Source organism: Chroicocephalus ridibundus, chromosome 2 (genome assembly GCF_963924245.1).
Source record: "Chroicocephalus ridibundus chromosome 2, bChrRid1.1, whole genome shotgun sequence".
Taxonomy (NCBI): domain Eukaryota; kingdom Metazoa; phylum Chordata; class Aves; order Charadriiformes; family Laridae; genus Chroicocephalus; species Chroicocephalus ridibundus.
Genome location: NC_086285.1, coordinates 153,943,716 through 154,187,508, shown reverse-complemented (window position 1 = coordinate 154,187,508; position 243,793 = coordinate 153,943,716). Strand labels below are relative to the sequence as shown.

The following is a 243,793-nucleotide window of genomic DNA, read 5'->3' as shown; positions in this document are numbered from 1 at the left end:
CCATGGTAGGCTCTCCCCTCTGTCGCTGAGAAGGCACACTGTCTTCATGCACGTTATCCTTACATTTCTTCTCCTCAACTCTGCAGAAGCGGAGGTAGAAGAGGAAAGGACACGACAGGAGCCACAGCTCACTTTTGTCATGGGCGTGGAAAAGCATGGGGATGGGGATGCTTTTGGCCAAGACGGGGTTTCTGTCTCTCAGCTGGTGCGAGGCACCTCTGGATCTGGCAGCAGGAGGGTGGGAGGTGGGATCGCAGCCCAGAGAAGGCGAATCCGTTACAGTTTTAACACTGGATGCGAGCGGCAGGGAAAGCACGTTGGCACAGGCGTTAGCACAAGACAGTTTCTTGACATCCAGGATTTGTGCAATCAGCCTGAAGCCCGTTCCATTCAATTTCCCTGCAATTTTTTGCTGAGCTAGGAGGTTTGGAACACGTACACCCATCCACGGTGCCATCTCCCCTTCCAGCACCGGGGCTCCGGCTGTGCTCCCGCCACCCCTCCAGCCAGGCCCTGCCCCGGGTTTGCCGCACAGACCAGCCTGCACGAGAGACCAGGGATCCCCCCAGTAACCCAGGCTCTCCCCAGTAGCCCGGGCTCCCGGGCATGGAGCTGACCGCCCAGGAACTGCTGAGATGAAGCACAAAGGGGTAGCTGCAGGGATGGTGAGGTGCCTTGGCAGCTCCCTACAGCCCACTCATTTCATCCACATTTTCCATGCCATCCAGCCCCGAGTACCCAGGGCCTGCGCCCGGGGGATGCCAACCACACGGCACCCCGGCCGGAGCTGGCGACGGTGGGGAGCGCTGGGTGTCCCTGGATTTAACGGCAGCCCCAGCGCAGGCACCAGAGCCATGTCCTCTCCTCTCTTCTGCCTTCCCCACCGGCGAGACGGGAGGGCAGCCGCGGCTCCCGGCCCGGCCCACGCCGTCCCCGGGCGCCTCTTAATTGCTTTTTTTGTGTTTTCCCCCATTTTTGGGTAGTTGTGTCTGTTCCCCCCGGTACGCTCCCAGCCCAGCCGTGCCCCGGGGGTGGCTCCATCGCGGCGGCGCCGCGCTCGGCAGGGGGCAGCGGCGGCGGCACAGAGCCGAGCCGGGCCGGACCGGGCTGCCCCCAGCCGCGGGGTGCGGGCTGCACCGGGCGGGCGGGGGAAGGAGGAGCCCCCCAGGTGCTGTGCTGGGCCAGGCCTCGCCGGATATCAGCCGGGGGAGCGGTGGTACCGGTGCCGCTGGGCAAGACACCCCCCCCCCCCCCCCCCCCCCCCCCCGCCCCCAGCACCGCCGCCGGGTCCGGCAGGGACCGGAGGAGGGGTGGGAGAGGGCAGCAGCAGCGCCCCCCGCCCGCCGGGTTATGAATGGGTGCAGCGGAAGCCCCGCCCCCCCCGGACGTGACGCCCCGCCAATGGGGGCGCGGGGCTGCGTGGCTGGATGATGAGGTCAGCGCGGCGGGGCCGGGGCGGGGGCGGCGGCGCGCGGGGGGCCGGGTGAGGCGCGGGGGGTCGCGGCCCGCGGGCGGGCAGGGCAGGGCAGCGCGCGGGGCGGGCAGCGCGCGGGGCAGGGCGGGCAGCGCGCTGGGGCTCGGCTGCCGCCGCGGCCCGGGGGAGGCGGGGAAGGGAGGAGGGGCGAGGAGGAGGAGGAGGAGAGGGAGGAGGAGGGTCCTCGCCGCCGCCGCTCCGTGCTGGGGGCCATTCAGCGGGAGCGCGGCGGAGAGCGAGCGGCGCCGGGCGCGGGCGGGGGTCGCCGGGCGATGCGGGGCTTCGTCAGGCTGCGGCGCGGCGGCGGGCTGTGAGCCGGGCTGGGCTTGGGCCGTGCCGGGCCGTGCCGTGCCGGGCTGGCGGGGAGGGGAGGGGCGGGAAGGCGGGAGCGTGGCGGAGGAGAGGGCAGGCAGCCGCGGGAAGGCGGGAGCGGGGCTGCCCCGGTGCCCGCCCCGCGGCGGGGGGCCGGCCCCTGAGTGCATGCGGGGCGCCCCGCCGGGCCGCCGCCGGCCCGCCGCCGCCGCCTCCCGCCGCCCCTGAGAGACCGGCGGGGAGAAAAGTTGCGGCGGTCGCCCACATGCGCGGCCCCGGCCGGCGGCTTGGGGAACGGCGCCGAGCGGAGGTGGGCGAAGAGAGTTTGAAGCGCTCGCCGGCGGGAAGATGGCGGAGCGGAGCTGAGAGCGGCGCCCGGCGAGCTCGGGCCGCCCCCGCCTTCCTCCGCAGCCCCCCGGACCCCCCGCCGGACACATGCAGGCCAAAAAACGCTACCTGACGCTGCTCTCCGCCGGCACCTGTCTCGCCCTGCTGCTCTACCTGGGGGGCGTGCGGCTGCGGGCGGCCCGGCACCCGCCGCCCGGCAGCCGGCATGGCCCCCCCCCGCGCCCCGGCGCCGAGCGGCCCTGGCCCCGCTTCCCCGACGCCCTGCGGCCCTTCGCCCCCGCCGAGCGGCCGGGCCCCGAGGGCGGCGGCGGCGGCGGGGGGCGCGTCTCCCCCCGGCAGCGGCGGGACGCCAGCGCCGGCCTCTACCGCGGGCGCCGGTGCCGCATGGAGTCCTGCTTCGACTTCGGCCAGTGCCGGAAAAACGGCTTCAAGGTGTACGTGTACCCGCAGCAGAAGGGGGAGAAGATCGCCGAGAGCTACCAGAACGTCCTGGCCGCCATCGAGGGCTCCCGCTTCTACACCTCCGACCCCGGGCAGGCCTGCCTCTTCGTCCTCAGCCTGGACACGCTGGATCGGGACCAGCTCTCCCCCCAGTACGTGCACAACCTCCGCTCCAAGGTGCAGAGCCTCCACCTGTGGAACAACGGCAGAAACCACCTGATTTTTAATTTATACTCCGGCACCTGGCCCGACTACACCGAGGATGTGGGGTTCGACATCGGCCAGGCAATGCTGGCCAAAGCCAGCATCAGTACTGAAAACTTCAGACCCAACTTTGACGTTTCTATCCCGCTCTTTTCTAAGGATCATCCTAGGACAGGAGGGGAGAAGGGATTTTTGAGGTTTAACACCATCCCTCCTCTCAGGAAGTACATGTTGGTATTCAAGGGGAAAAGGTACCTGACGGGGATAGGGTCAGACACCAGGAATGCCTTATATCACGTCCATAACGGAGAGGATGTTGTCCTCCTGACCACCTGCAAGCATGGCAAAGACTGGCAAAAGCACAAGGATTCGCGTTGCGATCGAGACAACGCCGAATATGAAAAGTAAGTGAGCGGTGTCCTTTCCCTGTCCACGCGTCCCCAGGGGCACACTGGCATGCCCTGGCTGCTGGGCAGATGTGTGCTGAGGTGCTGACGGCTGCTCGATGGCCGGAGAGAAATTGCGATCTCTCCTTTGGGTGGGTCGGTCGCTCCTCCTGTCCCCGGCGAGGCTGCCGGCTGGCTCTGTGCTGCTTTGGCCGGGGGAGATGGCAGGGAGGTGTCCCCGCAGCCTTGGGGACTGATGACCTGTATCTGCAGCCCTTTGGCTCTGCAAACCAGCCAGCGGCAAAGATGCTGCCAGAGGATGCTCTGACATCTGGCACTGCCCTTCGTCCCCCCCGGTGCCTCGTAGGGTCGATGCCCCATGCCTTCACTGCCCCGAGACAAAAGTTTGTGCCAGTCCTCAGCCCCCTTCGGTGCGCGCATGAGCCCAGCTCCTGCGGTGGGTTGGTTGCTGAGGGTGATTGCTAGGATGCTCTCTCCAAAAAGCACTGCCCGGCGTCTGGCCGGTGTCTGTGTATCTCCACAGGCGAGGCAGTAACTTGCCCCGCTGTCTTTTTCCTCTCTCTTCAAACCAGCACAGCATCAGTAAAGAAAGGAGGAAAAAGAAAGGCTGGCTGCGTTCATGTCCTGTCTCTGAGTTTCTGATTTTTACATGTGAGAGGGATACACCGGTGGTGCGGGCAGAGCATGTGTTTTCTGTGAATGCTTGGTTTCTTGGCTTTCCCCGATTTTTATCTGTTGGTAATGTCACTGTGTAGCCCGGTTTTGTGTCGCTGTGGTGCTACCCTTGTCTTACAGTCTGCTTTTCAGGTTTGTATATATAGCTGCCGGGAAAATCGCTTCCTGGGAATTGCCTCCAGGACGGCGATGCTGACTAAGCCGTTTGCAACTGATTAGTTCATTTAAATGCCGACCACCGCTATGTTGGCTGCAGAGTAGGTGTATACGTATGAAGTTTTTCACATGAGAATGTTTTGCATGTAGCAGGAGTTAGACGCTGAATTAAAACAGACCAGCCGTGTAGCGCTGAGTAGCGCACGGTGGAGCTGCACCAAGAGCTGCCAACGGCTGGAGGGGTTTGCGAAGCACGGAGGAATATGGGTGGAAGAATACTCCTGGAGAGCAGTCGGGAGGAAACTACGGTGGCATTAAGGCTGATTGAAATTTCCAGCTGGCTGCCTGTTTCTCCACCGAAACTCTCCACAGGGGGTTGGGAGAGACGGGGAAGGTTGGCACCGCAGCGCCGGGAAGCCTGTGTGTGCCTGGGTGAACTCTGCTCACCCTCCAGTTACTGTAAATCCGCCATAGAGGGGGAGGAAACAGCAGTGAAATACCGGTGGACTTCTAAATCCCATTCACTTTCAGAAAACTGATGGACGAGTGGTGAAGTGATGCGCATGTGGAAGCGATACGGCGGCGGTACTGAGTCATCAGTAGAGATACTACGCTCATGTTATTTGTGACCTGGGGGTCCCTTTGGCTTGTGACCCCCTTTTTAGGGAATATTTTTGGGGGAAGGGAAGAAGGGAGACCTGACAATTGTAGCCTTGCGGGCTGTGCTGGTTTTTGGCATAGATCTCAGCAATTGGAGCAAATTTATAGATAGGTAAAGTCCTGGTTATTTACTGCCTTCTACAGCATGCGTGCTGCTGAATTGTCATGAAAACAAACTCTCCCGTGGTTTGATGTGAGTAGGGCCATATTCACTTTTTTTCCAGCTATCCCATTTGTTCTAATAAAAGATAGACTTCTCCCCATAAGTTCTGCCCCTCCTAATGTGTCTTTGCCACTTATTTTGTAGCGACGGGTGTACATAACAACCCTCAGGGGATATGGAAGCGTGAACCCAACTGGTATACAAAAAACATACTTGCTGCTAAGATGCAGCCGTGTTTGGGGTGGGGTATGGGGACTTAAATATTCGTTGCCACACTACTGTTAAAGACAGGAAGTAAAAAAAGAAAAAGAAAAGATCCTTACAAGAAAATAAGATTACTCCAAGAATCGAGGCTGAGTCTGTGGTTGGGCCACTGAGATGAACAGGCTCGCTCTGGCGAGCAATGGCAAATGCTGAAGCTCTTTAGCCTGGCGTCTTACCAGAGCGAGTGCACCTGCCCGAGCCTGCTGCTGCCCCTCCGCACGCCCGCTTCGGTGCTGATTCGCAGCAAAGTATGCCATCTGCTGATCTCCCAGCACGGCGTCCTGCAGTGGCCTGCCTTCTCTGCCTCTCCCCGGCAAACACGGACCACGCCTGGTGCTCCGCTTCCCTTATAAAATCCGACAAGGTCACATCCCCAGGGAACCGTAACTGCAGTCCGATGGTTGAAATGCTTCTCTGCCGGTGCGTAACCCAGGTGTGAAAGCTGTAGGAGGGTCTCCGCTATTTACCCCACCCAAAGCAGCATCCGATGATGAATGAGTCTGTAGTGCTTGGGAAAGAAATGTCTCTAAATACAACTGCGCCTTGAAAACTGCACGCAGAGCTGCTCTTGTGGGGCTTTTGGGGCTTGGATTTAACAATGTGTCCTCAAGGTTTTAATCAAAAAGGAGAAAAATGCATTCTCCAAGATATGTGTATTTGTGTATCCGTATAGAGTTGGGAAAGTCGCATGTTGTGCTCTTCTGTGCCGGTTTTCCCATCCTCTGCTGTGCCACTTATGCTGTTTCACCTGGTGTGAAGGCAGGGGTGTGGGTGCCCTGGCTGTGGAGAGCTGGCCCCGCGGCACCGGTCCTTGCCAGGGCGAAATATGAGCGATTTGCTCTAGATGAGGCCTTGCCAAGCCGGGTACATTAGGTGACCAGATTTTAAAACATGGTAATCTCATGTCAACAGGAGAGTGGTGTTATGTTGCGTTACGCCTGGTGCCAGTGCACACTGCAAGTTAGTTGTGATGGGGTTTCATCCACAGTGCGACATTCGGTGTTGGGTTTGAACCAGATCCGCCTGTCCGCAGGATGCGTTGTTTCCTCTCTCGGAGACTGAAAAAGCCAAGAAAGGTGACTTCGTGACCTGTGGAAAAGGCATAGAGTGTCTTATTTAACTTGGAGGAAGGAGGGAAGGGCATGTGCGTATTTGACTGTCTCCCTGAATTGTATTGAAAGATCCATCTCTATGTTACAGCTAATTAATTTGCATCCCAGTTATGCATCTCAGCAGATAAAGCTGATGCAGACTAAAATGAATTGCATTATCATGATTGGACTACTAGCAAACAGCATATAAAGGAAAACAAAGAAAAACTCTTTCTTTATGGTGCACTTGGCTGTCAAAGTTGGCCTTTGTCACCCAGTGCTGGGTCAGCTGGGCTTTCTGAATTTCTTCACGGTAAGATTTCGGCATCAAGCTTTCTGTTTCACAAAGGGTTAAGCGAATAAACAGTGCTGCTGCTGAAGTTTGAAGACAGCCTCTTAAATATTTAATGACAGTCTAAATATATACATATGTACAATGTGTTTTAAACAAAGGCAGAATTCATGTACAGGCTTAACTGGTTCCAAATAATTACTTTTTGGAAGGTAATATAAATGACTACGGATACCGAAAGAAATGGAGGAATGCAATGTTCTAGTAGAGCCAGATGAAAAAAAGAGATTTGCACCAAAATGGGGATCTTTCTAGGAAAGTAAATAATGTTATGTGTGGTGTATCCCCTGATCTGCAACAGCCCTGCCCTTGGAAGATGGGGAGAGTGATGGTATCCAAAAATGTAAGGTCTTGTCAAAAACTCATTCAAGGAGGCTTTTTGCTCGTATCTGTGCCGAGTAGCTGAAGTTAATGATAGTAATGAAACAGAGGAGTAAAACAAATGAACAGGGTTGAAAGGAGTAGGATGGAGGAGGAGAAGTGAGCAGAAAATGTGCTTTTTGGAGAAATGTGAGCTTTCGGTGGAGGACAACTAGTGTAGGGAGGTGTTCTTTATAGACTTAAGTTTTTCGGCTAGTCAGTGCTCAGAAAGCCTGCGTGATCGAGACTGAACCGAGAAAGGCAGGCAGAACACGGAGGACCTCACGAGGTGGGACTAGTTCTGGGAGAGGAGGTTAGAGCGTGGGGCTGAGGAGGAGCCTGCGGGAGGAGGCTGTGCATGGGTCTACCTGGGGCTGCTGGGCGCTGGCAGGACAGGGAGAGAGCAGCAGCACGCCGGGTGCTTACGCCTGTGAGACATCTCTGCAGGGCACACGACAGCATTGAGCAGGTGAAAATATCCAGCTGAACATTTTCATTGATCTTTGGTAGGCTTACCTGGTGTGCACCATACCGGTGGAACATGTGCCAATCACGGCTGAACCTGCTGCCCGTGAAAATGCTGTCCTAAGCAAAGGTTACAGTCGTGCAATAAGCACAGAATGGGAACAAAAGCAACTTTTAGTTTCGCCTCCTTCCCGTCATAAAATACACATATATAAAAAAAGAAGCGGTGGAATTAGACACTAGCAATGACTTTGCCGCTCGCGAGACCAGCATGAAAATGTGAAGTAAGGCTTAGGCATGCCCGTCCAACATGTGGTGATAATCTAGACGCTGCATACACATGTGTGTGCATGTTTCAAACAAAGCTGAGATTCCGGTATTTTCAACGTACTGAGCTTCAGTGTATTCTGTTAAAATACAAATATAAATGCCACACTTAATCACTACTGGAATATTTTCTGAAAAATATTTTAAAGCCTTCACAAGTCAGCTCCTTTGCGGCTGTTTGGGCCAGGGCTGAGAAATGCCCCAAGTTCAGGGTGGCTGTTGTCCGGGACATCTGAAGTGAGATGGGAACCAGCCCGTGCATCTTGTATATCACCAGGCTGCTTCGGGAGCTTGGATGAAACTCAAGAACTACTGAGAGAGCTTGGGCATTTTCCCAGAGTATCTTGGCTCTTGCAGAGACCTATCCCCACCAGACTGCTTTTTTATTTTAATATCAATTTTCAAGAAACTGGAAATTTGCCCGGTTTACAATGCGCTTATTCCAAAATGCAGCAAGCAGGTAAATAACAAAGCTTTCACGTACATCTGAGAAATAAGGGATTTGCTCTAGCGTGTTCCTCCTGCTCTCTCTGTGTATTGCAAAGTGTCCTTATGTGCCTTTTAAATGATGATTTATTGCAAGTAGTGCCCTAGAGGGGGGTAGGGGCTCCCACCTGGGACGCTCTGGGCTGATGCCCTGGCAGGAGCTGGGAGCAAAAGGAGCATCCCTGCATTAGCGGCTGGTGGTTGCGATCCTCAGCCTGGCCATTTGCACCAAGCTCTTCCCTTTCGGAAAAGGGGTGGAAGAGGGTGGACACCTGGGCACGAGCGCGTTTCCCTGTGCCAGCGGTGCCGAGCGCCGCGGCGTGTGTGGCCGGGTGTGTGGGGTCAGGCACCGGCAGAGGAGCCCGCCCTGCCCGCCGGCATTAAACCAGGCGCCCTCCTAACCTCAAGTAATTAAGTTTTCTTGTGGGGCGAGTTATTATTATAATTGCTTGCCCCAGGCTTTTCTGCATCTTTCTGTGAAGCATCTCATATGAGGCTCTGTGGTGACAAAGCATTGCAGTAGATGGCTGATCTGGTTCGGAGCAGGCGTTTTCTGTATGCAGAAAAGTAGGTGAACACTGCTTTCACAGCCAGAGGGGCTCCGCTTTTATTTTTCCTGCCTAGGAAAATTGTTCTAGGATAATTTATTGGCAAATAAAGAGGTGCTTGGCAATAGAACAGAACTCAAACCAAAAAATGATCCGAGTCATCATTTTAATTTTAAGCACAATTAATCATGAAATGGGTGGTGTGAAGGGTTTCTTGAAGCCAGATCAGAACTGAGCTAAAAGTAATGTTTCCAGCTGCCCGTTTGGGCAAGATGAAGGCCTGCCGTGTCCTCAGCGAGGTGCCCTCAGCGAGAAGGTGCTGCAGAGTGTCCTGCGGTGCCCCCACCTTCTCACCCTCCCTGGCGGGGAGTTTCACAGGGCAAACCCCGACTTGTGCAGGACTTTTTGTACCAGGCTAAGGTGAGCTTCATTGAAACTGCTCCTAAAGGAGAGGAATGGCCAAATTTGTGGTTTTCCTTGCGTGCTGCTGCCTGCTGCTCCCTGCTGCATTGGGAGTGTTCCCAGCCATGGACCCCTTTGCATCTGGGCAGTGGTGTATCTCCCTGAGAGGATGGGATTGCACGAGAGGAGTTTCAGCTCAAGGCAGACCCGAGCGAAAAAGGCTACTGGTTTGACTCTGCTGGAAATAATCCTTTTGCCCCACATACAGCCCTGGAACAGCGCACTGGAGAGTAAACCGGCATCTGCTTGCGGGAGAAGGAGGTAAATGAAACTGGTCGGCACAAAGCACTTATTTACTCAACAGATGTGAGTCAAGAGAACGTGCTGTAATCTGATGATTTCTGGAGTATTATCTGTGATTGTTTTCCCTTTCTCTCTGCAGGGTTTCTTTCAGAAAATCCACAGAGTTTTGTGGTCTTAGGTAAACAAACCGTTTTGCTAACCAGGGAAAAATAATCAGTAGGTACGTAGATAACTGTTTGGCCTGTGAAGGGAGTTAAATGCCGTGCTCCGTACTGCTAGGGTGACTGACTTCTCAAGGACTTGGCTATATCGAGAGGATGATGCAAGATATATACTCCTCTCCCATGTTGTATGGAGATTAGTTCAGCACGTGGGAATGTGTGAGTATAACTTCAGGTTATATTTAAGGTTCTGCAGCTTTGCCAAGTATTTTGGGACATACAGGTTTCAAAACTTTCTTGTGGTTTACACTGAGCAGTAGATTTCTTCCTCCTCCTTGTGTTCATCCAGCTATGCTGTGCTTTTACGTAAAGCTTTGTGTTGCTCTTTCTTAATCCAAATTTCAGGAGGAAACAGGACGTACATCATCACTGTCTCGCCCTGAATTGAAGAGCCTCCTCAGTCAACTGGAGGGAGCATCGATGCTATGCGGTGCTGATGATAACTCATCCCCATCCACATCTCTGAAGCAGGCAGGGAGGGAGCTGCGGCAGGAGGGGGCCGTGGCACTGGGTGTGTGGGGGGGAGTAAGGATGTAGGCCAGAGCGCGGCGGGAGTCATTATTTCTTTCACTTGCGGAGCAAATTATCCTTTATAACAGTTGACACCCATGCACTGGAAGAAACGGAGAGGCATGCTTAGAGCAGTCTCTGTCCTGGTGTACCAGCACGGGCGCATGGGGCCAGTTCAGAGGCAGAGAGACCAGCACGCTGCTGGAGAAACTGGTTTAAGGAGTGAATTCCAAATGAGAACAAAAGAGAGGAGATTTGTTTCACATGAGAAAAGGGAAGTAATGCTTTGAGAAATAAAGGCCCTGTCTCAGCAAAATGTTGTACCCAATTGCTTTGCAGAGAAGGAACCGGTGTGGGTGCCACCGGTCTGATGGCTTTCCAAATGTGATCTGACTTCCTAAAATGTTACCTTTTCTTGGAGTAAGAAAACATAACTTTAAGCCAGTCAAGGGTGTTAGGCCTCCTCGTAACAAGAGAGAGAAGATGCTTTTTTCTTTAAATGTATTATGTTTTCCCTGGATTTAACCTCAGTTTTTTGGGTGGTGTAGTGCTGTCTCCTTGGCAAGGATGCAGGTGGGGCACTAAGCCAGTGTTCCCTGAAAGGTTCTAGAGTTGGGTGGTTTATGCTGGCTAAGTCAGGCTCCCATTTCATATTCCAGTAAGACAGACTTCTCCGCACTCCTGCAGTCCCTGGGTGAAGTGTGGTGCTGGCAGGGCTGTGGCAGGACCTCCTGCCTTCTCCTTCCTGTGGCACTCGTGGTCTTGGGGCTGCAGTAGGGTGGCGAGGATTGCCACTGGCCACTGTGGTTACATTTCCGTATGCCTTTAAAATGGGGAAGAATGCTTTGCTTTCCCTAAGTGTTTTTGCGGTCTACCTTATTGCTTTATAACGTTTTTTAGAGAAAGTGCTGTGTGAAACTGATACGTTATTCATCAGTGTTTTCTGTATCCCCTTCTCGGGAAGCATCAGTAAGTGAAGGTCTAAATTGTGACTTTCCGATAAAAGGTGGTAGTTGTCAGAAGCAGCATAAAGCAGCTGTTTGTGTGTATGGGGGGAAATCCCTACAAAAACTTTTTGGGTTTTTGACATTCTTCCTAGGTCAGGATACATGGTCATGCTTTTTATCATGAGCGTTTTAACTTCCCTTGCTTCACGCAGGTGCTCCCAAAGGCCACTGCTTTTCCAGGCTCTGAAGCGCTGACGTTTCTGATTGCTGCTCTGAGGCCTCCCATGGTACCGTTAGCAAATTCAGTAAAGCTCTTCTGCCTTAAGTTGACTTTTTTTCCCTGTGATGGTTTCTCGTCCAGAAATACATGAAAACGAAATAATTCCCGGGTTCCTAAGTGAATTTCCCGTTGGTTCACTTTTTTCCCTCTAATATACTCTTTGTGTTTGTGAATGAAACAGAATTAGGGCTAATTTAGTTGATTGGCTGCAAAACAAAAGTATTCAGTGCTAAGAATGGGAAATGAGAAGGCCTTTCTGAAATGTTAGTTCTTTGCATAATTGTAATAGATTATAATTATACAGTCGAGTGTTTAGCAGTGGATTTGCTGTAAACACGGTCATGGGAAATGTCTCGTTGCTCACTTGTGTCAGTTTGAGCCCCAGTGCGGTCCCGTCGATGGCAGTACAGGCATCTCTGATGACATTTTCTCTTTGAGCAGGATGTCGTGTTATAGAAAATGCTATCTCCAGTTCCCCTCCGAGCTCCTCCCACAAAATTACCGCCAGTCGATGTGGCCATGTCAGACCGTTGACACAAATCAATAAGATCAATCATTCTTCAGCTCCTAAACAAAATTGAGAGCGTGATGCTGACGGGCTGCACAAAGCAATACTGGCAGTGATTCCTAAATGGAAAATGCATACATAACATTTGCAAAGTGTATGTGGGGGGCCCTGTCCAATTAATAATTAGTTCTCCAAGGATGTAAAAAGGAGGATAGTATAAATCATTTCCTACAACTGCAGTGTGCGCTATGACCCCTACAGCCCTCAGGCTGATGGAGAACGTTGCCTGCCCAACAGCGGTGCCGGAGAGGGGGGAGCGTGGCAGAGTTTGGTTAGGAATCCTGATTTTCTTCATTCTCTAGGAGATCTCAACTTCTTCTGATGTTGTGTTTTGTGCCCCGTGAATAACTGCAGACGTTTTATCTCAATGCTGGAATTCCTGGTGGAATTCAGGTAGTTCAGGGTGTAACTTCTAGAAAGCCCATCAAAATTGTAGTTGTTGTAGTCTGCAAGAATGAAATCAGAGGCTGCTTCTAAAAATCAGAACCTTTGTCTAAAGGGAAGACAAGTCTTTGTTTATAATGTCTGAATTTATATCTCTGAAGGCTTGTTTGGGTGTGTCTGCTTATAGACTCAGCTGCTTCAGGAAGATAAACACATAAATGTTTCATCTCCTTGATTTGCCACCAACCATTGTGCTGGGTGCTAGCAGATTTTTCTTTTAATTAATTATAATTTATCTAATCCTAATGGGAAACATAATTATAGGATTTATTTTTTAATACTGTGATTTCAGAATTACTTTATAAAAGAAGAGTAACGTTTCCCCCTTAAGGGCTGTTTAAAAATGAACAAACAAAATAAAAGAACAAAGTACACTTTGCTAAAAGTAATAAATCTCAGACAAGAAGCAAAAAAAAAAAAGCATCTGATATGTTGGAGCCGCAATAAAGCTGAAAATTAATGATCAGTAAGTTGGTGCTGCAAGAGAGTGAATGCATTATGGATTTGCGGAGATGCCTATAGCTTATTAAATGTCAGCAAATTTTAGCAGAAGCAGTAGAAAACCCTGATCAGAAAATATAAAAGGGTGCACCCTGCAGTTGGAAGATCCAGTGCCACAAAGGATGTGGGAACCATGTGTACGGTTGAAACGTAAGAAAGTGCTTTGCAAGATCAAGCTCTGAAATGGCATGCTAAACTCCTTTAGTTTCTGATCGGAGGGATTTAAACGTTTCAGTGAGGCATGCCTGTAGTCTCGGTGAGGGATTTATTGTACTGTAAAACCTTTGCACGAGAAGGTATGTGTATGACTGTTTAAAATAATTTAAAACAAATAGCATCCCTTCACCCTCCCACTCCCTCTCACGCTTTTTTCCCCTAAACCCGAAAGGTAAGGCTACTACTTGAATTGTAATGGAATAATATATCAAGTGAGTGATCACATCAGGCATGGACACTTACCAAATCACAGCGAGATAACTGTGAATAACTCTCTAGTTTCAACAATTTGCATGGCCATTAACAATTGATGGGTTTCCCTTAGAACCGCATTATCTATGGCAGCGGGATCTATTCCTGCGCACTGCTCCTGCATACTAAGTGCCAGAGAAATTGTCAAAAGTGAGGGTAATAAAAAAATCTGATAGCAGCAAGGTGAATGAAGCAGGTAGGAATTTCAAGGCGACGTTTTTTGAAGGTGGGGAAATATTTCAGGCGATCGTGCATGTCCATATCTGTTCTTCCCCCTCTTCCCTGCCTATTTTCTTAATTACGGTTCTGCAAGTTTTAAATCAAGCTGGTGTTAGGTTTCCCTTCACTGCTTGGTGTCGTCTCTGGTTTGATGGTTGGTCTGGCATGTGGATAAGATGAAGCAAGATTTTAAAATAAGTTTTGTTTTAGTTTTGCATTGGACACATGTCTCGAGGAGTTTTTATGCATATTCGACAAAAGATAAAACTGGTGCTAAATTTAGCAGTCCTAGATTGCTGGGTGGCTCTTTTACATAAGTGATTTCGAGGAGGTGTCAAAGATGTGCTTTCCTTATGAGAATCATGCCACCATTTTAATACACACGCGACACATCCCTTGTTTCTAGCGCTTTCATCTCACTGACGACACGTCAGATCTTTCCAGATTCCTCCATCAAGTTGACTTTTCAGCCACAAATCTCTTTTCTCTCTCTCTTCTTATTTCTCTTTCTCGCCCTCTTCCCTCTCCCCCTTTCTTTTCATGGTGCTGTTGTGGCGAGATTAAAGCGACGGAGGGAAGCAGTGGCGGGGAAAGCTCGGATAATCAAAGCATGCGAGCGGCTGGAGCTCTGTGAAGGCGGTGGGTGACATATCAAAGCCAGTGGGTACGGGCGCTTGCTGCTCTCGCCTCGCCTCATAAATGACCCCTCTGCTGTAAACAGAGTTCCGGGGGTTAATTTGTGAGCTCACACATACACAAATGTGATTGCTTTTCTACGCCCTTCCCAAAATTTAATTGCGGAGAACAGTACTAAAGTCTTAGCTTTGTTCCTTGGAAGATGGCTTCTGTAGACGTGGCGTGTTAGGAAATAAGTACCTGAGTTATTGATGGCAGGAGGCGGTCATTCACCTTCAGGTAAGAACAACCCATCACCTTATTATCCCGTCTGCCTGTAAATGCTGTTTCTGGGTTGCTGTAGGTTGGGCGAGGAGAAATGGAAGATCTGAGCAGTGCCTGGTTGCCCCCAGCTGGGCCTTGCATGGACAGAGACCCAGTGTGTCCTGCCCTGGCCAGAGCACCCGTGGCTTGGGCAAGCAGCCACCCGTCGCCTGGCCACGTGCAGGTGCTGCTCCTCATCCAGCGCAAGGGCTTCAGATGCCCTCAGCTCATCAAATCGTTCTGGTTGGAAGAGACCTTTAAAATCATCGAGTCCAACCATTAACCTAGCACTACCAAGTCCACCACTAAACCGTGTCCCTTAGCACTACATCACATGTCTTTTAAATACCTTCAGGGATGGTGACTCAAACACTTCTCTGTGCAGCCTATTACAGTGTTTGATAACCCTTTTGGTGAAGAAATTTTTCCTAATTTCCTTATTTTTCCTAATTTTCCTTCTTCTTCAGCACACTGCTGGCTCATATTCAGCCGGCAGTCAGCCAACACCCCCAGGTCCTTTTCTGCCAGGCAGCTCTCCAGCCACTCTTCCCCAAGCTTGTAATGCCACATGGGGTGGTTGTGACCCAAGTGCAGGACCCGGCACTTGGCCTTGTTGAAACTCATATGATCGGCCTCAGACCATCAATCCCGCCTCAGGGAAGCCCCAAATCCTCACTCATCTCTAAACTCTTTGCTCGTGTCTCTTGACGTGGAGCTAACCATGGAGCTGGCTATTTTCTCACCTGCTGCTTCCCCAAGCCCTGCTTTGTCTTTGCTGTGGAGCTTGAAGGTCAAGCACCCCACGGTCTGGGTGCACTCTTGCTCTATGTTTGTGCCGAGTGAGCCTGATCCTTGTCATAAATGTTTGAAGGTATCAAAAAATCACTGCACTTTGCACCTGCTGTCTTTCGTAGGGCTCTTCTTCACTGCCCCCAGCCCACTGGTGTCCGTTTTGGTTACTGCTGCCAAGAACCAAAATAACCGGTAGAGCCATTAGGACATGTGTCTCTTGGCTTTGGGCATCAAAACATCAGTGAACTGCAGTGAAAACAGGTTTTCAGCTTTTGTTCTGTTAGCTATTTCTGGCGACCTGTAATAACAGTCCTTTCTAGCAAAAAGGTTTTTTACTTTTCTCTCATTTTTAATGAAAAATCTTTCCAACGCAGGTTGTAGTAAAATAATTAATGGTGAGATTGTCTGTGGTGGTTGAGCATAAAACTGGAGATCTGAAGATTTAGAGGTATTGGTATGATCCCAGGTTGCCCTGTTGGTTTGGTTGCTGGTTATAGTTCTCATTTACTTTAACTTCAGTCTCAGGGTAACTGTGTTTCACAATAATCAATGCACTGATTACTATAATTGCATTTTGTGGTACCGTGGTCTTGTAATTAACTGACTGGGCTAATAAAGCATGGAATCTAATGAATATTTGTAAACAGACTTCATTAGGAAGTAGATTGAGAATATGCACTGGTGGAGGATAATAGAGGAGACCCGTCCTCAATTTCGATAATTACAACAGATGGAAACCTGGAAATGAGCAGCAACGCGCAGAAACCATCCCACTGCTACTTACCTTGCCTTACTGCTGCACCATGTCTTTAGAATCGCTCTTTTTCAAAAATCTTTCTAGAAAAAGGCTCCCCACTGCAATGAAATCCTGCGTACACAATTTCAGTCTCTTTTGCAGAACATTAAAGCATTATCAGGCATGATGTTGAAAACCGGATTTACAATGTAGGGCTGGTATCGGCCTTAAGTAAGAAGTGTCTATTGTCACCCCATGATTGGATCTTAATGCAATTAAAAATGAAAAAGGAAACCACCATTGAAAATGGGAAATAGATTTCCTAGTGGTGCCTCCTGGGGGGTGGCTGGCTGACATCTGGCTGTTGCTGGGAAGTTGGCTGTGTTTTCCTGTCCTTGAGGAACTGTGTCCCATTTTCGCGGTTGTGCCAGGCGTGCTGTGCGTGCCTCCCTCCGGTTGTGTCCCCGCGTTTCAGATGCGTGTTCCTCAGCTCAGGCGTGGGGTCCGGTCCTCCACGCTCTGTCAGGCCATTCTGGAGCGTGTTGTATGAGTCTGGCAAGTCAACAGTTGAAGGATCCCGCCCGTTTTGGATGCTCGCTTTATTTTAGGGTTGCCAGAAATCCCTTCACACCTCCTTGCCTTCTCTCCCTTCCTCCCCCAATCTTTAAGCTACTTGACTCTTAGCTACAGGTTTTCCTGAGTCCTTGTGTCTCTCTCACAGAAGTAGCATTAAATCCTGCCGTCTACCCCTGTTTTTTTTAAGCTTTTGGTTATCTGCAAAGTTTGGTATTAATTTTTCAGGGAGCCTTGCTCAGAGAGCACCAGCCCCAAGCAATAGGGGAGAAGGTCTTTCAGCAGCTATACTTCATGCATTTGCTTCCTACCTGCTGGTTTCAAACAGTATTAATTTTTATGCATTTATTGCGTTTAATTAAAAGCAGGGCTGCTTACAGCAGTGCTCACAGAGATTCCTTCTCCTCCCCCCCACCCCACAAGCGCAACAAATAGGCATCTGGTATTTGTTTTGTATAACACAATCCTCATAAAATGAAGAGTAATAAAACATAATTATCTGTAAAGGCTTGTTTTATAAGCCTAAGAATGAGCTCCTTTCTGCCTTGTTTTGGTCTATTTGTAAGATAAAGGATGCCTTTGTATGGTTTTAGCCCGTCTCCAAATTAGTAGAGAATCTGTTATTACAGTGTTTCCAACCCCGGTGCGTAAGGTAGTGTGAGTGCATGCACGGGACAGCACCAGTGGATCTCTAATGCTGGGGAAGAGCCTCTTTGTGTTCTTTTTGGAAAATTTCCCCTTCCAAACAATGGGTTTTATTTGAAAGCTTTGGTAAAGTAAGAGGGAGAAAAATCTGCGGGCCACACGAACGAGGTCAGCGTTTCTGGGCTGTGGGCCCTAAACTGCATTTTATCCTGGTCAGCATAAGGATGATGACACGCATCCACCTTTGTGCTTGGATGTATGCGAGGACTGTTTGGTTTGGCCCTTGTTGCTGTTCTGATTGACCTTGACTGCTGCCTTATCTTCATCTCTGAGGCATTGTTGGCTTGGTCCACCTCCGGTCCGGTCATCGTGGCTCCTCGTGATGGATTCAGTAGTTTTGAACAGCTAGTTACACTCATTTCACCTTAGGATTGCTATTTGTTGGGTGGTACGCTTTTTTTCTTCCCTTCATCCTGCTGTAACCCTGCAAAAGCCCTTCCCAGCGCCATGTGCTAGTAGTTTTTTTCTGGGAAAAAGTGGAACTAGATCATTTAAACCAATTAGATATTAAAGAGAGACATGCGAGTGGCTTATGGCTGTTCTAAAGGTAAAGTGTGAAAACCAAATACTCTTAGAAAACTCACAGTCTAAGCATATTGTTTGTTTATTTTTCTTTAAAATAGTAATAAGCAAAAATTCACTTTTTTGTGATGAAAACAAAAAGCTGTGGGGCTGCAAGGCACCTTCAACTCCAGCGTACTTCGGAATATGTTTGCTTTGACCCTATTCTTCTTTCCACAATTAATTAAAGTGACAGAAGAGGAAATACAGCTTCACTCAGCTTTTATGTGAATTGTAGTCTTCTCAAAAGCAGATATGACTTAGGTATTGCTTTCTCTCTGCAAGGCGAGCCTTGTAATTTTGAATCTTGATTAGCAGCTGCTTTTGTTCTTCCCCGAGTCTCGGAAACAATGGGCTTGGGAGCACGTAACAAATTGCTAAACGATACCCTGGCAGAGAGAAAAATCTCCCCGTCTTGAAGCGCCTCACTCCCTGCATCTTTCGTTCTGCAAAGCGGCTGCGATGGTGCAACACTGAGCTGCTGAGGCTAGGAGATGCTCCCTCAGCGAGCCCTGGCCAGCAGCAGCGCCCAGGCATGGCCCCGTGCCGAGCTGCTGCTGCCCTGTGTTGGAGTCATTTCCTCAAAATACGTTTTCCTTGAAATATGCTTTGCTTGTCATCTTACCTGGGGATACTAGTGTAATACGCAGGTTGCTGGCTTTAGTTGTTTCAGAGCACTGTTGTGGCTGCTCTGGGTCTTCAGGCAGGAGATGGCCGGCGGCAGCAGGTAGGGTGTTAGGAGCCACCCGCTGCCTTATGTGAGCTTTCATTATTTTCCATGGCCAGAAGCCTTTGATCTATTCACATAGAAGCCTGCGGAGAAGCAGAGGATGTGTGTCAGATTGCAGGCTGGTGTGTAAATGTGTCCTTTTTCAGCAAAGTCTTGTGTCACACGTGAGCTAAATGTGCCATGTGTGTCAGAGGCTGCAAAGTCCAGCTACAGGTCACATGGTCCGAGATGTTTGACACCCCACACACTATATAATGTTCCTTAGGTTTTTTTATGCAAGGTCTGGAATTCATCTTTATTTGTTGGTTGGTTGTGTGGTTTTTGTTGTGGGGTATCACTTCGCTGATGTGTTGAATTGGGAGATATCTCCCTGGAAGGTCTACTGGTCCTTAATTACGTAACGTCTACAAAACGTTCTGAGACCAGAGCTGCTTTGCATTCGTGACGACAGAATTGTATTTAAAAGTTTGAGTAGCTTCTGATTCAGACTCCTCGTTTCTCCAGAATAAATGGATTTCACTTTGCCAGTGTAAATGTAGGGGGGAAAACAACCCCCCTCACGCCATTAGCTTCAGCCGTGCTATTGGTGTGATGTGGACTTGCTATTTGTTCTTTTCCATTGTCTGCAGAGTGGTAGCACTGGGTGCATTTTCTTTTAAATGTGACATAAAGTGAAATCCTGTTATTTGCACACATTGTGTGGCACTTGTCTTCAAAGTTTCTTGGCAACCTTTATGTAGATGACACTTTAACACAAACTCTTCCATCATTGAGTGTGGTCCTGTGAAGAGAAGTAGGGTGAAAAAGGGAGGGAAGAAAGAACTGGCTTGAACTCACATTGGGCAGCTTGAGTCACTTGTGAGACTCTTTGTAGGTAGTACAATCCACTGAAGATCTCTGCTCCCATTGAAGAACTCTACTTCAAGCTATTCCATGTTTTTCCTTTGAGCTTGGGCAGGTAAGGGATCTCCTGGCTCTGCTCAAGCTGACGGTACAGCTGCCAGGAAAGTGAGGTTTCAGGGCTTCTGCAATCCGGTGCCAAGCGGTGGACTTCTTGTGTGGTTCTTCACTCCAGGCTCAGGAGGATGAGTGCTCCAAAACATCTGCAGCTGCACCCCTGGGAGGTATGTGTGTTCAGAAAGCTTTTGAATTCAGCTGTGATTCCAGAAAAGAAGAGCTGAATGGGAATCTCAAAAGACTTGAAGAGGAAGCCACCACTGCTCTGTCAGTTTGCTTTCAACCCCCCCACAGAGGAAGTAAAGATTAGTCAGAGGAGGTTCTTTGAATAAAAGCGTGTCTGTGGGGTTAGGTGTGACATGACACATCGACAGATCAGATGGAGCAGGCATCACTACCACAGCGGTGTGATCTCTGTTTGGGAAGTGGTCTCTGAAGCCAAAGCCACTCAGATATGCTGTGCAGGGAGCGATGTGGACCCAGATTTGTGGCAAGCTGGGTGTCATCTACTAGACCAGTTCTGGCTTCGTTAGATCAAGCCAGCATCCTCCGCGCGGGAGGCAATGCCATGTAAATGCTGCACCACATGCTGTGGCTGGTTTGGCAGAAATGTGGTTTGTGTCCTTCTGCTTAATACTAATCAAATTTGGGCTGCCAGATGATTGGCAGCGTGCACATTGGTGTTAAGGAGCACGTCGGTGGTGTAGGTCAGTGTAGTGGGCCTGTGGTTTGATGAGAAAACTCATACTTTTGTGCATAACCCTGTTGAGCTGTGATTTGACAGCAGTGGGGCTTGGTTACCATCCCTCGAGGATGGGGTAAGCCTCATGTCCCTGGCCCGTGGTGTGGAGTGGACGGTTACTGCTCCCCTTGCATTGACACTTGATGCTGCTCTGATCCCCCTGCTGGGATCTTGTGCCCGCTCCATGAGCTCAGTGGGCTCCCTGGCCTGGGGTGGTGTGTCTGGATGAACACCAGTGAGTGCAAGGAAGAAGGGGCAGTTGTGGAGGACAGGTGGCATTACTTGGGTATCCCCAACAGAGACCAGTTAAGGCTATTGTGGGTCTATCATCCAGGTGTAGTGGAGCTGGACCCTGGTCTCCAGCAGTAAAGTTTTAGGGTAAATCCTTGGTGTAGATGAGCAGGTGCAGCTAGGACCAATTGCCCACGTACCTTATGATCAATTAATTGCAGTCCTTGAGCTTCACTTTACAGCTTTTTACTTTAAATGTTTGGGCCAAACCCATTGCAAAGGAAAGAGAAACTTTTTGGTTTGTTTTGTTACAGCTTTTCAATGGAGACGCTTCTGCTTTTTACTGAAGTCCTCCTTTAATGTCAGAGCTCAACATGTGACCAGACATTCCTTGCTGTCTCGAAACACCCCATCTTGGTTGTGTGATCTACATGGACTGTGACTGATATTTGTGTAACATATAACATCAAGTCCTTCATTATAGAATCATCGAATGCTTAGAGTTGGAAGGGACCTTAAAGATCATCTAGTTCAAATCCCCTGCCCTGGGCAGGGACACCTCCCACTAGAGCAGGCTGCTCAAAGCCCCATCCAGCCTGGCCTTGAACACTTCCAGGGATGGGGCATCCACAGCTTCTGTGGGCAACCTGTTCCAGTGCCTCACCACCCAATTAATTATCTTTAATTAGCCTATGGCTTTTGTATGAAAATACAACAAAACAAACCCCCACCCCCCCAACACGCAGCACGCACAAATCTCGCTTTGGCCCCCTTGCCCTGGCCTGGTGCTTTTCACTGCGTGATGTGTTTCCCATCCAACTGTAAAAGGATGGGGTGTTCAGAGGGCTGCTGGCAGAAGACTGGGACTGTGGTTTGGGGGGATATAACGTTGGGTCTTGGTGGTTTACATTTGCTGGGAGGTGATGCCCTTGGGCCCTCATTGCTTTTGCAATGTCAGCCCAAATACCCGTGGCCACGACAGCATCTTCCTGCACATAGTTGGGCTGGCCCAAATGAAGAGGCCAAGCTGGTGATGGGAGGGCTGGGGGCACCGTACGCCACTGTCACCCCAAGCGCTGGGTGTTGGGAGACCATGGCTCTAGGCAGCTCACCCAGGCTGCCCAGGAAGCTGGTGCAGAACAGAAAGCGAAGCCCAGGTTTCTCAGGGTCCCATTGCCAGATCTCCTTCCCCATCCTCGTGTCTCCCCTCTGGTCTTTATTGACAGTTGAGCCTGAGTGTCTAGCAATAACAGGACAGTGAGTGTAGCAGTTTCTTAGGGAATGCTGAAAGGGAAAAGTTGGGAATGCCCTAGACAAATATTTAAAGTGCGGAGAGGAAGAAAACAGATTTCTGTGTTTGAACGCTTTGGGCAGTAAACGAAAGCTTCCTGTCGCAAGCCAAGACAACTGTGTTTCTAGCCAGGGGTTGGTTTGGGGTTTTTCTTCTGCTGTGCAGAACAGTGTGATCCCTTGTGGGGCTTGTGGGGGCAGCGGGCAGGAATCGCATGCACTAAACCGAAAATCATACTGTAATTGGATACGGTGCCTGGTGTTGCTAGTAATGTATATGTAAATAGAGACTCCAGCACTCATCTCTTAGGTGGAAGACAGGTCTCCTATATTTATCAGGTTTTGCTATTTTCGTAAGATGCCATGTTACACTGTTGTTAAAAAAAAAATATCCATATTGGTTCCTAAGTAGTATTGTTGCCTCATTCCAGGATCAATTGTACCAGACCTTTCTCATTGACTCTGACCTCACCACATTTAAATAGCTGGAAATTACAAGTATTTCTTGTCTACAGGAGCATAGAAGCAGTGACATCTGAGTTTCTGTTGATGGTCTCCTTTTCTATAGGATTTCTTTCCTCTGCTTGGAGGAGGTTCTCCATTTCCTACTGAAGCCACCAGGAGCAGCTGCCACTTTGGGTTCCCCATAGGACCAGGACGAGAGTCTGCAAGGAGGACTTACTGGCAGAGGCAGTGGGTGGCTCCTCAGCTCGCCGTGCAGCTTGACTGATTGTGGTGAAGCTGGCAGGGTCAATTAGCAGAATAATAAGTCTTTGGAGCCTGAAGAAATAGAATATATGCTTTCAAAGATGCACTCTTTTAAAATAGTACCTACCTCGTAAAAAGGTGAAAATAGTTTTTACTGTCTTAGACATAGCACCAAAGTAAAAAAAGAAAAACCAGTCTGCTACGCCATGCAGGGTAGTAAGCAGAGGCGAGGGTTTTGTTTTCTCCAGCTCTGTTTCAGTTGAGCAATTTTGCTGTACATTAGCTTCTTTGTCTGCAAGATGGGATTACTGAATTTTTAGAAGTGCTTCATGATCCTCAGATTAAAGGTATCACATAAAGCTACTTCTGTTCCTAAATGGGGGGGGGGGGTGCGGTTCGGCTTAGCTTTTGGTAATATTTAGTGTATATAAAGCTCTGCTCGTGCATGCGGCAAAAATAGCATGGGATATTTCCCACTTCTTTTTTCAGATGAAGTTTTTTCTTTCTAAGGCAGTGTCCAGAGCCATTCGCAAGTAGCCTTCGTGGTTACTTAAGAAATGGTGAAAGTCTAGATTTTTTTATGCTTCCAGGCAGACTGCTTATTTCAAGTTAAGGGACTTAGGTAACAGTAAGACAGGGTTGGTGAGGCAGGAAGGGAGTGCTTGGTAAGTCCTATTATTGATAGGCCAGCAGGATATATAATCTTGATTTATTTCTCTACTACAAAAAGCGAAAGCCACCATCTTGGACCTCATGATTAATGAGAGATTTGCCTCTAATGAGGATGCTGCTGGTAAGTATCCCTGTGCAGTGATATTTCTTCATTTGACCTCATGTCCATGGGTTGGTCATGAAAGCCGAGATGGATATTGACTACTCTAATCTTGACTATGTGCTTAATTACAGGGCAGTAAGAGTCAAGCGGATAGCATTTCGGGTAGTTGGTGTGGAGAATAAAGCGACAGGGTAAACTGAGCCCTGGTAGTTCACTTGGGACAGTGCAGTGGGTTGTTATTACATTATGGTGGGAGAAGCTGCCAAGTGAATACTACTGTACAATTAAGTGGGGCTGTTAACGGCATGACTGAGCCAATTCATTAATGACAATGGTGTATTCTTGTATCTGCTTTCCCTTACAACTGCTGGGTGAAGATACTCAGGGGAAACAAGACCAGTGGGAAGAAGGGAGGAGGAAAGGAGACTCCGAAGATCTGGTGCAGATGCAGTGATTTTCTTTAAGCCTTTGTTCCCGGAGTCATCTGAAACGCAACTGTTTCCCAGACGGGTTTTATGGAAACCTGGCAGTTCGCTGTCAGAGCAGTGTACTCCTGACAAAACATCTGCATGTAGATGCTGTTTCTGTGCATCTGCTTGTTTGGTGGGTTGGAAAGAAGTGGAGGAAAGGATGGAGCTACTTATGTCAAGTGGAGGCTTCTGTGCAAAGGGACTGTATAAAGGCAGCAGGTGTCATTTGGCAGAGGATATTCTCGGTTATTGGTGTTTTCACAGGCAAATAGCAGTAAACTGCACTCGTATTTGAGATAGAAAAATGCATAGACAAAGGTGCCATCTTTAGGGTTTCAAAGGAAAACCAAAGTGAAGAGCTGAAGGCTGCAGGCACTGCAATATTTCCTGAAGTACAGACAAAACTATTGTCTGACCCATTTCTGTTTATGATTATCAGCGTCTTTGTTAAGAATCTGTCTGTTGCTGGACCTTGTAGTTTTTGGAGTTTAGGGAAAGATAATAAAGACGACCCTAAAGCAACCTGCCACTAGAAAGTAGTAGAAGGAGTGGCTTAGAAAAAAAACAATGCGCATTTTGTTTTATACAGTAAAATGCACCCCTGGAGTAGGGGGTATATTTCATGACCAAGGCGTGAAGGTCTACACTTTCTACTGTACCAAAAAAAATGGTGTCTGGTTGAGCCATGCCGGGGTGTGTGGGGTGGCCTCTGCCCTGCTGGGGTGGCTCGGCTCTAGGGTAGGACGTCTGCTGGCCATCGAGAGAAGCAGGGTGAGCTTCAAGAAGATATCAGGGAGATAAAGGTTGTGTGTGAAAGCCCGAGGATGGGGAGAACTAAGAATTTGCAAGACATCACTAGTATCTTTCAGGGCAACAGCTCTTTCTTCTCTCCCAGCTCTGTTTCTTCCCGTGTGTATTCGCTTGAAGTAGGGTTACACTGTTTTGGTTTGGGTAGCGAGGAGGTGAGAAGGTTACTCTCAGTTTTTAATATGAGATATAAACCGTAAACCACATGGGCAACCGCGTAGTTGAAACAAACACACCTGCAGCAGAGATGCTCACTGTGGCTTGAAACACATCCACGCTGACCTGGAGAGCTTCTGGTGTTGAGGGCATTTTGTGTCTGGCACCTCGATTCAAAACCAAACCAAATGTGAGAGCTGCCAGTGCCGGCTGGTGCACCACAAGCACGTGATTTCAAAGCAGAAAGCTGGTGTGAACTCACTCCGCTGGTCCAAATTTCCTTCGAAACCAAAACAAAACGCGAAAGTGTGATGATTTTGAGGTAGGTTTTAGATTTTTGAGGTAGGGTTTGTGCTGAGCCAGCTATCCACTGAGTATCCTAACTCACATCAGGTGCCGTTTCACTTTCTAAACCTGGTGTGAAACCAGGATGGGGGCGGAGGGGACACAGCTGTTGGGGAGGTGCCATCCCCACCGCAGGCTCCCTGGGTGTTGCAGCTGGGCCGTGGGGAAAGCCCAGGGCTGACAGGGCCCTGAACTTTAGCAAATGAGCCTGGTTAAAAGAGGGTGGTTTTCTTTTAAAGATGGTAAAAGTGGTGTGCGAGATGTGTTTTTAAATAGAATGTTTGTCTCATGTCCCTTTGGTAGGCAGTTTATGTAACCACTTAAGTTAAACTGTCTTATTTTCTGTCTCCCTCACATTATGCAAATTTTATATTACATGCTTACGTGTTTTAGGAATCTTTTGTACAAAGAATCAGATGCGGTTGCATTGGTGTCATGGTTTAAGCCCAGCCGACAGCTAGAATCACGCAGCTGCTCACTCACTGCCCCCCCAGTTCGGCTTGGGGAAAGAACCAGAAGAGTAAAAGTGAGAAAAAACTTGTGGGTTGACATAAGGACAGTTTAATAGGTAGAGCAAAAGCCAAGCACGAAGCAAAGCCAAAAAAATAAAAAAAAAGAGAGAGAAATTCATTCACCACTTCCCGTCGGCAGGCAGGTGTTCAGCTGTCTCCAGGAAAGCAGGGCTCCATCACACCTAACAGTTACTTGGGAAGACAAATGCCATAACTCTGAACGTCTCCCCTCTTCCCTCTTCTTCCCCCAACGTTATATACTGAGCGTGATTCCACGTGGTATGGAATATCCCTTTGGTTGGGATCGCTGTCCCAGCTGTGTCCCCTCCCACCTTCTTGTGTCCTCCCAGCCTCCACTGTCAGGGCAATGTGAGGAGCAGAAGAGGCCTTGAGAGATTAGGATCATAGAATTTTCTAGATTGGAAGGGACCTTTAAGATCATTGAGTCCAGTCATTAACCTAACACTGCCAAGTCCACCATTAAACGATGTCCCTCAGCACCACGTCTACCTGTCTTTTAAATACCTCCAGGGATGGCGATTCCACCACTTCCCTGGGCAGCCTCTTCTGGGCCTAGCAACAACTGAAACCCCCAGTGTGCGATCAAAAGCGTTTCTCATCCCAGATCCGAAACATACCAGCTGCTAATAAAAGAGTTAACTCCATCCCAACTGAAACCGTGACAGCTGGGAAGCAGTCACGTCGGTATTACTTGGGACACTTTGCTGCTACGTGGGATGGGCGAAGCAGGCGGCGGGCAGGGCAGAGGTGCCCAGGATGGGCAGCGCTGCCTCGGGGGGCTTCTGTAGCCTGTCTGGAGGAGGTCCTCAGTGCACCGCTCAACATGGCTTCACCAAGCGTTTAATGGTGACTGAAGATGTCTTGGAGGGAAGGTGTAAAAGATGCGGCATTGCCTGCTTCTGGTCCCTGTGCAAGGCATCGAGTCAGGCAGCAGCCCCAGCTTCCGGAGGCTGAAGCATCCCCAGGATGTCATCTCCTATGGTATTAAAATGCAGTGCTTGAAAGCGTCTCACAACACCAAGGTTTGTTAAACGCCACAGCTGGAGGACACTGGGGAGTGCTGAGGTGACTCTGCGTGTGTGTTTGGGTGACGGAGCACAAATAGGATGCTTTTTAAATGATTTTTTTTTTCCTCCTTTCCTTTATGGGGCCAGTATGTGTGTGTGTTTCTAAGTACTTGTCACTGAAATAAACTCTGAAGCACGTTTGGACGCTGTGTCTGACAAACAGTGACTTTTTTGTTCCTAATCACAAATACTGTCTGCGTTTTTACTCCATACTTTATTCTTTTTTTTTTTTTTTTTTTTTTGTGTGTAATATCACAAAGGCTGATCCGACATGCAGTGCACGTTTCCACCGTTAAATTATGCCCTGGAAGTTTTGACCTCCAGCATTTCATAGTAGCGTGTAAATTATGTATGGAAATGTTCTGTATTGTTACTGTATGAACTCCACAGAAATGGGGTGTCTTGAGTTGCTCGATTTGGTACCGAGCTTGGGAATGTCTCCCTGTTCCTCCTAAAACTCGCAGCATCACGCTATTTTACACTCACTTATTGTATTGAAGATAACTTTTGTCTGTGCATGCAGAAAACCTGGAATTGCTCTTAGCCATATTAAAATAATGGATCACTTGAAAGAATATTGCCTAGTATTTATTGCTGCTCACCAGAGGATAATTTCAATAAGAATTTATCATATTTATTCAGCAGTAGACTAATAAATTCAGATTTGTTTAAACAAAGACTCGAGGAAGAACCTGCTAAATGCTTACGGTTATATTCATTGCAGGCATAAGCTACTCCATTTCACTCAATGTACTTGTACCTGCTTATGTCACCAATTAATTTGGCTCTTAATATCTTATTTTTGGCACTTTACTTTCTTTTCTCTGGGTAGTGTAAGTCGCGTTCATCCCTGATGTCAGTCTGTTGAGGATAATGGTATCTGTGGTGCTTTCTGGCTTCAGATGGGTTTGATTTGTTGTTGTGGCAAAGTCTAGAGAAAGAAAAACACTGTTGCAGGAAAGAGTGATCTAATACGCTGGACTCAAATCCGGGAAGGTCTTGAATGTGAATTCTCCTGTGCTGTGTTTGTGGCTTTGAATAGTTGACCCAGGCTGTCTTTTTTCCCTGGCTTAGCACCAGGCTCAATGCTTACCATGTGAAAGGTTCTGCTGTTTGCTATCCGTACAATGTTTGTGTAAGGGAAGCGTGTACAAGTCCATTAGTAGTTTGAGATTTTTGTTGTTCTAAAAATGAAGAAACCAGAAGGGAAATCAGTGGCCGAACAATGACCGGAGCACACATGGGATGGGTGAGGGATACGTATTGGCGTAACATGGGCATCAAGCAACATGGTCTTCTGGTATGCCTTGCTCTGCTTGTGTTTGGCATTGCTTGCATGATCTTAAAAATAAACGCTCTTAAAAATAAAAACTTTCCCCCAATCTGCAATTTCTTGCACCAAAGTTGAATTTGCAAAGCTGTGTCCTCTGTGGGAATGGGGATAGTCTGAGTTGGTGGAGCATGGTACGTGGCATCTGAATTTTTCTCTTTTATGGGGATGATTTGTGTGTCTCTGTGCAGACCGTGTTTTTCATTTACGTGAACACGCACACATTTTTAGTGAAATTCAACACACTGTGACTTTCTCTGTTTTGCTGGTTGCCATCCCATCAACTCACTCTCTGTCCTTTGCGTTTGATCACCTTTACAATTAGGCCACTGCGAACTCTCTGAAATAACACATGCCCCATATGTTAGCTGTGAAAACCAACCAGCCACACACGGATGGAAGAGGTGCCACAAACAGCAAGTTCAGCACGTGAAACGTGGTGGGTTTTGTGGGTCTTATTTACAACCATTTCATAATCCCATTTGTCAGACCTAGCCATAGCAGTGAGAGGAGCGGCACAACCCAACCCAACCCAACCAAGAGTCCCTCTTCCCTTTCTGTGCTGCGCAGGGTTTAACTAGTGTTCGTGCTCATGGGAGAGTTCAGGGTGGACAAAAGACCGTGACAACTTGGAAGGCTCTGCCACGATGAGTGCCTGGTGTTTGGACCTGCAGAATATGGAGGGTTAATAATGTTCAGGGGGAAAATGTGATGGCGACATTTTCTATGTAAAATAAAGCTGAGGAATGCCACGGGTGTTAGCCTAAAAAGGCCCACAAACAGTTGTTGGCTTTCTAGGAAATGTTTGCATGTGTTGGTGGTTTCTTTTCCATCACAAATGGATTTTTCTGTGTCCTGGGAGTGAATCGTAATTAATTTTTTTTTCCACTCTGTTTTTAATTAAAAAGTAAAAGAGAGGAAACCTTTTTATACAAGTGGTTGGAAAGCTGAGCAAGCCATAGGAGATAAATAAACTGGTGCAGATTAATTGAACCAAGCAATGGAACTGACAGATTCCTGTGCCTTCAAATCCTTGACAAATATTTATTAATATGGCTAATACGTTGGTTTCTTAATGTGATCTACTCTTGCATTGCAAATGATTTTATGTGGGCACTATTGCTTTCCGAAATCCAGAGTAAAACAAAGCAACTGGTGTCTTGATCTGTGCCATTAGAAGTAGTATTAGAGGTGCAGTGCTCACACAGCAGGAGCTGCATACAGATTAAAAATATTGTCCAACAGGGAGAAAGAGTGATCTGGGCTTTTGTTTATACCTTAAAGTCTTCCTATATACATTTAAAGCAGCTGGGCATGCTTGTCTGTGCGATCTTTGGGCTGCGAGCGGTTATGGGCCTGGTGACCTTCTGCTGGCAGCCTCTAAGTTGCCAGCCTGGTTAGTATTCGTCACGTAGATGTTACAGGTTTTTAATTGCATTTGTGTCTGGATTGGTGGCAGGGCTCTGTGATTTATCATCCTTATTATTTGCATGGCATTAGTGCTGGAAGACTGGCGTCAGACCGGAACGCTGTTGTGCTGGGGCTTGTGGATGTATAGATGGTATGAGATGGGGCTCCTAACAGAAAGCTGCTGTCGGCTGCATCCTCGGGTCTGCTTGGGAAAGAGAGAGGCAAGAGTCAACATGCGGTGTTCAAAACTGGTGCTTTTTATTCTGGCTGATGTGATCCTGCAGGACTGCAGGCAGTGTTCTCTGTTAAAATAGCCGGAGGTGGTTTTAAATGGTGTTCTCCTGCGTTGCCAACAGGGAGCGAAGCACGAGACCAAGATCAGTCATCTGGAAATACCCGCTCCCTCCGTCTGCGCTGCTGGTGGAGAGACTGGAGTGTGATGGGAGAAGCTGGAGCTTGGCTGGGCACTGCTGCAGCTCCTACTCCGCTACAGAAACCCAGATGTTCCTCTGCATGGCCTGGGGTGGGGTGGGATGGGAGTTTGAACTTCTTTGCTGTTCAGAATAAAATAGTGATGGAAACTGCAAAAATCAGAGTTTGAGACTATCGACTTGGCGTAACTGATTTATTTTGAGGATGAGGGCAAGGAACAGAACCGGGCCCTTCGGCAAATTGCAATTGTGCTGATCTGGCCTTGGAGCATGAGATGTTTTGCTGTCTCTCCTAAAAGCACAGGGGTATCAAGGTCTGTATGTGACTTCGTTACAAAATTGAGATAGCGAAGACAAGTGGCCTGCAAGGCATTTCTGTAGACGTGTTTTGTTCCCTAACCACATCTGAGCCTCACTGCAAGGGTGGAGATTACTGGAGTGTCTGGATTTTGGCCCTTACCTCTTAGCGTGGGACAGGGCAAGGTGTCACTGAGTGTGCCACCACTGCCCTTGGGTCTGGCTGCCTCCTTTCTGCCGACAACCAAAGTCTGGTGTCAGGATCATAGGGGGAGGTTTTAATGGCTGCGCAGCTGAGCAGCCAGCTACCAGGAGTGGTGTTAATGAGTGTTCATGACCCTTCCTGGTGCCTTCAGTGGTTTTGGTGCAGTAAATGGGCACCTTTTTAGTGCTGGTTTGAAAATGGACAAACTATTTTTGTTCAGTTGCTCCTGATTTGCTCCAAGTGTGCCATGACCTCTGCCGGTCTCCGTGCATTAACAAACTTCTTAAAGGTTTTACAGACACTTTCCATTAGCCACGCCATAGCTGTTGCCATGAATATTTAATGCCAAGAGCCGTACTTTTTTTTATTATTATTATTCTTTTTTTGGTCACTCTGCTTCGACAAAAGTGGATATTCACCCTCAGACCAGGCAGTGTCCGGTGCGCCTCGTACACCCCGCTTTCACCTTTCCCTTTCAGCCGTAGCTCTGAGAAAGTTTATCCTAATGCCATAGTGGCCTTGATTTTTTTAAAATTTTTTTAATAATTTTGCATTTCCTGCCCCCCCCCGCCTTTTTACCTGCAGTTCAGCAAGAGCCTAAACGTCTCCTCCTCCTCCTGCTTCTCCCCCTGGCCCTCCTCCGCAGCCTCCGGGGAGCGGTGCTGTTTCTGACGGGATTTGTGGTTGAACTTCACTGGAGCACAACAGCTGTCCCACGCCTTGCCTGGGTGCCGGGGGATGAATTCCCCGCGCTTCGTGGGTCCCTGGCCCCTCTTTATCTGCGGCAGAAATGGAGGAGTGCCTGCAAGGCAGATCCGCTTCTGAAGGGCACACGTGGATCTGCCGTGTCTGGGGCATCCCCTGAGTGTTTTAATTCTCTGCTGAAGAAAATGCGTTGTTCTCATTTGTAGCCCAAGTCCTCTTTGTTGGTAATTTATTTGATGAATATTTTTTCCCTTGTCATCTTTTGATGTCTGTGTTGTCTCCTGTCCCCCACTTCTTATGCTCATCCACCGTCTGTGCTCCGCCTTTTGCTTTCAAGGAAGGCTCTTCTTCCAGGAGGAAGAGGAAGGCATGCCCAGGGTACCCAGCTGCACATGGCAAGGGTGTTTTGACATTACAATAAGTTGTGCTGAATGGCATGTGATGTCTTCTTGGGTACCTTTGAACATTTCCTAATCACTGATGCAGAACAGCCCAGCCATTGCTGTAGGGCAGGGATTTACGTTCCCTGCTGGCCAGATGGAGTTGCGGGATGGATGACGGGATTTCTTGGAGCCACGCAGCATCTCCGTGTTGGAGCTGAGGGCAGGATGCGGGGCTCCTTGTCGGCCATCCGAGGTGGGTGCATCCCAGGCGTTGATGATGCTCTGAGTAAGACTCACGGCCACCGGCAGGATGAGCTACGGATCAGGGATTTCTGCTGGTGGGGCCACCAGTCATGCCAAAAAGTCATCAGCGGGTTTTGGGTGAGAGTTTTCCGTGCATCTGTGCAGAGTGCTTCAGAAAGCTGCTGCCGTGTCCTCTTCCAGAAGGCAGGTGCAGTTCAATCTGTATGCCTCCGTGAAGATCTACTTGGTTTTATTTGATGGTGCTCCTACCTGAAAAATCATATCTACCACACCATAATCTACCTAAGTCCAGTTAAAGTCAATGCCCTTTGTAGCCAAGTTACAAATGTTTCCTTTTAAACTGCAGAGGTCATTGACAGTTTGTCCCCTTTTTAGTTTTCTCCAAATCCACTTTCAGGTTTTTAGGTACTCCCAGCACCACCCATGGAGTTTTTCCTGGTTTTAAGTTGCCATCAGCCAACAGGAAGAGTGTGCTCCCAAGTTAAAATTGTTTTATGAGGGTTTTTTTGGTGGAACCTCTAAAAAAAAATAAAGTGGAAGCTTATCAATACATCATCTGTGCTGAACACACCTCTCAGTTGTATCCCATCACGAGCTTGTTTTAATTGGTTTGTAGACCCAGGTACATTCCCCTAAACCAAACGGCCTCATCGTTCAGCAACTGTGCTGTCTCGAGTGCTTCGAGAAGCCTGTAACAGAGAGCCCTGGAAACACATCAAAGCTGTGAATTGCTACATACGAAGGGCAAAACTGCCACCATTGGTTTTGGCTCTTGGTGCGTTTATCTCCTTTAATACAGGTGTGGAGGTGAAGCCCGTGAGTTCACTTTACAGGAATCACGGTCGCTGATTAATTGATTTCTGTGTGCCCGCTGGTGCTAGTTAATGCATTGGCCAAATCTGTCTGAAACCCCCAGCAAGCCCTTCCTGCAGAAGCAGGTTTCCACGGCTGCCGTGCTGCGTTGGTGTGCTTTAGGAGCCTGTGTCACGTGTTTGGGTTTCTGAGGTTTGGGAGAAACTGAACAGGACGCTGTAGATGATGAGTACATAGTTATATCAGCTGTGGTCCACGCTGGCAAGAGTGCAGGTAGGATGCTGCAAGCGTTGTCTATTTAGAGAAGCATCATGCTGGTTGAAGGCATCTTCCTGATGGGGATTGTATTGGTAGTTCTTGTTTTTTAATTGTTAGTCTACCTATAATTTAGTCTCTGGTCAGCCTAACCATGCACCCCGGATTGGTGTGTATGTTGGCTCCTAGGGATAGGGTGGGATTGGGTGATCGAAGGAGATTCTTCTGATGGTGGGAGGAAGGCTTGGAGGCAAGAGGCTTTTCCCTTTACCGTCATCCCTGGAGCAAACGCAGTACTTTGTTCTCCAAAGCCTCCTGCAAATCCTCTTCCTTTGGTCACCGTACTTTTTAAGTTGAACTCCACCTGATCCATGGAGAGTTTGAAAACTCTTGCTTTGCAAATTGGTTCCTGAAGCCTGCGATGGCAGTCATGACACTATGGATGTCGTAACAGCGGGGGCCCCATCTGCCCAATGTCTCTCCCGGGCTGCTTTTCTGGGATGTGAAAATTGAAACGTTCAGTTCTGGACGCAGGTGCCAAGCGGTGGTTGGGGTTAGGGATGGAGGGCTGGGGCTTGAGAGGCCAAAGCTCGTCTCATCGCAGGCTCCTCGTTGTGACGCTGGATCGTGGCAGGGGTGAGACTGGGCTTTGCAAAACCTACTTAAAATTTCACAATTTGCTCCACGGGTAAGTAGTAGCTACAAGGCAGCAAATGCAGTTGTTTTAACTCCCTGGGATCCAAATTAGCTCCTGTCCATGCAGACCTGCCGGCGTGTTCGGGGCTGCTGCTGTGCTGCTCTGCCCGGCCCCTCTGTGCCTTTTGCTGGGGAGGGAGGGAGGAAGGGAGAGACGGTGTCTGCCTTTTCTGGAGGGAAGGGAAAGGCTGCTGGTGTCCTGCAGGCGTGGAGAGGTGCACAGAAGGCTGCAGGAGTGAAAGCTGTATTGTCGGTGAATATTTAACCATGGTGTGGAATTTGGATAATGAGGTGAAGTCTCTGTGCTCAAAGAGCAATTAAGACTGGCTTTGCTATCTCTTGTGCAACCCAGGGGAGTGAAGGCTTGTCTGGCTATCACAGGATACATAAATAACGGGGTAGTCTTGGGGAGCCAGGACAGCCCTGCGTTTCGTCAGCAGAGACAGTAAAATCAAGATAACAGAGACTTTGTGTAGCTCTTTGTTTCCTTGAGAGTCTCCCATGCCTGGTAATTGACCTTTGCCTCATTACCTGTGAAATGCATATTAAAGTTGACACCCCTGTATATGCTAATGAAGATTTTAGAGATCATGCTAAACATATATGACTATAGCACTCGTCTCTCCACCCAAATCATACTACACGTCACCTAGGGGAGGGAAACCTTGTAATTTTGGGAATAAAAGGATGGAGAAAATCACTGTTAAATTGGAAGTGAAGAAACTTGATACCTGAGGGACCAGTCGACGGGCTGCGTTCTCTTCCTCCACCCCAGGCAGGGACGCCTTTCTGGGTAAGCGCTGCGCCTTTCACCCTCTGGTGAATGTTACGCCGGGTTGTTGTACTATCGTTATTTTTGCTAGCAATATTAACCTTAAGTAATTAGCGCTATTGTAGTCAGTGAATTTATCAACGGCAATCCCGAATCTGCGACTGTCGCTCTCAATAAAGTAACTAATTTTGATTATTTGTGAATCTGATTCAGTGAAAGTCCTTTGGTGGGACTCTGATAGTAAATCAGTGAAAGTCCTGGGACTCTGACAGACAAATATCGAAACTACAGTCCTTTTAACGCGACACATGGCTTCAGGTTTTTCTTTGTAAGAATAAAGAAGAAAATGTTTCTTGGGTGGAGAATTGTAAAGCAGTGTAAAGCAGTAGTGGAAAGCAAGTGGTGGTTGTATCGTAGAGCTAAAGCTTGCTTGCTTTCCCATGCAAAAAGCCTTTGTTTCCTTGCAGGTACCCCCCACCACCCATGGTATGCTTCTGTGGCAGATTAAATTGATGTAAGTCATCTTATTTCCTTGGATGTAGGGAGTGAGAGCCTGTGATTGATCTCTGCCTCCCTCTCTGTGCCGAGGAAGGGACTGGAGCTGGGGTGCAGTTTTCCTGGAGGTGAGCCGGGCGCCCTCCCTGCTGGCACAGGGCTTTTAACCTGCGGGCTCTGAATTGGACATGCATAACAAAAACGCACTAACAAGCTTCTCTGTTTTTAATTACCTTGATATGACGTGCATTGGAAACAGCAAGGCTTCCCCACTCTTCCCTGTCCCTAGGGGAAAAACATCTCTGATTGCTTAAACTCGGTTTTCCCTAAATGAGAGTTTACAAGCAATTGGGACACTTCGTCATTGCTGTAGCCTTTTATTCAAGATAATACTAAGAGACATCATAACATCACAGTGTCAGAGCAAACAAAGCGCTATGTAATTTTATCCCATATTAATGCAGAGTGTCGCAGATGGTGCTATCATTAGACAGCAATCTATAAAAATGGCCCATGAGACAAAGCCCTGGCACAATTATTTATTCTTCAATTATTTATTCAGCCCTTTAGGATGTGTAATACTGACAGACAGCACAGAATGTACTGCCTACCAATTTGCGGATCTTGACTGACTGAGTCCTCCATCATCGATGGAATAAAACATGTACAGGGGGAGGGTGATGTAGTGTGGCCTCGGTTTATTTTTTGCCTGTTTTCCTGTTTACCGCATGGCTTTAAGGCTACCTCTTTTAAGCAACCTTCTCCACCCTGATGTTTATCTTTTTATTTCAGTTAATTGCAAGGAAGACTAGTGATCTCGGCCCGAGGTTTTTAATCCCTTGCGTGGTTATAGCCGGGGATTGGTGTCCCCGCCGGGCTAACATCATCTGGCCAGCCTTGCGGGGCAGACTAATTGGGCAGGAGCCTGCTCTCCCGCCGGCCCCGTCAATCTGTGGAGCTGTGCTCTCCTCGCCAATTGACAGTGCTGTGGATTCTGCACGGACCCTGTGGGAAGCAGGGTGGGACCCGCTGGTTTCCAGTCGGATTAATGGGCGAAGATGCAGGCTCGTTCGGTTAAGACTCTCCAGCCCAAGACAGTGCCTGCTCCTGACAGCTATTACTGTTGCAGCGGCATTTGCGGAGAGGAATTTATCGCCTGCCAAATTTTTCCTGTTGCTTTGCCGTCAAAGTGATGCCACTGCCGTCAAAAGGAGCACATCTGCCCCTGACTGTACCTTTGCCTCCCCTGTGATAAGACAGATGTTTCTGTGGTTGCCCAGTGAACCAGAATTGGGAACTGATCTGGTTTAAGGCTGATGACTGGCTTAGGTTTAGGCTTCGAGTGACTATGAAACTGCTTAAGTTTCATTGTACAAAATGGCTCACATTCATCTGGAAAAATCCTCGTAAGTAACTGTATTACATTAACGGTAACTTGAATTCTGTAGGGTTTTAGAATCCCAGTAAAATGCAAATTTATCTGTCACTAGTGTCACCTTTCTCTTCCCGCTGTATGTTGGTTAGGTTCATCCCTTTGGCATCTGTATTTTCAAAGCTCCTGCTTCTGTACCAAAGCACACCTGAAACTACTGCCCCAAACATCTCCTTCTGTATTGTTGGGTTGGGGTTTTTTAATAAAATAAAAATAAAATCTTTGACGTTCCTTTGGAAAGTCTCCCTTGCCTTCCCCATAGCACTTCTTTTCATACCCATGATAAAAATGAACAATGGCCCTTTCACTCAGAAACACAATTTCAGTTATTTATAGATTATATTAACTACATGTCTTTAGAACTGTAAAATCCAACCCTGCCCTTTCATTTGATGTTGAGGCTTTCTGGCAAGTCCTTTGTATAAAGCTGGTAAATTGTGGTCCAGCATAAGTGACCTCCCATTTTTTTAATTTACTGGTAAATCTGTAACAAGTGGCTTGTAACTGATAAGATAAAGTCTCTAATTAGATTAGTTTGTAATTTCTAAAGTGCCTGTTTAGAGAGTTGGGTTACCTAGTTTTCTTCCTGATGAGATAGGATCTCTTGGCTGTTTGCTGTCCTTTAAATCATTTCTTAAATTTGCAAACAGCCTTGGTCTGGATGTTAAAAGTGGATGGAGAAAATGTGGTGTGGGCTGTACCGAACCCCTGCCGCCATCTCAGCCATTGGGGCAGCTGCAGCTGCCATTGCTTGACGGGACATTTAAATTGTGTGGAAAGGAGCAGATTCTGGTTCCACAAGCTCGGTGTTTAATCCAGGCAGCCTCCTCCAGTGTCCTGTGCGTGGGATGTTCTGTGTGTGCTGGACCCCTGGGACCCACTGGGGCTGTTAATCCCCAGCGCCGGGCACGTGGGGTCTGCAGTGGGAGCCTCAGGGAAGCCAGGGATGGGGCTGGGGTGGGGGAGAACATCCCAACTCCCTCCCTCCTGTCACCCCAGCAGCCCGGTCCCGGGTGAGCCATCCCACAGGAGTGGGCTCACCCACTGGGGTGGTTCCACAATTCAACCTGATTTAAGCCGCCCCTCCGTTGTGTGTCCGCTAGTCACACAAGCCAAAATTAAACAGTTTTAAACCGAAAGAGGGTAGATTTAGATTAGATTTTAGGAAGGAATTCTTTACTGTGAGGGTGGTGAGGCACTGGAACAGGTTGCCCAGGGAAGTTGTGGATGCTCCATCCCATGAGGTGTCCAAGGCCAGGCTGGATGGGGCTTTGAGCAGCCTGGTCTAGCGGGAGGTGTCCCTGCCCATGGCAGGGGGGTTGGAACTACATGATCTTTAAGGTCTCTTCCGACTCTAAGCATTCGATGATGGTATGAAATGGGTGAACACCTCACCTCCTTATTGCTCTGGGTACTTTTTCGCCTGCCCGGCAGTATGTTTAGGTTAGAGAAGCCCCTGGAGGGGCTGGGACAGCAGGGGAGAGGGGAGGGCCTGCAGCTAGCCCAGGCCCACTGCTGCCATCAGGATGGAGATTTTCCCCTTTCTGGGAAGTCACTTCCCAATAAACTCCCCCAAAGCTTCCTGTTCTCACCCCCCTATTTAAGGAGCGACTAAATGAGTTCAGTGGGGGTGGGTGAAAGAGCCAAGACTCAGTTACCCCGGCTCCATTTTTGGCATCTCCCCCAGGAGAACTCTGCCACAGCTAATCCCCAGGGTCCTCCTCCCACACACCTTCCCGGGCTCCAGGGGAGCCAAAGCCGGATCCTTGGGATGTGACACTGCTCTGAAATACCCATTGCTACGGTTACCCAGGTCTGTTTGTCAGCTCTATTCAGCACCGCTTAATCCCCCTTTGTGTCCACTTTGGAAGGACTGACTGGGATTTTGCATGTTGGTTCATGCCGTACTCACGGCCCTTGGGGAGAAGGAAGGTGAAACCGCACATGGAAATGCATGGGGTGTACGGGAATGTGCACGTGTGTGCCTCATCTTCATGAGGTGTTAGTATAATATTAAGAGGAATATATCCAAGCGATGCTAGCAGCTTGACTTAAGCAAAGAAATTTGTGGCGAAGCCTGAAAAATCTCTGCTGACACTCAGGCTTTAACCCAGGCAGTTGTGCCAAAAGATCCAGAAAAGGCTTAATGGCAGGAGATAATGCTGCTGTGTCAGCACACATTTTCAGCCCTAGCTGTGAATTTCCTGGCTTTTGTGTACTTGAGTTAAACCCTGATGTTAGTAGCCCATCACCCCCTCCAAATAAGTACCCTCAAACAAAGAGAGAATCAAATCCCAGCAGTTTGCTGCTTAGTGGGGGAGACTGGTTGGTGATAACGTGTTCAGAGGCAGAACCTGATGAACAGGGAGGGCGATGTTACAGTCCTCGAGCGACCTATTAAACCTGCAGTAGTTTGGGTCGGTATGGACGTTCCTGGCCAGACATTCCCAGAAAAATATATTTAGTTCGTGGATCAATAGCTAGAGCTAACAAGTCCTTGGGACCCAGAGGTGCAGTCACTGGTAATTTCTGTGCTGTTGCCGATAGCAAAACATATGTGCGTACTAAAAATAATAAATATCTTTGTTAAACAATTGTTTCGTTGTACTGCTTTTAATGAATGCAGGCTGCAACCAAACACTTTCATATTCATGATGACTGTATATATAATCGAATTACTGCAGCAAGTTACCTATTGCTTTTTTGTATTTTGCGGTTTCGTCCTTGCACCCTGCGAGTTCCCAGGCAGGAGCATGTGCTGCAGTAATCCCTGTGATGCCACATGAGCTCCTGGAGTACGGTAACGGTGGCACCCAAGGCATTCACGTGCTAAGGAAACGCAATCATTCTGACAGCACCAAAACAAGGAGACAGATATTGGAAAGAATAACAACATTTCAGCGACAGCGCGATTTGGTTTTGAGACTCTGATTCTGTGCTGGAATCCATTAGGTCTGATCCCCAGGTGTCCTACTCCCTCAATCTGCTCTAACATGAAACATTCAAGAGAAAGGAAAGGGAAATCTCTCTCTTGAACTTGAAGCTGTAACTGGTGTGTGAGTGAATCCACCCAAGCCCTTCTCAGTGTCTTACAGTGAGAAAACACGCAAAAGCATAATGTTCTTGGTAATCCATCCTGTGCGTGTGCCTTCACATAGCCCTGGGACAGCTGTGCGTTGAGTGTGGTGTATTCACACTGTTTGCAGCCCATCTGAGCTCAGCCATCCTGCCGGCCCCTTCCGTGGATGCTGGGAGGGAGGCACAGGACTGGTGAGTCTGAGGGACTGGTGCCAACCAGGGGATGATGCCAGCTGCATCCCGACCCGGGCAGATACTTACCGTGACCAGTGTTAAGGCTTAGTGTGGTCAGAGCTACAGGCTTGAATATCAGTTCTGCATTCTGAATCAGCTGGACACGTGAAATTAAATGCAGATGTGTTTTGTGCAAGGTGGGTTGTCTGGATTTGTGTGATAGTTGCCGGAGAGAAATTTGCACTCCTGGGTGCAATTCTTCTAATGTGGCATTAAAAAATAGATCAAATGGCTCGGGCCCTAAAGCTTGACCATGAACACTGCAGAGGGACTAGATGACTGGCTCATATTGTAGTTACTTGATGAGGATACGACTTGTACCTGGATTATATGAATATGGGTTTGGGCTTGTCTAAGCAGCGGTGGTGCTTTCATGGAAGAACAAATATTTCTGTTTCCACTACCTGTGGAAAAGCTATGTACTGAGTGTGTGTGGAAAATGAATGGCTTTCCCTGTTGCTTGTTTTGGATCTTGTACTGGGGCAAAGTTCAGAGGTACCATTCTATGTTCTTTTGGCATTAGAAATTTCTCCCAGTGTTTTTGCCTTTGACCTGCCCTCGCAGGCAGGCAAACACACCCATGGGCATGCAGGACCCCCCGTTCGCCCTCTCCCTCGGAATTGTCCTGGTGCCCTTGCTGCTCAATGGTTTTGTGCCAAATGGTCTGTAGGAATAAGAGTGGGGCCATCAATCTGTTACAAGTCACAGGTTCTGTGCGCACGGCGGTTTGTAGAGCTGATCTCTAAAAATTGCTGATCACTGTGGTTGCGTACTGCTTACCGTCATGAGTGATGCTTGCAGTCCGCAATGAGGAAAACAGTACAGGACCCATGAAATTACAGCTTATGAAATAAATCTGCCTTTTTTTAGTAAGGTTGGAATGGCGTGTGGAAGATTTATGCTGTGGATAGCCAGTTCTTCTTTTAAATCACCTTTGCCCCCTGTATCCAGATTGCTGAGTGGAGCCTTTGGTCCCTCTTCTCTCCTCCATCTTCCCAAGGAGAGGGAAGAATTTCACCTTCTGCAATCACACATGGATTCAGGTAACCCCAGAGCATGCACCAGAGCTAGTTAGGATAACTATAAAGTGACTGCCCTGCTTTAATACTGAAAGTGCTTATTAAAAACTCCTTTTCTGTGCAAAGCAGTGACTGTGTGCTTTTGCATACATGGCTGATTTGGTATTCTGCGGGTGTCCGTGTCCTTCAGACACACAGTTTGGAGAGGGACTCGTGGGGCTGACCCAGCTGTTGAGAGGCTGTTGCAGCTGCCTGCAGGGTTTTGGTCTGGAAAACTTCAGCTGCGTTTTACCTGAGGAGATCACCATTCCATAAACTACCAGCATCGTCAGGAGTGAAGAAGGAAATAGAGCATCTTCCTCCCCCCTTTTTTTTTGGTGAAACTGATACAAAATCAGACCTCTTCTTTCACCTTTCAGGCAGAAATGAGTAAAATGGAGACGTTGAGTGCTGTCACTGAGTCGAACAATCACCATCTACTTCTCTTGTCCATTGGGCCTCCAACTTCTGAGTCATGTGGAGAGTATAGATATTGCACATAGCTGCCATATAAACATACAGATTGTGTTTTCAGTAAAACCAGAATGCACTAAATTCGAAAGTGAATTTTATTCCACATTACTCTGTGTATGCCAGTTTACTCTGAAAGCACAATTTGTCCCATTCTTTCTTTGATATTTTTTTAAAGTGGAATATCTATTACCCTTTTACTTCACCTCTTTAGTAGTTCAAATATTACAAATAGATATAACAGCTAAAATAAGGGGGAAGTTTTGTCATTGATTGGTTGGCGTACAAGTTTTATTTTTTTGCAGAAAAAGACAAGAAGACAAACTGGGTGAAACTCTTGTCTTTGAAGATTTTACTACAGAGTAGGGGTTCCACTGTTGGCTTCTATCCTATATGGCTCATTCTTCTTCTCGAGGTGGTGGTGGACATAGGCTTTGCTGATTGCTCCGGGCCATGGCTGGTAGCCTTTCTGGGAGCCCAGCTCCAAGCTACCCAGAGCGGGGAATGTGTCGTCTAAATACATAAGTAAATAAAAATAATTAAAAAAAAATGGGATGGCAAAATAAAATGAAATCTTAAAAAGGGCAGGGGAGGAGGCAGCAATGAGGATGCTCTTTTCTCAGTTTCTCCTTCTCTGTAAGGTTCCTTTGGATTGTGAAACCTGATGAAAAGGATGAATATGGGAACCTTATAGTGGTCCCCAGTGCAGCTTTTCTGCACTGGGCTACAGATTTTAGAAAGGATCTTGCTGACAGACCTGGAGAAAATTGTAGCTTCTCGTGACTGCATAGGCTGCTTGGAAAAAAGTGCTATTTAATGGGGATAATATTACAGAGCCTTAAGGATAAACCGTGGAGTGTTGTTCAATAGCTGAATTTTGTCAGGCAGATGCAAGTCTTCATTTTGGAGAGCAACGCTTCTGGGCCGTGCAGAGAAACATCCAATAATGGTTTTAATCTGTGGGAAGCTGTATTTCCCCCATGTTGTATGAGACCTAGATGTCACTTAAATCCTGTGTATCTGCCAAAATACTTCATAGGTGGATCAAAGTAGCATGTCGGCTTCGTGGTGACCTCCTGCACTGGGGAGGATTTCCTCCCTGGGAACATTGCAAGGAAAACCTGAGGGAGCAGAAATGTTAAGTGTCTTCATTTCACTTAGTCAGTCACTTGCCTCTTCATAGCATCTTTTTTTCCAATGGTAAATCAGGAAAAAAAATATCCATCTTCAGTTAGTGTCCCGGGGGCTGGTCCCACGCAGAGCCTGCGCGCTGTAGGAGTTGAACCTCCCAGGGCAGGATGGTCTCAAGTAGCTGGGGGGCAGCGAGGTGACGCAGGCTTTGAGCAGTTAGGTATTGAACCAGGGTTTGCTCAGCAAATGTGTCTTGGAGCCTGCAGCTTGCTGTACTCACAGACCTCTGCCGGGGACAGGGCGGCTCTCCTGGGTCGTGGCAGCGTAGCTGACGTGCAGGCATGTCACAGCAACCCCAGGTATTTGTCTCCTCTTGTCTCCGTTTTGGGAAAAGGTCTCAAGTTGTCCATCCACTTGAAAAGGGGTCTACAGAATTGATTTGAAACCAGCTGTGAGAGTTTAATTTGGGGGAAAGTTGGGGGGTGGGAGAAGAGGTGTCCCTGTGCAGGGGGTGTGGGGTGCAAGAGGGACGCAGGCCAGCCTGTGCATAGCCCCAGTTTGGGTTTGAGTGGGCTATAAGTGGTGTGATGCTTGTGGGAGGATTAGAGCAATAAGGGCTTCAGTATCTCTGAAACGAGAAAAGAAAGAGTCTGGTGTATTGTGCTCACGTTCCTGAATGAAACTATTTTACAGTGGTTCTGCTAAAAGGTTTTAGCACCAGAGAGAAAATGGGAATGTTTCAATTCTCTTTGCAAGGATAGTCTATTTGCATTAATTCTTTTGTGTTACATTGAAGGGAATTTCCTGGCAAAATGTCATTTGAAAGGATTATTTCAGAGTTTAAATGTGTCTTGCCAATCCCTTCTTTCTTTTCTTCACCTCCAAGAAGAGGAGGGGAATGTGTGCTAAAATAAATGTTGGTTTCCTAGCTATTTAGGGGCATATGAGTAGAAATTAATTCAAAAGAACATAAAACATACAGAATAGAAAACATTTGCTCCCGCAGTTCATTGCAGCTGAAGAAATTAGTTATGTTTACATCTCCACTTTTCAGTTTGGGTTTGAGATGCCAGGACACAGGTTTACAGCCTGAAAAAAGGTAGAATCCCGGCTTGGATGATCATGTTTATTATATAGTCTTGTCCAGGTCTCCTCCTCTCCCTGTCTACAACCCTTGTGAAGTTGTTTTTATTGAGATTTCGATGTATGTGAATTCTGCAAAGCAGTGATGAATTGAAAGTGAGTAATAATTTAGCACTTGATTTTGAGTAGTACTCTTGACACAGTGAAATTAGAGTTTTATTGCATTCTATTTTTAATATATTTTAAAAAGAAAGGAAGATAATTGACTGTTTCTCACTGAATTTTATAAATGGCTTTATAACTGTTAGTGGTTCCAAAAAGAAATAAGCTTGAGTGAGGCGTAACAGGATCTGCTCTGACTTTTGGCAGAAGACAAGCAGTACTGCAAGATGTACTTAGCACAGATGCTGCAGTCTGAACAAAACTTCATCATAGGCCATTCCTAATTTCTCATCTGCTTGTGACCATATTACATTCTTATTGTAATTGTTTATGAAGAGATGGAACAGTCACGAATACTAGTATTTTCTACTGTGACTTAGCAAGTGAGCTTGGTGGGAATTGAATAACACCTAATCTGTTGGCTCTGTCAGCCTAAAGCCATAGTTTGGGAGCTGTACGTTCACAGTCAACTGGGTTTCCATTTTCTCCTTGTACCCCTGCTGATCTTGCAAAGTTGATTGTTGGTTTTTGCCACTACCCCTTTAGCTATATTTAGTAATCAAGGTTTGAGTGCATGCTTCAGTAGCACATTTGGTTCTTTAAAAATATCTTAAGCTTGTTTCTTTATTGATGTTCACCTCTGATTACTTTTGACCTTACGGTGGAGATGCAGCAGGGGCCAATTCTGATAAGAGAAGCGACAGCAGAGAACCCTTGCACTAATAAGGTCACAATGTCCTTTACACAGAGGTGAAGCTCCTGTCCTACCGAAAACATTCCTTGGTGGGTAAGTGTGCTGTTCTCACCTAAACAAAATGTATACTCTACTCTGTGTGTCCGTGTTAATAAAATGTTTTCCTTGTGGGTAACTGCCCGAGAATTTACATCTGGTACTGTCATTCAGGTAAGGTGTCTCTTGTAGCATGGCCAGGTCTCTACATTGCCAAAACAGGTGACTTTGGGACTTTAAGCCAGTTGGCAGAACAGTTATTTTGGATATTTTCTTTTACAAAAAGTGTTGATGCAATATATCATAATTTCTTCCCCAAAATAAGAACACCAGCACAAATACAAAGATGCACTTTTTACTGACACAGACATAGGACTATTGACTAATGTCCAGGAGATAGCACGCGGTCTGTTTTGCTTGCAATGTTTAGGAAATATTTCCTCAGCACGAGGAAAGAGGGTAAAAATGTAGCATGGAAAGCCTGACAACCGCCCTGACACGCTGCTGCTCCAGCAACCACCTTGCTTAAGCACAAGGCCAAGATTTCTCACCTCCTGGGTCAGGTCTGTGCAGAGTGGTGCTGGGAACCATAAATCAAGGTTATTCAGTAACATGGTGGCTGTTAAACTGCATTTGCCTTTCATTCTGCGTTTATCAGAAGGAGCCATATAGAACTGAATAAACAAAAAAATCCTTAATTTTAGGAGCAATTATTCTCAAAAAACAAAAAAAAAGGCAAACCCAAGGAAACTGTGCAAAATACATTTTTGTTTCTAAGGGAAACAGTAATGAGAAAGAGTTAGGTCATTGTGGAAAAAAAACCACATAGAAAACCTTTTTTAGCAAGGACATGGAAACAGAGCTTATCTTTTTGGGCAGCTTTGCCTAATAGATAAGGCCCTGGACTGGAAGTGGGTTCAAATCCCAGCTCTGCTGGAGAATTTCTGTCAGCTTGGACCTGTCAGTTTGTGTCCGTGTAATTTCTGTTTGCAAAGTGAAGATAATACACTTTGGCTTCTGAGAAGTGTTCAGACCAAAGATGAGGTGCTTTTTTGGCCCCCCAGTATGGTACAGTGCTAGTACCCCCCTATGCAGGTACTTAGGATTGAGGGTTGCAGTTGTGCCTGACAGGTTGTCCTGCTCACTCTTACGTCCGGACTGAGGTACCACATCGTTTTTCACCCTCCCTCAAGGACACTGTTGTTACCAATCAGTGGCTGCGCGCTCAGACACCCTGTATGGTGTAAAATGTCTCCCCTCCTCACCCCCAACTTCAGAGAAACCAACTGACTGTGTTGGTCACTTCAGTACCTTTGAGACAAGGCCCAGATGCTAAGTAATTAAGCCTTGTAGCAGACTTTTAGAGTGTCTAAGCATTATCATAGCTTCTCAGGTGGTGAATGAAGCATGGGGAGGTTGACTGGCGTGCTCAGGATTATACAGCCGTGGGCACAGCCGAATACAACCCCAAACCCTCTTCGGTATTCCTTCCTCTGTCTGAGGACGAGGTTGAATGTATTTCACACTACCAAACCCAACCTTTAAGAGCTGGGCCAGCATTAGAATAAGGGTTATCAAAGAGCTGGAGAACTGGAAGAGATACTGAGGCTTTGCTTTCTGAATCAGGGGTCTTCAAGACCACAGAAAATGAAATCCTGTGTGCTTCATGTCACAAAACCTGGACTTGCTAACACAGTGCTGAGCCAAACCCAGAGTGATGACTAGCAATGCTTTCTTGTTTTTCAGTTTTTAGTATAATGCTGCAGTCTTTGTTTCCTCTTTTTCTGGTATGCAGTGTTTTCTATAAGCTGCAGAACATCTGTGGTGTTATGGCACAGCGATGGCAGAAATCCGCATGCTGACAGTGTCACAGGTACAAGTCCTCGAAGTCCATGGCAATGTTGGGAGATACAGTGGAGAACATCTGTTAGAAAAAGGCCAGACAGACTGGTGGACCAGACTTGTTACCACGATTGTAAACCATGGGAGGGTAAAAACAATTGAATGACAGCATCTAAGCTTTTGTAAAGCCCCCATTTAAATTCAGCATCCAATGCATTTTCACAGGGAGCGAGACCAAAGAAATGCAACGCCTCAAAGCCTTCAGTTAAAACATAGGTGTCTTTAAGGCTCATGTTTCAGTATCCCACTGGGGAAAACCAGATCTCTTGTATCTTAGACTGCGAAGGTAAAAATTAACTGAGAAACTCAGTGCTGCTCCCCTAACCCCCAAAGTCTTCCAGGCCTACTTTAAATGACTACTTTAAATCTCCTAAAGGATTAGAGAACTATAGACAATGTATTGGGAAAAAAAAAACCAAACCCAAACAGTTGCTAGAAAAATAAGCTTCCTTTCTGGATGCCTTTAAGGTGGTCATTGGGTCCACCAGTATTTGTAGCAGCAGAAGCACATGCCCCAGGGTTATACCTGACACTACAGCCTTTCACTTCATGCGTATCTGCTTAACAAGCTGGAAACCTTTAAAGGGTACCCAGGTTCCTCCTGGAGTTCTAACTGTGGTAAATCAAAGCCAAGCAGAGGCGTTGTGAGCTTCTTTTTCAGCATCTTTTAATTTTCAAATGGTGGTGCTAGATTGCTGATAGTTATTTTTTGCTGACGGATTTTTTTAAACGTATGATTATTGTTTAATTAGTTTCTAAGTGAGAGAAGTAGTTGAAATCTGAGGGAAACTATTGTGGGTTCATCTGTCGGTGAAGACCGACGGAAATGGATGTAGTTCCATTTAAAAGCCTGTTAACTCCTTGGTTAACCAGCACAGTCCCAAACAAAACGTGACCACAACCTGTGGCCACAGCTTTTGGTATTTTCAGAGTATGGGAAAAAAATGCTTCATATTGACCTTGTGCAAAAGCCAATGGTTAAGTTGCAGGCGACTTTAAAATGCAGTCACTCCCTACATAAAAAATGTACAGTGGAAAATAGCAGCTCAACCATGTGGAGAAAAAAGCCAGAAGAGAGAGTATATTTTCAGTGGCAATTTAGTGCATGATTGATCTTACTGATAGCAGTAGTGTAGTGCTCATAGCTGAGTAAGCCCACCAGCAACAACTTGCTTGTAATGTGTGTATTGGAAAAATGCAAAGAACATAAATTAAGTTTTAAGTAAAATTTACATTTGTATTAGAAAATCAATGCGTTAGAATTTAGCATGCTTAAGATTTTATGAGAGCTAATTCCCTTTCCAAAATTGCTGTGTTTATGTGTTTGTTTTGCTCTTTCCTCTGACTCTTTCCTGTGTCTGTCTGTCTTGATATCTCTAGTATATTGGGATTTTTTAACACCTGAAAGGCAAAAGCAGCGATTTCAGATGCAGTTAACTTTGCCCCTGTGTGTTTGTTTTCTTATTAAATTTCCTGTATTGCTTCCTCCCTTCCCACCAGCCTCTCTGAGAAGACAGCTGATAAAGTCACGCAGCATTTTTACCTGGGGGTGTCCCAAAGCAGTTGGTGGCTGCCTGGCTTATGTGGACGAGAAGCCATTTAGAGGAGCAAAGGCAAAGCATGGTGTGAAACGCTGGTCACACCTACGAAGACATGGTGCCTCTGCGGCGGGGACGGCACTGAAGGGAGGTGTTGGTTTAATGGACTGCAGCCGCAGGACGTCGTCTGGGTACCCGGGGCATGGTTTTGCTCTAGTCATGCTTTGTAGTTGAGTTCTGACTTCAGTGTTAGCAAGCACATGCTCGTTCTCCCTGATGATGCGAAGGGAAGCTTTTAAGCTGAAGTCTTTTACCCTGCGGAAATTTGAATATGAAAGCTGTCAAAGCCACCTGGCAGTGGGTGAGAGAGATTTCCCTTCTCACCCTGACCTCTCTTTTACAATAACTGCACTTTCACATATGCTTCTGAACAGCCACAGTAATCGTAAGGGCGGCATTCAGAAAGGGTCTGGCAGAGGTGGGCAGCCTCGATGGACATCGTCTCTTTTCCAGCCCTCCCTTGAGTGCTTCCCTTTGTCGTGAGGGTGCTCAGAGTAACAGGCATCCTTGAACATTGTACAATCAGCATCTTTATTGTTGCTTAGCCTTTTTCCAGTGCACAGCTTTTTTTGACAACCAAAACAAAGCAGCGGCTCTCACCTTCCTTCCCATCCCCTGCAAAGAGGAAATTTGAAAACAGTTCTGGTAATAGCACTGAGTCCTGCATTCAGGCAGCAATGATCCACTGGCATGGCCAGCAGCGACCCTTTCCCTCAAACTCCTCATGCTGCTCTGGCAGTTCTGTGTTCCTTATCTACAGACCTTCAGAAATCGGGCCACTGAGCTAAATTTCAGGTCCTAGCTGTTGGCACCTGTGTTCACAAACCTTAGTGTGGTCTGGCAGGTTGATGTCTGCAAAATCTGCCTTCTCTTTTGGTTTACCAGGGGTTCTGTTTGGCTGAAGGTGTGCTGGTGGTTATCTCCTCCTCCCTCTTTGGGCTTTTGTGCACCACTGAGACTTGGTACATCTTGCTGCAGGCTTTTAAAATGCTACTGCTGTCAGCTCTTTATAGCTCTACTGGAAGACTGGCTTGTAGTACAGTTGTTGAACCCCTTGTGTGCACCTGTATGTCAGCTGGGCTTCTGTGTTATTGTCCTAAATATTAGTGTAACTTGCAGCTAAAAATAGGTTTACCCCAAATCCAGGCAGTAGGATGGAGAGGCTAAGCTGCAGTGTGCTTCCCTTCTGCTGAGAGTGTGCACATGTTCAGGTGTGGAGTTTGGCTCAGCTCTGAAGCTCTTAAAAAAAGACGTCCTGCTGCCTTGTAGGTCTTCACGGGATCTGGCAGAGGTGTGGCTGAGCAAGCTGCAGCCTTCTTGAGCAGCTCAGATGGACTGAGCTCTCCCTGAGCCATGGAACTGGTACAAACCTGATCTACGGCTGGGGTACGGCAGGCAATGAGGACAGAAAGTGCTCAGGTTACTGGATGGATGATGTGCTTGAGCCTGATCCTTATTTGTAGGTACAACAAAAATTCAAAGACTGAAATAATAATGCCAATATCTTGGAGAACAGAATGGACCCAGTGTTATCTAGATCCAGACAGCCTTAACTTTGAAACAACCTTCTGTATTTTCCCCATTTGGTTATATCCAGATATTTTTTATCTTACTAAACTTTAGTTTTGATCTGTTTTATGCCAGGGTTGGGGTTGGTTTTTTTTTTTGAGTGCCTACAGTAGTTGTGCTGGGATCTCTAGATTAATAACGCTGCGTCGGTGTTTGCATAAGGGCCTTATATATTTCAGTTCTACTTGGGAGGACGTAGATATCTAGCTTTTGAGCGTGTATTAAAATATCATTGTGGGTTATAAATTGTTGTTATAGGCTGTTCACATAGTGCCTTAAGATTTGCATGCCCTAGACTGATAAATGAAATGAGTGATCATGTTCTGAGTAAATTCAGGCTCTCTATCTTATTGCTGTTCCTTTGTGGAAGGGCAGACCTCATGTTGCATGTTGGATTTTGCATGCATAGTGTGTGCAGCTAATCTTGTTTCATAATAACTTACTTTAGAGTCATTTTATTGTGAGGTGTTATCTTGTGGCCTGGAAACAGCAGGTTATTTCAGCCTAGTTAGCCCCGTGGCAGTAGGTCTTCAAGACTGCGCTCTCAGGTTGAAAGTCCATGGTTTGCACACTGGGCTTTGGTCTGTGTTCAGTTCTTTTTGTGTTATTTCCGCTCCCTTTTACTCATTCATGACTGACACATCATTTTTGCTCTGTGAAGAAGAAAGTGAATTATTTCCGTTGGGAGGTAGCTTCTTGTGCATAAAGAAGTGGCTTCGGGTATTTCTGTTTCCTGCTGCTACACTTCCATCACTAGATCAGCTCGTGTTTTGCTTATACAGTCTCTGTTTTCAGACGTGCCAAACGGGGCAGTTGTGAGCTGCACAGAATATTACAGGACATGCTCAAATACGCCTGTTCCAGTGTACAAAGTAGCCTTAAAGCTGCTGCATCTGGCTGAGCGACCTGGGTGAGTGGTGGTTGTGTGCCATTGGTACGTCACAAAAGTAGGGTGCCCTGGTGGGTGCTACTTCCATCAGTAATTTCTTCCAGTATCTGTATACAAGATGTGCCCAGGTCTATACATGGAAGTGTATAACATCTCTGTCTGAGCTGTATGAAGCACCTGCTATTAAAGAGTAGTTTGTAATGCTCTGAATTAGTCTTCTGAAACATGAACACCTCATCCAGGATGGGCAACCAAGCTCCTGTTCTAGGCAGTGAAAAGAGAGAGCATCTCCAGAGGGTGGTCATGCCCTCCTCAGGCTGGTATCCACATGATGCTGTGGCCATGGACAGATGGAATAAACTGGGTTTTGGGGTAACACGTACCTTTCTCTTGACTCAGAGAGCCTGTATAGGTGACTTATAGCACCTGTCTTTCAGATGGGTGAAGTTAGGTGCCAGGAGACCCATCCTGAATGTCTCACTCCAGCAGTGGATCCCTAATGAAGTTCCTGAACTTTAACTAAGAACTTTGTCTCTCATCATATTATTTTCAAATATAAGCTGTGGATTTTGTGGTTGTAGTTGTGTTTTATTTTGAGGCAATCTTAAGTACCGTTCCTCTTGCCCAGCGTAATTGAGTGTTCATGCGTTTGCCCTGTTCAGCGGAGCTTTTCTTAGAGAAGCACATGTAGAACGTGTGGAGCTTCTCAGAAAACGAACAGAAGGAGACTCCTGAAACGTCTGTTGTGAAGGGAAAGAGGAGCATTTTCTGTGAAGAATGTAGCAAAAATTAACAGACCTAAAGCAAATTACCATCTGAAATGTGCTGCTTTTGGGAGGTTTCAAAAGACCAGAGGAGATCATGGAAAACAAATCATTCTGCTAATGTAGGACACAGTTTAGTCCATGAAAGTTATTAGATTTTGGAAAGTTTTTGTAATCATGTCAAACTCTTTACTAAACCATCTGGACCTTTTTTCCTTTCTTGGCTTGGTTACTATGTGTAGCCTCTTTTATTTGGCGTGAATAGCATGGGGGCCGAAAGAAAAGACTTCCTCCAGAGGAGGCAAAGGAGTCCTTTTACAAAGATCAGTTTCATCAGTCATAGAATCAGAATGGTTTGGGTTGGAAGGGACCTTAAAGATCACCTAGTTCCAACCCCCCTGCCATGGGCAGGGACACCTCCCACTAGACCAGGCTGCTCAAAGCCCCATCCAGCCTGGCCTTGAACACTTCCAGGGATGGGGCATCCACAGCTTCTCTGGGCAACCTGTTCCAGTGTCTCACCACCCCCACAGGAAAGAATTTCTTCCTAATATCTAATCTAAATCTACCCTTTTTCAGTTTAAAACCGTTAGCCCTCGTCCTGTCACTACACTCCCTGGTAAAAAGTCTCTCCCCAGAGTTTTGCCCCACTTTGGGAAATTGTATAATCTCAAGGAGCTGATGTGGCAAGTAGCGAAGGAACAAGAAACAGTCATGCTAAAACAGATGCAGGTGCAAGGACATAGCTGAACTTTGCCCAGAGAGCCATTTTGATGAGTCATATGTATGTGTCTGCCTCCTAGCAGCCCAAAAAAGAACTTCTAAAACTCTATTATCTGATTAAGATAACAAGGCATTTGAGGAAGGATCTTTCCTACCTGGATGATTTTATTGGGTCAGCTAAATTGCATGACTTCGTTAGCTGTATTCTGCCTTGATTGAAAGCTTGAGCTGGTGGAAGAAGATGGAAGAGGTGGCCTGGAGTGAGCTCGAAATTGCAAAATTCGAATCCAGATCTCTTGCACCTCTGAAATTATAGGCGTCTGGGCACAAGTCTGATCAAGGTGTTTTGCTTATTTGAAAGTGTGTCTTTCTTTTTCCTCCAGTGTTGTTGACTTGTTCGAGATTCATCTTGCTTTGAAGTGGCTGGGCTCTCTTCTGCAGTTGTCAGATTTCAGGGTAAGAATAATGGAGGGGAAGTTATTGCGTCCTGAGCTTATATGGATCAAAGACGTGTGTATGTATGAGAGTGTGTGTGTTCTTCATTGTCTCCTGAGGAGAAGCCAGATTTCATGTCACATGGCATAGGAGTGGGGAAGAGGTACCGCTCGGGGATGGGAGGCAGCCTGTATCAATATGCCCAAATATATACTGACAAATGCATTCGACGTGCCTGTCAGAATAGAGTCTTCTCCCTGAGATAGAGGGCAGCTGTCTGCTGCTGACTTGAGAGGTGTTTATGAGCAAATAAATCTTTCTCGTCTTTCCATCTGCTAATGTGGATGTGCTAAATCGGTGGCAAGAAGTAGGAGGAAGGTGCAGGAGCCTACCTGCCAATGACAGTGTTTCGTCCAGATCCTCTTCTCTTCAAAAAGCTACCACTAGAACTGTTTTTCTTACCACTTCTAAAATGTTGTTAAAGTACTCAGAAAGGGAAGAGTTGTATTTCTAGATACTGAGTCAAAGTATGATCTATGTAGAATATTTTTAAAGCAATAAACCTACCGTGATCCTAGACACCAATGAAAAGGCAAACACACTTGCCAAGGAAGCTTTTTGCTTGTTTGTCCTGTGGTTTGTGGTCTGCTAATTAGGTCAGTTAGTTTATTTGAACTATACAGAGATTTCTTGAAGTGCATACTTAGAAAAGAAGGCATGGCCATCTCCCTGCAACAAGATGGCAATTCTGAGTCGTGTTGTTCTTCGCTGATTCCTGATTGTATTTTTCCAAGTGACCGTGATGCGTGCTGGTTCCCTTTGTGGAAACCTGTGTTACTTTTGATAAATGCCATAAGTCAGGTGTAGAAGACTTGAAACTAAAATATTCACAAGTTTGCAACTGTTTGCGGATGGAATGCGGTTTCTTGCTTTCGGTCAGAGAGAGACTAGATATTTAATTTATAAGAGACGATTCCAATTAAAATGCTTATTGTTTTGCTTTTCCTTTTATATTGGAAAATGCAGAACCTGTTCTGTAAAAGTTCCCCACGGCTACTTCAGCACAAATATATCTGTAGTATTGCCTTCTTCATGGCTCCTCACCGCTAATTATAAATCCCTGCATCACCAGTGTTTGACTCTACCTGCAGTTAAGAATCTCTCTAAACTGAAGCCAGTTTAGACAATGGCTTCATCAGATTAGATGGGAAAAGATAACTTATAGGCATTAGCTAGGTCTCTCTTAAAGTTGGGGACTAGGGGCCATGGTCTGGCTACATTCTCTCAGTCCTTTTTTCCCCTACGTATAAACCAAAAACTGGTGCATTCCACGAGGTTCCTTTCTCCCACTGCCGGCTGTTAAGAAAGTAGCCTGCTATTAGGGATGTTCACACTGTTAAGGATGTTCATGTTACATGGTCCTTAGCTGTGTTACTAATTCCCCATGATCCCTTAAGGGCCAGTATTGTCTGATTTGGGATGCATTGCTTAAAACATTAAGTAGCCATTGCCTCCAGGGCTGCACAAGAGAGAAAGTGCTGTGCCCAGTGGTTAGGGTTTATAGAATTGATACTTTGCTGTCAGTGCAAAGGTTTGAAAGTTCCTTTTGTGTGTTTATTGCGCTTCATATTTTACTAATTGAATCCCTCTATTATTCTTAAAAACACATCAAGAATTTCTCTTATGCTAATTAAAAACATATGACATGTTTTTATTCCAAGCCAACTGATGCAGGCTTTTTTAAATTGAATATTTTAAAAATTATTTTCAGCTGTTTGTAGGAAAGAAAATGGGTAAAAAGGAACTATTCTTTTTTATTGCTTTTTTCCCCCTCTCATAACTTTGACTACAGATTTTTAAGTTGTTTTTTTAAGAAAAAAAATCCAGTTCCATCTTGTTACAAAAGATCAGTCTATTGTAATTACTAGCCAGAAGTTTGTACAGTGAAGATGTTAACCCATGAGATAATCTGTCTGGAGATGCTGGGAAGGAATTTGTCTTGTTCTACATCTTCTAGAAAGTTAGAAAGTAAAGACAGTAGTGAGGGTTGTTTGGTGCCTTTTAACTTTTCATGGTTATTAATTTAACCATAATTCTTTATCTTCTGTTAGTACCTTTAAGATGGATTTTAATGTACCATTTTGATGCATTTTTTAAAAACCCACCAAATTCTATAGTAATGGTGGTAGATTGCAGATAGGCTGTTAAATAGAAATGCATAATGATTTTTTTGCCTTGCAGCTGGTTTGGTTTTCTGATTACAGTAGTGCCAAATGCCAAAGTTGATGGAAGTCTGAGGTTCTTGTCACCCCTTAGCCCCTGATGAATTTGAATTTATACTCAAACTATGCCGTATATCCTCGTTCCAAATGAATTTCTAGAGCACAAATTTTTCTAGGGTGTCCATTTGAGCCTCTTCTGGCTTTCTGAGGGTTCAGCCCTGAGTGAAGTGACCGTGACAAAATCCATCCTCTGGGGTTGGGGGTGGAAAGGAGCCTGGACTCCTTGTGCAATGGAAGGGAATTCAGTGAGAGGTTCTGATTTCTCTCTGGAGAGTTCATTACGTTTCCTACCAGAGGCCAGATACTTGTTCCTAAAAACTGTTAATTGGATTGAATATGCTTGCAAACAATCATGGGGATAGTAACAAAGAACTGGTGGAGTGGATGCACAATGCCTTATTCTGAGCTTCAGGATAAATGACAGTCCCGTGCTCATTATGAACTGATGGGGTGTTTCACCATAGTTAAGGTTGCAAGTAGTTTCCCATTGTATTTTGTTTCATCAGGTTATTTGTTTTGTTGTATGAGAAAACTCGGATTCTAGGATGTCTTTTGTAAGCTAACTTTATTTTTAACAAAGCTTTGCTTGTGTGTTTTCAGTGCTAATTGAGGTCCATCAGTGGCTATATGATTTAATGGTATTAATAGGAATCTATGAGCACAAACAAAACAGAACGCTATAAATCACAGCATGTGCAGAGAAATGTAATTCTCTTTCTGTGGAGAGGTAAAGAACAAAATTACTGAGCTGTATTATATTGCGTACCCTGCAGGTCATCCAAAGAACTGGGATTTCAGATTTATCCACTTTTGTAGAATAATGTCACATAAACAGAGTAAAGTATAAATATCAGTGACTTTTTTGTTTCCTTTGTGTGGCCATAACCAGTGCTGCTGTTGTCAGGGAGTTATAACTGCTTACCAGGCTTCCGCGTGTTCACACAGAGGTATACTGACAGTAATATAGTTGAGCACATTTGGTGGCAAATATTGTTGTAAAATAATTGAAGATAAGTTGTTTTTCAACTGTCCACTTGCCTGTGATTCTGGTACCCAAGGTAATTTGCCCATGATATTATATGGAGATGCCGTACTTTTATTGGGACAACCTACTTTCTGTTTCATTGTCAAGTAGGTGGCAACTGTGGAGAAATTTTTACATGAAGGTGAGAACTGCTATGCAATTACTGGTCTTGCTGGGGCATATGGAATGTTGTTCTATAATCTGTTCTTCAATATGCTGTATTTTAGTGTATGGACTATTATATCCATCTTTTTCTCCTTTTGCTACCAAGACAAGTTTTAAATTTAAAAAAGAAATACAGCAAACATATTCACAGACATATGCCAGTAATGATTGCAGTTGAATAGGTGTTACTTCCCATCTTTTCTCTTTTGACCTTGTTAGATAGAAAATCTAGGATGTCATCTCAGACTAATTGTACTGCTGGAGTGTATGCATTTTACCTGGCTGTGGGATGTCTTTTGATGTACACAGAGATTTAATTATCGATATATCTCTTGACAGCGGTTCAAGAATGGCAGAGAACAGAACAAGTGTGCTATTTTTAAGCTACCACTGACATCTTCAAAGTCCACGGGATGTTGGTAATCCATAATATTGTATAAAATTCCATGTGGCATATTGAGAGCTACTATCAAGACTCAGAATAGGAAAAATAAATTGCAGAAGGAAGGAAAGAAGCTGTGAATGGCAGATTATTTCTTCTTGGGATAACGTGTCAAAAAATGTGTATTGTATTGCTGCTCTTTGCATCCTTCTGTTACCCTGTATGCAGAACTACCTACTGTATCTTGTGTGTTACGCCTTCCCAAAGGGAAATCCATGCCTTGTGTGTGAATATCAGTTGCTGAAGCTGGTAAGCTGCTAACCCATGTTAGTCCATGTGCTGTTTCCTGCTCTACACTCGGGATTTATGGAAGAGGAAGGCAGTTAGTTGCTCTAATGAGAAGCATGCAGAGAGTACCCAGTGTGGAGTGGATGCAACCAAATGTCTAAAGAGCAGAGCAATTCTGGCTGCTGGCTGGGATCAGCTCCGAAGAGCATACAGGAGGTGAGCAGGGCTTCCTTTAAAAAAAAAAACAAACAAGCAACAAAGAACATTGTATCTTCAGGTAGATTGCAAGTCGTTTCCTTGAGTTTGTGTTTGTAGTAGGAAGAAATGAAATTTCTTACTAATGACATTATAAATTCATATTTGGAATACTTGGGATGGGGGCTGGGGAAGAAACAAGTTAAAAAACCACCAACAAAATAAACTGGGACATTTCTAATTACAGATGCAAACCCAGAACCTAACATTTGAAAACAAAGGAATCACAACTGCACTCACTTAAGTGCTCTTAACTTTTGATATGTTATAATGCCACATGTACAGTCCTTGAAACAAAATGCAATAAACCTTCTGCCTTGTTTCTTTTGTTCCAGTAATGTCATAAACCATTTAGGATTAACATTTGTAATCTGGTGCTACTTCCTGGATTGAAGTGTCACCATGTAAAATGTACATGTGTGTTTATTGTCATTCCTCATTACTTACATGCAAGTGGCAGTCCTGAGATGTTGGCAAGTGGCTCTGCCTTGCTCGTACTGCCTTGGTGTGGACAGGAAGGTCCTCTACTTCAGTTGCAAATATTTCAGTTTTAAACCACAAAAGCATAACCCATTTTTTTCACTGAAATGCTTTGATATGGTAATGATCAAAATATGGTGTGATTCCAAATGAGGTATACAAACTTTCTTGTTCTTGGCATGAAAATATTACTCTCTGGAAACACCTTCTGTGTCGAATGATGGATATGTTCCTGTGATTTATGTAAGTGATTGTCAGGAGGTTTTGTGGCTCATCCAATTTTAGCAGTCAAGTACTCTTTCCTTGTCACTTATGACATACTTGATGAATTTTCATGATTAGCTAACGTGCTTCGTAATTGTCAAAACTTTGCAATGGTATTCCTTAGAAATATTGAGAAGAGGGAAGTCAGCTCTACCTCCCAGTTTTTCTGTACAGCCATCCATTTTTTTCAGTTCTCTTTTATTTACCCGGTCTAGTAGCCTTTGGAAACCTCGCAGTATGCTTTGGTTAGCTCTCTCTCAGATTCATGCTTGCTTTGTCTGTTCTCTAGCGAACAACTCTGCGATTCTTGACCCTGGCACAGTAATACCTTAGTGCAGGAATACTCCAGTTGTATTTAACGGCACAGTTTTGGTAGTAAGACACTGTGCTGCTGAGAATGCGACACTGGTATTTTCTATTCCGTGTTTTCTCACTTGGGTTTTCTAGCGAAATGCTGATAAAAGTGATTTTTTCCCCTGTACACAACCTTTTCAGATGTCCTTGGCCTCCATTTTGAGTCGATGTACACCTCGTTGCCTTGCTGTCCCCACATTAGTGTGGACACTCCAGAGGCCTGTCGAGTATGCCCTTCCTGTCGCCAGAGAGATGTCGTTGTTTATAGTGCCTTTTATAAACCTTTATGTCTGTGAATCAGTAATTTCTGGCTTCATGACTGGAGAGGCCCGTAATGGCCAACCTCCGCCCTGCGCGGTGCGGCACCGGGGAAGGACCCCACCATTACCGGCAGCGAGGCCAGCACCTCCCTGCTGCTCTCTGTCCCCCCTGCCACTTATCTGTCTGCCATGGCTGACAATAATTACAGTGCAGGAAACTGGGAAGGAAGGGAAAATGCAGAGGAGCCTTGCAGCCCCACTTTGGGTCTCCAGCGCTCTGGGGAAAGAGAGCACATGGCGGGGTTCTACTGACCAAGGGGGTGGGCGGCCATGCCGGTGTGTAGTGGGCATCTGTTGTTGTCTATGGCGAGGGGAGGGCCCCAGCTCATGCTGGCGGCGCGAGGGGTGCACCTGCCTCTGAGGTGGAGAAACCTCCATGCCTATTCCTCAAGCAAAGCTCCCTCCGAGAGCACAGGATGGCTCCCTAAAGGCAGTGGGATCTGCTGTGTCACTGCTGGGCGAGTGGCGGCCATCCTGCCTGGCTGTGAGGGCTGCCATCGCTCAGAGCTCCTGCCAGCAGATAGTGAGAGATCCCTCTTTGATACATGACTCGTGTTTGAGGTAAGAATACATAAACTGCACCCTGTAAGGCTCTGAGGGTGTATTTTATCAGTCGTTTTCCCTCCTACCTTCCATTTGGACCTGCTGCAGAGCAGCTCAGCTGAAAGTGACCTGGGAGTCCTGGTGAACAACAGGATGACCATGAGCCAGCAATGTGCCCTTGTAGCCAAAAAGGCCAATGGCATCCTGGGGTGCATCAAGAAGAGTGTGGCCAGCAGGTGGAGGGAGGTCATCCTCCCCCTCTACTCTGCCCTGCTGAGGCCGCACCTGGAGTACTGTGTCCAGGTCTGGGCTCCCCAGTTCAAGAAGGACAGGGAACTGCTGGAGAGGGTGCAGCAAAGGGCTACCAAGATGATTAGGGGACTGGAACATCTCTCTTATGAGGAAAGGCTGAGGGATTTGGGTCTTTCGAGTCTGGAAAAAAGACGGCTGAGGGGGGACCTTATCAACACTTATAAATACTTAAAGGGTGGGTGTCAGGAGGACGGGGCCAGGCTCTTTTCAGTGGTGCCCGGGGACAGGACAAGAGGTAACGGGCACAAACTTGAGCATAGGAAGTTCCACCTAAACATGAGGAAGAACTTCTTTCCTTTGACGGTGGCAGAGCACTGGAACAGGCTGCCCAGAGAGGTGGTGGAGTCTCCAACTCTGGAGACATTCCAAACCCGCCTGGACACGTTCCTGGGCAACCTGCTCTGGGTGACCCTGCTCTGGCAGGAGGGTTGGACTAGATGATCTCCAGAGGTCCCTTCCAACTCTGTGATTCTATGATTCTATGATTTCAAACCTTTCTGTGAACTCGAATCCTCCCATTAATTTGCTTGAAGGAAATGTGGGTCCACTGTTCTTGTGTCTCATTATTGACTCCTTGTTGCAGCATTTTGCCTTCTGGAGGCCCCGGTGCCTGCAGGAGGATGCCCTGCGGCACAGGCATGGCAGTGTCCTTCAGGAGCTGTGGCAGAGACCGAGCAGCAAATGCCACCATCTTTACATGCTGGACCCGGGCCCTTGTCTCTGCCAGGGACACCAAGAAGTTACGGTAGCAATTGGTGCAGCATTGCTTGTCGCTAAAATAGTGTTACAGGGTTTTCATCTCTTTTGTTTCTTTCTTTTCCTGGGTAAAGTTTTGGAATTGAAACCTTTGTCCTTGAAAAATCCCCACAAAAATAAAATCTCTCTAAGATGAGAAACCAGTGGATGTGCTTTCTGAATTGCTTACATAAATAACTAGAAAACTCATTTTCTTGTCTCTTCAAAGTATCGCAGCTCAGTATATCAGATGCGGTGCGGTGTTCCAGGCTTTCCCCTGTGGCTGTGCAAAGGCCAGTGTGTAATTACGCCGGTCCCTTTGCAGGAAAGTTGTGATGGTGAGACCTATTAAAACCTTTTGTGAATGAGAGAAAATATTTCTTCTACTGGGTTCTCCACTACTTCTCCCTCTCTGCAAAGTTTAGCCTGCTTCTCTGCATCTTCTTCCCCAGAAAACACTGGATGTTGACACCTTTGAAAACTAGACCCACCAAAGCCCATCAGTCTTGTGGTGAAGTTGCTCACTTTGGGGAGAAGGGGCACCAAAACATTTCAACTTTGAAAATGAATACTCAGAATGAACTTTGAAAATTAATATTCATAGGGAAAGTTCCTCAGCGCTGCTACTGTCTACATGACTGCTGATCAAGGGCTTTGACATTTTTACTGCGGGTTTAAGCAGGGATGAATTCATGCCAGAGATGGCTCCTTCTGAAAATCCGACCCAGTTGTAAGCACAACATTATAGGAGACAAAACGTAGAAGTGAAGAGGGATGGGGAATATTTTAGAGAATGCAAAGCAAGTAGTAAAGGTTTTCTATAAACACGTGAACTGAACCCTGCTTTTCATATACCTTACTGCAGATGCCATTTTAAAATCTATCTTTTTAGCAAAGGAAGGAGCAAAGCGCCTTCCCTGTAGATGAGTTCAGCGTCAAGACTGGTTTGTGAAGAACTTGAAATTAAAAAAAAAAAAGAAAAAGTAGTGTTAAAGAGAATTTCTCATTTTTCTATTTAAAGGCTTGGCTGCATTAACAAAGTGGCCTGACAGCTCTGTAGCACTGACATACATACCCATGCGCTTCATCAAAGCCTTCCTGTTTTTCCCGGCCCACGAGCCCCTCCAAGGCCAGGAGGAGAGGATGGGCTCCCCGACGCAGGCATCCGTCACCTTGGCATGTAGGCAGGTCACTCACTGCGGCCAGACTTCAGAGGGAGCTTTCTGGTTGCCTCTGCATTCCTGGATAATTCCTAAAAAGCTCACTACCCCAAGCAATTGATCACAGAGCTGCTATCAAGCAAATTCCTGGATGACACCTGGTGTTGGGTTCCCCTTTGCGTTTCCTCTTTCTGCCCAGGCAGGAAGGTGTCTGGGGCTGCTCCTGTGCGGGCACGCTGAGCTCCATCTGCGGCCAGTCCCTCCGGCCCGGGGCAACGGGTGACCCGTGGCTGTCATGTGGCCCGTCGCTAATGCAGAGCTGACAGTCATATTGACGAGCGGCGGTTGCGTCGAGCTGGAAGAGCTGAGCCGGGTAATATTTACGGCAGCGTTAAAGCCCCCAGCCTGGAGCAGCCTGCCCACTCTGCTCTCCCTGCTGCATTTCCACCGCCTTCAGATGCGTTTCCAGCAGTGCATTGCCGATGCGTTACTGCCTGTGTGTACACGTGTGCCTCTGCACATATTAATCTCCAAAGGGGTAATTTCCAGTGGAGTCTTAATCTTCAGTTTCCTTTGTAAGGAGCTGTCTGTCTGGAGAGTAAATTTGAGCCTTTTTTTCCGGCGGGTCACATGCAGGGCAGCCAGCCAGCATGGATTTTCCTAGTCCTGCTATGCAGGTGACCTAAATCTTTTTACCTGACTGGGTTTTCCTTCTCAGCAGTGACACATCTGTGGTCCTTCCCTGCTCAAGCCTAGATTTCTCTCTTGAACAGACATTACCCAATTTGTCTGTATAGTAGCTTTTGCATTTTTATGCCAGACCTGTTCTGTGGCCTGGACCTTACAGCTCCTCAAGGACTGAGCTGAGATCAGCAGTTCTGTGTTTATTTATTGTCCTCCCTCCAGCAAAGCACTGTGGATGGTGTTTAATCTACAGCTGTTATTCCACTCGGCCATCCCTGTTCTCCTCCCGTTCCTTACTGAGTTTGGTCTTGTATTACACAAATTGCAATGTATATTAAAATACCTAAATGTTTTATGCTGGCAAGCATTACATTATTGGCTGTGACCACAGGGGAAGTTGGAAGTTTCCCTGAATGTTCTCTTAATGTAATGTTGAAACTGGCCCTGGAGTGTGGCTTTGCCCGTCATGGCCACCACAGCCGCTGATAAAACTCCTGCGTAAAATTTCCTGAAGATGACAGCATTGTGAAGGGTCGGCCTGTTACAGACTATTCTTTTTCTCAATTACATGATACAAAGTGAGATTAAAACTAAGTGAAATTTCTGGCCAATACAAGAAAAATGTTGATCAGTTACCAGCTTTTCAGAGCAAGGTTCATTGCTGGAAAATCTGGATAAGCAAAGCCAGTTAGTGCTTATGAAAGAAATAAATTAGATTTTTGTAATGTAGATGAAATTAATTTGATTTTTCTAATGCTTACAACGTCAGCTTCCTAAATGATATTAATCGACATTGCACAGGAGAATCGCTGTTTTCCCAATAGCTAGAGCAGCTCTGACCCGGGCCACGGCACCAATATCACCAGCTAAAGGATGTGATAGCAGATAGGATGTGAAGAAAGGTAAGAGCAGTGCTGTGCTCTTCCAGGTGAGATTGTTATGTTCTTTGTTGGGAGCCAAACTTGAAGGGGTGAGGTGCTGCCTTCTGGGTATACTTGTAAATAATATCAGAGTTTTATTGTTAATTATAGTTCCTCTCCTTCCCTCACTTTCTGGTATCTCTGAGTTATTTACCTGTGTGCAGGTGTAGAGGGCTGATGTAAAAGCTGTGATGCCCACAACTCAGTGTCCATATTTTGAACAACTATTGCGTTCAAAAAGTAATATTTTTCTCTCCTGTTTATTGTTCAACTGTCTTGAAAGAATCTTAAGTTTGTTTTTTTTTCCTGGATGTGTTGATAAGGTCAGTTAAAGTGACATTGTCTTATCTTCAGAAGAACTTTTGAATTCTGCCTTCCATGTAGCTTTCAACATCTCTGTCTTTTCAGTTGTCACTTGCAAACTCCTCCTGGCTGACAGGATGGTGTCCCCTGGATTTGGCCTGGGGATCCTTGCATGTGAAAGGATCTTTGCTGGGTCCCTTGCTGGGCAGTGTCAATGTGTTTTAGGACTTCTCCAGGTGGAGCAGCCAGGAAAGTGGAGGCAAATCAGCATCCCTCAGTGAAGTCAAAGCACATACATTAAAATGTGAATGGTTTCATCCAGGTGTGAAATGGCCTTCAGAAGTGCTGGCAGGGAAGGAAGTGTTGGTAATTTGATTTCACATTTAGGAGTGTTGTCAGCTTGTGACTTTTAGAAATCTCTCTTAGACAGTTGAAATCTTAACAGGCAATCCTTAACATCCATAAGCTTAATAAATACCTTTTTTACATCACCAAGCTAAATGTATGGATGAGGCTTTCAGCATCCTGGTCTAGTGGGAGGTGTCCCTGCCCATGGCAGGGGGGTTGGAACTAGGTGATCTTTAAGGTCCTTTCCAACCCAAACCATTCTATGATTCTGAGATTCTGTATGAGCTAAAGAACATGCACTGAAGAAAAACGTGAATAATAGCAAAAGAGATCTTGGGTCTCTGTGCTAATGGTTATTCAGTGGTTCAGCTTGGAGCCGCTTGGTCAGGGGCTGAAACGCTGAATTTCAGGCTGGGAGCTGGGTGGTGATGGGCTGGGTCCCCTGGGTGGTGAAGGTGGTCTGTGCTGCTGAACCGGCTGCAGGGGGCTCCAGCCGGCTGGGGGGTCTCTGCCCATCAGGGGGATGGCCGGGGCGGTACAGCGGAGCCGGATGATTCGGGCAGTCGGAGTGCCCATCCTGCCGCAAGTTAATGACCATCTGCTACAAGAAAGGCTCAAGAGGTGGTATCCAGAGTGACAGTTTACACTCAGGAAGTTCTCACCAATTAAGGGCTTTCTTTTTAATGAAAGTTTGCTTTTGCACAGTGAATGATTTATGGCAGGGTTTAAAATGTATTGCTTTGACTATGCCTACACACTTTGAACACTCTAAATAAAATCAGAAACCTTTGAAACAAACTCATAAATATTGTCTGAGCGTTCAGAATATATTGCCTTCTGGAGGATGTGTAATGTAGTTTATCACCAAGCAGTTACAGGAAGATATTTAAACTATGTAGACGTTGTTGCTTAAACCCCTAGTAATATAATTATTGCATTAGTTACCGAATCCTGAAATAACCTCAAGCCCCTGAGATCTGAAGTAGTTAATGCCAGGGGGCATATGTTGTATTTTAAACAAAGCAAGCTATTTTAAACAAGGATTAGTTACTTGTCTTTTGCCTAATGCTTTGCAGTTTTGTATTTGAAAAAAAGATTCACACTTTCTGTCTGCTCAGATAATGCAGTGAAATTTTCTTATTGGATTTTGGAACCATAATATTTCCCAATGAAACACAGAAAAGGAGAAACTTCCCACCCAAGTCATTTGAAGTCCTCAGCCCTTTTGTCACAGACAGATACGTCACCTTAAACCAAATCTGGCACGCAGTAGAGCAATCAGCCAGCACTCTCTGGAGTAGCAAACCAGCACTGGTCACCTAACTGGTGGACCAGTAGATAGCAAATGATCAGGAGTGTCCACACAAACCAGATTTACGTATGTAAAACGGATTACTGAGTTGGAGGATATGTGCCCTACAAAGCCAGGTTCTCAGGATGTAAAGGTAATTTTATTTTTTTAAACAGCTGGAGAAAGTCAGGTAAGGTTATGGGTAAAGGAGGAGTGGGTGACTACTCTGTAGCTGCTAGTGGGTGTCTGTTCTGAGCTGTCACAAATGTTCCCTGTGTGTTTGGTACGGCGTGGAGCAGGGAGCTGCAGCTGGGGAGCCTGTGCAGGTGTTCCTGTTTCTAGCATCACTATCGCAGCACTACCAGTGCGCGACATCCACGGACATCTCCGTGGGTCCCCTGCGGGGTTTTGATAATTAAGCATGTTGGTGGTTAAATCCTTGTCTGTGTCCCTGGCAGAGTTTGGGCGCTTGGCAGCCATCTGGCCGGAATGGCTCGCACCAGCTGGCGGTCACTGGCCCGCTCTGGCCCCAGGGTGGTTGTGTGACCCCCAAATGGTTTTTAATCCTGTTGGGCTGTGTCTGTACATGCTGCAGAATTGGACCCTCTGGACTTGGCTCCTTCTCTATTGACTATGCAGGGGCAGGCAGTTGGGACAGAAAACAGCCTGGAAATAGTAACTGGGTAATTTCCTTAGTTCCCCTTTGACTTGATCCCTCCGTTTCCATGCTGGTCCTTTCTGGACTATTTTAAGCCATGTAACAACAGTGAGGGTATAAATATGCTAAAAGACTTGATCTAAAGCTTGGGGCTGAACTATTTTCAGGCTTGTATTTAGTAGATGCTCTTTATACTGGGTAATGACAAAATGGTATCCCACATGGGAGTCTTTCCATTGTTTTGTCCTCTAACCCAAATTAGTTATCGATGTGAAAGAAGGGGCAAGAGTAAAAGAGAGCTTATTTCATACAAGTTATCATCTTCTTAAATATTCTCATTGTAGACTGTAATTTTCTTTTACTTTGAGCACTAAGTAACTTCATATCAAGCATTGATCCTATTTTGTTGAAACATTTGCATGGTCCGCTGCTTTTGATTTGTTAAATAGCACATTTGAAGTCCTGTGAAGCACACCCATTCAGGAAAGCCGTGCCAGCCAGCCATAATTTTACTTGATATTAAATTGTGCATGTTGGCTTTGAAAAAAGCAGCTTGTAGGACTGTGTTCTCTGTTTTTCTTTTGAGGCTCTTCCAGAACTACGATTTAAAGGTATTTCTGGTTCTACCTGAAATGTTAGCTCCGTGACATTTGTGTTCAAAAGTCTTTTGGTGAGAGGGTCCATGTGCTACCGAACATCTTGAAACTAAAAAGTTAATAGTAGAACTTTGTTTCCCTCTAAATTTACCTGTCTTTGGGTATTTTGATGTGTGGTTCTTAATCAATTCCGTACAGAGATTGAAAACTTTCCAGTAGCCTAGGAGTTACCTTCAGTAATTAAAATTTCTGTGTGACTAACTGAACTGATTATTTTTATTTTTATTTTTTTTTTAACTTTTAAAGGGAAACAATCTGATAAGCAGAGTATAAACAAGTGCCCAGGTGGAAGACAGCAATTTTCCTGTGTTCTTGCATTCTTCTTGGGTATTGAGAGCAAAATTCACAGGCCTCCAATATCAGGTATTAGAACATGTATGTGCAAGATACTGTTGGAGTAGACAAACCAAATCAGGACTGGGAACTGTTGCATTGCCAATTAATTCGTCCTTTGATTCTTTCTGTCTCTCACTATGTAGACTGAGACATCACTGAATTACGATCTTGGAGATAAGTATTTCTTTGGCAAGTTTAGAGAAATTAATTTTAAGCTTAGAACTGAAATATTCTTATTACACAAATTTCTCTTTATTCTTCTTCCACGCTGTGGTCTGCGCCTGTCTTTTGAACGGTATGATTTTTGTTTTGGGGGTATTTTTATTTCTGCAGTTAGTGCAGCTACTGCAGCTGTGTAATACAGTTTTGCATACAACCAGAGCCTGGCCTTAGTTAGCAGCTGCTTCACAATTGGTGGTGATGATTTCCTTTCTACCGGCCCAAACTCTTTAAATGCACAATTGCCACATTTTGTAGACTAAAGTGCTTGTGGGTGGAGGTTATGTTTTATCCTGGACTTATCTGGAGTTGTTGTTAAACACTTGCATTTCCTTTAGGTGTAGAGGGCTAAACCACGACAGAACCACAGTCCTACAGGAATTAACAGATCTTTTCCCAAAGTGCTTTTTGTTTTAGTCTCAAAATTTAAAGCCTTTTTTTTCGTGAGAGGAATCTTTCCCTCCTCCTCCACCCCACTCTGGGCACTGACTTTTTTTTTTTTTAACCTTAATAAACTGTAATTACAATATACTCTCCTTAATAATGCAATTTTTCTTTCTTTATGTGAAATATTTCTGTGTATTGTAACAAAGCACAGTGTGGCTTGATTTCTTCTTTTTTTTTAAGATGAGATGGCAATTCTCATTTCAAGGCTCAGAGCATCTGCCCGTAGGAGGGAGTGGGCATGGCTCCCCCCACCCCCTGATTTTCCAGGGCTTAACAACGTTCTGTGTGTGAGTAATTAACTGTTTCACCAACTTCTGCTTTTGGGATTGCTGACTACCTGTACAGCTTTGCCTGTTGTGTTACAATACGCAGCATATAGTTATAATCCTTGGTTTGGGAGGTAGTAATTATTGAGCAGATGTAGCACACGATGATAGTGAGGCTTTTAAGCGGCTTACTGATATAGCAGTTTAAAGAATGTTTACCGGCTGTAGTAACATTACTTCTGGTTGCCTGTCTTAATTCATTTCAGATTAATCTGTCTTATAGTCGGAAGGAAAATGAATCAAGTCAGTAACTTCAGGAGTTATGTAAAATCTGTACAGTGCTAAATAATTGTGTGGTTTTATGTATGCTGCCGAAATTGCAATGTCAATTTGACATAAATTCGCCAAAACAGAATACTAGATGATCTGGTCTCTTCCTCAAATAAAAGCCTTGAAACTTCTCTTGATGTACTGCTCAAGAGTTTACCAATCTCCTTGCCTTCTTTCACAGGATGTCTTTGGTATATTTGCTTTTTCCATATGGCAATTAACTAAATCTGCCCTCATTTGTGTGTGGGAGCGTGGGGGAGTCGGTGCATGCGTGTGTTTCACAGAATGATGGTCGGAAATGTATGTGAATGTGCACACAAACAGCAAACCCCACTCCCAAACACTCATGTTGAACAAATATCAAACTGAATCAGATAAGGATATGACAAACCAGAAATGTATAATTGTATCAAAAGCAAACAGACTAAAAGTGACTAAATATTTTGGCAGTGAGCCCTACTGAGGAAACAAGATTAAGTCGTTCTGTTACATTATGTGGGAAGGTCTGGATTCTCCCCTGCTCCAAAACTTTTAAGCCCAAAATATGATTCTCTTTGACTGTCTAGAGCTGTTGAAAAATGGGTAAAAGGCAAGTCAGAACAGGATGTCCGTGCCAGCACCAGCTATTAGAATTTGTTGTCTAGAACCCCTGGCTGAATTCTTTTGCGTGTTGAACTTTCTGTAGTTTGTGACTGTTAGTTAATTTTTCCTATTTATTTTAGAAAAGGGCCAGTGGGAAAAGCCTGGGCTCCCCGCCCTAAACAAAAAAAATTGGGTTTTCATCATGTTTTGGCCTTATCTCTGTTGTTCTGTATTCATCGCAGGCATTCAAATCTGTCCTGACTGTTGGTTCTGCTCTTTCACTGCATCCGACTGGAGCTTTGCAAACATGGCTTAGGGCTGATTTCAATGTATATTATCAGCTGCTCTGTATCAAAGTTCATTCAGTTTCCTTAGTTGCTTAGTTCCCCTTAAACTTCTGGCTTTGTAGGTTACTTAGGCAAGAATCTCCTTTTTTTTTAATTTGATTTTTTCCCCCTTTGTGGTTAGTGTAAGATGCCGGGAACAATAAATGCAGACAATCTGAAATCAGAGGTAATCTTTTGGGTCTACTACAGCCGTAGGGTTTTGTGTCCGTCACCTCACTGCTGAGCACGGCTTCAGCATGGACAAAGGTTTGTGCCTGACTGCTGAATGCAAGACAAGTTACTTGATAAATTCATTTAAGTTTTGATATGCACAGTATGGTGTGGCACATAATTATGACCTCTTTTTTAACATCAGTTTCTCTGATTCTTTTTTGGGAGAGCATGCAGTTGAAGTCTATATATCTATTAGTCTTCACCGCCATTTAGATTAAACTAAAAGGCAAGCCTCGGTGCAGTACATACAACCCAGTGTGTGATGTAGTATCATCAACAAAGAGTAAATGACCACTTTGTCATCCGTCTATTACCAGTGACAGTTCACAAGAAAAAATTCCTTCACCTCAAAGGCCAAGTGTGTGACTTCATTCTGTGTGCCTTGGGACAACATTTTTCTCTGGTAACTGGATACACAGACACTATTTCACTCTAAAAAGCTGAATAATTTTGGTAAATGATGCTTATCATTGTTTTACTCCATTGTCTGGTGTGTAGCTTGCTGCCTTGACCCAAGTTTCTAAAATGAGATGAATGGCATGAAACGTGGTGTTATCTCAGTCTTTAGCTGCGAGCGCTGCACCCTGCCAGCTGGAGCCCAGGCTGCTCCGTGTGCGGCAGCGCAGAGCAACAGGTGGGGAAGACCCAGGTTTAGGGTACTCAGAGAGCAAGGAGGGGTGAAGCAGGGAAAAGAAGGAGCTGTCTGGTTTTAGTATTGATCTTGGGATAGAGGCGGTCAGAGAGCATGAAGAGGAAACCTGCTCCTTTGGGAATCTTGTTTCAGTGCAAATGGCTGTTTCAGCGTGGACCTGCCTCAAGACCCGTCTCTGCCCCCTCCTTGGTTTCTGATGAAACTTGCCGCTTGCACAGCTCCTTCTCCCGTGCCCTTGACCTCTGCAAAGAACTTTGCAGAATGAAAAGAAATAGCCATCATGCTGATTCTTGCCAAAGCTGGATGTTTGCTTGTTTGCAGAAGAAAAAAGTGTTGAATAACATGTGCCACCTGGGAAAGAACAGATAGTTTTTTCTCTGTATTTAGGTACGTGCTTGTGAACACAAATAACATATATTATGATAATAATACATCACCCAGCAAACAACATTTCAGTGCTTCGCTGTATCTGCTAGGACGTGAATTAAAGTGAAGCAACAAAGATGGGGCGAGCATCCTGTGGGAGGAAAATACAGTGCTTTCTGCCTTTTCACAGGAGAATTGAGATTTACATTTGAAAACATTCGGTTCATCAGCTTTTGTGTCTTCATTTTGCCATTGAAAAAGTAGGTGAAATGGGATAGGTTGGCTGTGAAAAAGCAGAACTGCAGAAACGGAGCACAGCCAGCGTTTGTTTCTGGTTTGTTAAAACAGGCCGTGCAGATGTCTGCGCAAGAATGCCAAAAGACTAACTCTCGGCAAAGTTTAAAATTTCCAAACTTTCTGACAAACCCTAGCACTGATTTGATACTTCCTTAAGAGGGAAAATTCACTTTAATGAAGCACCGGTGCCATTTCCTGTAGCATTTTCTAACTTTTGTAAAAGCCTTTTCAATCTGAAGGCTTGACCTATCCTGAACCCGCGGAGCTTGCGAGACCTAATGAGAATGGATGCAATGGGATGTTTGAACGTGGGAGTGACCAGACAGGCATGGGTAGGGAGTACGGGGGTGAGATCTAAGCTTCTGAAGGATGCAATTTTTTTTTGTGTTTCTCGGGGATTAGGTCATGAAACCGCCATTAGCGCTAATGGGAATTTGTGTGGCTTAATCTTCATAAACAGCATTAACATGCACTCCGCAATACTTAATGTGTTAACGTATATGAAAACTGGCTTTCAGCTAGCACATTTGAACGAGGCAAGATGGGGTTTTGGAGGTCATTATTACCACACATTAAAGTAAAATTTATGTTGCACAACTCAAAACTCTCAAACAGATGGAGCTGGAATTGCTCCCAGCATCTGGTCAGAAAGCCAGAGCTTCCTCGGGAAGGGGGAGAAGCGGGGTAAGAATTCAAACCAGCCCTCCACTCCTTTTAAGTAAGCCCTAATCATGCGAAGTGAGGAAGCTGTGGTACAAAAAAGCTTTCTTTGCTACCTGGCACATCCGATTTTGCCTTTCCTGGGGGATTTAAAAAGAACGGGGCTGTCTGCAGGCCTCTTGCTGCTGGGGTGAGGGTTTGCAGCAAAGCCGGCGTGCGGTCCGCTCTTGCGGAGAGGGGGAGAGGAACCCTCCAGCCTTGCTGCCTGCTGGCATCTCCCGCCTGCCAGGGCAGCAGTGCCGAAACGTAGGGAAATGCAAGGCCTGAGGTCTTTATTGAATAACAGAAAAGCAGCATCTTGGGCCAAGTTAGAGGTGGAGAGGCGTGGATGAGTGTAGTTTCAGCTGTAAATCTGAAACGGTGTCATTCCTTGCCTGACCCCAAAGGAAGAGGGCTTTGAGGCAAGGTGCTGGCACAGGCCTTCCCCAGGCTTTTCTCCCTGACGTGAAAGACGCGCTGAGTACTGTATGGGATGCGTAAACTGCTGCTAACCCGGGAAGCTGTGAGTTTCTGCCATGAGTTGATACCGAAGGAGTCAGGCTGACTTTTCTGCCCACAAAGACCAGCAAGTCACCTTTCTATGCAAACTCTGCCTTCTGTACCATCTCCCTCGTCATACCTTTGTATAGTTTTCATGTGGTGAACCCTCCATGTGAAAATGAAACCACTGGGAGAATTATGCCCATGGCATTTTTAAACTCAGAGGTGAGATTACTTTAGCCTTTGCTACACGTGATTTAAAACCTTGCTCTTTATGTCTTAATGTACATTTTAACGCCATTGCATTCCCGTGCTTGTAGACAGGATCCTCATGAGGAAGGGCCACAAACATTACCTACTACACCAGGAATTTTCATAGTCTGTAAACCACACCGTAAATTTTAACCTGACCATTTAAATAGGAAAAGGCCCGCTACCCATAATTAGCACTGTATTCGATGCCTTCGCTGCTTGCATATTGTTTAAAGAATTTAAGAGAAATGAATTTCATCTGTGAGGCTTTCTTTGTAAGTAAAGGGTAAACCAAAAGGAATTTCCTGGGATTGTTGCATGTATTAGATCTGAAGAGCATTTAGGGTGGTGGTATGTTTAAAATACTGTGAAAAGTGAACCTTAGGCACAAAAATTGAGGTCATTTGGATTTCTTTGTACTGAGAAATGATTTCATATGGACCGAAGCAAGGAATTTATCTGGATATCTGCCACTGCCTCCTACCTCACTCTTCATAGAAAGCATTTTCTTCCAAACATAGCAGAATGGGAACTTATAGCTTAAAGAAGCTTGTGATTTATATGCCTTTACAATCACGATGCAGACAGGGGAAAAAATGTTTAAAATTCTTAGGTTTTAACCAAGATCCTGTTACGTAATTCAGGGGCTCCTATGTACAGAAAATGTGAAACAGAGTTTTAAAAATAAAAAAAACATCAGTTGCCAAAGACTGTGTTGTAGTTTAGTCAGGAATGGTACTCTATTCACGAGGGTGAAGGCTAGGGAGGAAACTTTGGGATTAACACAGATTTAATTTGTGGGGAAAAAAAAAAATAATTTTGGTAAAGGAAGTCTCACAGGCAAGTAGAAGGGGAGCCTGAACTAAGGCTGTACTGCTCTTTATATCAAGATGCAGGATTTACTGGAATGACAGCAATGATGGCTCCTTTTGTTGAAGTGGCCCGATTCTCTTCCCACTCCTACAATTTTAATGGCATGGGAGGAACTGTGTGTACTAGTAGCCTTGGGCTCTTGTTAATTCTGATCTTTGGTGTACTATAAAATATACTTCCATGGGTTATAATTAGTGGAAGCCCCCCCTAGTAATTAAATGGCATCTGCTTTTCATCAGAATCGTGGCTTAGTTAACCCCAGAACCATCGTTTTCCATAGGCACTCCATAGACTCCTAGGATGCTTGGACGTGACTGCTTAAATTGGTTGCTGTGGCCCATCATTGCCCAAGAAGATTAACGGAAATAAGAGAGTCCTGAGTTGTCCGGTTTGGCAATCAAGATGTGGAAAGTGCCATCTGCATAGCAGCTGCTGTTTCTCTGGCCTCGATTAATTTATCTCATATTGCGTAATAGCCAACATTTTTTTCCTTTGTGCAGTATTTGACCTTCTGGGGCCATCATTTTCCGCTGGCATGTGTGGGTGGTTTTTTTTCCCTTATCTCTTCTCTAACAAGCTCCATTTCAGGCCATGCTTTTATGTCCCTTTGCAACATTCTGCCACCTCGATGTGGTTTTGCACAGTCTGGGTGAGCGTGGGCTCACGGGGAGAGGGGCTCGTGCAGCACCTGCGTGTGCGGGTCCCCGCTGTCCTGCCCCTCTTTTCTCACCTCCCTCCCCAGGAGCTCGTTAGACCTCAACCCTCTGGCGGATGAAGAGAGGGAGGTCTGCCTGAGGCTTCTTTTGAGACACATACTAGGGAGGGAAGTAGAAAGCAGCTGTTGATGAATTTATCTTGGAAGTGCAAGTGGTCAGTCTTGTTGCTTTCAGGCAATTTTGCAAGTTAGTTCATCGAAACTTCTACAGATTTTGTGTGGCCTCTTATCGGCTTTGTTCCCTAATCAAACAAAAAAAACCCCAAACTCATTTGGACAGAATTACAATGCAACATCTGTCTGAAAAGCAAACAGTGTCTGTGAATATTATGGTTATGAAATGGTTGCTCCGAAACAAAAACCAAACACAGAATGAAACAAAAACCCCAGCTTCTAGTTTTGCTCCATAAGTATCGTGTATTTTGGGGAAGAGAAGGGGCTAAATCCAGAGGGAAAGCAATGCAGCTTGAAAGTAACCCACTTCTTCAGTTGAAGAGTTTTTCTCATTACTGTTGCCTAGCTGGAAATAGCTTCGAGGATTACGTTCACATGATCTACACCAGGTTCATTTAAACTACTTTTTCTAACCAGGTATTTGTTTTCCCTGGAAATGAAGTTTAGCTTGCTGCTTTCATGCAGCATGTAGCCATTTTACACAGGGAATATTTGACTGGAATTTAATGAGGAATGCTTTTGGCTTTCTTCCCTTCAGATGTGAATGTGGATCTGTCCCCTCCCCCCTCCATCTTTGGTTTTTTCTCTTGGTGGGGGAGAATTACTTAAGTGACTTAAAGTTTTATTGTACCGTGGAACAGATTCTCCTTCACAGCTCACTCCCAAGACTGCTTGGAAGGCAGAGCGCCATGCGCGAAGCGCTAGAAGCAGAAGACAAATAAAAGCTTAATTTTTTGGATTCTCCTGTATATGTTGAAGAATTGTCACAATTTTTTCCACAATCAAAAACCTCTTCCAGCTCCAGAGTCCTGATCTGTTGCATGATAAAAATGAGTATATAGATAGGGGGATTTTACTTCTGTTTCCTAGGCGTTTTTTTGCATTCATAGGTCATAGGTACTTGTAACTGGCTTTGAGATGTAAAAAAAAATATTTTTTACTTTGGATAAGCAGATATACATCCTGTCATTTTAAATACAGTAGGGAAATTACATTAAAGTAACGTTTCCACGCAGAAAAGAAATAATCCATCAGCTTATTGATGGATTTGTCAAATGTGCTGAATACTTGTAGATGCTGCTGCTGACTTGAGTAGCACTCGAATGCTTTGCAGGTTTGACAATTAATCCCATTTGTACTTTACCTTTAGCGCTGGTTTTAGAGTTTTTTGGCTTATTTGCATAGTTTTAGCAAATAGCCCTGTTTTCCTGTGAGGCACATGTGGAGCCCAAAGAAAGGTGGCCCTGTGTTTCGGAGAGCTCAGATGCAGCTGAAGCTGGTTTGCACAGCTGCTTTGGGGTGCTCCTGCCCTGTGTGCGGCTCCATCCGGGGAGCCTGGGAGAGGTGCGGGAGCTTCCCAGGGCTAGAGAGTCCTGCTGAGGAGGGGGTGGGAAGTACGCAGTGGAGACTTGCTCTGATTTAATGTGAAATGCCCATGCAATGCATCTCATTAGAGCAGGCTGACAGGGAACCTCCTTTTGTTAAGTCCCGGGATAAAGCACAGCACCGGTTTGATTGCTTTGTCTCTCCCCGGAGGTTTTTGGAGGAGGCCATGCCGTTCCAACCACCCAGTGCAAAAGCCTTATGGCTCCCTCCCCTAAGGGAGGGGGAAGAGGAGGTCGGGGTGCTTTCAGCATTAGACAAGCTGTTCCTTTTGCGATGAAAAAACGTGATTTGGAAAGATTATTTTGTGCTGTGTGCTTCTGGACAAATGCAGGACAAGATTTGGGGCAGAGCCCCGCTTACCAACTCCCTCAGTCCCAGCTGATGGCAATCCCTGTTCAGCTGCCTGGCTCCCAGAGGGACGAGCGGCTGGGACGTGGGGAGCCGCTCTGCCCTCTGGCAGCCCCAGGAAGGGAGACCCCACACTCACTGCTTGCCTCTATTGCCAGCTGCTGCCTCACACCAGGTAAAAATGACCGAAAAAATCAGACAAAGCTCCTAGGGTGCCAGCAGCAGAGTAGCAGGAGAAAGAACGCTACGTCCAGGGTGTTCTGTCTCATCCCCCAGCCTGCAGCAAAGCAACGGGGGTGGTGGGATTAAGCCCCCAGTGAAAACCGAAGGTCCTTCCACCCGCAGCCTTCACTTTAATCTCGGTATTTTAAATCCACCTTTTGCTCAGTGGGTTTGAGCCTAGACCTTTTGATAGCAAGGCAAGGGAACAAAAATATCTTTGTGTGCAGGTTGTGTTTGCAAAATCAAACACTTCTCTCCCACTCTCTCTCAAACCAAACAGATCCCTCCCACGAGAAAACTGGCAAATCTCAGAGCTGATTCCAACCCTGTTAAAAGTGTCAGACCAAAATAAAGACTCCCAAAGCGAGTGATAGCGCGAAGAAGGGAGGAAGCAAGAAAACCCCCGGCTTCCATATGAAGCTCTGCTTGGAGGGAAATAGATGTCAGCTTTCACTGGAGACCCAGTTTCTTGCCCCTGCTCTGACCATGAATTTTCTACGCCTTTGATCAAGTAACTTAATTTTTTGCCTGTATTTTTTCTAATTTGCAAAAATATATTTCTTAATATAAACTCCGATGCTTTGGTATTAAACACTGGTTTTAGCACCATGGAAAACTACAAATAAGAAAGAATTAAGTGGGCGATGTTTATGTTGTTGTTCTGTCTGCTATTCTAGGAGAGACAGGTCGAAGAGAAGGGAGATACTACTTCCTATAAACTAAGTCCAGCCAGCCAACTGGTATCCAAGTCTGAGTATTTCTGAATTGGTGTAATCAGTAAATTATCCTGAAACTGTTACTTTCAGGCGTGTAGATCGTCACCTCCTCTTCCCCTTTGATCAACAAGGAAAATGGAGATGATTTCTCAAAGTGAATATAAAATATAATGTAATTGCTACTGTGTTACTTTTTCCCAAGGTTTTGTATTTGGGGGTCAGGGGGAGATGAAATCAAAGGGGAGAGCGAGAAATGAATGATGCCAACAGGAATGAGTCAGAAATTCAGTGTGATTGCAGCGAGTTTGGGCTTTCCACATTAGCAACCAATTCCTCTGTTCTGCTGGGAGACCCAAGTCAGTTTTGGAGCCATCTCACATGCTGGTTAGTCATGTTTTCCAGCAGCGGAGGAAAATTTTCCCTGTATGCTCCTTGTGACTCTTATGTGCAACTGTGTGGAGCAGTTTTCCATCCTGGAAAACTTGAAATTGGCGTGGAGAATGTGTGTGTGTGTGGAGGGAGGAGGGGGGTAAGGTGGCCAGGAGAATTGGCCCCTCTATCATTTTGTAGGCAGCTTTGGCACCTAGGAGGACGATTGCTTCCTTCTGACCAAAGGGCTGACCAAAGGGCTAGAGGGAAACTGCATGTTTACAAAATATCCAAGTGCAAAATAAAATTGGGGATTTGATCTAATGTGGGTGAGAAGGCTTGAATATGTTTCTGATGGGAACAAATTGTTAAACTTAATTATTTGTATTGGGCAGCTGTCAAAAAAGTACCCTAACCCTCAATGAACTTTCAACAAATAAACCAGCTTTCTGAGTATTTCAGTGGATGGGGGGGCGAAATCTGATTTGCAAGATGAAGAGATCTTCACTGCAGTGCTACTGGAACAGCCTTGAGCTTCGTGTAGGTGCTTCTATTTATTTTTTCCTTTATGTATCTTCTGTCGTGTAGCATACTTCTAGACAGCCTCGTTCTCTCTCTGAGCCCTGCACAAAAACATTTAATTGAAAATGAATGTAGAAACATCTGATGTTCAGTGGTGTTCAAATTTTGGATTCAGCTCGTCTGCTGAGCTCTGCGTTACGCCAGTGGAAAAATGCTGGCTGTGTTTCATCACATCTGACTGTTGACTAAGTTAGATGCATTTTAGCCGTTGCCAGATGTACAAGATACAGTAAAATGAGCATTTCCTGTAGCAAATTAAGACTTGTTGGCTCTGTGACGATATTGGCTAAAACTGCTTGTTTGCACTGGGGATTTGGCCAGATTGTGCCGGTCAATACAGACAATAAACTGAGTTAGCAGAGGAGATCTCCTGATCCAGCCTGAATTCATCTTATTCTTCTAATTAGTTAAGTTTGGGAATTGCAGGCTTCTATTGTCACTGCTGTCTGCGATATCGGTTCTAGATACTCCCACCGATAAGCAAAGCCAAATGCCTTGCAGCGTTTCTTAGCCAGACTGAACTGGTGAAGATAAGCCTGTCTGGAAGTGGGGGAATGACTGAACGAGCCTGTTTCCTGGGCCAAATCCTGAGCTGTCATGAACTGAGACACTGTGGAGTCAGGAAAACATCCTGTGACTTTGGCAAAAGGTCTGGCTCATCACCTGAAGGTTGCTGGTTTGCAGATAAACTGCCCACGGGTACTGGCAGGCAGAAGATCCGTGACTGACTGCCTCCTGCCTCTAAGCTGCTGAAGGCTGGGGTGCCTACTGGGCTGGATTTTAGGGTCATATATAATTCTTTACAGTGCTCTTTGATTCCCAGGAATGGGAACTATCTGGACCATGGCATGTTGTCCTGCAGCCGTTGGGCATTAGCAAATCTGGGGTCGTGCAGGGAGTTGGCATTCGCCCTTCTGCGTCCCTGCAAGTGCTTACCAAGGAGTTGCTGCCTGTCCTAAGCCACAGATGAGTGGCTGTGGTAGATACAAGAAGTAAAATGGGAAAATTGCCGTGTTAACATGAGGTCACTGACGGGAAGAGTAAGCAAGGATCACAGGGAGAGCAGAGGAGATGGGTTAGGGCAATTCTGTCTCTTGTCCTGCAGCTCACTTGGAATTTACTGCTTAAAAAGCTTTCAAGTGCTGTTAGGGCAGGCAAACTTAAAAAAAAAAAAACACATAAAAAAACCCCTGCTTCTTGTGTACGAGCCCTGGTTATGGTTGAGTATCTGTATCAGAGAGGCCTTAGAAACCTGAGAAGAGCATGACACTGTAAATACCTGACATTTGCTGAGCTTTAAAGGGAAGGTTATCTGCCTCTGGAAAAAAAAAAACCAAACTACTCACAGAGCTACCCAGCTATGAGAGCTGGAGCAAAGGGAATTTTTTTTGAGCTGGTGCAACATTTAGGATATTTAAAAATGTTGCCAACATGGAAATGGTTTTAAAAAATCCCACCCATTCTGTTGGATGCAATAAGTCGGTCTGAGAATGTCGGTCAATGGTGTCTGAGAATGAATAAGGCCACAAATACTGTACTCCTGGACTGGCCTGATGGAGAGGATGGGTCACAGCAAGACTGGGCTAATCTCTCCTGAGTTTGAATACGCAAGAGAGAAATATCGATGTTAATATTCAAGAATCTACTACAGTTAGTGCAGAAACACAGTGGTCTTTGAGGGAACAATTTAAGGCATGACATCTGTTCTGTGGTAGAAGAGCCCGAGAGCTGGGCTGGACCAGTGAGAACCTGGGCACTGGGAGACCTGTTCAGGGATAAAAGACTTTGCCACTAAGATGGCAAGTGCACGTATGTTTATGTAAGAGAAAAGCAAGGATCCGACAAGCTGTGGTTCCCCCCGAGCCAACGTGCAGCAGTTGCTGAAAGATGAAGCTGCTGTAGATGTGAAGTTTTGAGCTTCACAGCATGACAGGAGAGACGCTGAATCCCCCTTTCCCTCTCTGCCGGCACCGATGCTGTCATGTAACGAGGGATTTCCAGAAAGTTGAAATTCAGAGATTGGAGTTCTACAGCTGTCTCTCCTCATGTCATCTTTGGTCTTACTGCTGTTGAAGGTAGACTACCCCGCGCTAGAGCCACCTTAGCTGCTTCGTGGAAGGAAGTTATCTGCCTCGCACTGATTATCTTGTCATAAGACAAAGGGGCTACAAAGTAGGTGCATGTGAAGTGTCAACAGCGGCTCTGCAGGGAGCTGAGAGCTTGGAAAGCCTGGGGAGAAAATGCTGCACTAATAATGTATGAGGCATATAAGCTATGCTTTGTTTAAAGACGCTGCATGGATCCCTGAGGAGTGGAGTAAACGGGGCAAAAGGAAGGTTTGGGCCAAGTTGTAGTATTGCTTTATCTGTCTCCTTCAAAAATGCTAACTGGTCTAAAGAAGGTAGTCCCTTTGTGACTACCTTAAAAAAAAATAAATAAAAGATTCTACAGTTATCTACTATTACCAGATCTCTTGGCTATTCAAAGCAAAGCTTAAGATTCACAATAGTAAATCAACTCTGTTATTTGAAAAAAAAGTTAAAAACCAGTTGTATTGTGTAGGGCTGGTGGAGGGAGGATATCTCTCTATCACATTCGGTGACCTGTATTAACACAATGTGAAAGACACTCAGAATTCATCCAACTGGGGACTTCATCGATATCTCACCCAAAAGCCCCAAATCCTTAGGGCCAGTCTAGATCCCGTTTACCCTTGTAAATAATCCCATGCAAATCAATTTACTTTCATGAGTAGACTAAACAGGATTTGTCTGTAATTAGCATGAAGTGGAACAGATTGCAGGCATGCTTATCTTCTAATATGGAGGTGCAGCCAGCAGAGGTTGGACAGTGTGCCACGTCATCTGCAGAGCAGGGCGGCAGGACTGGTGGCTACCAGAAAGCTTTGGCTGAACGGAGGACCTTGGCCCCTTCATTCTCTAGTAAATGCTGTGAAAACAAGCAAACCTCAAAGTAAGTTTGCCAGATCAAAACAGTGCAAGATAAAACCTTATGTGGGATTAAAGTCCTTCCGTTTTATTTTTTCTCGGCACGGCGCTGAATTCAGAGATTAATGCCGTCTTGGTTGTTCTTAGTTGTGTTTCATTTTTTCAGATTAAAGCCAGTGGTACTTCTGACTAAAATTGTAAAGCACATTTCATCTTTAATTTATTAGTTCTAATACATTATTATTTAATATTTGATCTCCCAATTGGCTTTAAGTAGCTTCTTTCTAATACTTGAATCCCCCAAGTGGTAACAGTTTACTTACTGGATTATTCTTCATTTGTGTTTCGTATGCTGTCAAGATGAGGAAAACTTTATTTCATCATTTGTGACAACAGGCCCTCTTTCAAAGTTTTCTTTAGATGGGGCTATTCTCCCACCTGTTGGGTAAGTGTTAAGCAGTGATGGTCCCACATACGTATCATTACACCGAGTGGATCATTTTTAACATGCCGGTGTACGTCAGCTCCGGATGATGCCCCCAGATGCATTTGGATGGGCCTCTGTGCCTGTGGTGAAACTCATTTTATGTCCAGAGGATCTGAGAAGACGTGGGCACCTTGCAGCTGCAGCTCATGTGGAATGCAGTCTTCATCCTCAGGTTGGCTTCCTATGTTGCGTGTTGCATATGAAGTATATTTGCTTACACTCCCTCAAAACGAATGTCTCATTTTCCTTTGTAGGTTAGAATGGTTCTCCTGGTTCACTAAGCATCTCTCAGTTTCATGCTTGCTTTGGCAGAGGTGATAGCTCCCATGTACAGGGAGGAATTTCCCTTGCATCTGATACAGGTTGGAGGTGTGTTGTGGCCCTCTGCACTGAAGGTGTATAAATGCTTTCTTAATCTTTATTTTTTTATATTTATAATGCTTTAATCAAGCCTCTTACGTGATGGATTCCAGCACCTACTCTGATAAGGCCAATGTTTGCAAAAAGTAAATCCTGTGTCTCTGAAGATACCGGCTTCTTGTCCACATCACTCGAACCTGCCTAAGCCAAGTTAGGATAAAAAATAGGAGTGAGGTCAGTAGAACAGCATTAAATTTACTCATGCAAAACTAATAGGCAAAGTTGGCCTTTACAAAGGTTAGTTTTTGCTAGCAAATGCACAGGGAGTAGATGGATAATGATAGCATTTTTATGGCGCTTTTCACTACCAATGTTTGGTGAAAACTATAGTTCTCGTATTTAACTTGGGACGTAGAAAGCCTTGGACTTACTCTAAATGAAATTAGAAGCAAAATAAAATTGAATTTAGCAGGAGTTAAATTTGTTCAGGGATGACTAAACCCATTTTTTCCATTTCTGATTTGAGAGCTGCTAGCTCTAAAGCTGGGGGTTTAAACAAACAAACAAAAATGAAATGGCAATATTATGAGATTTATTTGCACAGTATATGCAGTGAGCTGTTAACTGAGTTGGTTGAAGAAAATAAAATTGGATATGTTTGATATATTGATATAAATAAATAAAACCGAATCGGTTTGATAAGCTGAGCACTGGTATTTACTGCGTTGCGTGTAAATAGGGGTCTGACAGTCTATAACCTGCGCAGGGTTCCCTGTGGGGCAGGAGTCCACCTCGTGCTAACCGATGAAATAAGCTCTTGATAACCTCTGATACAGAGAGAAAAAAAGTCTAATTGATTTGATGTGATAGCAAGCATTTTGGGGAAGATCTGTCACTGAGGCAGGAAATGACCCAGCACTTAATATCCGTGTTTGACCTTGGGATTGGTTGTTGGTTTTTCAGTTCTAGTAATCATGAGCACTTAATATTCACAGCTAAACCTGCAAACAAGAGAAAGGAAATTGCAGGCAGGTTTCAAATTCACGTGCAGAAATGAGCAAAACAGAAATTTTTCGTGCTTTGTACTGGATAACATAAATATTTTATTTAGCTTTAAGGAATAACCTTTGAAGTGAAAAGTGACAGCTAGATGAAAAATTGCCTGGAGGGTGGAACTGAAAAGCTTCTACCTACAGTAGATTTTTAGGGATTTTTAAATTTTTTTTTTAAAGGTGGGTCACTTCATATTTTCCACGCGCAAACCCTCCCAGTTGTATCTGCAGGCTCCCAAATACCCGTGTTTCGGTATGGACACCATGTTGTGAGTATGGCCTGCCAACAGCGTGGCCGTCCAGCAGTTGGGAGCTGCCCCGGCCCGGCTCTGCCCTTCCCTCCCAAAACCCCAAAGTGCCCAGCTGAAGCCTTTCGGGCAACTGCCTCTCCTGCTTGGATTATTCCCTGGGCCTAACAAAGACCATTTGAAGTGTCTGGTGTGATAATGGAGCCATCTGAAATGAATGCAGGAGCATGGCCTCCAGGCGAGGGAAGGCATGGCCTCCAGGCGAGGGAAGGCTGGATGCCCCCCTCCCGTCCCTGGAAATGGGGGAGCCTGACCTGAGGGGTGTCTTTTGCTTGGCTCTTGTTTTTTTACAGCTTCTTGTTGATAGTTGACAGCACCGATCTGTCACAGAGAGCTGTTGGCGGGGCAGGTGCCGGCCCCGCCAAGGGTGAGCTGGCTGCTGCCTGCGGACCCCGGCCAGAGCTGGCAAGGAGCCAGCATGGTGGAGCAGCAGCTACGAGGCCAGTCGGTGTGTGACTGTGCATCTAACGAATCATAGAATCATAGAATTGTCTAGGTTGGAAGGGACCTTTAAGATCATTGAGTCCAACCATCAACCTAACACTGATGAAACCATCACTAAACCATGTCCCTCAGCACCACAACACTACATCATGTCCTTCAGCACTACATCTGCCTCCAGGGATGGCAACTCCAACGCTCCCCTGGGCAGCCTGTTCCAATGTTTGATAACTCCTTCAGTGTAGAAATTTTTCCTAATATCCAATCTAAACCTCCCCTGGTGCAACTTGAGGCCATTTCCTCTTGTCCTATCAGTTATTACTTGGGAGAAGCGACCGACACCCACCTCGCTACACCCTCCTTTCAGGTAGTTGTAGAGAGCCATAAGGTCTCCCCTCAGACTCCTTTTCTCCAGGCTGAACAACCCCGTCTCCCTCAGTCGCTCCTCATAAGACCTGTTCTCCAGACTCCTCAACAGGTCCGTTGCCCTTCTCTGGACTCACTCCAGAAAGAAAGGGGAAGGGAAGGAAGCCAGTGCTTCTCTCCCAGCCATCAGGTGGGTAAGACTGGACAATCCAGAGGATTGCTTTTAAAACATGTGTGGCTTTTGCTGGAGGTCCCCGGCTGGTGTTTGGAGCGTTTTTCAGGCAGATGAACCCTTGTGATGAGCGTTGCCATCTGGGAGGCACTGGGGTGCTGCCTGCACCCACGGGGACAGTCTGCCCATGTCCCTGCTCGCATCCCTGCCCACATCAGCAAAATGTCAACATCAGCAAAATGAGCAGCCGTGCTGGGCACCTCCCTTGTCTTAGGTATTAGCAGTCCATGCTTCATTCCAATTATTAATCTGTCTTCACTGCCATACAGACCTCAGGGCTGTTGCGCTCATGAGCGGCTGACTGACAGGTCTGCTGTAACATTTGATCCATGGATCAAGGAATCCTGCTTGTTTTGGCATATCTGTCAGGTCTAGATTAATTTTATAATTGTTACTGCAGGGTTCAAAATTTCTTCTTCTTTTAATTGTATTGAGACAGTTGTAAACTTCATCAAGACAGCTGTAAAAGTGTAGCTAAGGCTAGCGTTGCTCTGGCTCAGCAAAGGAATGGATTTGTTTACTGATGTATGTTTCTGTTCACAGTGCTTGCAAATTTGTCGTGTTTTGCCCAAATCCAAAACTGAAGAGCAAATGAGAAAATTTACACTTCCACTGCTTCCTCTTGCTGTGTCTATTGTGGCATACAGATATGACCGCCACAGTTTGCTCTTGCAGCTGGTGACCACAAGTCAGTCTGCGTGAGAGCGGAGGCAAGAGGTCGGAGGGGAATGAGGCTCGGGGAGCCATTGCCCTGGGTCCGTAAGCGTCCGTCGGCAGGGGACCACGTATTGCTGCACAAGCAGGGCTCAGCTCAGCGTGTGGTGATTCCATCCGTAACGAATTTTCCCATCCAGGTTTACAAACCCTTGGAACGGGACTTAAAAATGGAATTTCTAAACAGCCCCAGCGCTGTATGAACGGCGGCTCTGTTATAATAAGAAACTAGCAGACAACTGCTCCTTCTGCTGTTGTGTGCCTCTCTGCATGGGGCTGCCCTCGCAGCAGGACCATGTGTCTGTGCAGGCTATAATGAGTCGGAGCTCTGGCTGGTTTTGTTTATGAGTGAAGGGCAGGGCTTGGAAAAAAAAAAAAAGTGTACTTGCTAGCAGTGAGTAAAGCTACGTTGTTTGACCAGAGAGGGAGATTAAGGCATAAATTCACCCTGCTTTTTTTTGTTTTAAGTTTTAATTAAAAAGAGGAAGGTCTGGCCTTTCTGTGCCAAGACAGCCTTTCAAATTAATTTAAAAGGCATTAGTGAGTTCTGCTGAGGTCTACAAGTAGGTGACTCTTCTGTCACCACTGCTACTCATTCCTTTCCCAAGAAGCAAGAAAGCTAAACTGATCAAACTCTGCCGTCTGATATAGCTTTGAAACCTAGAATTGAACGGGAATTAAATTTCTTGGGCAAGCCCAAAAAAAAAAAAAAGGAGTCTTGTTAAAACACCAAGATAAACAGCAATTTGGAATGTTGATAGGAGCTGTGTGAAGGGTCAGAGGGATAGGAGAGTTGCAGCTCAAGCTGGGTTTCCACAGTGGTCACCCAGAAGTTACTCTAACGAAGTGGAAGACCAGCGATGAAATTCTGACCTTGATCTCCGTCTCATGTTTAAGTGAATCTAGCTGAAGTGAATAAAGCGATTTCCATGCCATGGGAGTAGCTCCCAGATCTCTCTTTCTTCCCAGCAGCTGGATAAAGAGTCGTTTTACAAAGACCTTTTCCCTAATAAATAGCAAAGCAATCTCATAAAGAAAGTAATGTGCTTTTTAGGCTCAGTAACCATATTGAATTAAATGTTATGCACACTGTAATTACATTTGCCTGTCAGTTGTATTAATGTGAATTTCCTTGATTAATTTTTCAAGTTAGTTGGTATTAAGTAGGTAGGAAGTTTAAGATCCCCCTAGACCTCCTGTGTCAGCCCGGCTCAGGAGAGGGAGGTTGAAACTCAGCACAATCAGTGTTATTTCATTAACTAGACCACTTTAATAAGCACCTTGGATCTTGGTCTTCCCACTCATTTGCAGTCGCCCCATACTATGCGCTGTGGTCTGAATCCCTGAGCTGCGAGGAGCGGTCCCATCGGGCGTGGGGCGCAGCGCTCAGAAGCGGCGTGAATGCCCAAATCCACGGGTGTTGTAGAGTTGTTACGCCCTGATACTGGCGGGACGGTGAGTCTGCGGGGTGCAGCCTTGGCCACGCTGTCTGTGCCATGTTCACAGCAGCACAGTGAGCGCCCGAGTTCAGTCATCTCCCTGAAATTGTGTGGAGTATGCGGTTCCCAAGGATTCGGAGCAGCAGTTTGAGAGCAGGGGTAACAGAAGAGTTACTGAGGCGAGGTAACACCCTGTTCACTTCCCAGTTTAAAGCTGATCTCTACCAGTTATCATCCTAAACATCAGCTCACTGCCTTTACCATAAGCTTTCAATTCATTGTGCTGTGCAGGCTCAGTTTACCTTTTGAGGAATTGAATTCTGGTCTCTGCCACATGGAGAGTATTCGTTCCTCACACAGCTACCTGGATAGCTGGTTACTGCACCCAGAGATCTCAAAACGTGCAGCACAGACTGTCTTCAAACCAGTGGATGCTGATAAGTCTGACCTTCTCTGAATTAATAAAATACTTGAAGCTATTTTAGAGAGGAAGCTGGAGTCATTTGCGCAGCGGGGGTCTGTGCATTACAGCTGTGCTTCTTTTTGCTTGGTGTCTGCAAACTTTATATTAAGTCTGTGTTCCCGATTCATCTCTCAAACATCTGTGTTAACTCATGGGGCTCGGGGAGTCCTGGTGTAAGTGTGAAGTAGGAATGAACTGGAACAAGCTCACTTAAATAGGGACCCTTCTTCTTGTGTAAATCAGTCTGGATTATGGTGATCCAAATAAACAATCATTTGGATGCATACATCCTGCAGCACTCCATTTTTATTACACAGCTCTTGGGAGATGAAAAAAGTCTGTTTAGTATCTACTCGGAGGGAAAAAATGGGAGCAGGGCTGTGGAAAAAATTTTTGAGACTGGGAGTCTGTTTCATGTTACAGTGGCTTGCCAAATTTGATACAAAATTTCTTAAATGTTGGTGCCCCTACACAACTGATTAGCAGTTAACAACTGTAAAGCCATGGGATGCACTGTGTTTTTATTTCCAATGCACTTTTCCTCTTTAATCCTGTTCTTAAAGAACAGTATTTTAAAGCAGTTTGGAAAAACACATAAAGCCAAATACATAGGATCAAATAAAAACAGATTTGGGAACAATTTGAAGCACTGTATAGGAAGGTCCAACATATACAAGCTTATTGCCTTAGGAAGGCTTTTTTAACTCTCACCTTCTTGTTCCCCTTCTGGTTTTAGTAGGCTATGGAGCGTATACTATAGCAAACCATATGCTACAAGCAAAGTTCAAAGTAGCCTGTCGGGCTGCAAGGCAGTATGGAGAGGAACGGATTCTTTGTGCTTTGCTTTCTTCTTGTACTTCCGAGTAGTTGGCACATTTGCCAATTTTTAGTTTATTCTTAGTCAAATCCCAAAAAAAGAACCCCCCAACAGTAACAGTAGTTGGAAGATAAAAAATCACTACCAGTCAGGCTCTTGTCTTCCCTCAGCTTTTAGAGCAAGTGAGAAGAATACACTGCTTCAGCTGCATTTCAGTTTCAGCCCCCTCCTAGCCGGACCGAGCCCTTGCCGTGCCGTACACTGGCTGTTCGTTTTGTCGTGAGCAAGTGCTTCTTTTTCCCTCTGACCAGTGGCTCATCAAGTAAGAGAAAGTGAGATTCTGGCCTGATTAAATAATACTGTGAAAGTTGCTGATGAGTTCAGTGGAGCCATGTTTGTACCTGGAGTTAAAGGTTACAGAGAATGAACACGGGTAGGGAAACCTGAATCATTGCACTTGGTTGTTGTAAGCTCCAGAGTATGAGAAATAAGTATTAACTGACCCCAAATTTCTTCCCTGGTCTGTTGGTGACCTGTAGCAAATGAGGCAGTACGCTTTGTCTTTCTACAGAAGTCTTTTCTTCTGTAAAACGGCAGTGTTTGTGGATGTTGCATGAGTCCTGTGAGGACAAATTAATTTGTTATTGCCTGAACGTTGACCAAACTTGTATTTTCTTGGTTCAGTCATGTTGGTGCCTAACAACGTGAGCAAAAGTTTGAGCAACCACAGTGTTGAATGTGATGCTAAGGAAGAGCGTGAGCTAAGCCAGCAGATACATAGAAGGCCTGGATAGTCAGGGGAGCAGTTACATATTTAAAATTAGAGCATTCACATTTCTAAATAGCCTGCATTTCTTCTGTTCTGTGGATCGGCTTCTGTCTTCATAGGGCAGGAAAGAAATTGGCACTGCTCCACTTTGAAGGGGAAGAAACCGTTTTGTGGGGAAATCCACTTGCCCTAAGGCTCTAATGCCTTGAACATATTTTGAAATACTTGTGATTTAGATCACAATGAATAATGCTGATGTTTCAAGTTAAAACTTCTTTTAATGCTTTAAGGCGGTAGGGATATTGGTATGTGTTGCAGGTAGTGGTAAGTCATGTTTGGCAGCCTTCACAGATATTTTTGGTGTGCCCAGAGTGCCTAAATGCTCCTTGTGAAGAGTAGAGAACAGGCTGGGATTGCTGCAAGCAGCTGAAACCTCTGGCACTGTCTCAGCAGTCACCCGGGAGCGGGGCAGGGGCTGAAGCAGCGTGCTCTGAAAGACCCCTGCGTTTTCTGTCTGGATGGCACTTGATAACCTTCTCCAGATCCGACCCAGACCATACCTCATCTGTTCTCTTCATGTAAATAAAGGCTGTTAAAACAGGCCCACTGTAGGAAAACCTGAGTTATTCAGGCAGCAATGTGCCTTAGGAAAAGAGCTGCAGCATTTTCTTGGGGAAAGTCTGATTCATCACTTGTCTGCATGCCTGGACAAGAAAAGGGTCATATTTCTCCTAGACACCAAAGCGGGGGGGGAGGGCGTTTCTGACTTGATTTATCAACTAGTAGAGATGAATTAGAACCCTCGGGGGAGGGAAAACTTCACAGAAACCGAAATATTTTTACATTGCAGATGATTGTGGCCTCCAGACTTTTTCTTGTATGGCATTTATGCAAGCACACATTCCAAAACAAAATTAAACAAACAGTCCCTTGAAGACTCCTAATTAGCCGCTTTGCTCAATACTCAATTAGAATAACCATGTAGGTAAAATATGACTGCAGTGCAGAGAATTTCATTTGAAGTTGCAGTCCGTAAGTAATGTTTAGGAACAAGTAATAGAGTTCATCAATGAATGCATTTTGCTCGGAGCAAATTCAGCACTGCAAATGATTGGTAGGAGGGGAGGGCAAGATGCTATAAACCTGATGAAGTCTTGTAATTTAAAGCAGAGGCCTAGAGTTCAGAAGATTTGGAAATATCGTGCCTCTGCCAGAAACCTTGATGTGACCTCAGGCAAGTCACTTCACCTTTCTGTGCCTTATCTGAATAAATATCTCTGTTTCCTATCTGTAAAATGAAGATAATGCCTCATACGTGTTCTGAAACTTGAGCGTTAATAAAGTACACAGAAATCATCAGATAGGAAGTCCTCCAGAAGAACAAATGCTGAGTTGTATATGTTTGTACAGCACTCAATATCTAAGTTTTTTTTTTCTTTGGCCACTTGCAAATACGTACTCTGTTGAGACTTACCTGGCTTATCCTTCTTGTGAGGAGGATAGACCCGAACAAGACATTTGGATTCAAACCCTCTGAATACCTGAGGGACAAAGGGCAGCTGGTTTCTCTAGCCAAACTTAGATCTACAGTGGAATTTTGGAGGTAGCTGTCAGCTGCACAGTGAGTAAAACCTCGCTTTGGAGCGTGACACCAGAACCCTGGTAGGATGTGAGATTTTGTGGTTAGACCGTGTTTCTATCAAAGCATGATAACTATCAAAGCATGATAACGAGCATTAAACAAATTCCACTACTTAGAAATTACCATCGCTGCATGTCTCTCTTAGTTTCATTTCCTCAAAAGGGTACAACTCTCACGACTAGTAAACTATATACTTTCTATCGATACCATCTGTACTGTGCTAATACTAGTGGTTTTAGCTGACTATTCTGGTTTTCGTAGTAAAGAGATAATTACCTAGAAGTGCTAACACCGTACTTTTGTCTTCTCCCCACCCCACAGCTCCAGACCCTCTTATGGTCACATTAAAGTGTCTGCTATATACTTGGTCACACTTTGCTAATTGTTAGGAAAATTTAAGACCTTCCTTGAGGGATGCCTCCTCAGAAAGACATTTCGTCAAGAGATAATCATGCTTCTGAAATGTTATGTCCCAGAAGAGGTAAAATGCAGAACATTCAATAAAAGATTAGAGAGGAAAGCCCGAACTCTTATGGCAAAAAGGTAGGGAAACTTTGATGCGCTTTTAATCATAGGTGTTAAAGTCATGGCTTAGCTTTGGTATTAAAGTATTAATACCGTAGTATTAAAAGAGCTATCATTTAAAGAAGTGCTTTGCCTAAACCAAAAATGTGATGTACTGATTTATTAAAAAAACAGAGGTTTGAAAAAACTTTTTTTAAAAAGCCTGGGGAAATTTTAAATCTAGCTCAGGTGCCCACTTCAGTTAGTTAGGGGCGACATCTTTTAGCTATATTCCTAGGCAGTTGTAATTCAAAGGACGCTTTGAAGACTAAGACCTTCTTGAAAATAACTTGCAGCCCAGCTCGTGACTTGGACCGCGCATTTCTGCGTGTGAACTGACCAGCCGAGACCAAAGGCTGCAGAAGTAGCTGCGGGACTGAAGCTGCAGCGACTGGCAAAGCGGCTTTGCACAGGAGGATGTCCGCAGCAGCGCAGGCTGGGTGAAGGAACGCTTTCAGATTTTTGTGTTGTTCACAGCGTAAAAACATTTGATGGTTCCTAAAACCCTTTTGCTTAAATTCAAAAGCAGTGTTAGGATTCTTGAAGACTACTTGGTGAAGTTTTAACAGATTTCACTTTTTCAAAGTTATATGTGCAGGATTTGGGAAACTGAGTCGCTTTATAGTTTCCTGGGATTGAGACAACCAAAAATTAAAAAAAAAGCAGTCATGAAGTATGTGAAAATGTAGCCCTTTAGCCATTCTTTATGGTAGACAGGAAAGTAGAGGTCACAATTGGTAACAGTTTGAAGTAAAACTATTTAAATATTTTGTACTTTTCTTACCTCTATTTGTAAAATTCAAATCAGGTATTCTACCTGCAGGGACCTTCAAACAGGTCATTAAAAACAACCCAGCAGTTATGAATCAATTTATTCTAAATTTTAATTTAAAATTGCACTTGCATAATTTTCCAAAAGGGTTGGAGCCTTTGTAAAACTTGCTTCAATCATTTTTATTTTTATTTCTCAAAAGAAGTCAGGTGATATATCTTTACTTACCTTCCTGATTAAATCTCTCCATACTGGAGAGAATTATCATTTCTTTCCCAACCTTCCCTTGTCTTTTGAAAATACCAACAGGTAATTTTACCAACTTAGATAAGGAATTCCATTATAACTGGGAAGCCAATTATTTGTCAAGACGTTGTTGCAATATTATTAGAAAACTGGATACTTAAGCAGCAGGTAATTTTTTTTTGTATTTCCTGCGTAACTATCATGCACTCTGTTTTGATTAGATCCTAATGATACCAAGAACGTTTTCAACAAATACTCAGCCCGTGCAAATGAAAAACATTTTGCTTCTTCAGTTGCACTTGTGCGGCAGTGGTAATTAATACATCTTGGGATATTCAGACTATATCTGATTAAATCACAGTGCACCAAGGAGGGCTTTATAAATAATCTTTCCATGAACCCCGCTGAGAGATCTGGGAGAAAAAAGGAGATGTGTTAAACAGCATCATTGTGCCTAAAGGTGTCTACCAACAGTGGAGTTGCACCTATAGATTCCCTTCCCCATAACCCAGCTCCTGCCCTGGACCACCCACGGTGAATGAGACCAACTTGATTTTTCATCATTTTTATGATGATAGCAGGCTTTGCAGGCGGGAGGCCCAGCAGAACGGCTGATTCCTATCAAACAGTAACTGCGTTAGTTGCTTCATCCTGCAGAGATGTACCTTGTCCTAGTAGAGGACCACCTCTCCAAAAGAGCAGTCCCAATGCCAAAGCACGTGAAATCTAAGCCATCTCTCTCCAGTATGACACATCCTCACCAGCTGGTACTAGTCCTGGATTCTGGTACAAGTTTGTTTTGTAACAGTCAACGTAAAGGATATGCCAAGGAGTAGGATCTGCTTGGAATAAGCTACCACGATGAGTTGTCCTGTGCGGACCATCGCCAAGCTTATACGCTAGTAGCCTCCAGGATTCAAGAACCTTAAATGCACTAGTTAATTAATAGTATTGCCAATCCCTTACCTCAGTGATGTAATATTTGCAAGCCAGAAAGAGAATTTTGTTTTGGGTTTTGAATTAAACATGTTTTAACTTCACCAGCGCCCTTTCTGAAGGCTGAGATTAAGGCCCCCATCAAGGAGGGGATACATTTCTCAAGGAGCACTGCCAACCTAAGAACAGCAGAAAAAAAAAAAAAAGAGTCCTTGTGTTATTTTGCGTGAGATCTGTTTTTCTCTGTTCCTTTTACAGGAATTTGTTGTAACTTCATTAATTTAGAGGAAAGAGATCATTGTTTTTCAAATGATTTATTTCACGGTTGTTCACCAACTTCACTCTTTCCCCTGTGTCGTCAGCTTCCCCTTGTTGTTTGCATGGCTCTTTCCTATAGCTACAGGAAGCAGGTTCGTAAAAATAGGAAAATGTGATGTTGAAACAGCAAAAAAATAGGCAGGATAGCCAGTGGGCAGGGGACACTAGTCAGATTTTAAGGTTTCGCCTGTCTCTGTGTAAAAGCCGTCCTCTGTTGCTCTCCGTACTGGTTCTTGACTGGATGGTAAGCAGGCACTAGCCATGAATGCTGTGTCATTTGCAAAACCTCATTTTCTCTGTGTGTGTGTTTGGGCATGTCAGCCGGCCTTTGAAGATTTATTAATAACAGATTATACTCTTTTTAAGAGGTGTTTTCAATTCCTGGCTTAGATGAGGGAGTGGCCCATTACCTCCGCAGCCACCCATATCTAACTGTCTAAACCAAATCACTCCAAACTCCTTTTATAATATAAACACCAAAAACTGGCACAGAATCCCTCCTCAGTGAAAGGTTGTGCAGAAGAGCATCCATCATGCTCCTTGGGACGGTTCGGTGGTCTCCGTGTCAGGTTGCACACCAGCCGATGCTCGCAGCCGGGGAGGACCCTCAAACCTGCCTGTTGGGTGCTTGCTGCAGAGCTGAACCTCAGCCACGAGAAAAAGCTTTCGGGTTGGAGATCATGGGAGGCCATGCCCTCATGTTTTGGTGTTGCTAGACTTTTCTACCTGCCCGTCTGGAGCACCAGAATGAACGCCTTGTGTTTGTGCATTTTTTTTCCCCCTTTGAAAACTGGAAGGCATTTTATTTTGTAAGGGCAAAGCGTTGCAGTGAGTCAACATGAGTTGCACCAGAAGGTCTCCCAGTTGACAGGGAACTGAAGAGACTTGATTCAATTTCGTAGATTTAGTTTAGATGTAGTTTCCTAATTTACTATTCAAGTTGACCGTGGAGGATCCGTGTTCCTGAATGCTCATCCTTCATGAAAAGCAGAGGGAAAAGGAGAAACCGAATAAGAACGAGAGGTGCTGAAACACTACAGAAGTGCTGGGGAACCAGCCTCCATTTTGCTCTTCTCAGGCTGTACCTTCTCAGTGCTGGTGCCTGTGTTAATGTTTGCCACAGAGCATACAAATCTTGGATCTCGCTGAGATTTTCTGTGGGAAAATACTTGGGACCTCAGACATTGACAATTTTTTTAATTATAGCCTGTGGCAATCCCAGCTTTACGGAAGGAATTTCACGGGGAGGTTTGGCTGGAACTGGCGTTTCTGTCCGTCAGTGTACTTCATTTACATTTTTTAAAATATTTTGATTGTGGTTAAATAACTGGTAATCATGTGCAGGTGGTAGATTTTGAGTATGATCTTCATTACTTCTGGCAGGGAACGAGAAAGCTATCTTTATGAATAAATACTTCTTTCCTGAACTTAAATACTGAGATTCCATCTTTGTGGGAAAAAAGCGTCTCTTTTTTCAGCCCGTGGTTCAGATCTATGACTTGCCCTTTTTGGGACACACATACTAAATACACCTTTAATCTCACAATATGCCCAGGTGTTCATTTTCTTCTTTTTCTTTCAGCTCTGGAGCTGTAAGTAATTCTGGACTCATTCCATCCACCTGGTTGAGTGCTTTTTTCTATTCTTGATTTCTATTTTTCTCCTTCTCTTTCCCCGTCTCTCTCGTGTTTCATTTCCTAAGCTTTTCTGCCAGAACAGCTTTTTATTTCAATCACCTCTGGGAATGGAGTGGACATAATGAATTGGGTATTTTATATGGGCTCCATGGGGGAATCAGGTGTGGCAGAAGTGATATTAGGCACGGCTGAAGCAGGGCTCGGAGCCCGTGCCGGTGGGCGCAGGGCAGCGCGGTGCAGCCAAGGGATGCAAACCTGTGACTTCTTTGCAATTGCTTCTGGTCCACAGAGCAAGCAGGGGCCCATCGCACCGCTTCCCTGCAGCCTGGTTGGGGAATATTTTTGGGAACACAAACGTAACTGCAGCGGAGATCTGTACTCTTCCATCCTTGCTAATCAAGATTGCTGATGAAACGTTTATTTGTCAGGGTTGGATGTTTAGCTAAATATAGGAATACAGTTCTGCAGTGTGAAGATGAACATCAAGGATCTTGGCACGGGATAACATCAGTGAAATGCAGATGCGATGAATGTCTCTTGTCAAACTATTATCCTCCCCATGATCTAAGAGGTGCTGGATGGGTGTGATGCATTTCTCTTTGTTTGTTTGTTTGTTTGTTTGTTCTGCCCTAAGTTGTTGCTCCTTGTATTATAGTTCCATCCTCAGGCTTGGGCATGGAGCAGGACTCCATAAGAATCCTGAAGCAACGACACACATTTGCAAGAAATGATCTCGTTTCTGGCACTCAGACAAGAAAAAGTCTTGCCCTGCTCTCATTTGTCTAAGCCGCTGTTGAAAAGTTCCATGAAGTTAATACCACAGCAGGTTTAGGAAGCTCCTGTTCCAGAGTTTCACTACCCTTAATATTGAATTATTTTTCCCTTGGTACCCAACTAAAATGCATTTTGTTGCAATTTGACACTTTTTTGTCCATCCGCCATTGGACATAGTCATCTTCCACTGTATTTTTTCTATTTTAAATTAAATTTTTAATTTTTATTCAGCTTTACTATTTATGCCTTTACTTTGTAATCCTCTTCTATTTTAGACTTCGTACATCTAATTCTATTATCCTTTGGTCATTGGTTAAATTTCTTAAATCTCTTCTGCCTTTTGTTCCTCTGTTCAGGGTCTGGACTGTTCTAAATTTGTTTGCTGCTGTATATCTGTCTTCAAATGCATTGTCTGAGCCTGGACACAGGAATGTGGCTGAGGTCTCACGAGGGCTGAATAAACAGAGCAATTATCTCCCATTTCTTATGTATGCCACTCCTCTTCCTAGAAATCAAAATTTTGGGGTTTTTGTAACAGCATTACTTTGTTGACTCATGTTTATGTTGTGATTCGCCGTGACCCTCAGATTCTTATTCCTCGTTTTGCATTTGTGCGTCAGCGTTTGCTTGCAAAGTGTATTATTTAGTTTGTTAATTAGCTCTTCTGAGTGTACTGAGTTCTTTGGATTCAAGAGTAGCTCATATTTTCCCGTGTGAAGGGTTTTTTTTCCCCTTTATCCTTGCTCTTTCTTCTGTTGCTATGTGAAAGACAACACACAGAAAACAAAGAAACTGCCAGATATTCAGAAGAAACCGAGAAGCTGAGAATATACAAAATAAACAGGGTGAAAAAAGAGGAAGTTATTTTTCATTTTAGCAATGGTAATTTTAACTGCATTCTTAAAAATAACAGGGGAAACAGATATGAAACGTACAATTTTAAAGAAAATTGAGAGAGCACATTCTAAATAACACGTAAAAACCGAGCCAACAAGATGGAAGGAACTATTAGATATATTGCTTAGTATTTCTAGGGATGATGTTATGATTTAGCCAGCTAGAAATGGCCATAGCAGCTTTTGTAAATATGATGGATAGTGGAGTAATTCATGGTTGACTTTCATTTTTCAATTCAAATATGTTTGCACATGAATTAACATTTGTCCTGGGTATATTAAAACATCATCTTACTGGATAAATAGATAGATCAATGCATTCAGTGTTAATCACGTCTTCAAATTTATTTTCACTGGGAATCATGAAGCTGAAGCCTTCTAAACATATGCATTTCTCAGTAATTTTGGTCTTTAATTCAGCCAGGAAATGGGGAGTTTAAGTGGGTTGCTAATACCATTTTATTGGGAAGGGAAAAATTGGGGTGGGATGAGCTGAGCTGATTCCGGTCCAAATATTTTGAAATTCAGCAAATGGACGGTGAGCCCTCCGTTTGAACCGTCTGATACCAGAGTGTCAGTGTTACTGGCCAGTATAAACTCTACAAATGTCTTGTAATGCAAATAAATTCCTTTTACTGGGAAAATTTTAGGAAAGAATAGCTCAGGCTTTTGTGCCAAGGTAAACGTTTCACTTCTATCCTAAATTTGTAATGGAAGTGTTGGTGCTGCTCGTAGATGCTGCTCGCAAAGCTCTGAACTCTCCTCTCAAAATACGAACCTCTTAAGGCCATCAGGTGAGGTGGAGAGTTTGCGTTTTGGGAGTGTTCGTCTTTCTGAGGTCCCACCAGAAAGCATCCTGCTTTACAGAGCAGAATGGCACCCGACACCTCCCGGGCCCCAGCAGGAGGAGAGCAGTAGATCTTCTTGAGTTTGGGCTTCTGTGTATCTAGTCTTTACTCTGTATTCTGTACCCGCCTGAGGCAGTGGGCTAAGCCCAAGGATCAGAAAGATGCAAGGGGATACACAGCCACACACAACCGCTGGCGGGTGGTGGAATCCTCCCTGGGCTTGGCGGAGCCTTTGACGGAGGTAGTGTATGGCGCGAAAGGTTTGCTGACCTGGTGGAGGGGATGGGGCAAGAGCCAGCTGTTGGGTATCTAGTACCTTAGTTCTATATCTTCAGCTCATCTTTCCTTTTTTATACCGGTGGTGAAGGGCTACCAAACAAAGCTTGCGTTTTGACCCTTAGCTGCCACTGCTATTCACCCTTTTGTTACTCTTCATCCATTCTCTTTGCACCAGGGAAAGAATTTATGGGGTGCTCATGGGCTGCAACAGCAAGCATCTGGGAAGAGAGGTCATCCAGAGTTTGGAGGGTTGCTAATTAGCTTTTTTCTTCATGAATTAGTCAAAGCTAATTAGTGTCTGTCTTTGCAGAGGTTCTGATGCAAACACAAGAAGAGAGTAGTTAAGTCAGGAATTTTAAAGCACCCTTGTCTTATTAACAGCCCCAGCAGACGTTCCCTTCCCCCCCCAGCCCCTTTTCAGTTTTTCGGACTTTCCCATGGTGGGTAAGATTTACCTGTTGCCAGACAATGCAGTTGCAATGCTCTGAAGTCAAATAAGGCATCTAAATCACCAGCCAGGCCAGACACGATAGCAATTCCTTCTGTTTACATCTCGGAGGCAACTTTGCATCTGGAGGAAGGAGTCTGAGGCTCACTGGGGGCTCGCTTTGAATGCTGCCCCATCTTCCCCTGCCCTTTTGCCTCCTGGGCTGACCTGGCTGTAAAAGTGTCAGCCTGGCCGGAGAGCCACAACCAGCCAGCCATGATGCATGGCTCCTCGGGTTCTCCGTGGTGTGCCGGTGGCTGTCGGGCTCAGGGAAGCTTTTTGCTGGGTTGCTGATGCAGAAGAGAGGCATTGCACCCCTGCTGCCAGCCCCAATGCTTGTTTTGGGGGGATGTGGACAGAAAACGAATTGATTTCCAGACACTCCTTTTCCACAGAGAGAGGCTCAGTCGTTGTTCATCAGTGTAAAAGGAAGTGAGGATTTATAGCATTACCTGATAAATTTACGGGGAGGGGGGGCGGAAAAGATTGCCGGAATTTAAAATTACCCTGTCGGGAATATTTTTCCGTTTTTAATTATAAATTAGTATGCAAATAGTCCAAAGTCACTTTGGCTGCTGTTGTAAACTGCAACGCTTGGAAAAAGCTCCCCTACAGTAGCTTGAGTGATGAAAGCAGCATGTAGAAAATGCTTGGTAACTGCTAAATGAGGAGGAGGAGAAGGGGAAGAGGGCAGAGGATCGAACTTGTTCACAACTCGGAGGTCTTACGACACAGCAGATGTCCTCTGTATTTGATTGTCTGGGCCCTTAGGGGAGTCTGCTGCTCCGCATGGTCGGTAGCAGTTTGCTGTGCCGCCGCGCCGCCGCTGGTCCCCCCCCGGGGAGGCATCGTGTGCAGCCGGAGTCCAGGCATGGTTCACCGGTGAGGACACCGGCGTCCTTCGTGGGGGGCGGTCAGAAATATTTCCATCCCCATGGTGGTTAACCTCCCGGTCCCCAACAGGTGATGTGCCATCTGAGGCGGAAAACAACTCTGTGCTGCTCCGTGAAGCAGGGGCACAGTGTGATCTCATGTGCTAGGTATTGGTCCCAGAAACTCCCGGTTCAGGATCCCTGTGCATCCTGGCGCAGACCTCCAGCTATGTTATCACATCTCTGCTGTGGACTGGGCCTGGCTTGTCCGAAATCTCCAAAAGCGATCTTGGTTTACCTCAGTGGAGCTGAGATCAGAGTCGGATCTCTATCTGACCTCTTTGTTTAGCACACGGATAAAACAACCCTCCCCTCTCTTCCAGGATTAATTATTGATCACAAAAAGCTTCTTTTTTACACCCAGAGCATTATATAATTACTATTACTTTTATATACTGCTCTCCTCTGTCTTGCTCGTGGCTTCTGGACGGTTGCTGTTACAGAGGTTGTCACATCAGGAAGGTGGCTGTCTACAGCTGTCAGCTGAGAGAGATCATTTTAATTAATTTTTTTCCCTTTCAGACTCAAGTCACAGGTTTAGCCGTGCTGAGATTGGCTTCTCAGCATGTGAACTTGGAGATGGCTTCTGCTGAGCCCAGTGGGGAGCCCCGTCCCCTCTGTGGAGGTCCCTCTTTGTTTCCCTCCCCACTAGCGCTGCATAAGGAGCGGGTTTTATCCTTTTGATATGCTCAATATTAAAAATTAGCTTTGAGTCCTCTAATGTACTCTTTACTGCCTGGTATTTGTGGTGTTTGAATTGTACCTATCTATAAAAGGTCTTTTTGTTGGGAACAGCCAATTTTTAATGAGCAAAAAGTTCGGAAACGTTAACCTAAGCACCAGACAATCAGGAATATCAGCCTTTCAAGCTCCTCTGCTGCTCTGACTGAGTATGCCTGACAGTCTCTTAGAAGCTTCCTTCAGGTTATTTAATTAATTGAATGGTGTAGTTTCATGTTGGACATTTACCGACGGGGAGGAGGATTGGACTGGATCCGAAATGTTCGGTGTGCCATGCTTAGAATCTATCACATAAGGAGCTGATAATTCGGGTACAGCGCAGGGCAGGCGTCAGGAGAAAAGGCAGTGGTGGGGACCCCAAGCTCGGCCATTTCAACATTGTGCTTGGCCCTGTGCGGGCCGTGCTGCTCGGTGTCCTGTCCGCCTGTAGTCACCTTGCTGGGGCTGGAGCTTCCCAGCTTCTTTTTGCGTGTTTCTCTCACGTACTGGGCTGGAGATAAAAGGGCAGGTGCTGATCTCTGAGCCCAATGTAAATCTGGCGTGGTGTTCCCTTTGCAGGCAGCGGTGTTTCCCCTACATTTGCATCTGTGCAACTGAGATCCGGATCCGATACAAGGTGACGGGAGCTTTTTTTGCCCTTTTTTGTGGTTTTTGTTACTGGAGTGCCTCTGCTTACGGAACATGTTCAGTTTCACTGATACCTAAATCAACACAGATGTTTTTCTGAACAGAAATTTCCATTATGGGCTGAAGTTAACACAATTTCATAAGTCAGAGATCTCTGAATCATTCTGAGTTTTTTCTGTTTACGAGGAATTCTTGTAAAATCATAAAAAATCCTCAGCCACCCCTCTAAGAGACTTTAATACAGCCGCTTTCTAATATTCTGCCGAGCTTCCCCAACCCTCCTCCTCACCCACAGCTTCCCAGATCTTAAAACAAGCTGGAGAGCTCTTGATACCTATTGAGAAAGTTACTGGTAAGAATTTTTAGTAAGGGCTTTTCTTTACGTGTGTGCCTCTTTCTGCCCCGATGAACTCTCACCGCTCAGTCTGCCGTGCTGGAAAGGGAGAAGCATCTGCGGGATACAGACATTTTGGGGCTGGTGCTGTGGATGGTGAGGTCGGATGAAGAGGCTGCTCTGCCCTGGGCTGGCCTGGATGCTTTGCTGGCCGCCTGGTTAGAAAAGCTATTGCTAATAGCTGGTTAAATGGATAAGATCACTTTGGTATCTAATCCCAATAGCCCTATCTTACTGAGACTGGTTTGCAATTATAACGAAACACGTTTCAATGGAAACGCGGTTAAGCGTGTTAAACCGCTTGGATGCTTTAGTCCCTGGGTTGGAATCCTCTTGGGGTCAGCGTGGAAATGGCCAGCGCGTCCCTGCCCCTCGCCCCGCTCCCGGAGCATCCTGCCGCTTAACCTGGAGAGAAAGCCGACAGCTCGGAAGATTACATTTGCATTTGCCCTAATCAAGTGAGATAGACAGACCCTGCCACGAGGGATGGCCGGCTTGCCTCTCTTAAGGCTGGTTTTGACTTTTTCTGTACTGAAGCAGCACTCCTGTAGTTTCATCCCGAGGAAGCAGGGAAGCGGTGGGGAAGGCAGGCCTGCTGGGTGTCTTCAGAGCAGACATGGAGCCGCACAGAACCTCTCGCTGTTTTAAACAAGGCTCTTGCCCCTGCGGGGAGCATACAGCTGTGGGCTCTGCATCCCCCTCTACCTCCAGCATCGCTTGGCTGGCCGGGATGGTTCACAGCTTGGGCAAAAGGAGCTGATTAATCCCTTTGGCTGCCCAAGTCTAGACAGGAGCAGAAGCATTTTAGGCATGTTCTGTTTTGTTTTGGTTTGGTTTTTTGTTGGTTTTTTTATTTTTTTTCCTGAGGAGTGTAAGATGAGGCTGCATTCTTTGGTATAAAATTATTGCTGGCTCGCTCTGTCCAAGCAGAGCAGGACGTGAATTCCTTCCTGTAGTTAGCTGTGAGAGCCTGGGAGTCGCTTTATAAGGCTTGCGGTTTCATGCCCCTTCAGCCCCACGTGGCTTTCAGAAGCATGCACCTGACACCATTTTTCAGATTGCTTTGGGGTTTTTTATTAACAGAGCTTTTTGGGTGTTCCAGAGTTTGGTTCTGTTTGTGTTTTTTGTTTTTTTTTTTTACCTTTTTTGTCTTTGTTTAATGCTTGCATGTCAGACTATAATAGAGAAGACTTAAGAGCACTTCACATCCAACCTTCCTGAGAAGTAGATGCTTCTGGGCTGGAACACTATAAACTGATAGGACAGAAGAAGGGAATTTTAGGCTAAAACCAAGGACCGAGAAATAAATGGCAGCGTTCACCATCCCAGTATGGAAGCACTTCATGCCCTTAAACATTTGTTTAACTGAGACTTCTGGAGGACATTGTCAAGCTTCAAAATAGACTAGGGCATAAGCTCTTGGGAACATCATTACCAAAATATCTAGAGAATCCAGTGTTTTTAGCTATAAACTACTGGTTTCTATTTCTCGAGCTAAAGAGGAATCTCTGGGAGGTCCCCAGCAGCAGATCGGGCTCTGCCGCTGGAGGACAATGGCGCACGTAGGCATTAGCCATCGGTTTGAATGCAGGCTGCAATACTCACATCAGACAGCTCTTGAGTGCTGTTTCAGCAGATGCAATGGAGGGGAACAGCAGCCGAGCTGGAGGGAGGCAGCACCAGCAGCAGCAGCTCTAAGGCTCCTGAATTTTCCTGGTTTCTTCCTCTCCCCACTGTTGTCCCCTTACCGCGGGTCTCGGGTGCATAAGTGGCCTTTGTGCTTTTGAAATTATCCCTCTTAATCTTTTCCAGTGCAGATCGCCTTATTTAAAGGGCCTTGCCTTCTTATTTGAAAGGCAAATAAGGACCAAATAATGGAAGGCCTTTTTTTTTTTAAATTAAAAAAAGAAAGAAGCCGCGGCTTGTGTGCATGAAAGAAATCACAATGCAGCCTGCCTTGTGCTGTTTATACAACCTGGGTTTAGATCTAAACACTACCCTAGAAGTGTCAGTGACCATAAATGGGGAGGGCTAAGGCACAGCTGGTTTATACGGGTAGGTTAAAGCAGAGATCACTGAAGCGAGTCTCATAATCCTCGAAGAACTGAATGACTAGCAGCTGCTTAAGGCGTTATTCCTATTCATAGTGCCCGTGCAAGTGCACTTGAAGTTGGTTACTGTTTTTGGAGACACGAGGCAGAAAATGCATAAACAACTGAGACGGGGAGAAAATCAGGGAGCTTGTTCCCGGTCTCTTGGTCTAAGTTCAAGTCTGACTGCAGCAAAACTGAGCAAGTTTAAATCGTAATTCGTGGAGGGCGCCTGCCCCTCGCGTGAAGCTGGCGTTGGGGGCCACGTGGCAGCACCGCTCAGTAGCTGTCTTCTCAGAGATCAGCTCAAATTCGTAGCAGAAATGAGCACCTGGTTTTCCAGGGACTGAATGCACGTTTTCCTAAATACTTAGCAGTCTTCAGTATTTTAATCTTCCCCGGGTAGGAAGAGCTGTGCTGCGGAGGGACAGGAGGCACCGAGTCCCTGCTGTGCAGCTCCGGGCGCAGGTCACGCTGCTGGGTCTTGCAGAGCCTGCCGCTGGCGAGCCCCCGGACCGGTGTGCGCTCGGCAGCCCCTTCCCGGGCAAGTCTGGGATGGGGAATGGCACTGAGGGAAGGGTCTTGCCTGGCTGGGGGGGACGTTGCCGTGGGGGCTGTGCAGAGATGTCGGTGGAGCGAGCAGAGCATTGCTGCCTGCTAGTGCTGTTGTGGCATTCCTGCTGTTCCCCCTTACGCTGCAGAAAGGTCAATGCTTTCTTTTAAATTCTCTTTTTTTTTAGTGGGTTTGCTTGGGTTTTTTAAGAGCATTAAATGCAAGAAGGAGAAAAGCAAATGTATGTGAACCCTGGGTTAAAAATAAAGGGGAATGGGATATTTAAGGTCACATTGTACCATAAAAAGCACAGAAGAGTTTCAAATTGCCCTGGTTCTGTAGGTGTGGAAATGCAGGGTTTTGTGCATGTATGTAGATAATTTCTCACATGGATTTTTGCATGTCTTTCTTGTGCAGTGTTGGTATTGTTCATATTGCAGAGAACATCCTATAAATGTCTTTAATCAACCTTTTTCTTTCCCTATAATAAAAAAAAGAATCTTTGCATTAGCTTTCCTTATGTCTAGGTTTCTATCAGTGAAACTGTGCCGAACACAATTTAGCCAAATTAAAAATTCAGCTTTGCTTAAGAATGAGGAACTGATGGAGGGCTCAACTCTTTTCTTGCTGGGGGTGATGTAAATCATGAGTAAGTTTATTGCAGTTGATTACATTATAGTGGCGTAAGGAAACAGTGTATAATGAGATGTGAGTCAGGCCCAGAAAAGTCCCATGCAGAGATGCCAAATGGCAGCAAGGGATCATCAGAAAATCCCACAGAGCAACTTGAAAGTTAATTATTAGGGACATTTTCTCTTCTGGAGTGAAGTCTGTTGTTTACTGAAGCAGGTTATGAACCTGCACAAATCCTGCTATGCTTATTTGGCCAAGATCACACCACACCATGGCAAAAAAGTGTGTTTTCTTTCTCCCATTTGTTAGTCTTATGTGCTATCCTATTTTATGCCTTGTGTTTCCCTTGTAGTTTTCCCGTCTGGCAGCTTCCACTCTGTGTACCTTTTCAAATAAGGAAGAGGGTGGAAAGGGAAGGTTTTCCCTGGGGTTACGGAGGGGGGGAATGGGAACATCCCCCGAGTCCTTTCTGCTTGCAAGTAGATAAATAGCTTAGTCCATAAGCACCTTCATTGAGTGTCTTCAGAGTTATGTAGCGTATTTGTGCTGTTGCGCATGGGAAAAGGCTCCCTTGGCTCACATCTCTACATCAGTTCCTACCGAGAGGAGCAGAAGAGAGTGATACCATCCTATCTGACTTCAGCAATAGCTTCGGCCATCAGCCAGGGGAGGATTTCCCGTTACGGGATGGGGGGATGTTTCAGTTGAACCTCGTTGGTGCTATTTCTAATCCTAAACTAATTATTAAGCAAAATTATACCCCAGAGAGACATTCTGGTATGTTCTTTATAAATTCACACTTCCTCATGAGTAAGAAATCATTGTGGTTAAAATTGATCGGAGGAAACTCTCACAAGGACTGCAGGATGCTCGCGTGGTAGAGGTTGTAGATGTCCTTCAGCTTGCGTGTGAGTAATGCTAGAAGAGTGGGAAGACAAAGAAAAGATCATTAAGGGCCAATGCTATCCCAAGAAGGAAACAGTAGAATCTAGAGGAAAGTCAGACGTGACTTCTGAGTGGGAGAGCCTATTTGAGGGTTTCCTGCAGAGGGCTGAAGCATTCAGGGGTACCCAGTAGGTGCAGGAAAGGTCACTGTCAGGAGAAGAAATGTTGTGTTGCCCTGAGGCTGGAAGCTGTGGTTGCAAGAGCATTGCCATGGACATGTTTTGGAACAGAAGAAATACAAAGTTTCTGCAGGGGGACGATGAACCAGTCCAGGATACCGCACCAGCTAGCGTGTCTGCAGGGCTAAGAGGGCTTGTGTGGGGATGTGCATCCTGGAGAGAAGGGAGTACTGTGATGCTGAGACTCTGACTCGAAGTACAGAGAAGAACTTTTGGGGAAGGTGACGCCTGATGGACCAGACCCCCTAAAAGGGGTGAAACAGAGGTGCACAGACCATGGGAGACTGCTGGTGTGAGCTGCCCTCTCTGGTATGCAGTGAGAAGATGGCACTCTGCCCTGTTTGCTCTCTTCCTCCGTGTTTGATGGTGAAAGAAGCACATGCTGTTTCCTCCCCAGCGCTTCTCCAGGGAAAGGGAAGTTTGGGAGTTTTCTTCTTGGCATGATGGCTGACATCCTTTGCGGTCCAGAAGGGACGTCCCTGGACCGTGTGAGCGGCTCTGCGCTCCCAGCCAGATGCAATATTGCACATGGGGCTGCAGCCCGAGGGAGAGCACAGCTCATTCCTTCGGCATGAGGGGCGGGAAGCCGAGTCACCGGGCAAGCCTACCCTTCAGCTTTGCTCCTTTTTGATGCTAAAAAGTGGGGAGAAGGCTCTGGCAGGCACAATGGCTGTACTCCCTGTATCTGTACTGTTGAAATCAGGCTGGAGGAGAGCTGTGAATTAATTGTGTGTTAGGGGAGGATAGATAAAATGGGCTGTCGTAGGCAGTGGGTGAGACCAGCCTATTGAGACCTACACGTCGCCTCCCAAGGGGTGAGAGGGAGCTGGAGGGACGTAGGGGCTGGGGCTGGGGTAGGAGCTGGGCTATGGAGTACCTTGTCTTGTGCCAGGTTCACTGCTTGTGCTAGAAGCTAATAATGCAGCTTTGAAGAAGTTATGTAATGGAGGGAAGAGGAACAGGTATTAAAAATATCATAATACCTAAAAAAAAAAAAAGGTATAAGTTTTATCAAATCTTTGGTTCAAAGAAAATGCAAAATGTTTGTATTCTGTGAACGCAGTTACCAAGAAAAGCGCTCGCAGGGCCTGCAGCAACCAGCCTCTGCCTTGCGTTGGGTGCAGTGTCCTTGGAGCTGGCTCTGGGAGAGACGAGCGTTCTTCAGAGGGGGTAGGAAGGTTGCTGTCGGAGTTAAGACTGAATGTTTTTCAAGTAAAAAAAAGTCACACAATTCCCATGAACTTGTAAACTAGCTGCTCATAGTTTTGGCATTACCTCTTTAGGAGCAATCTGAGCCATCTCTGGCTGTGGATACTGTAGTCATCACAGAGTGACTTCAGAAATGTGAGTCAGATCATGACACCGGCTTCCTGCTTGCTGAGTAATCAGTCTGTATCCGACTTGTGGTATGCGCTGCTTTGCCAGCACATCCCCTCGTTCTGCTTTGCCGCCTGTTATACAGGGCTTTTTTTCTTTTTCGTCTTTAAGTTTTTTTGTTGTATTTATTTATGGGTGCGTTTTGTTGAGCGGTTGGCTCTGAGCAAACGCTGCAAAGCACACTGCAGCGTGTTGCATCCCAAGGTGGATTGTTTTATTAATTTATCTTTTTTTTTTTTGGCAACTGTTGTTATTAGCGTTCGCGAGTGCCTCACAGGGGAAGGGTCTGAGAAGCCTCTGCTCCGTGCTCCGGTGCCTGGCGGTGGGCCAGGGTGTCCGCTCGCTCGGGCTTCACACGGGCGGGCAGCGCTGAAAAGCCAGGAGGGGTCCGGGGCCGGCGGGGGGGGAAGGCACGGCAGTCAGACTCAATAAATCAAAGGAGGTTCAGGGAGATGCCATTCGAAGTGACTCCCTGCCAGTTGAACACAATACATCACGCATCTAGGCTGAGACTGACGTTTTAATGGTTTGATTAGTTTAGGAGGAATACTTTTATTGTGTGCCTTTGGTTATATTAAGTGCTGTGTGAAGTTTTTACGTTGGGATGAGCTTATATTGCCTTCCTGTATACAGTACAGTCTGCGCTGTCTATCCAGAATCCTACCAGTAAGCTGGTGGAATCCTCTTAAGTAAGGAGCTGTTAAATTAATAAAGCTGTTAATCACATGGGAAAAAAAAAAGAGAGAGAGAGAGATAGAGAGGAGGAGAAAATCTTATGTAGAAATGCCAAATCGTAGCTTGAAGGTTTCCAGTTGGGATGGTCCCGCAGGGCCGGGCGGAACGGCTCCTCCGTTACAGAGCTGCTTTTCATATGGTGATTTTTATACATCCTCATTTTCTTAGATATTCTCTGTGTCAGAGTTTGAGCCTTGCTCCTAATCAAACATAACACTTAGATCGCGCTGTGCTTCTTAAATGTTAATCCCAACAGAACCCCCTTTATACTTGATAAAACCCCGCTATTATTATCCTCTGCACACAGGCAAAAATCACAGGCAGAGAAGTGAAGTGAATTGCTAAAGCCCTTCCGCAGAGTTGCCATCAGGGCCAGTTCAGGACTGACAGTCGTGTTCAGACCGTGGGACTGTCCATCCACTCTCCGTACAGTTTTAGGACTATATAAAAGGTATGCTAGGTGTATTTAGATGTGAGGGAATTGACTTAGGCCTTACTGAAGTCAGTGGGATTGAGGTGGCTTGCCAGATATTTCTGTGCTTTTGAAATTTTGCTTTGCACCCATTATTCGGCAAAGTTGCATGGAAGAAAAGGCACTGGAATGGAGTGTGATAAATAATTTGCATGCGAAATAATTGAAAATTGACTTTTTCTGTATGATTAGCTATATGCGGCCATTATCCATGCTGATAATGACCTGGTTTTGATTGCTCTCTATTCTCCATGCGTGGCTGTAACATGGTTTGCAGCTGCGGTAGGCACGAACGCACGTGTGTCTGATTGTTGGTGTGTTGGAACAAACAGGGTCCTTGTCAGACAGTTCGGTGTCAGAGTGGTTTTAATCTTCGCTTCTTTTTTTCAGGGAGGAAGTGATTGCTATGCCTCAGCCTTTCAGCACAGGATGCCCTGCCTCAAGTGCATATTTAGTTTTAAATGAGCTTGTTCATGTCAGGAAGCAGGCGTGATGGTTCCTTCTTGGTTTAGAAAGGTTCTTGTATGTCAGATGTCCAGCATATGCTGGTAAATGAAAGCAATTAAATTAAAAAAAAAAAAGAAGGAAAAAAAAATACAGCTTCACGGAGCATTGGAAGAGTGACACGAGGGAGCAGCAGAGCAGAGCTGCGATGTGACTCCTGTGCAGGGGCCAGGTCCATGCAGGGACGTGAGTGGTATGTGTCACCAGGAAACCTACAGGCAGTCTTAAGCCATAATCTGCCAGTGTTTTTGCATTTCTCTTTGAAGTCAGAGGAGTTGTGTTCTCGTAACGTGACCTTTGTATCCTCCTTTGGATCTTATTGTATTGACTGGAGGCCAGCGTGTCATTAACAAAGCGGCAGAAAAGCAGAGCTGTCTGGGGTTTTTTTTGTTGTTTTAAAACCCTTTCTGTTAGAAACAGGCATGGCCCCACTTTGCCTGAACAAGCAGGGAGGGAAAGGGAAGGGGCAGCACTGGTCTACTGCTGCTGTCCCCCGGCAGGACCCGCACGTGATGCCCCAGCTTCAGCCGTGCTGCCCACCTCGGGGTTTGCTGTGGCTGCTACTGCCTGGTTTTGTGCCACCAAACTGCTCCTAAACCGCTGTGATTGCATGTCCAGATCCGCTCATCCAGGCTGATGAGCCTCAGCTCTTGTCCTGTGAACGGCTGGCAACGGTGGCTAATACCAGTAGCTGATGGCTTTTGGCATGAAGGGCAGGGTATTTGGCTTCGTCTCCCCTGAATCCCCGCTCTTGGCACTCAAAGCAGGTCCAGTTGACTGAGAAAATCTCTTTTTTAGATGATGAGCTGTGTCAGAGGGATAATGCTTTTGAGGAACGGGGACTCCCAAGCCTAACTTTAGCACTTTGGCTCAATCCGCTGTGCTGTGTGTGAGATGCAACAGGATTAAACAGGTCAATCAATAGAAGCACTTTCCTGGCAGACGTGGGAGGGGTGAACTGGTGCCAGCTGTTGGCTACTGGATGGCTTCAGGCCATTTTGGGGTGTCTCTCTCTGTCGCCACCTACAGCGGGGATGGCACATGCCTTGGCAGCCTCTCAGCGTTCTGCACGCAGCCATAAGCCAGCACCATGCGTGCTCTTAAGAGATGAGACCTCCGTCTACGTTGAGACCATGAAGCCACATTGTGGAGGTACCGGGTCTGAAGAGCGTGTCCCACAGCCCCTCAAGCACCGCTGACTGGTGCAGTCTTCCCACACGGGCACTGGGACACGCAGCCCTGCCCCAGGTTCCTCGGCATCTTCCTCCAGACCTTGCATTTCCCAGCAGGAGGATGCTTGAGCAGCTTCTACTCTCCATCTGATATTTGGCTTGCATTGAATCCAAGCCAAAAAATATCCAAATGCACCCACCACCAGATCAAGGGACCTGTGTTATCTCCCACGACTGAAGTCAACCAGAAAGCCTTGGAAGATCCTTAGTGTACAGTCGAGAGAGACGCTTTTGTGTCTCAGGAAGAGCGAGCGATGTTGACCTCAGACCCCAGGCAGAAGCAATATCTTTAATCTCATGTTGTACTGGATTCTTAATCTCCCTTACATTGCTGTATCTCATTTGCACATATTTTCCTGTGTACGTAGAGATAGAGGCTTTATTCAAATATTAATCAGCCTGACTGATGGTGGAGATTTGTGCATCTGACAACTTGACATCAGCACTGTGCAAGCCCGGTTGTTTGCAGGGTGTTACAGAGCACCTCCTAGAAACGGGTATTTCAAGGGACAAGTTTGGGGGTTTTAGATGTTAGATTTCCAACTTTTATTTAAGTAAAGAAAAGGGGAAGGGACATGATTCTTTGGCACATTAATACCCTTGTATGTTGGCATCTCAAATTTTCTTAGGTGTTCATTGTGGTTTTAAAATCCAATTTGTATCAGATTGCCACAAGCTGTTAAGATTGCCTTGGGGATAAGTGGCGCTGCTGTTGTCTTGCTTTCTCTCCCTCTCCTTCCCTCCCTTCCTCTCTCGCTCTTACACGGTACGTTATCTACAGAGGTAAATTTATGAGCAGCCAAAACAAGGCTTGATTGATCGTCGTGCAGGACCAGCGATAAATGACACCCGTGCCGTTGTTTGGGAGATGCGGGCCGTGCAGCTGCCTTTCTGTTTCCGCCAGCCTATAGATAATCCGCCTTCGGTTACGGAGTGAGGAAAGTGAAATTGGGTTTTGTTTCTTGTTTGTTGAGAGATACCACTTTTCTTTCTTTCTTTCCTTTTTTTTTTTTTCCATCCGAAGCAGCAGACGGAAGCCGCTCTCTCCGGCTGGCGGGGCTGGGCTGGGCTCCGGCAGGGCCGTCGCAGGGCGGTGGGTCCCTGCCCGCGCCGAGGGCTGGGCGGCGCGGAGGGGACTCGGGAGCTCCCGGCGAGGGGCTGGTGGGACGAGAGGGCCTGCGGCTCCCGCAGTCCTGCGCCTGTGAAGCAACCCCGCTTTAGCCAACAGCTCGCCATCTGGGAGGCGCAAAAACGTTCTTAAAATGACCTTTTTTGTTTCCTTTTTTTTTTTCCCCCCTTCCAGCCCTTTCTCAGTGAAAGCTATCGCGTCCTGGCTGTCAATTTAAGCGTTTGTTAAACCATTCCAGACGTGTTGGTAGGATATCTGCTCCAAGTGTAATCTACACCGTGCTCCCTGGACCCCTCCGCACCGTCACAGAAAAATAAGCTTAATAGAGTTAAAAGCTAAAATACAATATCCACTGAACTATGAGAATTGACTGCATAAGCCTCCTATGTAAACAGAAAGCACCAATTTGTACAGCTCTGCGGTTAAATACTGCAGATTAATTTTTTCCAAATGTCAAATGTCTGTACTTAAATTTAATATACATGTTAAGCCTTTTCCCTCCTTCCTCAGCCTTTCATTTGTAACAGGAATTACTCCCATGGAGCCAGCTAGAATTACTCCTTCCAAAAAAAAAAAAGAAAAAAAGAAAGGGCCTAATTTGTGAGCCCCATGCTAGGCACGGAAAAGGATGCTTCCCTAAACAGGATTTACCCACTCGCCCACCCCGGGTGGGTATATCCCAGGCTGCTGAGAGCCTTTTGCCCCGCAGGGCTGTGCTCAGCTGAGGCAGACGGCTGCCTGTACGCTGCCTGCACGCTGCCTGTACACTGACTGCACGCTGCCTGCCCGCTGCCTGCCCGCTGCCTGCCTGCATGCTGCCTGCCTGTGCCGTGCCAGCTGGGCTTGCCGGCAGCACCGCTTCCTCCCTCCTCGTTCTTGCGGTTCTTCAGCTCTTCACGGTATTTTGGGAGAGATGGGTGGAAGAAGGAAAACCTCTCCCCTGTCTCTCTTCGCAGTGTCTCCTCGCATCCGTGCATGTTTTGAAAACACAATAAGTCTGTTTTCTGGCCCAGATTCTGTTGCTGGACTCTAGGCACTGGGGAGTAATTGTTTGAAATGCTGTCAGTGGGAAGCGGGCTGTGTGCCGACACGGGTCTGCAGTTGTTTCGTGCTGGGGATCAGGCGTTCGGAGGGGAGCAGCGGTGGCCGCCCCACCTCCTCGACCTCTGCAGCATCCGTGCTCTCACCGCGCATACACGCACGCAGCCTCTCCATCACCGGGTCCTGGGTTTGCTTGTGTAGCACATTGCTTCCAGAATGAAATTACTCTTTCTCATGGGGAAAATAAGACTCCTTGGTTTTATAGGCAAATTAGTCTCAAGGTGTTCAAGGAGGACTCGCATGGCCGTAGCTTTGCGGATGACATTGAGGCAAAATATGAACACCAGTACATAGGGTTTTTTAGATTTTTTTGTATGTGCCACTCATTTACTTAATTAACTTATTCCCTTTATTAAGTCAGGTAAGTAACAGTAAGAAATAAAGCATCATGCAGCATCATACTTCATTAATAATCTCAAGCATGTTTCTGACACTGTATCTTTTAACATGTATTTATTTTTTAAAGAATATAAAACAAGATACATCTTTTGTTATTTGCTGTTTTCCTGTTTGCTGTTACCTTTCTGCTCATCTTTATATATTTGAATAATTCCCTTGAATCAACATGATTGGTACACACAAATATTTATGTGCATAACCATCTGCAGATCAGGTAATGGGTGGGAATTAATGCTGTAATTTGTGTTGATGTAGTTCAGGGAAAAGGTGGCAAAATAGGAATAACCCTTTCACAAAAGCCATGAAATGTAAAAATGGTCCACGTTGCAGCATCTGAATAACGGGACTGTACAAAAGAGAAATGACAGTGACATTGAACCCGGCGGTAAACACTTCAGAGCTTTCCTTTGGCATCGCAAACCCTTTGAGCTCCGTTCTTCTGGTTTATGTGATGCCAGCCGGACCCCACGATGCATTTTACAGCCTTGTAATTCTCCTCCCCAGCATATATTCTCTGCGTACATCAGTGTGGTGTGACCCTGCTCCCTGGCCTGCTAAAGACAAATGCCCACCCAAACTCAAACCTGTCGTCCGTGCCCTGTCTGCGTAGCACTTAGTCTTGGGAAGGGTCCCCTCATAATTTTTCTTGTTGGTTGTATTGCTATAATTCAGGAGAGCTGAGCCTATCCGTAGGGCAACGATGCTTTATCCTCGTGAATAAACAGTCTGAATAAAAGGTAGCATCTCACCAGCTTTCATTATTTATTTATGTTTGTCCCTGGCTCTTCTAGAACAAATAAAAGTGCACTGGGCAGTGTGTGTTGTGGACCAGCTGAGGGGGCTGGCTTGGCTTTCTCCTGACGGTATGCTTAGTGTCTTCAAAGTTTTGTTTGCTCTTCATCGAGTGCCAGGCGTAAGCGTCGGGCAGCATGCGGGAGCGATGGAGGCAGCAGCCGCATCGGTGGGTAACGAGGGCAGCCCCCAGCTCAGCTCCCTGGCTGAGGTGGCTGGAGGCGTCCAGGGGTTTTGTTCCTCGCGTAATGGAAGATGACCCGGGGAGATGCTGGTGCTGGTTGTGTCTGAGCACATGCTAGGTTTGGTTAGCGACCGGTTACACCTTGGCTGCTCATCTCCAAACACAAGCGTACAACTGAGCACAGCAACTTTGTGCGCCATCAGCTTTTAAGGCAGTGGGGTCACAAATGGGAGCATGCAATTTTTAGTAGGTCATGAGAGGTGGTTATTGTACTGTTGCTGAGTTATAACATCTTCACGCAAGATATGCGTGTGGCAGCGGAGATTCAATTTAGGGGTGACTGATTTACGAGATCGCACCAGTGATGTATGCAGCAATCTATGCACAGGCTGCTCAAAATGCATGCATGGGGAGTACTTCTCCGGGTATAAATGTGCCATATATTATAAATACATAATGCTTATATAGACCAGTTTATGCCTTCCAGTAGTATGTGGAAAGAGTAGGGAACAGAGAGATACCTGCCTCCACCCAAACATGGAGCATATTACTGGAGGTGGCAATATCTCAAGGATCAGAAGGGGCTTCTTAAGTGCATCCATTATACATAAATCTCGCATGTGTGTGCAAAGATATATATGTAAATGAGCACTGGGAGATTGAGTTTTGTATTCTGTCTGTGTATGTAAATGCCTACTCATGCACTTAAAAGTATAGTGTTAGCTGTAGGTTGCAAGTATAGCAAAACCATATGGCTTAAAAAAATAACTTCAGCTCTGTGCTGTGAAATGGATGAGAAATGCAGTGTAATGTGCAGAGCCGCAGTCACTACTTTTACCTCTGGGATTTTGACACATCCATTAACAAGGAGACCTTGGTAGTGCAGTTGTTTTCAATCACTGCGAGACTCGTGGAAAATTCAGGGGAAAAAAATGCACAAATACCTGGTAATATTGTTTAAGTGATAGTTCTGAAACTCATTGATTTCATTTGAGATATATACGCTCACATAAATAATACGTTTTTATATAAGGGTATACGTATACATATTATTCTCATGTGTATGAGTAAATATTTGTATGGTACCTTCCGTTCTGAAGTGTTAGGTTATGTAGCCTAACACACGAGATGGCTGCGAGATTATCTGGGAACGCAAGTATACATAATGGTGTATGCATAAGGAAAACTCAATAATAGATTTGCAAAAATAATAAAGAGAGTGAAATAAGTAAGGTAGAGATAAGTCTCAGCAGCAAAATCCAGATGTGGATTTCATAGCAGATACTTTTTTAATGAAAAATTTTGGGAAATGTTTTCCCTTTTTCCTTCCATCTGGCTCTTGCATGGGCCCCTCTCTAATATAAGCCACATAAGAGAAATGCCAGTCATAATCTAATATTGCACTTGGTGAATATGAAGTATTAAGAAACAATGGGGAAATGAGAAAAAGAGGCTGTAGGAGAACTAGGCTCCAGACCTGGCCTCTTTTTCACGGGTTTATCCGTTCTAGGAAAGAGGATATATAATATTTTTCAGTAATGTTTTCCACAGTTATTCATTTCCAGCTTTGTTTTTTAGCCTGTTTCTTGAGTCTCTGATATTTTTTTTTCTTTCTTCATATTTGCAATGTGAGTCTGATATCCACCATCATCACCAATAACCTGAAAACAAATTACTTTCATAAACTGAGTGAGTTAAACCTCTGACTGTCCCTAGCCTCCACTGCCATTAATGGCCTTTTTGTTCATGCCCCCAGACGCCGGTCTTAAAAAACCCTTGTGCCTAGACATGACTCAGAGGATAGATGTTCAAGCATGAATGACAAATTGGTTTATCGCAAATAGACGAAAAAGAAATGAGGTGCGACGATCTCAAAGCTGGATAGGCTTCTGAAAAGCCAGCGTGACCTTGTGCAACGTGTGTGCCGAGTCGCTAAATTTAACTGGGTGCAGTCTTGTTAAGAAAGTGCTAATGCTTCTTGTCCGGGAGGAAAATGGGCTTTTTGGTTCCCTGGGCACCTGACCTCTTTCGGTGCAAATATTGAATAGCTTGCGTGTCCTGACCCGCTTCTATTTACAACCCTTCCAGCTGAGCCCAAGGAAATACTGCTGGGAGCAGGGGAGGGAGGAGACTGAAGCATGGACCGAGCTGGAGAAGGGAGGAGAAGAGGGAATCGCATCTTCATGCTTTGTACAGCAGGTCTCCTAGAAGTGGAAGAAGGTCTTTTGACCCGGAGTGTTTGACCTGCAGAGCTTTAAAGAGCGCTCTGTTAACTTGCTGGAAATGGGATCTATACTAATGCCAAGTGGGAGATGTGGAGGGGCAGGAGAGAGCTCATGGCCTTGCCTTTCACCGTTCCTTCTTGGCGTTGCAGCTGCTGCGGTGCCTGGCCGGAGTGTGCCATCCCCAGCACACAGCTTAATTTCCAGAGCCATGGGGGCTGTCTTGGGTGGGCTGACACCTGTAGCTTCGGATGTCTCCCTGGCTGTTCACCGCCAGGGCAGCCAAAAGTCCTCCGTATCAGTTGCGCAGCAGTACTGGGCTGGCTAATCCCAACCACATCCCCTTGGTCACCTCAGTGGCATGACCCACAGCCATCCTGGCAGCGTGGAACAGCAGGGCACTCTGGTTCAAGGAGTTTTCCCATTCCCCTTGTGTACAACGTGGCCTCACTTGGGCTTTCTCTAGAAGCTCAACTGCCCTACATACTTCTGGAGGCGCGTCACCTCTGCTCTGTCAGCTGAGGCCACGCGAGCAGTTGACAGCAGTGGAAAGATGACTTCATGCGTCTTGCAGCCTGTGCTCCTGTCTCTGCTTTCCAGGCTGGGCAGCGTTTGGGGTTTTTCTTTTTTCTTTTTTTCAACAGGAGGATATATCCTGGCTTACGCTCCGTTTATGATTCACTGTAATCACCAGGTCCTTTTCTGAAAGGCTGTAATCTAATTAGTCACTCCCCACCCTGCATGGAGTGTATTAATAATAACAGGAACAGTTCATTTCAGAAAGTCTTTTGTAAACTACGCTTGTGTTACATATGCATGGCATAGTAAAAACCTTACAGAATGCTTTTTAGTCATAAAGCTCAAAGAGTTTTACAAAGGAGATGGGTACCCCTGTTTCCATTTTGTGGATGTGGAAGCTAGCCCATGGAGAAGACAACCGATGGGCTTTTCACCACCCCTAAGGTGAAGGGCAGAGCTGGAAAGGAGCCGAGCACTCTGGAGCAGGGTCTGGCAGGACCCTGTCCTGTGTCTTCCCCGCCTACGTGAAATATGTGCTGTGCTCTGCTTATCTCATCTCTAACCCACTTCTTCACATTATTTTCCCATTAATTCTTGTCTTTCAAGCACTTCAGTGCTGTGGGATGGGAGTTCTCGTCGCTGTGGCCATACGTGCATCAGAAAGATAAGTGTTAAGTCCCAGTATTCACGTTGGCTTCCCATCAGTCAATTACAATTTTTGCTTTGGAGAGCCAGCTCTTTCGAGAAGTCAGCAAATCAGCAAAATAAGAAGATGTGTGGTTTGCAGTTAGTCTACTGGCTGGACGTGTTTGCTTCATGAATCGCTCATCATCACTCTGCTTTGCATACGAAATGTCGTGTATCAAATTACCTCTCTGCATTTTTGTCCTCTTTTTCTATGCCTTCAAGCTACGGCGGTAACAATTACTCTGTTTTCATAAACCTGCCGGACAGCACTGCAGCCGCTTGGTCAGGTCTCCTATTTATTCAACTTGTTTAGGCTTGCGGTGATAATTATTTTTTCTCTGAAGCGTATGATATAACCCATGAGGCCAACGTGAGGTTGCCATGAGCCACGCAACGCAGCAATCGCTGGCAAATGCTGATTACCTTTGTGCTCAGATGATTTGAGAGGATGTTGCATGAAGGTGTAAATAGATAATTCTCTTTTAGCTTCTGTTAGCAATGCAACCAAAGGGATTCCCACTCATTTAGCATTATTCCAGTTCACTTTGCAGCAGCCTTGTTAGCCAAGAAATACCCTGGTGAGCTTCTGGTCAAGAGAGGCTTTCTTAAGTACCACCAGAAAAACAGTCAGCCCCCCCGGGGAAAATGTCTTCTTTTTTCTTGCCCATGTTTGTTGCTAGTAGCTGGCTTTAGCATTTCCACCGCTTGGTCGCAGTTTGAGGAAATAAAAAAGTATAAAGTAATTTGCTGGATTTCTTTTACACACATTCGCAGAAAATCAAAGTTAATTTTTCTCTTCAAATTGAGGTTTTCTTTTTATTTTGCCATTTCCTTCTCCTTTTTCTTTGTGTTAAAGCAAGACTCCTGGGTCCTGCGACGAAGAAGAGGGGTTGCAGCCTTGTAGCTAAAACTTGGGAGTTTTGAGAATGAGGTGGAAGTCTCTCAAGGAGATTTCTGTTTTCTCTCCAAGAATGGTTAGTGTCGTTCCTAAACGGATTATCTTCTTCAGCATGACAGCCCCGCTGAGCGTGAGAGAGCGTTTTCCTTTCTTGCAGGGATTTAAGGGACCTTTTTAATTGGCAATGTAGCAGCAAACTATTTTTTGTATTAAATATGGGTAAAGGTTGGGAACTGAAGAGTTTACATGGATGGTTAGGGAGGCACTGTGGACTTAATTTCCACATATTGGAGAAAATTCTTCTCTTGGTTTAAACCTCCTTGCTTTGCTGCTGGATGGGTGGCCTTTGCCCGGGCAGGGGCTGCTGGCCGAGCAGCATGGTGGCCACGGATGCCACAGCCTCCTCTCCCAAAAGGGCTGCCACCATCAGAGCCATCCCAGGCTGTGGGATGGATCCGGGCTCCCCGCGATCCGTGTGTCTCTGTGCCGGGAGGGGTCTGTAGGGGCAGAGCGTTGGCAAAAGGGTGGCCCTGGCTGGTCTGTAACCGCACACACACAGTTGGGCCACTGCGATCCTTCGGCCAAGTTCTGCTCTGCGTCGGAGTCCAGCTGGAGAAGACTCACTACTTCCACTAATTGTTGTTACTTGGTCCCAGTACTTCCCCGTCAGGTATTTTAATTAAGGAAGTTTCAGTTCCAGCGTAGCAGAAACGCAGACTTTACACCGACTCCTGTCATTTTGGCTGAGTTTGTACCCTCCACCGAGGGCCAGCACACTGCCACGTTGGAAATTCTAGGCTCGCACAGGATGACGGCTGCTTTGAAATTGAGATAAATATCTTTTCACTGCCTCATAAACAGGGAAAAAAAAAGCAGAAGGACCACGGCAGCATTCGTACAGACTCACATCCAAGCGGGAGCTGAGATGGAGAGGAAAAATGGAGTGGTTTTGCAGGGATGAAAGGAAGGGTGCCTGCTGGAAAGGCCCCCTTGGGCCTGGAGCTGTGGTTGCACCTCCCAATCGTAGCTGGGCTGCACCCTGCGCTGAGGACTTCTCCTCGCCGTCCCTGCCTCGCTCAGCTGGGGGCTGCCACCATGGAGCCCGGGGGTGGCCAGGGCAAACCTGGTGGGAGAGAGCCTGTGAGTCACAACCGATCTAGCAGGCAGATAAAGAAGTGCCTTGTTTATTAAAGCAAATGCCCTAATGAGTCTAATTTTTCATGTCCCTATTATGAAAGAATTCACTCCAGCCGAGTCTTAATTTTCCTGTTCAGCTTTCAGCTTTAAACGCGGTCTCCCTTGTTTTAATTACTGGTGTATTGATGCCGTTTCCTCCCAGCCGGTTGCTAGGCGAGGGCAGGCATCCTCCGGCTGGGACCGCTGCGGTGGCCAGCAGGTCGGGGGCCGATGCAGGTGCCTGGGGGGGTCTCCCCATGCTGGGGCGACCGGCGGGACCCCCCTGACCTGCAGACACACCCGGGGTTTGCCTCCGGCGGGGGAAGCGCTTGCGGCGTGGGAATTACCAGTCCCATTACCACTCCGGTGTCAGGGAAATGAAGCTTTTCCATTACAAGATCACAGTAAATCACAGGGGGGGACGACAGCCTCGTTAGCATGGGCGAAGTTACTGTAATTTATGTATAAATAACTCCTTTGTGTCAAGATAATTCAGCTACCTTGAAATGCCTTCTTGCAGTCTGTAGAGATACCTGTGATTTACGCACCATACTTCATGGCATTTTCCTAATTACATATAGACATTTTACAGGATTTTTTGGGTGTCCGGGCTCGCAGGTCAGCCCTTAGTGCTGACCCCCTTCTGCAGGAGGTCCTGGAGGACAAGGAGCAGGTTGGCTCCTTCTGCCCCTGCATCCCAGGCTGGGCTGGGACGGCGGAGCCGGTGTGTCCTCTGCCGCCGGGGCTTTGCTCGGCAAGTTCACGCAGGATCCAAGGGCCACCAGCCACAAACTGCCCGAGGAGGAGAGCACCAGGCAAAGCACGCGATGCCCCCCGCGGTGACAGGCCGTGTCATCGGTTTCCATCGGTTCTCAATACCTTCCTTTAGGAAGGATTTTTGCTTACAATTAAGCTTGGTCTTACAAATGGGGGATGGTTTTACCGCTTCCCTTTGGTCATATTGTTTGCTTGCCGAGGAGTGGTATGGCTGTCAGGTTTAATTTTGTGTCTACGTGAACTTGTTTAGATTTGCCTGCCTCCTGGTGGCTAATGCCAAATATCTGAAGGCACTTTTTCTTTTTTTTACTGTGTGAGAGGAGGTATTTTTTAAGTAAAGGCTTAAAAGTGCTTGGCGTTACTGGACCTACAAACTCTGTCCTCCTTCTCCGTTGGAGCATTTCTCCAGCGTAGTTGTTTCCCAGCACATCAACGCACTATTGGCATGCTCAGTGGCATCACAATTTTTTGTGTTAGCAATGTAGTGCTGTGCAGTCTTTAACCGACCATAGTCTTTATCCAGGTGAAATACCCCATCCAGTCTTTAGGGTAAAACATGAGCTGCTCACATGGACTCCTCTGGCCGGGAAACCCGCGTCCCTGCTGCCCCAGGGAAACCCGCGTCCCTGCTGCCCCAGGTGGGTCTGCACGCTGCTCTCATGTTTCCTCCAGGTACTCCGCAGGAAAATAGGAGTCTCAGCCTTTTTAGGTAGACCAGGCATGAAGCAGGCTGGAAGGCAGTGGCTGCAGGCTGCTCTCTCTCTGCATTTCTAGGTCTCTCTCCCTGCCATGCCGATTTTGTCGTGGCACCCTGCGCAAAGCCCACTGGAATTACAGACTCGAAAGCCAGAGCACGAGTCTGTCCGTTACAGTAGCTCCTGGTGTGGTTGATGATTTTACCTTGGTTATAGAAATTTCCACTTCACGGAAGAGCCAAGTAGAAACACAGCTTTCGAGTCGTTTGGCTTTCGGTTACCGAGCAGTTAATGAAAGCGCTGCGTTCCTCCAGAAATTCGTCGCGTGTTGCAGACAGCAGCGGAATTGCATCATGGCCCAATAAGGTGCGGGCAGGCTCCTCCGCCCATTTTACGGACAGGAAAAAAAGAGGTGGTTCAGGTGCCATGTGTGGATACTGCGGGGGTAAAGAAAGGAGTCCAGACTTACTGTACGCAGGCATGCTAACAAGAATAATACTAAAAGAGCTGAGACAGCAGCCTCGGCTGGTCCGATGCCTTTGTCGTGACAGACGAAAGGTGTGGTTTTCATTTTCGTTAAGCCTAATATGATTGGACTAACGAGATTGAAAACTCTCCCTTCATCTCTGCTGAGGCACGCTCCCGTCTGTGGCTGCCGCTGTAGCATTGGAGCCTGTTGAGGACCATTGGCAGTGTGTCCTTCATGGTGCCATTGGAGACTGAGCTTGAGGGTGTGCTCTGCAGTACCTGACGGAGGAGGTGTGACATTTTGATGATAGAGTTGTACCGTGCAAGCAATATTTGGGCTGTTTTTTCAATTAGCCTCTGTCCTGCTTGGAGCACAGTGGGAGGAAGAAAAAAAGAAAAAGCTAATGATGAGCTGCCAGCAGGCCAGGCTGGAGGTGAAGCACCCTACCAGTCTCCTTGGGGAAAAAAACAAGACTTTAGATATTGAACAATTTTGGAAACTTCACCCTTGGCTTATTTTATAGGGGGAAAACCCAGGCCTTGAAGCTCCAGTGGTAGAGCAGGACCTTTTGGTGGTTGCTCTGTGGTGGTGGCTGCAAGGAGAAAGAAGGGTTGGTGGGGCTGGCAGATGCTCCAGCAGGTTTTTAGTTTATATCTGGGCAGCACGGTGTTTGATCCTAGATTCAGAGTGGTCCGGCACACCTTGAGCACCGTCTTCAGGTGAGAAGCTGTTACAGAGAGGAACTTGAGGGTATATGTCTAAGTAATTTGTGGTTTCTTGGCATGGCAGAGTAGTAGTATTACCCTCCGCGGCTGTATCTGCAAAGCCAGGCTCTACGCAGTCTTCTTTTCTGATAGGGGATTTTTGCCCTAAATACAGAACTTGATAAAAATAATGATTCATCTGCTGTTCTCATGCCTAAAAACAGTTGTTCACCAAACAGCTTAATGTCTGAGCCTTTACAAAAAAACTCAATAGCTTAGGCACTTTATAGGTTTTTTTGCCTTTAGCCTCAGAGACGGTGGGCCGTCTTGAAGAGAACTTGATTTGACTTGAAGAGAAAAACACATGTGCGCTAGGGGAGTTGTGGAGTTTGGGGCTTTTCCAAGCCGTCCTTGGCTTTGGTGGGCTCCAGCCCCGTGCTCCCCCAGCCCGCTCTTCCCAGGTGCATGTGTATTGCAGGGCTCCAGGACGGCGAAGGTTGCCGTGTCCTTCAGAAAATCCAGCTTTCCGAAGGCTTGAAATAAGGATTTTGCAACTGAGCTGCAGAGTTTTTAAGGGGAATTCTTTGGGGATGGAAACAAATAGCTCGTTGTAGCATTTCACAGAATTTAGCAAAAGGCAGTGCTGCAGCAAGGGATGGTTTGGATATTTTTTTTTTAAAATAATGGCATGGGGGATTTCTTTTCCCCTTTGTCTCAAAGTGAGTAGAGCGTGTACGACTGACTTCTGAACCAAACACATTCCTTGTAGAAATTGGAACTGGTGTTAAGCTGTGATTTGACCCACTGATGAATTAATGAAACGCTGAAGCACTACAAGTTTTAAATAACTTGCCCACTCCCACAGGAAATTCAGAGCAGACCCAGGACCAGAGCCCATGTCCCTCACTGTTGGAGGGACTTCCCCAGAGACTGATTAGGGCATGAAGTCCCTGGCAATTCCTCATCACCGTCTATCTGGGAGAAGCTGCGGCTGAAGTGAGCTTTCCTGCAGGAAGGGAGTCTGAATATTTTGGTTAATTGCTTTTTTTTTCCCATGGTCCATTTTTCCCCCCTCATTTCCATTTTTGTAAATTGTTTGGGTTTCCAATGAGCTAAAAAGGCACAGGATGCAGATGCCTAGATCCTTCTGTAGGTCTCGCTGTGCCTTCTCTGGAAATGACAGAGCAAATTCCAAAACGTGGTGCCAAGAGGATCATTTGCAAGGGAATGAATGTTCCGTAGGCTGTAGCATTGCCACAGGTAAACAGGCGTGCTCGTGGGGGTTTAAAATACTCAAAGGGTCTTGCACAGCTCCAGAGATACAGAGGAAAAATGAGTTTAAAATTGCAAGCTCACTGCCACATTGGGGGAAGGCTGCTGCAGCAGCAAGACGTTGTTTAAGGGCTCTGTTTTCAGCGTGCTCCTGAAAATGTGCGCTCGGAAACAGGGATTTGTGTCTAAATGGGAATCCAGACATACAAAACACTCCATTTATTCATGTAAATGTCTGTATAAAAATGCAAATGTGGTACCTATGGCTATTGCCTCGTATTGGGCTACAGTATAGCATATAAAAGGCATACTAATGAGTTTTCAGCAAATTTTCTGAAAATACTTGAACAGTCATGGGCTCTGATGTATAAAGTTACCTTTTAAAGTCATTTAAAGAAATAGATACTTGGTTTTGCATCCCAATGGCTCAGCTTCTTCACAACTTTGGAAATACTTCCAATTTAAAAGAAATCTGAATCTAGCGATCAGCTTTATTTCTAATTCTGCTGCTTGTTAACTTCACTCTGGGGTATATTTCCGAGACACTTCCAACCTCAGCTTGTGCATTTATTTACTTAATTCAGGGTTTTGTAATTTTTTGAATAGCATGTTTTGATCTTCAGGCAGATGCAGTACAGCTGAATCAAAAACACGGTATTTAAAAAGGACGGCTGAGGAACGAAGCCGCCTGTGCCTGGCGGAGACGGCAGTAGGCAACAACGTTGAGCTTACCAAGGAGTCAATTTAAAATTGGTGATTAATTTTAATTTTTAAACTTTCCTTAATTTGATGGGATGTGTAACCCTGTTGCAAGTATCCTTTGATATTCTGCTGTTAGGAATTGCAAATAAGAATGTTTCAGCTGACACTTCAGTGAAACGCCAGGTGATGTGGAAAGATGTGGGTATTGTCGGTGAGTTGTGCGTAACCTGTGCCAGGGCTAATGCTCTGCTGCCATTCTTTAATCCGTTTTTAAGAGGAAGAGTTAAAATACCGCGCTGCCTGCACTGCCATTCGTCCGGCACCGCTTTTGACAAGAACAAGGAGGTTTATCTCCGGGTAAGGCCAGACACTGTCTGAGCTGTCTTCCCAGGAGAACAAGAAATGAAAAATGAGAAGAAGAAATGAAAAAAGAGGAACCTCCGGCACATGAGCACGCGCGTGAGGACGGACACACACCTCCCCGCAGCTTTTCCGGGGCGAAGCAGCCTTCCTTATCTGCAGGGTATCACAGGGAAAGAACATGGAGCTTGTAAGCGATGTTTTTGCAGGCACTGTATGTACTTTCTTTTCTCAGTCGCATCTGGAGGTGTTCAGCTGCCTTCCCAGGATTTGGGGATGATCTAGAGGGGTTAAGTTTTCAATGCTGGGAGTCTGTTTTGCAATAAGGGGGGGGAAAAAATAAAGGTATGGTGACTCCTGGTGCTATATGTTTCAAGACGTGTCTGCCCCACGGGGTTCATTTCCAAAGTCTAAGCTATTTTTAATCTCCAAATTGAGACCCTGTGCTCTGGTATATGAGACATCGTAGGGTTATATTTAAATACATGAATCTGTAATATCCACTCTCACTCTCTTTTCTTCTCCCTTTGCTTGCTTTCCTGATGATTTTCCCTGCCTGCCTTCCCTGGCGCTCTCTCCCTCCCTGACTGTTTAAGAAAAACAGCCTGGCTAAAACGGACGGGTTTTGTTGCTGCAGGCTCAGATTTCAGGAGCCTTGTCAGACAACCAAAGCCAGCAATGCACTGGGATCGCCTTTATCCGGCCTGCGAATTGGCTGGTGATCCAACTTGCTGTGTCCCGGTTGAAGAAGGTGTCCCGGAGCGGGAGCGATCAGCGTCCTCCACAACAGCCTTGTGGCAGGGTGTCTGCCACCTCCCTCGGCTCTCCTCCGCTCAGCCAAGCCAAACTGCCTGGAAATGCCCTAATGAGGGACAAGCCAGGATGCTTTGTGCTCTAATTAATAAAAAATTAACCTCTGGTCGCTGGCTGTTTCCAGCACTCCCAGCAGCACTTGTTTGCAGGGAGGCAGCTATTATTGTCTGTCTCGTTCCTTTGGACTGGCACAAAAAGGAGACAAGGGAAGCACCTTTTGCCAAGAGTTTTTCCAAAGTTTTTTTGGAAAGCATAATACGTCCACGCATATATGCTTTAAATCATCCCAGGATTTAGTGTACCCACCTTAGTATTTAATACTGGGGTTTAGGAGTGGTTTTTTTTCCTCCACTTTTGGTCTTTTGCTGTCATCACAGTGAGCTTGCAGGGAAGAGTTTGTCCTCATCAGAAATTGTCCAAAATATGTATTTTTTTGCTGTTCTCGGGGAGAAAATGGTATGACTAGCTGGCTTTGGAAAACCAACCTTTCCAGCCCTGTGTGTGCTCACCAGAGTAGGTGAACCCATTGTTGACTCGGAGCAGGCGGAGGTTTGGGTTCCACCAGCCAGTTCCTGACCAGCCGCTGACTCTCTGCGACCTTGGAGGGGATACTAAACCTGCCAACTTTATTTTCTCCAGCTATAAATCCAACATTATTTCCATAACAGGGAAGGAATTTTTGTTCTGAATTGATGGCAGAGGTTTAAGGTCTGACTTTTCAGCTCCATGCAGTGTCGCAGACTGTAGAGCAGTTAAATTGGTTGGGCTCAATCTTTACATTTCTCCTGTTTCATAGTTATGAATGTTAATGGAAATAATTCTTCCCAGAATGACTAACTATGTTTTCAGGCTCATACAGGGTGGTGGGAACCTTAATTTTGTGTATTTATGCAGAAGCATAATTGATACAGGACAGACTATACTCCAAGAGGGTCATGTGTGCAAGCAGTTTTGGAGTGATGAGCGGGTCTGTGGTAGTCAGTGTTTGGCACCAAACATCATCTTGGTATGATTTTGAATTGCTTCCACAGTGCATGTTCGTAAGCCTGGAAGAAGTATACAGCACTGTCCCACAAGTGCTATTTTTTTGCTCATTTGTTGTAGTATGTGCTCACCAGATGGGCAACTTTTATGAAAATACCACTGCTGGCCTTCCTGAGTTTCCTTTTGCTTTGGCCGCTGATACAGGTTTTATTTGATGAACAGCAGAATAATCCTGAGCTGGTCAGCCTTGATTTCTATGGCATGCTGTCTCTTTAAGGAAGGAGAAGGAAGGGGAGAGGGGAGGTCAAATTTATCATCTTTAGATACCATCTTGAGCTGTCAGACCCCCATAGAAAGAAGCAGATGTTACCATCCAGATCACAGAATCACAGAATCATAAAATGGCTTGGGTTGGAGGGGAACTTAAAGATCATCTAGTTCCAACCCCCCTGCCATGGGCAGGGACACCTCCCACTAGACCAGGCTGCTCAAAGCCCCATCCAGCCTGGCCTTGAACACTTCCAGGGATGGGGCATCCACAGCTTCTCTGGGCAACCTGTTCCAGTGCCTCACCACCCTCACAGTAAAGAATTCCTTCCTAATATCTAATCTAAATCTTGTTACCATCCAGATGTCACCCCTGCCAGATTTCAGCAAGGCCATGTATGAAATAGCTGATAGCAGCACAACAACGCGCGTGATCTTAAACACCTTCTACCCCGTTAGTGGCTGAGCAGTAGAAGTGCTCAGGAGGTAGTTGCTGCAAGTCGATAGGCGGCTTATCTAAAAGGGGATGCTCAGTGAGACGGTCTCGGGGCTGGGGCAGCAGCCACAGCAGTTGTTCTCCAGCGCATCACGCGTCCAGCCCTGGGCCACCGTCACCAGGCGCAGTAGGTTCCGTCTTCTCCCTTAGTAATGCTCTCCTTTCTTTTTCCGCTGCCTTCAAGGGTTACAATCCACCAGCTATTACTGGAGGGCAGTGTTGGTTTCTTGCTGAAGATGAAGGCAGAGTTTCACGCGGGCTGGGAAGAGCAGCGTGCTCTTGGCAAGTAGTTTGTGGGAGCGATCAGCTTTTACTGCAAGTCAGGGGGAGGCTACTCGTGTTCCTTAATTACTTTGATTCGTTTCTGCCTTGAGAGGAAAGGAAAAAAACAAAACAAAACAAAAACCTTTATGGAATATTCATCAAGGTAAATCAAATTTGGCCAAGAAAGAGTGTTTGGGGAATAATTTTTTTTAGAGCTAAAGGGAGCTTTCTGGTGAGAATGCTGTGCTGTATTCTGGCTTGATATGTATATATATATGCATGCATATGCATAGAAACAACTATGCTAGCTTGGTCTTTTTGTTTATTACTGTTGGTTTTGGCACTGAAGTGATGTAGTTCTTAAAGTGACACAGGAGAATATCTCCAACGCATTCAGAAATCAAAGGAAAAGAATAAAACCGTCTCAGTGAACTGAGGCGCTGGTGATCTAGCACACGGATTTTTACACTTTTTGAAATAACTTCTAGCCAAAAAATGTAACAATTTAAAGCAAAGCAGCTCTTTGCTTGCTGGGCCTCTGCAAATGTGATAGTAATCTCCCCAAATTACCTATTTCAAGTCTAAATGTTTAATGAGTAACTGCCTACAAGTGGCAAAAATTAATCAAAATGAGCATGCTTTTAAGTCACATCTTTTAGCTTCTTCTTTTCAATAATAGATAATTATTGACGTTTCTAGGAAGCAGAGGTACTCTGAGAACAGGGAGCAGTAATACAGCAAACTCCTTCAGTCTTTCTTGTAACTTGTGTGGGGTTCCTCCTCGTGGATGAAGCAAAGTCTCGGGTCTGTCGATGGCAACGGCAATGCTCCCTGTGATTGAAAATAGGCCGCTTCCAGCGTTTAGTCAGTTCTGGTTTGAGGCATATTAAGTCTTTGAGGTCTGTGCTGAGAACTGCCAGCAAGGGGAACAATAACCGAAGTTATAATTTTTGCGGCGCAGAAATACTAGCTCTCTGGCAACTGGACTAAACATACCAGACTCATTTCTCATAAGACACCGGAAAAGGTTCAGCGCAGACTGTAACTCAGACAAATTGTTGATGTTTCAGAGCACAGACCAGGAAGGATTAATTTGTCCAATAACTCTCTTTATGTGGTCAGGAATTTTCAGTTGCAACAACCCATTTGGCAAATGACTTTGCTAATGTCGTCTGCAAAGTCCAGCTTCACTCGCTAAACTTGAGAGTGTATTTTTTTTGCCGATGAGCGCTGCTATAGGTATAAATTTCCCCTCTATCCGAAGTGAGAACGTAACCCTCGCCTCCGACGCCTGTGCTGAAGGAGAGCGGAGCAGAGCTGTTAAGGCAGTGGATGGTTTAGGGCTGTTGGTTTATCAGGCTTTGTGGGGTTTGCTTCTAGTTCAAAGTGCGGATTCTTGAAACAGCGGAGGTGGCTGCTTGAGCCTTACTGGGACTGGTTTATTTTTTGGTCTTTAGTGTTAAAACTGGCGTTCGTATAACTTGGGAACCCTTTTTCTTGCAATCTCAGGAATTTCTTGCATGCGTGTCCCCAGTGTGTAACGTGCACGCATTTCTAGTGTCAAAGTGCAAGCTCACACATATGAAATGTATCTTTACTGGGTTGAGACCTACATATATACAGTAAAGATGTTTTGTGCATGCTGATGTATATATATGTGTATATAAAAGTCCTCAATCAGAGATGTAGCTAAGTGTGTGGTTCAGTCTATGAGCCTCTCTCTCGTTTAAGTTATATTCTGAATTAATTTTGATATTGTTTTTAATCTTGAAGCCATCAACACATTTCTTTAAAAACAGTAAATCAGCCTCTGTGTGGATTTTCTAGCTCTGTCAGGTTCAGGAGTAGTAAAGCCTATTTTGGAAAGTGCTTTTTGCAGGGTTTCTAAATGTGAGCGGCGGCTTCTGCAGTTGTTCTTCATGAAAAGCACTTTTTGACAATCTCAGAAAATGTAAATTTAATCTTGATAAGTGCTTTCCCTGAATGCAACCTTCCCTCTGTAGTGGGAGAGTGCATATTACATCAGCATAAATGCATTCAGTTAGCTCTGTATACAGGCAAGTGACCTTGCATTCAAAAGATGGTTTAGGATCACTTTGAAGACCCTATTATCCATCATAAAGTTTTGTGTAGATTAGGGAAAACGTAATAGAGTTTTCGGGTTTTGGTGGTTTTTTTTCCCTGTGTAACAAAGCGAATCTGGACTCTTTTCGCTAGAAGTCATTTCCCACACTGTCTTCTGAGCTGATCACTGCCATTATCTTAGGTCTGGAAAGTGCTGTTCATTCATTTTTTCTGCCCTGCGATACAGCCAGCGTTAGCAGGTAATGCAGAGCTTTCTATTGTAAATAAATAGCGCAGGTGACGTGGAAAAAACGGTCTTTATTTTTTACTCGCTGTTGCTGCTTTTCAGTTTACAAATGAAATTTAAGGTTTTTCAAAAGCGCTTTCAAGAAGCTTCACTTGCTACCTTATCAGAAGAGTCACAGGGAAAAATACAGCCAGATTGTTTAAAAACAAACAGTAATTTTTTAGAGATCTTGTTGTGTGTAGGTAGTGTAAGCGTGAACGAACTACCTGGCTTGTAAACCCTGAGACAGTGGTGGAGTGTTGTGGCTTGAAAACGATCCCGAATTTGTATTTTCTCCAGGCATTCAGCATCCCAACATCATTCTGGTTTCCACAAATATAATTGAAAGGGAAGCTGTCTCAGAGCCCCGTGGTGTTTTAACGAGGGTATCATGTGTCAATCACGGCTGAGCCGTTACCCTCCGGACAGCCATGGCACAGCACCAGCTGGGTTTGAAGGCTCCCGCGCAGTCCTGCTTCTTCATCAGCACCGTGAGGACCCCAGGAGAGGGATCCACGCAGCTGAGATGCATCCAAGGCATCTGCCCAGGCCTGGCAGATGTGGTTCGGGACACGATGGACATCTGCACCCCTTTGGAGAGGCAGCTGGAGGCTGGGCAGAAGACCCTGGGACACCTGAAATCTAGCAGACATCTGCATTTGGGCATCTGAGTTGCTCTCCTGGGGTCAGCGTCAGTCAAAGTTAGCCTATTAGATGTTTTTTGAGAAAACTTGAAAGTGCGCTGGGTGAGACCTTTGTGGTGCGTGGATGTGGTATGTGTTTTATGGTACTAGGAAACCTTATTCCAGGTTTCATTGTATAGTACAACTTTGCATCTTCCACCTTGATTTTCCCATATATGCCAGTTGAAAGGGCTTTCTCTCAAATGGCTTGTGCTAGCCCGGAGCAGTATTCTTGGACTGGCTTAAAGCCCCTGAATCTCTTTCTTACATATTATTATTCCAGTTGTTTTACATTCCTGTTGAGGCCTTGGAAAATACTTTGCTTCTTTGTTTTCAAGTTTTCTTAATGACTGTTTAGCTTGTCCAGGCAGTGCCTGGGCCTCAGCAGAAGGCACCCTTGGCTTCTGATCTTCTGACTCTCAAATAAGCTCAATTTCAAAGTTTGTGGAAACCAAGCTTTTTAATCTGATGATTGGATGGGAGCATAAAGCTAAGAACTTGGCAGCAGAGAGAAAAACGGGAGGATTCATCTTCTTTGGCTTAACACTTAGGAGGTTTCAGCCTTTGCCGTCGCCTTGAATTCTGCGATGATTCATGCATGTGGATGTGCGGAGGAGTTCCTGGGTAAAGCATGTGTGGGCATATAGATGTGCTGTAGTGAATACCGTGGCTGACGGTGATTTGGTTGAATTGCAGGTCTCTATAGACGATAAGAACAAGAGGGTGAGCTATGGCAGACGCAAGCGTGATTAGCATTTCCAGCGTGAAACCCTTCGGTCAGCAGGAAAGAGGAAAAAGCAAAGCAGTTTGACACATGAGAACAAGAACATTTCTTATTGCCTAGGCTGCTCCCCGAGACTTTGAAATGCCCCTCTTTGTCGAGGAAGCATGCAAATGTTCTCATTATTTTCTGTAATTTGCATTATTAAAGAAAAGTTATTACCCAGGCTCAAACTTTCTTAGAGCACTGAGTCAAAGATACTGTTTTGCTTGCTGACACCGCATGCTCAAATGGACCTAATGGCTTACTGTTCAGGAGTATTTTACTTTTAAGGACCCTTAATTGCTTTAACATGCCGTGCTGTAAACAGGCTGAATCACGGGTAAACAGCAGTCCTTTCCAGCTCTGTTGTTAGGTAGGGTTAAAGGCGCTGGCTCAAATTAAGAGTTAATCCTTATTCTTAAATCAAGGGAACTAAATCCTTAAAAGAAAAAGGAAAAAAGCCCCTTTAGTAATTCCTAATCCCGATTTTTAGCCCTGGGTGCTTCCAGAGTAATCCTGTCTCTGATTCTGGAATCCTGTTTTTTTCTGTCATCCAAGTTTGTCTCTCTCTCCCTGTTGACCGCGGACCCACATTGCTGCTTTGAGGCTTGCCATGCCTTTGTCCTTTTGCTGAATGTCCATCCCCGCGCAGACCCTGCGTCATTCTTACTTTGATGGGATGGGGATGCCCTGATGGAGCACGGCTCTCCTCTCCTCCGACAGTGCTGGAAAACATGCTCTGCCGGAAGGAGCTGGAGCAAGTTGGATGCTCTCCATGCAGAGGTGATGCTCTCGGTCACAGCAGGAGCCCTGTGGCTGCTGAGGGCAAGGGGTGGGGGTCTGTGAGGCTGATTCCCAAAACTGGCAGCAGTGCCCCTGATTTTAAAAACAAATCACTGTGAGAGTTTTCCATTGTGGTTTTCTTACCCGGGCTAAGGATGATCAAAGCAACGTGGGTTGGGGTGAAATGAAGTGGTGGCAGCGGCCACCCCGCAGCGCTGCGTTGGCTGGCGGCCGGGGACCCTGCTGCGGGAAGCGCGGCAGAGCGGCCCTGCTGCTCCTTTTTATTCCCGATAAGGAAGAGGAGGAAGGAGTTGCTGATGTCTGAGAAGGGCAAAGGGCAGGGGAAAAGGCAATAAAGCGCTTGTCTGGGATGTAGGCTGGAGCAGCGGGGAGGGAAGCCGTGGGAGATGGAGGGCTGGCACCGATTCCAGCCTTCCCTCCGGCACCGAGCTGTGTTGAGGAGCACATCTGACTGCAGAACTGCAGATGCTGATCCACCCTGGAGGTCAGTTTGCTTATTCATTTCTCACTGCTGGCTTTCCATTTACACCAGGGAGCAGTTCAGCTCTCTGAAAGACTTTGCTGGTGTGAGGGGTTGCTGTGGTACCCTTGTGGCCATATCACATCGGCTTATCTTACCCCAGGGTTTTGTCTCTTAAGGATTTGAGTGCTGATCAGGATGTTTCCCGTGGTCCAGCTCTCCTGCATGTGTAGACAAACATAGTCAGAGGTCTGCATGTGAGCTTTAACTCCAGCTGTAGGATGGCTACAGGATGGGTTGGAGTGCTGTGATAACAAAAAGGCAATTTCTCTAACCCAGATTGGCCTCTGCTCTGCTTGGAAAATGCCTTGTTCGCTCTTAGCCCCTCAAATATTGTTCTGTAAACAGCACTGAAGAGCGGATCCTCCTAATCAGCCCCAGTCATTGGTACACCATGTCCTAGCTCATCAGGACCATTTTCACACAGTGATGATGCACTTGCTGAAGTCGGTATGAGGCTGCTCCCGGGTAGCCCTTGTATGGGATGGGATAGCTGCTGGTGCTCTGGTCCCCAAGTCAGGTGAAGGTGGCCTCTGGGCATTTCCCCAGGTTGTGGCAGAGCTGGGCTGCACGAGCACGGGGTCTCTCGCTGGGCTCTACAGCCCAAGAGGGTGCTTCTTGCTGCGGCTTCGCAGGCTTGTGCAGCAAAGGGCGGGTGGGATGCTGGGGGCTCTCTGGAACAAGGACACTGCTTGGAGATTCGTCACCCTGCAGGACAAAGAATTTGCATCACGTTTTACATGGAGTAATCCAGGAGTCCAGATGAGCATTTAAATATGTTGAATCAAAAGAGATGATTGTGATCAGGCCACTTTGTCTTCTTGACTTGGAGTATTTTCTCCTCAAGGGCGTTTAAAACAACGGAGTTGAGCCTTCAGATTCGTAGCTGCCACCTTATTATCCTATTAGTCAATTATGGCTGCTGAGGAGCAGGAGTAAGTGACAGTATGGCAGATTACAGCAATTTATTTGCAGTTCTCATAGTCTGGTACCGCATATCATCAGGCTGTTTAAATTTAATGATAGGGTTTTTGCATGTGTTTTAGTGCAGTTAAAGTTGTAATCAAAATGTTTAGGAAAACCCCCACTGACCTGCATAAATACTCCCATCTTCAGCACTGCTTTCATGCCCTGTTGTAATCTTTATTAGCAGAGCTGACTCACTAATTAGGGGAAGCAACCTGCCTTGGAAATAATAGATTATTTTTCTCTTCTTTTTTTACCACTTTACAAAGCTTTGAGGACTAGAAGTTGCTGGTGACTCTGTGCCTTGGCTCTGCTTCTGAGCTGTTCTCTCACCGCCCACCCGATTGAAATGAAAACCTAGGAACAGGTACACGGTAGCTTATTTTCCGTGAGCCTGGCACGGTATATTCCACGTGGGGGAAAACAGTCACCCACTGGGCTTTAAGCACCAGGCAGTGGTGGTGTTCTTGAGGAGGTGTCTGTGGTCAAACAGCGCAGTCTCCACTGCGGTCCCAGCTCCCATCGCATTTGGTTGGAGAAGAATGGAGAAACTACCAAGATTTTGTCTCGTCGTGTTTCATGGGTTTGTAGCTGACGAGATGATAACCGTGAGGTCTGAAAGCAGGCTGGGGGGATCCTCAGCAGCATCCACAGCCTTTCAGTGGAGGTTTTGTAGGGCTTAAGACCTGGCTGCCAGTGATCACCTGCTCCTTCGGGACACTCGGCCTGTGGTGGGATGTAAACCGAGATGCCTTGCTGTTGTTGGCTCGACGTGCAGCCATTCGGTGGAGCATCCGAAAGCTCAGCAGATCTCCTGGCCAGGGTACATAAACACCCTGAAAAACACTTCTGAAAAATTTAAGAGATTTTTCTCAAGGGTTTGGGGTCTAACTTGGATACTCAGTCACTTCATCTTGCACTAAAATAAAGGTATAATCATCAAACCCACAAGTGTGTTCAGCCAGCCAGCGTGCACAGAGCCCAGGTGAGGGAGATGGATGAGGTTGCAGCTGCCTGCCACTGCATGCTTTGATGCAAAGCAGCAACCTAAATGAAATAGGGATGTATATTCAGGATGAAATTTAGGGATAAAGTGTTTCATGACATACGGGGAGTTCTACAAATAGCTGCTAAGCGCTGAGTCCATAAACCATGTTGCTTACACAGAGCAGAATGGGTGGCCGGGAGACACACGGCTCTGGGAAAATTACGTGAAGAACGTGTTTCTGCTATAATGCCCTGAAACGGAGTGGAGGATAATGAGAAGGCCTGGACTGAGATTGTAGCCACAAGTGGACAGACCCTTCTCCTCTTCCACCCTGGAGAGGAGCTGGCAGGGTAGGGTCTTCTTCACTTTTGTTTTTCTCCTCTGCAGCTCAGGTTTTTGGTTGAGTTGGGGCAGGATTTTTACTTGCCTTTCCATTCATCACCTGCATTTATTCAGTAACTAGGCATGAGATGCCCGGATCCCACTGCAGCCCTTCAGCAGCAGCACTTCAGGTTTTCTGCCCTGTTTTACCAAGCGGCCATCAACTGTCCCCAGAGGGTGACCCTCACCAGCCCCCTCCCGCCTGCGTCGGTGTCCCACACTGGAGCTTTCTCAGCAGGACGCTGGCCAAGACGCCACCACTCCTGTTCGCGGGAGCCTGGTGCAGGTTGGTCGGCAATCCCAGGGCTGTCGGCACAGGGACCGCAAAGGGACCACCTTCCCCGGGGATTTCTGTGGGTCTGGGATAATCCTGCCTTTGCTTTGGAGGGAAGAATATTCTCTGAGCCAAGGAGTGGCGTCAGATTGGGATTCAGAAGTTACTAATTAGTGAGTAATGGTATGTAAAGCTGAGCTGGGCTTGAAGAAATACACCAGTTGTGTGTATGAGTTAGGGAACGGTTTACAGATGATGGGTGTTACTTTCTGCAAGGGCAGGGACAATTAAATGGATTTTCTTTGAGCTGTTAACCAAGAGGCATAATACCATTTGTTATATCCATATTGGGAATATGTCACATAAAAATATAATTGATGAAAGTATTATCTTGTTTAATTGGGAAATCGAAAAAGCCACTTTCCCTTTATTTACAGATTATTAGCAGCAGTATCTTCTGTTTGGTCCATGATGGTTTGCACATAAGTCACAGGCTTTGTGCGTTAGATTCAGCATATAGTTCTCTTAAAGAACTCTGGCTCCTCAGTTTCAGAAATTACAACTTCTAGGGACCTGCAGTTGAAGCCTTGTGGCATTTTACAAAGGTGTGGTATAACCAGCACGGAGGGCAGCTGAAGGATTAGGAGGAAAAGTAGCAAAAATGTTTTTTCTATTTTATTAATTAGGTGAATTCCCTAAATCTTGTGTTGGACCTCTTCATGGGAAGGAGTTTCACCTTGACTCCATGTGACAGTGCCGTGCATAGTCAGGATAATTATTTTTCCAGTACTGATTGGCAGTAAGTTGCTCTCTTGTGATTTTGAGGATGTTCTTCCAGTAACAAGAAACTTGTTTTTAATAGGAAAATATGAATATGAAATCATGAAAAATATGGGAAGACTCTGAGGCAGAGATAAAATTCAAATGGAAGAAAACAGGAAATGAAAGAAGGAGAATTGGCCCCATTTGGATTTTAAGCTCTTGCTTTTCTTTTAAACTTCAATTCGTTTTTAAATCAAAAGCCTTCTTAAACAGAAATCCAGACGTTTTCCACCACTTAATATATTAAAACCAAATATAATGGCAATTTGATTTTGCATCAGAACATGTTAAATCAAATGTTTTCAGTGAGTGGGCAGTGCCTGCTGAAAAGAAATTAATCAGCGAACAGTTTGGGGTTTTTTCATAGTCATCTTTAATGAAGATATTCTTCTCAATTTAAAGCACTTTTTCTTTTGACAGCAGAACACGTTTTTAGTGAATGTGAGACAGATTTTCTTCTCATCAGCCCAGGGATGTTCATCTCCGTGACCGCGTCCAGAGCACGGTGGGAGATGGCGGGTGGCCGTGCCAGGAGCAGGCGGCCGGGGTGGGACACGGCGCTCGGGGGGCTCTGGTGTCCCTCTGCCGGGCACCACGCTGCCGCCGCGGTGGAAAAGCGCCCGCAGCCCCCAGGGGCTCACCCAAAGTGAACCCGTGCCCCTGGTCAGGTTTGGGTGCTTATTTGGTGTCGGAGAGGTGTTGCCATGGGGGAAGAAAAAAGTTGAAAAACAGTTGGTTTTATTCTGTCAGTGTGAAAACAGATTTTAAAGAAACTTCCGAGCAGAAGCTCACTGTCTGAAACATATGGACATTTTTCAAGCAGAGTAATTTATTAACCTCTATTCGAGTAAGCAGAAGCCGACTGAGATGCTGTTTTCAAGCTTGGTACAAAACGAGAGGGAAGCATATTTCTGAAAGAAAAATGACTCCTTTGGAGTCTCTGCTCCCCGTCGCACATTTTTGTCCTCCCAAGCTGGGTGGTGGAGGTGCTGCCATCGCAGAAGTGAGGGGCAGGAGAGCGGGTCAGGCAGTGAGCCAAAGCCTGCCCCCGTGAAACCCAGGGCTGCAGCCCACCACCTAAAGCTTGTCAGAAGCTCTTGGTGGACTTGGGGTTATGGTTGACTTGTGTCTCCGGTTGATGCGTAGTCTATAAAGGGACATGTCATTACACCTCCCTTGTGTTCGGTCTCCACTCCCCGCACTGCAGGGACCAGATGCTTTGGATGAGCACTGCTGGTTCAGCTGTTTCACAGGGGCACGTTGCCGTGCAGAGCGGGTCGTTGGCTAACGGGGTGCCAGCCCAGGTAGGTATTCATCCAGCCCCTAACAGGGGGGTTTAGCCAAGGAGCGTGGCTTCCATTCACAAAACCTTCCTTCCGCCTTGCTTTCTGTTTTCCAGCAACCTGCTTGAAATACAGGTTTATTTTCTGGCAGTGTTTGAAAATCTGTAGCATTATACATGGTAATAGGCAACGGCTTAAAGCACAGAAAGTTTGAAAGTGGAGTTCATCGGCACGGTAGAGTAAAGCCCAGGTCTCTGAACACCCAGCAAACCCCTGCCAAATAAACTTTCAAAAATTGGCCTGTTTAAAAACTAGCTTGGTCCAGGATTTCCTTTGGTCCATCATTCGTTACTTCTGCTCTGGAGTTGCATGATGTCCTCATCTTTATAGGAAAAAACGCTGGAATCATCGGGAGCGGCTTCAAATGTTTGGTGGCATGACGGAGACGCTTATTTACTCCTAGAATAACCATCAGCATTGCATGAATGCAGCGACATGCCTCGTGTCTGCTGCTGGTTATTGCCGGGAGCCAGACAGTTGGCTGTGTGCTGGCGAGGCGGCTGCTGGCATCGCGGTGGGACGGGTCTCGCAGAGGGAGCTGCTGGCGTGCGGCAGGGACTGCATCCTCCTATGTTCATCTGGAAGCTCTGGAGCCTGAAATTATTAGCAGCACTCAGTCTGAAATTGGACGAGATGCAATGTCCTAACCAGATGAGGTCAGAAATGTATTATTTCTATCTATTATACGGGATGATGTTAAATTCTTATTTAAAGGGTTTCAGGCTTTGTGTTTCCTTCTGAGAAGGGAGGGCAGTGTGGAAGCTCTGGCCAGGATGGTGCTGTGTCCTTCTCTGGCACTGCCCCGGGCCAAAGGGCTGCAGGAGATGCATGGGCCACCTCTCACCCAGGCAGACATGTCTCCAAAAGGTCTCCCTGGACCAGCTCAAGGTGACCATTTTGGCTGCTGCCTATCCCATCTACCCCTGCAGTGATGTGAAATGGCCATGGCTGGGGGCACAGAAGTCTCCTGCTCGTGCGGGACTGCCCCATAGCACTGCTCACGGCCGTCAGACGCCATCAGATGAGCTAATTTGGGGGCGCCTTCCTGAAACGGGACACATGATCCATTTTCCAGGGCATCCTTGGTGTCCAATTTACTTATCGCCCAAAGTCCAAATAAATATAAAGTTTCCCCATTACTTGCAGTGGACCATGTCAGCGTGAAATAAATTGCCGCTTCGGTTCATTTCTCAGCACCGTGTTCGCTTACACCCTCTCTCCCGCACCTCTTTGTGTGGTAAAATACCTGAATTCTGGGTTTGAGGCAGTCGTGGCACTGAGGTGAGCAATGGCAGCGGGGCGACAGGCAGCTCGGCGCCGTGCTGCGAAGGCTCACGATGGCCTCGTTCTTCCTGGGGATCTAGAGGGATCCAACCCCTTTCTAATTCTCTTGGCGGCCATGTCCCAGAGCTGAGCAAACGCTTCAGGACAGCTTAGACAGGAGCACATAGGCACCGTTTGCATCTTTATTTTAATGGGAATTAAGCGAATGTATAGCTTTCGACCTTGCTCACGCTCTCCGTAATCTTTAATGTAATTGGCAATGCCAGCTTTGGTAAGTATTGCAAGTGGTTCTCAAGGTTAGGCCTTTAAATCCCATTGTGTTAAGCAAATAGGCGAACATCAGATGATAATTCTGGCGTTGCCTGGCCGGGTGCGTGGAAGCGAGTCCCCCACGCCTGGATTTGCAGGCGTTGGGAGGCGTCACGTCTCAGTAATTATCACGGGAGCTCGTCACCCCCCGACCTGGACAAAGGGATGCTGCGTGGTTCAGCGCTGCCGCCTGCTGCGCAGCGTCTTGCCAGGAGGGAGAGGCCCCAGAGCGCCTCTCCATCACTAAAATTTTCCTTCCTGGTATTCTTAATTCTTTTTAATTGGTGCCAAAAAGGCGAGAAGTTGTTGTTCGAGCAGCCTTTTTTGGGCATTTTTTTTTCTCTCCGACAGCATGGAATGTCACGTGTGTCTCCAAAGAGCCATCCAGTCACGAGGGAAGCGCAGTCGGCTGGGCGCCGACAAACACGGCTTCCAGGGGGGGATTTTCTGCCTGTTGGTGTGTGGGAACGTGCAGGATGTGAATCTGAAGGGTTAAAGACATGTTTTTAGGCGGGTTGGAAGGAATTAAGATGAGATTTTCCCTCTGTGTGAAAGGGGAAATATGCGGCGGATGATGCAGAAGCTGCTTCTGGTGCGGACAGGCAGTTTCCTCCCAGAGATGCGTTGGGTGGATGGGCAAGGCTGGACGCAGGGGGATTCACAAAACACGCCTGTAAGAAACCAAAACCTCAGAGTTTTGGGCATTGGCCTGAGAACTGAATCCAGGGTGCCGAGGCTCTGCTGGAACGTGACCTTGCAGTCTGTTCAAAAGCGATTTAAAAATAAAAAAATAAAAATCCAGCATCTGCTACAAAGGGACTGATGCAGAAAATCCTTCCGCTAGCTTCACAAAGCGGTGGAGCGGCTCCTGCCTTGGTTTTAATCTCAAAAGCAAAAAAGCCCTCCTCATCCCTTTCTCCACTCAAGCCTCCTCACTCTCTGCAGCCTTGTCCTTCTCTCCTGCGCACCCTCTGCTCTCCCTTCCTTGCAGTGCCAGGGGGACACGAGCATCTTCTCCTGTGAGCGGGGACGTCCCCGACCCTGCTCTGGACTTTGGCTTGAAAGGATGATGCTCATCTCAGTGAAGCCGGGTCAAAAGCGTTGGCGCTGGGACTTACTTTGAGTGAATGAAACTGATAAGCAGTACTTTGGGTAGTTTATTATCCCAAAATACGTCAGATTATTCTGCAAGTAATCATAAGGCGCAAATGAGCTGTGGCTAATGAGGGTGCACCCTGGCTGCCGGAGCGACCGAGCCAAGCGTGCCCCTCGCCGCCCCTGCGCTGGCTCCAGCTCTACGTTTGTGTTTCCAGGGACGACGGTCTTCACTCATTCCCCTCTTCTGTCACTGTTTTCCTGGTTCCAAGTATCTTTACTGTAAAAACTTCCCAGCGAGAAATTGAAACATGAAGACTTTTTCTGATCTCTTTAATGTAAAATGCCTAAAAATAGACCGCGTGGGAACAGTTTTCCACTTGAAGAGCAAAAACCCTGCAAAAATGTTTCAATGCAGATTTGGGACCTAATTATTTTTTCTCACTCACAGCCATAGTTTTTCCACAGTGAGGACAGCAAGTCCTTAATATTTGGACTTCATCTACTTACAACCTGGCATTTTCCTTCCCCTTTACGGAGAGAGCAGAGAATCAAAGTAGCGAATGCCGTCCCAAAAGTCCCAGAGCTGATCGCCCCAATTAATTCTACACCCTTCATTTCACCTTCATTTCCAATGTCAGCTGGTTCAGCTGGATGGCCCCAGGTTAGTACAGTTGAGTCAAAATATCTATACTGGGCAAAGGTAAAGTGTCCTTAACTGAAAAAAATGGCAAGAGAAATGCTGTAGTTAAAATACAGTATTTCAAAGCACTTGTTAGATCAGCACAGGGGAGTGCCCAGAATGTGATCAGACCATTTTAGAGTTGGCTAAAGCACACAGAAATGTGTGGATAATGTTGTCAGAGGCCCTTAAGAACTTTTTGTTAGTGGCAGGGTCTTATCCAGGCTATTCTGCCTAAACCACGGCGTCACTCCCAACTTCATTCCTAGCAAACGGTGCAGTGCATCCGCCGTGCCGGGAGGGGATGGGGCTTCGCAGCCACGAACGGACCCAAGACCAGTTTGAGTCGAAGGGAGTAGGTTGGTCCTGAGTGTGTTTGTTTGTGTGTGGGTGCGTGTATATGTGTGTTGGTTCTCCCTACCTGCTGCTCCACATGGTATGTGTGAGAGGAGATCTTCTTGGCCCTCCTGACTCCTGCATGCTGTTATCTCACTGGTAGGGCAAACACAGCAGACAATGGGCTGTCCTTAAAAGCCCACGTGGCAAAGCCATTCCAGTAGATTTGCAGAAGTGTGTGTGCAGTTGTATGCAGTATTGTAGAAATATCTAAAGTATCAGGCTGCATGCTCGCTGGGAAAAATGTGCGGTAACCGCCGTGTTTCTTTTATTCTGTGACTCCTGAGAAGCAGAGGCTGTAGCTGGCCAGGGCTGATGATTAACCCATTGTGGTGGTGTAGATTAACAGACTGTGCGAGCTCTCCGGTGTTAAATGCGTTAGTGGCCTCAGACTTTTATTTCCTATTTTTCCATGGACAGATGTCCAAATTGTTCTTGATGGCCCTGACAGAGAGGCCGGGGTCAGGGCTGGAGCATCAGCTCCCTGCAGTGAAGGCGTTAGCAGTCCTGCGCCTCCACCGCACGCCTTCGTTCATCCCCTTGGGTTTGGAGGCTGCTGCAAACAGGACGGTATTCCTGGGAGCCTGGGCTGGCATGAATTGTGCAGCCATGTGCTGGGATAGCTGGATAGGTTCATCTGGATGCATTATCAAGGCTATTTGGTTTTAATCTGGCGATACCTCTAAGTATGCTAAAGAAGAGCGGTGCCTGCTTCCAAAAGGCCATCTCGAGTCCCACACAAGAGAGGCCCAGGAGAAAAGGAGGGTATGGAGGCGAGGGTGTAAGCAATGTCTCTGCCCTCTCATCCTGGTGAAGCCCTCACCTTAAGAGGGTCTTAAGCAGTTTTCTGCGAGGAATTGCATCCACTCCTCAAGTGGGAAGTTCCATGCCAATGGGCACATCTTCCCCCTCCGCTTGACATGGCGATGTTTTGCTGCTGCTCTGCTGAAGCTGATGTAAAAGCCATGACACACATAGGGGGTTCCTCAAAACCAGAGGTACCTGGAGCGCCCGGGCCCCCCTCCTGCTTTCCCTATGAATAAGTAAAGACCCGCGCTCTTTTGACCCCCCCACAGTATGTCTGAATTCAGTAAATAAATCGTAGGCAGCCCCAGACAATTCAATTATAGACTGTCACTTGGCTTTAAATCACGGCTGCGTGATTATAGGCAATGCCCTTTGGTGGTGTGACAATTTCAGACTTTTCCCCACCTTATTTTCCTCTCCCAACAGCTAAAATGAAAATATTGAGCAAGTCTTAAATAAGCTAAAGCTTGTCGGGAAGATCTGAGAGCATATACTGCCATTTCACAGGCAAGCCAAAAGCAGTATGCATATGAAATGTAATGTCAGTGGTAGACCCTGCTCAAGCAACGTAAAAAGTGTCATCTGCTTTGTATGAAAAATGTAGAAGGAATTGTGCTCTGCTCCTGCAATCCTCTGTATCGAGACAGTAATTTACTGTGGCTGACGTTAAGGCAGATGATGCTGAGTATATTTTAATAGCTTAAGCTGTCGCTAAAACAGGAGCTGGTTTTGATCAGCCTTTTTCATGTTTCACAACCTTTGCATCTTTGGTCAGTGGTGGATGCATCTGTAGTTTATTAATAACTAAACCAGAGAAGTGTTGTCTGATTGCACAGTGTTGAAGTGGCACATTATAGCCAAGTATGCAAATATGTACAGCTTATAAGACAAGAAAGCTTCCAAGTGGGGGAAAGGAAGCAATCCTCTCTTGTTATTCAAGGGTTTGAAGGTCTTCAACCACAGGCTGAGGATGGAAGAAGGGTCAGGAGCAGCACCAGTGGTAAAGATTATCAGATATTTAATCAAATCAGTAAAGTCATTTAATTAATTTGATCAGTTTTCTATAAGGGAACAAGATTGCACCCATGTACCTTGACAACCACATTGACCCACAAGGCAACCAACGTGAACCCAGTGCTCCCCCCGGCTCCTCAAGCCGCTGGCGCGCGACAGTCTGCATTGCATCGGGCGGTCAGCAGAAGCTCGGACGGGCAGGGTTTCAAGGCAAAGGCTAGAAATAATTGAGAGCATTTATGAGGAGATTTTTGTGGTTTATTTGTGAAGTCGCAAGAGCTTTCGTTTTCAGTCCTCGGTGGTTGTTGGTAGTTCTGTCGGTGACCACTGCAGCAAGCAAATAAGCAGTTGCACTGCTTGATTCTTTGGTTTGGATATGAGCAAAAATAAATGAATTTGAAAGCTTTTTGGAGGAGTAATCAGCCACGTTGAGCCATGCGAACAGATATTCCTGACGTAATGGGCCGTGATAGGAAACTCAAACAGCTCAGCTCACTGCCAAAGCTGCCCCGCGTGCTCCTGGCCCTGTACCTGGGCATTGTGTCTGCACACTTCACCTACATCTGCAAAGGAAACAAATAAGAAAAGGAATTAAAACTAGTTTCAGACCCTGTCTCTGCTCCTCAGTCCTCCATGACTTGTCTTCTGTCTGTTCTCCTCCGTATCCCTCCTTCTCCTGCGGGCTTGGGAGCGTCCCTCTGCTTCTCCCGAGGCTGTTGTCCTGAAGGGGCTGTTCCCTTGCCAGTGGATCTGTGGGCTGTCTCCTCCGGCTGCTGGCCGTGCTTGGTACTGGTGGGTGAGGAAGATGTCACAGTCCCTAAAGGGTGATTATCAAACAGCTCTCCCAACGTTTAGCTTCTCCCTCACCTCCAGTCCAAGGTAAACCATGGAAATACAGAGTTTAAGCATCTGTTGCTGGTTTTATACTGAATATAACATAGCCATGATAGTCACATTATCAATTGCTCGTCCTTTCTCTGATCTCCCAGAAGTTCCTGGCCTCAATTATATTTAGAGACAATTAGTTTCACGGCTTAATTATAAACTGTGGCTTAAAAAAATTAAAATCTTGTAGCGCTTTAAATCCATCTTCTTTTTATTGGCTGTTCTTACTGTAGGACTGAAAACAAACGGGAGCGCCAAGTCTTGCCTGCTCTGTTTTGCTCGTTGTTTTGCATTCCCCATCCGACTGTCTCCGGTCTCCTCCCTGAACTTAAACACTCTCTTTCTTTTTGGGAAGCTGTTTCTGCTCCCTCTCCTTAGCCGTCTTTGGACCCAGACCAGATTCTCTCGTGGGAGCATTCGGGGCTGCCTGAGCAGTGCCGTTCACATCCCACCACTGAGCTCTGATGCTCCTTTCCTCCTCCTTCAGCCCACTCCTTTCATATTTTTCTCGCCCTTCTGACAGTTGCCATACCCCGAGCTGCACAGGTAGTCGCAGGCCAACCCCTCTTCCAGGTCAGCGCGTGCTCAAAGTAAACACTTTAAAAATTAAATATAAGGAGGTGGGGGCAGGTAGGGCACTTCTGCCTCCTTAGGTACTTGCCTTAAATATTGCTGCTAAAAATAAGTGGAGGAAAACATAAAACGTGTAATTTTAACATTGATAGTGTGCCCCCCAGTTCTATTGGTCTTCCAGCCGAATTCACCCAGCCCCAGAATAGCTGTCTGGTCCTACTCCTTGTCTTTAATTAAGAAGAGTGCTGCCAGCACTCTGGATTCCCGCTGGGACCATCCCCCTCGACTGTCAAACCCCACGGGAGGTGCTGTGCCCCCCGCAGTCCCCAGCCCCTGTCCCGGGGGCTCTGATGGATTCCCGCCGCTCCGGCGCCCGCCGCCTCCAGCAACGCTGGATTTATGGAGCCTGCTGTGGGCACGTAGCCCTGGTGGCACGAAAACAGGCGTGGGGACACCTCGACAGCCCGGGGTTTGCAGCGCTGAGATCCGGCTGCCGTTCCTAGCTCAGCCGTTGATCCGGTGCGTGACGTGGGGGAAGTCCCTGATCTTTTAATATGTATAGTTAGATAGAATTAAAGTGCCTTTCAGTATAGCAGCAGTCCCTTACGCATACATACAGCTAGAAGGACTGTAACTTGGTCTTAATTGACCATGGTGCAACTGGAGTGTAATGAGCTATGATAAAAATACTGAGTTACTTGACAAGCGAGGAAAACAGCTGTTTGGTATTAATGTCTTCAAGAAGCGATTCTATGCCTAGAGTATACAGACAAAGTCTTTTTGTGTGTGCTAGTGCTGTATAATAAAAAAAAATACTTGGAGAGTTAGTAACTAGGGAAGAGGATTCTTTGTGTTAGTTGTTGTTGTTGGGTGGTTTTGACTGAGCCCGGCAGCGCGTCTCCTGTGCTTTTGAGAAGGTCAAGTGGAGCCGTGACTGATGCCACGCGATGGCGAATGATACGACCTCTCCAGTAGCTGGCAGAATGGAAACCAGCTGCCGTATTTTGTACCCACACAGCTATTGAGTTGGGGGGGGAGGAAAACAAAAAAAAAAACAACGAAAAAACAGCAAGCAGTTCAATGCAGCAATCAAGAACACGGCGTCGGCTTTTTCCTTCAGACTCGCTTCGCTCAAGCGCTGTCGATTAGAACTTGAGATTTCCCAGCCAAAGTGCTACCTGCGGAGGGAGGCGGGAGGAGCGGGGCTGGCCGAGGACGAGGATGTAATTCTTAATAACAAACGAACTGTGGCATCGCTTGGGCCGAGAGGAGAGTTTTACCAGCGCAGACGGTGGATTATTTGTACATTTAGTTTCTGTTGCAAGTTGAACGGACGTGGAAACCTCTCAGAATGTTCCTGTTTCCACACTAGGTGTAGTAGTTTGGTGTTGCAAATGTATTAGCCGCAGGTTTACACCAAACATGGAAAAACAAATTAGAAATAGGGAAATACAAACACATTTTCTCATTAGGGGATATAAGTATGTGCTGACTGTAGTACAAATATAATTTTTATTCCATTTGTGTAACCTTTGGTATTTTAATGAAGTCCTGTTCCTGTGTACAGCGTATGGTTCACTGTCAGATAATTTAACACTAAGAAAATCTGCCTTGAATAAATTAGAATATATTTGCAAATTAATTGGTTAATTAGATTTTAGACATCTCTTGAGGACAGGAGAGAAACAGATGTGTGCAAAAGCCACACAGATAGTTTGGGGATGAGTGTTTCTTGTAGGGTTTTATCACTCAGTTTTGTGAAAAACAGCCTTTCATGGGTGCCAAAGATTAAAAAACCCTCCGCTTTAAATGCAGAACGTTAAACTCCAATTTCCGTGGTGCTGCTGGGTTTTTTTCTGGGGCACAGGCAGAGCCATTTGGACCCGTTAGCCGAATGACTGCACTCAGAATAGGCAAGGTACCTCTTGAGCTGCTTTTTTTTCTGACGACTAGGAAGTATCCGTGAAGCCGTCTGGAAATCCTCTGAGCTAAACAGTGGCAGATCAGCAGAGAGATGCCAGCTGGCGTCATGGCGAAGGCAGGCGACTTGTAAGAAGAAGCAGATCTAAGATGGAGCCCAAGATTTAGAAGAATGGCCACCGAAGAAGGAAAACTGACAGGGCAGGTTTTTTTCTCAGCTACGTCGGTGTAAATCCAGAGCAACTCCACTGAGATTCACACCAGAGTAACTGAGAGCAGAATCTGGCCAACATCATCCACCTGACCTCAGGAGAGGGCTCGGATGGGGAAGTGCTCGCTCACCCTCCTCTTACGAGCCTTTCGCACCTCATTTTCAGAGGGGCGTGAATTCAGTTTTGCTTGGCTTGGGGACATGGTGCACTGGTACCGTAACGACCAATTTACTTTTACTGATTGGTAAAAGCAATTAGAGATTCTGCTATCAAAACCTGCACTTGTGTATTCGTTCTTAACTTAGACCCCCTCAGAAACAAGCTCTGATTAAATCTTGTTTGGAAATGGAGGGAATTAAAATTTCAAGGGCCAGAGTGGCTTCAGAAGCTGAGTGGGAAAGGATTTTCAGCTTAAAAGCCGTGCAGCAGCTCCCTGCAATCCGGGCTGATCCTCAGAGGTGCGGAGGTGGGCAGGTGACATTACGTGTGTCTGGTTCTCACCTCAGCTGAGACAGTCCTGCAGGCTGAGCCCAAATCAGAAGACATTGATCAGTCCCCCTTGGAAGGCAGATGCTGATCACATTACGTTGCTTTTGCAGTTTTCTCTCCGGGATCCCACTTTGGGTGTGTTCAGAGCCATTTGGCAAAAAACCTCATGGTTAAAAGCAATGTTTGCAGTGTACAGTAAGACAAACAAGAGCCCATTCGCATGCGTCATCGATCGTTTTACAAACAGTCCTCGGGCTAAGCACAAAACTCAGCCGGTACTGGCTGTTCGGGGTCACGATACAGACGTCAGAGGCAGAAGCGTTTTTCCTGCTGGCGTAACCTCTGTTGGGCACCGAGACCCTGATGCTGCTGGGAAGAGCCTTCAAGTCATGTTCTGACTTTGACCTTGGTGTGTTTTTCTCAGCCGCGGACAGAGCAAAGTAAAAGCCTTGTTGCTGCCGATGTGTGAAAACTACGGCCAGATTTTTCAAACTCTGTCAGCTGAAGCCGTGGGGCTGAGGTGACAGAGGGCGCCCGCTATTGCGGCACCACCGTGTCCCCGGGCAGGAGCCATGGAAGCATCCCGCAGGGCTGCCTGGGCACAGGCGCCCTGTCCTTGGCCCGGGACTGCTGTCGGCAGCCGCACGCCTTCGGGAAGAGAGCACAGCTTTTAGCGGGGCCGTTGCAGACCGGGATGTGCAAAAACCTGGCCGTGGTGACCTCGATGCGCTAATTTCTGAGTGCGTCTGGGCTGGTCCCCGAGGGCGGCACGGCTGGGCAGCGCGTGGGTGAGAGCCTTGCGCGGCAGGACCATGACTGCGGGCTGCCGTCCTGTCCTTTGGGGACACAGCCACTGCCGGGTGCCAGCCAGCCCGCGGGGACGTCTGCTGGGCGCTTGGCCTTTCAATCCCAGTTAACCCCGGAGCCCGGCTCTCCCGCGGCAGGCAGGGAGCTCCTGTTCCCACGCAGCATCTGGCTCTCTCCCGAGCCCGCTCCCTTCTCACCTCCGCGCTTCTGTCCTCTCCTGTGCAGCAGGGGCGACCGAGTTCCCTGCTGGTTGGAAATTAAATTGGATGAGACAGGTACTGGCTTTTAGTGGGATCTGGTTTGCATTACTGGGGAAGCAGCTCTGCACTACCGCGCCTGGGACATTGCGGAGCAGCGTATGCTCCGGTCCAGCCGAAGCTGCCCTTCTCTCCACGTTTAGCACGTCTGGATTAGTTGTGTGCCTGCAAATGAGTAAGAGTGTAGGTGCGTTAAGAGACTAAGAGACTGCTGGTTTGCAGCCGTGATGAATATAAACAGCTACAGAGGATGTACAGGGACATTTCCCTGCGGCATTCGTCTAAACGCACCATGATTCAGTAACTGCGTGCTGGTGTCCTTGGGCAAAATGGAATTTGCACATTTGTCAGGAGTCTGGGGGTTGAGGAGAGACCCAAAAATTACCAGCTATGGTAAAATTCACAGCGTAACGGGTTAACATCATCTGCCGTAACTCCTCTATGGGGCTTTTGTCCAATCTCTCATTCAAGCAGTGTTTGCTGAGGCTTTTGACATTTGTGGCAGCGCTGGGACAGACAGTAAGGTTGTGTGTCACTTTAAAGGCTTAATTTTTTTCCAAATTCCTCACAAAACCGGAGCTGAAAGCTCTCTCATGAATTTCTGGGGGAATCTGCTGAGGCAGCAATTGCGTTATCCTTCAAAATTCCACGGGAAAGGTCGCCGCAGCACCACGCCGAACCTTTCGGGCCAAAAAGGGGGCAGGGGGTGAGGGAGGCGAGGTCCGAGGCTGCTCTCGGCGCCGGCGGAGCAGAGCTGGGGGACACCTGTGGAAACCACAGCCTCCTCGAGATGGCACAAACCACACGTCTCCTCGCCTGGGTGGGTTTCTGTCGAAGATGTATTTACTCAGCAGAGCGAGAAAAACCGAAGCAGAGGAAGATATAAACCGAGAAAACGGTGTTTGTGAGGTGTGACTGCAGCGCTCAGACCTCCCTCCCCTCTGAACGCAGACTAACCTCGGGGACGATAAAACAGGCAAAGACCTGCCTTCAAATTTATTTCTCATTCTTTCTCCGTTTCTGCAAACCTCCCATGCCAGAATATTAATGTGTGATGAGAAACTAGTTTTAAACAGGACTGCTCACTGCAAAAGATAGTGAACACCGATGTTGCCAACGAAATTATAGAGGACTTGGTATGTTTTGTGGAAGAACTAGCCACATTACTAGACAGAGATCATAAACCTTTGAAAGGTGGAGGCAGGAGAAAGCAAAGTATTCTGCATAAGGCAAATGCGATTCTGGTAATGACTTTGCTAATCCCTAGGCTTCCAGTTTTATCCATTCATGTTTCCAGCATCTGCAGATGAACTCGGGAGGGTTTCAGTAATCCTTTAAAAAAGATCTTTTTAAAATTTCCACCTAGGCACAATAATTTGTTGGTTTGGGTTTTTTTCCTCCTTTCTTCCTAATTTATGGATGCCTCTATTAAGTTTACCAAAATGATAACCAAAGAGCGAACCTTTTGACTTGGTACTTTGATCAGGATGATCGATCCTTTTTTGGAAAAGTCTTATGAAGAGAAGAGTTTTATAGGAATGAAACCAGTTGAGATCTATAGAAATATAATACTGATCTCTGTGCAACAATAGTTACTTTTCAAACTGTCCTGTTCATCAGATAAATAATTATTTAGTAAGTTGAATGTGTTGGTCTGAAGTAGCAAAAATCCTGAAGGTTATTTGTTATCCAGTGTAATCTGTCATCGTTTAGTCTTACAGAATTTATTGTAACTCTAGTGAAGTGATCTAAGTAGTGCTGTGGGTTGGGTATCAGAAGATACTGTCCCTTTTCGTGTCCCCATGCTTTTCAGTACTAATCTAATTGGATGAAGTTTGCATGATGGAACATTGGACGTAGAGTTTTTGTGCTCACAACGATCAGAAAGCACCAGATAGTAGCAGCTTTTACAGAAAATGGAAGGCCAGATGGAGCAGGAGATTACTGCGTCTGATCTCCCGCGCGCTGCAGCCCGTTCCGTGTCACCTGCTTTACCCCTGGGCTGCATCCAGCGACCCGCGTGAGTTACAGCACATCCTCCGGCAAAGCACTCACTTCCCATTTGAAGACATCACTTAATGGAGGAGCCACCATCTCTCGTGGCAGTTTGGTTCAGTGGTTAAAATACTTTCGGTGCCGGGGCGTTAGCACAGATTTGTATTGATGTTTGTTTCACTTCTAACTTCCACCTCTTGATTCTTGTTGTGCCCTTTTTCAGCAGGTTGAAGAACTCTCGGTTCCTTTTCTTTTTCTCCCTGTAGAGCCACTTACGTGCTGTAATCAAGGCGCTTCTTCCTCTTCTCTCTGATAAGCTGAACAAGCCGAGGTCTGTAAGTCTCTCTCAGAAGGGTATTTACTACCGTCCCTTAAGTAACTTTTCTGTCCTTGTTCTCTGTCTTCACTTATTCAGCATCTTTCCAACATGTGGGGCTATTAGCAGTGGGTGTTTTCGAGTCTCTGCCTCACCGACTCTGGGTACACAGGGACAATTTCTTCTCTGTGTGTACAGCATGGTTGATGTGTTTAAGGATTCATTTGCTCTTCTGTAACAGCCTTGAGCTGCTTATCCACGGTGACCCTCTAATCCTTTACAGAATTGCTCCTTTCTAAGGTAAAATGTCTTGTTTCAGACACCAAGCATTACAGAGGAATTTGGTTTACCGTGTCTTATAGTCTCTTAAACAGTATGTACAAGATGTCTGTGCTGCGTGAGGATGCTCCAAAAAACCTGCTCCAGGTCTGCACCTTTTTAGCCTCCGATGTTGGCAGAAATTGCTGACACGTCTAACACGTGATTTCAGGCGCTGCTGTAGGAAAATGCCTGTATCGCAGCCCATCTGGAGTCTGAGAGAGGGAGCTGGGGGAGAACAGCTGCTCGGAATTTTGCAGAGAGAGCTCGCGGTCTCATTTATACCCCGCGGGGACACGGCACACAAAACCCAGTCTCAGCTGGGAGCTGTGCAGCCTGTTCTGTCGCCAGCGCAGGGTGCTGCGGTTACTCTTTATTAGAGGTAGGAAGCTGAAGTTGCCCTGACACAGAAGCCTCCTTTATGGATGACATTTTACCTGCTCTGTGCTTACCACTGGAAGGTTCAAAAAAAAAATTTAATATTTTAAAACTAATATCAAAATTAACACACCTGTATAAAAAAGCAGTCCAGTTGCATGTTGCACTGCGTCATCACATGGCCTGTCTTACGGTCAACATCATTTCCCTCCATCTGTTGGCTGTTAGCACTTGGCCGAAGAGCTGTTGTTCTTCCAACTAATCTGATCACTCCTGGCATCCCCTTGGAAGCCCTTTTGTCCAGGCGGTCATGTTTTCCTTGGCAATCGGCAGAGCGCACCAGATCATGGGTCTCTCTCCGATCAGAGCACTCACATGCCGATGCCTTTCCCTTTCCATTTGTCCTCATGCCTGAATTCCTGGAGGAGGTATAAAAGGGCAGTGCGGGGCAGGGAGCAGGTAGAGAGCAATGGGCTTTTTTGCCAGGCCGTGCCAGACTGGCCCTGCATGCTTGCTTCCCAGCGGGGCCGGAGGAGAAGCCTGGCTGTATCCCACCAGGGCTGGGGCTGGTAGAGCTGCTCCCAGGGGTAAGTGTGGGGTAGGCGTGCTCCAGCTACTGACAGCGGAGCAGAATTGCAAATACACTTGAGAGTTCCCTGCCCTGCAACCCCGTGGTTCATTCGAGGTGTTTCAGTGTCTGGCAGATCACAGGAGAATGCGCCGTCATACACCTAACCTGACCTGTGCTTCTCATTAGGGTTCTGGCTACGAAACCTGCGAGCTTGAGATCTCCTTGCTGAGGTATAAAATTTCTCATGGTTAAAGCTTTATTGGAGTGGAGACTTCTCCCTGCAAAAGAGAGAGCCCTTGCAAGCCTGCGCAACCTAATAAATAATTCTGAAACAACTGAATTTGTTGCTTTCTTTAAAGAAACATAATTATTTTAAAATGACAAACTGGTCCCTTTGTTGATAAATGTTTTATATCCTTGCTGCTATGCCTGAATAGTTTGTGTAAATAATGTATTAGCTCGCAAACAGACGTAGCACGTTGAGGCAGACACTGCCCAGCAGGGCAGGAATGCTAAAAAAGCGAAACAGATGATTCTGTGTGGTGCTGAGCGCCAGGGGTGGGAGTGGGCATCAGTAGGGACTGAGAAAACACTGTCTGCATCTCTTAGGACTGGACCCGACATAGCGCAGATGCCTGACACTGTGGTGATGCATTAGGGCTACAGATGCGAGCAGTCAGGCATTCACCATCAGCAGGTATGTGGTTTCCCTCGGACTCTTAGGAGCGAAATGAAAAGTGGCGCTGAGAATTGCGATACGGTCTGGTTTAGATAGTGTTTGGCACTTACGTGTGCAGGCTTGTTTTCAAAAGACTCGCTTTGCATGCTTGAGGAGAGCTTTCCTTCAAAACAAGGTTTTCAATTTGCTTTGATTGGTTGTTCCTCTAACTGCGTTCTCAAAACGGGCCTTGATTTTTGAATAAGTAATTTTGCAAAAATCGTATGTGAGGTTCTTTGTATGTCAGGGCAGGGTCAGGCAAGAGAAGAAGGATATGCGTGTGCATCAGTGGCTTCCAGATGAAAGTCCTTTGTAAACAGTGCGTAAGCGTGTGCATGTAATCATAGAATCATAGAATACCGGGTTGGTATTCTGTGACCTCAAGGATCATTTGATCCAGCCTTTCTTGGCAACTGTATGTAAAGTATGCATGGATGCAAAAGTATGTAAGTATGCATGGATGGAAACGTGCAGTAGTTTGGGGGGGTTTTAGACAGCAATTTTGTATGCTCAGGCGGGGACCTAAAAGTCCCATATGCCTCCATGGGCAATCATAGAACCGTAGAAGGGTTTGGGTTGGAAGGGACTTTCAAAGATGATCTGGTCCGACCCCCCTGATGTGGGCAGGAACATCTTTCAACAGACCAGGTTGCTCAAAGCCCCATCCAACCTGGCCTTGAACACCGCCAATGATGGGGCATCCACAACTTCTTTGGGCAACCTGTTCCAGTGTCTTACCACCCTCAATGTAAAAAATTCTTCCTTATATCTAGTCTAAACGTACCCTCTTTCAGGTTGAAATCATTACCCCCCGTTCTGTTGAAAGTGGGTAAGACTCTCTCCAGCCGTACTGAATAGATATAGTCACCCTGATCTGGTGTAACGTCAACTGAAGACCACTGGAGTTGCCTAAACACCCCTATAAAAGGCACAAACTGCCTTACAAAAGCCAGCTGCAATTCTAAACTTAAACTTAATGGTGTACGGCTCACATTTTTCTCCGGCTCAGGAGGAGAGCGGAGCCCAGCTCCGACGGGGACTTGGTGATGCAGGGGTGCAGAGGAGCCATGCTCTCATTCTAGCTGCCTTTTTTGCTGAGAAGAGCAAATAATAGAAAACTTTGATTTTACTGTAGTCAGCAGAAGTGAGCAAGCACAGAGACGGAGCAGATCTGCGCGGTGACAGATCCCGTTTTACCTGGCCACCCTGTGAAGCACAGTCCTACTTCTCAAACTGCATATGGGGTGGCCTGATTTAGCTTTCTGTTAACAAAACTGAGGATGGGAACAGGAGACATCACTGAAAAGCAATTATCAGTGCATTTTTATATTTGTTCCTGCTATCTACTATTTTGTCTTTCTTAGAAAATGAAAATTATTTTAGTACTCACTGTTGACTACAATAGGGAAAAAAATCCTGCCCTTCCACACTCCTGCAGTGCTTTATTGCAGAAGTTAGTCCTCATTAAGTCCAGAAGATCAGCACCCACTGTCAGTCAGTGAAAACCCACCCTGGACTATAACGGTGCTGGGATTTCACTCTAAATTGCAGTGCTACAAAATCAAAATACACGCAATTAGGGTTCTTTCCTTCCCCCCACTTTGTGTCCTGCTCTTATTTTTGAGGTAGCTTTGTCTCATTTATAGAAAGGAGAAAGAAAATACTTTGAGATCCTGAGCTGAAGGCAAATATAAGCACTAATAAACAACTAAAACATTGAAGTATCTAGATATGTTGTGGTGTTACCACTCCTGGGGACTAAGCTGCAGCTGACTTCTTATGAGTAAAAATAAATCACTTCTCTATTTCATTCAAAGTTGTTCCGTGGATTTGCTGAACTAATTTTTCCTCCAAGCATGGTCACATTTTGGGTCAGAATGCCTAGACAACATGGGGCTCTGCCAGCAGTTCCTCCGTAAAGTCCCTCTTGTTTTTTTGGAAACACATCCAGTCATTCATAGAAATGAACTCTTGCATAATTAGAGCCAGTATTGCACATCATCTTTGCTTTCCATTTTTAGACGTTGCGTCTGGAGGACTATAACTTTTAAAGATGCCAACAAGCCACTTAGGAGCTCGATAGCCATAATGGGAAAATCTGTGGAGCTGAATAGAAAATGATAAGCTTCATAAGGACTATTCTAAATTGTTTGGTAAAGAGCTCAGCCAGACATTCAAAGCAAGAGCAGAAACGATAACCCCTTCTAATTCAATCTTCAGGGGGCTGGACTTTCTCTGCTATCCCCCTGAAGTCCCAGTCCAACGGGCAGCTTAACGGAGAGGACAGTGTTCTTTACGCCAGAGTTCTCTGGTCTCTGCTGGGTCCAGTTATTGGACTGTGGCATAAACGGGTGCAGAGGACTGATTTTATTCATATTTTACCATCCAGGGCTTGTAATCAACCATTTCTCTTTCTGGGTTAGTTAAAACGTTCAGTAGCCCCAGATACTGAAGCATGAAACTCCAGAAAACTGATCCTCTAAAGCATTTTTTAAACTCAAGTTTTCAATAAAGAGCAATTTAAAAATAATTAAGAAAGAAAGATTTGGAGGCCTTTTTTTTTTTTTTTTTTTTTTTTTGACAGGCAGGAGGGCATCATCGGCTTCAGAGCCAGCAGGTGTTGACAGGTGAGAAATCTCACAATAAGTCTTTTATTTCTCTGCCCTCCGAGGCTTTCAGGTACGTCCTGTACTGTAATCTCAAAATTAGAGTGGGTGGCAGATGAGCTAAAATTTGTTTCTTTGTTCAGAAAATGCAGTATGGATTTTTCTTTGTTTGGGTCTTTAATCCAAACTGATGCTTTAGTAACTGAAATTCCAGTAGTGGGCTTTTTTGCCATTTTTTTTTTTTTTAAGTTAGAGAATAAATCAGTAAGAAAACTGGCTTTGCAGTGGGAAATTACCCCAAAATATCTTCACAGCTGGACTGTCGCAGCATGTGAGGTCGGTTAATATGACCAGATGGGGCTATTAAGGACAAGTGTTTGACACTGCTTCACTGCTAGGAGAAGGCTAAAGTCCATATAAAGTCACTCTGTGAAGGACAGAATATAATATCCCCAATTTTAAAAATTAAAATCATAGAATCACAGGATGGTTTGTATTGGGAGGGACCTTCAAAGATCATCTTGTTCCAATCCCGCTGCCACGGCCAGGGACACCTCCCACTAGACCAGGCTGCTCAAAGCCCCATCCAGCCTGGCCTTGAACACTTCCAGGGATGGGGCATCCACAGCTTCTCTGGGCAACCTGTTCCAGTGTCTCACCACCCTCACAGTAAAAACATTCTTCCTCGTGTCCTACCTAAATCTACTCTCTTTTATTCTAAAAGCATTACCCTTGTTCTGTCACTGCAGGTCACCTTCCATCTTTCTTAGAAAGCCCCCTTATATATCGAAAGGCCACAATAAAGTCTCCCCAGAGCCTTCTCTTCTCTAGGCTGAACAATGCCAACTATCTCAGCCTGTCTTCACAGGAGAGATGCCCCAGCCCTCTGATCATCTTTGTGGCCCTCCTCTGGACCTGCTCCAACGGGTCCATATCTTTCCTGTGCTGAGGGCCCCAGAGCTGGACGCAGTACTCCAGGTGGGGTCTCACCAGAGCGGAGTAAAGAGGGAGCATCAAGCATCACCGCCTGGTGGTCACACTTCTTTTGATGCAGACCAGGATATTAGTTCTCTGTTGAAATGCCGAAGCACACTGTCAAGAGTTAGATACTACTTTCAACTTACTCCTGCATTTTTCTATGCAGAGTGCTGGGGAACAAGGCTGAGTAGATGAAGCCCAAGTTCAGGCTGTGCGGCACTTTCCCCATCAGTGAAATGGAGATGCTGCTTTGTTCTCCTGCTGGCAGGCTGAGGTTCTTTATATTAAAATATTCAAAAAGGAGTTTGTGATCTCCAGAAAATGGCAAGGTAGAGATACCATAATGATGCAAAGTGTTGGTATAATTTATTGTTAGAAGAATCCTGTTAGCAAAAGCCTGCCTGAACCACTAGATTATCTTAACAGGTTGGTGTTATCTTTACCTTTTAAGGGTCCAGCAGCTTGAAGGGCACTTTTCGGGCAAAGAGGGTTCACATACGTGTATGTCATTTCAGAGGGGGTGGCAGGGGAGGTGACTCCACGTAAAACCTTGCCCTGTGGCTGCATGTGTTCCTGTGCCTGCATCCACACACGCCAACATCAGCGTCTTCAACGCTTTCCCACCGACCTGGAGGGTGTTGAATTCACAATATGTGGTGCTGCATTTACATTCCTCGGAAGATGCGAGCGAGCAGTGCATTTGCTTCCTCGTGGACTTCTCTCATTCAGGCACGTTGTGAGTTTTCTTGCTGCCAGCGCAGCGAGGTGCTGCTGTGAAACAGGCGCTGTTAGAGGACTTCAAAGCCGAGGAGCCAGCGTTTGGTTTTCGAAGCAGCGCGACACGATGCTATTAGCAGGTTGCTGGTAACTGGGGCGTAATGCTGCCTGGAGAGACGCCTCGCCAAGGTTTGCCTCTGACACGCTACCCACCACCCCTCTCTGGCCCACTTGTTAAATAAGCAGTTATCTTTAAACATCAAACGGTGTTGGTGAGCCCGCATTTGCTCCTGTGTAAGTCTGCTCGTTCTAGGTGGCGTAACCGCCACACTGGGAGCCAGTTGGGTAGTATTTGGCAGTCCAAATGTGGCGCGTGCTTTGCATGCACCGTATAGATTTACGGGGCTTTCTGTGTAAATATTTAGACAAAAATCGTTAGAGCATTTTTATGTGTTAGAATATACATTGACTTTAATGGCTTGTGTATCCAAATGTCCCTGTTCATAATACGGGAGTGAACTGAATCCAACTGTGATGTCAATGAAGACTTTAAAGATGATTTAAATTTCAACGGTTACTGTCCATCTTAAACGTAACGAAGTTCCTTTAGCAGTACACTAAAGTGAAAACTCTGCTTCCCTGTTTTTTCTTTATTAATCCAACCTTCTGAACTAAAAGAAGACGCTGGCACGGAGAGGAGAAAACGTACCTTGACACTAGTTGCTGAATGTTTGCAGAGGTTCATTTCCGTTGCCAGGCCTAGAAGAATCATGCGGGATTTTCATTGATTTATCTGCATTTTCAAATGGGGCTTATGCTCAGATACTCGGCCATTACCTGGGTGCCGAGATCGCTGTTTGTGCACGCTGCTGCCGGGCTTGCACCGTAGCATCCCTCGGAGTCCTGCAGCCTGGGCAGCATGGTGGCGGCGGCAGTAATGAACCCGGCTGAAAGAAATACTCCAATGGCTGCCTTTCAGCACTTGGCAAGAAAATCCTTTTTATGTTAGTTTCAAGGTCGTCAGATATCATTATAGCCAAGTATTAAAAATTTCAAAGAAAGGAGGCAGTGTGTTTGATTTATAGAATAATTATCTAGCTTTAGCTCTAACTTGGCTTTGGCAATGGTTTTGCAAGCACTTGAAAATTAAATCCATTTTTTATGGCACTACAAGGTATTATCTCACAGCAAATGATAATTAAACACCTGTGAAATCAATTAGCCCTTTAAGCAGGGGGAAAAAAAAAGTTTTCCAATTATGTTTTTGCACCTCCAAACTTTCTAATTCCAGACCCGGTGCTGGCAGAGCGGGAGATGAACTGCCAGCCAGTAGCCTGTTCACCGACATTAAGATCACCCCAAAGCATTGCGCAGCCGTAAATCCCAAAGCAAGCAGTTCGCGGCGACGGCACCCTTCCAAGTAGGATGCGTTAGCCTTTCGAGCTCCGTCTTGGGCAGCTATCTATCTGACGCACAGCTGAGCTGTCAGCTTTTCTACAAAGACAGTTACTCACTCGGTGTTTTCAATGCCAGGCTTTACTTGACAGCTTATTTGAAAGCCAACCTACCTTAATGGAAACCAAGCAACAAGACGCTTCGTGTGACAGAGAGGGTTTCTTTTCAGGCTCTCCAGCCAGTAGTTCAGAACCATCTGTATTAAGCATTCACACACAGAAAACTGGCCAATTGATTAATGGCTGAAATTTAATATACTGGAAGACTGGGAAACACTACGCCATGTAGCCTTGCGTTGTAGGAGTTTAATATCTGTCTTTGTTGAACTTGAACTGATCCAGGGACTTTTGGAAGATGCAGCAAGCGTTTTTGGGCTTGCAGATTGAGGGAGGGAGCCCTGGACATAGTTGGTTAAGTGCCATAGCAGTTTTTGGCTGGGGAAAGAAGAAAACAGCTCTAGTCCCATCTGACATCTACGGCGGTATGTGCCGATGCTCCCTGCCAAAGACGAGCTCCAGCACCTTCCAGAAGATGGATTATGTGTTGCACTGTTAAAATACGTACTGCTGGGTTAAACCCATCGTATTTGGTTTGGGTTCTGCTCCTGTATGTCCATCTGAATTTTGATATCCGTAACATATGGCTGGTTTTCAGTGAGCACTGTATCATCGGAGAGGAGGGAGGCAGGTGAGGACGCTGGTGTTAGCATTCCCAAGGTCTTTCTAGCTGCTGGAGAAGCCACTGGTCAGCTGTATCTCAGGTTTTCCATCTGTGAAATGGGAACGGTGATGGTATCCCCTATCAGTGGTCAGAGGATTAGGTAGGAAAATATGTACGCTGCTTTGTGATTCCTTTGTGGCAGGTGACATACAGCTGGATAAAGTACAATAGTCATTAAATCTGGGTAGCTGGACGTATCTGCTGGTCTGAACTGCTGGTGTCCTTTTAGACCTCTCCTCAATCAATGGTGATGACGATGTGGCTTTGGAAAAAAGTAGTTTATATTAAAATGGGCAGCGAAAATGTTTCCCAGGCTAGTTTATAATCTCTTTAGTGTAGTGACATGGGGAAATGCTTAAGCTGTAAGAAGGAATGTATGGCATGGCTGATTAGTCACTGCAGAGCCTCTGCAGCCTGCCCGGCCTCCTCGGGATAATGGTGAACCAGGAATCCCAAGCAGCCCTCTAATCCATGTGCTGATGGACAAGGTCGGCACATCAGAAAGGAAAAAAAACAGGGGGGATGGGGAAAGACAGAAGCAATGTGTTGGATCGAGAAGTTAAAATGGTGAGAGCATTTGGCTGAGCAGCATTTCTCCTTCGGATAATTGCCCACACGGCGTTGCAGTGTTTACACCTGCGTGATAGATGGGGCCGAACATGTTTTCTCAGCTATGGGTGGTAGCAGGGAGGGGATATTTCAATTAAAGTGTGAATAAATTAGAATTGATTACAAATAGAGCTATTTGTTTATGCTGCCTAAAAAGGTATTAGCTGTGAACAAGGTGCACTTCATCATTAGGGAAGGAAGCCTGAAAGTTAATAAAACACACTGCTGATCCTTACAGAGGGATGCCAGCTTTGGGTTAAATCTGTAGCTATTTTAGTTTCAAAGCCCCAACTGTCATTTTAAAGGCATATGGATTTTGGATTTTAACATGTTTGAATGATGCAGCTGAGGCCCAGGCCAAGCCGACCCTAAAATTGGCAGTAAAACGTTACCTCCGTGCGAGCGTGCAGAATGATGGAACACAGGAATATGAGCAAGAAACGTGTGCCCCCCCTCCACGGCAGTCTTCAAACACCAAAATTGGGAGCTTTCTGGAAATAAACACCCTCCATGCAAAGCAGAGGACTCCTCTCAAAGCTTTCCTACAATAAGTGCTCGGGAAGATTAACTACGAGTAGGAAAGGAAAGGAAAGCGCCAGAAAGAGTGTGCCACCGCAGCAGCAGAAGTAAGGAAGAAGTGCCCGGCCGTGCCGTGCCCCACGGTGCCGGGGACACAGCAGCATGTTCTGACCACGGCTCGGTTGTGGCTGCCTGAAGTGGAGCCTGGAGAACCTCTGTAGCCGGCTAAAACCAGAGCGTCTGGACAGGCAGGCAATGCAGAGCCGTCCCCGCAAGCTGGCAGCTCCAGGTTTGCAGAAACCGCAGCGACGCAAGCTGGAGAACCGTAACAAATCTCCCTGCTGTACTCAGATGTTGCCGGCTAATGGAAATAAGTGTTTCTGAAAACAGATATAACCCCCATTGCCAGGGGAGAAGAAGAAGAGGCTCTGGGAGAACCTCTTCTAAACACTTGACTATTTTCTCTGTAACTTAAGGCCCCTCCGCCAGTTGCAAGCAGGGTTATAATACTTCATTGCCTCCCCGAGGTCTTGTGGGGATTAGTCAGTGAAGATGGTGGGGAAACCAAGCCTGCCATTGATGCAATACTGGTATTTGCAATAGATACCAGGTCAATACTTAATGTACAAGTGTCCTGCTGTAGCCGAGAGTGTGTTTCTGGACATCTGGGCCAGTTCCCATTTCTCTCCTGGACAGGAGAAGGAGAAATTTAAAGTCCAGCAAAGATTTAACTCATAACGTAAATTTAACTCATTACCTTTAATCATAGAGATTATCTCACTGACTTCACTGAAAGCATTTTAAGTCCGAGTTAGGGGAAGTGCAGAGATGCTTTCAGGTGAGACGTATGTGCGTCCTATGTGGAAAAAAATGCCAATTGTACATAAGCTGTTTTCCCTCCCTGGCAAAACACTGGCAAAGCTCAAACCTGGTTCCCACAGGGCTGACTGGGGAGGGGGCTGGAACTGATGGTTGCCCTGATGCCGTCTGTCCCCACCATGGCCTGTGGGATGGAGCTTCATTCACCAGGTGATGGTTTTGTGGCCAAGGCCTCCGAAGGCTGCCTGGCAGTCTGAGAAAAACATACAACAGGCTCTGCTGCAAACTCGACTCTAAAGTACTATTTGTTACGTATAAACGATTTCCTCCATGAGCGATGCTTCGAATTACAAAGCCGTGCTTGCAGCTTGACGGAGATGTTTATGTCTTTGTGGCTGCCTACATGTGTTGTGTGAAAGGCGTTTCCGAATTCATATTTGAACATACTGGGCTGTCGTCCGTCTTTCAGCAAAGGCAGGGTACCCCTGTTGCTTTGCGTCCTACCCACGAACTAGGAGAAGCAAAATTAGCACCTCGTGTTTAAGGATTTCAAATAGATGTTTGATCCCGGAGTGGTCGCTGAAGGGGATTAAACTGGAAACCAGTCTGCTAGCACTGGGCTCAAAGAGCGTGTTGAGTCACCTTAAGAGATTCCGGTGGAAATTGCAGCGAGATTTGTTTGTGGGAAGGATCTCTGGTGCAGTTCATTCTCTGCAGCAGCTCTCGATGGATATTGCTTTACTCCAGGTCTGCTCCCGTTGTGTTTGTGGGTTCTGCCTGAAGTGAATGGAAATTTTGTGCCCATAGATCAAGGTTAGGATGAGGCTCTCTGTGTGCCTATGATGTAGATAAATTGCTTGATGGCCATGAACCGTGCTATTCCAGAGCTCGGCAATAAATCACACGTTAGGCTTTAAAACGCACAAATGGGAGCAAGACACTAACTGGTTTTCAGGTGGGAAATTGTCAACAAAATCCTTTTTTTTTTTTTCCCCATCAAAAATCTGTCCTAACATCAGCAAATTAGTTATACAAGAAAGAGTGCCCAATATAAGACACCACTGGCGTAGGGAGGACTCGCTTGTGCTGGCCTCGTTCCCTGCTTTTCTTTGTGTTCTGGTTCTGCCATCAACGTTTTGTGGGTATTGTCGCATTCGGGGACATTAACAGGATTTTCCATTTTTAGCTAGCTAATGATGGGGGACTTCTGACTGGCATGTTCTAGCCCTACGGGGTATTCTATTTTTGGTATTTATTAACATTTTCTGTCATACAATATGCAGTGAAAGTGTTGTGCCTCAGACCTCGGAATGTGAAAAAAGAATGCTTAAAAATGGCAACTTTTTTTTACTTTTTTTGATATTCTGGTTTCCTAATATTTTCCCCCGTGTGCTGTGTCACTGCTGGCTAGTGAGCTGGGACGTGCCTGCCAGTCAAGTCTCCCACATGGAGAAAAAGAAATTGCTGTCACTTGGATGGAATATGTATATATGTATTTTAACCAAAGTTGAGATACGATTTAAAGAAAAAAAAAAAGTACTTTGAAGTCTGTTTTGTAGTTTTAATTAATGCAACGAGAGTTTTTATTTTACTCTCAGTGGAGATAATCTTAATCCATTCACAGTGACCTTTTCTTGTGCAAATTAGCTATACACGCTTGTTTAAGCAAATGGGCCTTTGCAAGATGTCTTTTCCTAAAGACGGAGCTTATAATTGAAAATTGGCTTACTCCCATCTGTCTGGCCTGTGTGAGAATACAAACGTAGATCCGGACTTTTTTATATATAAAACATAATCATATACATATGTATATACATACACATATACATGCATACACAAAAAATTATCTAGCCTGCAGGCTATGGTTAAATTAGTTTATTAGTGTTAAAAAATTTCAGTGCCACAAGTTACTGTCCAAATAACATCTGCCTGCGGAGGCCGGGACACTCTGGAGAGCGGAGGGTGTTTAATCTGGATGCTTTTGTCTCGGATGACGTTGGTGCAGTTCGCAGTTCCGTGGGTTTGCCAGAAGTACAATTAGCTAATAACAGGCTGGAAACCGTTTGGATTTGATGTGTGGTTTTGGTAAATGGTTTTGAGGTGATTGATTGAATCAGAAAAAAAACAACAAACAGGAGTGTCTATAAGCACTTAAAATTTAAATTGGAGGAGCAGGAGTCGTTGCAGCTGTATGGTTAATTGCCAAAATTTGGCAGTTTATCTCTCTCACCACACCTGACAATAACCACCAAGTGAGTCATTGTAACTCCCCCCTCCCGCTCCCCGTCCCTTTTTTAGTGCCTGCTTGGTAAGGGAAGAGTTCTTTGGCGTAGTTTGAGTATTTTTTGCTTTGTCCAGACCTCTTGCGCAGAAAGGACCGCAGTTGTGCATGGCTTTGACTAAATCCGAAAAGAAATGCGGGTCACAGAAGTACCGCAACAATGCTTCGGGTATCAAAATAGTTAGTGTAAGTTTGTTGTTAGAAGTCACGCACGCCTGTTTATATAGAAAAGGATGATTATTTCAATAGGCAAAAGGATTTCCTTCGTTCTCGGTTTCATTACTGCTCTCCCCAGCTCTCTCCCATGGTGGCTGCTCCTTAGGATGAACAAAAAGGAGCGGGGAGATGGCCGGCACACGCGTGCACGGAGGGAGCTGGTTAACCTGGTGGTGAGCGGTCTTGGTCGGAGATGATTTTATCCAGATGTGTCTCAACAGCTGTTTGCATTTTCACGCCCAGTTACTCCAGGACTCGCCGCTAATTGAATTTTCTCTTTTCTCCCCTGTTCTTGTTAGGTATGATTACCGTGAAATGCTGCACAATGCCACTTTCTGTCTGGTTCCCCGGGGGCGCAGGCTTGGCTCTTTCAGGTTTCTGGAAGCCTTGCAGGTAAGAGCTGCAGTTTAAAGCATCGGCTACACTGGCTGCAATTCAGCGTGCAATAGCAAGGAGGTGGGGGGGAGGGAAATGTGTTTCATTTCCCTAGTGGACAGTAATCCACTTTGCGAAAGCCTCTATTCATACTTCTGGAGCAATTGGCAGCTTCTTCCCAGGAGGGGCTGAGCGCTGAGCTCATCTGAAGGTTGAATGGCGTTACCTCCAGGAAAAGGGTTTCCCTGGATGCGGTGGGGCTGAGAGGTTGGGCCGGTTTAGAGCTGTATTTTGTCAAGCTGTGAGACTTCCCGTTGGGGACACCAGCCTCTACAAGGAAGCCCCGGGGCAGTAAAAATAGCTTTTTGTTTTCACTTAGTCCAAACAGACCTGCTTGTTCATCGCCTCTCTTGAGTTGGTGTTTGCTGAACATGCAGAAGGTGTCCTGGAGGTGGTAAGGCCCCAGACGGAAGCTTCACATGAAGGTGGATACAGGCTGATCTCAGGGAGCTCACAGTGTGTCTGGGACAGCACCCAAATCCCCTTCACCTTTTAAAAACCTTTTGGTTAACAGTCTCCCTTCTTTGGCTGAAGGCAATGCAAAGGGCTCCTGAGTCACTGTGGCAGCGAGCCGTGGCAGCCCAGTGACCAAGCCCGACACTGACCTACTCCGGCTGTAGCTGCCGTGACTTTTTTTTTTGGCAAGCGTCAACTCAGCCCTGGGGTCCTGGATCTCCAGTCAGCCATACAGAGAATCTTGGGAGGTGCCGCAGGGACTGGCATCTGGATTTCCATGGGAGCTGGAATGGAGAAAGGGGAGGCTGAGGCGCTTCTTGGTGTCATTGAGGTGGCAAATAAGAACATCTTACGGGTTCCTGCCTCTGGGTGTCCTTTTGCCATTTGGGAAGTGTCCCAGCATTGGCAGTAAAGCTGCTAATGAATAGCATCACGTCACTTTTCTTCATCAACCACAAAATGTCCCAGCTGCTATTAAAGAGTATTGTTTTCCGCAATGCAGAGCAGAATTCAGCAGTCCTAAATGTAGGTGTATAATGTGATTTAGAAGCCCAGGGGTACCCTTCTGGCATTCTGCTGCTTCTCCAGAAGATCTCCAGTAGATCCTGTGTCGTGTCTGCCAGCCTTTGATGGGTTTCTTGGGTACCCTAGAGCATCCCAAATGCACCGAACACTTAGGTTTAACCACCTAACCCTACACCTACTGCCACTTTTGAGATCCAAGTTCTGGACTGTCCCTTACCTCTTTGGTCCTACTCCGGTGAAGATTAGTAGCCTGCAAAGTGCTGTTCCCTCTCCAGCCTCTTCGGAGGAAGAAGTGGGACTGGCTTATGTGGGATGACAAGTCACTTCAGATCCTCCTGAAGAGCACTGCTCAGCTCTTCTCTCATCTGAGCCACAAGTCACGCAGTTTCTGTTAGATGCATTGTCTCGGGAGAAGAAAGCAGGGAGTGTACCTCACTGCACAGAACTTGAAGGGTCCAGGTTGATGGTGATAAAATGCAGGGACTGAGGATTTTCCTAGCAGACTAGCAGCGGTATTCACTGATTATGATGAATTCCCAATTTCTGTCTGGCTCCAGGCCACGTTGAAAGACATAATCCACATTAGTGGCATGTTTTAAACATGAAAATACATTGCTAAGTGTTTTCTGCTTGGCTTTTTTCATGGACTAATGTCATTTCCTTACAGAAGATCACAGTTCTTTATACGTTATAAGTACTGCTGCAATGCAGAGACTTGACCAGTCTAAGATCCTGTGCGTAATACACGTTACCAAGGAAGGTACAGCAGTCTGAAAGATTGCCCTTTATACCATCTTTTGGCAGGGACGAGAGGAACTGACCCCAGTTGGGACCAAATTCAGAGCACTTAAGTTTGTCTTGATCCAAATGAAACTGAACCAGAGCACAGGCTCGATGCAGATCCTCTGGTAACAGGTTCTTGCGTCACATCAGGAGGCTTGTGGTTTGGATCTTATGCTGTGATCCAGCTGACCAGAACTTAGTGGCGATCATTTATTTACAGAAATACTGCCCTATTTACTGAATATTCACAAACCTGCTGTCTGTGTAGAGGAACTTGCGCAACTCATGAAAGATTAAATAATTTAGACAGATCGTACTGGTACAAAATAGATACTAAATGTGTATGCTTTCTGTTTGTTTTAAGAGAGGAAGCAGTTCTTATTTTTGTAGATGGGTGATGACAGATGAGTTCTGTTTGTGCAGTTGCCTCTGTTTGGAGACTTGATAGCAAACAGGGCAGGGAATTCATTCCTCCTTTGTGGAAAAAGTGCTCTGGAATTAAATGTGATACACATTTTCGGTAGGGTTGTCGTGCAACATGTTATAAAAATTGAGGGAGTTAGCGCCCTGCTGAATGGTTCGCAAAGCAGCGAGGGAGGCCATCATTTTGTATTAAATTCTCTAGTGTTACATCTACTGCATTTTAACCATTCTGCCCTCGCCTGGCAGCGTAAGCACCAGATTTCGAATGCCACTCTCCGTGCAAACCCCACCTTTCAGGGAATAAGAATAAGCGCTACATGGAGAACCATAAACATTTGGGCCGCCCTCCTGCGGCCCCTGGCTTCTGGCGGTCTGTGCCACGTTGCCTCTCCTTCTGAGCTTGTGCAGAAAACAACGGTCACGGCGTTGGTGCAAACCTCAAAGCTTGCCCTAATCATGGGGTCCCCGCTAACGACGGCGATGCCTCTGTGTGCATGCAGGCTGCCTGCGTCCCGGTTATGCTCAGCAACGGATGGGAGTTGCCGTTCTCGGAAGTGATTGATTGGAACCAAGCTGCCGTCATAGGCGATGAGAGATTGTTATTACAGGTAAGGAAAAGACCGCGGCCTTCAGCAGATCAGTTGATTATTGCTGCCGCCATCTAAATGGACGGGGAAGATGAATCCAAAAGGTCAGGGCTGTAAAAGAATTTTTATCATGAAGGGATTGTCTGTGTCACGCCGGCTATGAACTCATTTAATATGACATCATTCATTTTTTGACCTGAAGGTCATTGCAGCCACCAGGCCACACTCTTAAATGCAAGAGACTCTCTTATTTTTCCGAAGAGCGTGAAATCTCTTCTGGTGTGGAGCACCTGGATGCCTCTCGGAGGCAGGGCTGTCCTGGACCGGGTGCTGTGATGAGAGAGAAAACATTTGAAGGCAAGTTTTGCCCTCGTCCTACAAAAATAGTTTGTCCTCAGGCGTACCACCAGTGCGTGTGTCTGGCTGGCGGGTACTGAAGGGACGCATCAGGAAAGCGGGTATTTTCTCAGACAGGAGTTACCACCTGACAGTTTTGTGGGAAGCAGAATCTGTCCCTTTTCTGATGTCTGGACCACGTAACATTGCGTTCTGAAGCAGCGTTCATGTCACTTTTTGTTAATCACCTTGAGATCATGGAACAAAGCGGGCTGAGAAGTTAGAAATTCCCTGCTGCCTTCAGCATCTACTTTGGTTTTAAATTCACTACATTATTTTTATAGTCTAAATACATTCTGTAAAGTATGTGGAGAAGTTGATGTTAGAAAAAGTTCTTGAAAAAATGGTTTCCCCAAAGTAGCATTTGATAAAACGCCATCACCCAGCTGAGATCCATGAGATCTGGAGTAGCCACTAAGTAACCACTAAGAGGGTTTCTTTTTTCAAGGCTGAATTTAACTCATTTCCAAAGTGGCAAGCTGTTGTCATCTGTGAAGAGAAGCCTTCAAAGGTATAGGTGTCTTGGCACCACAAAAATGAAGTACCTTTGGAAATCTTGTTAGATGCCTATTTACTTGTCTGAAGAAGTAAATAGTGGAGAAGAGCGGGCCTAGCAAGCCTTGCGAAGTGCTGCCTGTTCTCCTTAATGCTGCAAATATGAACGGGCCGTTGGATTTTTGCTTCTGTGGACAGCACGTTTTTCTGAGCAGAATTATTTCTCTCTTTAAATAATAATAATTTGCTGATCTTCATGCTTTCCGGTAACATGCCATTCGTTCTCCTCACAGCTGCTTCCATATTGAACAGCCACTGCACCGTTATTAACAGTGTTTTTAAAGAGCTGGCAGGGGGCCTGAATGTCTGCTCTGGGAAATGTTTTTGTTATGTTACAGTTTTTCATTTCCTGTTTGAGAGCAGCTCGGATGTTTTTATTTGCATATTCTCCTCATCGTAGCGCGGGGAGAGCTTAATCCAGCCTTTCTGCGTTTATTTGTGCAGGATGGTTTTTCCCTTCCTCCTACTTATTACTGAAATGACCTTTCATTAAGACGTCATCCTGTTCTAATAATTCCAGTGTAATCCTGCCAGATTAGTATTAATACATCGTTTTCCCCACCTGTCTTTCTGGACGAGTAGATTAATAACCGATAGGCAAATGCAGTTAAAATGGGAGCTCTGATTTTTCTTTCCAGATGTTGTAACGGAGCAGACACCAAGGCTTTTTTTTAACCTTGGCACTGTTTGCAGGCGCCCGCGAGCATGGTGTGGTCTGTAAAATCGTAACTTCTTGCAGTAACCTTCACAGCCAGAGTGGCCTTCCCTTTCAAAAGGTGTAGTTGGGAATGGGCATTGATTTTATTTCTTGCTCACACAGGTACACACACACGCGCAAAGATGCACATAATGCAATGAAACATTTACATTTATAGCAAAAATGTCGTATCACCACAGTGAATTGATCTTTATCATGTGTTTGCTGTAGATAACAATCCCAGGTGTGATTAAGACACATCTGCGTACAAACAGTACAGGTAATGTTCATTCTCCCTCTATTTACTGGAACTTATTGGAAAAGTAATAAAAAGAAAGAATATCCACCACAAAAGATGAAATTTGATGCAGTACTTTACTGCATCATATCACCATTCATGACGTGGTCAATTAGAAGACCATGTACTAATACACGTTTTTAGCTTCTTTCATACTAGTTTTGCAGGGAATATTTTATCTAAAGGGCCTATAGGAAAAAAACGTAAGGTAGCATCTTCAACAGTCTGGCCTTTTTCTTCAGTTCCACCGTGCTGTAGTGCCAACTCTCTCATAAGCTCAGATCCTGTATTATAGTTAGCAATGTCTCTAAGAGGAAGGTCTAAGAGACGAAGGTCTTAGAGAGCAGAGACTGTCCCATCTGACTCTGCACCCTGTGGAGCCATGGTCCTTTTGGAAGCAGTCTCCAGACCGGGATGCAACCTATGCTGTAAAGAATTTACCAATTCCTGTGGAAATTTTTTACATATAAATCCTTAAAATCTCAAATTTTCTTCAGGAAAATGTTTTCTGGGAAATCATTTGATTCGGGAGCAAGTGAAAGCAAATAATGATCCCTGACACCTCTCAGAATATTTTAGGAATAGAATCATAGAATCATAGAACCATAGGGTTGGAAGGGACCTCTGGAGATCATCTAGTTCAACCCCCTGCCAGAGCAGGGTCACCTAAAGCAGGTTACACAGGAACGCGTCCAGGCGGGTTTGGAATGTCTCCAGAGACGAAGACTCCACCACCTCTCTGGGCAGCCTGTTCCAGTGCTCTGAAACCCTCAAAGGAAAGAAGTTCTTCCTCATGTTTAGGTGGAACTTCCTATGCTCAAGTTTGTGCCCTTTACCTCTTGTCCTGTCCCCGGGCACCACTGAAAAGAGCCTGGCCCCATCCTCCTGACACCCACCCTTTAAGTATTTATAAGTGTTGATAAGGTCCCCCCTCAGCCGTCTTTTTTCCAGACTGAAGAGACCCAAATCCCTCAGCCTTTCTTCATAAGAGAGGTGTTCCAGTCCCCTAATCATCTTGGTAGCTCTCTGCTGCACCCTCTCCAGCAGTTCCCTGTCCCTCTTGAATAGGCAAAGGGTTTTGTGGTCAGGAAAAAGCGAGATGTGCAGGGGCACAGGTAAGCTTCAGAATAAGCTGGGATGTGCAAAAAGCACCACACAGCCCAGGTATGCGCTTTTACAACTAGCGACTTAGGTAAAAGATTAATGAGAAATGAGCGTCTGAGAACGAGGTGACCTAATCTGAAATCACAAATAAGTAGGCGCAAAAGCAGAACTCTTCGTTTCTAGAAAAAATGAACACAAGTCAGCAAAATATCCTAGATACCTTTCTGGTGCTTGTAATTGAAGCAACTTGCAGTTAAATTCGCTTGATAATGTCAGTTTGCGTTGCTGGAGTGGTGTCCTGGAGGCCTTGGTCGAGGTCCTAAGAAGTTAAGCAATGACACGTATGTACATTAGTTTCTCTCCAGTGTGGAAGAGGGACATGGGGATGGGGAAAGACGTTAAAGTGAAGCCCTCCCCTTCCGATCCAGTGGGCAGCTACGTTTTTTAATGGCAAAGCGTTGCAGCAGGATAATTTGGGATTTATTTGTAAGGCAACTTATACCAGAGTTTATGGGTTGATTTAATGGAAAGGGGAAAAAAGAAGCAGTGAATAACGGGTGTTGTGGGAGTCATTATTCTTTCTACCCACAGTAATTAGTAAAATGCAATTTGATCCACGGGCTCCCAAAAAGTGGAGTCTTACTTAAGATGTTGCTGTGTTTTCCTTAGGGCATTTAGTGTTGCCGTGCTGCAGTAAATGCAATTCCCGATCCCTTTAATATACTTTGAGAGCGGGGGTTATTGTTGGACTCTCAAGACCTGCAGGTACTAGTTTGTTAAAATACTAGTCCCTGAAAAGCTTTGTGCGTGAGGGGTATATGGAGAAGCTCCTTGCTGTGCCGCGCCACAGTGCTGGGGAGGGGGAGCTTTTGTTACCATAAGCCAACCAAAAACTAAAAGAAAGCAGATAAAATAAAATTCATATATTCAGTAGCAAAGGTTATAAAGGGTTGTGTCTCATTCGTTTTACATCAAGGCTTTAACTGTTGACACACGCGTCTCTGTCGGACAGGAGCGCCGGAGCTCTGCAGCTTGCTAATAGAGGAGAGGGCTTGTCAGCAGCATATTAATTCGACAAGATTGTGTTGTTTTCTGAAGCTTCTGACTATATTACATCTTGTATTACAGATTCCTTCTACAATCAGGTCTATCCATCAGGATAAAATCCTAGCACTTAGACAGCAGACACAGTTCTTGTGGGAGGCTTATTTTTCTTCAGTTGAGAAGATTGTATTGACTACACTAGAGGTGAGTAAAAATTGCCTGGGACCTTGCCGAGCAGCAAGGTTCCCGTGCCTGTCCAGCCGCTCCTGTCCTGAGCCCGTGTCGGACCTTGGTTTTCATGACACACAATTGGTCACTGGGAAAAAAACTCGGCATCTTGATAAGTTTTCTTCCCGAAGGAAATACTTTCTTCATTATCGGAATCCGCATTAGAAAACTGACACGGTGAAAAATGGGAGCTACCTGACACACGGAAAAGTTGTCATGTGAGATCTTGCCTTTGCAAGGCTTTATGGCTTATGAATCACTATCCTTGTCATTGGGAGTGAATGCGTTTCTTTAAGAAACCTTTCCGGAATTCATTTTGGAAAAAATACTACTGTAAAGCTCTTCTTCGACCATTCCTTAACATTTTGATGCCTTGTGGTGGGGCTGTTGGTCTGGCTGAAGGAAGATGGGGCCTTGTAAATCACTGTGTCTTATCTTCACACACAGGATAAGGGAAAGGCCTGATCGTCCTTATAAGATATTAATAAATAATCATAATTAGACTACTATTAAACAGGGAGACAGATGATGTCAAATGTGGAGAGAATGCTTTCTGAATTCAGAGACGGAGGAGAGATGAAAGGCTCTTTAGAAGTAGGGCCCAGGCTACAATTTCAAAAGCAGGTTTCTCTTCTAATTGTTTTGCAATTTTGCACATAAATTTTTGACACACTTTTACCACTGAAAGTGGCTCGCTTTGTAGGTGCAAATGCATTCGTCTTATGCTAATGCTTCTGCAATTGCATCCGTCTTTTGTGAACAGTTGTAAAGCTCCACATTTCCCGCTGTGCCTGCTTTCCCCTGAAAACTGCAAATGAGTGCTGCTGCCCGCACTACAGGTTGTCCGTGGCTGATCTACTTCCAGCTGCTGCAAGACAGTCCCTTAGGTTTTGCTGTGCCAGTGAGGAAAACCAGCCAGGGAACATTTTCGGAGCCCCTGGCATAGCTGTCCTCGCAATTCTCTCCTCCCCCCTGAAGAGCATGTCTTCGTCTGTGCTGCCCATTGGGAACTGCTCTGCATCCTCAAACTCCCCATAAGCGCTGATGAGGCAGTGATAATTATCACAGCCCACGCCAGGATCGGACTAACAAAGCTGGAAGACCATGTGCCAGCGCTCGCAGTCTAATTTCCCCTTACAGCAGTACCCTTAGGGACAAGCAGGGTGCCTCCTGTGTCGTCTGCCCCTTCCCTGCATGCGCCCTGTCATCGTTAGGGATTGCGAAAAGGCGAGGGGTGCACGCCTCTCCTCGCTGCCCTCTCCTGCCTCTGCTGGGGCTGGTCTCGGGGGGGCGTAACCTGCAGCCCCCATGGCCTTGGTGTCCATCACGTCAAGCTCCAGCACTCACAGATGTGTCTTTAGCGCTGCCCTGGGACACGTTGGCCCGTGTGGCCTCGGGTGCCCAGGGGACAGCAAAACCCATAATAAAGCCGAAGTAGCCGGGCAACCAGCAAGCTGGCGTTTCCGCTCAGAGGGGAAAAAACTAAAGCAAAACCAAAAAATCTTCCCGGAAGGTTTAATTTAATGAAACCAAGTAATGTATGCCTGGTGTTGAAGTTAACGTTCTGGGTTTTTTCATTTGTTTGCGAGGGTGGTTTTAGTTTGAGGGGTTTTTTGTTTATTTTTTAATTCAGGACTCTCAGAAATTTTTGAGACAGCTAAGAGGGATTTTGTTCTTATGAACAGATACTCATTTCACATTTCAACTTGCCTAAGTAAAGTCCTGAGTTAACTTTCCTTAGGAAAGGAATAAAACAGTTGAGAGTGATTTTTGGTATCTGAAACCTCCAAGCCGTTTATCTTCTTAAAATCTGATACCTGGAAGTAAATTCCTGGCAGGATTATTTTTTTCTGGTGGATGTTATCCATCTTCTGTTGTAACACTGTTGTGTCAGAGTGCTCTGATGATGCTAGATATCATCAGAATAATCACTTGCCTGCTGACTGCAGTGCTGGTACATGTCCACGTGTGAGGGTATCAGTACAGAAAAAGTCTTCACCAACTCAGATGTCTGCAAGGACATCACAGCTCTCCTCTACCCTTTATCCTGGACACCTCTGAAAACATTAAGCCACATTTTAAGGTCCTTGATCTTCTTGCGGCCTGTTATCTGCAAGGACATCACAGCTCTCCTCTACCCTTTATCCTGGACACCTCTGAAAACATTAAGCCACGTTTTAAGGTCCTTGATGTTCTTGAGGCATTCGGTGGCCTGAATCAAACAGCTCATAGCCCAAAATAAGAGGTTTGAATCATGTGGCCAGCAACCCCACGCTGCAGGCACAGAGGAACTGCCCCGTGCCATGGACATGGTGTGGGTTAGGAAAGGATTTTCATGAGCGTCTGCTGCAGGCTGGTGAGCGGGAGCGCTGGCAGCGCAGCATTGGACTGCTGCGAACACCATCTGGACACACTGGAGTTCCAGTGTGTCTGCACTTTTTCAGCTTGGTCTTCTCTGAAAACAAACCCAGAACATCCCTAGATCACTGTGTGGCATGCTCAGTCCTCCGCTTGGGAAGAGGAGGGGAGAGGGACAGCACAAAGGACAGGCAAGAAGTGATTGATACTTGGCCGGGGCATGTTGAGGAGCAGCAATGATTCAGGCAATGTGTGAACTTTTTGAAGTGTGAGGATGAGAGAGACAAAAATATTGGATTATTAATGAATTCCAAAAAGAAAAGGGAGATCTCACCAGAGCTCCTAACCCCTTCCTTCTCTTATTAAACTTGCTGTCATGCCTCATCATTGGAGAGCCCATGTAGCTGCTGTCTGTCTCTGCAACATGTGCAACGCTATACATTCTGCATTTTAATTGATTGGTCCTCCATGTCATTTTTTTTTTTATATACTTTTCTCTTCTCTTTCTGCCAAGTTGTCTTTTCTCCCCTCTACCATGACAGGCAGCTAGCTAGGTTTTTTATGAAGAGTGTGATAAATTAATCTTCTGGTTTTTTCACTGTGCTAAATCAGCGAGGCCAGCTCCCCATCCTGGTGTGGGACCACGCTGGGGAGATGTCTGTGCCTGCCGTGCACCGAAGGCTGCGTGGCACCGGGGACCTGCTCCGTGTTAGAGCTGCGCTCACTCCGGGTGCGCTGAGGCAGCCTTGAATGCGAGCCATGTGTTTCCCCTGCAGCCTTGTTGGCTACCAGTGCGATGGAAAACTCCACCGTCTGTGAAAACCTCCTGACCGTGTAAATTCGCAGACTTCTCCTTATCTGATTATGCCCCAGTTCTGAGAAAGCAGGAGGAAGGAGCTGTAATGTTTAGGCTTTGTGGTAAACACTCGAAAATATGTACTTTCTAGGTTCTGTCTTTGTTTAGTGGCATAAGTTGCAGATGGAGAAACAGCAGTCATCATCTTTTTTTTCCTCTCCCCACTACCATGCAGGAGATCTGACGACTGATACACCTAACTTTCCAAACAGAAATATTCAGATACACTTTTCATAGAATCATAGAATGTGTTGGGTTGGAAGGGACCTTTAAAGGCCATCTAGTCCAACCCCCCTGCAGTAGGCAGGGACATCTTTAACTAGATCAGTTGCTCAGAGCCTCGTCCAGCCTGGCCTTGTCAGTGACGGAAATACAGTCCTAAGTCTGTTATTCTGAGACCGAATAAAAAGTTAAATTAACTTAGGCATATGAGTGAATTACGGCATATTAGCTACGGTAATTGGCTGTAGACAAAAGTAAGACAAGCATGCAAACCCCTAACATTTGCCCCAATTTAGCAGTATGAATATTGCCACCAGCAGTGGATTGTGTAGCAGAACGTAACTGGTGTTTTAGCATTTTTTTGTCATGGCAATCAAAAATTCAAGGAAAATCACTGCTTGTGGCAACACTTATTCATTTTCTTTATTGACCAAACGTCCCTGAACTCAGCTGCTTACGGAGATTTTAGCTTGTTTAGATTCCAGCAGCTGCTTTTGTTCAGCTTGTGTTGGGTCTTTTCGCTTGCTTTTGGTTTTCCTGTGCCGTGGGTATACACTTTCTTTAGTTCCATAGATTTTAAGGCCAGGATGAATGATGAGGGATCAGATTTAGTCCAACATCCACCGGGATGTGCCTGTGTTAAGGCCAGAGATGTTAGATTAGAAGAACCAACGTGTTCTTGGCACTTGAGCCCTGCACAATGCATAAACTGCCAATTACGTGAAATTTCCACAGGAGATCCCAGAAGATGAACTGCAGAAGACACAGCAATCCTGCTTAGCCGACTTAGGGGAAAATTCTTTCTTTGCCGTTCCCCAGCCCTTTGCAGTGTCCCCTCTCCAGACCTGTCAACCTCCGATGCTCTGATGCAAACCTGTAAGAACGAGTGGCCCAACAGCAGATGGCCCTTAGAAAGCTGCATCTTATCTGGAGGCTAAATTTGTCCAGCTGTACCTTCCCGCCCCAGAATCTTGTTATGCCTTTGCAGCAAGTTTGAAAAAGCTCCCATCAGCGTAAGAACCGCTGTGGTTCTTGCATACTGGCAATTGAGCTGAAGTAACTGTAATTAGTTTTATAAATATACATTAATTGTACAGCCCTGTATCATTTTTTTGTGGCTTGTGGTATTCCAGATGATAAAGCAGATGAGCTAGCAGTCTGTTCTGACCTTAAAAATCTAGGAATCTGTGCCTGTGGCCCTGTGCAGAGACAGACGGTAATTGCCAAAAGATCTTTTTCTGTTTCGTCCAACAAGGAACTGTTGTAGAACTGAGACGTGGAATCAGTGATGTATCCGAATGCTAATATCCCTTTATAATTAAGCAAAAATGAATAATTAGTGCAGCCTGATTTGCTGAAAGTCTTTGTGATTTTGAATGCTCTCATTATCTCAAAATAATACCTAGCTTTGTAATGTCATCCTCAAATAATTATCTTCTGTGAGTTCTGGGTAGCGAAACTGACAATGAACTAATCGGGCTTACAACTGCTAAGATACACTAATAGACAAAATATTTGACTTGAAATACAAAGCGCAATGAATTGCAAGGTCCCCATGTCCAGAGAGACTAATGAGGTGCTCTGAAACCTATTGCACAAAGCCTGAGCTGCTGAAGCGGTGTCAAAGCATGCAGGTTCTCTGTCATTTTCAGCGAGATTAAGCAGGAATGTCTAGAAATTTGTGTGCTTCAGCTTTTTGCAAAATGGGTGATGATTCCAGTCAGCTGGAGTCTCTGGAGCTTCTACCAGTGGCTATTACAGTCTATTTAAAAATCATCACCTCTCTTGTTTTCCAGATTATTCAGGACAGAATATTTAAGCACATATCACGTAACAGCTTAATATGGAACAAACATCCTGGAGGGTTATTTGTACTGCCACAATATTCCTCATATCTGGGAGATTTTCCTTACTACTATGCTAATCTCGGTGAGTGAATCCTTGCTATAATCTAGCGGTATTTGGAATCTCTAGTGGAAATTTGGAATTCGATCTTTGAGTAGCACATGCCAAGTGAGTTACCATTCGTTTCTAGTTAATGATGCCTTTCGTTTATCCTGTCTCAGTCTCCCCTGCCTGCTGGAGACTAGAATGTCTCTGACTCATCAACATGCATCACGTGCCTCTTACTTGCAAAGATTGTTTTAAAAAAATCTATGTCCCTTCATACTTTTCAGTTGCCAGTAATTAATGCCTGAGTTGCTGACCCATTCATGGCCCGGGGGGACATAAGAGGAATAGTTTTTTGCTTTCTTTGTTTACTTGCGCTCAGCAAATTGGAAAAGTGGTAATTTACCCATGACACTTGTTATTGGAGTGCACAGTTGGTATGGATTTACTCTCCATACTCTGCGTTTTCATATGGATCCCACCAGAAGGAATGAACAGGGCTCAGGTTCGTGGCTTTTTTTCTGAAGCCGAGATTAAACACTGAGTTCTGCAGGGGGATGTGCCTGCAGGCTGAGGTGATCCTGCTTACCAGGCTCCTGCTGCTTTTGGCTCAGCCTGCACCATCCCACTGGTGTGGCTCTGTACTGCTCACCTGCTAAAAATTCACAGTTAAAGAGGGAGAAGAAGGTTTCTGTGGGAACTTTGATGAAAAACGACTATGACCCCACACAGACGAATTTAGGTAAGACTGCGAGCAGTAATGAAGGGTAGACGCCAGTAGGATCTGTTATTTTAGGCAGAAAAGGAAATCACAGCGAGACAAAAATATCGGAATGGAAGGCAAGGATGCAAGCAGAATTATCAGCTCAGGAGGTAATTGAAGAGGCATGTGGATGGGGATCGACCCAGAAAGAGCAAAAATCTGACAGAGGCTGTAATGGAACTCAGGAAGCTGAACAAGCTTCTGGAAGTTGTGGAGATAATCTGTAGAAAACATCAAGCATCCAGAGCCAGGCAGCAAAACAGAACCTGTGTCAAGAAAGACATTTGGTTGAACAAACTAGATGTCAATATTATCTGTGGGACAAACTGGATGAAAGAAAGAGATTGCGGGACATCTGTGGAAATAGTGAGGAAAGGCAGTAATTGTGTTGGAGTCAGGGATTTCAGAGGGTGTGGGAGTTAAAGGGAAGTGTGATCTCCTCTGAAGCATCTGGTATCCTAGTATCCGAGACGAAAGGAGATGGCCTAAAAAAACACGGCAAGGTTCGCATTAAGTGCAGATACTTTTTTTGTATCTCCAGAGTCCTTTAACCTGTACTAACCAGGGCAGTTTGGTCTTCACTGAACACATATCTCTTCCCTTCAGGTCTGAAGCCTCTTTCCACATTCACTGCCGTTATCCACGCAGTAACTCCCCTGGTTTCCCAATCTCAGCCTGTGCTGAAACTCCTGGTTGCTGTAGCCAAGTCCCAGTACTGTGCACAGGTAAGCAGCGCCGTTCGACTGTCAGTCACATTGAAGACAAAATAACAATCCAGAATAAAATAAAAGCCTACTGACTTCAGATCTCAGTCCTGTTTCAGACCCCTGTTTCAATACTGTCTGTGACCTGCATGCGTGGGAAACAGAAGTTCTGAGTGTGGCGTGAGTGGAATAAAGACAGGAATTAAAGCCTTTGTTTCACGAGGCTGGTCAAATAATGACTGCACTTTAAAGATCAGGATTGCACGTGCTGCAAACTGCAAAAAGGATGTCCTTGCCTCAAGGACCCCTGTGTAATCTTCCTTCCTCCTGTTGTGGCTCTTCGTCTCCCAGCAGTGCTAGGATTTTGGCGTCTCTAAAAGAAGCCCAGGGGAGTTCAGAAGGAGCGCCCTCTTGCAGTGGAGTGTCACAAGTGGCTTAGCCTTTAATGAGAGCCAAAGTAAGTCAGTGACATCCGTATGACCTCGCCTGGGTAGAGACTTCTGAGTTCCTGTCCAGCCTGTGTTTGCCTGAGAGGACCTATATTGTAAACAGTCTAGGAAGGGGGAAATTACTGTAGGAAGTGTTATTTTTACACAGATTTGCATCATCGTTGTTGATTTTGAAATTCCTAACCTGAATTTAACATTTCTGTCTGGTGATCTGAGTCTCTCTGGGTTTGGACTGCGTTATCAGTGAGGTCTCTGATCATGGTCCAATATTCTCTTTCAGATTATTGTTTTATGGAATTGTGATAAACCCCTCCCAGCCAAACACCGCTGGCCTGCCACTTCTGTGCCTGTCATAGTCATTGAAGGAGAGAGCAAGGTAGGTGGAACGAAACATTGTAAAAGATCGCGTGTATTCTCCAGTGGGACCAGAATTCATTTTCCCAGCTGCTTTGGTGAAAGCTTTGTAGTTCCCAGTGGTGTGACAGCTCTTTTCTGTTCCATGGCCCTTTGTACCAGCTTGGTCACAGCTTCGTGTTTCATGCATGAGGCCCCATGCTCTCAGAAATCATCAGCATGGCAATTAATGCTGTGAATCTGAGATTCACAGGTGGGACCCGGTTTTGAAATGTGGTCCCAAGAGTAGGTAGTGCTGCCCCTATCTTTGGAGATTTCTGTCTCTGCAGTTGCGTGAAAGTAGTGATGCAGCTGGATTAATTGAGTCTGAGCAGTCAGAGGCAAGGCTTGGGGGTCAGCTGTGGACTCAAAAGCAGAGGAAAAGATGAAAAAGAATGGTGTTAACGTGCCTTTGAAAAGTACCTTCTCTCATGGCCTCGTAGGGTACTGCTGCGACTGATGCAGATGCAAACGCAGGCCTGAGAGAAGCAAGACTTCTTGCTGCTAGCGTGTGACTGAGACAGATTTGGGCTGGTCCTCTCTGCAGTCCCTATCAGCTGGCTCTTGAGCTCTGTGTTTGCAAAGGGAACTTTTAGTTTCTTTGGCTGTACAGTCCTATTTTGAATTTATAGTCCTGTCTTTGGTCTTTTTCCCCCGTCACCTTAACAAGGGAAAAGCGAGAGCCCTGCGAGGTTGGCAGCTGACGGCTCCTGCCTTAGCTAGCCCTGTAAACAGTATCCGGAGAGTTGCTGCAGGGCCAAGAAAGGCTGTACTGATTCTGAGTCTTTTGAACGTTGTGGGGTTTTTTTTCTTTTTGGAAAACTCGCAGAGGTGAGACAGAGGAGAAAACCTCCGACCAGCTCTACAGTATTTGTAGAAATTGGCCCAGACACTGTTTAGATTACAAATGAGTCTCCTGAGTACACAAAGGTGTGTTTATAGTGGACGGTCTCTTCCCTCTAATATCCCAAGGTATGCCAAATGGCTTCTTGCGTGGAAAAGCTGTTTGTTTGGACAAAGCTCGCAGAGCCAGAGCAGTGCAATTTGAAGGCTGCACAAAGGAACTGCTTTTCCTCTTCAGTCTTAGCTGAAGCATACTGGCAGGCACAGTTACTCTGTGCAGGTGATCACAGAGGTCTGCCTTTACCTACCCTTCACTCTTCCTCATGAAATCCAGATACATTATCACACCTGTTTTACAAAAGGGAACTTTAACTACCAAAAAAAAAAAACAAAAACCAAAACCCAAAAAAGCAACAACCAAACATGGGTAGTCCCAACTGTTTTACTATTTGACAATTTTACACAGTCTGTAAAAGAGCTGGGCTGAGAACGCTGGTCTCCTGCCAGCTGCTTGCTCTGCTTTGCCTTTGTGTAAGCAAAGCAAAACCATCAGCCCCAGCCAGATCAACTCACCCTCACAGCCACCGCCTCCCCAGACCGGGGCCATCGTAGCGATGAAGGGATGCTCTCCAGACAGGCACCGTGAACCTCCTGATTATATAGAGACAGAGCTTCCTCTGAATCGAGGCATAGATTCAGGGACTTGCTTCCAAACAGGTTGCAGGGGATGCAGAAATGACCATTACAAGGGATGTGTAAAACTTCTCCGTGTCCCTGTTTCCATACAGTGATTTCCTTGTACTGGGCCTGATTTTTGTAGTGTTTTCTTGGCATAATTAATTGGAAACAAAGTCTATTAACTAGCCAGGCTATTTTTCCTAGCAAATGAAGGAAACAAATAGTGTTGTGTCCTTGTTACTATTCATCAGTTCTCGAAAGGTGCTAATTAGTCTGCTAAAGAAACCATATGGATTCTCATTTCTTGCTGTTACCTCTTTTGATCCCACTTTCCCATCTATTTCCTATTGCTTTGAGAACAGTCCTGCCATAATTTTTAAAAGCTTATTCTGCGTATAGATTTTATATATATACAGTTATGTCTCTTAAGAACGTGACTTTTTAAAATGCTACGATACCAATGTAATTCTTGATGCAGGGGAAGCTCAACTGGTACATGTGTTCTTCAGCATATTCTCCTTTACTAATGGAGAATGTCGCACCACATGTCAGCAGCTCCCTGTGGACAGAACAGCAATGCACAGAGATGGAGCTGTACCACTTTACAGGGGAACCATCCTGGTAGCACAACGTCCTTCACACACAGCCTGGACTGCTTGGCTTCCCAGCAGCGTAACCTTATGAATGCTGCAAGTCCTTCTCGGCGTTCATTATCTTTGATCCTCACACCCCGTAGGAGGGCGGAGGGACAGTCCTAGCGACCAGGGAAAATGTCCTCCCTAAAGAAGCTGTAGGTACATCTAATTCCCAGTATGGACCACTGTAGTTTGTGGCAAAAGGAAAGCTGCATGCTCCGAAGAGAGAGGTCTGTTCAGAAATTACTGCTCAGGCAGAAGGTGTAGGCTGACTGCTGGGGTGACGAAAATGAAAGTCTTTCACTCTTGAGCTGAAGGGTGCTTTCCATCAGACAGAGATATAAGCGATGTATCTCAGACAAGAGGAACTATGAATGAGGAATAAAATTGAGTGTTTCCCTTGGAAATGAGTCCTTCAAGTGATTTTTTTTCCCCCTCCCTTTTCTGCCTTGGATACCCACAGGTTATGAGCAGTCGCTTCCTACCCTACGACAACATAGTGACAGATGCAGTGCTAAGCCTGGATGAGGACACCGTGCTTTCAACCACTGAGGTAAGGGTCTCCATCATCCTGGGAGTCTGCTTGGCTCCTCGGCTCATCCTGAGCACGGCAGATAGGCTCTCTTCTTGGCTTCGCCAGTGAGCAAATGTTATCAGATTTCCTGCTACACTCTTCAGATTGAGCGTGTTGCACTTGTTTCAGCAACCCTGCCACTGCCTGCCATCAGAGGAGCTTTTCGCCCTGGTTAATTGGCTCATCATTAGCATATGGTTCTTAGGTTCTTTATTATTTTAGTAACATAGCTGCAGGCGGGTGTAGGCAGCCAAGAGCAGTCGGCTTTAATACTATGTTCTCACTATTCTGATGGGGGTAGCATTTTCTCCCCCCGCGTTATCAGTAGGGTGTAGGTGGGGAAGGAAGGGGTGTCAGCAGCAGGGGACTGCTGTCGCTCCAAAAGACAGCGTTGCCACCCTAATGCAGGATTTCACTGAGGAGTGCTCTCACCATTGTGTCGCCCCATAAAATTGGAGATCTTGGCTAGCTTAGGTGTTAGAGTGTTTGTGCTAAGAGCAAGATAGCGCTAAGAAAAGAAAAATACTGTAGAAAACCAATTTTTACAACTGGGATGAGTATTGATTTCTGGAACGTCTTCCTGAGAACCACAGGGGAAACTGATGACAGTTTATATAGAGTGCAATATTTGGGAAATACATTATTAATGATGGCCAGGGAATAGCTTGAAAAACTCGATTTTCTTTTGTTTTTCCTTTTTTTCCCCATGTTAATGGCCCTTCTCCCTTCTCCCCACTTCACCTTTATAAAAACGCTTTTATGTCAGTGATGGAGATCTTGCACTGATGCTACTACTAGTTATATGTCAGTGGAGAAACCCCTAACATTAGTCACCCATCACTGCTATATACTCTAACATGACATTGACGTTCTAAATGGATGAGTTTACAATTGCTCTTCTCCCCATTACGGTTTTGTTGTGCTGTGCTTAGACTTCAGAAGTCTTAAGGTTCCTCCTTAGAAGGAGCCACGGTAGCCCTCTTCTACTGCACAGATGGAAGAAGTAGTTGTCATTGAAACTATTTGATACCAAGGTTACACCTTGGTAGTTTCTGCTAGATGAGGAAGAATACGGCTGCTGCCAAAGCACTTGTGTTCAAAACCTCGCATAGCCAAAAAAAAACCCCAAACCAAACCCAGTAAAATGCATTTATCCTGGGGGGGGGAGTTCTAAGCAGGTTGTTGCTCAGGATGAAGGTCCTGTCTTAGCTGTCCTAGGAGCCGTGGTAAGACCTGTCAGGGACTTCATTGCACTGTGGTGGTATTTACAGCAATCCAGCCTGTGGATTCCATGCGGATTTGGGGCTTTGTCTTGTTTTGACTGGTATTTAGTCATCATCCAGACTTTGGAGTCATTCAGGCTTCTGGAACACATATGAAATAAATAGTGTTTCTCATTCTGCTTGGCCATGTTTTACCCTAAACATTCTGAAACGCAAATATTTTTTGTTGTGTGAGACAACATACACATTTCTTCGTGGCTTCTTGCCTCCTGTGAGCAGCTTGCAGCCGATATTGCCTGTTTGCATGGTGGTTATTGGCTCTACGCGCCCCATGGCCCCTGTGCCATGAGAGAACCAGCGGCCCAGCTCTCAATAACACCCACCTTGCAGCTTCAGCCTGTGCCAGGGTCAGCAGCTCTCTTTGGTGGCTTTCTATGAAGAACTGGGGCCTTTCTATCACTTCAGTTGCCCCGTTGTATGGCTTAGGCAAAGAAACAGCCTGTTGAAACACTGACATGAAACGCATGGTGTGAAACTGCCCTTGAAACCGGCTGCTCATGGGTGGTCATTGTGGCAAAGCTTCAAGGCCCAGTGAAGGCAATTTAGAAACGTGGTCAAACATGATCACCTTCCCCTTGGGAGGAGCAGTCACCAGGCACATCCTCTGCTCTCTCAGGCTCTAGCGTAGTAAAGGTTTTCCGTTCACAACAGAACAGACCATAATTGCTCTTGTGAGAGGAGCTGTGTCACATACGCAGAGGGATGTTTGCGTGGGAAGTAATTAGAAACCAGCCCAGGTCAGAAGCGATACGGCGGTTCAAGAGACTGGCGGCCTGGTTGGCTTTTCCTGCTGATCAGCTGAGTGATAATGCTGCTAAAAATTGTATAGGATGAGGACTGGGTTTTTTTAATAAAGGGAGTTTTTTCTCTTAGAGTGGTTGCTTTAGTGTGTCTCAGTGGTACAAGGACAGATACTTGAAAGCACAAGTGAGGGCGCTGAGTGCAGCTGCTTTATTATTTATTTAGGTTTGAGATTCTCAGACTTCTCTAAAGAAAACAGATGTCACGTTTTATGGGAAAGGCCTTTACAGGGGAAAAAAAACCCTTTAGTTCTTTCATGTGGTATTGATTTGGATGAGATCAGAACTATCACAACGGTAACTGGTTTGTGCACATTGTCTTTCTAGTTGGCCTCAGATTCCTTGAAACAACTTGAAAGAAAATAACCAGTCCCTAACTTTGTGTTCCAGTACATGTGTGACTCTTCTGTTTCATAAAAACATTTGTAAAGGAGAGAAGTCTGACAGTAATCACACAAAATGTGACTGTTCTCAGAGCATCTATTCTTTATCTAACCTCTGCACCCTTGACTTTGGCTGGGTTCTTGGAAGGTTTTTCAAGCATTTTTGATCAAAGTTTCAGGTCCCTCTGGTACTGGAGAAAACTTGGTGTGCAGTGCAGAAACAAATCCCTCATTTTCTTGGCTTTGACGGGGACAATTAGAATTGTCTTTAACTCTTTCTAAAATTTCGGTCTAGTTTGAGCACCACAACCTAAGTTGAAGTGAAGGGACTGCCAACCAACTTTATAGTGATAAAAAACTTTCCATATGTATTTTTACAAACTCCTTTCAAATCTAGTGCTGATGAGCCTCCTGCAAACTACCCCAATCATCCTTTTCCTAGTGCCACCACTATTTGTTTGGTGAGATCCTGGGGGAGCACTGTCCTGTCACCTTTTCAGTTCTCAGAGATTTCAGTTATTAAAATAGTTACAACAGGACAATAAAATAAAATATTGGCAGCTTTTGACATCTTCTTGTGGCTCATACATTATCAAGCATTTTTCTTAAAGTATAGCCTCCTAAAGCCATTTAACTACATGGGAATCTTATCTTCCTCTTTATTAAGCTATATGTTCAACCCTCTTGGTCATGTAGACAGTCTTAAAAGTATGACCTGCGTGCACCTCAGAGGCCCAAAATGGATGGGCAATATAAAAGGACTCCACGTTGATTGCCTGTTTTAATCTCACAGAGCCACCCCTGTAATTTAAGGTGTTTGACTCCTGATTTTCCAAGCTTTGTGTCGGCAGTACTGAAATGGTAGGGGAGATGCACAAAGATGTGCAAAAGGTTCAGTTTACCACATAGCTGTTACCACTCTGTATTGCATCTAAGTATAAATACACGCACCTACACCCATTCTTTCTGTAACTTGAAAAGGTTTGATACGTAAAGGGCAAGCTTGAAAATGTTAATGTAATGCTGTGATGCTCTAGACTCCCTTTAACAGGAACCATTAAAATGTGCATAATTATAGGGCAAAATGTCAAGCAGTCAGTTTAATTTACCGATGAATACATAGAATTAATGTTTTGCAACAGTTCCAAGATTCTGAATTAGGAATTAGTGGCAAGGTAATATTTTGTTTTGTTGACATTTGTTGAAACAATTTCGGTGTTCATTTGGCCTATGCCTTTGTCCACAGGTGGATTTTGCCTTTACAGTTTGGCAGAGTTTTCCAGAGAGGATTGTAGGGTACCCTGCTCGCAGTCACTTCTGGGACAACACTAAGGAGAGGTGGGGGTACACCTCCAAATGGACTAATGACTATTCCATGGTATTGACAGGAGCTGCTATTTACCACAAGTAAGAACCCAAAGCATCTGCTGTTCTCCTTCTGTATGAAACCAAATAGTAAGGGGAGGTGGCGGGGGGCGGGGGGTGAAGAACATTCTTCCGGGGAGGGGAAAAACTGGAAAGATAATAAATGGGTCTACTTTTTATGGGGTAATAATTTAAGTTCTTGGTTTAGCTCTGGGGATCTGGTAATCATTATTGCGCTTGTTGGGTCTCTTTGAAGTCCCTTGTATTTTGAGGCAGTCGGACTGCTCTTTTTAACGTCAGGAATTACACACTTCAAAGAGTTCCCGAATTCATTAAGCTGCTCGGCTGAATGGCCTGTAGCACAGCAGAAAGGAGGTTACTTCCAGACCAGTTCTGGGGATGTGTTGGCTGACAGCTGCAGACTGCAAAGTCTGCTGGCTGCTCTAGAGACATAGTACAGTGGACACATCGCAGATCGGCGTATTGCGGCATGTTGGAGAAAGCCCTGTCGTTAGGACTTCAGTAGACCAATGGCCTCTCTAGATTTTAGGAGAAAGTCAGCAAATTCTGGTGTGCCTAATCCGCGTCCCCACAAAGGAGAAGACAGGCCACAGGGGATGACATGGGCCCAAAGGAGAATAATTCCAACAATAAGGACAGTACTAGGCCAGTTGTAATAGAGTTCTCTCCAACTGAATAGTTTTGAAGGAAGAGGTGGAGGATGAATTCATCGATGTTGTCTATCACATTATAGCAGTGTGGTGCTCTTTCCTACTTCTCCATTATCTTGATACTTAGGTCCGCATTATTTCTTTCAACCCAATAACAAAAAAGGCGTAAGTTTTGTTTCTCCATTAGCACTTTTTACTGTCCTGATGAGACAGAGATTTGTTCTCCCTTCTTGTTGGAGGATGGGACTGAAAAAAGGAATTAGTGTATCCAGAGTTGAGTAGAAAACTTGTGTCTCAACTGAAAGCCCAGTGTCTTGTATTAATATTGCTGCTGTTGGTTTCCAGATATTATCACTACCTGTACACTCATTACCTGCCTGCCAGCCTAAAGAATATGGTGGACCAACTGGCCAATTGTGAGGACATTCTAATGAATTTTTTGGTGTCAGCCGTGACAAAATTGCCTCCAATCAAAGTAACACAGAAAAAACAGTATAAGGAGACCATGATGGGACAGGTATGTATCCACAGCATGTTGTAGCAGTTGGGATGCATTGATAATATAACGGTTTGACTTCTAGGTTAGGCTTACAGAGTGATACAATTCTGTCAGGTTTTTTTGCAGTTTTTAGTTTAGCAGAACTGTAAATAGACTTTAGATGTGCTTATTATGGTGAAGGAAAGGAGAAATGGCAAGCATCTACTGTGGATGACAGCTTCTCTTCATAGTTTCCTCACAGTGTTATTCACGGACATTCCAAACTCATGGAACTGATGATTTTGGTAACGTAATTTCTGTGAAACTCCAGTTTTCTAATTAAATATTCCAGACCTAAGACCTAGTCATGGAATGCTAGGAGCAGAAGTAAATTCTATAAAGATTTTCTATTTTTAATTATTAATGAACGTAATGTACCAGGCCATCCCTGTGCTATTTTAAAATATAGTGTGATTCAAGCACTGACATCGGACTGTCACAACAGAGGTATTTTGCGATATTCAAGCATTTTTTCCCACAAGGACCATTTTGTCCCACGATGATACCTTCCCTCACTCACTATCAGCCATGAAATGCTTGCTTTAGATCTTCTTCCAGTTCCTGGATAAGCACTCTGTCATTGCAGAAATGGGTGTACCTTCTAGTAGCCGGGAGACATGGTAACCTGGCGGCACTTGTCCTCCTGGCCTGTGTGAGAGAGCGATGGGGTGCAGCAAGTCCTGCAAGACCTGCAAGTCCTAAACAACCTCCCATCTGTGCTGCCATGGTGTCTGTGATGTGCACTACAAACCAGTACCGCGATTACTAGGGGACAGGAGAAAGAAGGGGCCCTCTCTTGTCCCCTCACATTTTCTCCTATTGGCTTTACTTGGATCTTTGACTATGGAGTGGCCATGCCAGTTTGTAGACTCCCTTATCTCTATGCCACTGCACTGTCATCCGAAGTGTAGGTAATTCTGACTCATCTGGGTACCCAGGAGACCTTCTGTGAACAAGAAGGTGCCATCCAGAATGTACCTATTGCTTCCAGTTTGAGCTTCACCTCTCCACAGGGCCGTGCTTTGGCTGTTTGGCAAATTCTGAACATCCATTTTTCTTTTTATAGCACGGGTGACTTGAGTCAGCCATGAACTATAACTCTCTGCTAAAGACAAGTTGTTCCTGCAGCTTTGGGAAATGTAATGGACCGTGTTCATAATTCCTTGAAAGACAAATAAAAAATTAACATAACCTCAATGTTGTGACAGAGATTAATAGCCGTGTGGAAATTCACTGTTAATGGCCAGAATGTCTGCTATAATCCTCTAGCAACAAGCTTTTGCGTGCTCTTTAGTGGCTCAGTATAATCAAGAGTCTGTAATCAATGCACATTATAACCTACCACTTGAGCTAAGCTGGACAGGCCTTGGACAAAGATCAAGTCTGATACCACATTCATTTGGCAAGTCCCTGACTTTATCAGTTTCTTTGCATTTTAATTAACACACTTGGATTTTATGAATTTATATTTGTTTTTAAAGTGTAGTGGAAACGTAAGCACTAGAGAGAGATGCATGAGCAGTGGCACAAAACAAAACTTAGTTCTCGGCATTCACAGTTTGTCTTAAATAATAGTTTTATTACGTTTATACATGCAGTTTAGGTACAGATAGAGAATAATAACTGCTTCTGAGCTGTTAGGGATGCTGAATTTCATAGGAATTGCAGCTGCCCTTAGCTTTGGAAAATCAGGCCACAGCGTTTTGCATGTATGCGACCTGTGGTGTTATTTTCGCGTCAGATTAACGTGATGTAGCTTGGAACGACGGTTAATTTTCTCTGTCCATAAGATGGTACTGTCTTATGCACCAGCCTTGGCCGGTGGGATTCCTGGGAGCACCCTGCTTTTCTCTGCAGGACATCTACACGCATGAGTAACGCCAGCACGTAAAGACTTCTGCTGAGCTCAGTTACAAGCTAGTTGAAATTACGTGTGTCTAAATTTCTGCAGATCTGGACTGCAAAAGTGCGTTTTTGACCTGAGAAACTGCAATAATTTCAGGGTGTTTTCCTCCTACGGCTGAATGGGCAGCAGCTGGCCAGAGGATGTGCACCTCCAGTGGAAAGCCTTCTTGTGGCCTTCTTGTCTTTCCTGGTGGTTTTTAAGGACTTGTTTTATCTCTGAAATAGCTTGAGGGTTTGAAAAGGAACAGAGTGAGGGGTGGGGTGAAGTAGCGTGCTGGCAGGCGCTGGGAGGCCTGCTGCAGGTGTCATGGTCTGGGTCAGGCTGGCTCATGGTCGAACTCGGGTCACCATGCCGCACTGCCCTCAGCGCTGCTTTGGAAGTCGGGGTCCCTGGGAGTCCTGGTGGACAAGTTGACCATGAGCCAGCAATGTGCCCTTATGACCAAGAAGGCCCGTGGCACCCTGGGGTGCATTAAAAAGAGCGTAGCCAGCAGGTCTAGGGAGGTCATCTTCCCCCTCTACTCTGCCCTGGTGAGGCCACCTCTGGAGTACCGTGTCCAGTTCTGGGCTGCCCAATTCAAGAAAGACACGGAACTGCTGGAGAGCCCAGCGGAGGGCTAGAAAGTTGATCAAGGGAATGACGCAGCTCTATTATGAGGAAAGGCTGAAAGACCTGTGTCTGTTTAGCCTGGAGAAGAGAGGACTGAGAGGGGATCTTATCAACTCTTATAAATATCTAAAGGGTGGGTGTCAGGAGGATGCGGCCAGGCTCTTTTCAGTGGTGCCCGGTGACATGACAAGGGGCAATGGGCACAAGCTGGAACACAGGAAATTCCATCTCAACATGAGGAAAAACTTCTACTTTGAGGGTGGCAGAGCACTGGAACAGGCTGCCCAGAGAGGTGGTGGAGTCTCCTTCTCTGGAGATATTCGAGACCTGCCTGGACACGTGCCTGTGCAGCCTGCTCTGGGTGACCCTGCTCTGGCAGGGGGTTGGAATAGATGATCCCTTCCAATCCCTACCATTCTGTGATTCTGTGGGTGGCTGGCTCGCCATCGCCAGCTCCTGCTGCGGGCAGGGTGTCCTTCCCCTGGTCTGAACCCCCCCGACGAGCAGATTACAGCTACGGCAGAGCCAGGCGCTCCACAGCCGTTCTTCCCCACCATTTTGTTGTGTCGCAGATAACGTCTGATTTCTGGTCTCCTCTCCTCTCCACACAGACCTCCCGGGCCTCGCGCTGGGCCGACCCTGACCACTTCGCCCAGCGGCAGAGCTGCATGAACACTTTCGCCAGCTGGTTTGGCTATATGCCGCTGATCCACTCTCAGATGAGGCTCGACCCTGTCCTCTTTAAAGACCAGGTCTCCATCCTGAGGAAGAAGTACCGAGACATTGAACGGCTCTGAGGAGCGCTGCTGAGGGGACCGAGCCGTCCCCGGCCACCGGTGCGTGGAGCCAGACTGTGCCACCGATGGCAAGTGCCCGATCCCGGCCGGTGGCCGCCCCGGGGCTGGGGCTCGCTGCTCCGGACTGCGCTGAGCCGCCCGGCAGGCTTCTGTTGCTCCAGACTAGGTCGTGTACAGTTTCATTATGGAACATTAAATAATTATTTTTGAAATGATTGCTATGCAGGTTTAAACTTTTTTAATGATCAAAAAAAAAAAAACCTATTAAAAACAGAGTTCTTTCTTTAATCAAAATTGTGTTGGTTGTGAATATTTCAAAGCTGCCGTTTCTTTTCTTTCATGCATTTGATTGTCATTGCCGTTTTCATTCATTTTCCCCTGCAAAGTTAAACGCTTGAATCTCACAGGGAGAAAAATGCAGCACGTTCAGAACCAAACTGAGCATGAGCAGGACAGAACCGAAGTATTAACGTTTCTCATGTACTGCTGACTTCTTAATTTTTTTTCCTTGGTTTTCCCCAAGCCGGTAGCAGCCACTGTGGCAAAACCCCTTTGGATGGATGGAAAACTGGAGAATCCCCACCAAGCCAGGCAAGAGCGTAGATCCTCCTGGTTGGGGACCCTATTTTTAGAGGCGATCGGCCTTGCCTTGAAGTGGGAGAGGAGCAGTGCTGCCGAGGAGCAAAGGGCTGCCCTGGAGCATGGGGATGCGGTGCCGGTTGCGTATCCCATCAGGAGAGGCGCATCCCCGTGGGTGAGCTCCCAAGGGACAGCCAGCATGGCCAGCGTGGGACACATGTCCTGCCTGAGACCCTGCTGCCCCGGGGGCACTGGTGCCACTTGGCCGCGGCTGCTAAATTTCTAGAAATAGCTTTGTTCTGAGGGCGATAGGGGTGTTGGCAAAAAAAAAAAAAAAAAAAAAAAAAAAGCAAGCATGTCAGTGCTCGCAACGCAGGAATTTGGCCTGTAACAAATTGGTTTGTATGAAATCAAAGCATGATGTTTTCTTTTTTTTTTTCTTTCTTTCTTTTTTTAAAGTGCAAATAGGTGGAGAAATTCCCTCCTGGAGGTCTGACCCCTGAAGTAAAGTGCATGGTCAGACACTGGGCACTGGCGGCAGTGGGTGCTCCCAGGTGTACTTGGGGCAGGGTAACTCGGATGAAAAACCTGCCCCTGAAATACTGGCATTGCTCACGCTCCAAAATGGTTTTATCATTTCAAATGGAAGTATTTTTAAATGGAAATATTCCAGTTGTTTATTTCCCTGTAGTGCTTTGCTTATTTATGTGTTTCTTTCAATTGAAGAATGAAAACAAAAGCAGTGATTTGGGTCAGGGAGATGCCATTCCGATTTGCTAAGAAAATAAGCACTTTAAAAAAACGTTTTGAACTCTCACATTTCGATGAGGTGCGTTTGGGGTGCTCTGTAACCATCGCCGCCCCCAAGAGCTCTGTTAACGTCGCAGCGGGAGTGTTTAGTTCCGACGCCCAAAAGACCAGCAAGCCTTTCTATACCTCATTCCTGTGTAAACAGACGGTCGGGCAGCAGCGGTGAGGAGTAGCTGGAGTGGTCGGGAGGGTGGACCAGGATCATCACCAGTTTCATTCAGGCTCGGGCACTGCTTTATCATTGCAGCTTTAAGCAACTCCCATAACCGGGGCATGCCTCAGTTTCCTCATTTCTAGAAGTAATAGTTACTGGTTGTAGAGGGGGTGCTGTGAAGCCTGAATAATTTCTCTTGCTTGTAAGATCAGAATCCCTAAACAGAAAGTTGCTGTAAAAGTGCAAAGTACGTATTGCTAAATGTTTGAATGCAACCCGACACGTAAAGAGTTGCAAAGAATGCTTTGCTTTGCCTATGTATTGCAATACTTGAACAGAGCACAGCGAGGTTGGGCAGGAACATCAGGTTCCTCACATTTTGTGTTAAATCTGAACCAGATCTTTAACGGAATCTGCCAAAACATGTGTGAAACTGCAGCTAGTGACTTGAGGAAGAGGTGCCACTTTTCCCCCCGCTCCCGTTGCTCTCCCAGCCCCCGGCCACGCAGTCTCGCCTCACGCCTTCTGCCACTCTGGTGCCCAACAGATGCTTCTCTGAGCCCGTTCAACTCTAAAATCGCAGAAAATTGTCTGGTGATTTATTGGTTATTTTCAACGCCATTTTAGAGAGTTAAATCAGGATGTGGAGACAGGTGTAAAGAGGCAAGAGGAGGTAGGCAGGGCCAGGGAGGGAAGGGGAGCAGGCTGTGCTCCTGTCTTTGTAGGGTGAGCTGCTAACTCAGATCCCCACATCCCATAAAAACCCAAACCCCACTTCCCTGTGCTCTCCGGCCTGCGCTTGCTGATCTGTGGGGGAAGGTGAAGTCCCGGGGTTTGATTTTCCAGGATGAATGGCTCAGCGGCTCCCATGCCACTTTTTCCTCTTGGAGATCGGGCAGCTCTTTCAGGGGCCGGGATAAGCCTTCTCCTTAGACTTCAGATTTTGGAGAATGTGTCAAACTCTGGATGAGGTTGGCAGGGCTCCCGCTTCGCCAGCGTCCCCGTTTGCAGGCGGCGCTGTGGGTGTGTCCACAGGAGCATCCGCAGCTCTGGGAAGCGGTCAGTGGTCCATAGCCAGCAAGAGGGGCCTGGGGGAGGGAAAGAGGGGACTCTACAAAACCGAGAATTACAATTCTGCTTGGGTTTTAGTTAATGCCATTTTGGGGCACGTGGATTGGGTTTTTAGTAAAAAAGGGAGTAGCTAACAATTTTTGGAGTGCAGCAAGTCAGGCCAAGCTTTTAAGCTGTTTGACATTCTGTCATCGTCACTTTTTGGGGTGGCTGAAAGAGGCTGTGCTATAAAGCTCACTCTCAATGAGATTCAAGGCCCTTTCTGTTTACAGATCGCTAATTAAACAAGCGACAATGAAAGGCTTAGCTGCAGACGGGATGCGGATAGGTAGGAGAGTCTCTCTTTGCAGCACGTTGCCCCGGCATAGCCGTCCCTCTAGGAAAGAATGTGCCTCGTGGCCAGTCTCGAGAATGGCCCTCGGTCTCCGTGTCCATGGCCTGGGGACCCAGGGGAAGAGCTGGACACCGATCCAGCTTAGAGGCTTGGTGTGCCACGCTCAATGCGGACCTCATCGGCCCGCGCTCCCGAGGACAGTAGTCACGCTTCCCAGCCTCCCGTGTGCCGGGTAGAGCTGTGGTGTTTCCTTAGGGAATGCAATCACCCTTTAATCACGTCCTACCTGCGAGTTAATGGTTCTTTATTCTCCCCCACCCCCCACCCCTCAATTCAGATGGTGCTGAAACAAGGTTCACTCCTTGTTGCTCCTTTTGTAGGTGGTTTTTTTTTAATTATTTTTCTTTAACAGCAGGCTATGTTAGCCTTTACTTCACAGGTACTTGAATGCCTGATGACTTGACTGAGTGTTACGCATGTGGCCTTTCGTAAAGGTTACTGACCTTAATTTAATCAGGGGTGAGATGGATGGATGAACGTGAATAGATCCATGCCATTAAAACAGAATAAAAGTAGGGATTAGAGTTTGGGAGAACTGATGAATTTTTAATTGAATTTATTAAAGGAAAAAAAAAAAGAAGAGAGAGAAAGAAACCCTTCCCAGTTATAATTTGAATGAGATCTATTGCTGGAGGAGGGTTTCGTAATGAGAAAAATGCGACACAAAAATAGGGGCAAACTTCCAAGATAGAAAGTGCCTGGCTCTCCTTGCCATCCCTTGGGCCTGTACACACTTTTATTTGCCCTCTTTCTATTTTGTGAAAAACTCTAATTATTACCATAACTTTTTCTACATGCGAATGTTTAAGCTTTGTAACAATTTCATAGTGAACACACTGGTGTGCTAATGCACGGCTATCGAGCGCTTTGATCTTTTCCATGGGCAAACATCGTGGATTTGATCAATGTCAGATTGCAATTTCTTTTTCAGAGCTGACTTTGACAAAGAAATTAATCTTTCACCAATGAGCGCCTTTTAAAATAGCTCATTTACCAAAAGATGTCGTTTGGAGAATGGAAGTAATCATTTGACACTGCAGCAATGAAAGAAACAGCTAGAAGTAGGCTTGGATTTTTTTAAAATTTTTACGTTCTCCCTGTAAAATGCAGCGTCCTCCTCTTTCTCTCTCACCCCATATCGTAACTAAGAGTCCGATGCGACCGAAAAACCCTCAGTGTTTGTCGTAACATCTGTATTGATTGACGGTGATTTTATTAATTCCCGCAGTCAAACGTCCTCTTACAGCATGGTGTGGGTTGGTGCTCTGCTCGCTTTTTTCCCAGGCTGGCTCCGCTCTCTGTCGCAGAAATGTGGCCTCCAAGGGACCCGCCTGACAGAGCCGGTGCCCTGGGCTCAGCGGGGTTTCAGGGGACAGGCCTGGGAGCTTCCGAGAAGGGACCTGCCCCCGGCAGGCTCTGACCTGCTCTTGCTGGAAATGAAACCGCAGCTCCCCAAATTTGGTACATCTCACCCTTGTTTAAAACTGAGTCAAGCTGGCCTTTATACCACTATCTTAACGGTCTTCACTCAACGTTTTTTAAGTTGGAGTTAAATTAGGGGGGAGTTATGGGACTCATCGGATGCTTTTGGATGCTCCCCCCCACCCTCTCATGATGTTTTTAGTGACTATTTCACAGTGGATTAGTGATGATCCAGTGGGCCTTGCGACCTTGTACATAAGCCTGTATATTTATTTTGAGAGAAAATATGTATAGTGTTTGGATGATGAGAATGGAAACCTGAAATGGGAATTCTTGGGTGGGAAATGTAAAGCAAAAAAGCAAACAAAAACCCCAATCTTATTTTGTATAAAATGTACATTTTTGAGAAAAATTTTCTAATGCATTACCAATGTTTTCATAGTGCTGCCACATCTTTTTTAAAGTGTTTTCCCTCTTTGTTTGACTATTGACAACATGGTGCAATTAAACCTAAAGCGAGTGTATGAGTGAGAGAAAAAGAGAGAATGAGCAATTAAAAAGCCATATAATTTGGTTTACTTCATTAACCTGTATAACATCATAGGTTTACCATCTAAGATAGGTTGTTTTTCTAGATAGTGTCACCAAAGACTTTTTTTCTTCAGATTTATTTTGAAAAGTTGTTAATAAAGGACGTACATTTCTGTTGCAGCGTGTTTTTATTTTGAAGCTAGAATAACAAACTTTGCCTGTGCTCTTGAGAATGCAAATTTGGGAGCATGGCTGCCACGTGCCTCAAGTTGGGGGTAGTTAAACGAATGGCTCTTTACCTGCTTTCTCCTCAGCTTGAACTGAGCAATGGCTGTGTGTATATCCTGGGGCCGTTACACAGATGATATATGTGGTACGGCATCTGTACACGGTGCTAACTAGTCCAGCAGCATTGACAGGTGTTTACTGTCTTACCTGAGGGCAGAAAAGAAAGATGGAGAGGGATTTTTTACAAAGGCATGTAGTGATAGGACGAGGGGGTAATGGCTTCAAACTGGATGAGGGTAGATTTAGATTAGATGTTAGGAAGAAATTGTTCACTATGAGGGTGGTGAGGCACCAGCACAGGTTGCCCAGAGAAGTTGTGGATGCCCCATCCCTGGAGGTGTCCAAGGCCAGGCTGGATGGGGCTTTGAGCAGCCTGGTCTAGTGGGAGGTGTCCCTGCCCATGGCAGGGGGGGTGGAACTACATGATCTTTAAGGTCCCTTCCAATCTGAACCATTCTATGATTCTGTGATTCTAAAAGCTTTCAGTCTGTGTCACTTGCGCAGTATCCCTGCTTTGTGACACAGCCATTGGTAGGTAATTTGGTATTTATATATATTTATGTATACAGTCATTGGTGGGTAACTTGTAGAAGGAGTCACCTTTAGAAGGATTTCTCCACCAGCCTGGAGACCTTTGAAGGCTGATTGCTGCAGGCTGAGAATATATTAATTTATTGACCCATATTTATTGTTAAGGTATTATCAGAAGCCTGTCAGAGTCACGAGGGATCGCATTCATCCCACCTAACTCCAATGCCTGCAAAGCACTCTTCTCTGTCAGAGCTGGACCTCACTGTCTCCCTGTGTAGTCAATAGACAGAACAAAGCATTGCTCAGGACTATCCTCCTCACCTGTTCCACACATGGGCTTTAGCATGAGATAAGTTGCACCTCAGGTGTGTTGGTTTCTCTCCTCTGACAGCACAAGCACACCGATTGCAGGTCCTGTGGCACAGCCACCATTGTCCGGTCAGGTGAATCTCCCCCTGGGAAAGTTTCTGGTAGCACCAATGGGCTGGGGATCATGGCCTGTAAATGTGAGGGATTAGTCACCGCTTTGTTGCCATCAGAGGTGCCCAGGCTGGCCTCATCCCTTATGGGCTTCAGACTACCAGAGCATGGAGAGGTCCTTATACTGTCATCCCATCTGATCTGCCAGCCATACAAGACTGATTTGTCTTGGGAAGACGCTTAAAGATGCAGGTGAGTCTGCTCCTGGTCTTCTGAGTCACTACGGGTTCCTTCAAAACAGAGCATCCCAATGGCTATTGGTGTTTGATATTGGCTATAGGCTTCTCCCTCCCAGCAAATGAGCACAAAATGTTACCCTGAAAACGGTCCGAGAACAGCATTCCTACTTCTTCAACACTTCAATTCTTGGGTTGTGGCCCCGTTATTTGTACAAAACAACTTGGGGTGGAATTCATTTGATTAAATGCAGATAGCTACATCTGCAGGAGCTACCAGAAGGCTGTTGTCTACATTAGCAATTAGCACAGGCTACCTGGTGCAGAGCTGTAGTCCAAAACCCAACCTCCACACTATACACATCTTGGAGGGGATGATTTAGATGTGGAGATGGAGTGCGTCAGATCCACGTCTGCACCTTCCAGCTTAGTTTCATCTGAAAAGGATCCAGTTTGTGTGCTCCAACACTGCCCCATGATGTGAACCAACATGAGGTAAGTGGGGAAAATCAGGATAGTCACCTCAGAAGAGCAATGCTGAGCTGAACTGAACCACCGCCGTTGCTGTGCACCCCTCACTGCCTGGCAGTCAGTGGAGATCAGATCCAAGATCAATCAGAGGAACTCTGAGGGAACAATCAGGGCCCTCAGGGACTTATGCCTGCTTCATCTCTGTGGCGTAGGAAAGCGTAGTGGTAAAGGAAGAACGAGCTTCATTGGAGATCTCTGTGTTGCACTTGTTGGGTGAGGGGAATCCCACGTCGAGTGTCAGTTTTGCTTGCTAACCTACCACACTGGGAATAAAAAATGATTCTTAGCTGGAATAAAGCAAAACCAGATCTGTGAAGTCCCTAGGACCTTGCTTGCTTACGTGAACTGAAGATCTGGCCCAAAATACTTAACGTATAATCAGTTTTGAGGGTTTTTCTGTACAATCATCTCGCTGAAGCTCATTGTGCTGTTATTTGAATGGAGATAGATAAGAGAGTTGGCACTGGCGCCTTATTTTATTTTCTCTTTTAAATGATTAGGAGCGAGAAAAGAAACAAGCCTCTGCTTTCCCTTTCTAAAGCTATTAGCTAATTGTATCCCCAGCGTTATCAGAGAAAAACAGATTTTGCCCAAGATTTTGAGCAGTGTGACGGTGACGTTCTAGTGGCTGCACGAGGCGCTTTGTTCCACACTCGCGTTTCTCTACGTGGCGTTCAGGGCTGGGTGCGCGTTTTAGGAGCCGCCTGCTCCCACTGCTGCTGCTGCTGCTGGTGCCGGGGAGCTCTTTTTGCGCGTCACCTGCATTTCTATCGCGCATTAAGGATGGCTGGGGGCTCCAGGCTGCAGTGGCTCCTCTGTGCGCCTTGGGCTCCACCCCGCTTCCTTTGCTGTAATTAACTGTTGTTTTGCTGGTGGCGGTGAAGTGAATTAAGGAACAGATATTTTTCTTTCCAGAGAACATTAAGATAAAGCCATTCCTGAAGAAGGAGAATGTAATGTTAACAACAACCGCTGAGGTAGTGACTGCAAAAAAGCCAACACGACATTCGCTTGAAGTTGCAGCAGAAATGAGAATTTTGAGTCCGTAAAATATTTTCCCTCAAATTTCTCCCTTTCGCTCTACATAGAAGCAGCTCCTCTTCACGATCACAAAACAGCTACCAGGCAGACCAGCTGCTGGCAACCGAGGGGTCCATTTGGGGTTTTCCTTGTTTCTAAAAGGGATCTACATTCAGTTCCTGCCCATATTAAGCATCCTGAGGTCTGTGACATCCCCAGTGGGGTTTTCATTTGGTAGCCCTCTAGAAGACTGAAAAGGTCCAAATTTTTTAGGAAGAGTTTAGGACCTTTTATGGCATCTTGCCTTGAAAATGGAGAAATGGAGGAATCTTGCAGCAACTCTGCTCTTTCAAAAGCACAAGTCTGAAATGGACTAGTCAGATATTAAAATGTGTTCACTTTTTAGTTCTACCACGATTTGCTGTGTAGGTGCTAAGGTTTTTCTGAAAATCTCCTCCATTTTACTGTCTCATCACCCAAACCTGCTGTGGAGACGTACAGTGCAGTAGATAATGTACCGGTGGCCTGATCACCGTATACACACTATTGCTACGACTCATGGAGCACCAAGGAGCTGGGAAGACAATATGAAAATGGACAAGTTAAGAGCATCTGAAATTGGGTTGGAAACCCAAGAATTTAAACAACAGTAATGAAGGGCGATACAGCAAGAGGAAATGGGTTTTCCTCTTGCTTTGATTGCTGTAAATCCCTCTGTGTTGAAAACCATGGATTGTTTGGAGCCTGAAGAAGGGTGGAATTAGACTTTCAAAGCATGAAGTTACAATACGTTTTTATTCAGTGATGTCTTGATCCTGCTGGATAACCGAGCACATTTACAATGTGAGCAGCACCTTGTGAGAGGCTGCCAAGAAAACACACAATCCTCTGCTTTCCCTGAAACAGGCAGTTAAAGCACTATGTTAATGCCAGCCAGTGACTACATTAAGATTATTTTCAATATCCAGCAAATCCTCAAGAGAAGGTGAAATAAAACATTTGTCACTTTATAATTTTTAAGGAAAATGCATACCAGTTCATTGCAATTCCATTTCCCTCTCAGCAGTAATAGAATCGTCGCTATTAGGACTAACACTGAGTCTAGCTCGGGAAGATCTAAAAATTGGGAATTGCTTGTGATACCAAGCAATAATGTTGTTTTCAAAATCCACAGATGATTTAAATGCAATCCCCTTAAGTATTGAAATCTGTCTAGTTCACTCCTCAGGCAAATAAATCCAGTGTATATATTTCTCTCCCTCTCTTAGAGCAGGGCCAAATTCTGCTCTCAGCAACGCTGGAGCAAATCCAAAACTATTGCGTGAGTCTTCCTCATGCTTCCCCTGAGCCCCAAGCCGTGGGCCCACAGATGAGTGAGTTTCCTTATCATCATGGCTTGAGGTCACCTTGGGACTGACTCTTCCCCTCAGAGTCAATTGAGAGGGTGCCGTGGCTTTGCTGTGCAGGTTGTGCTGCTGTGCACTACGAGTCCAAAAGTGGGACATGATGAACAGGGTGGGGATGGGGCCCAGCTCCCCTGATTTGCTTTTTACGGCCCTAGTAAAAGAAGTCAAGTCTGATACATTTGGAGGAATAACGGTATTAAGTCAAACGCCATGGAAGACGATTTTCATGTAATGAGGCCGAGGACTGGTTGATAGGATTGTCGGTCCTATTCCCAACTCTTCTAATGATTTATTCTGAGGTAAAAACCCATTTAACCTTGCTGCACCTCGCTGTTCCTAAACAGCAAGTAGATATTCATAAATATTCTCATTTTCCAAGGAAGAATGTGAGCTTTAGGGGTTCATGCTGGTGCTTTCTGGTCCTCACATGAAGCACTTGGTTTAAGAGTAATTTTTTATTACATCATGTGGAAGAAGCTCTGGAACTGGTATGAGCAGGTGGGAGCACTGGAGGTGGCTGCTTCTAACCTCTTGGTTTTTTGCATATGTAACAGGTTGCAGTCTCCACTCATTTATTCTATTTAACCTCTGAAAAGAAGGCTTGGAAAAGCACAATGATTTATGGTGACACAGAGCAATAACAACATCACAGTCACAACCACTTACAAAAATGGTTCAAAATCATTATCTCTCAATCAAATCTCTCAAAATCAATATAACAGAGGGGCAGACCTTTGAGGTCCAGTCTTGTAAGGCATGGCCACCCCAGCCTGTTGAGTCCCAGTTCATTACAATTATGGATCTACATTGCAGCTCCAGCTGTTCTGGAGGTTACCCATGTCCTCAGCATCAATTTAGGAGATGTCTGGGTTCAGTGTGATATTGCTCCACCCGCTTGCAGGCTCCCAGCATGTTGCCTCAAAGGAGAATCACTATGGGGATAGAAGTGGCAGTGGTCAAGTCCATGGTAAGTGCCCATCATGCACAGAGTTGTGGATCCCTGCAGACCTCCTGACCAAATCACCCATGAGGGTTCTTCCCAGCCTAGCTCGTTCAGAGTAAGCCAGGTTAGAGAAGATCTCAACTTCAGCTCTTGGACTGGGTGGAGAGTGGCAGAAAAACCTCCCTGTTGCCTGGTTCATGGGACAGGAATTAGCAGAGCTGGGCAAGGGGGAGCTGTTGGAGTGCCTGATGTTGTCTCTCAAGGAGTTTTAGAGGGTCTCAAAGGGTCTTCAGCATCTTCCCTGATAGTGGCAAGGGGGGGGGGGGGCGGGGAAAGGCAAGTCAATGCCAGGACAAGGAGAAGAACGCAGCTTTCCCAAAAACTAGCATCTTTCTAGGACTGCGTTGCCCTTCTTACATCTCCACTGCTCTGGCCTTGGGTATTCCTCAGGATGTCATGCAAATGAACGAATCTGAGCCTTCACGTAGCCCTCAGAGTTGAACTTTCTGAGGACAGCCTGCCTGGTTTGTGTGTGTGGACTGATGCCATGTGAACGAGTGAGGTCCCGCTGTGTTCTGAAGCTAGCAAACTTGACTGCCTATTTAGTTTCCCAAAATTGTACCAAGTTTTCTTGGATTTTTGGTCTGAAAAAAAGCATCTGTGCTCTTTCAATCAAACCAAACCAAGGAAACCGTCAGAACTTACGCAGGGCTGGAGCCCTGACCGCTGATCCTAACAATACAAACTCAGTGGGAGGGTGAAGCCAGTGCCAAGGTGACCTCTGAAAGGTGCTGTCAAATCCAGTGTACCACGAAGGAAAGATCGTGTACATGCCTGTGTGTGCAGAAATGCTGGAAACTTGAGGTGCCCAGACAATTTGTTTTGCATCCTGAGATTTTCCAGCAATGGCCTCTAGTGCTTTTCATGTGTTATGCATCAAATGTAATCAGCCGCATGGCACGGTATGATGAAGTAAATGCTTTGGGTCACTAAAGTGCATTAAGTGCCATTTACTGCATTGATTTAATTCTGTCCCTAGTCAAACGTATGGTAACTGTCTCCATCCCTTATTGCTGCTTCCCTTTTACTGCCGAGCAGGCAAGAGCATCCGTTTTCTTACCCGACAGAGTACCTCAGTCTAGCTGATAACCCAAGCCCACTGTCATCAGTCCCGCCTTGCGCAATGCAGTGGATCAGAGGGCTGTAGCTATTCCAGGCTGGAAACCCGCGCGGGCTCAGCATGGGTTAGGAGAACCTGCGAGGCCAAAGGCTTTTCTCATGGCCAAAGTGTGGCAGCTCCGGTGCTTGAGAAATTCAAACCTGCCCGCATTGATTTTTTCGCTCTTGTAAGCTACACTTTGTGCGGGAAGTTTTCCATTAGAAAAGCGGGAGTTGTGCGCTGCGCGAGAGGCAAGTGTATTAGCACGGTGGGTTTGAGTCTGGAGAATGGATGTCTCCATCAGAAGAGTTTCCTCCGCAGGAATTTGTTTGTGTCATTTGCTCTGTGTCCGCGCTTCCCCTTGTACCGCTGTGTAAGTGCCAGAGCGGGTTGAAGGTCAGTGTGCAGATTAATTCTCCATGTAGAAAAAAGCTTTTTCTTTCTTCCTTTTTTCCTCTCAAGTGCTTACACAACCTCCTTCTTTACTAAAGAGTGCTGAGTCTTTCTTTTCTTACTTTAAATTTCCGAAACACTGGTTTAAGTCTGCTCTATCTTGCACTTTCTTGCATTTTTATCCATTTTTATGTGGTTACAAATTTATACTACTTTGAATTTAAATCACATCATATTTGGGGGTTTTGCAAACCTTGTGTGAACAATGAACTTTCCGCATGTAACTCCAGGCTAAGAGAATCTTTTTGACACTGTGGCAGAAAGTTAGTAAATGAATACTTAGAAGTAGGTAACATACCAGGTTTTTTCACCCCACAGCATAATTACTTTCAATGTTCAAATGTGGGTTGGGCTGGGGGGCAAGGAAGATGTTGCTGGGTAAGATCATTGTGGCGTTGCTGCTCCTGGGAGCCTCAGTTCTCTCCTCTGTGCTCCAAAGCAGCCGACTTCGAAGGGTTTCACATAAAATACTTGCTACGGTGTAATTTTACCCAGAGAGCGCATCATTGTCTGGTTTCGTTGTATTTCCATTCATGATCTACAGCTCCCACCCTTGCCATCTCAAGTGTGCTGATGAAGTGAGGTCTGACACGGCCCCGGGAATATTGTAGGGGCCAGTTCGACTGGTAAACTCCAGCTGCTTCGTGCCAGTTTGTTAACACAAAGCAGCTGTAAACCCAGATTATCTGGGTTTACGTTTACTCTGCTGCATCACAGTGGCTCTCAGCAGCTGGAGTACAGCAGAAAATGGGGTCCTCAGTGTTTAGTATATGTCCTCTATCTGGGGTATACATCTTGCCCTTGCAAGGAGACGTACAGCACAAGTCTTTCATCGATAGATGTTGTGATCATATATTAAGGAAGGCACCTGGAGGCATCCCGTTACGGGCATCCTGTTACCTGTTGCCTCGCTGGTGACAGGAGTGCAGGTGTGGGATTTGCCTGCTTCTCACTAGGTGTCTAGTGTACTTAAAAATACTTAAGGGAAAGAAAGGGACAACTTGATCACGATGGAAGTAAAAATAAAAACATGAAGCTGCCATTGGACCAGCTGAAGAGCAAGGAACACCCCAGAGCTGGCTGGGGAGGGAGTCTGGGACATGAGAAGAGCCCGATCTGGACCACCCCCTGGGCAGTGGAGTATGACAGGGCAGTGGCACCTCGGGCTCTTGTGCATTTTGGGAAGCCAGATCTGCTTCAGAGGGGCTTTTTATGCAGCCATTTTCACTGAGGAGGAGAAAAGAGGAGGCACAAAGGCTCTCCGCCTTCCAGGAAAGCTGTCAGTAGCTCAGATGCTTCAGGAGGTGAGAGCTAAGAGAAAGAAGGCTTCCAAGCTCCTTCCAAGCTCTGGCCTCCCACGGCCACCCTCCCGCTGTGCTGCAGAGCCTGTTGCTTTGTCTGCTGCTTCCTCTTCAGTCCTTTTTTTTTTTTTTTCTGTTTCTTTTGGAAATGTTCACTTTTTATGACTAATTAACAATTAATTTGACTAGAGAGCAAGTGAGCAGAAAGACGTGGTAGAACATATGGAGGAACGCTCTGTGCTCAGTCCCTGCAGATCTGAACTGAGAAGCAAGGTCCAGGAATGATCAGTTTATGAGCAGAACAGGCTGGAAATAAGCTTTGGAAGAGGAAAAGAAGAGAAATGGGAGCAGAGATACACATCATTTCTCCCTGAAAGTTGTAGAGAAGGTGAAGAAAAGCCCTGAGGAATCATTAAAAAGATATGAGAGCAACCAGGGAAAGTGGCAAAGGTTTCCAGACTGAGAATGAAGGGGAAGACAAATTGGGCCAGATTTTTTGTAAAGAACAAAAGCATCAAAATTGTGTTTATATAGCCACGAGAGGACAGAAGGTGTTCTGTCCTGTGGGACTTTGGGGACTAGCGGGAGATAAATCCGTGACCTGGTTGGAGAAGAGAGGGAGGTGAGAATGAAGTGAGCAGCGGCAGAAGGTTACATGTGATTTGCCTGGTTTCTTTTGCAAGAAATCCCTGGAGACAAAAATCAGATGGGACAAGGTTAGGATTTGAAGAGTGGGAGAAAAATGTCTGCCTGGGAGCCTGGGTTGGGCTGTATCAGAAACTGGTTGTTTAGCAAAGGCAGCAGAAACAGGAGATGAGACCTGTCTCTGAGGCACAGAAATTTGAATGACTCAAGTGATTTCCACCATGAATATCATGCAATGTGCTGATGAAGGCTTGAAGTCCTGCTGATGGAGTGAGGCATGGTAGACCCAGACCTGGGACTTGGGTGTTTGGTGCAAAGAAAGGGAACAGAGGGTATAGAGGAGAGCAGGGGAGAGCTTGCTGACGCCCATGGACTGGAAATGGGGAAAGGCTGGAAAATGGCTCCAACTACACAGGTAAAACAGTGCAACGTCTGTTCTTCAGCCCTGAGGCTGTGTCACAGCCTGGCTTGCATCCATTCACCTCAAATTTTTCCCTTCCCTCCCTTTCCACCCTCAAGACCAATATGAATATGCTTAGATGCTGGTAGGGGCAGTCCCCCAGCCCGTGCCATCCCCAAAATGGTGCATGAGTGATGCCTGGGAGACAAGGAGTTGGCACAGGCCAAAACTATGCCAGGAAGTGAGCCAATGGGGACCAGCATGGGCAGCCGGGAGCTCTGGCCCCGCTTTATTTACTCACAGAAATACCGCCAGGCTGTTCATGGACCAAGAAGGGGGATCTACAACACAAAGCCAATGCTTGGTGATGCCTGGGGTGCTTGAACACCCAGAAGAACCACCAGTGCAGAGTACATGTTGTACAGGCAGCTTAGTGCAGGTGTTTTATTTGGTGGATCCTGCTTTTGCTCTGTGTGTGTGTGTGTGTGTTGGTGTTGGCCAAGATCAAGCAACGTCTCTGTGCCCCCAGAAGGAGGGGTGCTGCCTGGGGTACTGTGGCTGTTGGGTCCTTGCCCTTCCTTCTCCTCACGCTCTTCGTTGGCTGCCTGCATCGTCTTGCCTCTTGGGCCGGAGGGTGCTCCACAAGGTTAGGCTGCTCTCACTGCTTCTGCCTCGGTCCAGACTGGATCACATCCATGCTCTCCTGACAAGGGAATAGCTCCTTGCCATCCTCTCCGCCACTTACCGGGCTATTCAGAGGCACGATTTTTCCCCAAGGCTCAGCTCCCATTTGAGCACCTGCAGATAAGGGCCAAATTTCCTGAAGTGCTCATCAGACAGCTGCCTCCCCTGGGACACTTAATCATAGATTTTTCAAAAAAAAAAAAAAGCCGTGCTGAACTGTTCGGAAAGATCCAGCCATTTGTAAGCCCTTGGGAGCAATGACTGTTGTTTATTTTATGCCTTTGCCTAGTACCGCGGGGCTTGGTGTTGGGCATGTGTCCTGATGATTTATATAAAATTAACTCCTTAGTCCCCAGTTTGCAGGAATTGATAGCAATTTGCTTAGTGTTTTCTTCAGAAGCTGGAGATGAAAGATGAAGGCTTCAGATTGCTGCTCTGTCCCGGTGCACGAAGAGGCTGTTTGATCAATTGACACCGTCAGGTAGAAATGAAATTCCTGTTTTGCTCTGTGTTAACAGTTGGATGCTGGAGGAAGAAGTGTTAATTTTTAAACATATCTGAAGAAGTCAGAAGTCCACCTAGGACAGACCCATTTATGTTCTATAGGCAGGTTTAAATTTTTTTGCTGGGCAGTTTCCTATCAGGGTGAGAAAAGCAGCAGTTCTGAGAGCCGGGCTGCTGAGAGCAGATGCTCTGGTTCAGCTGGCCGATGGCCAGCCGGTAAAACCTCTGGAAGTGAAGGGCCAGCCTTCCCACAGCCTCACGGTGTGCTCTGCCCTGAGACCTGCTTTGGCAACCATCCTCGCTACGCAGGGACAAGCTCACAGCTGGGCACCTGGAGGCAAGGGCCCACGGATCCTCAGCAACACGGTGGTTTAAAACCCCTTCTTACTAGTAGTTACAACACCGGTTCTGAAAACCCAGCTTGCACACTGAGGGTTTATTTCTTTTCCTTTTTTTTTGCTTTTCAACAGAGAAGTACAGCTGCTGGAAGCAGTATTGCCTTGGTCGGAGCAGGGTGGTGGGGAGGATGCTGAGGTCTGGAAGCAGTCAGCCCTGGTGCCTGCCCTGCTCTCAGCCACACCTTACGCTTCGCTGGGTAAACACCTGGCTGGAGGGCCGGGCCCAAAGAGTTGTGGTGAATGAGGTTAAATTCAGTTGGTGGCTGGTCACAAGTGGTGTTCCCCAGGGCTCAGTACTGGGGCTGGTTCTGTTTAATATCTTTATCAACGATTGGGACAAAGGGATCAAGTGCTCCCTCAGTAAATTCGCAGATTACACCCAGTTGGCCAGGAGTGTTGCTCTGCTTGAGGGTAGGAAGGCTCTACAGAGGTATCAGGACAGGCTGGATTGATGGGCTGAGGCCAATGGTGTGAGGTTCAACAAGGCCAAGTCACAACAACCCCATGCAGTGCTACAGGAAGAGTGGTTGGAGAGCTGCCCCACAGAAAAGGACCTGGGGACGTTGGTCGACTGCCGGCTGGATATGAGCCAGCAGTGTGCCCAGGTGGCCAAGACGGCCAACAGCATCCTGGCCTGTATCAGGAATAGTGTGGCCAGCAGGACTAGGAAGTGGTTTTAAAATGACAAGTCCTGGAAAGTAAAATTCAATGAGTGGAGCAATGACCAAATGGCCAAAGTAGTTTTGTCCCATCTTTCAGCTGAGAGGTCACATAGCCTAATATAGAGACAGTTGAGCTCTGCGTACCTTCCTATAGCACAATTAGATGAGTCTATACCACACGAGCAAAATATTGATCCCCTTGATCACATGATGGAGAAGGTTGTTGCAGCCTTCAGAGATGTAGGCAGGCAGTTGGCTGTGGTCAAAATGGACCATTCAGTCTGACTGTACCTGGTTGATAGTGGTAGATTTTACCCTGGACTGTCAGGGCTTTTATCCTGCTGGGTACAGCTTGAGAGCGCACGGGGAAGGCATATGATGCAGCAGGGCCATGTTCCCTTCTTTGATCTATTACTGAGATGTTACAAGAATTTGGCCAAATCACTTCTCAATTTCTGGGCATCGGTTTCTCTGCCAGTAAAACAGGAACGATGCCATCAGCTTCCTCTGCAAAGCTCTCCAAGATGGAGGTTAGAAAGCACTAATGAAGAGCTGGCTACAATTACATCCAAATTTAGAAAGAAAAAGGGCTCTTGTTCCCTTGGTCCTAATGTAATAAATAAATAAATGGAGCAGTCCCAGCTTTATTGCCAATTCCATCTGATTAGATGGAACTTAATTTCCGACATTATTTCTGCTGGTGGCGGTATTATAAAGGCACCCCACAGAACCAGCTTGACCTCTGGGTGCCTCATAATTTTCCTGGGTATGGAGTTACTCTCTTACAGAATTAGTTTCCTCAGCATGCCTTTGTTGGGCTGGTGCTTTAAATCAGGCAGACCCAAGCAGCTGTATCCTTGACACGGTCATTTTACAGCTGGCTGCTGTTTGTCGCCTCTCCCTCTTTCCCAGCTGGTAAGTACTCTTTTACCTTTCTTATTGCTGTGGAGATGACATTATCTTACACTGGAGAATTTCCCTGCCATACAGTTGCTCTGGATAATGTTTGTGTACAGATGATGTTTATGAAAGCCAGGGGGCAATTTACTTACTGCAGTGGGCACCATTGCAACATGTAAAATCATCGTACACAAATACCGTTGACTAAACGGCTCCCTTCCTTCTCATAAGTCATTCTCGGAACAGGTTACCCGGGGATGGGAGGGATTCTCCATCATTTGGAGCCTGTAAATCAGGGCTGGCTGTCTTTCCAAGGAGCGTGCTTTTGCCGAACTGCACAGCGTTGGGCTGGATGGGGGCGTCGCCAGGGAGAACTGACGGGCTCCCTTACGCAGGTGGGCAGATGAGACAACCATAACGATCCCACTGGCCTTAAACCCTGCAGATCTACTGCAGCAACTCTGGTTGTGCCAATGCAGAAATCAGAAGACTAATGGATAAAATATGTCCCTCCGCCTTCCTGAAATGTTTCCAAAGGCCAGGCCTGTGATACGCATTGAGCACACCAGTCTGCTCCAGAAATGGTAGATCCAGCTTGCATGGAAAACTTAATTGCTTTCCCTGCCTGGGGCCCCTTGACTTCTTGCTGTCTGTGGAAACCTGAGTAAAGACTGCCCAGATCCACGACAGTCAATGGAAAAGGGCTCTCTCTAGCCAAGAAGGAGAGGGAGTGCTGAGCCAAAGCTCTTGCTCTGGATGCATTGCTCTCCCAAATTCAGCTGCTGATGATGGCCCGAGGAGGAGAAGACGTGCCTTACCACTCACTCCATGAAGCCTCTGCTTTGAAATAGTTTCCCGATTTCCTTTGCCAAGTTCATCATGGGGCTTGTCTATCCCACCAGCCGGCTCTGACCACCTGGGATCACCCCTCACTTGCTCGTTGGATGGGGAGCACCCCTGGGAAGGCAGCGTTCGCACCATGGTGGACATTTTCATGCTGCCTGGCTCTGCACACAGGATGGCAGGAGGCTCCTTAGACTCCGGTGCTTGCGGTGTGGTTCTGAAGACCAAGAGTAGAAATGAGAAGTACCACTCAGCTTTTAACCATACAAACATGCTGAAATTATTATGGGGGGTGACCTCCTTTAGTTCATCTTGCATTTTAACTGGGACCTTGAAAGCGCCTGCTTGTGATAAGAAGTTGCTTTTGTTATCGATCAATTATTGATCTGTGCAAAGAGTAGGTTTACACTATTTTATTAATGTTGTGCAAAGAACAAGAATAAAGTTATTATTTATGGTTGGGAATACTTGTTTTATGCTCTCCATGACGTCAGTAGCCACCTGCTCTCCTGTAGTGCTGCCCGGTCTGTAAATTCATCAGGGCAGGGGAATTCCTGGTTGGCACAACCTGACCTCCTGGCTGCCAGTGCCGGATACCCTCCTTATCTCAGGTATAAAGTTTCTTTAACGCTAGTCTGTGATAAAGAGGGTGTGTGAGGACCGAGATAAACAGATTTCTGCTGACTTTGGGTTTGGATAGTGCTGGCAGCTATTCCAGGCTGTTATTGCATGTGGCGCGGGTGGTCAGCAGCTGTGGGTCCGCTCCAGGCCTGCCTCAGCCCTGATGCCCACAGATGGCAGAAGTTGGTGCCTTGTCCCATCGCTGCTGGCAGCCTTCCCCACTGGTGGGTGTAAAGGATGCTCCTGCTCACGCTGGTGCTCGCACAGTGAGATGGACTGTCTGCAGCCCCAGTCTCCAGAGAGCCAAACAGGGAACGACTCTGTGTGCACCAGCTCACTCCAGGGTCTCTGAAACGCCCCTTGTTCACTAGTTTCAAAAATACAGGCCAGTAGCAGCAAAACAGTGTCGCCCACCATAGCAGAAAAGTTCTGCACCCATGTTTGCTAAAGACTCTGCAAACATCAGTCCCTTGTTGCCCAGGAAGCTCCTGGGATGTGAGAAGCAATCTTCCCTCTAGTTTACACCCAGGAGTGAGGAATTTGCTTGACCCACGTGCAAAGCCTGTGCATGACTGGGAACTGAAGCCACATGTCCATAAAACCAGCTCCATCGTATTCTTGTGTCTGCCAGTTTTTTCCTGTATTGGGTCTGTGTAGACCATTAACGGCTGTGCTGTTGCCTTCCTGTGCAGCTAACATAAAGCAGCATATTCCATTTTCACTTCCAACTAAATAATCACCATGTAGTTGGAGTTTGCTGTTTAAGTTAAGGCTTGTTTACGTTCTGCATGAGATGAAGGTCATAGGGAGAGGTGGTTTTTTATCAGACCAATTATTATATCTGGAAGAAAGCAGACAAGTTCTCAGGCATTCGAGCCCTCTGCCTGGTCTGAAACAGAAGCAATAACCTTCCCACTAAGCTTAGGCTGAGAAAGATTGCTCAGCGGCCATGGTGTGACATCCCTTTTCATCAGCATTACTCTCCCTCAAGCTGCCTTGCTGATCTCTGGCCCTGGTCACATTGCTGCCCATGGCCGGCTCGGCTATTTGTGTGGCCACAAAGGCAGACCAGAATGCTGGTGCAGCCGAAGAACATCCCTTTTCGTGGGTGGCGTTGGCCGTGTTCCCCACCAACCCACCACACGGCCGCTGGCAAGCTGGTACCTGGCAAAGGCAAGCACGTAGGAGGGGCAAGCACGTAGAATAAGGGGCATCAGGGCACAGGGGAGGGCGCTGGAGGGAACCCACCCAGCACTGTTGCTGCGTGGAAAAGCGTGATGGGACCTCAGTTGTCTCAGCTGGCTGGGAGGTAACAAGAGGAGACCCCTCCTAGGCTGCTGCCAGGCTTACTGTTGGTCTGCAATCGATACTAACTTTGAAGGTTAGCAATTAATTAACTGCAACGTCAGCATCTCAGAGGCTATTTCAAGCAAGCAGCTCCCAAGTTTTTTCACCCTCACTGTAAGTCCTGCTTGTGCTGCAGGTGGGTCTGGCCAGTGGTATGGACACCATGTGCCAAATCACTGGGCAGTGCTGAACGCAGTCCAGTAATGCTCACCTGAAAAATCTGATTTTTGGCTGCAACGGCTAGGTGAAAACAGCAGTACTTTCAGCCTTAATGCTGTCAGATCTGGTTTCACTGTCTTTTGTCCTCCTCTCCATTCAGTAAGAAGTTTAGTACCCAAGTTCTCCTTTAAGCACTGAGAGCAAGAACTGAGCGTGAGTGCTTGATTTATTCCACACAGGCCATGATAGGAACATGAAAACTTGCATTCCGCTCTGAAAACTGGAGTGGCTGTAAGTGTTTGAAACGAAATTTTCTTTCACCTATATTTTTAGCCCTCGGAAGGCAGAGATTTCAGCAGTCATGTTTGTTATCCTCCCTTAGGCAAAAATGGTAAAATCAAGCTTGGCAAGGTCTGCTAAGATGAAGCTGATTGAAAAATCACCCCTCTGGAGCTTGGCATGGTGGTTACAACGCAAAAATTGTCAGGTTGGGTCAGCTCCTTGCCCAGTGTGGGAGGATCATCTGGTTTCTGGTAGCAGTCCCAGTTCATCCGACCCATGTGGTTAGAGCAGGCAACTATTGGTTTTCCTCCAGGAACCCATAACATCATACTTAGCAATTTCCGACCTAGTTTGCACATCCCATATTTCAGCTGTTTCCTTTTGCTGCTCGACATCATCCATTGCAACGTTCTGTTTGTTAAATGGTCTGTGGCGTCAGATGGGATGGCATGTGTTGGACAAGCAGCCCCTTCTAGACTATTGATGAAGGCATGTCCCAAGTGACATTGGACCGAGACTGTGTAGCTCTTATGGTGACTACCTCTGTCTTACGAATTTGGGCATCTGTTTGCATGATACCATGTTTTTTAATGTCCTAGACCATCCACATCTGCATTCTCCTAACTTTAGACTGCCTGTGTGTGTAGCAGTAATTTCCCCTCTCTGCTGCTGTAAACCAGCAAGAAATGAAGAAAATACAAAGCTTTCAGCAGTAACCCTGGGGTCAGAGGAAAGATTGTCCTGAAAACAAATAGTTGCATTAGCTCCATACAGGACTTCATCTTGGAATTAATAGTATTAATCTCCCCCATTTGTAGCACAAATTTTGGCTCCAAAACACAGAACAAAGACTTGTGTAATTCTCCTTTCAGCACCTATCCTGCAACATGTGTAGTTATCCCTCTTGTACAACCGGCAGAAAGAACATGCAAGAAAGAGGCCAGAGAGACCACAGGTCCAGCTCAAGAACGCAGAGATCCTGTATCAGATCAGAGTCTCCATCCCCCTTTGCTTTTCTCCTTTTTTCTGTCCTTAGGTGAAACAAGTGATGTTGCTTTCCATAAGACAATATGTGGGTTTGAATGGCTGTGTCTGGTCTCCCCCATGACCTACCTCAAACTTGTTTCTTTTGGAGCTTGGCATTCACAAGGACCTCCCAAACTCTTCCCTCCTCTCTACCATCAAGGACTCACTGCCTTTTGTTCTCTAAGGATTTCCAAGAAGTTCCCAGCAAACGTGACCTGCAAACACCATTGCGATCAACTAGGGGAATCCAACCGACTCATAGAGCATTTTGTCAGGCCCAACAGATGGTGAGGATCACATGCATCAGGATTAGGAAGGTCAGATCAAGGGACTCCCCAACAAATGTCTCCTGTTATGAGATGTGTTGCAGGATTTCTTCTGTCTAGGGACAGCTCTAGGGCCCTCATTTTCCAGGGATATTTTGAAGAACACAGCTGCAGGGTACTATGGAAAGGGGCTTTTGTTTGTTTGCTTGGTTTTATACTCTGATAGGAAGCTGAACTATTCTGACCCTGCCAGGAGCTGAACACATGTTGCTGAGATAATTTTGCGATATTGATTGGGCGCTTGGAAGTACTAAATCACCTCCCGCTTCCACATAAACCTTCTTACCCTTGGTTTTGTGTCTTCATTCAAAACCCTCACTCTGCTCTAAGATCACTGTTTCCAACTAACTTGATTTGGTCCAAACAGTCAGGGAGTCTAACAACACTTTACAAAGCAAAGCTTTATTGAGGCAGTAGGAAAGATGAGCAACAACATGCCCATATAGTGACTCAACCAATCACTGACAGCAAACACAGGATCATAAGCGATGCCGTGGCTCCTGTGCACTGCCAGGGACACTTGGTGTCCCACCATCTGGCTGCACCAGCCAAGGATGCAAATGCCTTTTGAAAGCGATAGGAGTTGTGCCATCCCTTGGCTCCACCAATGGTAGTGAGACAGGAGAAGCATCCCTTACATGAATAATGTGTCATCCCTTACTGATGTCAAGCAGAGGGCAGGGTGGTGGCAGTGCATCTATACTGTCGATACTGGTCAAAGGCAGAGTGTCGGGAGTCTGTCAACAGTGCCAATATTGGTCACAGGGCAGGGTCTCAGGAGGCAGGGTGTCACTTGGCAACTGTCCTGTGGCTACAAAGACATTGCTAAGTGGCCTATTACTATATTTTGGAGAGATGCGTATGTTTGAGTTCTTTGTTAGCTCACCTGGAAGAATCATCAGCACCAGTAGTGTCAACAGAAATAGCTCGTCTCTACTTGAAGCCACCCCCTCCCCTTCCATCCCCTGTGCAAACAGAGGAAGAAAGGTCAAATGCTCTTTACTCTTAGTGACCCGTCTGTCATTTACATTTACCCAGTGCTTTACACTGCGTTGTCTCAGAGCCCTTCATGTCACCATAGTAAGCAAATTTTTTTCCTCCACTGTGCAGAACAGAATGGGGATGACAGGGACAGCCCTGGGCAGCAGAGGGACTAGGTAACTGAATGTGGCTCCTTTCTGAGCATGTGGGAAGACACAAGCACCATCAAGTGCGAGTGGTCTGCTTGGCCTTTGTGACATCTGCAGTGCAACATGCCATGGACAGAGGTGGGACTCCATTGTCATGTCTCCTCTGAAACCTCATCCAGCCCTTTCCCCTGTGGTGCTCCACAGTGCCGTGTGCTCCCACACTTTCACCACTCAGGATTTGGAGAAGGTGGTGGAATACGCCTTCAGGCAGCAAGTTAAGCATGGTTTGTAAACCACGCTGTCTTTGTTGACATCTCTTGTGTCATGCCATGTGTCAGGAAACCCTTCCTTGCTGTTGGAAGTGCCTGCCCAATAAATAACATATGTGCCTAGTCAGGGCCTCATTTTAATTCGTCTACACCTCTGTCATGAGCAATATTCTCTTAATATTTACAGTGTTTACCTGGTGCTAGCATTCATATCCCCTCAGAAGAAGAGCTGTCTTTACCAATGTACTGTACTAACATTCCTATACTGAATCCTTCAAAAATATTGACTTTTCAGAATAAAGTGGAAGAGGTCCAGAATTGCATGAATCAATGATCTAGGCATATTTACTGAAATTCTCTTGGGCAAGGGCTGACACATCTAAAGATTCACTTAAAAAATCTCTGACTGTACCAGGTGCATTATGATCTTATTGAATAAAAATGAGTCTATCCAGGAAAACAGTACAGTTCTGTTAAGTACTTTCAGATCCTGTGGGACAAAGGTGTTCTACAAACACGAGATGATGTTTATTACGACTGAACTAGATAAGATCATGTCGTGTGAATAGCTCACTAAATAGTTGTATATGTTAAAAAGAGACAGAGAAATAGCAACCACAATGTATGCTCTACAATATCAACCAGTACGAGGAAATACCTGTGCTGGCTTGATATTACACTGAGAATAACACAGTCTTTCAGTAGAGAGTAACTCACTAAAGATGTGAGTGGTGCATGTGACAAATAGTGATGAAGAGTGATACTTTGAAGGTGTAGGACTGCAACTTTCAGATGCATTCAGTCCTTCCAGCATTTCAGAGAATCCTTTGCTCATAGGTCATATGCTCATATGTGAGGTGCCTTGCACTAACTTTCAGTATTCTGAAAGTACCCAAGACGTGTCCTATAGGTAGGACTATGGACCCATTTGATATGGGGGTTTGAAGGGGTAGAGGAGATGTTGGAGATGCCCTGAGGAGCTGATGCAACATGAGGGTGAGGAAGAAAAAGGAAAGCACTGACAAGAGCAGGGAGGATCAGAACTATTTAGTACCTTGCTCATGGCTCGAGGAAGATCATAGAATCATAGAATGTGTTGGGTTGGAAGGGACCTTTAAAGGTCATCTAGTCCAACCCCCCTGCAGTCAGCAGGGACATCTTCAACTAGATCAGGTTGCTCAGAGCCTCATCCACCCTGGCCTTGAATGTCTCCAGGGATGGGGCCTCCACCACCTCTCTGGGCAACCTGTGCCAGTGTTTCACCACCCTCATTGTAAAGAGCTTCATACTAATGTCTGATCTAAACCCACCCTGCTCTCGTTTAAAGCCATTGCCCCTCGTCCTATCACTACGTGCCCTGATAAGGAGTCCCTCCCCAGCTTTCTTGTAGGCCACCTTCGGGTACTGGAAGGCTGCTATAAGGTCTCCCCGGAGCCTTCTCTTCTCCAGGATAAAGATCCTCCAAGGCTGCGGCTGGCAGAGGGAAACAGCTCTGCTCTGTCTGCGGTGAGGCACTGTCCTTGCAGCTGGGTGGATTGCAGAAGTCCGAATGGCATGTTAAGGGTCTGTGGAGTATTTAGAGAGCAATCTGAGCAAAACCTTTTGGTGCAGAGGCTGGAAAACATGTTTCTTCTCCTTTCCATTCTGCTCTCATGCAGGCTGGTTCTGGATCCAGCTGCTGGTTCCCACGGGTGTGGTGCGAGATGGTTGGCTCCACACCACCCCTGCCCTAAGCACAAAGGGGTGCCCAGGTTGATGAGAAGGCATTTGGCTGTCAGGGCAGCAGGTGAAGTTTGAACAGCCATTTTCTGTCTTCTCTGCCCTATGTACAATTTACTTTATGAGCTTCCAGACAGACCATGCGGATGGATTAACACACATGAATAAACACAGAGGCGTTTACTCCTGAGAAACAGTGCAATTCTCTCCTCACTCGAGGAAGGAAATTCTGCTGACTCTGTTGGTGTCCCGCCTGGCTTGTGCAGGTCTCTCCGAGCTGAGACTCAGTCTCCACTTTCTTTTCATCCTTTAAAACCTTCAGACTGCAATTTACTGTATTCCTGACTCAAAAGCAATATCCACTACACAAATTGTTGGCAGAAAGAGATCATTTTGTATCCAAGGTCAGCACAAATTTACACTGAATTCCTTATACTGCAATTGGCTTGGAAAGACTTTTGAACACTAAGATTGTTTATACAGTTTTTATTTCTTTATCTTATGCAGAGTTGGTCTTACACCTAGAAAGATATTTTGATGTTTTAATGGAAATATATAGACATTTTGCACAGAGAATTGGAAAGAAATAGGAGTGCTGAAAAGGACTCTCTGTGCCTTGCTATTGCTCTCTCTGAATCTGGCTGCACATGCAACCACAGCTTTTGCATATGGACAGTAGGTAGGTGTAAATGAAAACCAGTGATTTACCAGCCCCACTACACGAATGGCTCCCAGTCACATGCCCTGGGTGACTGTGATTCACCGTGTCAAGCAGGATCTGTCATGGTAAATAATGTGAGTGATGGTGGTTGACATGTTGTGTCATCCAAGGAATCTGGAAAATGAACAATGTGATAAAATTCCTTCTTTTTTTATTAGCCTCTCTTTTAAGGAGATCTTCCTGATAGTCTCCTTCTCATCCTTCCTGACGCCTCCTGAGCAGTTTTTCTTTCTTTCTTTCTTTCTTTCTTTCTTTCTTTCTTTCTTTCTTTCTTTCTTTCTTTCTTTCTTTCTTTCTTTCTTTCTTTCTTTCTTTCTTTCTTTCTTTCTTTCTTTCTTTCTTTCTTTCTTTCTTTCTTTCTTTCTTTCTTTCTTTCTTTCTTTCTTTCTTTCTTTCTTCCTTCCTTCCTTCCTTCCTTCCTTCCTTCCTTTCTTCCTTCCTTTCTTCCTTCCTTTCTTCCTTCCTTTCTTCCTTCCTTTCTTCCTTCCTTTCTTCCTTTCTTCCTTTCTTTCTTCCTTTCTTTCTTCCTTCCTTCCTTCCTTCCTTCCTTCCTTCCTTCCTTCCTTCCTTTCTTCCTTTCTTTCTTTCTTTCTTCCTTCCTTCCTTCCTTCCTTCCTTCCTTCCTTCCTTCCTTCCTTCCTTCCTTCCTTCCTTCCTTCCTTTCTGTCTTTCTTTCTCTTTCCTTCTTTCTTTCCTTCTTTCTTTCCTTCTTTCCTTCTTTCCTTCTTTCCTTCCTTCCTTATTTCTTTCCTTCTTTCCATCTTTCTTTCCTTCTTTCCTTCTTTCCATCTTTCTTTCCTTCTTTCCTTCTTTCCTTCCTTCTTTCCTTCTTTCCTTCTTTCCTTCCTTCTTTCCATCTTTCTTTCCTTCTTTCCTTCTTTCCTTCTTTCTTTCCTTCCTTCTTTCTTTCCTTCCTTCCTTCCTTCCTTTCTCAATAGCATCCCACTGAAACTTAGAAAAAAAATCTAAAAAATCGTTCCTAAAAACCATTCTGATTTAATGTATTGGGCAATTTCTGCCAGAAAACTCTTCCACTGGAAATTTTTTTACCAGCTCTACATAAAAGTTAGCTGAGCAAAAACTTTCTTCAGACTGAGGAATTATATATCAGACTATGTAAGAAAAATGACTTCCTGATCACAGTTTAAAGCAATCGCTTCATGGAGTTTGACTGCCCCGTAGCAGTCTATCTTTAGCAGGATCATTATGAGCTATTGGATATTGAATTAACAAAATGCCAGCTGGATTCCGAGGGTAGAAGGGTGTAAATCAATAGTAGCTGGAAATAAAGAGTGTTGTCCAATAGCTAGATGACGAAAATCAGAGCTCACATGTTTGTACGCTTCACTCAACCTGAGGTACTGATTCCCGTTGTGACCTTGGGCAATCTTTTGGCCTCCTTGTGTTTCGTACTCTTTTACTGCATAATTAGAGAAGCAGCAAAACTTTACGAAACCCAGAATTCTGCAAGAAAATCTTGCATATTTGGGAAAATTGATTTCCAGAAATATTTATTCTTTCTACAGTGGTCCTAAGCAATCAATTCTTTGGAGAGCTTTGTTTCTGAAATGGGAGTGTAAAAGAAGGAAGCTATCATGGACTAATACGAGAGAAGCATATAAATACCAGGATCGGTAACAATAAACTGCCATACTCAGAGTGCGTTCCTCCCCTGGGAGGATGTCTTCTTGACCAGGTGCAGCCATATAGAGCCATGCAGCCATTAACTCCATCTGGTCTGGAATCTGCTTAATAAGTCAGCCATTTACTGCTCTTATTCTTTACATGAATCCCCAAGGGATAAAGTATATTAATATAGGCCCAGACATGAGCAAAAGGGACGGACTTGCTTGTCCTGCTCACACAAGCATACTCAGAGCAGCAGATTAATTTCTAGATGCTTTAGAGAAGTAACATCCCCTTCTGATGTCCTCTTGCCAGGATGTTTCCTGCAGCAAGTTATAACCGAGCAACTGCTGGAGGAGCGCAAATATGGAACAGGACATTTTCCACTGAAAAACAACAGGACAGAAAAACTGAAAAAACAGGGGGAAAAACTGAAATAGCACATTGTTTGTCCTGGTTACAATACACAGATATTATGAGAAAACAGCACCAAGAAACCTTCGGATACCTGATTCTAAGAGTTGGGTTTATGCTTATATTTTGTATTTCTAGTTTCTGAAAAAAATCTTAGACAATACTGCATTACAGACTCCAGATCCCTTTCTCGATTGACTAACAAGGTTAATAATTTATTCATTTATTTCTTAGCTTATTTTTAAACAAGAAGTGTGTTACAGCTGATATGAGGCAGCTGTTTAGGGAAGGCTTGGGACCAGATGTGACATTTTCAATATGAAGATAAGATAGAAGTTGTCAGTCCATAGCATCTAAAGGAGTTCAGTTACCTGAAACTTCTTTTGAAAAATAAGTGGGGGACCTGGGTGCTCTTCCTTGGGCTGACTCAGTTCTCTGAATGTGGAAGATGGCAAGTCAGCCATGATAATAGTTAGTGGCATACGTTAAGTTGGATCATGGAGTTTTCACCCCAAGCTATACCAGGTGCTCTTGTGCTGTGGTGCAAGGCAGACAACGGATGCCTTCTTTTTCACACTGTAAAGTGGAGCTTTGGTGGCTGCGGTGCAGGCCCCACTGTGTGTCTGAGAAAAAAACAAATATATTAATTATGTCTTTGGGTCTCAGGAGCATTTTGTGGGGCCCGAAGGAGATGTGGGTCCTGTTGGTGTGCAACCAGTATGGAAGGTGGACCTGGCTGGTGTGCTCCAGAGGGTGAATATAGTGAACTGTGGGCCTGCAATGGCTTTTCACCGCTGGATCGGGGACTCAGCACCCATGTTGGAGGCTACTAAAGCAGCGCAATATGTCCCAAATGTCCTACCTACCTTTGATGCTGTTGGCTGTCCCATTTCCCACCTGTGGACTGCCTGCATGGAAGGCTCAGAGCACACTGCCCTGCCCAGGTGGATGGAGCCTCTTGGAGGATCACTTTGTTATGGGAGGTGAATATGAATTTGAGGAGAGCTGCTGGGTCTTCCTTTCATTGCCATAGCCATGGGTTTTCCACTTACTTGACTGAGGCGGAAAGGTATTTCCTCAATCTCCCAATATTTTAGAGAAAGACATCTAAGAAAGGTCTTTCAGATGAAAAATTGAGACCTTCGAGGAGGAGTCAATGAGCATGTTTGCCGTAAGAATTTCACATAATGGGAGATCACGGACGGTGATGTGGAAGAAAAGTGGAAAAAATCCCAAAACCAGTAGCAGTGCCTTCAGTCAGCAGAGGAGGATAGTGGAGTTCCGCAGAGGAAGCTTCTTGTCTTTAATATCTTCTAGCAAACAAAAAAGAGCCATTTGACATCAGCAACACAAGCAAAGCAACATCAGCAGCACAAGCAAAGGACCTTTAGTTGCTCAACAAGTCAAAATGACTTGTAAGAGACCACGACCGTTCAAACACTTCTCTATCCTGTGACACCTGGCTGTGGTGTCTACCCAGGATAGCTGTATGTGGAAAAAAAGGTTTAGAAATATTTTATGTTTATTACAGTCCAGATTCACTGTGGTCCCCAAAGTACCATCAGGACAGTGAACAAAAAGAACTTACCACCTTGGGAATAATATGGAATTTACAGTTCGATGACAGTTTCAGGTTAAATTAATCTAGTCAACTGTATTACTTTGAGAAGTGCTAAGAGGATGGAGCAGTGAGATGGAAGATGTGACAGCACGGAAAGCAGGGAATAGACTTCAAACGTGAAAGTGGAGGGCCATGTAGGGAGGACATGGTTTCCAGTTCAGTTTTCTGAAATTTCTGGATTTCTACCCTATAATGCTTTACTGCTTTTTTGTGTAAATGGGAATTTGACTGTAGGAAAAGGGTCATGTGTGTTTTTCCTCAATTCTTGTCCCAGACAGTGACCTGCATGGCTGTGACCAACTTGACACTTTATGATGAAATAGGATCTCCTCAAATTATTTTATGCCGTTTTTAATTTTAAAAAATACATTTTAAAGTTGCTTTTTTTTTTTTTTAAGTGAGAGGAAAAAAACTCATGATATTTCAGTTTCTGCCCTCTCCCTTTTCTCCCTTTTTACAGGAAGGCAAATGTAAGTAAACAACATTGAGTGTTTACTAGAGGACCACTTTTGATTTTTTTTTTCTTATTCACCTCTTTAAAAGAGAGAAGGTCATCTCTGTGTTACACAAAGTCAAATTTAGACTGGAACTTCTTTTAAGAAATAATTCTCACTCCCCTTCCCCACTTCTTCACCCCCTGCCCCCGCCTTTATTTAACTCTTTCAAAAGAGAGAATTTGCTGAATAAAGAAATAAAAACTGGGGTCTTTTTGAATCCAGTTCTCAATCAAAAATATTTTTTCACTCAGTAAAGAGATTCCCCCCCCAGTTTTTTTCAGTTATTAAAAGGTACAGAATAGATCCACCTTCAATATCTAATTTATTTTTTCTTTCAAAAGTCTGCTCATGCTGATCTTTAATTTAATTCCATGCAACCTTCTCGAATTGAAATTCCTAACTTAAAACAAAAAAGCGTTCCTGGCACATTTAAATTTACACTGCATGTAAGAATAAAATATATGTCTGTGATACTAATGCCAACCTTATATAGTGGACCCAGGTGTGTGCTTTGAGAGATTGGCAGTGACTATTTGACCTCGAAGGTAGGATCTGCAGGCAAAGGGTGAGTGAGATTGCCCTAGACTGAAGTTAAGCTCTCGGCATATTACAGTGCCAGTTCTCCTTCAGCTTCCCCTCTTGCATTGACTTCTGTACCCTTTCTTGGGGTTACAACCCAAAAGCTGAGCGGTGCCAATTCAACCTACGTATTCTTTCTTGATCAGTTCTGTTTCTGCTACATCTGTTTTTGAAATGAGGTGACCCAAGTTAATGCCATTTTCAGGACATTTTTTTTCTTTCTTTATTCACCTTATTCTTCGTAGCTCACCTGTAACTGGAAACTTTCAGAGCACATTAATGGTGTTTCTAATAGTAGAATATTTCAGTGGCTTTTCAGCAGGATAGTCTGTTGGTAGCTCACTGCAAAGCTGACTTTGATTCCCCCATGTACTAATGCCTGACTCTATGACTTTCTGGATGATCTTTAACTCCTCTCTTCTTATTTTCTTCATTTGTATGATGGGAATAGCAATTCCTTTCCACCTTTAAAAATGTGAATGTGAACCACTCCAGTAGGATTCAGCATCATTACTTTGCCTGTGACTTCATTCATCTGTCGTTTAGCTACTTTTACCTAAATTTCTTCAAGCCTCCTTAACTCAGGCTTTCCGTTAGTTCTACTGTTTGTTACCTCGGTAGTACCCTTGCATTCTTTTCCTCCTTTTGGTTCTGCAAATCTACCCTATTACTATCACTGTGAAACTGCAGACATATGACACGGCCTTTACAGATGAGATGTTCATCTATCTCGCTCTGAGCCTGTCAGCATTGTTCTGCGCATTTGTTTCATGGTTAATACCCTATGTTTTTCCCATTCCGCACGAACGTACAGAAAACATGAAGAAATAGTTTGTAACCTACAAAATATAGAGCCGAAAGGGCAAAAAAAAACCAGAGAAAACTGGGGATGTGAAAAATGGGCACAGAAAGTTGAAACAGCTGACTCTGAACCCTGGCTGCCCCACTTGAGGTCCAGCCCTGCAACCACGGAACCAGTCACTATGATCCCCCTATGCCTAACCTCTGATAATCCATCATATATAGATTTTTTTGCTACGTATGGGAATGTCTACCCACAAACAAACCTAGCCATCTACTCACACTGCCTCTCATTCAGCAGTCAGAGCAGGCCTTTATTTCTCTTTGCTTTCTTCCTCCACTTCTCCTCTGTCTCTTGTCTTCTCTAGACAGAAATTCTCTATCAGTCATGAAGGACTGCAGCCCTCATCTGGACTTCATTTCAACCCTTTGCTCTTTACTCCATTTGTGAACAGAGAGTCAAATTTATCTCCCCTTGTTATTATTTAATTCCGCAATTAAGTCGCTTTGGTTTGCGAGGCACTTCGGGCTGTGGATTTCAGGAGAGGTGGCATACAAAATAAATGTCTATCGACTTGGCAAGGCTGAGGATGTCTCATTGATTCCAATGTTCTCTGTATTTTTCTCTGTCTGTTCCCTGCTCAATATCCTCCAGCTTTTTATTCTTTTTTTTTTTTGATTGCTGCTGCATGTTGAATACACGTCTTCATTGAGCTGCCCACCATAATGCCTTTATCTTTTTCCTTGGAGGTTGCAACTAATTCAGAGCCCATAAATGTTTACAAGTAATTTTAAACTGTTTCCTGCAAACCACATGCCTAGGCTGAGTTTCATGTAGTATACTACTGTCCAATTACCTAGTTTGGTTTAGACCATTTGGAGCTCCTTACAATCTCCTGTCTTGGCTAGGCTGACTTATTTTTGTTTCATCAGCATGTTTTATCCCTTCCCGTTTCCTTTCTGCAGGTTAATGAATGTGTATTTTTTATTACACTTTTGTGATGAGTTGCAGTGTGATATATGGCTGTTTCTTTGAAAGGGAAATGAGACAGCTATCTATTGAGAATGACCCCAATCTTGAGTTATAATCTTTGGACAATGCTATTTGCTGATCTCCTGGGAATGGGTTTATTGACTTCTTTTTATGGCATTTTAAATTGTAATTATTTACAAGCATAAGAACAGACGGGTTCTCGTGATCTGCATTTATCTGACGATCTAACAGCCCCTTATTATAGTGAATATAGTCTGACAAAGTCCTTGCACTGTGGAATAAAGGTTTTCTCCCCCATTTTATGGATAGAAATCAAAATCACTTGGGGAAAAAGATTGCAAAAGATAACAGGAAAAAGTCTACCTAGTTCAGTCCCTCATAGGAATGGAACAGAAAAGCAGTAATACTTTTAGGATACTTTTCCGGCCTTCAGCAACTTGGGTTTCTCAGGGATTTCCACAGGCAGAGTCGGTATGTTTGCATTTACTAGCCCTCCATGGCAAACAGGCATTTAAGCCAGGATAAAGAAAATTCTGGTAGAAATGGTGGAAGTTTTCTGAGTGGTTCCTGTTCTGGTGGCTGCTCCTGATGATGACGTTCTCTGCGTGGTTTCTCCAGAGGTAGGAAAATTGTTCTCAGACAGGTTCAGGCCTGGACCACAGGTCTCTGCTGGAAAGAACATGCCTATGAACATGTCTGTGTATCTTCAGCACCGTCATCATCATCAGGCCCCAGGAACGCTGTCTCTGCTTTGGTAGGCACTCCCGTGGCTGGGTTGTTTGTTGTCCACATTTTTACATTATCCAGGCAGGAAATCGCATGGCTTTAATCACTGGGGAGAACTTTCCCTGAGACTTCTCCAAATCTGCACAGCAAACCAAGGACGGTGCTGGTGGAAGCAACTTTTCTGCCTTGAACAGTAGGCTCTGCCCTTGCTCCTATATGCTCTTTTTTTTCTCTCTTGCTGGTTAATCTGTTACAAATCTTGGCTTTAGTTGGCATTGCTGCTATGTCTCTTACCAGAGACTCTCAAGGGTTTTATTCTTTAGCATGTTTAAGTTTCCAAGGTCTAACAGGGCCTTCCATTGCTCTCTTCTCAGCTGGCTCCTCTTTGAACCCCACAGATCATAGGATTGCAGGATAATTCAGGCTGAAAGGGACCTCAGGAGGTCTCCGGTCCAAACTCACCTAAAAGAAAGACCAAATGTGAGATCAGATCAGGTTGCTCAGGGCTTTATCCAGTTTAGTCTTGAAAACTTCCCAGGAGGGAGACTACTAAAGTTCTCTGGGTAACGTGCTCCAATACCTGACTGTCCTCATGGGGGAAAAATTTTTCCTGGCACCCAGTTTGAACCTTTCTTTTTCTAATTTATACACGGTGTCTCTCATCCTCCCACTGTGCATCACTGGGAAAAGCTTGGTCACCTTCTTGATGACTTCCTCATGGGTCCTGGCAAGCTGCTATCAGGTCCACCTGAAGCCACCTCTTCTCCAGACTGGACAAATATAGTATGCCAGCTCCTAACATTTTTTTCTCCATTTTTTCAATGTCTTGTATTGCGGGGCTCAAAAGGACACGGTGTCTAGATGTGGTCCAACAGGTGCTGAGTGGGAGGATAATCCCTTCCCTCAAGCTCCTGGCTGTGCTCCCTCTAGCACAGTCAGGATGCTGTTAGCCTTCTTCGCTGCCAGGGCACACTCCTGATGCAGGGGCAGCGTGCTGTCTGCCAGGACTCTCCAGAGCCTTCGCAGTAAAGCCAGTCAGACCCAGCCTGACTCTGAGTACAACCCATTAAGCACTCTGCTCTGAGCCCTCCAACCAATTTTTACCCACCTGGTTGTTCGCCCATCCAGACCACAGTGTCTGAACTCAGACACAAGAATGTTCTTGGAGACGCTGTCAAAAGCCTTGTTAAAGTTGAGATGTGATGTCCACTGATCCCCCCTTGTCCACGAATCCAGTTATTTTATCACAGAAAGCAATCCGGTTGATCAGAAACGGTTTACCTTCAGTAAATCCAAGCTGATTCAGTTCAAGGGGCTCCTTGCCGTGCTCTTCACAATGAGTGGGATGGGATCTGTTCAGCCCCAGAGTCTCAGAAATGTTCTCAGAATATAATTGCTTTATCACTTTATATTCTTTGATCTTGAGTTCTTTTTTGTGTTTCATTTTTCTCACTCAGGAAAGTGCATTTCTCTCTTTGGCAATGGTTCATTCTTCTCCCTCATGAACAGTGAAGCAAGAAGTTCGTTTAATTTTTCTGTAATGCCTGCCTTTTCTGGCATCTTGTCTCTGCTCTTCTTTCTCTGGGACACCATAATGATTCCTTTGTTGACCTCTTCTTCTTTATATATCTGAAAAAATGTTCTATTATTTACCTCAAGTCCTTGTGCAGTCTTCATTTCACCCTTTCCTTAGCTTTTCCTGTTTGTTTGGTGTGGGATTTTTTTTGCTACAGCCATCACCCTATGCTGGTTTTTATGACCTATATTCTTATCTTTGATTACTTTTTGTTAAATCTGAATTTTATGCACTTCATCTAGCAGCAGCACAAGAACATTTGCCTTTTTTATGATTTTTGGTATCACTTTTTTTTCCCCCTTTTTTAAGTTATTTTCTAATATTGCTGTTCTCTAAAATGCTGACTACTGCAAGTCTGATACTTGTCTTAGGAAACCTGCAAATACATAAGACTCCATTTTCTTCTTAATCCTATTAGGGGAGTATAGGAGCAATGGAGCAACCCAGGAATCCTTCTGCCATGTGGGCTGCATTGACGACTTCCCCGCTGGGCAGCACCGCTATCTGTTTTACGTGCATATGATGTGCCAGTTACCATGGGTATGGTACTATCTGTCTCATGTCTCTCTCGCACAAAAGCCCTTTGAAAAGGATAGCATCGTTTCAGCTAGCTTAATCAGAAGCCCACCCTGATCTTGAATATCTAGTTTCCTTCTTGTTCTCTTTCAAGGACCTTTTTTTTTTTCCAGTTTGCTTTTCTCTAGGGAAGAAGAGCGATTAAAAAATAAGGCACAACAGCTTCAAGTATTCCCAACTGTTACTCTATTGTGCTTCTTTATACTTTTTGCAAATAGATACATGCATGTAATATGTATAATATGTACATATAACATTTACAGACATCCAGTTTTCTAAAAGCAGGCTGATGACGTTACCCTCAGCTCCACAGGCCTGTAGACAATTACTTGACATGATTTCTGGACATGCCAAGTGTCAGTAGCTCCTTCTTCACTGCTTGGAAGGAGCTCATTGCTTGAAAGAAGGGCAGTTGCTGCCCTTACCCACACGGCCCATCTGAACTAGGGAAGGAAATTTGAGGATTCAAGGAACTGCTGGAGGTCCCCCTTGAAACCTCATAGCAAAATAGGAGGTGGCACCTCGCCAGATGGACGGCCCCCTGATCTAGCCATCTCTCTTGTGTTTAGGGATTGCTCATACATGCCTTTCTCATTTCATAAAGGAAGGCATTAATAATTCCTGGCGGGGGATAAGCTTTTTACCACCCATGAAGATCACAGAATAAAGCCTCCAGTGAAGGACATTGTCTGACACTCGAACAGTGGAGATTTTTGTCTGTGGCTCTACAGCAGTCAGTGGGCAGCTGTGAGAAGATGCCCAAGCCTGGCACTTCTCATGCCTGCCCATGCTGTGACTCTGGCTGCCTCACTATGCATTGCTTGCAGTGGAATTTGGGTGGCCGTATGAGGTGACAGGACAACCTTGTAGGTATCGATGTCCACCCAGGGGGTGAAGGAGAGCACATGCTGGTGATCCCTGCCGGCAGAGCAGCTGGTGCGTGGACCACACAGCTGATGAGCTCAGTCTCCCAGGTGGGTGGCCTCTCCAGCAGCATGCAGTCGGCAGGACAGACTTCCTCTTCCTCATCCCAGCTGCGGGCATTTTTACTTCCATACTCATACTCGTGTGGGATTTTTGAGAGTACCCATCTCCCGCCTCTAACCAGGTGTACTGGTTTAGGCCGGGATGGAGTCTCCACTTTTGCACCGAGAAATGCAAATGGCTGTTGGTGGGTTTCTGGGAGGGAGTTATCCTGTCCCCCCCCAGCCTACCCTGGGCAGAGACATCCCTTGCACATACCTAGCATGTGTTTTACAAGACTCAGAACTTACCCTTGTCCTACCACTATAAATGCTGCCTCAGCAGCCCTTTGGCCAAAAGCTTTGGACGACCAGCTGTACTCCACTGCTGCATTATATCTAACATAACTTCTATTCCATTCTGTACTTCTTTACCTTATAACCCTTAACTCTTTTTATATGACGGATCATTGTGACTACCATCTCAGTAAATATTGTTTTAATTTCTGAAGCAGAAAAAAAAAGGGGGGAATAGTGAGCTTGAAATGATTCACTTACTTAAGTTTCCAACGTGAAGCAGAAATCCCAAGTGCTCGTGGTGTTTAGGCTGCCTGTGGGGAAAGAAAAATAAAACGTGTTTTGCTGTTCATGGATTCAAAATAAAGATGTTGCTCACCAACACAATAGGAAAATCATCAGACAACTCTTTTGAAATTGTTTAGTGACCTTTCTAGCCTGTCAGAAGTTAGTGAAGACATTTAAAAAAAAAAAAAAACAAAAAAATTATCAAATGTTATCAGATGAGAATTGGTATGAAAACTAAAAGGACATTTTTTCATCATCAGGATGAATTTCTTGGCATGAGAAAAGAAGTAAAATGAATTTAGCCCACCCAATGTGATGCATGCCATTAAACTGACATGACAAGGAAAGATAGACTCCCACCAGTCATCTTTTATACAGAGATAAATATATATACACATACGGGCTACACCACTTCTTTTCCCTTGGTCTATGCTCTATTCATGAAATTATATGTGTCATTTTGTTTTACATAAAAATATTTTATTGTAACAGAAACACAGACCCACTATGTAGCCTGTGGTTCTCTCTGTGAAATTTTAGATCATTAGTTTCAACGTTTTAGAGCTTCAGGCACTGCTTTGCAGTGATGGTCTAACGAGCTATGTTACCCATCGCAGTTAAACCATGTAAGACTGCTTTAAAAATGTAGTATTTTGAGAAATAAAGCAGTCATTCAAATCTGTTGGGAAAATTTGCCAACATAGCTACAATATCTTCTCATCTGCTCTCTGCTTCCATTATTGATCGTAATGGAGAAAACGTATTCAATGGAAATGAATAAATGTGATTTTATAAGGGAAGGTCACAGAACAAATGAAAATTAGTTTTATATGGTTTTGCTTTGTAATTTGAGACAGATCCTTAACGGGTGTAAAATGGCAAGTTTTGCTGAGATCAAGAGTGGTAAACACATCTATTCTGGCTGAGCAGCTCTGGAGTACAAGACTCAATGAGAAATGTGACACTTTTAAGTCAATTGATCTGAAATTTGCTGTTGATCAGATCTGTTCAGCTATCTTTAATATTTTTTCAAAATTAATTATATTTCATGGAAGAAATCCCATCTTTGCTGAAGTCAACGGAGAAAAAGACATCCTCATGTCTTTACTGGAGCATATGCAGAATTAGTGCCTTCATGTGCTGCTTACCAAAAAAAAAAAAAAAGGGAATGGAGGGAGAAAAACAGTCAGTGGCTACACTACAGTGTACTGCACTTAGTATTTGTGCTTGCATAACATGTAGGTGTCCTGATCTCATTCACACTGAACACTTGACGGCCACAGAATATAAAGGGGAGTTTTAATAGTCTCAAAAGCCAAGGGCTTACACTTTGGTAGTACATCATGAAACTACAGGGCAGAGCAAAGAACTACATCTACGGAGGACGTGGTGTTTTTAAAAGAAGACTGGACAAGTGGCCGGAAACATATAAAGAAAGGCTGTATCCAAGTATGAGTGCTGCATGTGTAGAGACTTGAGTGAAAGGCGTAAAGCAGGGGAGAGATAATCAGTAGTCGAGTCTGTCCGTGTTCAGCACCAGTGCATGAAGCCATTGCAAGGCCTTGTGCACTTCGCAAGCTACGTGAGTACTATTGCAAACCCTGTTACTCAAGCTCCTTGTGATGGAATGAATTTTCATCTTTTGAAAGAGTTATGCTCTTTGAAAAAACACATATTTTTTTGCTAATATATGCTAGATTGCTTTTTGCAGCCCCGGTTTCTAGAATTACACCATTTTCTAAGATGGCCTTGCAGATGGACTTGGCCATAAATCTGTGCATGGGATGTGCAAGGATGTCATGTAAACCTCGCAGCCTAGGAAGCTGTGGTTATTCTACTGAGAGGAACTGCAGTTGCTGATATCTGTGAGTCAAATAAACCTCTGCCTTAGTATTGCGTTGCTATTTAAAAATATGGAACAACCATCTCTCTTCGAATAATAACAGAAAAGTTGATTGTTCCGTGCCTTGGGGGCACGAGTTTCTGAGGTCAGTAGGGACAGCAATAAAAATATTGAAATAAAATGAAAATGTTGGAGGTTTGTGGATCTCTCTGAAAAGTAATTCAGCTTCAGTTTCATTCCACTGGGGCCTAGGTATCTGGAAAATATTCTTGATCTACCAGACACTTGCAGAGTTAGTGCTCTTTAAAAAAAGAAATGTTTTCATATGATTCCTAATTATATTCTTTTCTAATGAATGGAGACAATTTCAGATGATTTGTGGCAGGAGATAGACAGAAATGATGAAAAATCAAATGGGAACAATGTATGCTGATGACTTTCCTTGAGTCTCTGTAGGGCGATTATTATTGCTTTTTACCAGACATAGTGAGGAAAGCGTATCAGTGAATTGGTAAAAGGTCGTTCTACATTTCTTTCTCATTTCCCTAAGAATACAAAGATTAATCTCTATTTAACTCCCTTCTCTCTAAAGTAGATCCATTAGCAAGTCAAGAATCAAGCTATCGAGATAGACATCCTCAGTGCTGTCACACGCTGATGCTTTCCTTCCTCCAGGGTCTATAGAGACCTGTGGCATCCAGCACTGGCTCTTCCCCTGCACGTAAAGCCTTGTAGAGCCCAGGACTAGTCCACACTGTCATTCCTAGGTGGAGTCAATTTTCCATCTTTCCTTCCAGCATCTCACAGGACAAGGGTCACTAATACGGAGGTATTAACGTTTCACCTGGCTCTGGTGAAGTGCATGAGGCCGTCAGATACATGTGACAAGAGACACCAGCTACGTGAGCCTCCTGCTCAAAGCAGGGCTAACTTACTGCAGGTTGCTCAGAGCCTCGTCCAGGCTGGTTTTTGAATACCTCCAAAGACAGAGGTGGCACTGCCTCCCTGGACACCTGCTCCCTCTGGGAAATCATCTTGCCTTGTGCCGGGTTGGAGTTTCCCTTGCTGCAGCCTGTGACCATTGCCTTGTGCTTTTGCTGTGACCCTGAGCAGAGGGACGCTGGGGACCATGCTGGGGCTGCAGCCCGACGGGGCTGGCAATGAGCACGGGAGGCTGGACAGTGGGCCAGCTCTGTCGGTACGTCTGGAAGTGTCCCATCCTTCTCCTTTTAAAGCAAGGTGCCAGAAGCCCCCCATTGATGCGAGCTACGCTTTAGGCATCCTCTTTGCGCTACTCATTACAGACTGGCTACAGCAATGAAGTAAGACTTCAAAGTCAGCGTAAGAATGATTATTACTCTTTTTAGTAAGAGCCAAAACTGTAGTAATATTCACTTAACACCAACTTTAGCAAAGCAGTATTCACACCCAGTTTTTTCACCTTCTCACCTTCAAATGGTGCCCTGCAGCATCAAGGTCCACCGCATAGACCCACTTGTCAGGAAGGAATTTGCTCTTGTATTTGAGTTGGTTCGGTGTTTAACTTCATTGCTATTCCCTTCCTACCACCTCCATTCCTGCCTCCAGCTTGTGCCTTGAGACAGGAAGAGCACAAACATCCCTTCTGCCTTCTCTAAGGTCTTCATTTCACCCTAGTGGTCCCCCCCTCCAGCCAACCTGCACCGTGGGGCTCAGCGGTAGCTCTACAAGGATCTCTGATAGCACTCCTGCACAAATGGGATCCTCCAAGAGGGCACAGACAACATCTGGAGGTCAGAAACTACGGCAGCCATCCCAAAGTAACCGGTTCCTATTCATGACCTGGGACTTTCAGGTAAATAACTCCAATCATTGCAATTTCTTTTCCTAGGAGAATGTTTCCAACTTTTATTGTGTCTATTGACCTGCCTTGCTTGCCTGTAGCCCTGCGGCTCTGCAATATTCTCTCTGAAATAAGGGGCCCCGTAATTCACACAGTGTTTATTTGACAGCCTTTGTGTAGGCAGGGTAAGGGAAGACAATGCTGGGGAGGCACGTTTTCCCCATTCCACTTGCTGTGATCCCAGTATGTTTTGTCTCTTCTGCCTGAGTTGATGTGGTCATGTAGCCGGCACAGACTGAAAATGTCCTGTGGTTGTAATGTTCAGCATTTTAGCTTCTGGCTGGTTGCTGAGCCTGACTCCCGAACAAGTGTAACAATCAGGTCGGGGTGAATATTTTGTCAATGCGACATTTTTAGAATAATAAATAGACCAGTAATTTATTTAAAAGAAGTTCTCATTTCATAAATATTTCCATAAAAGCTTGAGGAAGCTTAATTATATGGCAATTCTTCACCTCATTGTGGAAAAGCAGAATTATAACTAGCTGCACTTTCCCTGCTCAGCAGCTCTGTGATTTCTGATCATACCTCTAATTGCTCAGAAGCAGAACCTGCTCTCCTTTAAATGATTGTTAAATGACTCAGGAATCATATTTATCTGGAGCAATTGTTCCACCGATCTTCACAAAAACCCTTGATGGGAAAAGCATCACTCATTTTGTAAATGGCAGTTCTTAAATCTCCTGTATTCTTCTTACTTTCACCAAATGTGCATCTTCTATAATATAGCATTGGGTCATTTCTTATTTTTCTCTAAAGAAAGCCATGCTAATTAGAGCTTGATTAGATGAGTAGTTAGTGAGAGATACTGTTGCCTGCACAGCCTGGAAGAGCTGTTAGAAAAGGTTTTAGCAATTGAAGCTCACGGGAATATACAGCTTAAACTTTTCAGAATGAGACTGGGCATCCAATCAATATTTAAGCCTATTTCACGACCTTTTCTCCCCGTGAATTTTACTTGCTGCTCAGCTAACCAAGAGCCTGTGATATGACCCTTTCTATTTTGGTATGTCTTTTTTTGCAAAGATTGATACGGGAATTCTTCTTAATGCTGAAAATCATTAGAACTATTTCACCTCACAGTTTCTTTGTTAGACTACAAACAGAATTACAGATGGATACAGGAATCTGGAGTCTGAATACTTCATATTGACAACAGGCCGGACTCACTCTCAACTACACTAGTGCAAATAAGGAGATTATTTTTTTTTTAAAAATAGTATAGTTACGTTAGTTTTTAGCTGGTAAAACTCTTAAAAAGATTATTTTCAGGAAGAAAGTTCTCGCAAAGTCAAAAATGGTACACATTGCTATTCTTTGTATTTATCAATTTATACTTTTGTTTTCCACTGAATAATCCTTTGCTGCTGGAATTTAGGGATTCAGATAGACATTTAGTAGCTCAACAAAGGGAAAACGTAAAATGCAATGAAGACTCCCTCTAATTTCCTTTAATCTCATGCTGAGCTACTACCAGCATGACCCTGAGAGAAGTATTACTTCCTGAATACATAGCCTTGATGAACAATAAATTTTTCTTTCGTGACAGGTTTATTCCTTTGTTGAGGAATCGCTTGAGAGCTATTTCATTGTATATAGTGAAGGTGTAATTGGGCTACAGCAGGCTTATTCCTTTAATAGGTTAGGCAATAATTTCACGTCACCATTTTGTACACAGGGCTTTCATTCTGTTAAACTGATTGATTACTTTATCAGAATTCATTTGCTGGCATTTGTATAAAGCCGTGTCTTGCAGAGGGAAGAAGTACACAACTTTACTCCTGCCAAGGGGGCAGGATCCGTACGAAAGGAGAGGACAGCAAAGCAGCCCGTGCTGCACAGAGAGCTCTGCAGTGGAGCTCACACCAAGAAGTTGTCCAGTCGCTCTCTCCGACCAAGGCGGACCCGACTAAACCCACTGCTTGTCTTCCCTGCCAGAAATTTGTGCAAACTGTTCTTTAAGTCCTGCACATCCTTTGTGGCCTGAATCTGCAGCCACGCAAACCTCTCTCTTACGCCTCTTTCCACTGACACTGGGGAAACCGATGTTGACACCCACAGAGGCAAAGACGTACTTTTGGAAATTACACCCCCGTCATGACCGAGTGGTGCCTCACCATCCGTGAAAAAGAAATTGTCCCTAAGTTCTGAAAAATATTTGTCATTGGTTTTCTCAAAAGCACCTGCTGTTGTTCTGACAGTCATCTAAATTGGATTGTGCTGAGGAAAAGCTGACCTTCTCCTTTCTCCAGTAAGGTCTTCTATTGGAGTTCGATAAATAAAATCAGTCAAAACCCACTTAAAATTCCTCTTAGAATATTTTCCTAGATAGAAGCCAGAGTGAGGAATATTAGGCTAAATTCTCTCTTGACATGAATCCATTGAATCTAAATTAATCTACCACTTGGAGCAACCTGATTGTGGTATCAGGTGAGGTATCCTTCTGGCATGGCACCCAGGACCTAAACTAAGTTACGTCGGCAGAGAATTTGTTTTGCTATCACTTCAGTCAGAGCATCGGCTCTGATTTTAGTACCACGCTAATAAATCTTCCTCACAATGTTGCATGGTGAAGATTCAGCAATAAAAACTTGCTTGAGTTTCCTTACAATTTTAATTTACAAAATTGATCCAGACAGAAAACTGGAAGATTTTCTTTCAGAACCAAGAAGGATGTCTCTGTGAAGTTTTGAAGAAAATCTATTAAGCTATGTTTGAATCTCACTTCATTAAACATTTAGGCTGACTTGCTGCCTTGATATTTGTTATAATGGCTTTTGTGTCTCACTGAAAAACTTGCTGCACTGTTGCCCTCAGTACAGAAGTTCCAGAGATCTACAACTTTTTGGAAAGCAGGGTGTTATTTAGGCGTGAAGAAGCAGTCATCAAATGAAAAAAAAATGAAGTAATAATACCTGCTTGGATATTTTTGCCTAACATCATTGTTATGAGGAGCCCAAAGCACAGCCTGCAGTAGGGAGGGTTCCCAGCAAGTATCAAACCTAAATTCCCCTGGATGAAGTAAGACAGACTCTTGCCCTGTATTGTCTCTCTCATCTCTGTATTTGATTGTGGAAGGCCTTTGAGGTATTGAGGTACAGTTTTCACGCACGTTAGTCAAAGTTGATCCTGATCTGCACTGTGCCATTGCTTGCCAGCAGGCTTCGCTGCTAATCTACCATGAAGGATGCTTCATTTGCTGCCAGGTGGGTTGCACAGAGGGGCTGTGTTGTCCCACTTTTCTTGCCCCTGTCCAGAAAATTGCAATCATGCTTTAAAATGGGCAAGTGCAAAAAGGCAGCCTCACATACCATGCACACATTCTGCCTCATTTAGCACCTACATGCAAAAAAAAAAAAAAAAAGTTAATAGAGCTGCCAAACCAATTACATTAGATTAAATTAGATTAGTGAGCCAAAAAATTAAGACATCATGGCAGACAGGTCTAGGAATGCTGTGGCAAAAGGGAGTATGGGATACTCGGCTCTAGAAGAAATGAATTTACTCAGTGAGCTACCACTGAAATAAAAATATTTTTAAAATGTCAGATGGAACTAAAACATTTTAGACATATGGTGCATTAACCAAATGTTTAAACATTTGCCTTTAGCTGCATAAATGTAAAACTGATGGAATGTGTTTAGCAAGTGATACAGATTATCTTTAACTGCATTAAACTGCACATGTTCATTGTAATGCAGGCCAGTTGTAAATGCAATACAGAACACATCTCTCTAATCTCGTCTATTGATGATATCTACACTTTTCTATTGCTTTGAAAATGGATGGTCATCTCTATCTCAGTGTATTATTTCTGATGACTGAAAAGATGAACATCGAGCATCAGTAATCAACACTCCCCAAACACCCAAACCAAGGAATGCTTGCTTTGATTTTTTGCTGCATGTCAGAGGGAGCACATCCTATAAATAATCTTGGGAAATCACTGCAGTTCTCTGGGTTTAGGTAGTTTGCCAGATTCGCAAAGATAGCCATCTAATAATTCAGAAGAAGCCTCCTCTGTCAGCCCCTATCTGGTTCATATAGATGCACTGGGAGTTGTAGGGAGCTTGGACTATTCAAACAATAACTGTAGAAAATATACACTTAGCGGGGGTCCTCAGATGGATAGCCATCCCTCCCACATCTTCTGGGGTTTTCATAAATATCGGCAATTGTCTGAACAGGAAACAACGTGACAGAAAACCAAACTCCCTATCATGAGTCAATATCTGAAGAAAAGAGTCAACTTTTTCTGTTGAACAACGGTTACAGTCTTTCTAAAAACTATATTCCTTAAAAAGTGCCAAACGAAACAATTTTCTGGACTTTGAAAGTAGATGTGTTGACAATCCTCACTTTAATTGACCATGAAAGCTTCCCAGTGAAGCAACTGAGAGCTCTACAAATTGTACGTCTTGAGATGATGTTTAGGGCCGGTTGGGATTCCTACATCCTATTATTGAAAGCTTCAGACAGGCACACAGATCTATTAGGTGGGAAAGGACAGGGGCTGCTAAGTCAAAGGGGAAAAGATGTAATTGGTGTGATAGCAGTTAGAGAGCAAGTGAACTGACTGCGAAGAGGGAAGGAGAGCGTCTGAGTTAACCTGTGGCTTAACAGTGGCTGCAGTATATCGAAACCATCTGCAGGTGCTGCAGAAACGTTTGAGGAAGGCTGCTAAGCTGAGCGTGGTAATAATTGATGGTCCAGGTCAGAAATGCTTTAAGACTTGTTTTAAAACCAGGCAACATCAGAAAGCCGGTGATACTGTGTGGCAGTGATGGATTAACCCTTTTCCTTGCCCTGTGAGGAGACCGAGCCTCCTCAGCCTCTCCACCCAGGGACGAGAAGCAGAAAGCCCGACCCATTGGCGTAGCTGTGCTGGGGGTGCAAGCTCTGAGCAGGGCTGGTGAGCGCAGCACAGCCCCGCAGCGGGGGAAGGAGCTGCTGCGGGGCTACAGGGATCTTTGTGCCTGTTCCAGCACAGATTTCCTCCTCTTCCTCCTCCTCCTCCTCTCTGCCCTCCTATAGTGTTTAAGTAGAAGCGTTTTCCTCTGTTGTCAAGACCACCAGAGGGACATTTTGGATTGTATTGCTAGTTATCCCTTTATCATCTGGGCTTGCTAGGAAAGTGCAGAGCAGAAGCTTTTCCTTCCCATTTATCTCACACCATAATTTCTAACGCCATAAGGGGGATCTACTTACTCCAAAGAGCATATGCAGGTACACTGTTTTGGCACGCGTATGAGCCTCATGAAGGATAGTGTGATTCAATATGATTTCCAAACCAGAGGAGAACACAGCGTGCTCAAGACAAGCTAAAAACCGTTGGCAGTTGTTCTGCTTGTCGTTGCTGCCCAACTGCACTCCCCGAAGCGTGTCAAAGCTGGGGAGCCAGGGGGCTTGCTGGCTAGCGGAGACGTCTGCTCGGCATGCTAACGGCAGCCCGATACGGCCCCGTGGCCAGCGGGGCTTTTCGTGCAGAGCGTGCGTCTGCAAGCGCGGGCTGCGGCAGAGCTGGGGCACTTGGAGAGACACCTTCCTCCAAGTGCCCGTGGTGGGGATGGGAGCGCTGGTGCAGGAGGCGGAGGCCAAGCCCAGCCAGGTCCCGGCTGCTCTTTCCAAGTGACAGAAAGATGCCCAAAGCGATTACTCACCTGCCTGAAGCAGAAGAGGCCCATATGTAACGGGACAATTTGGCCTCTAGTTGGTTCAGCAGGTTTCCATATCACACTAAGAAGTGCTCAACAATATCAAAACTGACATTTTTCTACATTTGTATCTAGTTCAGTCAAGGACAACCCAAAAAGCAAGTGCAAAAGCAAGCTGGCAGTACCAGGCTGGATTACCTTGGAGAGAGCTGGAGGGAAACAGATAAGCATACAGGCAGAGGAGGGAAATAGGGATCTCTGGAGTCAATTTGCCATATTAAACTGTCTGCTTCTCTAAGACAAGCATCTCTGGGACCTGAGTCTGGGCTGCGCCTCTTCAGATGGGCTGTGAGTCACGACGACTCTGGGCCCACAGGCCATGTCTGGTGGCACCTTGGGAGAGGGTGGCCAGCTGATGAGGGTCACTAGCTAAACAGCCGCAATACTAAAAGGCAGCTCATACTCTCAAGAGCTTTTCTTTAGTCTTTTATCCCTTATTTCTCCTTCTGACGTAATTTTTCAGCGACTCAGACCAAAGTGGACATGGACAATACCCAGACAATGTGCAAGAGGCCGCTGCCCAGAGCAATTTGGCAGCCCTGTTTACCATGATAGTGAATTGCCATTTGGTTTTCTTCCATTTCTGATTTGTATCCTGAGATCTCAAAGCAGGTGCAAAGGTGGATAAATGCTGTTTGCTGATAAGGGCATTGCACAAGAGCAGGGGCAAAAGGGCAATAACCTGCCAAGTTTATGTGGCTATTGAATCTCCCATACAGACAGGCATTTATTTAGCTCTTGAGAGTGAATCTCTCCAGTGAAATTCAGAATCTCCCAGACATAAGAATACTGAGCCTAAGGCATATTACCATCCTAATACTGAGCTTCTGTGAGAAGTATTTCTGTGCGAATTGGCCGTGTTACTCCAGATGATTACAGTGCCTTTCCCCAGCAGCAAAACTGCCCTAGAGAATCCCATATAATTTAGAAAGAGACAACTAGAAACCAGTTCTGTGAAAGGAATGTGGTTTATGTGAAGATAATAAACTTGGGTGTGACAGACATACTGAAGGAAAACTGCTTTAAAATAATGCATGTGTGCCTCAGAAGCTGTGGCTATCTGCCCATCCTTTCCTGCTCACACTAACTTACCCAGATGTATGTGCGCCTCCTCGCTTGGAAAATACTTTCTAACTCCCCTGCCTTTACGACTCACTGGCCTAAGTCCAAAGTCTCGGTAGTATCATATTTCTGTCTGCATGCCTTAGTGTTCATAGCTAAACTAATCACAGCAACTAGAGTCGGTTAAGTACCTTAGTGTCTGGATGGATGGAAGAACACTGCTGGAGATTAATTTCTCTGCTTTAACACTAAAATCCATGTAAGAAGGCTGGGTCAAATCATCCTCACCTCTTAGTATGAGGCTATGTCAATGGACATTATTATGTGTCTCATACTGAGCATTGAGGGGGGTACATTGGCACCCAGAAACCAATGAGTGACCCCTTTTTGGTGAGATTGTGTGAACAGCAGCTGACATTGGGCAGTGGGGCAGATGGCACCTACTGGACACAAGTGGCTACAGTCCAACAAATACGATTTTCCGTGAAATATGGTAAGAGAAGCATCTTCTTTTTTATGAATGTGGACCTTGCTTTAATGATCTTCTAGCTGCCTCACAACTGTACCTCTCAGGTGGTTCCTTGGCATTACAGAGAAGCTTCAGAAGTCGAAGCAAGTCCATGGTACAGATCACCACTTGCTAAGGCAATTGTTATGCTTGCACCGTGGACACAAGTTGCACTGCTTGCCCATGAGCTTGTAGATTGAATTCAAAAGCTTGGATGACAGTACTAGAGAGATGCCTGCTCTTCTTGAAACACAGTTGTCACTTTTGATAATACTCAACAAAAAATATGGGGTCTTCTGTTTCACACATTGGCAGCCACAAGGAACTCCCAACACAACAGTAAGTCTATAAATATCATTTGATGTTTCATCACAAACCTGAGGAAATCTGTGACCCTCACTAGTCTCTGTGGCTATTGCAGACAGATGTTGTTTGTACTAATCCCTGTTCAGGTTTTAAAGTGTACAGTGATGAACAAACACATTCACCCTTACTTTAACTCCTTGTCTTTTCTTGATCCCACTCCTTCTTTAAAAATAGAAAACATTTTTGGAGGGTAACAAATCAGGAAGCATATGTTTTGCTGCCTTCTTTCTTTGGTGTGAAGCTAGTGTGTGATGATAAAACATCGAAATTAGACCAAAATTTGGAAAGAGAAATAAAATAAATGAACACATCTCAGAGAGGGATGTGGACTGGTAGTGATCACTTTGAAAATATTGGTCTTACCTCTATGGAGGTGAAGGCGTCTCTGTTTCCACAACTGAAAAGCCAAGATAAAAAGGGCTGTCTATCTTTACAGGGTGCTACATTTGTGTGCAACATTTGTGTGCAAAAAAAAAAAAAAAATTACCTGCTTACTTATTGTGATAGAAATGACACTAGGGCAAGCAAAACTATGATAGAAAGGGTATTGCTAAAGCAAAAATATCCAATTGACAAATAACACTTGGAATACCTGTAAAACAGATACCTCTCTTCATAAGGGAAGTCTTCCTCTATTAGAGAAGCCATCTCTTCAGAAGGTGTGTTTTTTGGAGACACTTCGACTATGTAATAAAAAGAATTTATTGAGGTGGATCACAGCACCTTATTTGTACCATAGCACATCACTGTATTGCTTGCCTGGGTCTTTAGAGCTTTTGACACATCAGCCTTGATATGCATAAGTTTATTGCTTCTTTTGTTATGTTGATGGTCATGAATTCCTAACTCCTTTGAACAAGATTTTTGAAAAGGCTAAGTGGAAAAAGTGCTCTCAGTAAACATCTGTTGAGAGCATGAGACACAAGAAAGGAAACTTTGCTGTCACCGCAGCCTTCTTTGTTCAGAGTAATCTAACTAGTCATCTCCTGTACTTGGAGCTATCTTGTCAGCTAGGTATTGTTTCTCTTCTTGCAGAGCAAAATCAGACTGACTTTTGTGTTACTAATTCCCAGAAGAAACCAGAACCTTTACATTTCTGAATCATTTCTCAAAGCATTACCGTTTGGGGGTTTTATTTCGCATTCCATGCCAGATTTGGGATTTCCATTTCTTATCCATCTCCTCAGTGTACGGCCCCTCTTTCCCACCTCCCTCCACATGATGCAAACACTACTAGGATTTCCTCTCCATGCACAGCACATACAACAAGGGCTTTTCCTCCTCAGCGGCCTCTCCCCCAGCTCCCCAGCCAGCATTTGCCCGGAGGAAAGCCAGCTGTGTCTGAAATCACTGGGAGAGGAACAGTGGTATCAAAAGACACTGCCAAATAATGCAGAAGGGAGTCAAAAGAGATGCTCTGAGATATTTCAAGTCAGCCCAAACTTACTGCAACATTTTCTTTTGGATCAGGCTGTAAACCAGGTGAGGTTCAATCAGATTTCAGGTTACAGACCCGTGTTTCTAAGGTCTTTCCCCTCCTCACCTTAATATACCATAGTCTTCAGGTGGCCATTCTTGACCTGGTCGAGAGATGTCTTTGAGGTCGGTAGCCAGCGCTCTGCAGATTGCTTCAGAAGTGAGGCAGATTGGTGCACTGTCTCCTTTTCCACTCCTTTCTGATAAAACCATTAATGCTCTTCATGAGCAAGCTGTGGCAGTCCGTGAACCATTAACCTTAATCCATTTGACATTCTCCTTTCCATGTTTTAATTATATTTACAGCTTTCCGGGAGGTTCTTAGCCTTTCTCTTTTTATCACGGGCTTTTCTCAACGGACCCCAGCTTCACTTCAGTTTCCCCTGCACGCACTTAGTAACCTATGCAATGTACCTTTCTTGTGGCCACAAGATTCGGCTTGTAAGAAGTGATTTGAAAAATAGGAACATATTTTTATATTTGTATTTTGAGGGCACTTATCTACTAGTGATTTTCTGAGCCCTTTACGTAAAACCGCAATAAGTCAGGTAAAAATAGGAAAAAAACCCAAACCCTAATCGATGCTGAAGGCTGTCCAACAGAAGTGGCTCCTGCACTGTTTGCGCCTTGACCTTGATTCTCCCCCGGTTTCTGGAACCCGCTCCTTGCAATGCGGCTGCGTCTCATGGCTGCTGTCGCCCAAAGTACAGCCATGTATATTGTTATTTTTTCACAGAGACACTGGGCTTGAGATAAAAGGCATCTGCTTTACAGTGTAGAAAAGTAGCTCACAGCGCAGTTTTGAAAAGAAAAGATCATCAGCTCCGTGAAGCTGAAGGGCCTTGTCAGCGGATAGTGATTCACAGCTACCAGAAGAGCTCTCTTCTGGCACTGCAAAGGCCAAAGGTCCCATCCGTGCTGACCGGTGGGGCAGGCCTCTGCCGCCATTCTGGTCCTCAGGGGTCAAAAACCAAAGCTGCTCAATCTAACTTGAATTACTCTGTGGGTGTAAAAAACTAAGTGCAGTCCATCGTGCCACTGCAGATGCCCTTGGTACCTCCTTCTCTGTAGCCGACCCTCCAAAATTTATGGGTCCCCTGGAAACTCAAGCCTCATCTGGCAGCCTCACATGGCTGTCCTGTGTACCCAAAAGCATCTCAAAAGATGGTAGATGCCTATTTGCAGCTAAATGAATCAGGGCAGGTTTTGTCTACCGTATAGTGCTGAAGAAAATTGTTTAACCCTTGCTAATAGAGATTGTCCTTAAACTAGATCAGAGCTCACATGGGTTCAGTTTCCCTGCAGATCTCTCTTAAACAACTTTTTGAAGGGCTCTGTTTTTTTCTTTCTGGACTGATAATGTTAGCAGTGCCATGATAGAAGCCGTATCAAGTCATGACTGGGTTTCTCTGAAAGCCTGGAAATTGTAACCCAGGGTTTTCTTCCATTACTTCCCAGGAACATGGCTTACAGGGCTATGTCAGCAGAACCACAGACGACTGTATTAAAAGAGATTCATTGTCACGTCGCTACGCTTCCAGGTAGCTTTTTTTTACCCTGCTCTCAACTTGTGAGTCGTTAAAGCATTCTGCTGAAGTGAATTCTGTTATCTTTCATAAAACCAGGGACAGACCATGTCTGTATTCCTACAACACATTTTTTCCTGCCCTCTCTGTAAATAGGGTGTCTGCTGTCCCTCGTTACTGCAAAGTCAAGGCACCTCTCAGTCTTTCACATCACGTCAGTGAGGTAGGGAAGTGGAGCAACTGTCATTTAATGAGTAGGAACTAAAGTCCATTGGGAAGAAAATTGACAAAAGAGAGATTCAGACTCATTCCCAACTTTGTTTCCTGCTCTGATGATGATCCTTTACTGCCGATTAATGAAAGGTGCTGAAATGATCAATAGCTGGATAAAATGGCAAATGGTCAGATCAAAGGCTTATGTAGTTTGGCATCCTTGTGTGTGTAGGGAAGCGTGAAGATGTTTGTACTAATGAAAACTATAAGAACAAGACAAATATACATGATACTGGGAGCAGCTTTCAACTGTTTTCAGCTCAGGGGTTTTCAGTACAAGAAATTATTGTTACTTCCTCACCCATTAACTTGTTGGGTGTTCAGTGAAACCATGCAAAAAAATTTCATGCACAAAACCCTCTGGCAAAGGAGAAGCCCTTGCTGACCGGATCCCCTTTACTCACATTTGTCAGCTCCTTCAAAGGCCTGTCATAGAATTCTAAGGCAGGACTTACCTTTATAAAAGCTGTGCTGACTTCCAAAAATACATTATATGCAATCAGGCATCACCTATTTCTATTTTTACTACAATTCCTACTAATTTGTCTGGTAGCCATGTCTGTCTTAGATGTCAGTAGGTCCCTCGATCTCCCCTACAGAAAGGGAGGACATTGCAGCTTTCCAGTTCCAAAGTGGTTTTAAGGAAGAAGTTAAAGTATTACAGCTGACCATTGAAAAAATTGGCCAAACAGCTCAGTATTCATATTTTTAACCTGCATAGTTCATCTTGACAGTATCTGAATGCCTTGCACTGATGCCTTAAGTGATGTGATTAATATCTATTGTGTGATGTTTACTCTTCTCCCTCCTCTGGAGAGAAGTGTGCGCCCTGGAATGTCTTATTTTGGTACAGCTTTATCAGTTTTGGTTTTGTTTGGCTTTGCTTTCTTTGAAAAATGCACATGTTGCTCTGTATTTATTTTAGAGAAGGCAAGGTCAGAGAAACAGGGACCTTCAGTCTGGAAGGAGCTCATTCCACAGTCGCAGGCTGTGGACCAGTTCTCTCTCCTCCACAGATAAAATTTGCTCTAGTTTTAGAGAGGTCCAGTTCCATCAGGAGAGCAAAGTTACTGAGTACAGTTTTTATTGAGGGCTTTGAGCAATCTTTAAGATATTTTGGGCCAAAGATATGAACCATTTGAATGATCCAGCCTATTGTGAACTCCACTTGGTAGTCTTCGGGAAGGCAACACCAGACCTGGAGGAAAAGTCTGATTTCTTGTGGTCCGCTCTATTATTTGAGGGGCTGCGTGAACCTCTGGGGTATAAGTTGGACCCCTTAAGCCAGGAGTACCTAATTGAAGTGGATCACTTCGAGGCAGACAACACGTCCCAGCCAACTGCAGAAGCCGTGTGCAAGCCCTCATGCAACAAGTTAGCATTGACAGGGAATGGTGCTCCACAAGCAAAGACCAAGAGGACTCCCCCAGAAGTACTGGGTTTGGGCTCAAAGCTTCTGAGCCCTGTGACACGCCAGAATCCCTCTTCATGTGGACTCCGTGTGTGGTTTCAGGCTCACAGAATGTGGATTGGCTGAGAAATTAATGCTGAAGAGAAGTTCAGCAGAGGGAGCTTTCTCATTAATATTAATCTGTATTCTGGTGTGTCGTGGGATGCCTAAACGATTGCATTCCTGGTGTTCAAGAGCCAACCTCACGTTCCTGCTAGTGCTCTCTGTGCTGCTCTGAGCAGCTACCAAAGGGTTGTTACAGAATGGCTTGAAGTCTTTTCATATTTAAGAGGTTGAGACTGATGCTTTCTAGCCCTGCTAACTGAGGTGCCTCTGCTGTGGCTGTTTTAAATCCTCTCAGGCTGAAGCTGAGCAACAGAAAACGATAAAAAGCAACAAAGGACTCACTAGGAATTTGGTATGAAGGGAGGGCATCTAAGCTTGCTGGTGCACTCATAGATTTTTTCAGGCATGCATCCAGTATTAGACTCAGACTCTTAATTTCCTTTAGGCTATGATTTCATGTGGCTCAGTTTATTCATAGGTACCCCAAGAGTTTAAAAGTCTCATACAATCCAGAAACTTCCTAATGACCCCAGACAGCTCCATAAAGCAAGCAAGCAAGCACTGGAAAAGTAATAGCACCCGTAATAGCTGTAGATTACTTCCTGGAGCTTTAAGTTCTCCCTTCAGAGCATGCAGCCAGGCAGAGGTAGCTGGGTCATCTGCTGCGTAGGATGCACCCAGGTCGCAGCCTACATGGGGCCCTTGGCAAACTACAGAGCTGACCCCAAGGTATTGCTCTTTACTCCCACCCGAGCCAGTTGTAAGGGGGTTGTGCAGTTTAATAAGAGATAAACCAGGTCTTCGTTCCTTCAGATCGCTGGAACAGTGCAGCCATTATTGTGCCACTGCCAGCAGTTTCCCCCGGCTCCTTGGCCTGGTGACAGCTCGGGTAGCCGCAATCTGCCTACTTACCGTCTCCCTGGAGTTCCTGTTGGCAGCACTATTCCTTTTCCATTTCTTGTCCTAATTTAGTTGGGTTATCTTGCTGTGCACTGTTAAATGCTACCACAATCTGGATCAGAGGTGGCTACGTGTCAGGTTTGGGTGGAGCGATCTCTCATTAGGAGAGCCTGATCTTCCAGGCTTCACTCCTCTGAATAATCCAGAGGCGTGTGATTAGAGTTCCAGAGGTCCAGCGCTACTACCAGGCAATGCTCTCGGAAGAATAACATCACTTGAGTGGCTTGGAGTTTGTATGCACATCTACACAACATCCTTGCTGCAAATTGGTCAGTCACTGGGATAGGCTGCCCAGGGAGGTGGTGGAGTCACCATCCCTGAATGTGTTTAAGACTCGTTTAGATGTGGTGTTAAGGCATACGGTGTAGGGGAGAACTTTGTAGAGTGGGGCTGATGGTTGGACTCGATGATCCCAAGGGTCTTTTCCAACCTAAATGATTCTATGAAATGTGAGGTTTTTGCTTAAATTTGCTGTTTCAAACCATTTTGAAAATAAACATAACATTTGCGGAAAGAAGTGAGAAACTGAAGGGATTTATCTTCCTTTCTCTGAAACCATTAAAAGCTTGGGGCTTTGAATACTCTTGTATACTGAGCAATGATATCCACATTCTTCAGCTCAGTTTGAGTTCAGTGGAAGCCAGACTTAAAAACAGAGCTCACTGGGCTCAAGTGTAAACGGATTAAGACCAGTGGAGCAAAGACTCCACTATTCTTGGAAGTTTTGCACAGATCAACAAGCTCTAAGGATGCTGGTCAAGAACTCCGAGAAAATATTTTTTAAGTAATTGAAAGCCACTGATATGTCTGTTTTACCAGTAGACATTCATTTTTCTTCCTTTCTGTGGTTTCTGGGCTAAGCAACTCATCAGTGACATGTGGCGAGAAGTGGGCACCTCCAGAGAGCAACTCCTCCCACCTGAAGACAAGAACTAAGATAGAGAAGGTGAATTATCCCTAGGGCTACCTTTTCCTCTGCTCTGACTATGAAGGAAGCTCTTACTTGTTAGTTGGCAGGATGGAGTACAACCACCCTGCCTAAGTGAATAACGGGAAAGTCATATAAATTTCCTGCCTGTGATGTAAAATAGAACCTTGATTGAGCAACACTGAGTTTCTTGAGCAACAAAAGATTGAGTTTCTTGAGCAACAAAACATATCAGCTGTGAGTTTTGCCCAACAGGAAATACATACGACATGTATGCACATTTTTAAAAATCACACAGCTTTCAGGTAAGTTATAGATGGTGAGTTATACATGCATTTGTTTTCAGATGCAGTCAATATCTATACTGGCAGGAGATTTTTAGGTTTTGATATACTGCTCTGATGATTGCCTATGTAGGGTGAAATGCATCCTTAAACACTGCGCTGTCAAAGTAATACCCACAAATCATTCAGTGCCCATCACTGGCAGATAGTAAATATTTTATACCTTATTGAAAAATCATATTTCTTCTCAAGTATTGCTCGTGTGTTCCCTTTGGGCAAGTCTCAAAATAGCCTTTGGGGATTCATAAAAACTAATAGTTCCCTTTATGCTTTTAAAGCTTTCGTCACATGGGCTCCCCAAAGCACTTCCATGGCAGCAATCCTAGTCACTTAGTTTGAAAGATTAAGGGGAACATAGGGAGAGTAAAAGTCCTTTTCTCTGTTCCAGCATGAAGATGTCACCTATGCTGTGTGCAGGACTGCCACTGACATGGATGGCCTCTCTGCAGGGATGCCATGGAGGAATGGCCCTGCTCTGAGAAGATGCTTTGAAGTAACATCCAAAGAAAATTAACTGTGTGCCTGGGGAAGTCTACTGGGCTCAGTAGAAGGAATGTGAAAAGAAGGTGTTACATTTCCTTTTTTTTTTTTTCCTTTTTTTTCCCTTTTTTAATTCATGTTATTGTTATTTCCCACAACCTGATCCATCTTTTCATTGCTGTATTTGCAGCTGTACATTGGATTTGCTGATAATTTTTGCTTTAGAAGACAGACATCCCTTACATCTTACCTGATAAGACTGACGCTGAGCAGTGACATTCAGGGTGCCCCATGGGCACCTCTGCCTTGCTTATTTTTGGGCTGCAGGTCAGCGTGGCGTTGCTCAGTTTGGCTGTAGCAAGCAATGTCTGTCTTGTCAACCCAAAATTAGACAGTAAACAGAATTCTGCCACTCCTCATGACATGTGTGCTTAGCAAGGCTGTTAAAACCTGCAGATACCTTGCCCTCACATTATCCGCGTCACCACTAGGTCCCAAAAACTGAGCTGGGGATACCTTCTGCAGAGAAAACTTTTGGACTTGTCCATGGACAGCCTGGACGGACGCTGTGTGATGGTAGCGTTGTGCAAAGGTATGTCACTCTGTGGGGATCTCCTTAACAAGTACCAGAGCTCTGCTCAAGTCCACGTTTGAGAGGGCACCAGCTGGGAGGTGGGTCTCAGCCAGGCACTAGGTATGGACTCGTGTGTCCCTGGCTCTGTGGGCAGCGCTACCAAGGTGGGTACCAAATATCACTGCAGAAATTGATTAGGGTTCTGCAGGTGGAGAAGAGAAGATCACGCTGCCCTCAAGTAATTCCTTCCCCCTCATCTGTTGCTGAAATGCTTTCCCTCCAGCGGTGGAGCAGGCTGACATTGCCAGGGCAGTCCCTGCTCTTCGTGGTCTGGGGAGGAGGGACCGAGACAAGCCATCCATATGCCGTAGCCCTCATAAAGCTAAAAAATGGCACCAGTCCTGTGTACTTTTAGGTGCTACTGTTGAGGATGCTGGCCCAAGTTTCATTGGCCATGCTTATGGTTTTGAGAAACAGCAGTGTGTCGTTATGTCCCTGGAAGCTGGAGATTATACAGGGGAGAACAGAAATAATAATAATAATAATAATAATAATAATAATAATAATAATAATAATAATAATAATAATAATAATAATAATAATAATAATAATAATAATAATGATGATGTGGCTTCCAGAATGCTGAAAGCAGTCTAACATTCTGCCCTTGAGCTATTCCTCCAAAGAAAATTTCCAGCATGTATTCTTCCCCTTCAAACATCTAATGGAGTGTTGAGCCAGCAAGACAGCTGGAAAGTTCGAGTTTCTGCCTGCACAATGGCAGCAGTGTCTGTGCTGTCAAAATTAACTCTGCATTTTTTCCTGCTCGTGCTGGAAAAAAAGATCTTTCTAACCTTTGAAAAATATACTGTGCGCTCAGACATCTTATGTTCCTCCTCTGGTTTAGTTCAAAGCAAGCTGATCAAAAAATTCAATTCTAGTGTCGTT

General features: G+C 45.6%; 1 protein-coding gene across 1 annotated transcript; it reads left to right on the top strand.

Moving 5' to 3' along the window:
* The first annotated feature begins 1,663 nt into the window (after positions 1-1,663).
* On the top strand, positions 1,664-187,464 carry EXT1 (exostosin glycosyltransferase 1). Its single transcript, XM_063327440.1, has 11 exons — positions 1,664-3,183; positions 160,603-160,696; positions 163,426-163,533; positions 167,691-167,810; positions 173,067-173,199; positions 174,530-174,648; positions 175,357-175,452; positions 178,089-178,178; positions 181,912-182,072; positions 183,047-183,218; positions 186,366-187,464. Exons 1-11 carry the CDS (start codon positions 2,222-2,224, stop codon positions 186,549-186,551), a joined length of 2,241 nt encoding a protein of 746 aa, XP_063183510.1. The 5' UTR covers positions 1,664-2,221; the 3' UTR covers positions 186,552-187,464.
* Positions 187,465-243,793: the final 56,329 nt, after the last annotated feature.

What these genes read in the sequence shown, in the direction of transcription:
- EXT1 (XM_063327440.1), top strand. Translation starts at nt 2,222, where the DNA reads ATGCAGGCCAAAAAACGCTACCTGACGCTGCTCTCCGCCGGCACCTGT. An exon ending in TTGTATTGACTACACTAGAG is followed by an intron (nt 167,811 to 173,066) that starts GTGAGTAAAAAT and finishes CTTGTTTTCCAG; the next exon opens with ATTATTCAGGACAGAATATT. An exon ending in AGTCCCAGTACTGTGCACAG is followed by an intron (nt 174,649 to 175,356) that starts GTAAGCAGCGCC and finishes ATTCTCTTTCAG; the next exon opens with ATTATTGTTTTATGGAATTG.